General features: G+C 39.4%; 1 protein-coding gene across 13 annotated transcripts; it reads left to right on the top strand.

Moving 5' to 3' along the window:
• The first annotated feature begins 63,320 nt into the window (after positions 1-63,320).
• Positions 63,321-209,464, top strand: ARPP21 (cAMP regulated phosphoprotein 21). Of its 13 annotated transcripts, XR_010883445.1 has the most exons (22): positions 63,321-63,731; positions 100,767-100,935; positions 102,670-102,875; positions 103,614-103,655; positions 104,509-104,598; positions 108,735-108,879; positions 110,113-110,191; positions 111,477-111,536; positions 112,456-112,596; positions 129,289-129,397; positions 137,988-138,025; positions 140,071-140,130; positions 142,778-143,010; positions 150,339-150,569; positions 155,846-156,015; positions 158,233-158,337; positions 160,806-161,066; positions 161,530-161,593; positions 168,662-168,788; positions 177,487-177,635; positions 185,195-185,352; positions 187,865-187,933. XR_010883445.1 is itself a non-coding variant. In XM_067291300.1 (21 exons), the coding sequence occupies exons 3-21, from the start codon at positions 102,708-102,710 to the stop codon at positions 208,911-208,913; spliced, it is 2,517 nt and encodes an 838-aa protein (XP_067147401.1). In that variant the 5' UTR covers positions 63,321-63,731; positions 100,767-100,935; positions 102,693-102,707; the 3' UTR covers positions 208,914-209,464. The 13 variants fall into 13 exon arrangements, 11 of the variants coding, with proteins under 11 accessions (XP_067147401.1, XP_067147403.1, XP_067147400.1 ...); XR_010883446.1 differs by lacking the exon at positions 161,530-161,593; XM_067291300.1 differs by lacking the exons at positions 161,530-161,593; positions 177,487-177,635; positions 185,195-185,352; positions 187,865-187,933 and adding exons at positions 201,002-201,049; positions 207,320-207,471; positions 208,656-209,464 and having other exon boundaries at positions 102,693-102,875.
• Positions 209,465-288,358: the final 78,894 nt, after the last annotated feature.

Here is a 288,358-nt window from a genome sequence, read left to right as displayed (position 1 = left end):
TGCAGAGGGACTAATTATGGACTTCAGTGTGAATGGAGTTAGGATGTTCTGGAAAACTTGCTTCAGGACTTGAGCAGCTCAGATGAGCTATTGCTCAGCCTAAAACATAGTTCTCTGCTTCACATGTAACACTCTGCACCCCAGGTAGCAAACTGCTTGTATTGCTAGTTTTCAGATGAACTGATATACTTAAAAAACAAAACAAGACAAAAACTTGATGAGTGTTAGCAACCAAGGATGGAGAAAGCTCCATATGCATCAAAATATTCAAAATTTTCTTAGGGTAATTGATGGGTGGTTGAGTGAGAGTTCAAAAATAAACCTCTAGCCTAGTGATTAGGGCACTCTGCCAAATTCTAGTCCTGTTGCTGAAATATGTGAATATTCCCTTGTGCATACCCACTGGCTAGAAACTCAGGATTGCTTTTGACTTGTTCATAAGAATTTATTGTATCTAGTCCGGTAAAAGATGAACAGTTTCAACAGGAGAGATTGGCAACACTTATCTCAGAGTACTCTGTAGCTGTAGCTTGGTGGAGAGGGTCTTTTGCTGGGCTCAATTTTTTTTAGATAGGTAAAGGAAGTGAATCAATTTTTTTTCATATACTGGGTCACAGATCTAAACCACTGGGAGTTTTGGCAATAGAAAAAGAGAAGGGACACATAAGCTATGGTCTTGATTGGCATAATCCTCAATGTAAGCTGCCCTCCCAGCTGCTTAGTACTGCTGGGACTAAGTACAACTGAATATACCCAGTTATAGATATATGGAAAGTGTTGTAGTGAAAAACTGAGGCACCTCCACAATAAGGCAGAAGCTAAGTGTGGCTTCTGAGCATCTAAGTCTTTTGTAGGTCTGGTCATATCTATTTTTGTCCTCCCATAACCTTGGGTGTGGGTTTCACAGTTGAAAACTACAGGGGATGGAAGGGCTTGACTGAAACATGCTTTTCCTCTTGTTATTGTAATATTGTTTTTTGTGATGGTGTGTAGCAAGCTGGGGTGACAACATCATGGGAGACCATACGCTGACTAGAAAAACTGTGACACCATAAAAGAAATCTGCATATAGGTAAGAAATCTCAATAGTAGGGCAAAATCTCATGGAAAATACATGCAGACACATCTAGAGGAGCAGGTCCAACAGTAGTCTCATGTCAGAGCCTGAGCAGCTTGTTTCATGTTGCAAGAACTTGTGCAATATTGAGTGATGATACCAGCTGTGCTCAGGGTCTTGAATTACAGCTATATGGTGGCCGTAAGGGGACACACCATTTCTGTGGGAATGGTTGGCTTGCTGCTAGACAGAAGAGCAGAGGGCTGGAAACTGAGGTAGAAAAATGAAAGAAGGAGTTTCCAGAATCTCTGTTATTTATTATAACTCTCTTGGAGAATATGGCTTTGCATGTCAAATCCTTGCTCTGACAGGTTTACTTTCTAGTGGCATATGTTGGCATATTGCCCCATGTGTAAGTTCAAAACAGACACCTAAATCCCAGTATAGTTAGAGGAGAGATAATGTCTTATCTGCACTCAAGTTTTGCAGCTAGATTCTGTCTTTGCTTGATCTAGAGTTATTGTGCTGAGAAGTCTGGCTAAGGACACGCTGAAACACCTCCTGAAACAGATATGCATCCCATGCCTCCGCAACAAACATCCTTCATTAAACCAATGCCTGATGCTTTCCTCTTTTAAGGAAAGCTGTAACTTTCTTCCTCAGTAAGCTTAATGCCTTTGACAGAAACTGAATAGAGCAAAGAAAATTTAAAGATATTTGTTTATGTAAATGGCTACCCATGGTTACTGAACAGATTGTGTCAAGTTAGGATAAATTAGGCTTCCCACATTCCAGTTCTATATGTGCTGTAAAGGTGAGAAGTGGATCTGAATCCACATTTCTCAAGAGAAATGTTCTTTTCTCTAGTAGGCTAGATAATGTAGCTCTAATCAGCTGATATCTCTTCTCTGAAAGGCTGTAAAATAGAAAAAGATTTTTCTAAACCTACCAATTTTGTTATTTGAAAGATTTAAACATTTTTATGTTTGTTTTAAAGATTTAATCTAAACAGAGATGTAGTGATGAAATGGAAACATTTTTTAAACTGTAGAATGCTAGTCAGTGTATCAGTACAGGATATTTGGCTATTGCAATTTGGGCAGGGCATCCTGATCTGGCCAGGTAAGCAAACAATGCAGCTAGTGGGGAAAGAGGGAGAGCCTGCCCAAATCTTGACCATACCTATTTATTACTATCAATAGAGAGACAGCTGTGAAAATTAATTAAGTACCTTTTTCCCAGAAATCAATGAAGGTAGTCAGCAGATACAGAGGAAATGTGGGGATTTGGCCATGTCACATTTTGTCTCTAATTTAGCTATCTAGGAAGCCTCCCGTGTTTTGCAGCAGTGGAAACATCCAGTTATATTTTTTCTTTCACAGACTGCAGTAGCTTTCTTCTTCAGAAGCCAAGGTGTCTCTACATTTACTTTTGGTGTTTGTCCCTTTAATTCTCCTACAGTTTCACAAATGCTTCTGGTGCATTTCTTAATTTCAGCTTATAATCACTTTTTTTTTTTTTTTTTAAAGGCACCATCTGGTCCCTGACATAGTTTAAAATAACGATCCAGCCAGCACAAACCCAGCAGCAAGCCTTTACACCTTTCACTACCTGATATGAGAGCTTACCCACTGATATTTCTCAAAAAAAACACTGCCACCACCAGGTCCCATTCTCTTCAAATAGGTCTTGCAGAAAGCGGTGCCTTGCAGTTCTTGCTTTATTCCCCTCTTATCTTAACCATAATCATTTTATGAAAACAAAATGGATGCATTATAAAAACTTACAGCTTGAACTGTGGAAGATCTGCTGTAAGCTGCTCAGAGTCAGAGAATTTGGAGTTGGAGCTCACGTTTGTATTTAAGCTGCCCTCTGGTGCTTATCGTTACTGCAGTACATATATTTATCACTTCCCCCGGTGCTCGGAGACCCCTGGAATACCCAGGGAACAGAGGAAATCAAGTGTTGCAAAAATTCCTATTAGAAAAAGATGACCCAATGCTGTGGGAGTTTTATTCTTGTAAGCAGGACATGAACATGCTATATTAGCACTGTAGGTTATGTAGGGCAGGAAGGTTTTCTTGATTTTGTTTTTTATGAGTCACTTGCAACACAAGGCTATTTTATCTTCTTGCTGTATGCAACAGCACCGTATTTCGTTGTGTTTTCCTGGTAGCCACAAATCAAAGCATGCCATTAAGTAATGAGATTGTGTGACTGTCGCCCTCGGTGTGGCTGAGGCTCAGCCCAGTGTTTCTCTTCCCACTGTTGGAGGAGTTGCTCTCTCTTTTCCACGCAAAGACAGTAAATATGAATACACCTTTCTCTATTTGTGGCAAGCAATTTTGGAAGGACCAAAACCACTGCTGGAGGGAAAAGTTGGTTGATGTGATGAATCAGAAAAGACTGTGTGGGGCTCTGGGACTTCTGTGCAGAGATTATCTGGCTGGTGGCACTGTCTGCGTTTCACGCTATTTTTGCTCTCCTTTTAATTAGAGGCCAAGCTGGACAATTATTTCTCTATAAGCTGTTTTATGCATTGATTGCGCTCCTGTCCCTGCCACGTTTCCTTCGGCCCAGCCGTTGTGTTGGCTAATATTAGCCGGACAGCTGATGGTCACCGCGCGTGCCTTACAACAGGTGCAGGGCGACACAGCCCTTGGACACCGGCCCGGCCCAATGTCGCCACTGGCACGGGCCTTGCCGTTATATCAGGAAGGGCCTAGCAACTTTGCTGCCATGGCCCGTCCCCAGCAGCTTGTCTCAGCTGTCCGCAGGATGTGAAGAGGGGCCGTAAGCACGGAGGAAGGCTCGTCGAGAAAGCGGGAACGCCGTGGCTTCTAGCAAGCAGAAATCCGTGCAACTTCTTAATGGGACTACCTCTGCTTTGTGGAAAGGGTAAGGAGAAGGTACTAACAGAGTTCCGCATTAGCAGTTTTATGATGCTACTCTCAGAGGATGGAGCTGCATTAAAAAAAAAAAAATCAAATATCAGCAGTGCAGAAATTAGCAGATATGGGTTTGCATTTACTAGTATATTAGCCCTCGTTTCTTTACGGCACAGCAAAATATGAGCACTTTGTTTTTGCATTAATTTTAATCAGTGTTCTCTAATTTTAGAATGCTCCTGTGCAAAGTTACTTTCAGTTCCAGTGGTGATTAGATGGTGATGACATGTTTTAATAATAAACATGGGAGAGATATACAAAAAGAAATCAAATGTGCTGACTGCATTTGTAGGGAGGGGAGAAGTGCTGTTGCTCTCCTCTGAAAGTATCTGTCTGCTGAGGGATAATATCATAAAGTACTCTATCCCCTTTCTTTCTTTCTTTGAAACCATAATAGCTTCTTTTGGTAAAAACAGCAAAATGTCTGGGTGACGTTTACTTAGCATAAAGGCCAGAGAGAAAAAGGGGCAGCTGAAAGGCTTATAATGCTTGACAGGCTCATTTCTGGTTGCCTGTTCTCTTCACAGTAACATCTCTTCTTTTGCTCTGTGAGGAGAGGCAGGGCCGTTAGGTAGATCCGAAGCGAACACAGTGACACGGTGTGCCTTCGGTCGAATAACGTGTGTGTGCGTGCATTTGCACACACATTGTGCGTACGTGCGCGCTCACATATCAAGTGGGGCAGGTTTATTTAAGGCGTCTTGCAGGCTCTGTCTGCAGCCTGTTGCTAGCAGTTGGAAGTCAGATGCTAGTGCTACTTCTAAATTCAAAAAAAGAAAAAAAGAAAAGGCTTGTCTATGAAAATCAGAGTATTACTCTGAATTGGTACATTACCAAGGACAGAAGGGTGGCTCCTGCGGTGTTCCCAGAGAGTTAGACTGATGCGAAACACATTGAAAATGGTGGGAATCTATCCCTCAGCTTTGTTAGGCTTTAGATCAGCACCATCCTCAGTATTTCCATGTACAGGTGAAAGAAGTAGTGGTGAAAGAATTTTCTGGAAGTCTTGGAAGAAATAAGCACCATGTGGGTCAAATATTGACAATATGGCTCTGATGAGAAAGGGTGCGCTTCACGCATGTCAGATGTCTCTAGCTGCAGGCTAGGTCTATGCATCTTTCAGGGAGAGGTTTTTGGCAGAGGCTGTTAAAATTTTAACATGGTCTTGACAAGAAAGGGAAAAAGTGCCTTTTCTCAGTGTTATTTGGGACAACTGCCTGTTGGGTCGTGCCTCAAAGCTCGCCAGGAGCTCTTGTAACTGCTTCTGCATTTGTGAGCCCCTTGCTGGGCTGGTGCCTCTGACTGAGGACGCCGAGCTACGGCAATGCTACTACCGTCACGCTGCTCGTGACCTCTCCTGAGCCAGCCCTGCGCCAGGGCCTTGACGCGGTGGTTTGGCAGTGAGGATGCTATGTAAACTATGAGCATCTCACTCATCTCTGACTTGTGCTTCCAACCAAACCTTTCTCCGGAGTCCTCTCTGCTCCCCAGCGCCCAGCCAACCTGGTTTCTGTCCCCTTATTTTGAGGTGGGGAGCAAAATTTGCAGCACCTCGAACCAGGAAACACTTCAGAAACGCTTGGGCAGGAATCCAGGCAGGGTTACGCCAGCGCCGGGTGCTGGTGATGTGCTGAGGGGAAGGTTGGCAAAGGCATGGAGAAATTACACGGCCAGCTCCCGTTGAGAGTCGTTTGTGACTTTTTCTCTCTAAGCAGCTCACAGAAGGGCCATCCGTAATTTTGATGCCACTTTTTAAATACAAGGTGGCTCAGGTCCAGCGGTATTTGTAAGTGGATTTCACTGCCGCTAAACTCAGCAGCTAAGATTACTTCAGAAGAGCAGCAGCAATGTGGGCCCCTGGAGAGCCAGGCCTATCACTTTACGAAGTATCTTACATTCACACTGAAAAGTACAAACGGGCATGTGGATCTCCAACAGTGCTCTGGATACAATAGATTAGACTGACCATGAGACAGTACAGACAGCATGTTAATAAAAAATTGTTAGTTTTTTTTTAACCATTATGGGAAAATGCCCAGAGTTAGAAAAGTTGGAGAAGAATAAAACATTTCTCCTACTTTACACACAAATTGCTGATCTTGGGTAGAAGTTAGAGGGCATATCCAAATAAGTTTTACAGCTGACCTTTCATCACCAAGCAGGTCATGGAGTCATTGCTGTATCTGCGCGATTCTATTTTTTTATTAAAATTATGTATCAGTTTCATAGGAAACTGACATTACAGTTTTACGGGCTCTTGTATTACATTATGTAGTACATTACACTCATAACTTACCCTGCCATCATACTCTAGTAATTTCTTGGGTATTTAGCTTGTAATATCACTACAACATATTATGAAAAAATCCAATTACATTTCTAAGCAGTATAGTAATCCCCTCTGCTACTGTAAACACATTACCTGGTTAGAGTTATTTTAATTTGGTGATAAGGAAAGAGAAGAATATACTGTAATAATGGACACATCTAGGTAGTTAGGAAGACAATCCTTTTTCTTTCATCAGCTATTATAAAAATCTGTTATACAAATTCTAGGCCCTAACAGTACATACATGTGAGCATTTCAGAACATGAATTGTATAACATACAAAACCATGGGTGAGCTACTCACAAAATCACCCCTGTTAGGATCCTGACATCACAGTTAATGAGGCTAGTGATAATTAAACATGCAAGCAAGGTATCCCCCAGTCATATATTGTCAATACTGCACTTCTGTGAATTTGTAAGGAACACTTCTTTCCCTTTCTGCCACAGAAAATTTAATCATGGTCTGTCCCCTCCTCACCAGAGCCCAAAGATAAAGAGCAAGGAAGAAAGGCTGTTTGGCAGGGAGACTGGGAAGCAAAGACTGGGACAGATTTTCTACCAGATGCTCTCCAGAGCAAAAGCAATTTCCAGACAAGTTTATTTACAGATATAGTTGTGTATTGCTTACAGATTCACACCTTCTAAAAACTAGAAGAAGGAGGGGAAATTATTGCAAACAGAAAAAAAAAATGCATGAACAATCTCATTAGAGGTTATAGTTGCCATAAAATAGATTATCTGACTAATCTTTTAGGGATGTCTGAGGAGGACATACCCACATGGAGGTGAGTCTGTTGCTCTCTCTCTAGGTCCATCTTGATCCATCCCTTCATGTCTCACTGATTGACAAACTTCACTAGCAAACGAGGGTAACGTTAACATGTTCTTACTGCAACTGATTAGATTTAAATGTCTTTGTCTTGAGATGTGAATTTAGAGAAATCTATCTGATGCTGGGTTGTCCTTGCTGCTTTCCTGGCGAGTGCAGACATCTCTCTCTTGCTGCTGCAATGGCAGCTGCACCATTACTTACACCTCCACCTTGTCCCTGCAGCAATTGCTAAAGGTTAGATAAAAATCTACATAACCCAGTCTTAAGGCTAAAGGTATGCGGACAAATGAGGGGGGAGAGTGGAAAGGTAGCAAGTTTCTTCACAAGCGGTGCCCCATCCATTGGTTACCTACTTTCTTTGTAAAGGAAGGAGGAGGTGAGGTGTTACGAACAGGCAGGTCAGCACCTCCTACATGAAGGGGATGTTGACGGGGAAGACTTATAAAGAAGGTGCCCCTTTGAACCCTTTACAACAAGTTGGCAGCTCCAGGCAGGCAGAGTGGTAATGGCAGAGTGACAAAATGGAAAACAGCAGCAACCCGGGCCCCCGGCATCCTTACTTGCAGATCCCAGTGCTTGCAAAGGCCCAGAGCAGGAGCAGGGTGGGTGACTACTGGTGATGGATGATGTTGAGACCTCAGAGAGAAATGATATAATAAATGGTTGGTCTGACACAGTAGAAAATGTTTGGATAAAAGTGACGGGTAATAAATAAACTCATGTTGCTATAGATCCTCCAGGCAGTGCTGGAGCAAAAATACTTTCTGATTTTCTTTCTCTAAGGGATACAAGCATGGAAGCAGGGACTCTTATTTGTAATAGTCAGGCATGAATAAAGCTGTGTTTGCTGCATATAGTTGGTGTAATCTAAGGCTGCTCCAGACCTAAGTCAAGTATTCCTGCAGCTGTAGGTTCTCAGTTGTCATAGCTAAGGTTACAAAACAACTTTCCTTGTGGCTTGTCGAATGTCACTGTCTAGAGCTGAGGCCCCACTGTTGTATTTGTGGTTACAACACCTTCTTTTCTTGCACTTGCTATCAGGGCTGCCAGGAAGATGAGGACTTTCAGACAGTTTGCCCCAGGCATTGACTTATTGTATCTGATACATGGTAATACATAGAGGGCCACAGACTTGACTTCTGCCCTTGAGTTTCCAAGTGTTCCTGTTTATCATTCTCTATAGGGTTTTACTTTTCTTTCTTTTTTCTGGCATTTTTGTATGTTTTTTTTTTTCTCTTGCTCATTTTTATTTGACCACAAGTAAACAGACCTCTATAGCTGCTGCTGCAGTGGTCAGTTAGCTAGGTTCTTCTTGCCTGAAGTTGCTGAGTAGATAAATATCATTTGTATGCAGCATTACAAAATTAATAATGCATTTGATTAAAAAATCTATTAATTGATTTAGCAATCTGGGAGGGATAGCTAACGAAACAGGTTAGCATCTCTTGATTTAAAAAAAAGAGGTGTGGAGGGAATATGCTGGCTATATTTTTAATATTTTGAAGTACCTTCAAAGGTCTTATCCACAACCCCCTCAAATCAGTTAAAGAACATCCTTTCTTTTTTATTTTATTTTAAAACACCAAACACTGTGTAAGAAATTTCATACTGAAAAGCTTTTTAAAATAGATCTGAGGGTTAGTGAGCAGTCAGAGAATGGCAGTGCTAAGATTATCTGCATAGCCTCAACATTTGAGGTTTTGTGCAATGTGTTTCAGCATACTTTCTGACGGGTTTTTGTTGGCGGCTTGTCTTCCCCTCAGGAATCCCACTCCATGTAATGACAGCTATCCCGCTGTCCACATTTAAAGGACAACTATCCAGCAGAAAAAAAAAAAAAATACTGACAGAATCAAGCCCTTATTTCCAAAGATTTCACTGGTATAATTGCGAGCTTTTGTGGGCCATTGGTAATCAGGATGCATGGTGTTAATGAATAAGGGAGGGGCCAGGAGAGCATTTTGTGTCCTCCTCACCCCGATGGGGTCTGTGGTGGGACTAGTAGGACTGTCCAAGTGAGTCAGCGTTCATAAAATCAACATCTAAGTTAAATAGCATAGTATGTGTGTTTTCCTACATGTGTGTCTGAGTTTTAGAAGCTGTTAAGAAAACAGGCATTGTAATTACAGAGCTTTGTTATGTGCCTGCTTGCTTATCTCCCATTTTCTCATCCATGATAAGGAGTTTTCAGACTTGACTTGGGCAGGGGGGATTATTTTGGAATAGGCGCACTCTGACCTATGATTTGACTTAGGATACTAGGCCATGGCCCAACAGCTTCTATATAGACCTCCTGAATGCATAAAGACCGCATTTGGAAAGCGATGTCTGCGAAGAGCAAAACAAAGCATTTTTTCCTGAGCACATCCTGTAAATATGGTAGCTTAATGTGACTGGATAGATCCTTGCTATTCCCTGTGCTTCTGCAGTACACTAAACCTATGCTAACTGGATTTTAGGATTACTTGCTATTCTGTATAGCATTGACATCACAGGATTACAATGCAGGACTTTCAGACCACTAGGGTATACAATTTGAAATCCTGTAATATAATTTCCATAGTATTCCAATACATTCCCTACAGATTCATCTTTTGTCCCCAAAGCCCTGTATTTTTAATGATCAAATAATCGCTGTAATACAAATAACCTTAACAGAGCTAAATCTAGCTGGTAAGCAAGACTAGAAATTTTTACATAAGAGAGAAAATGGGGGTGGAGGAAGTGTGTGTGAGGGAGTAGATAATTATATATAAAATATATTGGTTCCAACATTATATTTATCTTAATTATAAGAATCTGTTGGAGAGGTAAAGAAAGTTTCCATAGATGATAGCTAACTAATAGGAGGGATTTTACCTGGTTTGCTATTGTTCTTTTTATTTGTAGATTTTTATATGTTTACAAAGCATTGTAAATACTGTTATCCCCACTTTACAAATGAGGCATCTTTGGCAGAGAGGCAATACAATTTGTTAAAGATCAGAAAAAAAGTTCGAGATGAGAAACAGGTCTTCTGGCACCCATGCTATGTCCTCTTTGACTTTCTGAAGAACTTTTTTACAGCCACCCATCAGTTGCTGTGGAAGAGAGGTCGTTGTGGAGGGACTAGAAAAAATGCTGCTCCACATTCCAGGCTCCAAACAGCACACACATATCTCAGGGTAGGATTTCAATCCTATTGCTATCCTTTTGCTGACAGTGCAGCAACGAGCTAAAACAACAACACACTATTCCCGGAGCTGCATGGACATTGCTAATGCCAATGAATAACGAAAGGTTATTTGTCATGACAAGGTGATCTAATCTGATCCTGTTAAGCAAGAAAATCTCTGCTGATCCTCATTTCACTTAGGAAAAAATACTGAAGAGGAAAAAATCAATGTTTTCAAACAGGGAACATATATTTATCAGGCTTCAGAGCCAGACTGGAAGGTAAACACAAAGCCTCACATAACAATTAGGTTTGAGAAATTTTACCTTGAAATTAAAATCTTTTCCATTTCCACACTTCTAACACAGAGGGTATAAGAGTAGTGTCAAGCCAATATGTTGGGAGAGAGCTGAGAGCTGAGCTGGTTATAACCCTCCCAACTGTTTTTCAGGCCTTCATAAACACCCTGAATTTAAGGCCCCTTTGGTAGTGTGAGAAGATGACATGCAGAGGGGCAAGACAAAGAGCAGTCACTTTGGTTGGCACCAGCTATTTGGGATGGCAGTATCGGCAGGAGACAGCACTACAAGTTTCAGGCCCCAGCTTGATAGGATAAATGAACAGATGTGAAGAGTGTCATTGACTTCAGCATTGTTCAGGCAGTAAGATCATAGTCCCAGTGTCTTTTAGTGAGACACGCTGCCAAAAGCAGGGAAATGTAGCTGAGATTTTTTTTAGAGAAGGATGTATCTGAGTAAGATTATACCAGAAAGAGTCAGTTAGGAAAACTCAAGCTCACCTTTGAACAGGTTCCCCGGTTGTGTTTGGTTACAGGAGAGAGGAGCTTGCAGTGTGGACCCTCTTTTTCCTTTGCTAGCCCAAGAGATTAATGATGGACCCAAGAAGCTGCAGTATTTCAACCATGTGCAATTAGAGCCTGAACTGAAATTCTAGGAACACATAGCATATTTGCATTATTAATATTTTTATTACTATTTATCTTTTCTAGTGGTATTTTTATCAGGAGCTCTTTATACTTGACAATTTGCAGAAGAGATTGGTATCTCCAATTTACAGAGCAGGGAAACTGGGAAGCAGGAGGGTTCTCACTGCTACAAGCAGGCTAGCCACAGAAGCAGCTTTCTTTAGTGTCTTCTTCTGGCTCCTCCTCATAAAGCCTTGTTCTGTATTGACAAGGAGGCTTTAGTGAACGCCACCAACAGTGTGTCCTCTTCTTCAACAGCTGAGACAGGGATGGGTTTGGGTGGCAAGTTATGGAGCAAAATTATCCTATTACTGCCAGAGCTTTCATGAGCAATACTAGCCAGGACTCAAGTAGACACTCTCATTTCTGGCCCCAGAAAATCAGTCTTATATGAGCAATTTTATTGACAAGTAAGTCAGTCTGTGACACTTGAAAGATCCAGTGCTTTTCACTGAGTGAAAACTGATCCGTACCATAGAAATTAGGTGATTCACCATGGGAAAAGATCAGAAATCAGAAAATGCCTTCTGACACCTGGTCAAACACAGCACAGGGCTGATCCCATTGGTACTCTGTGTGTTTCCTTCCAAGGCATCAGCTCAGGTCAGAGACCTCTGCACTGCTCAGATTCAGAGCCATCACCTCCACAGTTCCTCCTGATATTTTCCTTTGTGTTATGCAGAGTGAGGAATGCAAGGACAGTGGTGAGATGAGAAACAAAAGGTTCATCTAGCTCATGATCTTGGCCAACAGCAGAGGCTCTGGGAAAGAAATGGGGCATAAGTACAGAAAAGACCTTTCTGTGCTACACCTCCTCACCTGTGGGCACTGAGAGGTTTAGGGATTTCCTGAACTGTGTGGCATCCCAACCATCATGTTTAATAGACATGTCCCTCATGAATTTGCCTAGTCCCCTTTTAGGCACATTTTGTGCTTTTGGCCTCTACAACATCCTGTGGCAATGAGTCACAATTTAATTACACATTGTACGAGTAGGTTCAATGCTGCATTGGAACCAGCAATTAGTACTTGCAGTGGCAACACAAAGAGACATTTTCTGTGTGAAATGTACTTTTCATCAGTGCTACCACATGAGGGGAGTTGCCTGTTGAAGCTTGCAGGAGATAACAGTTTCAAGGGGAGACAGGGCCAGTGCCAACTATCAAGTTGCTGATGAGCAGCACTGCAACAAGAAGAGATAGTTAGGTACTGTCAGCGTGGTGCCACACACTTTGTGCTACCTGGCACTGGAACAATTAAAAAATCCACATTGCTTGCTGAACCCCAACTGCTTATTTGGTTCACTGTGGCCATGGAAACACCTGACCTATTTACACCTTAAGCAGAGTGAGTGGTGGCTGGCAGAAGGGAGGTAGCAGAAGAAAGAATGCTTTGAATTTGAATTTTAGAGACTCTTATTCAAGATGATATATGTGGATGAATGTGCACATGTGCTTGTGAGAGAGAGGGAGAGGAAAACGGTCCAAGCAGGCCATGGATTCCTGTCTCATTTCAGCTGCTGATGTCAGGTGCTGCTGGGGCAGACATAATTTGCCCAGAGCCTATGTTATGCATATGTAAAATAATCCTTACCTTCTCGCCCACCACTTCCAAAGGTTTGTCAATGGCTGTCTCATGTCTTAGGAGAATTCATTCTTCTGTCGCATTGACAGCGCCCTACTTCACACTCTCTCTGCAGCCTTCATCCCTGAAAAGGCTCTTGTACATAGAAACCAGTTTGCTCTATATGGAAGGGAATTGAAGAGAATCTCATTCTGCACGTGTTGTTCATACACCTTATGGCTCTCACATGCTTCTGCCCATCTCTCAGTACAGCAGTGAAGGTGGGAAGGAGCAACATTAAGTCATTTGGTCACATCAAATGGAGTAGGAGAATTCACTTAATTGCATCTCTGGCTTTTACTTACTCTGCAGATTTCAGTGATAGAATAAAATTGTGTAAGTTAGCAGAACATTGAAAAAGTAGGTATAGTGAGTTTAGAAATTCGTTGCAAGTTTCCTTGCCTTCCTCAAGCCAGTGTTCTTCTGAGGACATGTATTAATATAAAAGGGCAAATTAGGTTTTGGAATTGCACTTACCTGAAATGGAGAGAGGCCCTGACTAAAAGAAGAAGAGATGTGCTGGAAAGAAAAAGATATTAAACTCGAAGTGTAAAGAAGCGCTCTGCAGATACAAGATAATCGGGGTGCGTATTAGGAATGAAAGGAGCTCCAAGACTTTAAAGATCTGTTGGGAAATCTTGAGAAAGAAAGGACTTTTGCATTTTATATTAGTGAAAGAGAGCCTTTAATATCCCCAAAGGTCTGATGCTATGCATCAGACCTCAGGAATTCCAATTTGGTAGCTCTTTAAGATGAAAGCTCCCCCTCCCCCCCGCTTTTTTATTTTTCTTTTTTTCTTGATTGCATGTTTCAGAACCATTCATGTTCTGGCAGGTAACACTTTTTATCCTGAAAGTAAGGGTTGACTGAGGAACAAACTGTGCAAATTCTGTTCTCAAACACCAAAATTAGAGAGAAAATACCATCTGTCTCCTCTCCAGCCTACTCTCCCTGGTTCCCGTAATGCCTTCTAGTGGAAAAAGAGTGGAGCTAGCCATGAAGCTACTAACTCTACAAGCAGCAATGCACAACAGTTTTGTGGTTTGTGCGTGCTAAGGGACCATTTCTTACCCCGCAGAGAAGGCAGGTGAAGTTCCTGGTCCCTGTTTGGATGAGGCAGACATTCCCGCTGCCCTGTGATGCTGAGCACCTCCGCCAAAGAGCCTCCCCCCAGTGCTGGGTGCTGAAGAGGCTTGGTGGGACCAGCCAACATCTCCAAACATCATTCCTGGGCACCTTCCCCTCACCCCATCCCAGCAATCACATTGACAGAGATTTGACAGCAGCTGTGACTTATTTCAGGAAGAAATCCACTTGAGTGCTCATTATGGCTTCAGTTTCATTACATCTTTCCCAGCTGGGGTGAATATTTTGTCGTGACAGGACATGGACTGTGTCTTTTGCCCCACAAAGCCCACACAAACATAGTCCCTACCTGGAAGCTCCTGCCAGAAGCTTTGCAGCAGCTGGTTGATGTTTGTTTCTAACTTCTTTTTTTCCCCCCTGCTCTTGTACTAAACATTTACTTGGGTTTTGGAGACTAGTTACATAACACTGTTTTCTCCCTCTCTCAGCACTGCTGAGCAAATTTCAAGGCCCAGGAGAAGGGGGAGGAGGTAGTGATACACTGCGCCACCTTTGCCCATCCACTTGTGACTGGTATATAATAAGTACAGTTGATTTGAGACTGCCAAGAATTTGCTGCCAAATTGAATTTTTCATAAACTGATTATTGCAAAGCTTGGCTGAGGAAGGTTTAACACCTTTCTAACAAGCTCAGCTCAGCACAGCTAGTAAGAGCGTTACTTTAATAATAATCCCCCTCTGGATCCTTGGCCAGGATTTTGGATTAACCAAAATACTGTCTTCACCCCTGCTCCCTCACCCCTGAGTAAGCCCACTTAAGGTTTTTTACAGCTATTATTGGTGCAGGTATGGGAAGACTTATTCTCTGCTGGTGTAAAGCAGCCTACCTCCATTGATTTCAGTGCCCTGACTTACTTTAGTACTGTGTGGGTGATCATATGATTCAGACACAATCAATAAAGCTGATGGTAATCTACCCTCAATAACTTAATCTTAGCATTTTCTTCCAAAGAGAGTCGTGTAGTGAGGGAAAGGAGCTGGCTGAGCTACTCAGACAATTTATGTCACAATTTCTGTTTTGTGTTTTCTGCTTGCAAAATATTAATCCAACATTTTTATGGTTTATAATGCATTTATTCCTAATTTTGCCACCGTAGGTTATAAAGTAGGCAGGTAAATATGGTTATTTAAGACGTGAAGCTTTGTTGCCTAATTGCTGACTGTAAATCTATAAACAGGGAGAGAGCCCTTCCAGAGGAAGTAGGATAAACTCATATCTACATGCAAGTACTTCTGTTCATTCAGAGGTGTGTATTAAATGGTCAGAGACCCCCGAAAAACTTAACTTGCATGAATTTTCCCAGAAGGATAAACAGAAAACAGATTGCAATTGAACCAAAGCTGCTATTTGCAGTTAGCCCAAATCATCTTTAGGGATGGAAAAATATGCACCAAGAGCATTATTTTGGACAAACTACCTCCCTTCAGTTTGGCTACTTGAAACTGTGCCCACTCGCACACTGCAAAGGACCTGGTTCGTGGTGGATATGCCAGGGGGTGGGCAGGGATCCCATGTTGTGAACACATCTGCTTGACAAACCTCACAGAACCATTGCAGGGTGTGAGTGATGCTTTTCTTAAATATATATATGTATATATACACACACAGATACATAATATAAATATTATATATATATATATAAAAACAAAAAAATGTTAAATCCATAACCCTTAGATCACCTTTCTAGCTTATGAGCTAGCTTATGAGTTTAGTAAATAAATAGTACCTTAACAATAGCAACAGGGGGAGAGCGTGTCCTTATTTATTATTCTATTTCCTTTGCTTAATATTGATAGCATTAAAATATGGCAGTTTCACACGTCAGTGACATAGATGCAACGTAAAGCCTGCACTGCTACAAAGGGGAAACATTTATGGAAGTGCCAAGGAGCAGAACAAAGACACAATGTGCTGCTTAGTCCGCAGCCAGCTCACTGCCAAGAGGCACTTGTATGGAATAATCCATGCTGTATACTGGACATATGCGGACAATGTGGTCACAGCTTAAAGTGATGCCATCTGTTTAGGAAAGCTGAATGCTTTTGATCTGCCCCTGTAACAAAAAAAGAGGATCTAGGGCAGGAGTTTTGGGGCTTAGAGTCCCTTTGTTGATGCGAATGAGCGAGAGGATTCCCGGCGGCCGAGCCGACCCCGTTCCACTGGGCAGAGGGCAGCTGGGCATGTCCACAGAACAGGCAAGGGAACTGGTTTCACCTTGACAAGAGTTGCAAATTAATTAAGGGAATGTAGATATTTATGGTTCAAATGTTCCTACTCCAGATTTTTGCTAAAGTTGAACAGCTTGAAAATTTTTGTGGACCAAGAGTCAACAAAAGCTAAGGAAAAAGAAAATTGTGTGAGGTCAAGTCAAAGAATCTTTTTGTTTTGATTTTACTCTAGGAAAATTCCTTTTTATTATCCATTAACATCCTTTTTGAAAAGAAAAGTCATCTCGATTTGAAAAAATGAACCTCTGTAATTAAAAGTGAATTTCAGTGGAACATTTTGAAATGTATTTTTAAATAATGCGGGATATTCATTGAAAATGACTTAAAACCAATGCCAAATCCTCTCAAAAAATGTTTCATTGAATGCTTTCAGCCAGCTCTTCTCAGCACATAGACATTATCCACAGCAGTAGGAGTTCTGGTGCTAAAACAAAAAGTACATACCATGAAAGTGGCATTTCAGGCAGATAATCCATAAATATTAAGGATAGTTGTTTGACATGATTAATGATATTGAAAATCACTGTGTGGTAAGAGAGGAAAAATGGCAGCTGTGAATGTACCGTACTTAGGTACCCCAAGCCTTTGGCAATAAAATTTCATGCATTCTTTTTTTTTTTAAATGAGAAAAGACTTATTTTGTTCTCTTTTTAACATTTCAGACATTGAATAGTAGGCCAGTAATGAAGAATTTAAAGAAAAAAAGCCAAAATAATTAACCACTAACTTTTTTTTGTCATTCCAGGACCTAAAGTATCAGCAGAGATGAGTGAATGTAGGTGTCCTTTCCTAGAAAAAAAAATCAAAAGCAAGCAGCATAGGTTTTACTTGAAAGGGAGATTCTCTTCCCGATCAATATTCAAAAAAAAATTCCAGACACAAAACATGAAAAATTAACTTTATTCTGGGGAAAAAAGGAATTTTTTTCTCATTTTGTCTTTTAATCAACTAAGAAGAGGAGGGAAGGAGAAGTTGCAGTTGCAATGTTAGAGAACTTCATTAAAAAAAATTAAAAAGCTCTTTTATTTCATCAAAAAATATAAACTACTCCTAAAGAACAGTATATGAACATAGCCAAAAATAACCAAGCCTTCTGTTGCTTCTCCACAAAAGAACATATATCTGCAATGTAGCTTTAGCAAGACACTTCTTTACATCTGCCTCTTTGAATCAGGAGTACTTTTCTTTTGGTGGGTGGGGACACAGAGGAGAGTTGGGAGAGGAAGATTATGGCATGTTTCACTGCTTGTCATATCTCCATCCTAACCGTTGCATGCATGTGTATAAAATGCATTTGGAACCGGGCTCCAGATGGAGGGCAGCTTTCATGATACTGATGTCAGAATCCTCCCTGGTACCTACAGGCCAAGCAGCACTTGTGTTCAATGGGAGGGTAATATCAGAGATCAAGACTAAGATGCTCTTTCTCTTCATCCACAAACCTTACAATGAGCATATTGCCTGAGCAGATGAAAACGGGTTTGTGAAAGGGGGTGTGTCTGCAGTCAGCTCCATAACCTACCGTTCATCCTGAGGGAAATGGGAGTATCTGCGTGTCCAGCCTGCTGGGTGGAGGTATGGTTTTGCAGGAGCTTGATTTCTCAAGTCTGACAGTAGTTCAGAGGGGAAGGGTAAGAGCACCAGGAGCGTCATCTTCCATTTTGTGTCCCTGGACAGTGGCCAAACACCACTTTCTTCGAAAGCATGGGCAGCCCTTCCACTAACCTGTCTGTGAACACTACCTAGCCAAGAGAGGAGACAAGCCTAGGACAAACGCATGCCAGAGGGGCTACGGGAAGAAGTGCAGACTGCATACCGAGAAAGGGCAGCAAGTCACTGCAATACGAATTTCTTCCAGGCTTCTCCCTTTCGCTCCCCCTGCCCCAGGAGGGTTGGAGATAGGGTACCAGTCTGGAGTTACCAGGCACAGAGCAGATGAAGCAGGGACCATAATGTTTCAGGTTTTCCCACTTCTCTGAGAGAGAAGGCAGACTGTGAATTGGTCCTCAGGTTCATTCCAGTCCTTTTGCCTTTGTTGACACAGTTATCAGATTTAGGAAAAATCTCCATATTTATTTCAGAGGAAAAAAAGTTGACATGTCATTTTCATTCTGAATTGGGAAAAAAAATGTTCTTGATTTTCTCATGGCACAAAATTCTAAAAATTCACTTACCATTCTATTTTACTGGCTTTTCAGTTCTGAATTTTTTTTTTATTCTTCCCTGGTATGTTAATAGCACACAATACTGATTTTCATCTCTCATATGATGCAATAGCTGAAATACTTATTTTAATCAATTCTTTTTTTAAAACCTTAAGAGAAGGTGTTATTTGGTGTTGACTAGCACATCTTAACATTGCCTGTAGATCACAAAGTTTCTTGTTTACGTTATAACTGAAAATGTTTTCCATTTGACTTAATCTTTTCTACAGGTATCTATTTAGATACTAATCATTTGGATTTATAAAAATAGATGAAGCAGCCTCTTTGTTTTAATTTGTGTGGCATTATTCTGCTAGACTATATAATCCAACATTTCTTTAGACATATGCCTTGCCTAGTTTCATTCAAAGCATTCCTCTGCTTGGCGTCATCAGGAAGACCTCCTGGGCAATTTGTTTCCAGTCGAGAGATATTAATGTTCCTGTATGATAAGATGTTGTTGTTCTCTTCTGTTTCATCTTTCTGTGGCACTAAGATTGCAAATGCAACAAGTGTTGATGAACGAGGTGCTTGCAGAGCCAAACAGCAAACCCACACCAGTGAAAATGGGTGACATGATGTAGAAACGAGAGTCGTCTTTTGATCCATTAATATATACCCCATGTGTATGTATAGCCTGCTGTAAAGTGCTTGTCTCATTTACTAGCTGGCTATATGATAAATGTAGTGCCTGTGTCATTTCTGACCTGTGCCTATGGAAAATGAGCTTTTAAAGCCATGATCTTTTATATGCATTGCCCACAGTTTGCTGCCAGAGGATGTTGCATGTATGCATGGTATCATCACATGATAAACAAATTGTTTTTGCTGTTTGGCCGGCATCATTAGTTAATTAGACCCTAGCTGTTTAGGCACCTGGAGCAAGCAGTGGGAATTTAAATTCTTCTGATAAAAGGATTTATTTATAATGAGTCTCTCCACATAATGAGTTCCAAGCGGGGGAGACTGACCATTAATGGATGACTCACAGCATTACCGTAAAGATCAGAGTCACATATTCAGTTTTATAAGGCTTACGTACACTCAGTGATAGCATGGATTCTAGAAACAAATCTTTTGACTCCAGTTTTTTTACTGTGTAAAATTTGATACAGTCCTCCTATGCCTGGGAGTAAACACACAGGACACAGCGGACTATTTATTTTACTTCATTTTTTATTGTTCTTCCTTTCTACAGTTTCCAGAGGAAAAGAAGCTGAGTTTTTAATATTGCAAGAATGCTCAGCCCTTTTCAGCTGGGAGATGTCAGAGGCAGCTGCAGACCTAAATGAAAGGAGCTCATCTCTGGAAATTTGCTATGCTGTAATAAATGCAGGGTTCTGCTGGTGAGCTGCTGATGGCCCTTTAATGTCTTTATACTTTAGCAGTACTCAAAGGCGCTGTGGTTCCTCCCCCTCCCTCCATGGCTCTAGCAGCTCCCTTCCCCCTCCCTGCCCACCCAGGCTTAGGATTTCATCATGTGAAGGCGAGAGTTTGCCACAACATTCAAGGACTAAGCTGAGCTTGAAGAAAAGGGCTATGCCTGTTTTTATCAGACAGCCAGCAGCTTCCCTTAAGCTCAGATTGGTATTCCGGTTTACTGGCATATTTGCTTTAAATATTTGGTTCCCTAAGTCACGTTTATATACTGTGTGCTGCTGGTATTAGCAACACAGGGGTTTTTACCTATTTATTTTATTTAAGTAGCATATGCTACGCGCGAGAGAATACATTTTCTCAATATTCTTGTGAAGTATTTCCCCAGTTAGAGACACATAGCACATTAGGATGAAAACCAAGAGTTTACCTTCCAGGATCCAGGTCTCTGATCTTTTTGCACTAATCTGTGAGCATTGGCATATACCAGCCTGGAGACAGGCAAAGCGCTAAGAGCATAACAGCTTCCTAAAAACACATTTACAGCTGCGGAGGCGACGACAGCATTGGTGTCAGCGTATGTGGAGCTCGGAAGAAGGAGTTCAGGTTTCAGGAAGAAAGGAGGCTCTGGGAAGCCATCTGGCCAGTGTGTAACCTCTAGCATGAGCCCCCTTAGAAAGCATTTTCTCCATGAAGCTGCAGAGATATTGAGTCTGGTCATGTTGTAATTCATCATATGGTACATGAGGCACAGTATTCGTGCACTGGCTGGTGAGACCCAGAGGGAAGGGGGGACCGTGATTGACAGGCAGACGAAACACTGCCCACAGTGGTCACTGGGTAATGTGGAAGAGCTCAGGCTACCAGAAACCAGTAATGGGCAAGAGAGTCCTGTCGAGGCTCTTGGGCAAACGCAGGCAGATGATAAAACCACAGGACAATCTGGAGATTATCACAGCCAAACGACAAGAGTGCTGCTCATTGCTGGATAGTGGTGGGTCTAAATACAGCATAAAACCCCAAATCTCTCTGACAGAGGAGGAACGAGACCAGTTGTTGGGACCCTTCTCAGCCTAACAGAATGCAGGGATGTTGCACTGCACTGACGAAAATACGGTTAGAAAGAGAGCTGCTACGTGGTTTATGAGACTGTAATGAATGTGGCACTTAGAGCCCTGCTGGAAGCAGAGAAACTGGCAGAGCTGCGGCCATGAGCTGTTGCTGTATGCGCTGCAACTTGGCAGCCAAAGGCAACAGTGCCAGCTGTGCGGGGAGACTGGTCACATAAAGAAGCCAAGGTTTCTGGGACAGCAAAGCATCCAGTACTAAAGTAGCCGTAGGTGTACAACACTCTCCATCAGCTGATCTGGCACAAAAGAGAGAGAAGAGGGCAGGGGCGCAAGCAATGCGGGAGCCCAGCCAGTGGCTGCCATGCCAGCTAGAGAGGCAGCTAAACCTGCCTCGCTAGTGAAAACACATATGGTGAGAAGGGGTCTCATTTGGGGGCCTGCAGGCTAGAGTGAAAAGGAAGCATGAAATGACCCAATGGGGATAAAACCCACTTCCTTCAGGCAAGTAATGCTCCGCTCATCTATTGCCCTGCCAGTCAGCCGATCCCTGCACATGAGACCAAGCAAAAACCACTGAAGAAAGATGCAGTCTTTGGGGCTCGGAGGAAAGAACGTTATGTCGTAGGAGAGAGAAGAAAGCCAGCCTATGTCCCCATGGTAAGCAAGTGTATGGCAGTTGGTGCCTCATGGAAAAGGATCTCTCTGTGAAAAGCTCATTTTGTTTTACAAGCATGGAGTCCTCACCTGAGCTTACCCCATACTCACTTGTCAGGTATAGTGCTATAAAGAAAAGAATCAGCAATCATCATTATAATGAAGCTTCAGTTTTTCTTATGCTTGGAATATTGCAGCAAAATACTGTCAAAAAGTGAGTTACTGTGACTGACATGATAAATATTAACACTGGGAAGTCAACTTCCATCTTAAATTTCCCTCACGTTTTTTGTTTCAGTTTTTTTTTACTGCAATTTGTGGGTTTTTTTCAGACATAGATACGCTCTTACATAAGACTGTAGCTGTCCATTTTCTTCCAAAGTTGCTCATCTGTTCTTCTGCTATTGCAGAAAACCTGTTTGTAGCTAGGATATGCCAAGAAAATAAGATGAACCTTTTGCTCCCTTTTCCCAGCATGCTACCCAGCTGTCCCAAAGTCTCATTGCTCTTTAATACTAAAGACTTTAAGGCAGAGAGATAAATAGAAAGAGACTAAACGTACCTTTATATGGGGCAGTTTGCCATTTGGCACAAACCTCAGTCTGAGTCAATGATTAATTCTGTTTGCTGATCATAGTTCTGGGCTGGATATTTTAAAATAGATGGTATCCATTAAAAAATAGAAGGGGAAAGAAAGAGAAAATTCACACTGTAAGGTGCCTTAGTGCTTTTAAAAATATATTTTTCCTTTCAAAATAAAGAGTCTAAGAAATTGAAAACATCCACATTATATTAAATCCAAGCAGAGACTTTGGAGTGCCAATTTAGCAAATATTTGCAAAATCCAGATGTGATTCATCCCTGATGTCGCAGCCGGGATGAATTTATTCCAAGATCTATACAGGATCCTTTAATTCCTTGGTTTGACAAAGATGGCAAACAGCCAGACTGTATTATATCTGCCAAGCATTGTAGGCTGTGGTTCCTTTTTGCCTAAAGTGCCTTCAGTGACCTCATTGTTGTGAAGTATTTTCTATAGTATTGTATGTATCAGCAGCCAATGTATTTCACTCAGCCTAAAATATTGTAGCCATTAGCTAATGGTGACATGTTTATATCTTTTTCTCTGTGCTCTCTTAGTCTGTGATCCTGCAATGTGAAATTCCCGTTAACCATGTTGTGAGATTGGGATATATCTTTGTAAATTGGAAGCTGAGCCACAAAAAGAAAAAGGAAAAAAAAAAAAACTTTATGGAGCTTTCTTTCTCTATATCGCTTAGTAAAGCAACATTACAGTATTGTTCAATCTGAGTGGAAAGCAGTCTGCAAATGAAGAAATGCGACAGAGGCCAGGAGGACAGGCAGGCTTGGAGGTTGATGCTTCCACCTCAGAGCTGCCTGAGAGCAGGCACAATTCGCCAGGAAGTTTGGCAGCAGAAGCACAGATTGCAGCAGTCTGAAGTTTCTTACTGGAATGGGCTGCCTGATCCCCCATCGGGGGTCCCACACAGGTGTATTATACTTGTGCTTTCTCTTGCAGAACAAGGATCCAGTTCTTTTCAGCTAGACTGTTTCCAGGTGCTGGAGTCGAACTCTGCCTTTGACTCCTAATGTTCCACATTCCCCAGAGCAGCTGGCAGCAGCTGTGGCAACACTGCCAAAAAATAACAGTAAAAAAGCTGTCCATTTTCCAGAGTTAGTTTTCTCTTTAGAATTAATGATAGTTGTAATAAAGAAAATGCCAAAAAAAACTGAACACCATTGGGAATGTGGCATGGTTTGGGGCAAAGAGGGGGCAGAATATCAGGTTCAATATCATGTGTATGGATTTGGTAGGACAACTTTTCCCCCTGAGAGTGATTTGTGGCTTTGTTTTCTTATTTTCAAACTTAGTCTCTAAAGGAAGTATGAGAAGTAGAATAGATCACATTTAAAATACCCAGGTGGAGCATCACTGGTTTAGGTCTTTCATCCTTAAATTGACAAGAATGTTGGGAGTTTCATAAAACCTGAAGGATACATCTGTGTTCCTTCAGCAGCGCAATAATAAAATCAGCAAAGGCTGACGCTGCTGCACAGATACATCGCTCACAATAAACATTTGAAAGGCATTACATCTCCGCAGCAAATGAGACTGTCAAAGAAGGCCACGTTCAACAAATCATACTAAATTATGGCGTGTGAAAAGTATTGCAGATTAGCTACTCTTAGTTCATTCAGTGCTTAATGGCCAATCCTGAATGGCAGGCAAGAAGAGGGAAGCTGGGAGTATTCAGGGTTGCATTAGCTATGTAAAGACAGGGGAGATGTCGTGAACCTAATTCTTCTGCTCTACGCCCGGCACCTTTGAAACGTAAGGAGCTTCCATGTGTCTCAAGGGATGCTGGCAGGAAGTCCTGGAATATCCTAACAGTGATTGTGGTGCTTCGTATTACTTGCTTTGTTCCCTCTTTGTGGAGACTTGTTGAGTATTTTCCTGTTCCCTGATGTCATTGAAGTCATTCAGGCCAAAAATGTGTTTTGCTCTTTGTGTATCGGTGTGACAACTGGCATAAATGTCTCATCATGACTCGCTGTATTAGCAGCTGACTTGCAGCCCTCCATCTCTAGCAGGCAAAGCAAGCCGGACGCTGGGCTGCCTCCCTGCATTCCCCTCCTGGCTCTGCTACTAGTTCTCTGCGTAACCTTGATCAAATCATTTCTGTCTTCTGGTACATACCAAATGGGGGTCTGATGCTTTCTTTGGATTGTGTATGGATTGCATGGATGAAAACCTCAACAGAAATGAATTATTAGTATTTGTAGAGTGAATTATTAGTATTTATAGTGCTTCTGGCAAACTGTGTCTTTTGGAAGTGCCAGTAATTAGTTATGGCATTTTAATTAAAGAGAGCAATCTATAACCACTAAAGGGATGCTGTATTTTAGATCTGATTTTTATTATATTAATCAGTAGCACCTCATAAAAGTTATATTTTCAGTTACTGGTAACGCTCTTTTGCATATTTTTCCACTTCAGGGTGGAATAATTGAGTGAAATACCATGTTTTAAGATAGGGTGAACCTGATGGGGACTCTGTTAACGTCATATCAGTGCTTGTGGCAGTTTTGTATGAGTTACTTGGGATGCTATTGAGAGAAAGTAAATTTCAATTCACTTGCTTTAATGTTCAAGGCTTCACTTCCTCTATGGTGTAAGTCACGTCCTAAACTTAAGACATATAAGCTGTATAGAAACTTAGTTTAATCTGCTTTCTGCTCCTCATGCAGGTAGTTGTTTCCATTAACCAGGTCTTCTTCTACCACTGCATAATAATTAGCTTGGTCAAAAACATCACATCTGTAACTGACCATGGAAAAAATATTTTTCAGTTGTTTTTCGTATTTCTTTTCTGATAAAAAGCATATTTCATCTGGAATCTAATTTCTTAACACTGGTGAACTCTGATATTCTTCACAATGGTAACCTCATACCCCAAATGACCAGTTTGAATGTGAAATATATTTTGTGTTAGTAAATGTTTGTTCTTCATGTAGGTTCATGTTCCCACGTTCATATGGCTGAAATTGGTATTCTGCCCTATTAAGGACTCCATGATGACACCTGAGCAACTTTCAAACAGCCTATGTTTTTCTGTATTCTGGAGCCTGTTGTAGATGTGTGTATTAAATTGCAGGAATCTAGCTCAGTATGACCATGAACATTAATTTCAAACAAGATGTGAAGGACTATTCATCTATTTGTGTATACCATATATGAGACAGCAAGAGACAGTCTTGACGATGGTATGCTCCTTAAATAGGTTGCTTTGCTGCAGAAGCTGGCAGAAAAATTCCTGAACAGCTTCACACGGTTGGCATTAGCAGTTGACACCCTTCTTGTATATGACAGGGCATGTGAAAGAGGTGAACGGCCACCTAAGCTCACTGCGAAAAGCCAAGTAAAATGGTTCAGAGCTGTCAGCACTACAAGAATTACGTTCATTCCATGCTGTTATGTTCTGCACGCACACTGCAACCCCTAAGCCGACAGCCCCCAGATTTTAATTTTCAGGCTAAAGTCTCTTGCTACTTTTGCAGTCCTCACATCGTCTTTGCAGGACTGTTCCTGCAAAGTTTTGCCTGGTGGAGGGGTTGCAGCTGCAGATTTAGTATGAATGTTAATTAAAGCTGGTGGTTCAAAGCAGTGCCATGGCCTCTATCTTGCTATGAGAGGCACACTGTGTAACGATCCAGGCTTCGCCGTGGGAGCCAGAACGCCTTTAGCCTTCTCATCTCTTCTCTTTCTCTCACTCTCTCCTCCTTCCCACAAATCTCCATCTGGTTGTAATTGCTATTGTTTATTTTGAAATCATCTGGGAAACTTTTAAAACAAAAAAAGCGGTTAAAATATCACTATTTTGCATCTGCCTTAATTTCCCTGTTTATCCTTAAATATATCATTTGAAAGAGTGACCAGGATTTAGGATGCGCGCATCGGCTATAAGATGAACTTTCTCCGATATCCTACTCACCTTCCCTCCTACCTTCCTTCCCACCTAGTGAATCAAAAAAGAGAGATGGAAGACTTTCCTTGAGGGGAGAGTTTACCTGTGCTTAATTAGAGATTTAACTGTGGGGCTTAAATGCTTGCCCAAATAGGAATCATCAAGTAAATCACAGCCTTGTGAAAATCTTTGGCAGGGAAACATTAGTTCTGAAGCTTGCAGATGGTTAGCCATGCCCTTGTTTTGAGCTGCACTGAAGAGTGCATGAAAAGATTCACAGCTAGAAATACTAGTGCTTGCATTTATTTATTTATTTTATTTTGGCCACCCTCCTGTGCATGCAGGTTCATGGTTTTCTCAGAATGAGAGTTAGTGAATGTTGGCATTTGCCGTAAAGGAAGTACTTTACTGCATCAACGTGTTTATAAGCTAATGCAAATCCCTAGGGTACAGGGAGAAGGTCTTGGAGGTCCCTCTTACTTATTTTTCCTAAAGGGAAGAATGGAAGGGTGGAGGGAAGACAGAAAAAGATAGAAAGAAGAAAAAAGAATTAAGCTAATAACAGTGAAAGCTTGCTTCCTTGGCTGTGTCTCTTGCTGTGTTTGAATGATTTTTCTTTGTAGACAGCTTTGCACAGCACTATTTTTAGAATCTCTTTAATAATTGAGCTGTAGCGATTGTGCTCAGCAGTTAGAACAGGCAGGGAAAATAGCTTCTCAAAGAAACAGTGCACCAGGGTAATAATTTAAATCAAACTGCATTATACTGCATTCCCTCTTCCCCCCTCCCCTTTAAAGGTGAAATGCTGCGGAACACTGAACACAGGGGAAAAATGAAAATTGGGCAACTTTACAGCAAGTAATAAAATCCATCAAGAGAGTTTATGTTTAGAGGTGGAGCAAAGGAAGAGGAGATCTGGTCAGTTGTTAACAAATGACTGTTACTAGGTGGTTTATGATACCAGCACCTCAACTTCCCACCATTAGCAATGAATTAGGGCAGAACAGCCTGTCTCTGCGTTGCAAGGAGAGGATTGTCAGAGAGGAAAAACATTTGTCAAACCACACTGAAATAAGCATAAGGCTTATAAAAAAACAACAGTCCAGCAAAATACAGGATACTCCAGTAGTATTTCCACCATCTGATCTCTTTGGGCTATTGCCTGGCTGTACAAGCCAGTCTGTGGCAGTTGCAGTCGAAGTCGTGTGCAGTTGCCAGCGGGGAGCTGAGCGCTTGCTCCGCTCCTACCAGCTGCGCTGTACGTGCCCAGGGCAGGTTTCCCCATCCTGATTGCACCATATTGTCCCTAAAGCCTCTCCTACAGCAGCAAATTTGGGGCTTACACAGGAAAATGACTGAGGTGTAGACAGCTAACCCAGGATAAACAGATCATTGGCTAACATCACTTGAAAATACAGGGACAACAGACACTATCACGCTACTTTGATTTTTAGTGAGCTCTATCCAGCCACTTAATAGCATTTCAAAGGGCTAGCAGTTGTTGATATTTTCATGTCTTAATGCTATTATCATGTAATAATACTATTATTTCAATAATAATTTGCTATTTTTATTCTTCGTTATTTTATCATAATACTTTTATTACTCATGTGTCCAAGTGTGGTGGCATGGTTAAATCCTTTTTAAGGATTTCAAGCAGTTGCTTTGCATACTGAATTGGTTGTCTTGTCTTATATTAGCATGTTTCATTACAATAAAGAGAAAAAACTTTGACATCAGAAAGAGTACAAGGTATTGGGATGAGCTCTAAATAGTGGCTGGCTTTAAAAATATAAAAATAGGATGTTCAAAAAATTGGGGCTTGAATACACAGTGATAGACTGGTTTTTGGGAGGAGGACCTTTTCTCTGTTCTAACTAACTGTCCCAAAACGAAGGCTATAAAGTAGCTCTATTTGTCTCTTAGGAAGTTTGATTTTCTTACTAGCACCCTCAGCATCCTTTATTCACACTTTTTACATTGACTAGAATTTATTTTGTAATATTTGAACTCAGCTTCTTCCTTCATAATGCCTTCCTCTTCCATTTCTGTGACAATTTGTGTAAAATAATAATACTGACATTGTGACATGAGGAATATTCCTATGATATGAAGCTGATGTCAGAGCCTGGGAAACTAAAGGCTTTCCTTCAAGGTTCAACAACTTGGCCGTGAGGGTGAAAAGGCTCTTTTTCAAAAACAAATATAATATCCTAAGTCATAAAGGTCCACTAAAAGTATTAGAAATATAATTACATAGCATTAGCCTTCTCTCCTGCTCTGAGGAGAGTCCCTTCTTTGAAATTCAAGAAGATTATTAAATTGAATCCACTTTTAAGTGTTCTGTTGATTATTTTTTCCATTTCCTTTTTTAAAATAGTGTGCACTTTTTGTCTTGGTTGTACTAAGAGTGTATTTTAAAAGATATTGTGTTTGCAACTAAAATTTAACTTTGTGGATTTTCACCAACTTGGAGTTGTTGTATCCTACTTTGTGCATTGTATGTTGACCTGGTTCCCAGAATATTTGTTTTAATTTGAGAGCTGTCAAGACAAACAAAAAGGAAGGAAGAATATAGCTCAAGATAAGTTGCTCCTCAGTAAACAAGGAGATAGCATCCAAATTGTTAGCTCTGAAGCATCCAGTGCCTTTCTGCAGGCAAAGTAGTTTGGAAATTAAAGAGAAGAATGCCACATTCATAAAACACAAAGTAATGCTAGTAGGATTTTGAAAGGGATTCTCTCAAGAACAAGTAGTTTGTAGACTAGGCTGAGATTGTCATCACTGATATTCAGGTAGTATAGGCTTTCTTGGGCTATCATTGAGAAGTAGGAGATACTGAGGTAAGACCAATATGTACTTTAAGACAGACTGTCTATTTTTCAGATATGTGTAACTCTCTGGTTGCTTTGGGACTGAGATGTGACTCAGAGACTCTTTGTAAACTCTGTGATCCATACTCTTCTGACATGTCATCATGGAAATCGTCACCTGAGAAGCCTACATCCTGCATCCTGGTGGCTGCTGAAGGCTGGACTTAAGCAAGATGAGGTGCAGGAAAGGACCAGGACGTGTCTGTTACAGTCTAGAGAATCCAGACAGGGGGAATTTCACCCTGCGGAAAGAACATCAGGGGTGTGGGCTTTACCTGGCCGACATCTGAGAGGTCTAGACCCAGGGCCGAGACCCATGATCAGGGCCTGTGACCCAGATATGGTAGAGGACAGCATGGGGAAAAGTGCATGGGGCTGCTTTACACTACTTTGATCACCTTCCTGATAAGGGCACAGAGTTAGACTATAGCATATCCTGCCCTTGCAAAATCTGGACTAATCTCTAATTTTTTTTTAATTTAAAAATATTCAATGCTTTCCAACAGCAGAAACAGCTTTCCAACTCAGAAATAGAAAGGTTGAGCCTCACATGTCTGGTATTCGCTGTTATTCCCTGAACAGCAGAACGGCTTTGCTCTGGACTGCTTCTTTTATCCTCTGTCCTTCTACTGCACTATCCCCAAGGCGCCCTCCCTGGTTCTCCCACCAGGTAAGGAAGAGCAAGTGTTCAGGGCTACTTTGGAGCATTGCAGACATTGCTCGGCTGGTTCGCCACTACCCAACAGACAACAGCTGACTTTTACCTGCTCCTTCCTCAATGCAAGCAGTAACTTGAGCTCTACCCACCTGCCGTTGTTTATGAAGCTTGTAATACCCTAAAAGTTTGAGAACTCTGTCCCATTGGCCAAGGGGAATTTGTCAGTTCTGTGGGGAGGTGAGGGAAGAAAGGGAATGACGTTGGCCAGCATGCAAGCAAAGCAATCGCATGGTCAAACTGGTCTCAAAAGTACACTGAGGGATAAACTTGGCCCTCAGTTTTAAAAGACAGCTTTTTAAACCTGTTAATGTCATATATAATGGAATATTTATAGTGTTCTTTACATATTAAGCAGAGGGAAATATCCTTGCTAGTCAGTGTGCTTTTACATGAATGGAAAATATGTTACACTTTTCTTCAACTGATAAATAAGAATTATGAGGTGTAGTAACTGAGGGCTAGAGGAGTGTGAATAGGTAATAAATAAAAATTAAATGTATTGTTTTCTCTCCAGCCTCATATTTGCTTTTATGCTTACTGAATGTTGGCTTATATTTGTTGTGGTCTGTACCTGCTGGGTTATATTTAAATATAAAATATATATTAAAGAAAAAAAACAGTAACTTGAATTCCTTGGCACAAAGAATTCATTGTTTATGGTTTACAGGTTAGCTGATATGCAAAGAATATGTGTAAGTACCATCTCTCTGCAGGAAGATAGAAATATACATATATCATTATACTTGCAGGCATTCAGCAGAATGGCAATTTTCAACTTCACAGACTTTCCTAAAGCTCAGCTGCATGAGCCAATTGGATCCATGAAATTGAAAATGAGCTCAGATTGGTTTGGAGGGATTAGAGCTACAAAGAGCATCCACAGAGTGGTGAACTTGGCCTTTTTGCATTATCTGAATCCAACCTCCGAATTTCTAGTTGGAAACTTCATTTGATGAAATTTGCAGTGTGCTGGAGAGAGTCAAGTGGACCTGTGGTCCCAGAGATGGCTTTGAGGCTTAAACGTTGTGAGCTCTCAGCTCAAGCCTGACTTCTCCAAGCTTGAACAGATCTATTTAGTATTTGGGGTATTTAGGTGGATTATATGTCAGCTGGAAAGTCTGCGAGTTCTAACTGCTCATGTAAGCTTGTAACTCTATTTCTGTTCCTCTCAACCTTCCTTTTCTGAATTATGAGTGATGGGAGTTAGCGTTTAATATATTATTTTTCCTTTCAGTGGAGGGAGAAAAGGAGGAATCTAACATTTAATTTCTTCTCACTTAAAAAAAAAGAAAAAAAAATACAAAAATAATAATCAAACATCTGGAAAATCCTGCAGGTTTGACCTTATTAGCATCTCCAGTGTTCTCTGTGTAAATACAAAGTCATCTTCCCCCCTAGATTTGTAAAATAATAACAGTATTTCCTGCTTTTGCTACATCCCAGTGCACCAGCTTTGTGGCAACTAAAGTGAAAAAATATTTTCAGGAACAAACATAGTGGGCGAAATACCTCAGTCTCAGTGACAGAAAAAAAAGCTACCTGCTGTTGGGAAGGTGCCTGTTGCCTTTTACTGTGTATGATAATCTCATCTCTTCAGTGCCCACCCATTAAGGTGTAATGAACTTCTCCTTAATATCTACTTGTTTACAGAGTCAACTGATATGGAGGGATCATTTAATCTGGTCTTCAATGTATTATTTCAAAAGTGAAATCATACCACTGTTCCTAGTGAGACCTTTTCTTTCTGCAGCTAGGAAAGGCTACTGTCCTAGAAAGCAGAAGAGGTTTTACAGATTTTAGGATCACTTGATGCCTCAGTTAGTTTTTAAATTGTGACTGTCAGCAATTGTATCAAAGCAGAGCTCTAATCAAAGCCTCACTGCACCATCTGTGCATCTGGTAAAAGACACGTTCATTTAAGGATATGCAAAAAAGAGAGAGGTGTAAAAAATTCAGCCTCCTATCTTCATTGACACTAGACTACAGTAGAGTGCAATAGTCTCTTTGTACCTCATTTCTACACTACATCTTGTAGTCAACGGTTTTACTTTTATGACAAAACATTAAGAATTAATGGTGAATTCTATTATGATCCTTTTAATATATAGCTGAATGTTTATTCTTCTGCAGATGCTGATGCTTTAAATATTTTTCTCCAGAAGCCTGTTTTTCATAACAGCAGCTTTCTGCCATTGTTTTAAATCAGACTGCCCTTAGCTAACACGCCATCACTATTCTCACTGAAGATGCCTATTGTAAAATGACCGTTGCTTTCTGTATCAATCTAGAGAGACTAAAATTATTGTTAGTTTGATCTTTAATAGTCCCATACTGAAAAATAAACCTTTAGTAAGGAAGAAAAATGGAAGGAAAACGACCATTTTATTCTAACCATGTAGACAAGGCACAAGTCTGAAGCTGAGTGTTAATTATATAGGAAATGTAAAGTCTGTGCATTGTTATGTTATCAGGATCATTTGGGACAAGGCAATAGGTTATTGTCAGATGCTAAATTTACTGAAGAATCCATTTTAAATTATGTTTTAATTTAAAAACTAATTAACTAATTTACTTGTAAACACATGGAAATATTGATTATGTACTGAAGGTGTAAGTGCATCAATACTAGGAGACTGAGCAGTGAGCTTTATACATAACAAAGTAGTTAAATTCAGCTTGAAGTGCAAAAGTCAGTTCAAACTTATCAAAGGGACACTTGCATACCATACATATAAATATATATTTTCACAGTACATAAAAATAGACATTCCGGTGCTGTATTGGTATTTATGCCTTTTTTTTCTAAAATGTTTCTTTGAAATAAGAGGTTTTTATCAGATTGGAAAGTACTTTAAGACTTTGCATTACACTTGGGTAGTTAGGTACTTTGTGCTAATTTATTTCCATTAGATACTCAAATGTATAAATGCACTTACAGAAAATCTGCATAGCTCTCAGGAAATAAAAATTGCCTCATGTTGAAGAAATCACGTATCGATTTTATGGTACCATTAAGACTGATCCTAGATAACTGGTTGGAAAGGTTTTATGATATCACCACACCATTCAAGCTAAAGTGCTAACCTGGCATTATTATGGCTTCCTAAGTTAAATGGATTTCCTCATAGGTCTTTAGCAATTATTTTACAGTTGTTATTCATTAGTACATAATGGTCAGATCTTGTATGCTTTACTCTCATTACCTCAAACAGGAACAAAAATAAGGGATTTAAGGGCACCATAAATATCCAATGCTGACATATTACAAGGCTAATACACTGTAAGCCAAATTTTCAAATGTATCTGATGTTCGGGCTAAATTTTTGAATGAGCTTAGGTCCGCTTTCCACACTTGAGCTAAACAGCAAAGCTGCAGAGGAAGTTCTAGCTCCAGTGATGTTTTGGGGAGAAATCCTGTTAGTCTGAGTGGAGCCAGAATGAGCCCCAGTGCAGTGACCTGTCCCATCACCGAGCGGAGGGAGAGCAGCAGCAGCTGCAGAGCTGCGTGGGAGCCCCAGACCAGCAGGTCCTCCACTGCCTGTGAGGACAGGGGTAGCGTAACCGAAGGTTAAGGTAAGAAGCAGCATGTTCAGACTTGCTGGTGAGGGAGAGGGAATATTTCTTCTTTCTGCTCAGATCAGAAGTACCTGCTTACACCTGCTCAAGGTTGAAGAGCAAGACTGGTTTATTAAGTGGAATATTAAGTATTAAGGTGCAATTACTTCCTAATTCAGCAAATTCAGAAAGTTTTCAGAAATATGAGGCTTTTGACCTAAGTGACTTTTTGTGACAAATATATCTTTAGACAGTGGTTGACACATGGCTGCGTATAGATGCAGATCATGAATACAGCAGCATGGAAGCAAGGCCTGTAGAAGGACTTCTGGACTCCTACACTAGATCATTGTCCATACACATATTCATTGAATATAAAGGCTGCATGTGTTCATACTTGCCTCATCTTTCTCTGATGACTAGCAGAAAAAGAGAGCAAACTTTCAATATCTACAGCACCTTCTCTAGTACAACCCACAAAGCACCAGCCTAAAACTGTCACAGTATTTCTTCAGAAACTATACTTCTCGCACAATGAGGAAGACAACCCTCGAAGTTGATGCACAGCCACTCTCCTATCCATTCTGATACTGCTATAGGAGGAAGACATAGCACAGTCAGACACTTCCTTTTTAAAAACAAATAAGCAAAACCTGCTCTTTTGGTTGTTGATAGATTTGTCTAACTCCACTTTCTGGATAGAACTTTCCAAAGCACATGCTTTGGGTTAGATTTCATTGAAATTTCAGCCAATGCCATCCCGCTGTTTCTAAAAGCAAAGCTAGGCAAAAAGCCAAATGTTTTTCCCTTACTAAAAACAAACAAGCATAAGAACCACTCTGACAAACTTTGCTGAGAAGCCCCATTTCCCCAAAGACCTGAATCAGAACTTTGAAACTACAGTTGTTTTGGAGACGTGAATTTTTGCTCTTCCCATGAGAATACACCAAAATTATAAGCTTTAAAACAACTACTGCTTACACATGTGCAGTAGAGATTTCTTTTAATTTTAGTGGATAATTTTCTTCATGCTTTCATAACATTTTATAAACTAAACCCTCTAAATAATTTAACTATCTGAGGCTGCAGTTATACTGTGAGTTTAAGCAGTCAGTCTTGGCACTGCTGGGGATCTGTTAAAGAAATACCAATGCAATATTGATTTTCTGCCCCTCTCAGTCTTTGGGTCATAATATGCTGTTTAAAGGTTATGGCTTACACTATTAATGTTTAAAACTATCTGACATGCATAGAGCTGGGATCATATATACCACATTTCTCATGAGGGTCTTTTACAAGAACATATGATATGTGTGTTTTATCAGTTCTTTAGCATGTGTTGCTGCCTGTAACATGTTTAATTATCTGCACAGATTTTCAGTTGGTCTTCAGTTACTTGAAATGGTTGATCAGTCAAGTCACTGACAACTCAACAGCTGTGTTTACTTTTGTTGGTACTTTGTTTGACCAATTTGTTTTCATACCTCTAACAAAGAAAGAGACATTTGAGTCTGGTTTTGGCTCTGAAAAATGGAGTTTGGTGTATATAGGCCTCTTTATCCTCACTAGAGCTATGCCCCCTATGCATATTTCAAATGATGAGGAAGGTAGGTCACAGCCCCCATCCCATTCAAAAATGCAATGCAGGAGCTGAGTAAGACTGAAAAGGAGGTACTCTCTGGATCACTAACACTGAAAGAAGGGGAGCTAGTGGGGGTAAATTCTGGGTGACTAAAAATCAAGCTGCAGAAAAAGCTGAGAAAGAAGTTTGGAGAGAAAGGGAAAAGGCTAGGAATAATGATATAAATGGCAATGGTATGTGAATTACAAGGAGAGCCAGGCTAAGGTGCCAAGGACTTGGGATTTGATGGAGATTAGGATATTAGGAAGAAGAATGGACCTGTGATAAGAAGCCTTAGGTTTGGAGGCTGGGATTAACTATACAGAGAGAATGATTATGGGACAAGGAGTGAAGTTGGAGAAGCAAGACAAGGTCACAATCAGGAGCTTTCTACAAAGCATCACACCTGAATCCATGCAGATGGACAATTTCCAGAACCTGGAATGGATGTTCAGGGTCCTTGAATACAACCTTTCCTTTTAGAAAATTCTGTAAAGTGCCCTGGCAAAACACATGTTTAATTCCCTTCTAGTGCCGTTGCACCTGAACAACACTAACCTACTAGACCTCTGCTAGGAAATGACAGAATTTGTTTTGCTTGTGTCACTTTAATTAGCCCCTCCCTGCTTTGCACATAAATAGTTTAGTCTTTGCAAAATAGACTTTAACTGCATGGTCAGATTTTTCCTTCTGGACTCATACTTTATTCATTGCAAAGATTAGATCTGATATAGAGACCACTACATACAGTGCAGCAAAGAAGACTGTTTATCTACAGATCCCCTGTCTCATCTGGTGCAGAAACTGGGGAGCATACAGAGGAGCTGAAAATGGAGAAAGAAAATTATCACAGTGATATATTTTCCTAAAGGCTTTTTTTCTTGCTTCTGCTATGTTGTTCTGATGCAATATTAATTAAGACAAGACATAGGCAGAGAAGCTTTTACAAGTCCCATTTGAATAGTATCACAAACTTGCCTCTGAATAGAATATGTTGTCCCCTCAACTGAGACTCAGTCATTGACCATGTGAATGCTACCGTAGTTTCATCAGTTGTTTCTGTAATGGATCCAAGGAGCCTTTTTTACATTACACTGAACAGGAGCCATAGTACTCATAGTGGTCACCTACTCTTTCTCAGCAGATAGCATAGTAATGTCCCTATAAGCTGCAATAGCTGGGAATTGAAAGGCAGTAACATCAGAAAGGCTTTCAAATTCAACTGCAACACCACCTCTCCCTACTACCTAGCTGAAAGTAATCTTTCAATAGGCAGTGAAAGTTCTTCATTTTAATGGAAACCCTAGGTCTCATCTCTATGAGCATTTGAGGACTCACAGCATCAGATGAAATCAGTAGGAGATGTGCTTTCGACATAAAAGGCACCATTGAGTGCTAAGTACACTTAAACTCTCTAAAAGCAAGTTGAATGCCCCCAAGTAGAGGACACTTTAGCCTCTTTTTCTTTTAATCTGAGCCTCAATTCCTGTTAGTAAAATGGAGTTAGTATCACCTTTTAATCCACCACTTTTGAAAAGAAAAAATAGTATTTATGAAATTGCTTGAATGCTACAGTGGCATGTGCAATAGAAAAGTTTGTAAAAAAATTGTTACATTCAGAGAGGACTGTGAATAGTGTGCAAGAAGTAAAGATCAAAGTCCCACCATTAATGGTGATAAGAAACAAAATACTGAATAGCTTCTCAAAAAGTGAGTACCATCCATCCGGTGGGACGTATGGCACAAGGGATCTGTGAAGAAATAGTATGCGATCATATGATTAAAAACTTTCTGAATGCATTTACATAAAGGAAGTACATTAAAGTTGTACAGGCCATTTGAAGCTGCTCAAGAGAGCATGACGTTAGGAGTCTTGAGAGTGAATTAATTGATAAGGTGCAGGTGAGCAGTGCTATTTATAATACTTTTTATCTCATGCATGTCATCACTGCACAGATTTATCTGTAATTACAGAAAACATTTCCATATGACCAGCTTACTTTCCCTATAAGAACTACTGCAATTTTTCTTGTGTTTATTGGCTTTTGCTAATTGTGACTCTTTATGGAGAGTTTTTAAAGTGTCCCTCCTTTCAGCATTACTCAGAACAGTTCTTTTTAAATGAAATTCACTGTTTCTTTAAAAAAAAAGTAGTAGTCCAAAGTTACCCTTTAGTCTAAGCATAAGTACTAGATTCTGTTCCATCTCTGCTGCAGGCTGTTTTGTAATAAACTTTTCACTACAAGTAGTACTACTGGCCATGAGAACATTTCATAATCATGCTGCATTGCAAGTTATGACTTTTACCTCTGTCTCTTTTTCTGCCTGACTTTTTCATTCTCTGCACTGCACTTTTGGCAAACATCATATACTTGCATTTAGTCACTTAGATATGCTGAGCAGCTGGTGCTAACGATTAGAAATAGTAAAGTGGTTTGTCCAATGACTGAGTTTGGTCATATGATTTTGGAGTTTGGTTTGTGAGGTAACATAAAGGAACACTAGGTACACTAGAGGAAAGAAAGTCCCACTACGTCAAAAAAAGCATAAAAAGGAGCAGATGTGGAAAAGCGGATGCTTTCCCCTACCTCCTGTGTCAAGTCAGAGTTAAGGAGACAGCCTCTTGAATGATCTGTTACTGGGTGGAATAAAACAGGAAGGTTTAGTAAATTTATGAAGTGCTTAAACCTCTCAGCATATGCTCAAAACCCTGGTTAGCTCCTTTGAACTATGAAGGGCCTTCTACTTTTATGAAACAAACAAAAAAAAAAACATATTGGTACTCATAATGTTGGGTTCTTATAACCAGATGTGTCCAGATTGCTCAATTTATTGAGTAATCTAAAGCTTTTGTTTTTTCAAGGAAACACTAGCACAAATAAAAGATAAAATAGCAAACAGAATTATTCTGTATTTTCCTGGAGCTTTGGAACCCTCTCTTCCTTTTGAACAGCTCTAATTTCTTTTGTGGGAATGTGTCAGAATATAATAAAAAGGCTAGGAGCATTACAGTTTTGTTTATGATCTGGGGAGACAAGCAATGCAGGAGCTGATATGCCAGGAATAATAATGGCCTATGCCTTTCAATGAGAAGAGCCTTCGGTAATATTGTCCTGCAAGAGAGGTACGAAATGTTCATTTTAATTCCCAGTCAGGGTCACCTAGGTATTTCCTGTCCACTGGGTCTAGTGATGACTGGGATAAATGAACAAGGCAACAAGAAATATCAAGCAGTATATGGGTATCCTTGGTATACCAGTTTTCTCTACATTTTTTTTTCCTTGTAATGACTCTTTTCTCTCACGATACAGAAAGTCATGTCTGGTCTTATGAAGATTGTTTGAGAAGTCAAGTCAAAGAAAAGTAGAGCTGGTTTTTTACAATGAAATTTGTTGACAAGCAAAAACCTTTACAGGAAAAAAAGTCTCACAAGGAATATAAGAAAAAAAGACCTTTCTTTTTTTCTAAAATTCTTTTAATTTCAGTCTGCACCTATTCTGATATACTATTATCTTGCATAAGACCTGATGGAATGGAAGACTTAGTTATCTGACATGCTTTTTAATGCTCTACTATTGTCTACAGTACAATTGTTCATTAATATGGTTGTATTTTCATCTAGCTGTAGGAGTACTCTGTACTATACAGTTACCTTGAGACTAAGGAAGAATGGATGCAAAAGAATGGAAGTGATCAGTTTTCAAGATATTTCTTTCTAAGGAATTTTTATATCTTTATGATATTACAGTTGCTAAAGTAAAAAGAAAAAGAGTTATTTTTCCGTTACAGTCAAATCTCTAAACAATATAAACCACATGGCCTATTTTGAGTAAACCTGAATTGTTCAACTTCATAACAGAATCCAGCCTTTCTCATTAAGAGGTGGGATACTTTTGTAGATGAGTCTCAATATGGTCTTTCACCCCTTCTATGAGAGTCTCCATATGTGATGGAAGCAGTGCTGTTTAACAGAGGGAATTGTGTGATGGAAAGGATGTAAGTGGCATCTGGACGTTCTGTTAAAGATCTTCAAAAATTGGCCTTTAGCAATCAGTCTTTACTACAGCCTCAGGATACTCTTGGATCTCTCATTTCTCTGATTCATAGCTCTAGACATCATTATCAACAGCAGACCAGAAAATTATGCTCATTCTTTCTCCTTTGAGTTGACCAATTCTTTTCTGTCAGCCCCAGATTAGACTTCTGTATTGGAGTACTTAGGGACTCCACTGGGAAAATTTAGCCAATATACATCACAGTTTTTGCCTCCCAAGTAGTGTGAGCAATTAACATCTATAATTGAGTCTCTGTACTGGCTTCCTAGGATATTCCATATTTTATTTAGGCTGTCAATGGTGTTCTACAATGCATGGGACAATTTTAGGTTCAGAAATTATGTGAAACCATCTTTCATTCTTTATTTTACCACAACAATTTAGATAATCTGTGAACTTCTTGGACACCCTCTGACATTCAGTGGTGAAATTAATGTGTGACAGGGTTTTTTTCCTCCTCTTTTCTGCTTTAACAGCATTATAGGAGATGGTTTTCCTGCCACAGAGCATCTCTGCAGCTTCCCATCCACTGGTATCAGTATGCCTTTCCTTTGGAGTTTACTCCTCTTGGCAAGATGTGGTGAGCCAAATCAAGTAACCTTCAGATCACCATTCAAGACATATCATTTGCTGTTTCTGATTTTTTTCTTTTGTTTGGAGTTTTGTAAACAGCATATATAGCTCATGTAGCAAGTGCAACTTCTGCCACAACTTGTTGTAATTGTGCTACAGCATGGTGGGCCATTGCAAGGGAAGAGGACATGGTGAGAAGTCAAAACATGCGAATATTTTTAGTAGGAAAGCTGGAAATGAAATGCTGCAGTTGTATTCTACAACTGCTGTTCATAGTATTCTCTTTGCTTTATCTATACTGCGTGTCATGCATTGAGGGCCACCTCCATCAATTAGGAGTTTAATTGGAACTGGAAGGTTCATGTAATAGAGATGCAGGCTTTAGTTAGCCACAAATGTAGAGACACATGCTTAAAAGTAAAAACAAGAAAGTAAAAAATGGATCACAACTTAAGATACTTTTCAGTTGTTCAATGAGGCAAAACAGTTTTACAGTATTAATTAACATTTTAGGTCATGCTATTTTTAAATAGGAGACAGTGTGTGTCTGTGGGAGGTGTCATTTCACCACAGAAAGACAGAAATAAATAAAAAAGTGGTCATCTTCTGAAAAGTACCTAAGATTTTACTCATGCAGTACAACAGAAAGATGAAAGGCCTATTTTTACTATCAACAGAAGAATTTGAGTACATTGGCAAATGGCTGTTTACAATGCAGCACTAAAGTGGTTGAAGAAGAACATGAGGTGTACACATTGCTCCCTCCTTCTACTGCTAATTCCTTCTCCTTGTCTCCAGCAACAAAGCTGTCCCTCCTCCATTTCGTATGTAATGAAGATGCCAAGAAAAGTTGCCTGGCCCTTTTCCCTCCCGCCACAGGTATGAACACTGAACCCTGCGGGATCGTTCCTCCTTCTGCCCAGTCAGGCTCTCCCAGCCATACCAGACCTTATCCCCCTGTTCATTGCCAATGGCTTTCAAGCATTACTCCCTCCCATCTCAACCGCATGGCCAAGGATGGCAACCTCAGCCCCCCTTCGCACAGCTTCCTCTTTCCAGTGCCTCTCGCGACACATGGCACCTACCTATCAGCGGGGTTCACAAGACTGCTCCCTCTCTGCTGCTACCTCTTCCTGGGGGCTTGCTCCAACTGATAGGTCTCCTCTAGATGCAACATCTGTTTCTGGAAAGGTTGTGGGTAGATGAAGATGTATATTTGTAATGGAAAAATACCGTGAAATATTTAAAATACTTTTTTTTTTTAGTGCACAGTTACCATCTTGTCTCTTTTGTTGCATGCCTCTTTTTGTGTGTGTGTGCTTTTGGGTCTTGAACTTACGTTTCACTATGCCAGGACAGTGATTTACAACATACGAAGTATCTTGTAGGCATTCCTAATGGAGGAGATAGATAGATTTTTTAGCATCTGGCTATTGTAATGATCCCATTTACTCAAATAAAAGGAATTTGGAATGAATTGGAAAAAGCTGTGACTAAGAAAACATCAGTAACAAAGAGCAATTGAAAGCAGTTGATTGTAAACACCAGGAAGGAAATTTGTCTTGTTGGAAAAAAACCCAAAACAGCTAGCTTTCCAAGGAGACATAGATAAGCAATAAAACTAAATGGTGGACAGAATAAGTACTAAATAAAGTGTCTAAAGAGAAATCCTGATGTCAGCAGCAATTATACATTTTAGCATGTTATTTGTAAGCTAATGGGGATGATTAGGACAGGTGTACGATTATATAATCTGCTTATAATTAAGCCATTATTTGGTATAATTTTAAGGCCAGTCAATAACAGAAAATGAAGAACACAGCAGATTTTGTAGAATTCTATTCTTTGTGAAACTCTGGCCAACTGCGTATTGATGTCTACAGTTTTGTTGTTAAAGAAATCATCAATCAGTCATTATGATAGAACACTGGATGTACTTCAGTCTTCCATTCTGATTACTGAAGGCCAAAATATTGCTATGATTTATTTTCTAAGGTTATGTGTTATAGAAGTTGACTGACAATTCAATAACTCAATAGCCTCCTTGAATATAGCTTCTTTATATTGTCTTGTTCTCACGAAGAAGCAAAATGGAAGGGGAAAAACCCAGCTGAGATGCACAGTTCCAGATAGCTGTTCTGAGTTTTTCGGGAAATACTCCAGTGAAGTTTGCTAGAAAGTTAAACAATGGAAAATCTCATTATCTTGCACTCTTGGCTCTGCCATTGTTTGTGGTAGATTTTGAGTATACAGTGAATTTTCCAGCTCCTGGGCAGTTCTGAAAAAAGAAATAAGTAATTTTAATTTAAACAAAATTATATGCATAGATATATCAATTATGTATCTCTGTGTTGGAGGGATCACATGAAAAAAATAGAAGTTTCAAATCAGACTGTATGCTTTGAATTTAGCCAAAATTAAACTTCTTAATTCTAAAAAATACAAAAAATGTTTCCAAACCAACATTGTTTAAGGACAAGATAGTTAATTTAAAAGATACTGTAATAATTACTTTTAACATTTCTGATCTGATGAATTTTTTAAGACTGATGAAAGCTAAAACTCCTGTAAAGTTTTGACAAAATGTACATTTTTTTCCCTTAAAAAAAAAAGGCTATTAAAAAGCAGGTCCAGACATATCCCAACAGTATGACTCATGCTCCTAATACTCTTTCTGTGCCTGATACATCAACAGTTGCTACCTTACATAAGCTTGCAGCTTGCTTTCTTTTGAAACAGGAAATAAGAATTTTAAAGCAAGAGATAGGAGACCAAACTTTTGCAACTTGTATGGTAAGACCTCCAGCTGACAGTGTTAGTGAAGATTTACCAAGAGTTTAAGAGAACCACTGCCTGCCTAACAGCACCACTAAGCACAGTGTGTTTCTTGTCTTAGAGCTGACACTGCACAGCTGTGTGTTAGAAGCATCAGCCGTGAATAGTATCCCAATTCTGCACTTACTGTGCACAGGGATCCGCAGAACCAAGGCTTCTTTCTGGATGGAAATGATAACGTAGTGCAGCAACTGTGCTATGATGCCTGGAACGATATGATTAAAGCAAGAAAACTAACTAACTAGGGTTTCTAACTTGTGTTTGTGCATGACGGGGGGAATATACACACACGTGTGAATTCCTGTGCCTTTAAATGTGCCCCTGTGCCAAAAGGTTAGAAAATCAGAAAGCAAACAAAAGATGCATTTATTTTGTCTAAAACATCATGAGGGTGTTTCAAATCTTCTCATTTTGGTTCTCTGAACATCTCTGCGGCCTTCAGATATATCCATAAGCACTCTACTGAGTTGCTACTCTTAGTACTAACTGCCTTTGGTAAAGAATATATTTTAGTAAATCATAGGAAGGATAAAATAAATGAATATAGAATTATGTCAGTTTTTTTCTTAAGCTGTTTCACATTTAGCCTTAAATGAGGGTTACATAATACACACACCATGATTATACACACAAGATTTTAAAATGTCATTTAGCAATAATTAGTTTTCATGAAACAATTGAAAGCTAGCAGAGTTTTCTCAATAACTCTTTCCAGAGACAATCAACTGCTTCACTAGAGCTCAGTCGTTATTGTGAGTTCATTTTCCTTTCATCTTTTGCCTCACAGAATGAAATAAAAAAATAAAAAATAAAGAAAACTGTAATGTGAAAAAGTCACAAAGAGAACACTTAGCACACAATCAGATTATATGAAGGGGTGTTGGCTCTATGTTGTTCAAGAATTTCACTGGTTTCTAATTGTCTGAAGTAAACTGTTCTAACAAAGGCCATTTGGGCTATTTCATTTAAAAACATGTTAAAACCAAATTTTACTGCATTATCAACTTTCCTATATTCAACATTAACTTATAACTGCCATATACAAATATATATAGACAAAGAATAACATTTGTATCCAATATTTGGATTGAGATTGTAATATAAGCACCATAATAAAATAGTGGTAAGTCTCTGAAAGGATGTAAACAACTGTTCCTGAAAAGGAAAATTTCATCTCTGTAATCTATTAACTACTTCCCTCCATTACTCCTATTATAATTAATCTATAGTCTTTATCATGGAAGAGAGAGAAAGGAAGTTTGGTGACTTTGCTTGATAAAGGCTGTGATCTTCTACATATGAACTACTGTTTGATTCATGGTCACTGTATATATCCTAGGGAAAGTATGCAAGTTTGTGTCTGGGTGCGGTTTGTGCACTCTCTCATGTTTCTTTCTTGAAATATTTGAGATTTCTGTTTTGAAGCCTTTCAGAAAAGATGCCTTTTTTTCTAGCCAGCCTATATAAGGTTTTTACATTAACAGTATTAGGATGGGATATAGACATCTCAATACAGAATTACTGGCAATGTGCATGTGCAGTCAAAAAGTATTCATTAAGAATATGATGAATTAGGATTCATTAGGAATGTGATTGAGAGCAAAAAAGATAGATGTTATAATTTTATTATATGCATCAATAATACCGTTTCACCTGGAATAACCTGTATAGAAGTTACTTTGTCTTAGAGAGGATTCTGTGGGATTAGAGGGTATCTCAGAAAAGATTGACAACAATGAATAAAGGCATAGGAATGCCCTCAAATGAAGTGCAAAACTTGAAATTTTTTACCTTAGAAATAAGAAGACTCAGCGGAGACATAAAAGAATATAAAGCAATGAGAGGTCTTGAACAGGTAGATGAGGAGCTACTTGCAACAAAGGGGAGTATATAAAAGGGGGTATGCTTAAAATTTATAAAAGAAATACTCTTCCATGTGATATTTAAATGCCACGGGGTATTGTTAGCACTTGAATGTTGGTTATTTATATGGATAAGGAAAAATATCCAAATCTTAGTGCTGGAAAACAGCTTGGGAAGCTCTTTAAGTATTTTGTTTAGCATTTAAGTGAATGATGAGGATAAGATTTGCATGATGACAAAAGCCTGTAGTGTGTTTTTTTGCACTCTTCCATAATACATCTGCTTCCCTTCAGGATCAGAGGTAGGATCCTGGTAGGATCAGATGCACTGTGGTGATTTCTATGTGTGTGTATGTGTGCACATTTCACAATGTCTCTTCCTTTATAGTAAGTATTATGTACAAGAAAGCAGTAAGAGCTGCAAATGCTATGCTTTCGTTCAGTTGAAAATAATAACACAAAAAAAGAAAGTATTTTCCCTAACCCTAACACAGTGGACCCCAAGAGACATCTTATTTGTGTAGGCTTTCACCCAGAAGCAGAAGGAATTTCTCAAGTGAAATTGTTCCTGAAAAGAAAGGTATAGCACAGTATAGGGACTGAAGTTTTGTGTTGGCTGTGGAAGAGGCTGGACAAGATGTCCAACATAACTTGCTTCACTTACAAAATCTTTTAATCTTGCAGAGTTGGTAGACCTTGAAAGTGTGATTGGTTGCATCTATATAGTACAGAATTCAATTTGAATCTTTACTAGGCCTTCTATGGCACCTCTGTGGCAAAGATATGTAGCTTTTTTTGGAGGTAGAAGGGATCACGTAAAATGTTCAAAATAATGAGAAGGCCAAGTTATAGCTGACCAGAGAGGTGATATGCAGTATAGGTTCATGTTCTGTGGCTGGAGCAGGCATGGGCTCAAACATTGATCCTGTCAAGCAAACCCATAGCTGGGTTTAGTCTTGGAGGGAAGTAGTTAACTCACTCCAGGAGGGAGTTCACACATGTGTAATACAGAAAATTAGGGACCTAGGTCTGGAGCAAAGGCCAGACTGAAAGTATTAGATGCATTTACTCTGACTATAAGGTCAGGAAAACTATGTGAAGTGCAGTGGCTGAAGCAAATGGATACCTAGCCTGCCTTCTGAAAACATGTTAATTTTGTCATTGTGGTTTGGCTTATGTGATATGATCATAGGAATAAAATGAGACTGTATTGCATATCAAACCTTTATTACAAAATGAGTAAAGACTCATCCCAGGCAACTCGTTCTTCCTCTGTGCTGCTGTTCTGCCTGTAGGAAAAGGCAATGGGTTCCAGAAATGCCTTAGCCAGACACAACTTTCTTCTGCTCCTCTCACTCCAGAATGGTGGGGGAAGCTGGATCACTACAGTTCTCAAGAAGGAGTGTGTGGTTAAAACAATCCTTTCTTCCAGCCCAGCAGAGAAGGCTCTCCCAACTTTAGTGGTAGAAATGGAATATGTTTCCTTCTATTTCATAGTCCTTTTTCACAGAATAAAGGAGAAGGAAAAAAGGTGATGAAAATTCATAGCAGCCACTTTGCAAAAATGAACAAATGGTAGAGGGGGAACTTTCTCGTGGCAACTAATTATCAAATAATAGCAACAAACATTTTCAGGAAGACCTGGGATGTATGGGCAAAATGAACACATTTGCCTTCTCAATGTAAATTTATAGTTTGGATTATATCTCATGAATGTTATGACCTATTAAAATAGGAGAAAGTGGGAGGAGAGAGAAGAGAAATGTTTCTTTTATGGGGAATTACAAGGAAAACACTGGGGTTTCCTGCAGGCTGAAAAAACAAAAAATATCAAATTCTTTTCCTCTTTTCTGCATTAATTGCACTGATGATATTTATTTATATTGTATGCATGACACTCTGGGATGTTGTTGTTTTTTGTTCTCATAAAAATTGGTTTGTTTTCTCCGAAAAGTTTGGATAGCTGTCAGTGACTTGTCATTCATCTGCAAATCCTTTCAAACATCATGACTGATCTTGTCTGGCTTTGATTATATTATGTTTTAAAACACACTTTCACTTTGACTTCTGTAATTTTTGCAGCTGCTGTTTCTCATTTCACCAGCTTGCTGACCTTGCTTCAAATGTTTTTTACTGGAAAAATTCTCTTGAGACATATCACGTAGCTAGAAAGCATAAGAGAATCTAATTTACCTGTGGGAATAATCCTAGGAGAACACCTATTGCTGAGTGTCAAATATTAGTGTAGTAATACTCCAGAACAACAAAGTAATGTATTCCTCTGTTCCTGGGACTCCTGTCTCCAGCAGATCACTGGGATATTTGAAACTAGACATTTCTGATTCCACCAGAAACTGAGGTTTGTTTGCAAAACAGATGGTTTCTCCATGGCTCAAAATTAAACCACCTCAATTCCAGGTGTAATAAAAGCAGTTGAATACTAACTGAACAGTTAGTTATTGTGCCCCAGAAGCAATCTGCTACAAACATAGTTTTACGTTACGGTCCATCTTCATGAACACAGTATTTTACTGTTGGAATTGAATGATTGTTTTGGCCTGTAGTCCTTTGCTTTTCTTTCTTTTCCTCTTCCTTCCAGCTCTCAAAGAGGTCAGCAGTAACATCTGTTAGTGTTAAGATACAGTACAGTGACTTTTCTGATACTGGAGCCTTGTAGCATATCGGCCATGCAGTAGCAAGAAGACTGGCTTTTCTGTCTACATGATCTATAACACTGTGCTGCTAATTCAAGATGAGTGAACTATTTTTAGAGGTTACCAAATGACTCAGAATAAAGAAGCAATTGTATAACAGATGCAAAATGAAATATTCAGATTATCTGGCTGCTATAAACCTGGAAGAAATCAGCCTAATTTTGGTTCAGCTGAAGGGAGGAGGCTTTTTTAACAACATCCCAAGTTAATTTAAAGTGTGTTCTTGAATGTAAAACCTTTGCTGTCATGAGCCATGGGTTCTTTAAAAACAAACAAACAACCTCCTTCCCCTTTCTGATGGCAAATATGAATTCTACTGTGAGAGGTTTACTCTAGCGTTTGATGTTGACTGCATTGCACCTAGAGTTCTAAATCCCATTAGAAACTGCTTATCTTATTAAGTGAGGAGTTTAATAGTATGCTTGGACAGGCCACAGCCAAAACAAGATCAGCAGTGCTTTCATATAGTAAGAAAAAATGATAAATATGATGATGACTGAATATGGACTAAGTGTCAGCTCTGTCGGGATCATGGGCTTGAGATTTGTTTTAATATAATATTTCTTAAACCTTATTGATTGTCACTACTCAAAATTTGCAAGTTCTTCCCATAATTCTTCAGGAACATTGAAAATGCCACTGCAAACTCAACACCTGAAAAGTTTTACATTTGAGTTAAAAAGTAAAAAAGATTAATGTTTACTTGTAAACTGAGACAACTTAATAGCCTTAATATTTCAGCATGGCAGTTTTCTATCGCAGTTTATTAGGTGCACTGCCTGAGGTTAAGATAGAAGTTTTTCATTATGTAACATGAAATTAGCAATTTTTAACACTTAACCAATGTTGTATAACATTCCTGTAAAGACGGGTGGTAAAAATTTGGCTCAGATGAAACCAGTGGCATGAATCCAGCAGTGTTCTGGTTTCACCCCAGCTGACAAAATTCTATCTTCTTCTACCAGATGTTGGTTTCAGATCAAATATCGGCAATACAGTTACTCTTAGCGTATTTTAAGATAAGGCAACTTCATGAGAGCGTGCTAAGATGGAACCATAGGATGGAGTCACCAGTACTTACCTTTGCATATTCAGCTCTGGATAGAAAACATACACAGAATGAACTAGAAAAACTGGTAACCTGAGGGAGACCACACCTCGTTTTGACTGAGATGAGTGCTGACAGCAAATTATCACTGGTTCAGTAGATGGGTGGAAATTTTCCTGCTGTGCTGGATTTTTCAGGTTAATATGGTGGAGCTTCTTATTGCTTCTGTGCTAGGCGCTAGGTGTTAGAGAAGCTAAAGTTTGCAGGGCTGCTCTTCCCCTATGGGAAAGGAACAAAGCTGTGACAGTTACTGGAGCTGATCTTGGTGAATAATTCTGTGCGTCTTGCATTTGTGATACCTATGTAAAGAGAAAATTCTGCTAATGGAAGGGGAACAAATTCAGTTCCATTGAATTTTTTCTAACTGGATTTCCAACTCTAATGAATGAAAATTCATCTGGAGAAATACTAATTGGGTTTGACACCACAAACACAACGGTAATGGAAGCAGGTTTCTCAGCTAGGCAATCTGATGATCTAACAAGCTGTCTCCATGAGATTAGCTAGTTTAAAGTCTTGTGACATTATTCATTAGTTTTCTAATACAGTAATCTTTACAGTACACTTCCCAATTTGATGTTGTATCTCCTTCTGTAGCTATGGGCTTTGTTCTTTTATATCTGAGATAATACTTCTTGTTAATTCATTGACACTCAGCAGTAAAAAACTAATGCTCCCTGGCACTTTACCCTTCACAACATCTCAGAGGATGTTAAGTTCACATCGATGCAATTTTATCTTCAGTGGCAAGGTGACCAGATGAGTTGATCAACAAGTCATCAGTAAGTATTTATAACTGGATATCTGGAAAATTTGTCAATGCTGAAATTAGTCTGGTGCAAGAGAACTGGTAGAATATTATTTGTATTTTCAAGAATGGTCAAACGGCAGGAATGTAATAGTTGATCGCCTAGAGGAAGTATCAAAAATCTGTGATGAGCAAGTTCTTTGTTCATGTTGGTGCAAGAATTTGAAAAAGGCAAAGGGTCAGAATGTCTGCAGTTCCATGCTGTATAAATGAGTGTGGCATGGAAATAATAAAAGAACCAATGTACTAGTCTGTAAATAATACTGGACATGTTTAGACATCAGTAGAATTACAATAAAGCATCCTCTGTATATTGTCAGATTTTAAAATCATTTGCAATTCTTCCCGTGATTCTTCTTACTGCTTTTTGTGACAATTCTTTATCAGTGTGAAAAATTCATACTATTCAAAGTAAGTATGCTATTTTCACATCTATCTAGAATAAAACTAAGTTGCTATCACAGAATATCTGCATTTAACTGAAAGGGCAAATATTACCTTAAATTGCAGGGGCACAGGAGTTGCAGAGAGGAAATGTGCTATGTTATTTCTTTGCTCATCACATAATTGTAATGCGGAAGAAAAGTGTTTAGTATGCATAAACAGAAATCAACAAATTAAATACATCTAACAGTATTTGTTTGTCTTGGCAGTTTCACACATCTCTTCTTTTAAAATGAATCATAATATGAATGTAAATATCAATTGCCATATTTCAAGAATTAGAAAGTTTCATCCACTGTTTTTTGTCAGTCAGTGTGCAAATGAACACTTAGAGTATCATAGGAAAAGCTGTTGTCAAATGGAGCGTTGCTCAGTTCGAAAATACTTTGTCCTATACTGTTTTATTTAGGCTATACCTATATACAGAAGTCAGCTGCTAAGAAATGAGTTTACTGTGCAAAATCTTCCTGTTTTATTTTGCTACCCAGCTAATCCTGGTAAGACTAAAAAATAGTTAATAGGCAATCGGTAAGATCTTATAAGATGACATTTGGAAATCCTGCAGTCATATTAGTCATTAGCCATGGCAATATTCTGCCATAAGGCAATGAGTCAGAGAATTGATTAGAGAACCTCATCATGATATATCCTCCGGTGTGAATGTGGAGAGAGGGAGAAGGAAAAGGGAGAAGGGAGAGTTTCATGGGGGACAGAACAGGGACATGGAGGAATAGAAGGGCAAAGAAATTATGAAAGAGTTTTTAATTTTACAGCTCTTACTTTTTAGAGGGCCAGGCTTAGGGTAATGCAAAAGAGGCAGACAGCATAAATCATGAAGCCTGTGGATCTACAAGGTGTGCAGCCCTCAGGCTTTGTGAGTGAAATCCAGCGTCACTGGGAAATCTAATTTCTCTTGAACCCTTAGCAGGGCATCCTCCTCTAGACATGGGGCAGCTGGTGGCTGCCTTCCTTACAAGTGTTAGGTAAAAGTCATGGAGGACATTGGCATTGAAACATTGTCTGTTTATAGTTTTGTCCATTTTCACAAATGAAGGTGTGGACACGTATGGCTTTACCAGCTACCACCGTGTTTACTGAGGAATATCAGCAAAACAACTGCCAGGGCACAGAAGGTGACAGAAAGCTGACAGGGGACACTGGAGAAGCACTAACCTTTGGAAAAATTGCTGGGCATAGCAATTAAAAGGAAAGCTCTGCAATTTAGGGGTTTGTGATGCTTCTGCTGGTGGCCATGTCATGACTCTCCTGCTGCTTTTTTGGAAATAAGCACAACAATTTTGGCTGTGATGCTCAGGTGTATAAGGCTGGGTGCCTGCCCCATCCCTGCAGTCAAGCTAAAAAGCTGCCAGATCCTGGTAGGAGAAAGGAAGGACACAGAAAATATCCAGAAAGTATGGTATAAATAGGAAGAATGATACACACCAGAAGAAATCACTGGAACAGATTTTACTGTACCTGGTGTTGCAAAATTGATCTCCCTAATGTGTGATTTTCTTCATAGCAGGTTATGATGACTTAAAAGCCTTATTTGCAGTGTTTCCAAATGTCAGGGGTTATCTTGATCTGTCCTGAATTAAATTAATCTAAGTCCTCAAGTGATGCATAGTTCTAGCAAAAATTGGCGAGCCTTGTAATTTTACTCCTGGTAATGATTTGGTATCACTGGTCCAATGTACTTGTATAAGAAACAATCAGAGGGGCTTGTGCTTTTAATGCAGGGGAGCTATTACAAGATGTTCTCCATGAAGGCACTTCTGTAACAGGGTTCACTGGCTTTCTTGGTCTGCAAGGCTCATCTCTTTTCTTAGGCATTTCAGGAAAGAGGTTCCCCGTTTCCTTTATGTTTATGGGAAAGTGATTACAGTTATAATACAGGGAAAAGCTGATCTGGTTTATTTTTGCCTGATTTTCTGAAGTACCCTGGTTGGTATGAAAATACTCCACCTGTGATAAACACTTACTATAACTACTTTATAAAAGAAAATGAATAATTTATTGTTTGTGCTTTTAAAAATTGTGTTAATCAATACCAAGCATTTCAAAAGAATACATGCAGATAGGAGAGGCAACAAGATTGCTGTTGAGATCAATGTAAAATTCTCATCGTCTTCAATGAGACTATTTTGGGACTAGGATGTGGGATGTTACATTTTTGCAAGCTGCCATTATGTAAGCTCATAGTGATGGATAGTCCTTTCCACAGAATTACAATAGTGGTAGAAAAGATGGGAAGGAACAGGTGGGAAGGATAAACAGAGGTACTGGGAGATGGGCTGAATTGCTCGAAGTTGGGCATTAAATCAATGGTAGAACCAGGAACAGAGCCCTGATATTCTAAGTGCCAGCCCTGGTTCCTGCTTAATGATGTTGCTTCACATGCAGCTTTCTCAGGTGATGTCTTTCTCATCTTTCTTGGGTTGTGCAGATCTCATATAGTGTGTAACAACAAAATCAATTGTAAGAACAAGCTTTGGTGGATTACTCCCCACCGCCACTAATTACTTTTCACGGTGGCATCTCACCTTTCTCTCTGCCCTATCCCCATGCTTATGAAGCACTTCCTTCTCTGTCATTTACATCTATGAGCCATAAACTTCTCCTGACTTTGACAGAAAAGGTGAGATAGAGAGAAGGCTTCATGTCTTACATGATCATATAATACCTTTGCATCTGTGGATCACAGGGCCATGTAATACAGTTACAGATGTGAAGCAAGCCTCCTGTTCACCATCTCTATCTCATTTTCAATTTGTTTAATACATCTTTTCTTCTTCACAAGGAATCTCAAAGGGCCTGTGCATAATTCTGCTTTGGGAGTATGTTGTGATATAAACACATTTAATTACCTTAAACAACTAACATTTTATAACATAAATATTGCAATGAACCCAAAATATTGTTGAAAGCAACATAGCATAAGGATAATGCCATATGTCATTAAAATACATTTCTCTGTTGGTTGTCATATTAATCAGCCTATCCTATAGACTGTAAACTTATCACAAGTTTGGTCTGCATTAGGAATGGGCCATAAAGTTGTAACTGCAAACTCTCATACCACTTACCAAACTGTGACTAATTTTCCTTATTCTGACATTATTATTTTATCAACTTTCTCTAGTTGTTTTAATGTCTTTGTACATAGATTAGCTCCACTGTTTTATTATGTTTGTGTCTTACTCTGTGATGTCTCATTTCTTTTGTGTAAGTGCTATTACTAATAGTCAAGTACATGAAGAAGTCCAAGGACTTTATCATTTTCTTTAGAGTACAGTTATTCCTGGTTGATATTTTAATATGCATAGACTTTCCAGATGAATGTATCTAAACACAGAAAATATTTTATATGGAAACAATCATCAAGCTTAACAGATCCTGTGGCTCAATATCAAAATGTATTTTAAGAAAGATTATCTGCAACATAAATCATCAGCAAATAACACAGAAGTAAGGGTCATGGTCCAATCTTTCAAGAATATACAGGACTTCTCTACAGTGTTCAAAGGATTTTTTGTGTGCGTGCATTCAATTGATTCTCAACAGGATTGTTCTGAAATTTCTTGATGGGCATGAAAATGTGACTGAAGAATATAATCTGGCCCCTTGTGAAAGCCTGACAGACTCTCTCTGCCCAAAATGTGGTGTTTGAGTGTAAACAGACATGTCTTATAAATATCTTAGTTCAGTGTTCTTGACCCTAGAGTCAGCAACAAAAGATGAGCAACTGCAATAGCCACAGAAAGCAGATGAATTTTGAGAAAAACAGATTTCAGGAGCATTCTATTTATCCATTTACACAGAACAGTTATACAGCATCTGGGGGCAAATGGTGATTCCCTAAGTCACATGTTGATTAAAGTTGGAATAGCACAGAAGTTGCCAGTTTTCTTCTAGTGCCAAGCAAAGGAACTTTATTAGAATGAGGAAAGTGATATCATTCTGAAACCTACTCTCTATCTGCATCTGTCTCACTTTTTCCCATCTCTGTTATTTGTTAAATTTCTGCCAAGAGCCTGCCTGTCCTCTACAGCCAAACTTCTAGCTACAGTTTTAAAGAAATAATGGATGTATTTTATACTTTTTGCTTCCTAGTATACTCCTAATAAATTTTGGTAAGATACACACCATGCAAAATGACATTAAAGAGAATGAACTTTTCTCAAAACAAAGTCAATTTTCTTATCTGTTACATCAGCAGATCAGCAGTAGGGGTTAATATGAAGGCAAAAAATAGGTAAATGGTTTTGGCAAATGAACCTTCCTCTTTCTAGGTGTCCTCATGCTTGGTTTGGGTGAATATGTCATTCATAGCTGTTTATGCATCTGTTCTGTCATGGCAGGATGTGCTTTAATCCTTACTTGAGACTATAACCCCATTTGGATTATGTACGTATTTGCATACATATTGGCTCCCTGCTTTATTAACACGCTCCTCTACGGGTGGAGTCATGAAAGGGAACTTCCCTCAGAACGGCCCGAAATGAATTCTTTACATGTACAGGTTCCCCATAATCATAAGGTCAAGTTTACTAGCTGGCAAATGGGATAGCTGTAGCCATAGTTTTTAATTAACCCTTTTTTCCCCCATGGCTGCTAGTACATTTAAACTTGGCTGCCAACATCCAATTTCTGTTGGCAGCACAGACATGTACAGGTTGTGCAGGTTGCAGCCTGAATCAGTGCTTAAATACTGAGTTCTAAATTTCATTGCTAGGCTGTTCAGTGCCCCCACAACGTCTTTCAAAGTCTTCTAGGCTCTGGTTTATTGTATTTCTGTTGTCAGTCTGAAGTGCAGTAATTTATATTTGTCATGACTGCCCTTCATCTGATGTGGAGCAACCTTGGTGTTTTTTTGTCTTGTCTTTCTTATCAGTGGAGGAGTCCAGTATTTTGAATAATTAAAACCACATAAATAGCTGATCTTGGTGATACAGCATATAACACTAAGATGTCTTATGTAAAAGCCATGTGTTTTTACTTCTGCTAATTTGCTTGAACCAGGTTAAAAAATTGTTGTCATGAAAAATTAAAGATGATAATAATAGGCATTATTATCCTGTTTACTACATGCCGCTAATATAGAGAGATTTAGATTTCTCCTGAGGAATGTTTTGATGTATATTTGTTTTCAATTAAATTTACATATGTTGCTTTAAAGAGAAAGATACTCTATTTATCTCTCTATTTGCTTTCACTGAGGAGGGAAAAAAAGTTCCATACTTCTCCCCCCCTTTTCTTCATCACTGTGGGAGAGCCCTGTAATGTGCATTACAAAAAGATTGGGAAGCTGGGTAATTAATCATGAGCTTTTATGTAATGGAAAGTTTAAAATTCATTAGCTTTATATCAGAGTGAGTGTTATGAGGGGGAACATGTTGTGAATGAGAGGGAGAGCCTTATAATTAAGGAAGTGTGTAAATAATAATGAAAGTCATTAGTGCCATTCAGTTTGTAAGAATGTCATAATGTAATTGGAGCATTAAAGTGAAATTTGCAATGACAAACATTAACGATACAAAAGAGAGAAAATGTGGTTATCTTTAGTTTGACAGATAATGTCAGCTTTCTTGCAAGGCCCAGATGGTGCACAGGAAAATGTTATGAACAGTTTTATTTTAATATTTTTATGATGTGGTATTTGGGAATACAATGTCACAAACACACTAGGTGGTTTGCATTTGTGAACCAAGAGTGCCTTGCAGAGTACAGAGTCCAATGCTGAGTGAGTGAAACAACAGATAGGGAAAGTCCTGTCATTGATGCAAGACTGTTGTTGCAATAAATGTGAGGTGCAGTGAAGCATGGTATTATGAGCTTGCTGAGTTTCATCTCTCTCTCCCCGGATATGCAGTTTGAATCTTTCTTTCCTTAGGAAAAAGAAAAAAGAAAAAAGAGAGGGGGAGGGAGAAAAGGAAGAAAATGATTTAACAACTATGTGGGAAATTATATGATGCTAAAATTGTACCATGTTCTGCTCTTTCAACGAATGGACTTTCTACAGTATTGTGCACTGCAAAGGCTATAATTTTAGGGCGTGAAAAAATGTAGATTCCAAACAAAGGAAAATTTAAATATGTCTAGTGGATAAGGCAAGGCAAAACAAAAAGAAGGCAGCTGGAGAAAATTTGGGGGAATTGTATTATTTTAAGGGCAGTGATTGAGAAATAACTATGCTTAAGACTCCAGTCCAAGGCCTCAAAGTGCCAGAAACTAAGTACCTGTCTTAGTGTCCTGTCTGTGAGCTATAGTGTTGTGGAATTTTATAATGCTCCCTATCACTTTGCGTTGAATGGACCTAATTTTTACATAAGCAGTCGATAGACTAACCAACATAAAAGTCGGTTCCAAAGCGTTCAAGAGAAACAGTGTAATTGCTAAGTTGATGTTAAGCGGGCTCATATTCTGCTAAAAGTCTTTGGAAATGAACAGTGGTCCCCAGTGAGTGAAAATAGAGAGAGTGCCCAGGATCCCGCTGGTAAAAAGGGAGGAGGCAGCAGTGGAAGGCAGAGTGCTCTGCCACAGGTACAGGACACATGCTAAGTTGTACTGGTAGTCGGCCTGGGGAATAAAGAGCCTATTGGCCCAGTAAAACATAGCAACTCTAATTCCTTATCAAATGACTCCATGAGAAGGATTTTAGCCTATATATCCTTGAAAAATCTGTAAGACTTCCCAGTCACATGACAAAGGCCACATTTTTGCTAGTTTTATCAGAACTTGATACCGGAACTGGCAGAACTTGAGAGGGTTTTAAAATGACACATAGCAGGAATTATTCTCTGCTTACTGTAGGGCTTCTGCTACTGTTGAGGTTTGTGCGTATGATGTGACAGTCCTATGTAGAGTCATGCTGACTATGCTGCATTATGGTTATACCTACGCTTATTTTTTGGTCATTTTTACTGAGTATAAACAAAACTAACTTGATAGTACATAAGTTGTAAAGAAGAGGTTGTCAGATACATTTCCTCCTGCAGTTTGTAAAGTGCTGGTTTAGAAAAACAGGATTTAGCACAGGTTGTTGTTGGTTGTTGTTGTTGTTATTCCAGGTTGCTTCGGATCTTTTGCACATCTACACACTGTTTTGCACATAAAGCATGATGTAGCCTTAAAGGGGGCAACTACTTCATCTCACATGGACTGTGATGGAAAGCTATCTGACCGCAAATCACATTACGTTCCTACCTCCCTCTATTGTGAAGGGTCTCCTCATGTCCTCTTCTGCAGAGTTCGTGACCAATAATTGAACTCTCCTGTCTGTTGTTTGCCGCTTCTCAAACCGAGCAGGTTAATAAAGCTGGGGGAGGGAGGGGTAAGCACAAATGGTCATAATTTTACACAGTAAGAACTGGCCTTTTTTTCTTTGCATTGAGTGTGATTCCAACCTTATGAGAGCTGTGTCATTTTATACTGACTTCTGTATAGGTTATACATTTTGAGAATTATTTGGTGATCTGGCAGGTTCATCCCTGTTTAGGTGAGATGTATTTTTTTGCAGACTTCTATCTTAATTATTCCTGGTATATCAACAGTGTTTAACTTGTGAGTATCCATAATACTAACGGTTACATCTTGAAGCCCTTATACTGTTTTTATCCTGTCTTGACTCAAACAATATCTCTATTAACTTGAATAGGAGTGACCTTAGCGAGGATAGAGCCCAGATATTCTCCTATAGATAAACTTCAAACTGGGGATCCTAAAAGCCTCTTTACAGTGATCTAGCACAACTCCTTCACCTCATGTTTGTGGATCTTGAGTTAGCAATCCAGCCTTGTAGTTGCATCCGCAGGGAGCTGAAGTGGGGGCAGCCATATGGAAGTCAAGGCCAGTGCCATTCTGTCTGGAAGGTGCCCTGGCTGGCTTGCTCGATATTAGAATTCAAACGCAAGCCAGCATTCATGTGGACAGCAGGAAGGTTCGGATTTGAAGTCCCCGAGTTAATATATCTATGTCTTCTGCTCACTGGAGCTGAGTGATGTGGCTTCCTGGCCAGTGTGAGCTTCATAGCATTTTGCAGTGAGGTACAGTGGGCTGCAGGAAGGTGTTACATCCAGCTGACAAAGACAATGTGGCCAGGATCCTTATTGGAGTTTCTGACGGGAGAATTTAAACATTATTCTGAAAAAATCATAAAGAAAAAATACAAAATTGTATCTGGCATAAGAATATCAACATATTGTTGTGCTATACAGTTATTTATGAAAATACCTGCAAAGTAGGCCTGGGCCTGCACCTCCTGAAGTCAAAGGGAGCTTTCTCTTAAGCTGTTGAATTCAATACATGCATATCATGGAAGACTAGATGATTCCAGAAGTGTAAGTTAAGAGGGCAACACATTCAGGGGAATTTCAAAGGGAGAAATTGGTAGTTGGTGAGTACTCCGGATTATGGGGGCTGATTGGCACAGCAAGTCGTCTTTTCTTTACCGCTGAATCATTTACCATAAGAAAAACTGGGGATTGAAGTTGGTATCTGATCTACATAGTGGTATGTTACTGTTTATTAACAAACAGTGCATTGGGTTGCATCTGTCTGCCCCGAACAAAACAACAGAGATGTGCTGAATATTACCAGGACCCAGACTCTGCATGCAATAAATAACTGAACTGAAAGACCTCACAGTCTGTACAATTGTTCTCTGTCTTCTTACAGCTGGGATGATCGTCTTTTCTAAAATATACTGGTATTGCTATTCAGTGTTACACCAAGCCTATAACCAGGTTTTACTGCTATCCTTAACATTGCTATGGCAGGGTTTGCAAAAGGTAGTTGGGCATTTCTCTTCTGAGATTGCTTTTTCTCTTGTTTCCCTCTCTGTCATCTCCTAGACCCACTTGCTCACCCAGGAAGTCCCCTAGTCTCCCTGGCTTCCCTTCTGCCAGTACAGCTAAAAGACAGATGTAGGTTTACTGATGGTTTAGCAATGAGAGAGGCACTGTGTACTTTTGAAAGCCTGTAGTACCACATATCACTGTGGTAGCTGAAAATCGTCACCGAAGCTTCTCTGCTCTCTATATGTGCTAGGAGGAAAGCTATCCTTTTATACTTTGCTTTAGACACAGGGATGCAGTAAAGACTTTTCTGGGTGAGGTCTTGAAGGGAAACAGAGTGTTTTGTGCTAGTGAAGTGTTTTGTGATACTTATGGCTGCTATGCTAAGGATTGTGACTACACTATTGGAGATGCCGTGTTTGTCATATGTATCCCCAGAGCCACTCATACTCATGATCTAAGCAATTCCTAGCTTCTTAGGTGACCCTGAGCAGTTGGATTATTAAAGTTCATAAATCCTATTGAAAGACTTGGGAATTTCCTCATCTTGATTGCTCCCCTGCAGTACCCTAAGTAGGTAGTGCACATTCCCCACAATGAATCACAAATCGCAAGATAACCAACTCACTGAATTCTCTGCCTGGGACTCCTCCTCCCTCTTTTTATCACCATTTTCTCTCTGGCTCCATTCTAACCCCACAGCTAACAGCATTTGTTGGTTGGCTTTCTCTTTTGACTGCTCTTTCCCTCGCTCACCACTGTATTTCTTCTCTCTTTGCTCAAATATGCATGCATGAACATAGACATTATGAAAAACACCTTGATGTTGAGTTTCTACACCAGAGATGTACTTATGTCCAGTGCAACGAAGCCTGCTACCTGAGTTGCTTAATCAGTCATAGCTGTTTGAACATTGTCTATAATATGACTAAGGCAGAAGGATACCAGGCTGAGCCCTCCATGTGGCCTTAGGTTCACTTTTGAATATCCTTCTTGAGCTGCCTGCCATCCTTTAGCCTGTGGATTGTCCACTGTCCCCCCAACACTGTAACCTGAAAGTCCAGTCTTCCTGTCTATAAATATAAATTAAGCAAAAGCCTACAGCAGGAAAATACCATTTGCACCACTGCCAACTCTGCAGGCTACTGTTCAAATTCCTGCTCATTTTCTTTTGAGAGTCACAACTGAGCAGGGACTACAGTTTCTGGTCTTAGGAGGGATCAGAAGACCTTTTTTTTTGTGGGGTGAGGAACTCCACACTGGAATATCCTTTTTAAGATATATAGATATGGTACATCAAACACTTTGGGATTTCTGAGAGAAACTAAGAGGGGATTTGAAATGTCAAACACAAAGAAATGATGCTTTGCTTTTACTGGGGAAAAAAATGTCTTCCTCAGACTCTCTAGCAACAGATTATATTTTTAAAGGGTTGTTCATTGATCTTGCTCCAAATAGAGTCTTAGATTTTGGTGTCTGGTCTTAATCCTAACGAAGTCCATAGCAAAATTCTCACTGACTTTAGTGGGAAAAGCATAAAACCTCATTTTCTTGTCAAAATTGAGGCACTAGTGCAAGCTGTACACAAATGGCTTGATTAATTTTACTTTAATTGTGATGTTGTAGCTGGAATAAATATTTCACCTCTTCCTGAAAAGTGTTTAAAACCAAAATAATTTGGTTATATTCACCTATTGTAAAGTACCATTTCAAATAGAAGTGCAGTATTTTGAAGTCCCTCTGCTAATCCCTACGCATGATTAATTTGTTTGCCACACTTAGGACATAAAAATGGAAAAAATGGTTAAAAATAATAAAAAACTCTAGGACTGATCTCTTCTTCAGACGATAATGATAAACTACATCAACAGTTAGGTTATTATACTGTAGCGCCTTAATCTAAATCATTCCATAACTCCAAAACATAGTAGACTTTATATAACAGCTTTGTTTCACCGAAAAATGACTGCAGGCAGAAGAAATGTGCAAACAGTTATGCAACTTTTTATTAATGTATTAAGAGACACTGCATGCCTTCTCCTACATGCAGAACTGCATGAATCTCTGTGTACGTTCATCCAGAAATTTTATACTTCTAAACTGATTTCTGTTTTGAGAGCCAATGTTTTCTTGATCTCTGAGTGAATTTAGTGAATATAGTTAGAAAGTGTGCTCACAGTGGGCAGTAATATAATCTGTTGTCATACTTCAAAAATATCTTGAGCTAAAATGTTTGGTGTTGCCTATCAGAATTTTGTGTATGTAAAGAGCATTAATATCTCGCTGCTGTAGGGTGGTCCTACTATGCATGGGCAATTTTCAAGACTAGAGTCCTAGAAAGCATGCATTGCAGATTGATTAGCTGTTTTATTCAAAAAATATTTGGAGAAGTAGGTCTTGTGTCTTTTTTTTCAACTACTCTTGAAGTCAGGTTATGCAACAGATAGGAAAATATGTCAGACATCTGAAAAGTTTATCAGATTCTGCCCCTACTTAAACACATGGCTTCTGGCTGACTTACATGAGACTTGGATGAACAGTTATCCCTTTACATGTTTACAAATCAGTATAGGCAGCAGCAAATTATTGCCATGGTTTCCCACCTCTTAGATATAGATTGTGATTTTTCTTTGTGCAAAGAAAAGTTCTGAAAGGGGAAAGTAAGATACATATTCTGTTAGATTCATATATGACTCTGAGAAGGTCTGAGGTGACTTCTCAACAAAGGGACGTAATTTCATCTCTTTGCACATGCTTTTTGACACTGCTCACCATCCTGAGTTGAAATAGTAGTTAGCACAAGGATATTGGATTTTTTTCTGAGTATTTCCTTTATTATTCCTGTAGCTGTCATCTTTTAGCATTTGGTAAGTTGCCCCAAACACATCCTGTCACAAAGGACAGACCAGAGTGAACTGCCAGGACTACAGCTTGGATGATCTGCTTACGCATCCATCATATAGCTACAGCACTTTCCACTCTTAAGATGCTCAAGAATCCAAACTGTGCAACAGAAGCTATGGACATGTGACTGTTTTACATGTTCATTGTGTCTAGTAACTGGGCTAAGGTCTTGAAACGTTCACTCCCCTCACCCCCTTTTCTACTTTAATGACAGTGACTTGCAAATCGTCTGCTCAAGGAATGAGTAATCCTTTAACACCCTGATGCAGCCTGAGGTCTCTCCTCTCAGCTGCATTGCCTGCTTAGCAGGGAAGGGGGGGGGGGGTGAATGGATGACGTGCAGCAGCAAGGTGAGGTCCTCTATATTTCAGTGCACATTCAAAATAGTTTTGATAGCCATTTTGCAAAATGAGCTTTGGCCCACAGTGGCTGAAAAATCACTTCAAAAGCAAAGAACTGATCCTGCCACAGTCACCAGCTCTAGCATGCTTCAATGCAGTGCCATTTATAGCCTTTCTGCCACTCTTCTTGCTTTGTGCTACAAGTTGCACCTCATAGTGTGCAGATATGTTAAATAATGAAATTAAAACTGGATGGAACCATACAAAACTGTAATAGGAGTAAGCCACATCAGGAGGTGCGTTAGCACTATAGGCTTTTGGTGCGCTTGACTGAATGCCTCTGATCACTTGAGGCGTGCACCAAGAGTCTGCTAATGCACACCCTGTTGTGGTTCATTGCTTGCTATATTCTTACAGTCTGATTCCATTCAGCAGTCCATGTTAAAAGCAGGTGTTCACTTCTAAGGGGAAATAGGGATTCCAGGGGCGTTAGGATAATACTTAATGAAGCAAATCTCTCCCCCCCACCCCCAAACCTTCTGTATATTTGTCTGCATTTGACTGGTACATTAGTTCCTCTACATTTGTAATTGTGGAAGACTGTATTTTGCAACAAGGACTTTTTGAAAGTACATAATGAAAAGAGTGCATTTCTAACTGTATATTTTAAATGAGAATTGTCTGTTTGTGGGAGTTGGATTACTTGTATTGCTCTAGACAGAAATGAATGCTACATTTCATATTACCTTGCTGCTTTATACTTATTGACTGCTTATTTTTCATCTGTAGGATTACTAATTGCAGATAGTACCAGACACTTCTGTCTCCTTTCAGGTTATTGTAGTACAGGGCATGGTACCAGATGTATGGTTATTCACAGGGCATGCATTTCCAACAGCTGAATTGCTGGATCTGCTGTAAATGATCTATGGCAATTACATTTGGTGCTGTACAGCTATAATTTTACTGCATATTAATAGCCACCTAGCAAAGAGGTAAATGCCCTTTTCTCGGCTGGGTGCAGAATGAATGCGTGGATGTATTCAGTTGGATAAAACAAGACTTGGATTTTTAAACGGATAGCAGGCATTTTATGTATTGGAAATGTGTTTGCTGGTGAAACGTCTGTTTGCCTTGATGGTAAGCAGCCGAGGCTCTTGGAGAAATTTCATCAAGTCAGATCCTAGATGGAGACATGCTGAGAGGGGGGAGGGGAGGGGGAAGGGGATCATGTGCCCCATTTTAAGTAGCTCATCTGCTACCACCCAAAATCTGCTGCAGTATTCCTCCCCCCCTTTCAGCAGCATGGGTGATCAGTGCAGATGCTGTTAAATTTCACTAGCAAAAATAATAATTAAAAGCACCCTCCTTACACAGTCACTAAAACTGTCCTGTGGAGTCAAGGACACATTTTCTTCCCCCCTATTTTCGGGGGGGGGAGGGGAGAGCAGGGGTTAGTAGACAGTTGGGGGAGATGGACAGTGGGTGGGAGTAAATACCAAGAAATTTGAGGTGATTAATGAGCCTTCTGCTTATTAGTGCTGTCCGGGTGCTTTGTCTCTGCTCCCGGCTGGGGAGGGGCGGACGGGGAGGGCTGGCGGGCACCGTGAACGGAGGAGCCAACGTGCAGAAACCCACAACCATCCACCCACCCACCCACCCCTCGGCCGGGCACCTCCGCGCTCCAGCTCGGCCGCGGAGTCAGGGAGCGGGCGCTGGGGCGGGGTGGGGCGGAGGGGAGCGCAATGGCGGCGGAGCCAACGGCTCCTGTGAGGCGGCCGTTGGCGCGGCCGAGTCAGCACGAGCCGGAGCGGCGGCGCTGAACGCAGCGAGCGCGGAGCCGGCGAGGAGCGACACGAAACGCGCCGCTGTCTCCGGTCCGAGGCGCACCACGCTGCGTGGGCGGGGAGAGAGAGAAAGGGAGAGGGAGAGACTCACAGACAGACAGTACAGCCGGGGAGCGCGGCAGATAGATAAAGGACAGAGGACAGGCAGTGAGAGAGAGGAGCGAGAGAGGGGATCCAGTGAGGCACGGAGAGAGACCCAGGGAGAGGACAGGCAGCGCCAGAGGCAGGGCAGGCGACGGCAGCTCGGCGGCGGACGAGGGAGACGCGAGCGGAGCGGGCGGCGGAGCGGGGCGAGGCGAGGCGAGGCGAGGCGAGGCGAGACGAGCCAGCGCGAGGCGGGAGGCGGCCGGCGGGTCAGGCAGCGCCGCGGCCACCGCACCCGGCCACCGCGCCGCAGCGGATCTCCTCCCGCGGAGGAGGCGGAGGCGGAGGAAGAGACCATGTCTTTCAGGAAGACAGGCACTGTACTGTAACAGCAGCATATCTGCAGCAAAATAAACAAACCAGCAACCAAAAATACCAAACAAACAAAAATACCCAAACCACCAAGAAGCCGGGGGCAGATCCCGTTTTCAGGCAAGGTAAAAAAAAACAAAAAACAAAGACCAAAGCAGAATCTGTAGACATTTGTGTGGTGTGATGTTCTTTGTTGTTGCGATTTTTTTTAAATTTTCCTTCCAGCATGTGTTTTCTGTCATTTTGTTGGAGTCATTCGCCCCCTTCCCCCCTCCCATGATCTTTTAATTTTTGAGGTCAGGGTGGCTTGAGTGTGTGAAGCGGTGGCACAGGGAAAATAGGAGCTGTGCATGGAGCTGGGGGCTTGCTTTTATTACATGCGGTGTGCAATTATTTATAGTAACTGCAGGATTCCTACTCTAAGATGTGGTATTTAGCAGAGGAAAAAAAGGATAACGTTTATAGTCGTGGGGGTGGGGAGGATGATATTGGTGCTGAAACTGGATCCTTGCGCTGAATTCCTGAGTCGCGTTGTAGATGCGAAACCCAGGTATGCAATTAAAGACTGTTGTTTCTTTACGTTGTCCACAGCGTGTCTCGGAGGAGGATGTCGGTATGTTGAGAAAGTTTTGTCTGCCCCAGTTCTGGCTAAAGCTGAGGCGGCGGGGCGCCCGGGGCACGGCGCTGGTCGTTTAGCCCGTCGCGCAGCGCACGAGGCTGAGCGGTAACTGACGCGTTCACCTAAAATGGGCGGCGGCGGGTCGGGGCTGAGGTGAGGCGCGGTGCGCGGGGCGGCTCGTTGCCGGCCTCGCGCGTGTCGGTGCTGCCGCGGTCGCCGCCATTCCCAACGGTCAGAGCCGGTTTCCAGGGGCCGGGTGAAGGTTTGCTACAGGGAAACGCCACAGAGGTGCTTGCGGAAGAGCCGTGGAAAGTCGCAGTCCTAACAGTCATTTTAACTAAAATGAATCAAAGTGTTTTTAAAAAAAAAAAACTCGCTGATGTGTGAAAACTAATGAGGAATACGCTTATAAAAGTACCCTTTACTTTGCTAGAAGAAAAGCAGCAGCCTGGGTTTGTTTGACTTGCCTTATTCCGAAGTGTGGCAGTTTGAGGGTAAAAAATTTACTTGATGCTTCGTTAGCCGTTCTTTTTCTTTTTCGCATGCAGTGAGGAGAGTCACAGTCCACGAGTTCCACTCATATTGTTAGAAATCCTAGCAGTCTGTTGGTTTCATAAAAAATAGTTCATGTTACTCTTCTTAGTATAATTTTGCCTGTTTGTATGTGCGTTTCAACAGTATTGTCTGTAGATACAAACAAGACGAGCTCATCCTGTGCACCCATTGTGAAGTCTTGTTTAACTATTGTTATTTTTTTGTTTTCGTTTGCTGTTTCAACTAGCGGGAATATGCTCAAATTTCAGGTGCATTTTTCTGTGCTAGGTGTGTCTCTGCACCCCTGCTCTGCCTGCTGTCTGTACGCTTCCAGGTGTGTGCAGTTTTGTTTAAATTCATCCCAGTGTTGCTGTTGTTGCTTGACACCCTTCAAATGTGCTGAGAAATGAAAGAAAGCCATTAAATAGTAATGCAGTGTTTCGCTGATCACCTGTTTGACTTGTCTACCATTGCGCTTAGCTGGATGTGTGCCTGGTTTGTGTTCTTCCTAACCTTCTCCAAAATGGCATATGTAAATTTTAGGCAAGTACAAAGAATTGAAGCTGAGGGTTATGGGGGGGGGGGGAATACTGTAAACTGACCTGCAACTTTTCAGTCGCATAACTTAACTGCACACTGATTTTTGTTTTAGCAGTCTTCGTCACGGATCAAGGCAAGTTTGTGTGCACAGTTAGGCTTGCAAATTACTAATCTCGCAGTGACTTTGCCTCTCAGTTCCCAGCTGAGCATGGGTACCTTGAGAGCTGTGGTATTAGCCCTGTCAGAGCATGCTCCAGTTGGGAGCTCGGGTGTGTTCTATTTTTAATACTATTTAATGAAGATGCTTCTCACTCTGCGATATACGAAGCATAATGGAAGAGCAGAGCGATGATTGGTTATGGATACTAGAAAAGGAAAAATGCAAAGGTAAAAGCGGAAATCCCTCAAATATTTATATTAGATTAATGAATGAAATTTGAGTTGTGCAGAAGGCTGGTTGATTAGCTGGGTTTCAGTCAAACTCTTTTGTGCTGTGTAAAATGATTTTATTTAAATTTCTTTTAAAAAGTTGTATGAAACAAACTGTAGATAGAAAATGATTGCTGTTTTGTGCTGTCGATAATTCTGATTGTATTTAGCTATATTTAAGTTTAAGAATATCCCATTTTAATTATTTTTTTTAACATTGAAATGTCTTACAATGGAGTAGCATTAATTTAAGAAATATTTTAAAAATCTTTTTTTTGTCTTGTGAATTTGCTGCTGTTTTTAGCAGAAGTCTGAGTTTTATTCCTTGCAGTTAAAAGTTAATTCAGTTTTTACCACAAATCATTGTTGCATGTAATGTTTGTAGAATGCAAGCAACTGTAAACCTCTGTGATATATTGTGTAAAAGAAAATACCTATAGATTAACTACAGTGTACACCATTATGCAAGATGTGTGGAGATACGTTTGAAAAAATGTGTTTCTTTAGTTCCATAAATCTGCAGCCAGAAATATATTTATTGGCTATTTACAGCAGTCCATGCACTCAGAATGATATAAAGAACCTTGCCTTGATTAAAGATGTCATATATATAAAACAACTGTATTTTCTCTCTACTGCCTATAGTATTACAGGATAGTGCTCTAAGAAATTTTTAAGTACCCATCCTGCACCCTTTTTCAGACAATTAGTTCTTCCTTTACTTATATGTTAATCTTATTGACTGCCTTAGGGTTAAATGTGTAAGTAAGAGTTGCTCGGATAAGTGTTTACTGCATCGTATCCTTGGAGGAAAAATTACATAAGGATGATACAAGGAGCATAATGAGAGTTTTAACACAGGTGTAATGATAGATCAGAGAGATACCTAGGAACAGTGCAACAGTGGCTTTGAAACTTTATCCTGCTAGAGTAAAATTTTGGGGGCAAATTATATCTTCCTTGATTGTGCTTCTTTTCCCGTGGGCATTACTCAGGTTATCTGCATGATTACAGCAAGCTGGACTTGGCCTAATAAATCACTATTATTAAATAGAATTTCTGGGAGTACATAAAAGAAACTGCAGAAGTTTTAAAAACACTACTTTCTTGGCTTTCTCCCAGGCTATGATTTTAACAACTAACTTAAACTTACAGTTAATAAGGAAAAAAAAAAGTGTACTGATTCTGGGATGGCGTACGGTCTTTCTTTTCTCCATTAGACATCACTCTCGCTACAGTCAATGGGAGCTTTGAATTTGGAAGTGTGTACTGGGTTTGGTTCAATGGTTACATCAGTGCTTAAGAAAGACACAAGAATAAGTCTTCAGCACTTGTAAATTGGTGTAGTTCCATTGGTTTTAGGAAAAGTATAGATTTACACCAGCTGATCAGACGCCCCTCTGCTAGGAACATACAAGATCCATAACTTGCATGGAGTAGTACTATCAATTTGAATGGCATTAATTCCAGAGCAGGAAAATGATTTTGGCAAGTTAGCAGATCCTTGTTTATAGGAACTACTCACAAATGAATGGCTTGATCCAGTGAGTGCTCCCAGCTCAATCTATTTGTTTAGTTGTAAAGAGAATTTGTAACCTACATGATTATTTAAAGGGAATACTACTCATATGAAGTAATCTATTTTCAAAAACATTCTTAAAGATTGGCCAGTTGAGAAGTAATGTAACTGCAGCACAATAAACTTGCAAAATCCATTTGTCCCCTGCTCGTTCATTTATTAGACTTGAAGTTCTTTATCAATATTCTCAGCAAGTAGTAAGTCAAGCAAAAGGGTCACTTCTTCCAGAAGACTGAAACATGCATCAAACAAATAAGGAATATATGGCAAAGATTGTGTACATTCCAGTGGAAAGTATTTGATTCTGAAGACTTTAAAGTACTGTATATGAATGTCTTTGTATATAGTAATATGCATTTCTAGGGCACTTCCTGTTCTAAAGCATTTCACAAAGATTGATGACAAACTGCAATCCAGGTAAGTAGGATTTTCCCCATTTTAAGGCTGTGTAAATTGAGTTGCAGAGAAATTATGCAAACCATGTGAGGTCACACATCTAGTTCTTGACAGAGCCTGCAAATGAGAGCTATTAGAGTTATTCCCGTTTCCAGTCTTATGCTTTTACCCCTGGATGATAAGGCTCCCTGATTAATCACTGTTGTTGTTGTTGTTTTCCTAATTTTGCAACTTCATGTATGAAACGGTGACTTTCAGAAACATGTAGATGTAAATAAAATTATATTTTGTCTTTAATAGTTATTAAAAATGTTACATTTTTACAGAATGCCCTTCTAGGAAGGAAGTACCTTCAATACAATTGAAAGAAATGAATGATCGCTGGTCCTGGTTTCTTTTGGAAATGTAATTAATATGCCTATAAAATCACATAGACATACATGTTACTGTTCATGGACAGGATATGTTTTTGTTGGGTTCTTACTTGGAGACTTAAACTCCATCATAACAATAGCCATTATGATTTGTGCGTTTATGCCGTTGTGTGCAAGCACACAATTTATTAGAAGAATAAACAAGACAGAATATTATAAAACTACAATACTTTGTTATTAAGGCTCATTTCTTGATAAATAATATCTGTAATTAGTTCTTGCCAAACCACTTAGTTATAGGATTTAACAGTTAAACTGTTCATCATTTCTTTGGATTTCTGAACTTCAATTTCAGACTCTGCGTTATGCGATATGGTAGTTATGCAATAGGCAAACTTGCCAGTGCCTTGCGAATGACCATAGGTAAGAATATTACTCTATGTAGAGGTCTTGCACATTCTTCTTAGCTTATCTTCATTTATAAGAATACATTAAGAATCTATACTTAATGTTTGGCATATGCATTCCACAGTTATAAATAGCATTCATTTGAGTGGAAAAATATTGGAGTTTTTAGTGTTGCTTTTACAGAAAACAAAAGACTTTCATATTGTCGTCCTAGTGCGGTTGCCCTCTTCCACCTGCTAATAACCTTACCATCATGTACTGCCACTTCCATTGTCATTAATGCAGTTTGCAGGCTTTCTGGTAATCCATCATCAGTACACTTTTTTTTCCCCATGGTTCCTCGGAAAAGGAGTTGCTGAAAAGGTCTTCTTTCATTAAAATGTATCATTTTTTAATCATATATTTAAACCATGCTACATCATTCCAGATACCTAAATAAGTAATAAGTTAATATATGAGAATGTCATATCATGTTGCTTTTTTATTTTCCTGCAACTAAATTCACTTTTACTGAGAGGAAAAGGATTAAATATGGGGAGAAATATGGAGAAACCTGGAATAAACAAAATACCCTTTATGAACATCCTTCTGTAAAATGTGTTACTTTAAATTAAGTAATTGCTGCTTTAATAAACATGGTGAAAAATCTTAAGACAACTCACTACCATACTTTTTTTCCCTGTTAATGCTGGAAAAGCTATGAAGTGTCAGAGAGTGATAATGTTATACAGTATGACTTAGCTGAAGGCAGAGGTAGGCAGTGACAGCTGGGAGTTTGGAATTTATGATTTGGATATCTAAAGACTTGTTTTGAAATGTGGGATTTTAGAGTATTTGCTAGTCACTGCCGATATGTGGCTGCGGTAACTATATAAGACTGTTCTCATGGCAAGCTTGTTCTCACAGCTTATGTTGAACTATGTAAGGTGCATTTTTATAAGTGAAACAAAATGTTGTCTAAAGAGAAACCAGAACATATTTGCGCTTCTTTCTCCAAACAAGATGTCCACTCTTGATCTTTTCAGGCCAGAAGTCACAGTTAACAAAACGACTACAACGAGAGAGGGAAGTCCTGTGAAAAGTATTCTTGTATTTTGAATGCTTTCTAGTGTATTTCTCATTTAGTCTTGGACAATACTATGATTTATTTATGAGCTGTTTATACAGCATCTATGTTAAAATTATAGAAGCTTAGTAACATCTTCCAGCTGACCAAGCTGTCTCTTCCTAAATCAGATATTTTAAAGCTTTTGGATAAAAGGAAGACTTAAATGGTCAGTAGGGAAGTGTCCAAAAAATAATCAACAATAAAAGAAACAGCACCCATTTCTTCCAGCTAAATACTCATTTTTTAAAATCTGTCAAAGTCTTTTTGCTTTCTGTCTGCAGTCTACATTAAAACATAAAAATCAGATAATACTAATTCAACTAATTTCAGAATTCTGTTTCATCCCAATTTTAATGGTCACGCAGCAGTGATTTTTATTGGTTCATAAAGTCAGCTGACCCAGGTTTATATTCTAAGGATTGAAATCCATGATCAAAAATATTCTTGAATATATAATAATTATGTCATTAATTAATCTTGGTATTGCAGTATTAGTATTTTTATTTTGTTAGCGTCATGAGTTGAAGTCTCCATGTGTATCCAATACAGAAAGCATTTTGTAAATTTTCATTATGTCCCTAAACATGAGAGTCAGATTCTGATGCTTTGCAAGGAGTACAAGCATCTTGATTTTGGTGATTTGAAGAGCTTTTCAATGGGTAATGCTTTATTTATCATGAAGAAAGTTATCGCAATTTGTTCCTGAGTAAAGATGGATGGCAAGGCTTTTCTGTGAAATGAAGCTAATGCAGATAAATAATGTAGTAATTAGAAGCATGTTATAAATACAGTTAAATTGTTGTGTAGCTAAACATTCCACTTTAATTGTTATCTAAGCACTTTTAATCATTGATTTCATTGAATTCAATGGGAAGTTTTACTGGGGAACAGACATCAATGTTGGTGCTGTCACGTGAAATAGATACAGCACAGTGCACTGCTCTGTAGTACCTCCTTTGTGTTCTTCAGCTGTCTGTGCCATTGAACTTCATTACAAATGATTTGCCTTCAGATGGACAAAAGTAAATATTAAATTGTTGTGGCTCAAACTAAACTTCAAGGTTTTTTCCATCGTCAAGTGAATATTTCATTTCTAAATCTATTGCCATAGGCATAACATTTGGAATCATTTGAACTAGCTTGCTTAATGTATTATAAAGTACTTGTCATGGAGTCAGAAATGTTTATGATGTCATAAAAGCTTTAGGAGGAACGCATCAAATAAATTGGTCCACTGTAAAGGCTGACTACAGATTTTAATGCAAGCTCGGGAAATGTCTGATAGCTTTATAATTTGTGTACTTTATAAGCCATGAAATCTAAAGTAAGGAGGTCTGACTTTCATGCTTTTGGGTTTTGTTCATTTTAGAAAAATTCAGAGCTTTCTACTACCAGAAAAGAAAATTGCAAAAATAGATCTCAAAAGAAAGCATAATGAGTAACTTAGGCATCTTAAAGTGCCTTATTTCAAAACACCTACTACCATGAGGGAAATAATAACAAAACCATTTCTGATTCAGGTGTGATTTTTCGGGCAATCTTTAATTCATAGAAAACAAGTTTAACTAAATTGGAAAATGCACTATTTTTACCAGCTTTATATATCTCAGTATTCTTTTCCACTAGAATATAGCAATCTGTTCTACATACAAGCAGCAAAATGGAGTACCCTCTAGTAACAATAACTATGGCAAACAGCCTAAGAATCCTGTTAGATACTAAAAAAACAATAAATTAGTACTCATGAGTAATATTTTTATTTTTATAATCTGTGTACTGATAAAAATGTCAGCATTTGAAAAAAGCCTTTGGATGACCTGCTACCTGAAGGGACCCTCTCAAAATCAGAGGCTGAGGTAAAGGAATGGCGGGGTAAAGAACAGACAGGATTAGCGGCAGTAGGACTGTCTGAAGGAAGAAAGCAGGTTACGGAGGATCAGAAGCAAAGCGAAGGAGGGCTTTCAGGAGACACTCCCTGAAGATTGAGTAGGTGAAGTTTCGGATTGCTTGGAGAGATGATGTGTAGCGGTATAGCCTCTTTTCAGTATGGTGGGTTTTTGTTTTTTTTTCTGATTAAAAATCTTATGCATGCAAGGTGGGGTTTTTTTTGTTGCTGTTGTTGTTTTTTATCTTTGCGTAGCAGATCAGGACAAAATGAGTACACCACTTAAATCCCATTTGATTGCCTAAAAGTTGGGATTACAGGAATTGTAAATGATATATGTCTCTTGATTTCACTGATGCTGAATTGCTCCTTTCTGCCACCTGGCAGAGGAGAAAGGAAAAATCACAAAACTGTTGCCAAGGAGGAGGCTGAGGGCAGCTACACGGTGGCACGCACTAGGCAGCTACTTCTTGGCCTGGCTTAATATCAATTCATGAAGCTGATGGGTGAGTCCTGGCAGTGCTGGGGAGGCATGCAAGGTCAGGGGCTCTACAGTATGCAGCCAGGTCCTCTATGAAAATAAATAAGTTTATTTCCTTAATAGCAATTGTCTCAGTATGCCAAAGCCTCCTAAATTATTCAGATATTTATTGAAATAGCATAATGTGCCCTGTGATTGCATAAATTCACACCTTTTTGTAAAGGGCTTTACAATAATGGTAGAAGGAATGGTAGAAGGAATGGTAGAAAAGAACAGATTGTGGGACATAAACGGTGATGCAGCATTTTGGCTGCATGTAATTATGCTGCCAGTAACCATATAGCCATAGTATTTGGGCTGTGGTTTCTGCAGGCGCCTTGTCCGCTCATTCTTTCATTATGATCGTTTCCGCAATGCAGGAGGAAGATGCGGCAAGCACATACCTCTTTCAAAGCCCACATATTTCTTTGATGCTTTTGTTACTCCTGAGGCTTTTTTTTCAGGAAGGAGGATAGAGAATGTAATTTGTACTCCCTAAGGCTAATTATATTTTTCCCTCTACAGATCATTTCTTAGAGAGCTGTATGTTCAAAACATTGCTGCTAACTCTTTTCTATATTGCAACTATGTTCGATGTCCAGGAGATGAATGTCAGGATGTAAATTCCTTTGGCACTAATTTTTGTTTGTGTTTATTTAATAACATATGCTTGTGTCACATCTTTATTAATGTTGTCAGGCACTTTGAATCCATATATAATAAAATTGCATCAGTATAAGAGTGTATCAGAAAAGAAGACTGTAAAATAGTGGTACTTTTAACAAAACATTTTACTGATTAAATAGCACAATTTCAAAATGCTGAAAAACAGAATCAGTTCTAATTGCGTCAGTACTTTGAGAACAACTGTAGTAATGCCTAATTCTTTGACTTGTCTGAAAAATCACAACAGACTGAGCAACTCGGATGGTACTGTGCTTTCGGAGCAGATTTCATGGCATGGGAATGTGGTTGCTAGATTTGCAATGACTCAAGATCGTAACAAAGAAAAAGCACAAGTAACCTAAGTACTTCTGATGCATTGTTAAATGTTCCAGTGGAATGTATTATTTATTACCGATGCTGAGTAGCTGGAATGAGGCTGGCATATGATGGTATAACATACAAGTGTTCTCCAGAATATCAGCTGCATATACAAGCAGTTTTAATATATATTCACTGCCAGACAGATGATTTTAATATGAGGAATTCTAAGATTCCATTTTTGACCTCTAATGGTTTATATCAGAGCCAGTAACTTGAGGTCCTGTTGCTCTTAAGTATCATAGAATTGGAAAATTGTAGACAATTGCAGGTAGCCTTACAGCCTCAGTGGAGAAAACAAAGAATTTGGAGGGTTGGAGAGGAGCCACTGTTACCTTCTTCTAGGAACAGCAGGGTGTTGTGAGCACAGTGTAGTTACATAATTTACCCTGCATCCTTAGGTGCATGATAGAAACGTGATTTTCCTTAACAGTCCACAGCCCTGACTTAAAGATTACTGAAAGAGCAGGAAGTTAAATATTAGAGGAATTTGCTGCAGTCTTAGTATAAACTCTTTCCTAGTTTTATTTCTTTATGTACATACATCAACCTGCCTCCAGCATCTGTGTCTCTGCCTTGTTTCTGGCCCCTTCCACATATATAACAATTGTCTCCATTCTGCTCCTTATATTGTCTAGCCATTCTTTACACCAGGCCTTTGCTTTTGTAAGTTGTGCCCCTTGCACGAGCTTTCCTTTGTTAAAATGATCCTTCTGACTTTTCTTGGGTTTTATTTTTCTTTCTCATTTGCTTACATTCCTTAGCTTTATTATCTTGCCTGTATCTGCATCAGTTACCTGCCTATGTTTGAAATGGCTGAAAAGTTTGATTTATTCATCATATAGTGTCATTACAGTAACATTTTCTGAAGTTTATTGTAGTGTGCTTTTTAAAATAATTTAACTCTGTAGACATTTGGACAGTCAGTTTATATTAGAACATATTATATAAAACATATCTTCATTATTCAAAATATGCTAGTTCCCAGATCTCCCGGTCTTTGTTTTGGTATCTCTTATTGAGAGAGCCAAAACTAGGTACATTCTTCTGATTGCATCTTTGTGGAATCTAGAAGACCTTGTGCTTTTGAACCTCTTCATACGTGTAGCTCAGATCGATGTACCTAGGTCCCTTTGGGGCCTACATTCAAATTCAGTAACTCTGTAGAACTGCGTATTTGTGATGCTCCTTGGGAGGTTTTTGTATCCTGAAATCTTCATCCATTTGCAAAGGTTATGCAACTAGCACAGAACCTAATACATTAAATTGGATGCAATTTATTATATTATTTGATTGCACAATGGAAAGAAAATGAATGGAGTTCTTAGGTAGAGATTTATTTTGTGTTTCAAATCTGTACATGTGTTGAATAAGCTTGGAACCTGCACTAAAAACTGAAAGTTATATATTCTTCTCGTAACTTTAATTTCAGTGATTGTGTAGCCATAGATTATGTTTGGAAGTGGAAGAGACTGTAAAGATAGTTATGGATAAGGCATCTAGATGCCTACACTTGAGGACCTATAGTAAAGACACAATCCATTTTTGTGACAGGACAGTGAAATGGTAGATATTTGGCTGAAATTTCACGTTTACGTGGGAGATTGATATGTGTACGTTTGAAGGAGCATTGTTTGCTACTGCCATTTGAAAGTTGAGATTCACTTTTCCTGGAAATGCAATGTTTTTTCTACATTTTATTGCTTGTTTTTACCTTTTTTCATTCATCGTTGCTAAGACACGACAGAAGTCCCTGCGTTCAGCTGGTAACTACCAATGTAATTCAGTTATTTGTTTTTTAGTAATCTGATTGGCAATCTAATTCACTAATTGCCCACTGTACTTTATAAGTTTATTATGAAAATAACATTCTGAGTATTCCAAAACACAATAAAGAAATGATGGCAGTGCTTTGAACAGATGATATGAGTTATGAACTGATTTTCTTTTATAGGGTAATCTTCAGGCTGGTGGACAGTCAGTTCAGTTAACTCTGAAGCAGCACTGAGCTGAAGAAATCTCTTACCAGTTAAGGACTAAATTCTGTGTTGCAGGGAGTAATTCCATATTTTAGTGAGATGTCGCATTAGCAAGTCATTTATTGCACAAAGAATGGTGCAATACTCTCTCCTCAGTATACTGATAATTGCTACTGACAATTGAATTCGAGTTCAGTTATTGGCTAAGCAGATGATTTGTGATATTTAAAAGCATATGTGTAAATGTCTGTAGTTACATGGGAGACCTGCAAAATAGTGAAATGGACTTGTTTTTTCACGTAGCCTACATTTAAGCTGTTTGAAGGGAAACTTTTGCTTTTATTGACTTAATTCTCTTGTCTTAATCCTTGCAAGTAAAAGCATGAAAATGTTAGTTTGTATAACCTTATTGCTGTACTTAAGACAAATATGCAACTGGATTTTATTTCTGTAGCAAGAAGCTGGTATGGCTATAATATCTTTCCAAAATGTGCATTGAAATATTTTGTGGTCTCTTAAGTTTTAAGATGCACTTTTACGTTACTGAGAAAAACTAAGGTTGGGGAGTTTCCCAAATGACTGTATTACCAGTCTGCAGCTGAATTGCCTTTCCAGTCCAGTGGATTGGAGTGTATTAATTAAGGAGGAGAACTAAGTTACATTTGAAAGAGACAGGCAAAACACTTTTTTTTTTTCTCCAGAATTCAGAAATTTGAACAATTGAACCTCCTGTTATGTGATAAGGGAAGCTGCTGTAAAAGTCGCTTTGCCTTGTGTGCTTCAGCCCATCAAAATGAGTCTAGGTGCAAAACGTAGTCTACAGTCCCCACTCTTCTGCTCACTGGTGTTGGCTAAATGAAAAGCAATTAATTGCTGAAGACTTTGCTGACATTCCAGCAAAGACAACATGCAAAGCAGCTTAACGTGAAGAGGATGATGCTGGGCTAATACAATTGCTGTGAATAAGAGCGTGTGGCTCTCTAGCAATGCTTTCTCCACTGATTCCTAGCTGTAAGATGTGGGGTGGGGGGAAAGGCTGGTAGTGGGTAATGGGCCAGTGGAGACCCGTTCCTCTATGCTCTGTGTGAGCCATAGATAGTGAGTCTGATAGTCAGAAAATGCCTGTTTACTTAAGTAACAAAAGGAGACTTTTTAGCCCTTTCATAGCCCTTTTATGAATTGCCTATGTAGCCCACCAGGAGAGAGGATATATTTCCTGAGTCAATAGAAGATAAACAGTGCCATTGCCTTTTAAAGAGTATTTTGTGGTATAGTCAGAATAAAACATCATGAAAATGTTTCCTTTTCAGTAAGGGGGCAGATCTTTAGTACTTCCAAATGCCTTAGGTAATTTGGATAATTTTGGGAGATTCTTTCCAGTGAAAGCCTCTTAAAAATATTTTTATCTTAAAAGGGGGCTTTTCTAACAGTGGGAATAGCTACAAATTCAAATGCTACAAATAGCGTCAGTTGGTGAGCTATATACTGTACTAATATCTTTACAAAAAAGGGCTTTCCCCAAAAAGCATTTCCCAAAAATCAGAGACTGATAAACAGGCATGTCATGAGCAATAAGAAACAGTTTAAGAGGGGGGATGGTCTACCGTGAGACGGTAACTCGTAGAAAGGAATCCTAGCAATAAAAATCCCTATTGCTCCCTTACTAATTTCTTAGTTCCTAACATTCTCCTGTGCTGAATTTCCCTTCCTCACATTTGACTTTAAGAAGTATGGATGTTCCCTGGGTAGGAAAATAGGCAGCCAGCCATCTCTCATCAGTGTGAAGCTTTTGAACAAAGATTATTTCTGGGAGTGAATAGAGGAAGAAAACAAAATGAAAGAAATAATTGTTATTAAGCAAAAATGAACTTCCAGCATTGTTTGCACTCCACAACAAAAAGTAAGCTGACCAGCCACTAAGTGTGTCAATCAGTTTGTTTGTAAAATATGTAAGCATTTGTACTACTTGGTAGGCAGTGAAGATAAAAGCCATGGTATACGTGAATATTTTCTGTAAGTTTTGAAAAGCACTGGAAGTGAATTCTAACTTGGGCAATGGAAGTAGACTTGAACTGAGATTGAACTGATCATCCTTACTGATTGCCTTGTTCAGCTTACACTGATACTGTACAGCATGCTTTAATAGGGTGTACAGCTGCTGTACTCCAGCCTCCTTGAAATACCGCAGAGAAAGAGTGCCTTCTGTGTAATCGAGATATGAAAAGAAAGTTTGAGAGATGTGTAGGCAGTGCTGGGTAGTAGGTAGAAATACAAAGAATAGCAAATACAGATAATGGAACACTGCTAGGTAAGAGCAGAAATACAAAGAATAGCAGTCCACTTTCAATATTGCATTTATCATAAATAAGTAGAATATTGTCACAGTATTTGATGCTGGTATGGCTCCCTATTTTTTCCCCTTATTTGTTGCTGCTATTATGATGCAGGTTTGCATGTTGCTTGTTTCTCAGTTCATTTGTTTCCCTGGAAATAAATCTAAGTCATTATTATAAATTATTTCTAAGTGCTATTTCAGTCTAATTAGATTTGAAATGAAATGGATTTTGTAGACAGAATTTTGCATGAATAAATGCATATCTCTTGTTCAATTTCTTACATGCTATCTTGTCTAGTAGTTCCTAAAACAGTTTGATACAGAGGCTACAATTAATCGTAATGTGCTTCAAGAGGTCACACAAGAAACATGTAAGGTTTTTTCTGGTAATTATTATTTTTATTACTATTGTTAAAAATGCTGGACTTCAGGTTTCTTTTTATGCCCTATGTCTGCATGTATAGGCATAAAAATATTTAAAATATTCATTTACAGTTTCATCAGTGACTGCGTTTCAGTCATACATATGTTCATGTTCTGCCACAAGACTGTGTGTGTAAAGGGGCATTGGAGAATGAAAGACATTGGAGAACTGTGGTATTATAGCTAGGGAAGGAGATTTGGGTTATGCTTTTAGCTCCTATTTTGAGTAACTTCATTACTAGTTTAACCTCTGTGTTCCTTACTTTCATTATCTGTAAGGAAATACAATTCTTCTGTATTTATATTCCCAGAATGTTTTTTTCCCCTTAATTAGAGTCTATAACATTTCCAAATATTTTGTAATAAAGAGGCACTACAGGAGTATGAACTTTGCTACTGTTAATATTAGCAGATACAATCGAGTTACGGTACCTTGACAAATTAGTCAGCTCAGTCACAGTTACTGTTTGTGTGTAGTCTATTAGTCCACAGCAAATACGAAGTGAAAATACTCACGTTACAGTTGCCGCTCTTATTCTCTGCTGTCAGTGTCAGGTATTATTGCCTTTATTTAGTTACTCTTCTTTTCAGACAAGCATGCAGTAATATATTTTTGGTAGTTTTAACAGGTGATAATTCTGGAGAACTTGAACAGGTACAAGATTAACAGAACTTGAAAATTGAAGTCTTCAAGTGTTTAAAAAAAACAAGTCACAGCCATGTTAAAATTTAAGAATCTTAGCATCTGAGGCAAAGCTTGAAAGAATTGGTAAGAGGTTTCTTTCAGTTAGTTTATTTTATATTTTGAGTCTTTAAATCTGTGCTTATCTATTCTAGGTATTTATGGTTAGGCCTTGTTAGGATAATATGTCAAATGATGTTTTGTTTTTTTAAAAAGTGAAGACATATACATGTAAAAAGAACACACCCACAAATGCAATTTAAAGTGTTGCACACAACTTTCACTTAAGTAGGTTTTTATTTTGCAGGACAAGGGGAATAGATCAAATAATTTGAGGGGAAGCTTTGACAAGATTGTGAAGTAGACACTACCTGCTTTGTTATTGGCGTATGAAGCCCCCTATTATAGTGCCTTTGTCTTCACTTTGTATGGAGAGTTTACCCAAGGTCATCTCCCTTTAACAAAAAGGAATTATTTATAACTCCCTATGCTAAGTTTCATTTAATGTCTCAAAAATACTAGTTTTCCTGACAAAGCTGTATTTCTAAAAGAATTTTAAATTAAAATGAATCCTTTACTCTTATTATTAGAGTGTAAATATTTTTCCAGTCATCTTTATAGTGTATGTCATGAAAATATATTATATGGTAATGATTATTTAGTTATACATATGAATTTAATAGCCTTTTACCTCTCTATTCAGACTCATAGTTTCTACATTTGAGACTCATAATTTGAGTTAGAATCTATTATTTCTTACTTGACAGAGTTTTTCTAGTGGTTGACATATAGAGGAGACTTAAAGCATTTTAACATTGTCTTGTTTGCTGAAGTCTGCGTGCGTGTGAAAGCCTGGCTTTTACTGTTAAGGCATCTACTGACGTTACTGGCATCACAGTTTCACACTTGATGTGGCCTAGATGTTGCTTAAATCAATGGCCTTTGGATAAAAAAAAAAAGTTACTCTGTTCTCATTGAAGCACTAAGTAGTTCTTACGTAGCTGTTCCATACCATTAACACTAGGCTCTTTACAGGCTTTCTAAGTGCTACTGTAGATTCAGGGGGAGCTCCTCACCGAGCAGTTGTTTTGACTGCTACCCAGCATATATCCTCCTTCCTTTGTGCCAGAGTTTGCATCCTGTTTCCCTATTTATCCAAGGAAGTAAGTACTAGCCATAGATGTGTGGCTGGGAGAAGTGTTTTAATTGCTTTTTCCCATCTTGTTCTGCTTTATTAACATAAAAGAATGGTTTAATTGAAAACAGGAGTTCGCCTTTCTCTTTTTCCAGCTGCCCTGGAGCATTGTGCCTCTCCTGGTGTCTGAGTTTTCTCTCGCTATTGGAAATTTTACAGTTTTCCACTTGCTGCAGTTAGCTCCAGCTAGTCTTTCTCCTTTTGTTGTTAGCAATGTTCTGTTTTTCTGACCTTGAATTCCTTTGGATTTTCTGATATTTTTGATATTATGAGATTACCTGTTTCCCACACCTCTCTGAACTAGGGAACACCACTAAGCCTATTCTGGGTTTAGTCAGAAAGATCAACTGGGTCTTTTCTTTCTGTGAGGGAGAGCTTCCCTCTTACAGGGATACCTTCCTTGAGTTCTGTAATAGTTTATGTTGCTGAAATGTGTAATGCATTTTAAATTTTGCATAAACAGATGACAAAAAGTCCAAGCCAGATTCAGTAATAAAATAAGCCCAGGACAGCAGTAAAACATTGATGTATTTAGCATTAATTTGCTTTTCAAAGGGTAAGATTTCCTGATTAAATTTTTTATATCAATAAAGCCAAAAGACAATGTTTTCCTATTATGGTGAAGTATAGATTGAGTTACAGACTTTTGCATTGGTTTTCCAGTTGCCTGTTGAGAATGTATATCCGTTATATGAACAAGTAAAAAGTACACTTTCGTTCAGTAACTTTTTACATAGTGTAAGCCAGAAGCCTAAATTGCCTTTCATGTGTGTCATTACTTAGTCTGTATGTATGTTTCTTTAGGACTTAATGTTCCAAAAAACTTTGGTCTGATCTAGTAAAACAGTTGTGAATACGCTTCAGTGTTAAATATGTGAATAGTGTCACTGGTTGCAGGATGTCACTACCCAGTAGTGACTATCTCTAGTACGATGATATTCAGCTGACATTAGCTTCCACATAACTGTGTGAAAATAGATATGTCTGCAGTCATTGTTCAGCGATAGTATGGTCTTGTTTTGCTATGTATGTATGCCCAGCTTTTACATATTATATATATATATATATATATATACACACACACATATATACACTACTCAGCTGTAATTCACTGCAACTGAATGTTTACATTCACTGTGGCCATGAGCAGTAAAATAGATGGAAAGAAGGAATAAAGATGATTAGGTTAAATTTTACTAAGTAAATTAATGGCATCTCTGGTTCTTAAAAATCATATGCACAAGCCAATTAAAATATACATATAATATGATGATTGCCAATAAAAAAGTTTCAATATTGTAATATCACCTTTTATTAGAAAAAGAAAAGTATTTTTTAGGTTCTTTTGTTTGCTTGTTTTCTAAAGATGGTCAGTCAAAGGCTCCAAAGTATCACATAAATCTTCAGTGATTTCATTGAACTCAGACACTAAGAAATGTCTACAGACAGGCATTTCAGGAAAGAAAGAGGTCTCTAAGGTTAATTGTGCATCTTTGAGATCAGATTTCTTCAAGGAGAGATGTTTTCCAAGAGACAGTGTATAGACTAAAAGCAAGTTGATTCCTTTAGGAAATTCTATAGAAACTGAAGGAACAAAATGTAGTAGTAATTGTAAGGCTTTTTACTGTCCCCAGTTCACATCTGGTACCAATAATCCATGATATAGGAGCAAACCCAGAAACAGTGAAAGAAAGCTCCAACCTGAGATTTTCTCTTGAGAGGTAATTTTGAGTTTGGAACACGCTCACAGAAGTGTTTAGCAGAGAAACTAAAGACCACTGAAAGAAGTTTGATGTTGTGTTTCTTGAAACAGAAATAAATTTAATGTACTTAAATTATCCCTTCAGACCTCAGGCTCTGAATTTCTATATTACTGTGTAATTCTTTCTTCTTCTTCTTCTTCTTCTTCTTCTTCTTCTTCTTCCTTCTGAACTCCTAGAGATTTCTAACTAGGTATATGAAGTTCTCTCTTGTACAATACCAGTTCACATACTTGGATTGGTATAAATATTTAGCCCATTAAGTCAACAAGCTTCTTTCACAAGAGATTATAAAAATTAAAGGGGTAGATGTAAAAGAAAACTATAGTGACATTTTTACTTTCAGAGAATTTGTTGAAAAAGTCATTTAAATGCCTTGCTGTATTTTTGGTTAGGGAATATCCATGTTTTTGTCAGGTTGCTGATGCAAACTGTTTCATGTTTGGACATAAATTCAAAGGGATTTTCTTTGATAGAAGAAAGCAGAGTATTTTCTGTATAGAAGAAGGTAAGCTGGTCTTGAGGCCCCTAATAGGATGTATAAGACAGCAGTGGAATTAAAGCCAGAAGCCACCTATTATTATGGCATGGGAAGGTTAGAACAGTAATACTGCCAATCACAACTTCAATTCAGTTGTGATACTGCTAATTCTGTTGTGGCAAGGAGTCAATGCAGTCTGATATTTGAATAAATTGCTACAAGATACTAAATGTTCACATATTGAGAAAATTACTACTACTGAAATTGAAACCCCTGTTGCATTTGAACCTTTGGTAACCTAAATAAAATTGTTCTACAGAAGTTAAAGACTTGAGAGATCTTTCTTACAGTACAGAGGATAATAGTGAGGAGCATAGCATCTGATAATGATGGGAAAGCAAGGAATATCCCCTAGAGGAGATCTTTTAGAGCAATAGTATGTGTACTGCCAGTGATATACAAGCCACCTCAAAATGCTACGTGCATGATGCTTGGACAGCCAAGTGTTTTGTTTTTCTCCTGTCAGAAGCCTATTAGTTGTTACGGTGCCAGTGATGGTACCCACCAAAAATTTGGGAACTCTTGCTCTGCCTCCTCTAATTAGCTCTACTCAGTCTAAGACCTTATCCTTCAGTAGTTTGTATTGAGAAGTCATCTGAGAAGAAGAAAAGGCCTATTTAACTCTTCCCTTTTTGGTCCCACACACTGAAAAAGGGGTCCTTTGCACTGGACAGGCTTAAATGTGAGGCAGAAGGAGAGGCAGAGATCCATGTTCTGGCCAGTAGAGCCAAAAAGTGCGTGGGAGGCAGATGCATTTGTAGCATCGTTTCTTTTCATGAAGGTAAGTCACATTCTTTGTCACAGTGAGTAGGAAAGCATATCCCAACAAATGTATTTCTTCAGGTTGATAGCTTACATTGTGATAGTGTTGGACCTGAAATAATTAACTGGTTTGTGAGAAGTTACAGGAATAAGAACACCTTAGAAACTTTTGTTTTACTTTGCTTTTGTGTTTTTTTTCTTTCTTTTTTTTTTTTGGCCCTCTGGTGCAAGGGATATGTATGAAAATCTAACAGCTAGAAATGTAGTCATTCCAAAATAATGATTTAAGAGCTGTTTTATACAGTATTCTTGCCGCCAATTATTATTGTCAGTAATCTTAGTTCTGTTTATCATAACAAGACAGGAGTATTTTTAGGTGGCTGTGTAAGTTGTAAGCTAACGTGTCCCATTAAAGCATGTGCAATGTCCTGAAATGTCAGATGCTTCATTTGCTAGGATGTCTCAATACTTAAGGTGCTGGAATTACAAGTGTGAAAAATGACTATAAGGCAGAACCTCTGTAAGGATTATGTTCGTGGCATGCTCTAATGTAGCCGAATCATGAGATAGACAAGATTTTGGTAGAAGATGATGTTTTGGAGTGTAGATACCATCTGTTTGATGAACTTGCCACACTTAAATATAGCCAAGAATCAGGCAGTAGCTGGTGAGATTAATATAGATGTAACGTAGACTGATTCAGGATTCTTGTGTAGACAGGAAATCTTCAGGTTTTCCCCTCCTGATGAGTTTGAAAACTTCTAATCATGGCACAGTGGTCTCACTAGCTTCAAATGATGTGAATCAGCATTGCATGTGATTGACTGTGAAAGAAGTGTTGGCGTTCTCTTTCACTGTCAGTTCTAAAATATCAGCGAAAAGGAAACAGGTGCCTTCCTTCTGCCATGGCTGTGCTTCCTCTGATTTTATAAAATTGGTGACAAACTACTTGCAGTGAAAGTAACTTAGTTCTGTAAATGTTTATGAGTATGTAGGTAAATATTTTGGGACATCTTGGTTTTCTAAAAGGAGGAGATTTGTTGGTCAAAGCAAGTATGTTTTAGAAAGAATTTGGTTTTGTAGACTACTGTGACTAACATCTTCTGGTGCCTGCTGAGCAGGTGTCATTCAGTTGACACTCCAATGTCCTGCCTACTTGTTTCATTTTGAGTCATCAAGCAACTAGTATGGATGCTGGAGGCCAGTCTGTCTCAAATAGAACCAGCCTGCAGCACATTTCTACTCCATCAGTGCCTTGGTATTTTGATTTTGTGAGTTAGATAAATGTTTCCCAGAATGAAGATTTCCAAGAAAGGAGAAAGGCCCTTTGTTGAACCTGACAGTTGAAATTTGGGCAGTTCTATCAGATAATATCTTTTAGGAGACCATTAATCTTTCAAATTCTAACCTTTGGTTGAATAACAAAAAATGTAACATTATGCATTATTCAACAGGCCAGCAATTATGTTTGGCAGCCTTTGCACCTGTCTTTGGGCACAGTCACATACAGATGTGAAAAGCCTCAGACCTTCTATCCTTAGATCTCCGGTTAGACTATAGGCAGACTAAAACTTCTCCAGATTAAAGATAGTAATGATGAGGATAAGGATTAAAAAAAGTCAGACTGAAGAGAGGAAATGAAAAGGAGCAGTAAGTTCCCTTTCTTTTCCTTGTTCTTCAAAGATACTTCTTAGAGATAATCAGATCTTTTTTAGCCTTTTGTAGCTTTGAATTTTGAAGTTCCAGAAGGCAGTAGAGACTGAATGTCTTTGGGTTTTTGTAGGAGAAAACTGGCAAGGGAAGACTCTCCCAGTGGCTAGAATTTCCTGCCCTTTAATAATCTGTGTGTGTGTCAATAGGTAAGAAACAGAGGTAAAACACTGCAAAATTAAATATAAAGGCAAATCGCCTTGAGCCAAGAGACTTGTCTTTTTTGGAAAATGTTCTCCAAAGCTAAAAATCATAATGACTATTGAGAATTGTTGTAACAGTACTTAAAGGATTGACCAGGTGCCACTGATTTAACTACTGTATAGTCTCACAAGCTTTGTCTGTATTAGTAAGATGGAAAGAGGCTGGGCAAGTAATATAACATGCAAACTATGTGAACAACATGACAGCAGCAAATGACATAAAAGTTACATGATAATGTCTTTTCATATGGCTCCTGAGGATGGGTTAGGCCGTAGATCTTGTGTCTGTCTCTTAAGGATAAGGAGAGAGGGAATATTGCTTCCCTTCAGCTTTAATTTGTCCATCTTCAAAAATCGTTGGCACTTGGTGCTATTTTTGGTATCATATATTGTAGGCCAAAGAATTTCCCTTTAGGCACAGAAGATCTTACCTGTCAGCAAAAAATGTAAGGTTTTAAAGTTGGCTGGGAGGCATAGGTCTTTTCATGACTGGCTGCATCCTAACTGACACCATGATAAAGGAGATCTGGCCATGTTGGTGTTCATACACATTAGACTTGTAGTAGCAAGGTAATGTATAAAAGGGATAGTGGATTTACCTGGATGGCGTTTTAAAAATATATTAGTGTAAATACTGATATTTTTAATGCTTGGCTCACAGCTTTTCAAAACACCAAGCTTACTGTGGACTTAGATAATTAGAATGCATAGAAAAGATAATATTCCTCTTCCTTTTTCTTGCCTTATTTCCCTGTAGCTTTTCCTTTCTTCTCCTCCCCCCTCATTTTGAAACAAACAAGGAGATGAAGTACCAACACTCCATTAGTGCAACATTGCAGTTGAGAATAAAATTGTCAGGATAGCCACTTATGGTTCCCCCAACAATCATAACTAAGCTAAATTGCGTGTATATATTAAGGCATAAAAGTTAACATAGTATATAGCAATACAGAATATTTCTTATAGCACATTATGCATGCTGTGGGAACCATCACTTTGGCTATCTTGACTTCTGTGTATTTAAAATCTCTGTTGAAATGTAACAATATATTTTTTTCTTCTGCATGTAAATTTTTTTCTGTGATCACTGGTGATAAAAATCAGATCATGAATGTCATTTTTGTATCCCTGTGTAATGAACTCTGCATAGCAATCAGTCCTTCTCCTTCATTTAAGATTTCTGCAGTGAAAACTGATACAAAAAGAAATAAACATCAACATGCAATAAAATGAAAAGTCTAAAACTAAGCTTCCACTATGACCACATTATATCTTAAGAAGCAAGTTCCAAAGGATGTCCAGCATGTATTTTAGAAGAACGGATTGAAATGTTACTTTTGTAGCTTGCAGATGCATATAAAAACATATTTAAGTTGTATTTTTATTTCAAGTCTTACCATTTTACAGTCTAGCTAGTCTTTAGTTCTTGTACTGCATGTGGCTTGTGAATAGTTCAGCCAGTTCCCATGGCAAGGCTACGTCAGGCAGATGTCAAGGAGCTGCTGGGTTGCTAAAAGCCTGCCTGAATTGAGAGGAGGTAAACTCATACTGACTGCCAGAGCTAACATGACCAAGCTTCCCTGGCTGCGTAGCAAGCCTTGGTCTGTCCTCTACTCCGGTGGTGGGACTCCTGGGGATCCACTGTTGTCATCTCCTTTTCGACTCCTTCCAGAGACTCATCCTTCCTTTATCCTGTTCAGTTTGGCTCTCTAATGTTTGGATGTTTTAGCTGTCAGCCACATGAAGATTTTCATATGCTACTTACAGAGTCTGGATGGCCTGAAACCAGCCCTGCAAGGTTCTGAGTATTTCAGCTCAGTTGAAGAAGATAGCTCCACGTTCAGCATCGGCTTTACGGTTGGGCTTCAGGCTTTCAGCCGTCATCCTCTTTTTAGGACTCAGAAGAAATTTTGTATGGAGCAGCAGGATAGTTGGTAATCAACAGCAGGATATTGCGTTTAGAGTGATCTTGTTAAATCTGCTATAATTGGAGTTGAAGTGAAGAAACCCTGTTTTTTCATGTGATTAAAATGAGATTTTTGCAGGGGCCTAAGGTACATAGGTGTCCAACTTTCTTTGGAGGCTAATGAATGTTTAAGGGTTTCTTATCATCCTGCCTTTGAGAAACTTCAGTTTAACATTGATTAACAGAGTGCTGATTTACCCTTCAAAATTTTAATAGAGATTCATTTTAGTCCCTAAGCATATGTACCACATTCACATCTCATACTGGCTAGTGGATTTGTTTCTTGTATTATGGTAGCACCAAGTAGTTCCTCTCAAGATTTACCATGATGGATGCTGGATAAACACCTATTAAAAAGTATTTTTCTCATCAAAGAAGATGCAATATGTTTTATTTTGTAGTTCTAGTTAAAATTACAAATTAGACTTTAAAATCAAGGTCTAAAAGCATTATCTGAAATATTTGAAAAGAAGCTACAGCTTTTCCTGATTTCAGAACTTTTGCAAGTGCCGATAATCTTTCATTGGTTTTGGAAGGTGTGCACTGAGACAGTAGTTATGACAGCCAAGACTTCAAGACGCCATGCTTACGGATCAAGGCAAGGTTGATTGTTAATAAAAATAAATATTTTCTTATGGTCTTAGCATAGAAGGGAGGTTTGTTTTCCATGAACTGGCTGCGTAATTCAGCAGCTAATTCAACAGCTCTCTTCAAGAGAACAAGAGTCAAAAGAGGGATAAAAAGAAGAGAGAAAAAATGCAGTTCCTTGGGCTTCTGTCTACTTAGTTCTCTGACACAAAAGATACCCCTTAGACATAACACTTGAAAGGGAGATCCGACTTCCTAGGATTGAGGTGGGTTCAGATCTCCATTCATGAGCTTTCCTCAAGGGCTTTCTGAGGATCAGGGTTTTTCTGGCATGATTCTCAACTTGGAGCAAGGCTAGCTTTGCTTGTGATGTTTCTGTGAGCTTTTAATAACTTAGGCTGTATGGTGCAGTTACATGAGTTGCTGGTGGGCCTGTTTTTGGTCCTTCCCAAATTGTGGAAATTTCCTAAAGATAAGTTACTCAGATATTTGGAGGACACCATATACCGTGCCCAGAAGTTTTCTGACTGATATGACAGCTACAGGTCTACTTGAAAATAACTTAAAGTATTAAACTTACTGCTGGATACTTTATTCTTTGAGGTACGATCAGTTTTATTAAGCAACTCTTTTTGCTTTCACATTTTTACGGAAAAATTAAACTTGTCTGGTTGCTATTTATGTTGTATATGCATAATTAAAGGTAATGCTGATTTGTAAGAGCTGTGAAAAATCATCTATACAACTTAGAATATGAGGCAATAGCAAAAAGAAAAAAAACCGTAACCCATTCAATCATGTTCAGCAAAAAGATTCCCCAGAATATCAGCCGTGTTTTAAGGAGAATATAGGGAACATTACTCTGAAATGCAGCCCTTTCTTCTTGAAGTATTTTGGAAAAATGTAAACTTTCTAAGGCGGCAGCAGAAGCTAATTTCAAATATATTTCTGTTATAAAATTATTTCTTCAGGTCCTCTCTTGGTTTGTTTCAGATACTACAGTAATTTTTATACCCTCAAGTAATTTCTCATAGTTATTTTATTGTCAAAGAGAAATTTCTCACAATAAGAATATACCACAGCATGGTATTTTAGACTGGGATTTTTTTCATTTCTACAGTGGGGTACAAGGTGGTTTATTCTTGTGTGTGAAGCTGAGATTCTCACCTCTTTCCCTCTTATCAGTGTTTCAAATCGTACAGTAGATACCTTTTTTAAAGCAACATTCAGTCAGAAGATTTAAGTTTAGGTATAGACTGTCATAAATGAAGCAAAACATACAGTAAGCCAGTTTTACTTATTTTACTGTGTTTTGCAGAAAGTTCTCTGGCAGATAACTTCTAATGTCAAAAAGAGAGACAAGGGCATAAATTCTTTCTATTGCCCCTAGATAAGTTACAGTAAAACATGCTTAGAATAAGGTCTTTTTTATTAGGAAGGCTGATTTGCAAGAAAGATCACAGTTTCTCAGAACTTGGCTTACAGTGACAGAGTGCTTATTGACTTGCCCTTTCGCATAGTTGGATCATGTTTCATCAGCCTTTGGAAGACTCGAAGGTATCAAAAGTAAGTCCTGAGGCTCAAAAGCATACCGTTACATATTAAGAAATATTGACCAAACAAATTGCATCTTACACAAAATTATGATTTCAGTTCCTGCAAGGGGAATGTCAGCCTAGACTCAAAATACAATTAAATAGGCAAAAAATATTCCATTCACAGATGGACTTTTTAAATGTTGCGAGGAAAAAACAATTCGCTAGATTATTAGGTTGAATACCTCAATAAATTATTAACCCTCCCCCCCAACAGATTCACTTATTTTATATTCAATTTGAATTTGGCATTTTCTTGTTTAAAAACCCATCAAACTCTGCCAATTGGATCAATCTACAGAGGATGCATGTACTATATTTCAGTTTCTATCTAGCACTAGATACTCTCCTAATTAAATTAAAAAAAGAACACATGTGCCTGTTACATATTGAAATTAACTAATTTAAGAGAAGTATCAAATTCTCAAAATCAGTGGAAAGATTCTCAAGCTTACCTTGTTCAGAAGACTGTGAATCAGTAAAGTATTTCTAACCTCCTCATCAGAAATCCATAAATATTCAGTCAAATGTTTAGCTGATGTAAATGGCATATCTTATGAGTTTTTGTATGTCTGAATATTTAAGGAACTGTCTTTTGTCCATTAAAATGATTGTTTGCAATTAGAGGGTAGAATACATATTTAGAAATGTAACTAATTTGAGACTTTTCACAAGAGATACATTCTTCAAGTAGATGGACAGCAAAACTGTACCAAGGATAGTAGTCCAGTTCAGAGGCATTTAGGATCGTGCTTAGGTTGCCCGAATGTCAGTAAAATCCCTGGGCCTAACTAATAAAGTTAAGTGCCTCTAAAAATCAGTTGAGAGTAAGGCACTAAAACATTCATAATCAGCCAATATGAAATTTTAGGTAAAGAATTTAGGGCATCTGAATGTCCAAAGTACTCATTACATTCTTAAATCTTAGAGAATTTAAATTTTGAATTTAAATGAAAGCCTTCCACCCCCTCCACCCCCATCCCAAACACTGTTAAATGAAGATCCTGGGAAGAATAAAGAGACTAGCTGTTGGACTGGGACCCAAGTCTGGAAATATATCATTACTGTAGAGAATCTGTAGCATAGAGCTGTCTTTGGTATATATATATGTGTGTGTGTTTGTGTGTGTGTGTGTGTGTGTATAAATAAAAATTTGTCATAGTCAGTGAAGGTCCTGCACCTCCATTTTTATTCCTTAAACTTCCCTAAAATATATTCTGCTCTACCATTTTTTTGAGTTGTGCTTTATAATCAGATTGCTATTTACCCTTTAATAAGCACAGCAATAAAATATATGATGATGTGGCCATTCTGCAATGGAAATGGAATATATTGCAGATTATAAAACTTCTGTCCTGCACTTTTCTTCTGTAATTTAAATCGAAGCATTTTTAGGTCATTGATGTAGTTAGTGGTTTCTAGTGCCAAGCAAGACAGATTGTCTCACAGCAGGTAAACGCAATTTTAGATATTATGGAAGTTTTTTTTAAATCATATTTGAACTTGTGGAGACTTCAATCTGTATAACAAGATTTAAAATACTCAAAAAATACCTCACTGTTTTTGCGATTGTTGTCTAAATGTCCTTTTTGATAAAATACATATATTTTCACCTTTAAAATTTCCAGGACTTATTCTTTGGAGACATTGGCTTGAATACTTGATTTCTGCCGCATATTCATTGCTCTCTTTTATTAGTTCATGTGTCATGAAGCTTTCTGGCTAGGTATATGTGGAGCAGCCAATTATATTTTTAACAAAGCTACTTAGCTCTCTTCCTCCTACATATGTCACCATTTCTTTCCTGAAAAACACTAAAAGACATCTAAACACTGTTTCTGCCTTTTCTTTTGTTCACAATATCACACAGAGCCTGGAATTACCCACTGGAAAAGGCAAACATAATGTAGAAACCACAGGCTTTCTGACAAGATATTCTCACAAGCCAAAGCTCCAAATCCACTGTATGAACTGGCACTGACATTTTTGTAAACCAGCGTTTCTGCCTTTTGTCTTTTTACTGTTGCAACTGCTTTAAAGAGGATTTTTTTCCTCTCTCTGTCCCTCAGGCCACCAGTGTAAAATACTGAACTTGTGTGTGCTCTGTTTTTACAGCTTTGGTTGCTTGATTGCTTTGTTTCTTTTTGGAACTGATTGCACTGTCTAGTATATTGTGCTGTTAATGAAGAAATGTAATGTATATCAGTACGTATTTTAAGATGAGTATTAACATAGAAAGCGAGCGCTCTAACAATATTTTTAGAGGCAGGTAAGGGAATTGATAAGAGACCTAAATGTTAATTTCTTTGCTCTTTCTACAGGTGAGCATAAGCTGAGGATGTTTGTCACTTAAGTGGTTAGAGCATGATAAAGAAATACCGGATGATTTCATTAGATTTTATAACATTCATTTCGCCATTTAGCATTAGCCATGGCAATGTAGCCATTTTAACTTCTAATTTATAGTTATAATTAGCTTTTTTTCCTTCATTTTTTTAACACAGCATGGGACTATAAAGTATTGAATACAAAGTATGGCATGTTTAAGGCTTCTTTTTGCAACCTGTTGTATTTGTCACTTAGTTGCATTTCCTGAGACCAGACAAAATGGGACCAGCAAAATGGGATTTATATATGTATATAAAACATAAATATATATAAAATATAAAAATATTTATGCATTTATATATATTCATAATTTATCTATAGTTTTAGGACTAAAATTACTAATGTCTCTGCCTTAATTTTCTTTTTCATCAGAAAGGCATCAAACAGAAAACTGTGGGACTCATTTGACAAGGAAAAGAAAAGTGATCATGCTCAGGAAATTCAAAGTTCAAAACAGGGTGAATCGCTAAATTGAACTGAACATTGGCAAAATCTTGTCTATTCCTTTTGCAAGATTTTAGACAAAACAGTTGAAATTTAGCAAAATTAGCTTACTTAATGAGATTTTGTCTCTATGAACTGTTGTCAGCGGACTTTGAATGTTATGGGCTGAAACTTTGTAGCATTGCTCTCCTAAGTCTATTAATATCCAAGAAAGCAAACAAATAAGCATTTATGTTCCAAACAGGAAGCTCTGGGAACATGGGCTTTGGTAGTGTACTGGATCCTAATCAAACTTTTGGCCTCTCGTTTTATTGTCTGATAAACGCATTCAGAGTGACACTTTAGGGACGTTCCTGGGTTGATAAAGATGAAAACTTAGTTCTGTGAATGCTATACCTAATGAAGCCTGGCTTCCCTCAGGTTTGTGTCTCATGGTTGATAGGCTGCCTGCTTAATATAAATTATATATTATACTAAACCTGCAGCCCGAGGTCCTCCTCAGACAACTGAGGGAATATAAACAGGAAAAAGAAGTCCTGAGTGTGTTCAGTTCAGAAAGATCTTTAATCAAAATCACTACCCCAGTGAAACCTTTTGGGAAGAAATGTTGCCTGTGAAGTGAATTCCCTTAAAAAATGAGGCAAAAAATAGTAAGGTGAGATTTTGGGAGTGGGAAAACTTAAAAACTGGAAAGGCAAACTTCTTCCCTGTTCAACAGGGTAACATTCTTTGCTTTTTGTTTAAATAAGCATATTTTATCAATTATGACACCTAAAGCCTCTATGATGCTTTATTTTTTTTGACCATGAAGAAGGTATCTGATAATAACAGAAAAAACAGAAATGTGTTAAATATATAATATAATGAGATTCTATGGAGATTATATTATTTTCTGCGGACTGAGCTGTTTTACTACTGGTGATAAGGATTCGTGGAGATTTGATTTGATAGAATTATCAGATGAAGAGATATATTTGCCCATTTTTCTGTAGGTGGTAATAAGACAAGTCTGTAGTCACTTTAATAGAGACAAACCAAGGGGCCTGACAGACATGACTGAGAATTAAACCAACCAGATGACTAGGCTGTGCTGGAAAAGCTTCACCTCTTCATATACGTACATTGTTTCTTTCAAAGTCAATATTAAAAATTAAAGTAGGCTTTCCAAATAATAATGACTGAAAATCTGAAATTCAGATTGATGCATGCACGTATCAAGTGTGCCTGGTCATAATGTACGAAAGGAGCATGGCAAGATGTCAGAGGGCATCTATTTATGTGCATGTCAGAGTCCCTTATAAAATAATCTCATACTGGGAATCTCAAAGGCTCTAGTCCTTGTTGCCTTTGGAAGTGAAGATTTAAGCTGTGACTACACAAATTGATTGGAATATGAGCTTGAAAACTTACTCTGTATTCAAACAAGCTTGGTACCCATTGTCACATAGTATGGAGAGTATAATCTTTCAGTTTCTGAGTACCAAAGATAAGTGGGGGGAGAATATCTCTTTCCTAGGATCTCATAGGCGTTCTTATAAAACCTTATATAGATTTATAGATTTTTTTTTTCCAAGAAAGAATAATGATTTTTCTTTAGCTGCAGGCTAGTTTTATTTCAGAATATGGTATTAGGACAAACAGGAATAACAACTATGTTTAATTCCAGTAAGCAGAAGAGACTTTTGGAGGTAAATAACACCTTTTTTCTTTTAATTCTTACATGAAAGCTTTTTGCTGTTCTGCAGTCAGTGTTTGTCTGCTAGGGCAATTCTAGTGGTAAAGCACAGGTCTGTTACATCAGCATAATGCTGCTTTGCTGTTAGCAATTACTTTCTTTCAGGGTTTGTCAATTAAGCTAATGCTGGTGAAAATACACCTAATTTGTCAAGAAATGGCAGGATGAAATATAGGGGCCATTATATAAATTTGGAGAGAAAAAAGCATCAGGGAAAGAGTGGATGAGACTTGGGTACTTGGTTCATTCCTGCAGTGCTTTCATTCTGGGTATGGATTTGTCCACTGGTGATGCTTGAAAAAATGTAAAGCAGGGAATCATGAGCCATATGTCATCTTTGTCCCGAGTTATACAATACATTTTGCTTCAGAAGAAGCTGTCCAAAATGTTTTGTGCAAAGAGTGTGGTTCGTAGTGTACAATTTTTTTTTTTCCCTTGGAGTCTACTGGCTTGTGTTTTACACATTTACCTATTAGTGAACGAGGAGGCATCATGGTTTAGCTGGTCACTTCTCTATCACTCGAAGTCTCTTTAGACTGAAATTTTCAAAGGCATATGTGCTTTCAGTATGGACTTGTGGTTTGCTAGTAAAGTCCTTAAGCTTTGGGAAGAACTGAGTAAAGAAATAAGTGAAGCTGAGCTTATAGTTCCTGTGTGTAAGGCAAAATGGATTTATTCTGTGGTTACCTGAGAGAATAAAAAAATCTAATAGAAGGCATCAAAGGAAGAAAGGGTAAGGACAGTTCGACTTGGAGAAACAAATGTTTCAAGAACTTTTGCGTTAAACTAAGATATACGTATTGTGTTCAAACTAAAATAAACATAAGCCATATATTCTTTTTATTTCAGATTTCATTATGTGTAACAGTGTATCTCAGTGTATCCCAAACAACTTCTATTTTCTCAGCTAGAACATGGCTGGGTACCTGTAGTCCTGACACTTGGTCTGTGACAGCTCCTGGACTCTGCAATAGGTCTGACTGAAGTAAGTGCTGATGAGACCCCTCTGTGGAGAACCCGGGATAAAGTACATTGTGTTATATATCAGCATTTCATACTGAAATGATAATTATGCAGGTCTTGGGCCTCCAAACACCTATGGAAATCTCATTCAAAGAATCCATGAGACGGATTACACTCTGGCAATAAATTAATTATATACCTGATGTATTACTGTGCATTTTGAGGTGCTTTTCTCCCTCTTCCCTCCAATTAAGATACAAAACCATTCTTTTGACTATCTAGAATTAAAACTTCTGTGGCACTCTGCAAGATAAACTAGAGGATTGCAACCAAGTCTAAGTTGTGGAATTTATTCTGCTGAAATTCTTTCTGTGGTTGCAATTGCTTATGGCATTCATTGTCTTAAACTGGTTTTCATATTTGTGAAATCAGATCTCCTTTAGTACATTTGCCACCATGCATCAGCAGGTGAAGGAACTTCTGTGCAAAGCAGCATGCAGTCCTTCTGGAAGAGAAGCATGGGAGAAATATAAGGAATATTTGGAGCAGATCCTCAGTTGATATAAATTAGTCTAGATGTAGATAATAATGGAACTTGTCTAAGTGATTATTAAAAGAGGTGTCACAAGAAGAAAAATTTTGAAGAGGACTATGTAATATGATTACCTTTGATAGCTGAGAAGTAGACCTGGTGATCTGAGATGAGTTTCAGTTTGTTTTTCCCTTTGAATTGTGTATTTGCCTATATTCTTTATTGTTTTCATTACAGAAGTTGAGAAAGATGACTTCTGTGTATTGAGAGGAGACTTCTGTGAGAGGATAGCTGGGAATCACTGTGTGTCTGTACATGGAATCACAGGAACTATGCTGTTTGCCACCAACTGAGAGTGTGGCCAGTTAGGTTTAATGCTTTTGATTGTAGAGAAATTTGTCACGTTTATGTCTTAGAATTGGTACCTGCGTTTGAAATGTGCAACACTGTGTTGAAGACTGGGCCAAAACAAACAGCTCATTCCCAGGGCGCTGCTTTGTATACTTGATTGGTTTATTAAAAGTTTGGGTGTTATTTGGCTCCCAATATGCTTATGTGACTGAAATTTATTAGCCAGATTGTTCAAAGCCTTATGATCCTGGAGGACTTTAAATGGTCATCATGACAGATGAAAGAACAGTTTCTTGAGTCTTTTCTTAAGTATTAAAACAGGCTATTGCTATAGGCCACGTATATTTATTTTCCTGGATTAAGCTTCTAGCTTTGCAAAAATATAACAAGCTAGAGGGAGTAACATTGTTATTCCTTGGCTGAAAATGATGACATTGATGTGAGCCCTTCTGACAGGGGATTCAAGTAGAAAATATTGGTGGCAATCCATTAGGAACATGAGAATCCTTTTGAAATACGGAATCAGGTGTAAACCATAAAAAATTGTTTAATTCCTGGATTGGTTGTTACACTATTCTCATCCCTGCTGTCATTTGTAAATATCGGATTTCATTGCGGGTTGGAAGAAAAGCCAGTGCTATTCCTTCTGCATTCTGAGGCAGAGATTTCAGCTGGGATACTGTTACTCACATTTATTTTCCTTTTTCTTTTTAAAAGACAACTGGGTGTTTCGCAGGATCTGAAATCTGATCCAGAATGTTTCAGTCCATCCAGCTTATCTCATGTTTGACCATCATTGCAGCTGGTGGTTGTGTGCTGGCCCGCGTGAAGTGGGTTGGCGGCCATAGCGGTGCTCTTTGTGCTCAGATGCTCGTGGCGCTGCAGCTCCGTAGCAGAAAACTGGCCTCTGCTAAATGACAGTCTCGGTTGAAGTGCCAACACTAAATAAGTCTGAATAACCCTTTACATGCAAAGGTGCCTGCAGCATCTAGGAACAGAAAACAGAGACAATGACTACAGCTATTTTTGTAGGGACGATAGAGAGGGGACAAAGCGAAGACGAGACAGGGTAGGAAATGAAATAAAGCTTCAGACATTAATTTCCTTCTAAAATATTCATTGTCTTTGTTTTTTAAGGTCTCATCTTCAGTCTTTTAAAAGTCACTGAATGCATAGGATTCCACAGACCTTTCAGAGCTTTTGGGTTTTTTTTTTCATATTAAGACTGAGTCTTTCAGTGTGAGAACTGGCATGGGTTATTCATATCCTGCTATGTGAATATCCAGCAGCAGACTCATCTCCCAAGTACATACATGTATTTCTGTGGAAAACATGGAAAACAGAGAGGGAAAGCACACTATTGTCAGTCTAATGATGTAGGTCCTGAAAACTATGACTGATGACTGATTAGTAGTGTGTTCAAGATAAAATTCTAGGATTTATTTTATTTAATTTTGGGTGGTTTTTTTTTTTTTTTGAACAATCGGGTTTATATTTGGAAGCTTTCCTTTGAAGTCATAGAGACTTGAAGCTTTTGTTTTTAATGTGAAACCTGGGATTTTCATAGAATTGCTTGATGCCAGGAACTGGAGCTTTTAAGTAAATGTCAAATAATGGGAAGTTCATGCTTTAAACCACAAGAGTTTGGCAACATTGAGGGCAGTGTGCACTGATAATCTTAAAACAATGCTATAATCCATTTCCAGTGGTTTGCAGGAATCTGATGAGTTAATTAGTAAAGATAGCAAAGCTATCTTTGTATGTCTGAATCATGTATGTATTGCGTAGCAGAAACCATGACTGACTTGACCTCTTTTTGTCGTGGGAGGTCCTCGGTGTGTTCAGAGATTTGAAATATACTCCAAAATCCTCCTATCCACCTAGTTCTAGCATATGGCTTGGTGTCGTGAGCCATTTTTGCGAGTGGAGAATCATCACAGGATGAGAAGGATCCTAACATGTCAGTACTGCCTACACCAGCCATTTTTCAGTTCCAGTAGCCATTCAGCTGCAATGATTTTGCTTTTTTGCTCAGCAGCTTTATTGCAAGGATATACCTGAGTTTCGCTCTTGCAGGATTGTACCCTGCGTGCCGCTGATGATGGTTAGGAGTAGTTTTTGCTTCACAGGATGCAATATGTTGCTTGGCCTTAAAACCTGCTGATCATCTCTTCTGGGAGGATACTTGTTTGGGGTATAAGGATCTCAAAATTCCTGCTTCAGTGACTATAATATATTTGATGCCCTTGACACCTTCAAGGTAACCCCTGATGCATAATCCTGAAATGGCTGTCTCTCCTGTGGTGGGCTTTTTCTGATTGTCACAAGTCTCTCTGTTTAATTTCAGTTGATTGTCACCTATCAGTTGCTCATTGAGGAGGGTTTTTTTAGTGTTTTTGCTCATGTTGCTATTCTGCACAGCTTTCTTGACAGCTCTTCTTCTGGGCATAGTTTTTAAACTCTTGCATTAAATTACGTGTATTCCTTCCTACAGACTTTTCTTGGAGTCTGCGTGGTATGTGTTACATAAATGCACACAACCGTACATGCCTTGCTCCATCCCTTTCTCTTTGAGCTCTGGCAATATCTGCTCCAACTCGGTAGTGCCCTCAGCTTCTAAAGTGAAAATCCCATTAATAAACAAAATAATTTAAGAAATACCAGCATTTCCATCCCAAAGCATATGCTGATCAGCCGGTGCTTCTAACTTCTTTACTTACCAATTCTGTAATGTCTGTTAAAGTGGTTCTACAAACAGCCTGGTGGACATCCTTGTTTTCTCTGTTTACTCCTGTGTGGGATACCAAGTTGCTTCAAGGAATTGAAGGCTTAGATTTTGTTGCAAGCTCCTGTAGACCATTTCTAAGATCCCAACATCTGTATAAGATTTTGCTCACTTAGAAACTGCAGGGGTTGTTGCTAGGCAAAAATAACCTTCCCTGTTTCCACCTGAGGATCGAAAACACAACTGCATGTGTTCCGCCGCTTGCGTCACTTCAGTACCTGAAGGTTTGACAGTCAAATCATTGCTGACATTTCTGTTGATCTGCAAGAAAGAGAATAATCAAGTATGTTTTTCCATAGCAGCGCTGTTGCTGCAGGACTGACAATAGTGAAATGTGTGTTCATCACTGAATAACCAGATATCCTGGAAACATGCAAGGAACAGCTATGTATTTTGAATTAGAATGTCTCACTTTTTATGGATATTTGGTGACCAATTCCTTTTTGCTATTTATACACTCCCTGAAGTATTTTATAGAAATATGAGTCCCTTTTGAAAATCCACCCAAACAACCAGAAGTGTATTTTACGTATTGTAATATGTAAAAGATTAGTCATCACTTATATATTGCCTAATGAAGGAGAAGGAAATTTATATTGAGGGAAGAGAGAAAAGCTTGACTGTAAGTGCTATATGTCCCAGCTCTTCTTTCATTATTTTTGGGTTTTGGCCAGAAGATAATTATAAAGGATTTTTTTAAATCATCCTAAGAAGCATTGTCATTGCAGGTTTGAAAAATGCTAGCTGCACACTATAAGTTTCTTTTTCCACTTGCTTATGTGTTCTTGGGGAAATTTATGAATCTTTTGTTTCAGTTTAATATTGTATGGTCTTCTCATAATTTGCCAATGAAAAATTAGGTTGGCATCAGGGATGTTAAGTGCAACAGTGTGGGAAGTTCAGTTTATAAAAAATACATCTTTGGTAAAGCATGATAAGATTATTTTGAGCATCTGTGGCACAGGCCCAGAAATGTTGTTTATGGGAGTCTTGGCAAATCCCTCCGCTTGCTGGATGTGATATCCTTTGCTTGGTTGGTTTGTTGTCTGTTTTTTGTTTTGCTCTGTTTGTTTATTTTATGAATAGTTAATTCACAACACATGGTAACACTGAAGAATCCTGAAATAATTTGTGTCTCAGCTTTGGTATAGCTATCTATTTCTCAGGTTTGAGCTTTTAGATTTTGCAGTGTTGTACCTCCTGGCTGTTCTTTTTCCAGGTGAAAATGCAATATACTGCATTTCCTTCCCACCCCGTGCTCATTTTGAAGTGCAGGGATGCGGAATAATGGAAGATGGTTATGAGGAAAGGTTCTAAGAAGTCAGTTGTTTTTTATTTTCTTTTTCTTTTTCCTGGGATATTGCCTCTGTGAAATATAGTTGCATGTGCTTGAGATGTAGTCTTTCATATTTTGTTGTTTTTGCCACTCATCACCGTCATGTTGTGGATCCTGTAAGTGCATTTTTCTATGAGATATTTCTGAAAATGTCTTGTTAGGTATACAAAAAAGTGAGTGAGAAGACATACTTTGTATTATTTTGTAAAAATTATTAAGTGGTTTGAAGAGAGGAAATATTTTTATGTATATAAATTTGCAGGATGGTAGAAGTTTATATAACCGTATGTTCTTTGCCTCCATGTGCCTGAGATTCTGGAGAGAGCAGAAGTTGATTTTATGAAATGTTAAATTCCATTTCTGGCTTATAAAGTTTGGGAATGTTAATGTTATGAGCTGCAATGCACTGTCGCATACTGTACAGCGTTTCTAACCATGTGTAATTTAAAATGTGCATCAGAAACAAGGAGTCTGTTAGAGTTAGGTCATTTGCAGCTCGACCTTTTTTACCCTCCCCCCCCCCCCAAGCAGAATAGTGCGTATTTCTTCCCCTTGGCTTTTTTTGTGTATTTGCACAAATTGCCTCAACATATGCATATTTATACATATGCAAGGTTTCAGAAGGCAACAGGTTGTTTCAAGGCAGTTCAGCACATGGCTATAGTTTGTGAATAGGTCAGACATTCCAAAATGCTCCTCTTCTGTTTGACGAGTTATTCTGCTCGCAAACACGATTCTGATGCACAGCATCTACTGCATTGCTGAGGCAACGCTTTTTTTCAGGTTTACGTTCTGAACTATAACCTGGAAGTGTCCTTTTTTCCTCCATGATGCCTCAGAAGGAAAGTTTTTTTTCTTGTTGTTTGTCGTGGGATAGGATTTCTTCCTTTTCCTCCTCCCATTCTTGATCATTTCAACTTTTGCTCAGCTTATTAAATCAACATCTGAATTCACTGCCCTGGTAAAGGAGGTCACTTTCCTAAAGCACCCACCTAACTTCTTTTTCAATATTGTTGGAATACTGAAACTTTAATTGGAGCTGAAGCTGTAGTTAAAAAAACAGACAAGTCCTTTTTGCTCATGCCCTCATTGATTTCTGTTGAAACAAACAGATGAGCTTATATATAAATATGTATGCATGCTTTTTTTTTTTTAATGAAAAGTGCTGGAATTCACTAAAAAAGGTTAAAATTGAAGTGAGTAATCTTCAGTGCATAATGCAATTGTTAATTTTAGCTCTTTGCGTAGGAGCTGTTATGACTTGAACAGCCGGCTCTAGCCTTCATTAGAGAAGAAGCAGGCAGTTTTGAGACAGGTGGAGCTGGATCAAGCTGTGAAAGTGATTTGCTTGAAACTGGTCATTAGCCTTAGAAATCTGGTCCTATCTATTGAATCCTTAATCCTACCATGATTATTACCCTTATTATTATTTACTTTTCGTCTCTTTCCAGGTTGACAATGATCCATCAAACTCTCTGAAGGGCCAGCATGGAGATTGGCATTCTGAACTGTTAGTGGGGACATGGGACTCACGTTGTCATTGATCATTTGCGTGGACTTACCCAGCGAAGAGCAACGGAAGACTCTAGAAAGACAGCGGGAATTATAGCAGTTTTTCAGGTAAATGCCTCCTTTGTTGTAGCTAATAATTTCTGGCTGTGTTTTTGTGAACATCGTGTAAGCGCATAGAAGAGCTACAGAGATAGTATGTACCTGAAGAACTTGTGCATGTGTGCATGCATTTTTGATGTAAGCCCTTAAGAAATTTAAGATTATTTAACAGAGCAGTTTCAGTTCCTATCATTCATTGTGTTTTGAAATTTCAGCAAAGCAGTTGAAGTTTCAATTGTAACTGCAGAATAGCCAATAATATTATCCTTCTTGGGGGGGAGGGCATAGGAGGAATGAGAATAACTCAAAGCTTAAATTGCTTACTGTGACCTAATTTGCAAGCTAAATACTCAAATTGATTTATTTACGATATGTATAGTTTCATATTTTGCAAAATCCACAGTCCTTCTCAAAAGAGAAGATAGTGTTTTAATATATTATGTAGGAAAAAATTTAATATTTTATTATTGTCAAAAGAAAAGCAAAAATTCGAATAAGTAGGGTTTTCAAACTTAGCATCTTTTATTCTTTCAGTTAAACAAAATATAGTTTAAAAAATTGAAGGTAAGTGATACCAGAGCTGTTGAATGTTAATTACAAACTGTAATTTAAAAAAAAAAAAGAAAAGAACACGCACACATGACAAAGTGTAGTTTTGCTTAATAACCACAGTTTCCCTGTTTCACTGTTAAGAAGTGGCGAGCTATTCCAAAGTCTATTTTTGAAATAGCTCCCCTTCTCTTCTGCAGTTATTTTTCCTGAAGATACATTTTAAGCCAATGACGGGGAGAGTGAAGTTATTCATGAGTCTCATTTGACAACTGATCAGTGGGGGGAGGCTTGGAGAGGGAGTTGTAGAGAGGAAGAGAAAAAATAATAATAGGCTTTAACTTTGAAAAGCCTTTAAAGCTTCTGTACAACAACCCATTGTGAGATGAGAGTAAATGCAGTTCAGTTAAGATATCTTCATTAGGAATACCTGCCAAAGGCTTCCTGTAGGATTTCCGTAGTGCTGGATAGTGACATGGGGTTTGGGAAGAGGCTTATGATTTTAATGACGGAGCGGTCAGTTTGATGTCTGAAAATGTTGACCCCGAGAGCTTTATTGCCAAATTTAGATTTTGTATTTATATTGAATTATTACCTCTTCAACTGATGGGTTTTTTTTTAAACCAGTAATGAATGCCATGGGTTTCTTCTATGTACAAATCCATGGCTGAGTGCTGAAAACCTACAGTATCCTTGTTGGCCCTTGTTTTTTATTTTGTTTTTGTTTGCTTGTTTTTCTTTTATTTAAAAAAGAAAAAAAGGTCTAGAGGAGGAGAGCGCTGACGTGCCTGTGAGCTGCACATATCAATGGGTCCTTCTCTGCCAGATGCCTCTGAGCATTTTTGAGAAGAGTCCCTCGCCTCCCCAGCTGCACCTCTGGAGGGCTTGGGGATGCGCAGGGAGGTGCAGGGCTGGGAAGCACCTTGCCTTAAGCCTGTTTTCCACCAAGAACATTTAGATCAGAGCTGTGTTTGTTTACCCTGACTCAATTCTGCTGTTATCCGATATTGTTGATTCACTACATCTCTTCAGCCGGAGTGTGCATAGCTTTCAACTCTTGAGCTGCTTATTTTGGTTTGTTTATCAAAGGAAATGAAATGACTTGGGAATTAAAAACAAAAATTCACCCTCAGTATTTTTGTGTGTGTGTGTGTGTATGTGTGTATGTTTGTGTGTGATATCTTGACCTTTCAGGTCACCAAATCTTGTTACTTTAGTTTCTGTCTGGAAGAATGTCTGAGCAAGGTAAATTGAACCAGGAGACAGCAGAGGAAGCTGTGAAAGAGCAGGAAACTGCCATCTCCGAAGCAACCTCAGACAACTGTATCCTCAATAAATCTGAAAGCTCGGAAGTAGAGGAAAAAGAGGAGAAGTTGAGTGATGCCAAGACGGAGCTGCAGGTAAGACAGGAATAGTGAATGGCTGCTTTAAACGTCAGTGTGTTACTATTGCCTTTCCATTTCTATGATCCTTTCCACCTGGCTACATTTCCTATAGTCTTCTCTAATAATTTGAAACTGATTTTTTTTTTCTCCCTGTAAAATAAATGTTATTTCATTTGCTTTTCAAGCTATTTAAGCTGCTATTCATATTATTAATTTTTCTGAGAAGTTAATTCCTAGACATCTGTGCTAAAAGTTGGTGAAATATTTGGCTGTTTTTCCTTTTGGAGGATTTATAAAACTACCTTGATCTCATGAATTTACAGGTAATATTAATGAATAAATACTTAATGTGTGGTTTGGTTTGTAGGTGTTACTGCCAACAAAAAGTTGTTATGCAAAGTTTAAGAAGGTAATTTAATAATAGGACTTCATTGATTTAGGAATTTTGATCCTTTTTGCTCAATTGAATATAAAACAAAGGGAGAGACTACAATTTAAGAGGGATTTGGAGAAGAAGAGTATTTACTTAAGTATATCTCTTCTTGTATTTTTATTACATGCAGAATTACAGGACACTGCGCAGTCTGTGTGTTGGTTTTCCTTGCTTTCCAAACTGGGTTTGGGAAAGTTGTTTTTGCAGTCAGCACATGATAAAATTTTAGGAGTGATTTAATCTCTGTATTTATTGGTAATATTCTGGCAATGCACATTTTTCACTGAACTGATAAGTGCTTGTCCTTTTTCTGTACCCAGAAACGAGGCGCAAACCAGAACCAGCAGAAAAAGAGATCTAAGGTGAGGGTCTGTCTCTATTTGAAATTGCATTCTGAGCTGCCATGCTTGGATAAAGAGCTCCATTCAAATGTCTGTTTGCAACTGAAATGATGGCCTTTCATCAGTTGTTTTGGGGGGTTGTTTTGTTTTTTTGTTTTTGTTTTTTTTCCTTTTACCGCATAATCTTGTCTCACAAAGGCAGAGGAGTGCCTCTAGAAGTGATGTGTCTGGCTTCCCATTATTTATCCATCATATTTTATGCTACTGGGCTTGCTATGTACTTGCAAGGGTAGACAGCATATGTGCTTGTATGTGCCACTGGGGAAGGAAAAAGCTCATTCCTTTTGCTTTAGAAATTAACATTTTTGTTTGAATTTTATTTAAATGAAATATTCTGACTTCAAGGAGCAGAGACTGCCTAGCTCTCTTCCTCCCAGTCACCTTTTCTTGACATAGGAAAAAATGCTTCTTTGGAATATTCCAAGTGCAGATCCATAAAACTTACATTTTATTGTCCACATTCAGGTCTGTTGCTTTTGGATACCACCAAGGACCCAGAAAAAATCCTTTGGGTTTAACTTCATGTTGGATTAGGTTTGGTGTTGCATTATTTGTTCTTTGCTTTTATCAGATTTTCTGGTGGAATTAAATGAACTATAGCAGAAACGTTTAAAAGCAAAAAGAAACCTTCTACCTTCCCTATGTGGCAAATGGCTCATTGCTCTGAATCATTTTCTGTCTGCATCTAAGGCAGATATAATTTTGCTGGCTGAGTAGGCAGGTAGTTATTTGCAATGTTTAGAATTAGCTGGTGCGTGGAGACTTGGGGTCAGTAGTAGTTTTCTTTGTTTTCTTTTCTTTCTCTCTTATTCAGTCAGGAGCTAAAGGAAAACTCGTCCGGAGTCTTGCTGTGTGTGAAGAGTCGTCCCCTCGCCCAGGAGCAGAAGGTCTTCATGATAATCAGGTACATTTACAATCATTGCCGTTAGCTGCATGGTTGACCTCCATGTTCAACTGCATGATTATGTAACTTAATTGGGCATTTAACAATATCTTTTTTGGGGGAAAAATTACATCCGGCAATGCACACGTTTTTATGAAGTTATCTGGCTTAGCGTGAACTTTATTTTGAAATATCAAAGTAGTTTTACAGTATGTCACAGGGTATTGTTTGCTTTTTTTTCCAGACCCCCTGAAAATTTCAACAAATGGAAAAGAATTCAAAAGAATTCAGATTTTAAAATTAAAAAATAGTAACAAACAAAAAGAATATTAAAATGTTCTTTTCTGTAAGGCTATCTCTTTCGAGGCTACACCAGATAAAGTTCTGAATACGCTCTGTTTTCTGGTTCCTCTGAGACCCAGTTTATATCCCTGTCCCTACCTTACATAAAGTACACAGGTCCTTCACACTCTAACCTACCTTGGTAGAGCCAAGGGTGCCTCATGCTGAGTGGAATTCATTTTCTAAACACTTGGCGTAGACTTTCCAGTATAGAAAAGCATGTATATGAATTCATCTGTACTGACAGTGTTGTGTGCCACCCCACACCACCTCACCTAGATATTCTAGTACTGGTGATAGTCTTTGTAGACTCACTTTGAAAAACAAAAAAGCAAAACTAAAAATACGCTTTTTTGTTTGCCTGGTAAGAGAAAGACTTCAAAAATCAAAACCAAAATAACATGAGCACTGCCTGTAATTTATAAGATGTATGTCTGCAAATGAGATCTGCCATAGAGAGAGTTTAAGCAAACGATTTCTGTGAGCCTAGCACAAACACAAAAAATCACATGTAAGTGTACTTTCTTGCAGTTTCCTCTATTGACTTGAAATGAAACAAATTCGACTCTCCTCTGGGCTTATAAGTATGGAGGGTTTTTTTTATTTTTTTATTTTTCTTTTCAAAAGACCAAAAACAGGGTTGTTTAGCAGGGGGATGTCTACATGTTCTACTGCTCTACAATGAAGCTTATGCAGTAGATAGGCAGGTTATTTTATCAGTTGTTTTGTTGTAGGTATATGCTTTAAGCTTGACTTGCGTTACTAAAGATGCGTGGCCTTTGTTCTGCTTTTATTTGTATTTTCTATTGTTTAATGGACAATGAAAAGGAGAATAATATAAAGAGATTGTATTAAACATCGCATGGTAGTTTATAATGTACTGCACAGGACATGTATTAAATGTCAGTGAGACTGGCAGGCTTTGAGGTAAAATTCCTCTCCAAATTGCACCCTGATGCCAGACAGAGGAGGGGTTCCTTTTGCACACAGTCTCTGGTCATCCCTGATTTTGACCAGGTACGACAAACGTTTCTTTGACCATGTCAAAACATTTGCGAGAGATAAAATGCCTCCCTGGGCCCCAGTGTCTGTCTCCGAAAGGCAGTTGGCTTGGCATAATGAGTTAGAGAGGAGCTGCGTTTTGTTCTCGCTGACCTCTTCCTGGTGAATGCAGCTCAGCTTTGCAATGGAAAGCTGGACCTGCAGTCTCCTCCTTGGACTGGCTGAAGGATACAGGAGTGTTATGCCAATCAAAACACTTTTTGCTTTCATTTTAGAGGAGAAAAAGCCTATTTTCCATTTGGATCTTTTTTTTTTAATTATTTTATTTTAATGGTTTACAAGCACAGGGAATTAATTACCAGAGAATGTACAGTACATTGCCAGAACTACAGAGTATGGATTGTACTGCAAACTTGATGTTTGTATTTATATTTGAATACTTGCCTTCATTTTCCTGTGTAGGAAAAAAAACTTGTTTACCTGTATTACTTGATCTTGAACGCTTACCTGATGGTTTACTATGTCCTTATTTAAAAGGAGTGTTGCCTTTAATGTTATACTATTGACCTATAAGTGTATTATTGCAACTCGAACATTTATTTTGTTGTTTGCTATACTTACCTTGTATCAATGTATTTATTAACACTGTATTTTATTATTGAGAAAAATCAATAAAAATATAACAAAATATACAATAGATTGCTTTCACGACTCTACAGCCCTTTTGTGTGTTTCTTCTAGTGCAAGCAAATATATTAGTATGTTATATGTAAACTAGTAGATACTATGTGTTCATATGTGTGCTTATGTGTAAAGTCTATCGTTTTTCTTTTCATTGAAATAAGTGCATTTTAACAGCCACTTTAAAGCTTAGGATTGATGTCCTGAGAATGGAACGGCCAGTTACATTTTTCTCCTCTGTTTTGAAAAGCTAATGGCACAGTCGCTCTACTTTGGGCAGTGCAGGGAATCCAGAGTTATCCTTTGGGGTCTTTTGGCAGTGGTTCATCCAGAGTTTGTTGTTTGAATGAAAAATTGAACTGCCATTTCAAGTGAAAGAAAGCAGGCATAATGTTATGTTAGTCCTTTGAGTCCTCTGAGCAGGTTAGCAAACATTTTTCTATGTATCCTTATCTCAAGTGACCAGGAATTCCCGCTCTTTCCCTGTGTACACTCAGTTTTCAGTTAATATTTTCATCCAAAACTAACAAAAGTGGGGATTAAGGACAGTAGTTCAGGTTAATATTTTGGCTCTAGGGCTTTGTCTCTCTTTTACAGTGCTTTTTATCTCAAGTCTACTATACCGCATTTGAGCTTCATAAAAGAGTAGATAATGACTAAGCTGAGAAATTATTCAATTTCTGTCTTACTGTGGCATGTTTATGCTGATAAACTTGTTCTGTTAGGCTTTTGTCTTACATGTGTTGTGGTGGCTGATTCACAATTAAAAAAAATTAAGAAATCTAAAATCTATAATAATTACTGAAGGCATCATTTGAATTCAGAATGATCTGGTTTCTTAAAAACACCCCATAGTTTAAAGTTTTGTATTTTTGTATGCTGGCATTCTTTGGAAAAATATGATGGAAGAGAATTTACTAGCATGCAAGAAATTCTGGTTTTCTCCAGTATTGGTAAATTTAGATTTCATTTACATGATGGCTGAAATTTATCAGGCATGCAGGACTCATATATTAAAGAAAACTGTGTTACTGGGGAGTTTTGCAACAGCTTAAATCAAGTATGCATTTTTACACATTTAAACATATAGTATTGTTTTGGCCATTTTTCTTCAAAAGAATATGCATACCGACATATGTGTCTTTTAATTTTGTACAATCAGATTCTTTTCTTTTGAAGTTATAATGATATTATTTATATATTTGAAGAAATACCAATTTCTCTTTTGTTGAAACAAAAAAACAATATAAAGTTTTATTGTAAGTGGGGAATAACAAGTTATTAGAAGCAAATCCGAAAAGGCAAGCTAGCATGAATTCTCAGTTTTAATTAATTTTTTCTTCTTAAACTGGAGCATGCTTTCCAAGGGATTCAGACTATGAATCCCTTGGAAAGCATGCTCCAGGCTTCATAAATTTTATCCTCAAAATTTTAGTATTTCACTAAAGTTTTGAGGATAAAATTTATGAAGCCTTGGAGAAGTTTGCTTAGCACACTTTGAAAGTTGCAGTGTACATTTTCCCCCTTCTGCAAACAGCATGTTTGCAAGTGTCTTTAAATATAAAGCCCCTGATAACTTAATAAGCAGTCTGTGTACAGCTGAGTTTATCATTTGCTGGTGCTCTGGTCCTGCCAGAGCCTGGAAACTCAGTCTAACTGATACTACATCTGTGTGTGCAGAACAGCTCATGTGAACCTGCAGTATTTTTAGTAAGGGGAAAAAATGTTATGTTTTTCAGAAATCTATCCATTGATTGTTATTTAACATAGTTAATGTTTATTAAATTATAGAATTATTTAAGGAAGCTCATATAAAATATAGTTCACAGTTCTAGCAGCTCTTGAGTGAGAATTACTGAAGTGGAGAATAATGTGCCTTTAATGAGAGTAGACTAAAAGCTTGTAGCTTGCAAATATTAGGGAAGAAATATATCTACCAGTAGAATTCGGCCTTTAAGATGTCATTATTCTCCTGGAAAAATTAATTTTTCAAATAGGAAAGAAATGTATCTGGCTTCAGCTTTTCTAGCTATATACAGTATAATGCAAATCTCTGCAGGTTGGAAGCCATGGAAAGTTCACTGAATCTGGCCCTAAATTTATCCTTTTCTTTTTCCCCCCACCTTCAACAGGAATGCATACAACTACAGCTCTCAAGTTTTCCTAGCTTACAAGAAGAAGATAAATCTAGTAAAGATGACTCCGAGAAAGAAAAAGAGAAGGATAAAAATAAAGATAAAAACAGTGAAAAAAACAAGATCAGAATGTTATCAAAAGGTGAACTTAAAAATGTTTAAATTGTTATAGTTATTTTTATAGAAGAGATGGTGTGTGTGTGTGTGCGTGTGTATTTTTATAAGCATGTATTTGTTTATTTGTGTATAAATATGCAGTGGAAGTGTTTTTATACTTTGAAAAATTCAGAACATGAAATGTATATGTGTGAGAGAGTTTTTCATATAAGCACTGGGCTTTGAAAGAGAGAACCCTCCCAAACAGAAGTTGGGGATGATGTTTATATTTTTTCATATAAAATCATTCTTCTGAATACTTTGTGTTGATGTAAACATATACGTGTAAATATATTCATGATTATATAAAAAATAAGTGTGAGGCTACAGTACACTTTTTTCCTATTAATGCTAATATACTGGCATGTCATTTGTGCAATGCAGGCAGCAGAGCAATGCTCTTCAATACAGCTCCTCTCCCATAGAGAATCTCTTTAAATCCACCCATGACCTTTAACCTGTATTGCAATCTGCTATTAGAGCTCTCCATCACCTATTACACATATGACTTCTACAGATTTTGCATCTAAACTTTTGTCTTTGTAATAGTTGATGGTACAAAATTACAGCATAATCTCTTTAAAATAATCATTGCCTACCTGGATGCAGATCCGCAGCTGGTGTGAATTGTCAGTTGGCTTCAATGGAGCTATCACAGTTCACCCCAGCTGGAGGATCTGCATCTACTTTTGAGTCAGGCTGTATACTAATGCTGAAAAATTAATTCTGACTACTGTCACGCATCACTATTACCTGCCCACTCTCAGACGTCATTGGATTTTAGTCTGTTAATGCAAATAGAATTCCCACTGGCAGGATGTGTCATTCTCCATTTATACAGTGTATATTAAGTGATTCAAAGATGTACTGATTAATAGACTTTTTTTTTTTTTTTTTGATGTAGTAGTTGAAAGGAAGAACTTGGAAGGGACTTGACTGGCTTTAAATGTTTCCTGTGATTTTGGAATGACCAGCACATTGTATCAGGATCTAGATTTGGTGCTTTGTTCTCAGTGGAACAGTAAAGAGGGAGCATGAACATCCACCTGGTGTTTCCTGGAGTAGATTTTTTTTTGCCTAAATTCCAAATGAACATTTTCTTTTTAGAACAGATGCTTACAGATTGTTGCTGGAAAATGGAATTTGATTTACAGTGTAGCTTAAACTTTACTGTTGAAATGAAATAAATGAGCGGGGGATGTTTGTTTTGTTTTTGCAGATTGCAGTCAAGAGTATACAGACTCTACAGGCATAGATTTGCATGAGTTTCTGATTAACACATTAAAGAATAACCCCAGGTAGGTACTTTCTGCATTATAGCTGGCACTCCTGAAAAAGTCCTAGGATTCTAGTAACTGTTTTATTAGTTCTGGAGACTGTTATGAGGAAAAAATAAAGGAGGTAGGATGGTAACTGAGCAGAAAGCTATCAAAAGTCATCAACTCCTATTCCCTTTCCATTTACCTACTGCTTAATTTCACTTTCGGTGACATCTGGTCTTTGTCTTTACCTTCTTTGCATATAGCATCTGGATGATTTTAGCAGTAATATTTTATAACCATTGCAGTTGGAGATTTGTATATGAATATAAAGTAGCTTGCTTTTGGCAGTGTTGTACACATTTAAGATCCTATGCACAGTGTCAAATTCTCCTCTTGGTATTCCCATAGTTTTCATTTGGAGCAGCAAGCTCATCTCAATGTTAAATTTGCCTCTGAATGTCTAAGGAAGGATCTGTAACATTTTTGTGTGTTGTGCTTTAAATGTTTGTTTCAACTGATTCTGTTAAATATGTGCCACGTAATTCTGCAATTATAGGAAAAACAGGAATAATTAGGTACGTAATAGCTTACATAACCTTTTGTATTGATGACAGAAGGTCCCTGAATTGTTTTATCTGCACCAAATGAGAAAGTTCAAAAAAGCTAAGGAGTAATAGTCTCAGTCAGGCTTAGAAAAATTGTATGTGTGGGAATACACTGGGGAAATTTTTGAATGTTTTTTGGCAGGAGGTGAAAAAAAGAATATCTGAGAACTTTCAAACAGAGCATTTTGATTGAGAAATGCTGCAGCATTGCCTCCTGGGAGTCATAGTTCAAAGACATTGTTCTCTATGGACTCTCTCTGACTAGATTAGATGTGCTCAGTCTCCTTACTTGGAGATCGATGCATAGTGAAAGATACGTTTCAGAAAAAATGCTAAAAATTTCTTTGGATAGCAGTCCTCATGAAAGAGCTACATTAGCTGGAAATCTCATTTTCGATCAAAAAATGATGAAGATGCACCAAAACTCTCCCTGGCAATCAGTCTTTCTGTGCAAGACATTGATCGCAGCCCTGTGTGGGTGGAAGCGCTCTCAGACCATGCCTGAATGCAAGGAAAAACTAAATCTGTCACTTAGTGAAAGCACAGAAGAGCAGACTGGAGTCTTCTCCAGATGTGCCAATGTAAAGCACATCTCATTTTGAATCAAGATGTCTGACAACATTAGTAAATTTGTCTTACAAATATTGATACTTTTTTTTTTTAGTCTAAAATGGCTGTTGGTAGTTGCTACAAATGCTTGCATTTCTTTTTGACAGGGACAGAATGATACTCTTGAAAATGGAACAGGAAATTATTGATTTTATTAGTGACAACAAGTAAGTTGAGTTCCACGCTTGGTTAAGTCGTGTGTGTTTTGGAATGCAAGCTGTGTGAGGGAGGTGCTCATGTCAGCCACAGTGCTAGTGAATGCTGTTACTAGCACATTGCAAGATCAGGCTTTTATTTCCTGACACATGCTGGTACTGCTTAAAATACAGTAGATGTAAAAGAAACCTTTGCATTGTGTTATGTCATAATTTTTCAGTGGCTTCCACTGGCTCTAGTGAGGCCCAAAAATGTTAGTAAAGCTTTCACTGTAGATGATGCAACTCAGTCATCTCTAAGTAGAGATGCACAGTCAAATGTGCTATCATGGAGTTTTGCCTGTTTGCTGTATTATTGCAATGTGTTGAAAACTAAAATTGAGCTTTGGTGGAAGTGGTCTTTGCTACTGTATACTCTTTTTAATAAAATGTTTCTACAGGTTTAAAAAATAGAGTCAGAGTAGGAGGAGAGGAAGAAAGAATACTGACGGGAAATAAACATTTTGTCAGTAAGAGAGAAAAAAAGAGTATTTGCCAAACTAGATCCCTCCAGCATCACCCTGCATCTGACCTTTGGGAGAAAGGCAGAAAGGAGTCATCAGTGTCTCAGCAAATCTACACTACTGTTTGTACAGAGTGTGGCAGTGGGTGGGCGAGTTCTTCCCGGTATATGAAATACCCAGTTGATACAATGTAGCATGAGCTTTGTTTGTCCAAATGTAGTGCATGGAAGTGTGTTTATAATAAACTGTGAATCTAATTGCTTTCTATTGCCTGCCTTGCTGTAGCAAACATTTATGTCTAAATGCATAAAGTAGAAAACTTCAGTTAAATTACTGTCCACTGAATTATAAAATGTATTGCTATTGTCATTTAACTATAGCTCTGAGGGAAATGTAATTATCAATGCGATTTGTTTTCTTTTTTCTAGTAATCACTATAAAAAGTTCCCTCAGATGTCATCATATCAGAGGATGTTAGTGCACAGAGTGGCAGCTTACTTTGGAATGGATCACAATGTGGATCAAACTGGAAAATCTGTTATTATCAACAAGACCAGCAATACAAGAATGTAAGTAGCAACCCTGTTGTGTTTTCCTTGTTCCCTTTCACAAGAGCTGGTTTCTACCATGACTGTCTGGCATTTTTTATATATTTTTTTGTGGTAAGAGTGAGTGCTGTTTATCGCTTTTGGGGGCAGGAGGGGAGTGCAGGGATGTCACTGCAGCTAGCACTGTGAGGTATCTGAGAATTTAAAGATATGTAGGAAGAAATCAACCCCCTTTGTTCCTTGCAAGAAATCTATATAATGTCTCGGAACATTACTTTCCCTGGCTGCTTAGGGCCACCACTTTTGCTATAGAAATGAATTCATTGCTTTACACGTCACCTGATTCGAAATAGGTATATTCCTAAATAACCCAAACATATTGTGAAGATAGCCTCTTCCCTCTAATTGGCCCTCTTTCCTTTCAGATTCGTTTTCTATCCAACCTGGTCATTTAGCATTTGGACCCCTGCCACCACTTGACACCATTGATTCCCTTTTTTCCCCTCCTCTTCTGGTTCTAGTTTATTTTCTTCACAGATCTTTCAGTATGACCACAGAGTTCTTATGGGGTATAAATTCCTTCAGATGGTTCAAATGAATTGAAAAATTTCTGGCAGGTTAAATTCATGCTGGCGTGCTTTATGCTCTCCTCCATGAGCGTGTGTAAAGCTAGCAGAAGCTCCGTATGAAGCGCCTTGGCTGATTCAGCAAAGACGCAGTCATGCGCCCGGGTCTAATTAGCATCAAACTTGTTCTGCCAAGTGCCGCTTATGTATTAATAGTCGTGGAACCATAGCCTCATCTCCCTCTTTACCTATAAACTACATAATGAGGAGGAAGTAATTATAACCGGGTAATGAAGTTTTGGTATCTGGTACTGGAACAGGAAACCCCCATTTGGAAATTGTGTACTTCCTGTATTTAATTAGTAGGAGAAATAAAAGCATCAATTGCTTTTACATATCTAGTAATTAAGGTGATTTACTTAGACTCAGTTGCAGAGAGTAATTTTTTTCTAAATGCTATTAGCTCCTATTGCAAAAGGCTCAGGTTTTGGTCTGGCAGAATCAAGTAGTGCCTCTACCCTAACACAGTGGTATTTGTTATTTCTGAGCCCTAAAAATTTTCCATGAATGTGAAGCGAATTTAAGAGCACAGACAAATGTTTTTAGATCCTTTTCATAGCCTATCCCTGAAATATGCAAGCATCTGTAAAGCAACACTTAAAAACGTCAATGCTTTTAAAGGTTTGAATAAAGCATGCTCTAATGGTCTGATTTTCAGAAGTCAAGAGAATTGCAGTAGCTTAGTAAAACTAAAAATCAAGATGCCAAGGTTTAGCCTCAGGATCTGATGATACCTGCCGCTGTACAAGGGCTTTGGATATACATAAGAGAAAGAAAGCTGGGTATGCAGCAAACCGGTGTTCACTTCTGAGCTGAAATGGGAACAATTTGTAGTCTCCTCTTGAACAAAACACAGTTAGCTATATTTTAATGTGTTTTAGCTATTCCTCTCTCCTTACGTTTGTCCCTTTCCCTTCACCTCTGTGTCACCTCCCTAGTGCAAAAACTGTTACAGATCTTTCCTCACAGCATTGCATTCCCCTGGTTAACTTCGATAACGTGATAATATCGCAGTAATATCTGTTAACATCTTGCTGTGTGTTGCTGTACATCTCATAGATGGTAGCATTGAAACTCCTCTTGGAAATGCTTGCAGCCCTTTCAGGGGACATTGAATTCCCCTTCAACAGTCAAAAGCTTGTCCGAGTGCTCTGGTGAAGCTGTGGCTTCTTGCATGGTGGGAATGAGAAAGTGGGTTGGTTTACCAGGCACTGAGTGGCATCTCTGTGGGCAAGCTCAGCGGACAGCACACTGCAGGAGTAGGACAGACTGAATGACCCTTTTGGCTTTGGAGGTGGTCATGCAAGCTGGAGGTGAGGCATGCAGCTAGACAAATTTGTTCTGACACCATTCATGTGCAGATGTTCCGGAAATAAATATAGAGCTTTTGCCTTCAATTTACTGAGTGAAGCCATTTTTTATGTACCGTATAAACTGCAATTTTTTCTCTTCTGCAGTGATTTAATGGTAGATAACCAAATCATATGGAGGTAGCATTGCATCATGGTGCTCCAGTATGTTATTTGCAAAATTTGATACTGTGCTAAAATAAAGCTTTGTAGAAGTAGCTCTTTTTTCATAATTGAAGGAGATGGCTTTTTTTCTAAATGTCCTAAGCTCTGACAGAAAATAGAGGTTATTATCCAGCATGAATGAGGGTTGATGAGAATTTATTATCCACAGCAAATACTGCATAAGATCCACATCTGAGAGAGTCCAGTGTGATTTCATGTGTTCTGCATTTCAGTAGTCTCAGAGGAAACAATTTTATGCAGTTCAGAATCAACACCAAATACAGGCAATGTGTTGACTCTATTAATTACTACTTGGAAAGTGTCCAGAGTACCGGAGATCGGGACAGTGACTGTTCAACATGGTTATACTGTACTATAAGCCTGAGTCTTGATTGTTTTATGCAAGTGTATGGAGGGCCCCAGAGACAGCTACTCTGAAGAAAGTTTGTGTTCTGACAATATATGATCTCCTTATCGCATAAGGTTTCCAAAGTACTTTAGCTGCATGTTCTGGAGAGGGAAGAACATTTGCTTGAGTTCTTGAAGTATTTATAAATTATGCATTGCCTGTGACTTTTCTGTGTGTGTGTGCATGTGTGCACGCACACATGTTTGGGAAGAGCATATGACTCTGCAGAGTCACTGTGTGGGCTTAAATAAGCGCTGTGTGGCTTATTTCTCTGGTTGAGCAAGGGTTTGTGTCACTTCTTGGCTCACACCTGCAGGCAATGAGTTGTTTCCTCCCTCCAGGCAATGAGGTGAATATATTCTGTTCAGCAGAGACCTCTTATTCTGACTGCCTGCAGGTGCTTGGGGGCACAAATGTCAGAAGAGTTAATGGCTTTGAGATGGATGGACTGGTTGGGAGAAGCTGGTAACAACGCGATCTTAGAGGTGCTGCAGCACAAAGTAGGGTCTGTCAAACTGAGGACAGGGATATGAATGGAGTAGACAGGGGCATTTAATTTCTTTCATCAACTGGCCACCTCAAGGGCAACATATGTCCACTTTTATGTACCCATGCCTCTGAAAGTACCTGCTTAGGGGTCTGGAAATTGAGAAAGTGCTTATTGGAGAAATTGTGGTTGGAAGGAGGGCTGTGGTTTTTGTGTAGTCAACTGTGCAGTTTTATGGAGAGAGGAAAATGATGGTAAAAATGCATCAGGACTTGATTTTCTCTGGGATTGTAATCCTGGAGCTTTAGTGACCGCTCTGAAGCGTCTCTTAAAAATGCAGCCAGACTATAATGACCATTTTGCAATCTGAACACTATTTATAACGAGGAGCTTAAACTAAGGTGGGTTTTGTTGTTGTTGTAATAAGAATAACTTGTACTGTTTATGAACCTTTTTTATGAAATGGAATACTAAAGCACAGAAAGATGTCCTCAAATAGTTGAATGTTATGTCAACCTTCATAAAGATAAGCGTGTACTCTGGTTTTCATTAAGGAATAGTGGATTTTAAAAATACTTTATCTTTCAATATGATATTTTAAATTAAGAGTGTTTTTTAAAAAAATAACAATTTCCCAAAAGAAATATCATTTTTCCTGATCTCATACCTTTTTTTTTTTTGAATTACAAGAGCTCAGAATTCTACTTAAAATGGGACATCTACTTTGTTCAGTATGAAATTGCTCTTGTGTTGCCATTGTATGTATATTTGTCTGTCATCTATGTCTGCCTGTCATCTCTCTAAAGTGTATCTAAAGATACATGAAAATGTATAGGGAATTTAAGTCAGTGAAATATGATATGAACAGAAGTTTGGAACAGAGGCAATATTTTAGATGAGCCATTCCAAATTAAAGCCAAAAAAAACTTGGATGTGTCCCCTTTTATTCCATATATGCCTTATAACTTTTAGAAAAAAACACTAGAAGCATTTCAGAGCATCTTTCAGCATTTGTTCATATTTTTATACATATCAGTTCAGTCAGGTTCATGCAGCTGATTATCTGTAGATACGTGGAGAAATGCAGAGGAAGTATGTTGAAGTGTTTGATAAATGAACAGGGTTTTCATTTGGTTGGGATCATCGAACATGTGCCAAGTATGTCTTTACCACAGCCCACACTTGCGTTCACATATATTTTTATATAAACATGAGTGGCAGGGTTAATCGAAATTGAGAAGGTGAAATGTTTATGATATGTAAATGTTGTATTTAGCTATTTTCATTCATTCTGAGGTGTAACACATTTGCTATGAATTTTATACCACTACTCACCTCTTCAGTTATGACTCTGTTTTTTTTTTTTTTTAAGAGCATCATTAATTATAGTCCTTGTAACATTTGGTTCTCTTCTATCTTACTCTATTACTACAAAAATGCTTATATAATATTGGCCCAATTAGAAGGTTTTCCTGTGCCTTTGAGATGATCCAAAGCTTTGGGCAACAGTAAGATGTTTTGCGTATTACAGGGGGTCTAGGGTTGAACTGTATCAGCAGAAGGAGACATACTGTACAATATGCACTATATATGTCATAACTAAAAAAGTAAGATAGTATATTCTGTTTTATTGTCTCCTCTGTATAAGAGTGATTTGAATCACAAACACAGAAGAAAAGTTCTCATCAGGCTACTTTGTGTATATGCTGTATTAAAAAGTGATTGTTTTGTAGATAGCACCTGTGCTACCCGAGGTGCGCTGGGCTAATTTCCCCATTTTACAACAAGAACCTTGACTTTAGTACAGGAACCTATAGACATGTCAATAAAATGGCATTTACTGAACATTGGCAATTTCAGTAAGGAATAATTTCCAAAAGATTTTTTTTTCCCTAGACTGATGTGCCAAGCAGACTCCTTGGGATGCCAAAAATTAGGGCCTCTGGAGCATGCAGAAAAGTATGCCATTCCCCTTGACTGAACAAGGTAGTCTTGAGCGCTCAGTCTAAATGACTTTTATTTCTTTAAGCAGTTGTTTGCCGACGGGAAAGACAGGACATTTTCCACACACAATTGGTAACAGTCTTTTTTAGTCAGGTATATGGTAGTAATTACAACTTTGAACTTGAATGTGTGTATCTTGTTTATTGTAAGGACTCAAGTCAAAGCAATTCAAAGCTTGCCAGAGAGTTTAAGGCCCACAGTTTTGTTTTGTTTTGTTTTCCATTGGAATACAGTGTAATTATCTGGGAAATGGCTTGCTGTATTATGTTGCATCTGCATTTAAAGACCTTATGGTCTCCTTGATCTTCATACACTTGCACAGACTAACGATCTCATGAGAGTAGACCCAGTGTTATGAAACACATGATACAGGAAAACATATATGTGAATTCCATTATTTCTGTTTTTATTTTTTTCTGTGAGGTTTGCCTTCTCTTCAAGGAGCTATGAAGTTGGTTCTATTTCTCTGTTTCCTATTGCAAAGTTACTTCTTTCCTGTGCTCACTACCGCACAATTGCTCCATGATTACTAAGAAATAAGCAAAAACCAGGTGTATATATATGCTTTCCCTTTCGTTTATAATTGCTGTTGCTCAATCAGAACACCAGTGTCAGGTGTTACCAATGTACAGAGAAATATAAGGGCATGTAGTAGATACATGCAATTAAAATGGAAAAACTGTATAACTGAGAAATAATATTCTAATTGACTGAGACATTTTGTTCCAGTTTAACATGCACTAATACATTAAGAAACTAAGGATTCAGGAAGAAAATCAGTAAAACAACAAAAATGAGATTAACTATGTAGCTGCATAAGTTACATAAACATATGTAGCTTTGAAGTAACAAATAGGTTACACTGGTTTTCATAGATTTATTTCTTCAACATTTTCCAAACAAAAAATAATCTCGGGATGAAATTAGGAAAGTGATTAAGAAAAAACTTTCTCAGTGTAATAATAATCCTGTAGGATGCAAGAGCTCAGTGTGCTGGTACTCATTGTGGTGATGCTTATACTTCAGCCTTTAGGGTATTGCAAGTCTTCCCTGCTTCCGCAGGCTGGGAGCTGCAGCGCTGAGGCGGGCAGTGAAGCTCCGGGGCAGGGGGAGGCTTTCACAGCCGAGAGCAAACGGGGAACTTCCTGGGAAATGCTGCATTAAGGGCAATTGCAGATTTCACTTTGAGATTCAGGAAATGTCTGCCTCCAGTAGTGCCCTGAACCTCCTGTGCACTGAAATGCCTCCGGTTTTTGTCACGGGCTGAAGTGGGAGAAGTGCCTTTGTTTTATCCAGTCGCATGGTGATAGGAGAAGTAATTCAAGGAATACTTACTTACATTGCTAACTGTTATGGGTTTTAGCAGTATATTAATATTATGCTACAGGCATTTGTTTCAGGCATGAAGTTGCCAGTATTTTGCTAAATACCTTATCGGGTGTTGTGCACATTGATGCTCATCTAGAAAAGATTTACCTCCCCCTGCCAATCTTTTTTTTTTTTTTTTTGGAACAACTTTCTTTAGCATAATGATATTTGATACAGCCTTTTGTTCTCAGCAGGCATTCTCTCGTTTAATCATGTGCCTGTTTTATTTGAAAGCTATAAAAGAAAAAAGTGCTTAGCATATCTGAGGTAGTGCTAAAGTTGACCCTTTTAATTACTGGCTTTGCTCTTATTGACCCTTAAATGCTGGCTTCATTCTTACTCCAATCAGTGGAAGCCGTGTACTGGACCCATGGAAATGATGTACTCTGTAAATGAGATGTTAGGGTTAATGAACCAGTTCTAATAGTTCCATTATTAAATTTTAGTCTAATGTAATTTATCAAAACTAAATTGTTTATAATTAAGGTGGGCAAGTACTTTACAGCTGTCTTATATTGTAATGAAGTATTAGTTAAGCATTAATCAGGGGACATTTATGTTTTTTTTTTCCTTTTAGTCTTTGCAATCACACCACTCTAATAGTGTAACCAGAAGGTTAAGATCACCTGCTCTTGTGTGGGGTGGTGGGAGATTATCCAGGAAAACGATGCTAAGGAATAGCAAGTAGATAATTCAACTGAGGGAAGCTCTTCCTTTCATAACTATTTAACCAACAGTTTTATGTGCTCTTCCAAACCATATCAGGAAAGTACCTGTTAATCAAACTGCTGTTTAGTCACGTTTATTAAAATTACTGGGGGCAGATCTGCAAATCTGAAATGGCGTCAGTGCTTTAGTCAGAAGTGACTGTACTTCAGTAGCAGATGAAATAATGTCTTTAAATCTGGGGTGTAGTTTTCAGAAATGAGGTGGTGATACTAGCAAGTGAATTTTTGAGGTGATCCAAATTGTTCTTAGTAATCGCCTTTTACACTTCTGCTGCCTGCCTTTTGTTTCATGTAGGAAATAGAGTCCATCTGTGTGGGCCATATCTATGACATGATCACTAGAAATAGAGCAGTATTGCGATTATTATTATTGAGAAATCTTTGAATGTTGCCTGTAAGCAAAGTCAATTGCTGCTGCTCCCTATTCCCAAGATAGGCTTTTAGGCTGTTTCTGAAAACTAATCAACAGCCAGCTCTCTTCTTCAGGCCAGTGACTGTTCATGGGGTAACTTTGATCCCTGAGTCCTTCTGCCAGAGATGGGGAAAATATTCATGGCCTGAAGTGGAATTAAGCACAAGAATGTATTATGTGACAGAGCAATAATTTGTATGCATGGGGCATTTCAAGAGAGCTAATGGTTTCTTCATTAGCCAGTCAGCTTTTGGGGAACTATGTTGCCTTTATGGGTAGTCTTCAAATCTTGGCTTAATTTCCTTTTTCCTTCTTTCTTTTTAATTTTTGAGCTTGTTAGATGTGAAAATGTAATTTTAAATAGACCTCTGCAGTTATGCAACATCCTAATTTTCAGCTACTTACAGAGTTTGCTACATCCTTAAAATCAAATATTAATGAATTCTATAATAAACTATGCTACCACTTATGAGCCTCTATTAGCTGGAAATAAATTGATGCTGTGCAAAATGTTCAGCCTAGATAGAAATCTTGACTATTAAGAACTAAATACAATCCAGGGGAGTGGGAGCTGGAGCAGCAAGTCCCACAGGTACAGAAATAATCTTAGTTCGATCACAGGACAGCAGAGCATTTTGAAGCCCTTAAAATGGATAGAAGGGTTTGCAATGCAGCCCCGTGTAGCAGAAGATCATATTTCAGTTTGCCTGTGGCCTGCTAAGGTCTCGCATAAGTTCAGAGCAGGGTTGCAATATTCTGGCCCAAAAATACTGGCTGAAATGTTGAGGTCTTTACTGAGGCAAACTCTCAGGGAGTCAAAATGTGCCGTGTTGTTGCATCTGTAGATTAAAACAGGATGACTTTCCGGGATTTGTGCTTTAGGAAGGCCTGTGAGGCTCATGGGTTGTGCTATGATACGTTAAACAATAATTAGATTGCTTGAACACCACGTACTCGGAGAGACTGCAGGATCTGGCCCTCTGCTTGGCCCTAGTAGAGAATAACTTGGCACTGAGTAGATTCAGTGTACGCTGTCTCTGTCTGTCCTGCAGACATCAGGTTCTCCATCATTTTCGTAATTGGAAATGCTGCTGGTGCCAACCCCGCTGAAGTCATGCTGCTAGGGTACTAGAACAGAAAACTTTGTAGGGAAGAGAGTTTTTTTATAAGTGAAAATTAATTGAAGGGCCTGCTCTGAGGAGTGGGAGACAGTGCCAGAATAAACCTCACACTCTCCGAGGGGGGAACGACACTACTTCTGAGTAGTGTTACCAGTTCTGTTACTTTCGGTCTTGTCAGATGTATCTGATCACTGATCTTTTCAGAGGGAGAATGCCTGTCAGAATAACTTGTCAGTTTTAATATCTTTGCTGTTTAATAACAAATTGGGAACTTGTTCAGAGTTCAGACTCTTGCCTGAAAAATGATTAAAAAGTCGTCTTTAACCAGGAAGAATGTAGCATTTGGTATTTGGCTTTTTACTGTGCTACAGAGAAGGCAGCACCTTGATGGAACTGTCTTGTACAGGATTGATTTTTTTGATGGCTTCCAATGTGCTCTTACCATCGTAACTGAAATTCTTGGTGACTCATACTATGAAAGCAGCAATCTGTTAATGAGGCTTTTACTTTCAGGTGCTTGAAATGCCATCTTGAGTGGTTTTAAGTTGTGATAGTGTAACTGAGCTGTACTTTAACCATTTTCTGTGTTTAAATTCCCACTCTAGTTCTTTTAAACTGTATTTGAGTATCCTTCATCCCCATAACACACGAAACATATGAAGGTTCTAATTATTGGGCCTTTTTTCTTAGAAATGTTATTCTGAGAGGACTTAATCAAATAATTTAATTTCTAGGGCTGAAATTCTGCCTTACATCATTTAGATGGAGCCCCTTGACAATGAGGATATTTGCTTGCACCTTTTCTGAATGTGCTAATTCATAGAATATGTCCATGTTTTCATGATCAAAAAAGTCATTTGCACTACAAATAATAGTTTTGGCCCAAAATATAAAGTAAGGAAACAGTAATGCTTATGTAGTTTTACTGTGGCTGTAAAATAGCACCCTATGAGGGCATCCAGCATAAAACCAAAAAAAAAGCACAGCAGGCAGATGTAGCAGATATTCACAAGCTAGCAAAGCAAGAAAGGGCACCATACTGTGTCGCAGCATGCCTTCAAAATAGAGGCCAGCATCATGTCGGACGGAGCAGTTGCTTTAATTAAAGACAAATGCAAATAACAAGATAAGATAGTTAAACCATCAGAGCACCTGCATAACAGTGCCCTAAATCTTCACAACTTCTCTGAATCCTGTCTGCAGCAGCGCTTCTCCCCAGCTCTCACTGTCCCATTACTCTCCTGATTTCATACCTGCATAAGAACATTTTTGTCGGTTACGTATTTCATTTGCCAGACAATGATCCTGCAGGTACCCAAGGGTGGTTTTTTTGTGCATTCTTAGCCCCATAACCCTACCTATCTTTTACTCTATTTATTCAGGAGAGGAATATTAACCTGTTGTTTCCTTTTAAGTGCATTAAATGAACATCACATTGCAAATGTAAAGCTGCTCATTTTTTTCAGACTTTTGGACACTGCAGCAATCTCCACTTGTGAACTTGCTTGCCAACCTTCCATTCCTTCAGACAGCTGCTTCACTATTACCTGTGCTGTTTTTGCAAATAATATGTGCTACAGCACTTATGAGATTTTTTACTACATCAGGCACTGTACTGATAGCCATCTTTTTTACACATGGTGAGGTTGTTGCTTCTTTTGAAAGGGATCTTGCAGCAGCCTGTGCACTGTGGTGCTGTCAGAAACACATGCCTCATAATAAAGATTTATGTGCTATATAAGTCAACCCTGATAATTCCAGATTGCTTGTGTGCTTTGCTAATACAATGACAAAGTCCTTAGAAATGTAACATTTAAAGCTCACGCTTGTCCTTTTTCATTTGTCCTTTTGGTGTGGTATCTGTTTCCTGCTTCTTAGCCAATTATTTCAGAATTAATTAACTTATTTCAAATGCGTGCACATTTTTTCCATTATTTCATTTTTTATCCCAGTATAAACAGAGGTTTATGAAAATGCATGAATATGTTTCTAAACATAGCACAGGGCAAGAAAATGCCCTGCAACTTATTTAGTTCATGTTTCCTGATATCTGTTACCACTTTACAAAATATTTTTTTAAACTGTAATTGATTAAATATTGAATACCTGGCTAAGATGCATACAGAGGTTTGGGGGGGGGGATTGTTTTTTTTTTTATTACTATCTTACAGTTCCCTCCGAAGCAAAAGCATTAAATAAGTAAGTATGGGGGAATTCTTTTTAAAAATCCCATGTAAAAAGTAAGCCTGAGGGACAAACTGTCATACTAGGATAAATTGAGAGGAACACTATTGAAGCAGCTGGAAGTAGTTCACCTTGAAACCATCACACTGATGGTAGAAAGCTCTTACACTGGATGTTGCTATCAAAAATCTTTCTTTTTTTTTTTTTTTTCCTTCTGACAGGCAGAGGTGCTTATGTGCTTGTTCCAGATATACCCATTCCAAAATATAGGCTTTGTTGTACGGAATGAATCTTGAAAATTGTCTTTCAAGGTTTTGCTTAAGTAAGGACTGCAGACATATTTTAAGTAACTATTAAATGAGAACGGAAAATGATAATAGCCAACTTGAAGAACAAAAATCAAACACAAACATCATCTAAAAAAGGTAGCGATGGGGTCTTGTTCTGTTGTAGACCTGTTACTGTATATCTGACTCTGTGTTTAACTGCTCCCAAGTTATATCTCAGCATTAGTCTAGGCTTAGAAATAAAAAACTTGACCCGTATCTTAAAATGATCAGTATAATGTTATCCCCACACAAAAATGAAGCTGAAAGAGTTGAAATGACCATTGAGAAAGAGCACATCCACTAGAAATGGGGAAGTAGCGTTGCCCTGAGGTTTTGCCTCAGCACTCTCCGCAGTCTGGATCTGGCAGTGAGGTGAAACACACAGAAGCACTCCTGAACTGGAAGCACTCGGGGGGAAACACGGAGATACCTGTTGCATAAGGCCTCTGGGAATCGAGTAAGCTGATCACTCACCAAAAAGCTATTTCATAATCTTTCCTTTCCCTCGTTTGGCTGTGAAAGGCAACGGGGTGTAAATGATTACCCAAGGTTTTGAGAGAAACATGAGCAGGCTTTGCGGAGGTCTGCCGAGAGTTGGAGAAATCGGGACAGCTCTGCCCTGCAAATGGTTCGGGTGCTGGTGGGAACCTGCTACAGTTAATTCCCATGGGCACCCTGATAACATTACCTGAGCAGCTGGGCCCTGCCACTGGCAGCTGGGTGAGCAGAGAGGCTGTCTCATCTGCGGAGAAGGCATCGGTAGTGAAAACTGTTGATTTAGGAGAGCGTCACTTGGAAGGAAGAAATGTGCTGTGTTACAAAGCACGTAGCTGGAAAGGCAAATATCTAACTGAGCTACCTGAAAAATTGCGGGAAACATTAAATGAGTTGATAGGTATCCCAACATATGATTTCCCTGTTTAGAAAAAGTACATCTCTGTCTTGTTAAAGAAGAGTTTGTTTGCATCTGCCACTGCAGAATTACATGCCCCAACCACTCTACTGGGTCACGCTGTGGGAAAACTCCAAGATCTGACAATATGACACTGTACCCTTTTTGTCTTGAGCTGCGCATAACTGCCAGAAAGGCACCATACATACTTACAAGGCAAGCCAGAAGACTTGCTTACTCTGGATTTGGGAAGCTCTGACAAATGGTTCTGTATCGTTCTAAACTGGTACTGTCTTGGTTTGTGATCTGTTGTATCCAAGATAGTAATCTGTATCATTTTTCTCAGTGGTCTTACAGGAAGTGTAGAAAGAGAATAGGAAAAAATGGAGAAATAGCATGTTTGCATGACCAAACAATGATTTCAGAGTATGTCTGTAAGTCTAACATTTAGGTATAAGGCTTTCAAACAAAAAAGATGTATATAGCATGATTTTTATAAGCTGCTACACTTCGGAGCATTAATTTTCAGTGAAGATTTTGAAGGAGAAATAGGCAAAAGAAAAAGCATAGAGGGCAGTTAGGAAGAAAAGGAAGTATGTAAATGTTCTATAGTGTCATATTTTTCCCAGTCATAGAAATATGGAGAGAAGGTTAGATAAGATTTTGAGAGATTATTCCTTTCTCCTCTCACACAGCAGGACTAACTCTTCCTCTGTTAGACAGATGCATGTATAACATAATAAAAACTTCCATGGATATAGACTTGTGTTCCTTGTGACACCACTATACTGTCAAATATAGTGTATAGCATTAAATATAGTGTACATATGCAACATGAATATAAAATACAATATACAAATGTAAGGAAGCAAGCTAACATAGGATCCATATTCTTTCTGTGTTATACTGTAATGTCTGTGTTGTTTGTACATTAGATACAATTTGTCAAGTGGTATAGCAGAAGAGAAAAGTAACAAGAATAGTATTGAGTAAGAAATGGTCCTGTGTTTTTGTGAAGTTGCATTTCAGGGCATAGATGCTTCACTTCCTCCAGTACTGTCAAGCAATGAAGATTTGGATGATCAAAAGGCTGTATTAAAAAAAAAAAAAAAAAAAAAAAGCCATTGGGATTTTTTTCTTTATGTTGTTTCTGAGGTATAATTAGGTCACACTTTCAAGCTTTCTCAGTAAAATCCCCAAATTGCAAAAATCCCATTGACTTAAAGGAAATTAGTATTTCCTCCTTAGCTTTTTGGAGTAGTGGATATTGAGGTTCTCATGTGATTTAGTGATTCCAGATATGGGAGCCAAATGAAATACTGAATGTTAGAGAGGTTGTCAGCACTCTTTGCAAGCATATATTCGTGTGTGTGTTTTCTAGCACACCTTAGTTAGCACGTAGACGGGATAGATTTTATAAGTTGTTTTGTTCTTCTTTTTTTCCCCCGAAGATCCCTACATGGAACCTAATAGTTGCCAGTTAGGGTATACAAGCTACCAGTAAGGTCTTTAGAAATAGTCAGTGTCGCCTCACAAAGTCCATGCAAATCCCATTTTCACCCCTTACAATTAAACTGAGGTGTGGTTGGGTGTGAAGGTGTAAATTTGGCAACCAATGTTGTCAATTTAGGGCCCACATAAGATGAATTCACTGCATCTGCTGCATTTCTGTAATTATATACTGTGTTATATTGGTATATTAACAGTATACTGCATCTTACTCCAAATTACATATTTATCTTCCACTTTTCAAGCAGTTGATTCATCTGAAAATTCATAAACTAATGCAACAGATTCCCCAGAATAAATACAGTGGCTTCACTTCTGTCTAGCAAATGCATCATACAATTATTAAGGGACTTTACAAACTTTGAATGTAGAATTTGCGCTGATTTCCTTTGGAGAACCAGACACAAGTCTTTACAGAGTCAACCTCTTCTCTGCCCAAAATGATTAGAGAATTTGCTTCCACTGATAGTAGGATACAAATAGCAAATAAAGTTTAAAACCAATATTACATTTTTGCAAGAAAATTTGCAGTAAACAGCACTGCCAAAAAGCTATATGCAAATACCTCTGAAATACCTTCTTTAAAGTAGACCCTACTTTACATTTCTTTCAACTGTGTGTCCTTTTCCGAATTTGAACATTTGAGCACTTAGTGACAGAGGCCTGCAGATTGGCTTGCCTTAAGATATTTGTTGCTGCGGTATCCTATTTCTCACTTGAAAGTCTTCCCTCAGGCTTTCCAGCCTTATAAACTGAGCTAGCTGTGGTGTTCCCCACCTAACGTGTAAGCAGGACCCCAGGACAACTGCAAGGGACGGCTCTCCCCCGACGCACCCGGCACCACTGGGCTCCCAGGGGCCCTGCACATACGCAGCATCGCTCTGCCCAAACACAACTGCTTGTCACAGCTGGGGATTAATCACCTGTTTGGCTCGTAGGTTATTTTTATTAATAAACGCACTACTGAGTCACTACTTCTCAGATTATCTTCTGACAGGTGGAAATGTTTTGTAAATAGTAAATGAAGTGAAAATTTGGTTTAAAAAAATAATGCTATGAAGTATGAAAAACGTCTTGTTATTTTAGTTGTTGAACAGAACATTTCCCACATTTCTTTTCAAGCCTTTTTTCTCTATTTTTTTTCTTCTTCTCTCCATTTCAAAGTAGATCCCAGTCATTTATTATGCTAAGTATACAGTTTATTAGATGTTTAGTAGATAGCTTACAACAGTAAATTTTACACTGATAGTGCAATTGCAGAAGCTTTGTTTGTGCTTTAAGAAACAGTTAAAAAAACAGAAAAGTAACATTCTTCAATCACTCATTTTAAAGCGGAATATTTGAGGGATTCTTCTTTTCTGACCATGGAGACATAATGCTTTTTAATGGGAACAAAGGCAGAACAAATCCATTAATATGTTTTTGTAGCATTTCTGTTTATGAGCAACCACCACTGCATTTACTGGCCTGTTACATTAGAAAACTATACAGAGAACCATGCTGCACTGGGGTTTCCAAAAAGACGGGTATTAAGGCATCAGAGGACTCTGACAATGTTCCCACATTGGGGCTGGTATACAGATGAGTGCTAAGCACCCGCAGCTAATGGGCAAAGGATTCTTGAATTCTCAAAATCTGTGGAAATCAGGCAGTTAACGTTTTGTTGCTTTGTCACAAAACATGAATTTTGATCAGAAGTTGGAGCCCTTCAAGTTCAAATGCATACAGAAAGCAAGGTAGAGCTGCTGTCTCTTAAAATTTTATATTTCTAACAGTTCATTACAAATATTTCCTGTACATCTGACAATGTACTGTTACGGACTGCAACTGTGTGGCATGAATGTGTGCTGTATTTTGATTTGAAATACATTGCTGATGAGTTAAGTACAAATCTGTATGATATAACAAAACCTGGTGGCTGACTTAAAACATTGGGATTTAAATGTTTACTTTTGAAATAAAAGGGAGATGAGATTTTATTTTGAAGTTTGCAGGAGACTTTTTTCCAATTATTTACAAAGCCACCACGTTCTGGAAACTCTACTTTTGATTTCTTCTCAATGGGTCTGCTGATGTTAGTGGAGGTTTCACGTATATGTACAAAATTTTATGTATGTGTCTCAAAATAGACACGCACATTTCCTACAAGCATTGCTGTTAGAAACAGAAGTGCTCCCTCCGCAGAGCACGAGTTTTGCGTTCCCCGATAGAAGCGTATTGCTGCTTTGGTAAATCAGCTCGGGATTTAACCAAGCCTCGATAGGGGATGCCAGTGCATGAATTCTGGTTCCTGGTTTCTCAAGGCTGCCGGTTGCCCTGTGGAAATTAGTGGGAATTAAGTGTGTTTGTTCATTTGGGTGTAGGAGCAATGTGGTATGCGGCGTTATTAACAGCTGCAGGTTCTGACAGGTCCTGGCTCGATGACGTGAGGTGCTGCTTAACACTTGCTTTCTCTTCAAGGTATAAACATGGAAGGACATGGAACAGTTCCTCCCAGCTTGTGAACCTGAAAATGTTAAGCTTTTAACTAGTAGGATGTGGCTCTTTAAAAGAAAAATTTTTAAAAATGCCTGGGTGAATTTAAAATCAGTGAGCTAATTGATACTCTATGACTGTTCTGGAGTATTTTCCCCACTTAACAGTGATGAGATAATTATTTGTTTAAGCAAAATACCATCAGTCCCTCCAGTCATCAGTTTCATTTATTAGGAGTGAGAGACTCTTGTTTTTGTTTTAAGATTTGTATCTGTTTTTCCTTACTTTTAAAGGTAGATATGTTTCACTAAGTGGCGGTGTAGCTGGAGGTCACAGCTACCGAAGGAGCAAATTAACATACTGTATGTTAATTTGTTTTCTCGTCCTTCGGTGACAGTGAGGAGAGTCTAAATATTTCTGTGACTGAGACTTTGAATTCCTGCTCCTTGCTCCATATCAACAACAAAAGCTATTTATAGCAATAACAGTTAGCAGCAATAGAACAGCGGCAGACAGCTATAGGCAGCGTCTCATGATGACCACAAATGTTAACTGATTTTGCACTAAATGCCTCTGTGAAAACAAAGAGCACTGAGAAATCAAAGCAAAACCAAAAAAAAGATTTTTTTATTGCTATGTTTTACTTTGCTGGCAGACCAGAGCAAAGGTTTTCTGAACATTTAAAAGATGAAAAAGGTGAAGAATCCCAGAAGCGATTTATCTTGAAGCGAGATAACTCTAGTATTGATAAAGAAGACAATCAGGTTGGTTCTCGGTTCGAGAGTTGCTGAAATTGTTCTGTTCTTGCAGGTGGGCTGACTGATGTTATTGTTGTTCTTTTGTTGTTGCTCTCCTCCTCCTCCTCTCCTGTCCCTGTCTTCCGCTTCTCCTGCCTTGGGCACACGGTGGAGAGCCTCGAGCCCCGGCGTGATCGCTTTAGCGGTGGCAGTGTGTGGGTTTGCATGGATGGTTTGCTTGGCACAGGACTTGCTGCATGTCAACCCGGTGGGGGGACTGCCCAAGGCTCCCAGCTGGCGGGAAGGCTTTGTCCGTCGCATTTCTCGATGTCTCATGTGACTACGGCAGTTGTCCCCCCTCCCCGCAGCTTGCTCCTTCAGTTGTGCCTGTTCAGAGCTGGATTTCAGGACGGACCGATAAGAAACTGGTGTAGCCAAAAGGGAGAAAAACAAAACAAACAAAAAAAAACCAAAACAAAAAAACATTTTATGGTGAGGCCAGGTTGATTTTTAAACCACCCTAAAGGAAGTTTTGACCAAAAATAAATCGTTTTCATCTTTTAGTTCCCCCCCTCCTCCTGTGTCCTCACCATGTTTTACTGTCCGTGTGATTTATTTGCTTGTTTTGCATGTACTGTGGCAGCACTCCTCCTCTCTCTGTGTTGCTTGTAACATAACATAACACCACATTACCTTAGACAAGTCTGATGAGTAGAGGAACGCCAGGGCGATGTGTGCATTTGTGCTGCCTTTAAAAGCAAGTGTTGTGCTGTTTCAGCCTAGTGTAAGCTGTGTATGTGAACGATACTAACAAAAATCAAAAAGGGTTCTGACACGAATTACTTTAATGAGAAAATTCTCACAGGTAAGACAGCATATGTTTTCTTTGCTTAGGTTTATATTTGTGGAGGTACCTGCCAATGAGTCTCTCATTGCCACTCTCCTTCATGTTTTCGGTAAAGGACTAATTTTCCTTTCTTTTTTTCTCTTCTTTTTTTTTCCCCCTTTCTTTCAATTGTATTGAAAGCAGCCTTTCAGTTACGCTGCATCTCAGTTGGCTTTGCAGGCAAAACCCAAACATTTTCAGGGCGTGATGAACGTGGGAATCAGCCAAAGGAAGGCAGCATATTCTGTTTACAAGGTGCTGTGGGGAGAAGGAGCAGTGCTTAAAACCTAATGGCAAATAAAGCACTTTTTGCTGGGTGTCCTCCTCTCCTCCCTCCCCTTCTGCCCAGGGCACAGCCATTTTCAGCACCGTGGTGATTCTTTTCCCGATAAAGTTGAAGTTGAGGGTTCTTTTTGGTATGGAAATGGTTAAAATTGTTGTGCCAAATATTTTGGACTTCTCCTCCTCCTTGTAAATGTAGACTTTGGGTTTCTCTTAGGGTTTATAGCTTAGTTCTTACTTCTTAGTGCTTAGTTTACCTCTTTTCTTCCTCAATTTCGTAGGCAGCTAATTACTCCCTGCCCTCCCATTCCTGGCAGCCAGTAGGAAAGCTGAGAAATCTTATCAGTCAACAGCAATGGCACTTAGGCACGGGGTGAGATCTGAATTTAGGACTGCAGATTCACAGAAGTCATGCAGAAAGCCTTATTTCAGCCACTCAATCTAAGAATGCTCTTTCAGTGTCTACCTGGAAACCCTAGGGCACCCAGCATATCACGGTGCTTTGTACACCACCTTAGGATTGAAAGCTATCGTTTTCATGCTTCATTTGTTTAAATGAACATTTATTATTCTCAGCTGACAGTTACTTAACTGCAGTTTTTAACAGCTCAACTTATATAACCCTCCTGGTTTTTTTTCTGCTCAGCAAAACAGAATTCTTCCATTTAGAGATGACAGACGAAGTAAATCAATTGAAGAGAGAGAAGAGGAGTATCAGAGAGTGAGGGAGAGAATATTTGCACAAGATGTGAGTAGTTGTTTTAATTGCCTCTTTAGTGCCATATCTTTATCAGTAGTCAGACAGTATTCTCCCCCTCCGACATTAACACTGCAGCTGGATTGCACCGTGGAGTTGGAGATGATAGGGAAAGATGATTGAAGCAAAGGGTTTGAGATGAGTTCATGAAGTACGTAGATTGATTTGTGGAGCAGGAGATGAAAAGAGTTACAGAGAGAAAGGAGAAATGTAGATAAAAGATCAGGCCCAGCATGTTGTCTGGGGAGTGCTTATCCTGTTTCTTTGAATGTTTGTGTTTGTGTGGTCTAGGCTTTCTTCTTTTTTCTTCTTTTTTGCCAACAAAAGAGCAGTGATTTAAATGGGCACTCTCAATAATTTTAGATGCCTGATTTATTTCATATTTGTGTCAAGTTGGATCAAATTTGTCAAGTGGCATTCTGCAAAGCTTCCTCACGGTTATTTCTTTTGGACCAGTGTTGTAGAACTAAGATGCTAACACCAAAAAAAAAAAAAAAAAAAAAAAAAAGTTAAACATGAAGTTGCAGAGTTTTCCTTTTTTTTTTAATGACTAATTAAGGAACCCTATTTCTGCTGTCAAAGAGTCATGTTGCTGACAATTCTGAAAAGAATAAAATGAAATAGGTAATATAATTCCTGCCTTACTGAAAAATCAATGCTTGCACAACAAGCAAGACTGTATTGCTAGGGGAAAGCATTTAAATGTGAAACATCTGTGAGTTGTACCTCATGCTCCTGAAAAAAGGAGCAAATCATAAACTGCCATACTACTGTAATGATGGAGTCCTAAAAGGAAAAAAAAAACAAAAAAAAAAAACAGAAAAAGTCAGTATTTTGTTTTATGTCACATCACAATGGGAGCCTTGTCCCTTAAAGGAATATGGGAACAAAACCAATTGAAACTGTTACTGAAAATTATATTTGACAGTGTCCTTTTAAATTAAAACTGTTCATTAAAACTGTTCACAGGATTAATAATATTATTTTAGATATCCTTTTATTTTGCTCTCGTTTTGGAGTTGCACCCATTCAAGTTATTTTTCGTTAGCGGAATACATTGTACAGTTTAAGGTGTGTATTGTCTCACTTGTGAGCGTATTTACCATGATAAGTAACTGGGCTTGTTAGTAAGTAGCTCCTCATATCTAAATGATTTTAGCCTGGCTTCTTCTTCTTTATTGACTGAGAAAATTCCAGTAGAAGCTAAGGCCCTTCCGTTTACATTTTGCTTTCAGCTTGTTGGTCTGATGTAAATGTTGCTACAGTATATACAACAGGGTTATTGAGTCATTCAAGGGCTCCAAAAGCCTCTTTCGCAAACTGTCTCCTATATGAAAGTTATCATTTGGGGCTTATTACAAAGGAGCTTGTACAATAATAGAAAATCTTCGGGTTTTGAAGCAGACTTCAAGTGAGGCAAAATGTTGTTAAAAATACCATATGGGAAGCTGTTGCCAAAATAGCAGTTTGTATCACAAGCAGCAGCTAGAAATGAGAACCAGGCTGGGAAACTCAGGTGGCTGGGAAACTCAGGTGGCTGGGAAAGTGTGCTGAAATTCATTGCACAATGGGCTATTGTTTATACATTTAGAGACTTGAGTTTTAAAGACAGGCAAGCGCTGAGCATTTTAATTGCCCACAGCAGGAGGTTGACGTGGTCCACTGGGTTAGTATCGCAGAGTGGCAAGGCCTAAGTAACCGTGTGGTTTGTCGTAGGAATTTTAAATGGATTGGGAGTGAGCAGTTTTAAAGATCAGCAATGTAGATATCTCTCCCTCTCTCTCTAATATCCACTCATTTGCTATTTCTCCCTGCTTATTGCAGGGGTTAGTGAGGCAGCAATGCATCATACTGCAGTAAATTTCAGCAAGTTGTGCTAATAATATGAATAGCTATATTAAGAGGAATATATTTCTTAGCTGAGTCCTTCCAAGTGGAGCATTCCTCACAGATGAGGTCTTTTCTAGGATTGTGTCAGTGTTTGTATGCGGTGGCAGATGATGCCTTTTTTGGGGGGAAGGGGAAAATGCCTTCCTGTCATAGGTAGTCTTCTTACTGCATGTAGGACTTTGTAGTTTTAAAGCCATCTGTGAGCATTAATTAATTGATTTTCTCCATGTTTCTGTGAGGTGGGTACCTAAGCCTTGTCAGGCTGCTCGAATTGTAGATGTAGAGAGAGAGACGTGAAAGGGTTAATCATATGGTATTTTTATTATCTTTACACTGCTGTAGTCAAGCCTTTATCAGTGCCTTGCTTACAAGCCTTAGAAAATGGATTATAGATACTTCACTTCTAATTATAGTATGCATGAAGAGGGCTTGCATCAGAAGTCTCTGAAGTGCAGCAACAGAGGTCGAGAGTACTGGCATAACCTGTTGTGCTTAACGCCACTCTCTAAATATGTCTGAGGTAGCCAGAACTCTTTGGATAACTTATCGGCCCAAGAGTCAGAATTTTGTACAAAGTTTAATAGGAAAATGCAGTCTGGTTACAGGAGTCAAAAATTCTGTGCGTGTTTCAAGTGCTGTGAAAAATGCCTTAACCTGGACTCCACTTACCGGCAGCCAGAAAACTTGCTAGCCCTTCCTTTAGATTTTGCAGCACTCTAATGCACCAGGCATCTTCATTTTCAAGTGGAAGTTTTGAACAAAATAAGTATGTTCATGAATAATGGCATCATTGTGATAGTCCTTATGATGATTAGTCTGATATTAGTCAGTCAGTAAATTACACTTTCTGTCAAGTTTTCCATCTGCTCTATTGGCTGTCATCAATTTTGACAAGGGGAGCTGGAAGTTTTAATGACCCCCGTCACGTTTAGTCATAGAAAGTGGTAGGGATTGAGGGATAAGCATGTTAATTTGATACCTTAAAAGGATTGGCAAAGAAAGAGTTAATAAATTTGGTAGTTCTCCCCTCACTGAAATAAAAAGTACAAGGTGCACCTTTTAAGAACTTTTCAGGCTGCTAGCAGTAAAACAGCATTGCATGAGCCCTGTTATGCTCAAAGCTATTTCTGAGGTTATTATTTAATTGTAAAAGCCTACATTTCTTATTCTTCATCTATTTTAATTAGAAACTTATTTTTACAACAATTTGTGAATTTTACAGCCAAGTGCACTGGAGCAAAGACATAGAATACCTGGGCCTTGAAAAGGAGAAGTTTCTAATCTGAACTGCTTTAGATGCTTTTAGTAGGTTGAAAAGTAATTGTCCAAGAAAGAAAAAAAAGAGTCTAAAAGAAGAAAAAAATCTACAGTTTGAATCAATGTATATGGGAAGAACAAGAGGTTTAACTGAGAATCACAAATGCATGTGTAAATGGTACAGAACGTTTGGCTTTTAAGCATGCAGAAAATTGATTCTAAAGAACAGCAATCAAATTATTTAGGGGAAATTTTATTCTTTGAGGTTAATGTGATGTGTAACCTCATGAGCTAGAATCACAGAAGGACCATCCATTGTTCACAAGTATATTCTCTAGTAATTATTGTGTATTCATTGAAAAATGTAGATGTTTTATTACTTACACAAATGCCAGAATTGCCCATGATTACACGTGGAACTTATTAAAGGAAATTATCCACTGCTTTTTGTTTTCTTTTGTTGCTAATTTTAAGGGTCATTTTTGACCAAGCAGTGTATTACAAAGAGCCAGATCCTCTAGATAAAATACATGAGAATTCCTCCATGGAAGAAAACATTGAGGATCTTTACTACTGCTCTCTGATTCAAGAGATTCAGAAAAGAGACCTGAAAAGCTTCAGGCTCTCCTATCCTTGTAGTAGGAAAGCAGTCTGTAGTAGGAAGAAGAGGTTTTAAAATGAATAGAAATGAAGCAAAGACATGCCTCGTACTGGCCAGCGTAAACCCATAAGAACTGAGATGCCAGCGCGACTGCACAGAGCCTTCCTTGTGGCAGCAAATCAAGCAATAAGCTTTAGTTGGAAGACTGAGATCTATCATATCTTGTTAAGTGATGTGAAAATGATTACCTGATGGTATCCACTGCAGGATATTGCCACATGTTAGTAGTTATCTGTGTTGGCTAATTTAATTAAAAACAAGAACAGCAGCCCCCAATATTCCTAGTGCACTGACAGAGCTGTTAGACGTATTCCAGTTGAGAGTTTAAAAGGTTCTGGGAAGTAGAAAGAGTGAAATATTAGTTTCATAAATGACAATTAGTGGTACACAAAACCCTGATGGAAATCTTGCATGTGGAGATCCCTGAGGAGCTGAAATTGTGGGCAATGTTGTATAACTTTCTTCCATTCCTAGATTTGTTGCAGTATCTTAAATCAGTATGTGAGAGCCAAGTGTTTTATAAATAGTTTTGACAACAGCTCTGTTGTGGTTTCTTAAGCTTTCCTGGTGCTTTAAATTGAGCATTATTGATGCTGCAGATCAGGAAAGTGAGTCCTGACCTTGTAGTAGCTAAATTGCTATCCAGAGCTGCTTAGCCATCTGATTTTTAACAGCAAGAATAACATAATAAAAAAAATGTCTGTCTTCTCTGCCTCTCAGCCTCACATGCGTATTGAAAAATAGAGATTGCAGGGATTGTGTGGCCCTGTGCCAGCATCCTCAGCCTGGAAGACAAATGGAGTTATTACAGAATCTGTCCTTAAGTATAATGCAGTGTATAGTGATTGCTATCAAGACACTGAACAGGGAGCAGACCTCTCCCCTTGCTTAATAAAATGTAAATCCTAGATGTTTATTCTGCCTTATGCCCAACTCTATTAAAAACATCCAAAAATTGATGCTCATAATTACTTTTTCCAGAACAGGTACTTGCCCCTTTGCTTTCTTAACTTCTTGGGGACACAGACCAGTACTCTAGTCTAAGGAAAGGTTTTTAATTACTTGTTCTGGAAAAGGAGTTACAGGGCTGCTTTGGAAATGTGACTGCAGTGAAGTTAATGTGCGAACGCCCGTCAGGAACCTAGAAGTGCAGAGGCAGCCTGACAGTTTGGGTTGTCCCAGCCCCCAGTGCAATCTTGGGGCGCTCGCAGGTAGTTTGGCTGTGCTGGAGGCCACACAGCCACGTCTCCCCTGCTGGCCTGACCCATGTGCCTAGGATAAAGTTAGGAAAGTGTGCTGCTAATGCTGCTTCCCAGCTGTAGTGCAGACATAAACTTTGCTCTCTCTTGCCCCTGGGTACTGGAAAGCCATTAAATTAAGAGCTGGAGTATGAAGCCTTTTCTTTTTTCACCTTCATTACATAAGGAAAATGTGCCCTATGGCAGCCTCTCTGACAGGTTGGTTAATTAAACCATGTGAATAAGGTACATAAATAGGGAGAAGAGGGAGTGTTGCAGCTGTGTGAAGGATCTCAGCGATATGAGGTGGAAAAGTTTGTGACTCCTCTCAGCCTGGGGTGAAAGCCTAGGTCTGCTGTAGCCTGGGGCAGTTCGCTCCCTGGGTTCAGGCTGCCGATATCCTGAGGCTTGGTGTTAATGAGAAAAGCACCTGCCACCAATGCACCCCAGGGTCCTGCCGATTCAGTTAGAGAGCCAAAAGGAGCTTGCTTGGGAAGCCCGCACCACCGAGGTGTCGACGCCACGTACACCCTGACGTCGACGTTGAGTGGAAGAGCTGCAGCTTTCACGAGACTCTGCCCTGGGTTCCCCAGGCTAAACTCTTTGCTTGTGTACGTTGCTGTGATATAGGTCATTAGCTTACCCTTTATGAAAAGAGGAACATCCTGAATCCATGCATTTCCTATACCATTAGAATTTGACAGGGCTGATGATGGCATCCCGTTGTTCCTTGAGCCGAGTCCCGTTGTTGTGGAAGTGATGGACATGCTGTCAGGTGTCCTCCTCCCTTTGCTTTCCTTTTGTTTAAATTCACTGAAAGTACTGACTGTCTTTTCATCTGTACCTCATGGCGATATAATCCAATGACAGCTACTAGGCACTTTATGTAGTGAACATGAAATAGGAGGGAAATGAAAAAATCAAAGAGGGAGAATTATTCATGGGAAATTGAGCACAGCTTCATTTCTCTGCATAAAAAATTAAGTAATGCTAAAAGAATTATACACTTGCCAACAAGATTTATTTCTTCCTAGCCCTTCACCTTTCTCAGTATCTAAATCCTCCAGCACAAAACTTTTTTTTCAATAGATTTTATTATTGTTAATATTATTATCATCATTTTATATCTCCAAGTGGATATGACTGTTTCCTCTCCAACTGTAAAATAAAATCACATAATATTTTCTGATTTCTAAGTATTACAGTATCTTCCTTCACTTTGAAGAACTTTGTCAATTTTGCATGCTTTCCTCCTGTTCGTCCTTCCTACCTGCAGCTCTGTGCTATTCTGCTTATTTCTAGGTAGTAGGACAGACTAGTGGAACCTTACATTAAGTAGGAAAAAAATTTCCCCCTTTGAAACGCCAGTATTTTGCACATAGCACCTTCTTCTGATCTCAAGACTAAGAAGTTTCAGTTTGTTTCAAAACTGAGCCTCCTTGTTGGCAATGTATTGTAATGCATGGAATTTATTTTACTGGCCTGACCTTACTCTTGACCTTTTTTCCCTCTTGTCTTCTGCAAATGATGCATGAATTGATATCCCCTTAAGCCTGAACAGGGGAGATAATTCTAAAATCAAGGAAGGAATTGGAACAGCAGAGCATATCTAGAACGTCTGATACAATGCCTTTTTTATTTTTCAGTCAGTTTGCTCCCAGGAAAACCTTTTTGTGGAAAACAGGTAAAAAATAGTTTGTTTGTTTGTTTGTTTGTTTAACTTAGCTGTTTCTCTCTATTATTATTTTGTCTATCCATAGTTGTTTGTCCTAATGAGAAGACTGTTGAGCAAATTTGTAATCCAAATGATTTGTGGTGTTTTTCTGCTTTAAGGGGAGGAAAGAGATTCTCTTGCAATATTATATCAGCAGATAAGATACTAGTGCTGCTTTTCCCAAGAGTTTGGATTTTAGTTTAAAAAACAAATTTTGGGGGTGGGGGGTGGGGGGAGGAGGGAAAACCCCTCCTAACATTTCATTTCAAATGACCAACCCCTGTCTGGAGTGCCTTCAGGATTTAACTTGGTGAGCTTTGAAAAGCATTCTAATGCTGACTGGATGACAGTATTTATGAAACATCGCATGTGTATTTCTGTGGTTAAACCTGCTTTCCTGTGGGGCTGAGCAGCAGCACTGACTTCACTTGTTGCTTGTAAGTGCTCAGAACTCCCCCAGATCAGACCCACTTTACTCCTGCATCTCAGTAAGGAAATGATAATATCAGAGCCAGCTATTTTTTGCATTACCATGTGATAGAACCTATGGATGTTCTTTTTATTGTAGTAAATCCCTTTAAAGCAAACAAAGAAGAAACTTAACTACAATATACAAAATAGGAAGTGCTAACTCCTTAGCAGCCATAAATTAGCTTAGCTATGTTGAAGATCTTAGAAATTATACACCCTTACAGCAGTTGAAGGTCTGATCCAAAATGCTAGGAATTTCACTGGTGAGTGTTCGAGCGGTGCTAGCCCAAGTCTGTCTTGTGCAGGTTTTAAAACTGTTTATCATTGGCATGAAAAAGGGCGAGATTATCTTTCACGGCATTTCTATCTCTGTCCGTCCTCGCTTCTGACAGATGGTCCCAGAACTGTGGAATGAGGCAACTCCCTCAGGAAATAATGGCCAGTGTCATCTAACCACCTTGTATTCTAAGAACCAAGTGCATTTCTTCAGCTGCTTCTTCTGTAACATGACTATGGAGATGCATGTTTTATCAAAATAAATCAAAATTGTAATAGAGAAACCCTGACAAGCAAAAAGAAGGCACCCCCATAAACCTACCTTTCCCTCTCTGGAAAGAATAGGAGAATAAAAGTGACATAGTTATTCATGTTCCAAAATCAAGATGGAGGGGGTGTGAATACTGCTATGCTGAGTGTAGGATGAGTATTCCTGTAGGGAATAAACTGTGAATTTCACACCCTTCATTTGTTTATGATTTAAATCACACTCTCACCCACGGGTGAATGTGCCCAGTTCTGGTATCTGCACATTTTTCACTTCTTTCAAACCTGTGAACTGGTTGACCAACTTTCATAATATGGGGATGCATACTCAAGTGAAGACCAGGAAACTGCCAGGTCGAAAATTGGACTTTTATCTGCGCTATTGTTATTAGGAGAGAGACTTACTTTGCATTCGTCAGAACACTGTTTTTTCTTGCTGCATGCCTTACAGCCTTTGATCAGGTGAAACACTTAAACTCATACTTAACTCTTTGTACATGAGAAATATTGTTGATTTCATGTGTTGAAAGTTAGGTATATGTTTAAGTGCTTTGCTCAATCAAGACAAAAGCTCACAGCTTTTTCCTTTCATCAGAGAACCTGAGCATCTATCTGCAGCGATATCCAAGAGACTTAGCAAATATTTAAAATTATATATGCAATATTTTGCTGGCTTTGCATTTTTTATATTCTTATTAGGTTATATTTGTACGACTCTTATTTTGGATGTAAAAGCATGGTTCCTTGGCTTCTGAGAATTACCTTGCTCATTAACAGGAAATGTTAAATGGTCTTCAGCCTCCCTGGCTGGCATTTCATATGTTAAGTTGACCATGCACAACTTAACATATGGGGATGGGGGGGGGGGAAGATTTTAGCTTCAGTTCTTCATCAATCTAGCAAATTGGAAGGTGTTGCTAGAAATTAAATGTAATTTTACAAATAAAATGTAAAGCTGAATTAACGGGTCTGTTATCATAATCTTCCTTTTCATTTTTCAGTAGGCTGTTGGAAGACAGTAGTGTATGCAATGACACCCATAAGAAAAGACAGCTGTTTAGGTTTGTATGGCTTATTTAATATCTGTTTCCCAATAACTTTCACTTCTGTGTTTATCTGTGTCCTCATTGAGCAAGATCTTGATAGGTATAGGTATATTATCTTTCTGGCTAGAACACAGTGCAGAGAATAGGTTCTAGTCCTGTTTATCTTATGCTCTGAATGAGAAAGTCACAATGGGGTTTTTGTTTAATTTTAGTGGTCTTTGGCTCAGGAACTGTGTCTAGATTTTCAACTGCTCAGCTGCTTGGACTGCCACAGTTTGGGGGTGACTGTGACTGGTAGAAGTTATTCTGCTTTGGTGTAGAAGACACGCACGTTTCTCAGACAGTGTTCAGACTAACCTGTTTTCCTTCAGTTGATGTATTAAAAGCTGAAATAAAAATACATTGAGGTAAAGCTGGGTGAATTTTCCTTATCTAAAGCAGCAACATTTTAAAAGTTTCTTCTGTGACCTTTCTTTTCCAAACTCTAATTCCCTCTGCCCAGAGAACTCTGTAACTGTAGTGGTACTAACAAGTTTCACGAGCCACAGGGAATGAATAGGAGTCAATCCGTATTTTCATGGAGAGTTTCTTGATCAGCTGACACGCAGCATCAATGAGACCAAACCTGTTTGTTGCAAAACTCCACCTGAAATGCGTAGGGAGAGTCTGATCCTTTCCCACACTGTGAGTACCCCAGATTCAGTTTAAATCAGAGATGAGTATACCAACTTGCTTTTAAAATCAATCTGCTGCCACAAGCCTTAAGCAGAGCAGGCAGAAGTAGTGAATACTTGCAGAAGCATATCCTTTATCCAGCAAAACACTTAGGTAGGTAGAGGTACAGTGATCACTACATGTGCATCTATGTATTGGTGTGTGTTTGCATATGCAGTAATGATAGTTTATGTCACTTTAAACATCTACCATCATACGTTTGTATTACATAATTTTTCACTAAGAGGTACAAGGGGGCAGGATTATTTGACCCGCATGTTTCTGGTTGCTGCCTGTGCGTGTTTGCACACCAGCCTGGAGGAGGAGGCAAGACTACACCAAAGGTGGAGCAGTGCTGGAGCCCATGGAATTGCAGACCATGGCCACAGGCAGTAGGCAGAAAACCTTTTCTCTGTCCTTTGGGCTAGTCTTGATGATCTAAGGGTCTTGGGTTGGGGATGCAACGATAAGTAGGTATTTAAAATATCCACATACTTAGAGACTCTCAATAACTAATATCTGTTCGGATCTGGGGAACAAAAAGGAATTTTATGTATCGTGAAACCACAGATAACTAGGATACAGAAGCATGCTGTTTCTCTTCCTGTTTTTCCCAAGAATATAAAACCAAGAGAACTGTTGATTTCTAAGCAGAAGAATGTAAAAGAATCTGTAAATAATGCTTGCTTATATTACTTTTCTTTTGTAAAATTTTAAAGACAATTTCTGTTTAAAATCTTACTTTTTTATGTTGTTGCCTCTGCACTGTTTCTCTTTATGCTTTGTCACTGTCTGAGTCTAGCAAAGGTGAACAGGTAAATACTGCTGATGGCATCTGCGTAAGGCTCTGATTACAGGCAAGGAATGCGCCAGGCTGATCCGGATCTTTGACATGCTGCTCTGCTCCATCACATCCAGAGTGACACAGCTCAGCAGGCTCTTTAATAAAAAGCAGGAGAAAGGAAAAACAAATAGATGCAGTCTCACCAATTGCATTTGTATAAAGTGCTTCTAACCTGCAAGATGTTACATTTTAAAATAAGAGAGAGGGGTTGAAAATGTTTTCTGAAAGCCTCCCAAAAGTAAATGTTACTAGCCTTAATTTGAATAGCAATCATGTTACGCTGAGCTGTAGTAGGCATGTAGGTTTTGCCACCTTAGCAGTGGATTGTAAGCTGTTCATCATAATATGCTGAATTCTGCTCTGGTTTCTGCTCTTTGCTCTTGGTTTACTATGTTGTTGTTCACGATATCCTGGGTGCTTTGCAGCTGTTCAAAGCCAGGCCGCCTCTTCCCAGAGACCTGCAGCTTGTAGATGGATAAACAAGCAGAGAGAGGACATGATGGTGTGGTTAAGTGTGTGCAGAGGGGAAAAAAAGTCCAGTGGGTCTCCAAGTGGAGCTTTAACATAGGAGAGGATGGGGTCCTGCCAGGAGGACACACATTTAGAGGGAGGCCTTGGGTAAAGGGGCAGAGCAGGTGAAGAGGCAGACAAGAGTGGGAACGAGGTGCGACACAAATGAAGAGGGTGGATAGGAAGGCAAAGACTGCGGGCAGGTAGGTCTTTGAAGCTGATGAGAAAAACTTCTGAAGGTCAGGGACAGTAAAGGGGAAGCCAGCAAGGGGTTTGCTGAGGGAAGAGGCCAACCAACAGGCAACAGAAATGAGTCCTCAGTGCTACATAATATTGCTGTGTTGGTTCCTTTTGGTGAAGTGCTCTTAGGATATATGCGAAAGGGGAGCAGTGGTAAGTGCTCTGCATATAAATGGGTATAGCACTATTCACTTGTTGAAGCTGGATGACTACTGGGGACAAATCACCCTTTTCAGGCACTCTGTGGTAAATCCAGAGTATTTTCTTTAATGGGTTTATTGCAGTCTAACTAAAGATAGACTCTGCCTTGATGTTTGTGTTTGTGTATAAATCTTTGTTTTGTGGTGTCCTTAGGGGTAACAGAGATAGCACAGGGAAGGCATCTGGCAGTCGGCAGAGCAGTACGGAGAATGAATTGAAGTGGACAGACCACCAGAGGCCATGGAGCAGCACAGACTCAGACAGTTCAAATCGAAACTTGAAGCCAGCCATAACAAAGACAGCAAGTTTTGGTGGAATAACTGTCCTGACAAGAGGAGATAGCTCATCAAGTAACAGAAGTACCGGCAAACTGTCTAAAACAGGTAGCTAGTACCGTATGGGTTTACATTACCTTTTTAATGTGTGGTGAGAAATGACTGTGTTGGCATTAGTCTGAGAGTATGGTGTTTCATGAATTACAGGAACAGCTGCATTTCCTGTGTGTAGTAAATATGTATGTCCATCTATGTATGCTTGTAGCTGGGTACCTGGTATTCAGTTTTTAGGAATCAAGAAGAAAACCTGATACCTGGGGGTTGCAAACCTTATGTAAAGTAGGCTTTTCCTGGAATAGAATAGTTGCACTTTCTGTTTGAACACTGTGTACAATTTTTATAGCCTGGAAAGGTAGTAATCTTTTTAGACAAAGCAAGCGAACAGTATAGTTTTTAACTTTCTGTTAATTTTAGTCTTTCTGAATCACATGAAGAATTAAATGTTGTAGATCTGATGAGAAATCCAAGAACATTTTTCGTTGTTGCTAAAATGCAGACCATCTGTAGCTTGGAGTTGAGCCTCTCTCTACCTCCTACTGAATGAGCCAGCGTACTGTAGCATAAGCCATCAGAAGTGCTGGATTCACGGAGGTCCTGCACTCTCTCTTTTTTCTTGTTTAGCTCCAATTAAATGAAAGCACCATTTAAGGGGAGGATGAACCTGGTGGGAATTCTGCATCTGTTTGCATTAACTTCACAGGTACATTAACATATGGGTGAGTCGTAGGGTCTGGATCTAAGTAATTTCAAGCCATGCCATTAAGTTACTGTATTATATTTTTGTGTAAAAGTGCATAATAAATAATGACCCCGCCAGATGATTCCATCAGTCTGGCTCATTTGATAAATATAGTACAGGACAAGTGGTAATCAATACTTAGCACTTAGTGCTTTTTCAGCTTGAGAGTGTTTTATGGGCATTACTTAATTTAAACCCCATTTATCAAACCCGGGTTGGTCAAATTTCACTCCTATTCCCAAAATTGTAATAATCTTTGCTGTGCTTCAGGACCCCTGGGAATGGAGTTTGCAAAATCAGTTCTACCAGCCTTCAGATATTTTGGCATGCCAGGACCTCCAGATCTTGCATGTAGTTACGAATTTTGATATATTTCACAGATGAAAAGGACCCAGGCTGGTCTGAAAGCTGCTCTTTCAAAACCTGCTGGTCATAAAGCTGCTGGGAGCTTCTGGAATATGCTGTCTCTTTTTCTTAACACTTTATTTTACATTTCTTTTGAGACCTTAGACAAATAACACTTTCATATTGTATTACCCTAAGATTCTTCTTCAGTTTTACTCTGTCCCTATCTATGTAAAATCCTATGGAATTGAAATATAAATTTCACTTTGAGATATAGCGCTGTATCATTGTTTATCTCTAGATTGTTCCTGAGCATGAACATATGCACGATAGCGAAAACAATGCACATGTGGTTTTGACAGTGCACTCCTGTATTTTTTTACTTCCATAAGAAAGAATAGGCTATGCAAGGGGACCTGGAGTATGCAGTAGACCGTATTTTTAGCTCCAGATTCTCTTGCCTTCCATGGCTCTTCCTATTGTCTTATAGTTCAATCTGATAGGCATCAAATAGGGGTAATACACAGTATATTATTATACTTTTTGGTATAGCTCACATTAGGTAGAATACAGTTAAATATGCTTCTCTGCAGTGCTGTATTGCAGAGGTGCAGAGTATTTAAACAGTGTCTGAGAAATCCAATTTGGAGGGTTGAGACATCTCCTAATTGCAAAAGATTAATACTTTTAAGTAGCCATCATGGTGTTAAAATCAAGCATGTTAAATGATGCACTTAGAAAATATATTAAAAGAGAAATCTCTGAAGCATGCCAATAATTGTAAATGGATCTGCACGCTCTATGTACCAAACCCAAAATTGCTTTCAAATGAAAGCTCTTATAATACATTTTTAAAACATCAGTATTATTAAAATTCCGTGTTCTTTGCTTTGCAATTACATATTGTAAGTGCTTTGACTCTTTTTAAGCAAAGTGTTTCATTTGGAGAGAGCTATTTGAGGCATACAAAGAATAAAAAAGAAACTAAATAAAGTAAAGGCAGGGGAGAGGAGAAAAAAGAGCAAGGCTGGATGTCAAAACAAACTCACACCTTCAAAGCCAGGACATAAAGTGAAACTGTCAGTCAGTCTGAGGAAAGTCAGAGGAAATAACATCTGAATCGCTGTTTCTATCCTTATCTCTGAGATGTTATTGTATGGCATTAAAACAGAAAAGAATGACTGTTCAAAAAATAATAGGGAAATATTCCCTGATAAACTGTTCTCTCTTCACCAAAAAATGCTGAGTGCGTTCATTCAGCTGACACAGTTTTCATGTGGTATTTGCACATGTTTTCCAAGGTACGGTAGGTACCAATCAATGTGCAATTTTTTGCATTAGATCTTTATTATTCTGTAATCCAGTCATAAGCAATACTGCAAGTTCCATAGTTCAGTAAACATGGAAAGCTTTATTATATTTAGGGTTTTGTTTATTTTGTTTTGACTTTACTACAGTGATTGAAATGGCATTTCAGAGGCATCACTACAAACATTTAGGCACACTGCTGTAGGAGAGTGGCAGAGCCTGATATTCATCAATTCTGTCCCATTTTCCATCTGCAGAAAGTACCAGTCTGTTCTTTGAAGTTCTTCTACAATTCACAGTAATAAATTTAAAGCATTTTTGGCTTCTGTATAGTATGTATGAAATCAGTTTGAAGACTGCAATAGGTAATAATGTTCTTCATTGGCTAAATGACAGATAATGTTGATGATTATTTTAAATGTGAAAATTATTTTAAATATATGATAATCATCAAGATGCATTGTGAAACAAATTTCTTGAGCCAGGAAATACTAATATTTTAAGGATTTTCACTTACACTTCACAGATGCCTTTGGGAAAATACACAATAATGAGATATTAGTACTGTTGCCTTTCTGGATCATTTCTAATATTGTCACCAAAATTAAATATTCTGTCCTTAATATTAACTTCTCACAAATCAGAAATTAATGGTACATAGCGGACATACAGAAACTGAAGCACAGAAAGTTGTCAGCCTCCCATTAGGCGAAGACAGATCATAGAATGTGCTGTTTTCCGTAGCAGAATCTAGTAGTATCTATTAGTCTTATACTTTAATTGCATTCAGCTGCACGGAAGTAAGAGTTCAGCAAAGGAATTATGCTACTTTATTCATGCAAAACTTTGCAGAAGGGGCTGCCTCAAACTCATTATACAGTTATCATACTGGTTCTCTGATTATTATTTTTGTACACCTGATGATTGTTTAAAAAGCACTGTTCCATCTAAAAACACAGTTTGTATCTTGCAAATTATTTTCCACTTTCTCATTCTGAAGCTTAATAGATACAGAGAGAAGTATTGTTTAAGTTATAATTCAGTACTGATATAGGGAGCTAATAATTTAACAAATTGCAATCAAATTGAATTCCTACAACTTAAGACACCATACAAAACCTTGGTTAGTTTAGATTTCCAGTAGTACAGTGGGCTTTTCAGGGTTGACTAAGCATGTATAGTTATGGTGAAGTAGATGTCCCTATGGCCATCAAAGATGTACCTGTTCAGTATCTAACTACACTCATGAAAAGAAAATATAGTTCATAACCTATCATGTTATTTTCACTGACACTACAATAGTTTTCAATATAGGTTACTGTGACGGAATGCAAGTCATGCATTCCAAAGAAATGTACTATGTGTATGTATCTACAGATCTAAATAATTGCTGAAAGATTTAAAAGACCTAGCTGTTGCATCTTGAGCTTTTTTTTCTAAGGTATTTTCCCTTTTTCTTTAGTGGAATGCACATCTGGTGGAGTGTGTTTCTTTCCTGCCCATTTACAAAAAGCCAGCTGTGTTGTGATATCAGCTGTGTTGATACAGATCTGTAGGAATCATTAACTTCTTTGGTTTGGCTCCAAGTAATCGGAACTACAATCTAATCTCTCCTGTTAGGTATTCATTGCTAATTCTGTAGGGCAAATACAATTATACCGCAGACATTTAAATACATTAACCTGTTTTTGATAAAGTATCCTGCAAATTATGATTTGGTGTCTGGGTTTTGGAACTAGATTTCTGTTTCTTTGTGATTTCCTTTAATCAGGCATTAGCCTGATGGATCTTGCGAGTTCAAGAGAAATTGCAGGAATGTTGATATATGGGCAATAAATAAGCAGCCAACTGCTTCCAGTCGTAAGCTTACCGCCAACCTACTGTGCTGAAACATCAATCTTATTTTTAGAAGTGCAGCTTGCAAAGAAGTATCATGTTCACATGAGCACATACCACTACCATAAAGAAACTAAATACACTGCAATGTACAAAAATACGCCTGACTTCTAAAACTACCAAATAAATATTCCTGAGCCAAGAAACCTTAGCCAAGGCAAAAATACTTCCAGGACCAATCAGCACTGTGCTGCTGCTGAAAATTTGACCCTCTGGAGCAAGCAGTGAGTAGATGGTGATGGTCCAGTTGAGAAGAAAGGAAAAATTTACCTTTGATTTGGAAAGTGGGATGAGCAGAGGAAAAAGTTCAAATTCTTCAGCTATTAAATGTTAACCAAAGAAAATAGAGCAAGCCATGTTCTGTTGCTCACTAGCATTCGGAATATTGTAAAACTTGGGTGCCTCCTTTCTTGGCCCCTCCCTCACCTTCCCAGAAATTAAGCTGTTAAGACATTGAGGTAATTTTTCTGTTTCTTTTTCTTTCTTACAGCAGCTCAGAGTGGTGAATCTCTGAGAACACTTAAAAATATATTAATGGAAAGTGATGAGAATATGAAGGCTATTATTATGTCAACTGTGAAGCAGCAAAAAAATTATAGAACAGTCTAGAAGAAGTAGCCATCATTGCATACAGAAAAAAGGAAGATGGTTTGTGTAATGGGGGCAAGAATCTCATTTACTCAAAGTTCCTTTCAGAAGTCGTTAGCAAGACATCTCTCAATGTGAATCTGAATAAAGTCAGATAGCTCATTTTTTCATTCTCTGCAGCACTGAATTCATTATGTGGTGGTTTCTTATTCCAAATTTAGAAACTGTGAAAACAGCTAATCAGAGCTACAAGGACAAGATTAATTTTGTGTTAACTTCCAAACATTAGTGTTGGAATTTACTTGGCTTAATATGTCTAGACTTAAAATGATAGGAAATAAGTTGTAATAATGAAAAAAATTAAAATAGATTGTTCTTATACAGGTTAAATGAGGGCAAAAGTGGTTAAGTAATAACTTTTGGGGTTATTTTGAAAATATGCAAAAATTGCTGAAATTGTTTTGAGTCTTGTTTGCTTTCTTTCAAAACCACAAACTTCATCTACTGGCATAGAAGAGCAGATCTCTGATCTTTTAAGGCAGCCATTTTCAATGCTATCATTGCAGCTGATGTGTGGTGATGGCTTCAGAGATTGTCCTACTACCGCTTAGCATTTGATAAGTGTATCTGAAGTCATTACACTCCTTTGGCTTTTAACATTCAGAAGTTGGTATAGATCAATCTGCGATTCTGCCATAAAAACAGCTGAAAGGAAAAGAATTGAATGTCAGAGGCACCATCTTCTTCTCTGCTCACAGCATTTCTTTAGAATAGCACAAAATGGGCAGAGAGAGGAGTCCTGATTGAGGTTTGATATTACTGACATGCTTGGAAATACTAACGAGGGGTTTCTGGAATCTCATCATTGCTCCTGCATCTCCGGATAGCTTCAAATCTGTCAAATTCAGTAGATGAAGAAAAAGAGGAAAAAGAAAAGCTAGAACTCCAAGAAGCAACATGAAATGAATGTGGAAGAGCTAGCTGAATGCAGGGAAAGAAATGGTAGTTGCTACAGGAGGAAAATGAAACTCCTGCAGTTGCATTTGCATTTGAAAATACTGCATGTAGCTTGCTGAGGATGTCCTCCAAGAGTATCTCTGCCGATTGTAGAAACACTGAAAACTGAATGATCCAATAAATAAAAATAGCCCTGCAGGAATAACCTTTCTGAATTTCCAGCCTCAGCCTACACTGAGAGGAAAAAATACAGCCACTAATACAGCTTTGGAGTACACTGCAGAAATTAAAAAAATCTTCTGAAATTGCTATTACCTTCTTGATTAGCTGTTGGAGAGGCAGATTTGGGGGTTTGCCAATGACAAGTTGTGCACAGTTCAGAAAGATGGCCGTCTCTATAGTAACTACCATCTGGATATGAAGTTTGAAAAAGATGGATAAAAACATTTATCAGCTTTTACACAGCAATCCACAGTAATCTGTGGAAAGACCCTACACTTGTTAGTTGGTATACCTTGTACAAATAAAACTTGTTTTGCTCTAATTATGAGGGAAGAAATGAATTCCAATAAGGACTTTGCTAAGAATGAATCAGAGACTCCAAGTAGTCCAATACTGGGTCCTCCAGAAGTATCCCAAATATGAAGGCTGTAATTTGCCCTCTGAATGGGAAGAGAAGTTTGTTAAAACCTAAGTTTGTGTTCCATCCTTCCTTTCAGTCTGTATCTGCAGGAGGAAGATTTAAGATGCAAAGGCAGTGCACATAAGTAAATAAATAAGTTTCAATTTAGATGCATCTTACTTCCAGGAAGAAGCATCCATACAGACATTTGCTTTCACACCTCCTGTATATTTGCCTTCACTTCCTGCTTTAAGCAATGTGTTTATCTGAGCCTTACATTCTCAGTGAGATTCTTGTCATTACTGCATCAAAGAAATGGAAATTTAATCAAGTAAAATCTCTGAAGTTTGTAAATTATATTTGAGTTTTAAAAGAATGTGACCCTTCATCCTTCCAGGCATTGCTGCACTGTTTTAGCACATTTGATTTAATTTGATTGAACACTTATAATAGGATAGGTGCTGAAAAATCAAAGTGGAAAAAATGTTAGGTAGCTATGAGTTAATATAAAATATAGCACAGCTACCCAGTCACTTGACTGAGAACTCAGTTGCTGTTTTTCTTATAGGAAACTTTCTTATAGAAAACTTTATTTTTTTCCATTTATAAACCCTGTGTTTAACTTCTACACTTTACGAACCGATACCTTTGCTTTATAAATACATACTGAACTTTTTGTGTTCTGTTTGATAAAACCATTTTCTGGCTGGGGAGGAGAGCAGACTTTGCAGGGGGGGAAGATAGTCTTTTAAATCATGCAAATCCCATTGAATACTGAGTTCAGTGGGGAGTGAACACCCCCGCTCCGCTCTGGTGGGCATGGCCTCGTGTTTGCTTTTGCAGTGTTTGAAGACTATCCCCATGTATGCGACGTGTGACGGGGACTGGGGGTCCACTGTAACCATGGCTCTGTCTCTGTGTTAGGCTCAGAGTCTTCCAGCAGTGCTGGCTCCTCAGGATCCCTGTCACGACTACATCAGCCTCTCCAAAGTGCACCTCTTGTCCCTGGAGTGACCGCCAGCTCTTCGGGCAGTGTGTCCTACGCTGAGAACGGGATGAGCGGCCAGGTAGCATCCAGCAACACCAGCTATATCATTCTTCCACTTGAAGCTGCAGGGATACCGCCTGGCAGTATCCTTCTCAACCCGCACACAGGTCAGTCAGGTTCTCTCCCAAAACATACTGCCCTTTAATATTTCCAATGCCATCTGTGGAATGAGAAAATTTCTCGTTTCTAGAGATGCTTTACTTCAGGCACCTTATGCGGAAGAAAATGGCTATTTTGTACAGAAAGGAGATTTGGCAGGTTGTTTTTAGAGCTGCTGGTAAATCTGCAGTGGCTTTCTGAGGATGTCATGGCATAGCCAGTGGGAAATGATACATAACATTATACTCCTGCAGTCCCACACAACGGCTAGATCTTGTAAAGTCCGGGCACTCCTTGGTTGTGAATCCTCTGAGATCTCATTAACTTTAGTAAGGAGATAAAGTCCTCCATAATGAACCTTGCTGAGATATGGGGCAACTGAAATCCGATGCTCCAAATTTTAGAGATTATGCTTAACAGCAGAAGAATTACAGAAGGCTTAGAGGCTGCATCTGAATTAGCACTTCAGAGTTAATTTTCTTACGCGAGCTATGTGATTAGCAATTGTATTTAAATTGGAAGTTTTGTGAAAAAGAAAGTTCTAATCTCTTCAATTCTGTGTCGCTCTGGTAGTTAGCAGTACAGAGGCATGCAAATGAGGCACTTGCTGTCGTCTGAGCACTGTGTACACTTCAGAAACCACTCAGCTTGAACTTGAGTGCTTGCTGAAAGTCTAAGGCAATTTGTTATCTCCTTGGTTTAGATGAAATCCAGGTAATGTTACACTATTACTCCGCACAGTATTGTACTGACAGCTTTAAAAAGGTTCAGAGAGGTTGAGACTGTGATGCTTCTTCAGTGATTTGGACTATTTCAGTGACCATGACTAGCTATTCTGCCGTCCTTAGCTGAGTTATGCTGGGTTTAAAATAGCAAAGCATACAGTGCACTGAATTTTCCATTATAGAGAGCTGAGAGTAAGGCCAAAATACTTCAAAAGTCCTTAATGGAACATTCAGGAGCTCTTTATTTGGAGATTTTTCTTTATACCTAAGTCCTTATGTATATTATATTTCTCTATTTGGATATTTTGGTCCCAAGGAATAAAGCTTATATATAAGCCCACTGCCAGAAATACCTCTGTAGTCAGAATGCAATCAAGAAAAACTGAAAGTTGAGGAATTTCAGAAAAACATAGTCTTTAAAAACTATTAAAGCAAGCGTTCCATAAACATATAGAGTAGTGGCTAGGTCTCATCAATATATATCGGCATACATAAAATCAGAAAGGAGTAAGCTTTTTGTAAAGTTTATCCTATTTACATGTAGTTTTTTCAAGCTATTACATTCTTAATATGAGAGCCTAATACTGACTGCATAAGTGAGGTTTTTATACATTTCTTGAAAACTGAAGTATGGGAGAGGACTGAACATGGGAGAAGGGCATAAGCCAAAACCATCATTATTAATTTATTCATTTCTATTGTGCTGGCAGTTGACAGTTCTGTCTGTAGCACTGAAATTTCTTGGTCAATACAAAAGAAGGCATTTTGAATACAATGTGGTCCCCTTTTATACAAAATCAGCAGGCTTGGGCAGAAATCCATCCATAATTCAGTTGATAGGACTGAGTGAAACAAGTGAAAGGAACTGCTACTGCTTCCAGCCACACTACTAGCTCTACTACTAGGTCGTGTGTGTACCTGACCATGGCAAGGATGGAGACCACCACACTTGCAGGCCAGCAGAGCTGTTTAAGTGGAACATCTCCAACATGTTTTGTAGGTTTAGCAATTTGTGTTGGCTAGCTCGTATTTTTCCCTGGTAACAAGGGAGTTTTTATGTCTACCATGGATATAGTGCCTTTCATTACTGTCACTAGAAGAGAGTACCTGGTCTCTCCTCCTAGTGTGCCTTGTTGTCCTCCGAGGCGTAACTGAGAGTTCTGTGTGTGTTGAATGTTTAATGTTCAGAGAGCGAGTGTTTTCTGTAAAAACAATTATATATTTGGGGGGGGGGTTAAACTGTTTTGTTTCTGTAGCTGATTTGTAAATATAGACATAATAAAGAAAACAGAAGGGGCAAGTTCTTTTAAAGAATGAAATTCTTGTCTCAGACATATAGCTTTGCATTGCCACCTGTTCTGGAAGTCAGGCTATACTGTAATGTCTGCTGCGTTTTTAACATGCAGCAAAATACGTGCTACAAATTTGCCACTCTTTGGGCTCAGAATCTTTGCATCTTATTACAATTACATTACAAAAGAAACTCCATAGGGAGGAGACTTAGAGATTGCTAGATGCTGTGCTCGACTATCAAAGTGATGGATGCTGTCAGAAACAGCTGAAGAGAAGACAGTTTAAAGAAAATGAAAAAGAAGCTTTGTTTCCTGTAATGAATAGATTTTCTTTCCCTGTGTAACATCATTCTTTAGCTCTTTTTTCTCTTCTTGCAGAGTGCTTACTTCCAGTCTTCTTCTCTTTTGATCCTAGCACCATGTCCTTTAAAGATCTTTGCTTCCTTTCACACTACATAGACACTGGCTGTGCAAGCCTCTAATGGCATCAGGAGATGCTGTTATTCTCTTCCAGCTCTGATTATACCTCTCAGCTCCTTTCAGGTGTTGGCAATCCACATTCTTTCCTTAACCTTATTCAGTTTCCTTTGATTAGTCTCCTCCACTTTACCCTTCCTTCTCTTTCCCCAAATGTAGAAGCTTCTGGCTATTTTGGGGAAAGGAGATCATTTATGCAGCTATGTTGTTTTGCTCTTGATTTCACCCACTTCACCAGTCTGTTTTACCATTTAAAGGATTCTTCTTGACATGCTCTCTGACATAACCCCTTCAACAATTAAGAGCATTTACGTTTCATTCTTACTCCTTTGAATGACACCACAATCTTTGCCCTACTGTCAAGGCCACAGTTCGTAACTTACAAATGTCTTTCTTATTACCATTTGATCTCTTCTTTTCACTTCCTATTCCAAGATTTCTTCCTATTAGGTCTTTTTTTCATCTTTATTAACATTGCTACCTTTTCTCTTTCAGTCCTGTCATCTTTCATTGTGCCATGGGAAATGTTCTTTAGTGTTTCCCTTGAGCACCTGGCACAGACTTCAGGAATCCGTTACCCTCGTCACCCACTTTGGGTCCCAGCGGCCCACTTGCGCCTTTTTGGAATTCTTTTCTCTTTAAGCCTCTGCCTCTGTGGTTCTCCCTGTGGACAGCAGAACTTGGTGTTTCCATTCTAGACATTTATTCTTTGCAGCTCTGGGCCTCATTATTTGCCAGCAGGGTCATAGTTGATGCTCGGGAAGGAGATCATCTTTAAGAAACCTCCTCTTTCGCTCTCTCTTTTTACGTTCAGTGGGACTTAAATCTCCCAAATCTGTGAGGAGACACCAGTTAGAAGCACAGATATGTGAAATGCTACTCCAAAGGATCATCTCAGCCTTCCCAAATCTCCTAAATTACTTCTGGAGCCTAAGACTCCAGTCTAGGGAAAAAACAATTTCTCTATGCTCTCCAGGCCGTTTTCACCCAGTGTCTTCACCGCCCCAGGCAGGAAATCGAGTGCACAGAACTGACATATGCTTTGCTTTCACTCACTTCACTCAATACTTTCCTCACAGTGAGCGTGAGACATGCCTCATATGTGATATGGTGACTTAATCCAGAAAGTGATGATCCTTTAAAGAGAGAAGGCAAGGTTTCTTTAGTTAGTTCTTCAATACAGTTCTGACACATGATTATTAAAAAGGAGGAGGGGAAAGAAGCAGTCTGAAGAACAGGCAGAACAGGTAGGGACACTTGTGGTATAAAAATGAGAAGTTCCTTATTTCGCTAATGCATTCTGAATTATCAGATTCATCCAGGTCTCCCTTTTTATCTCAAGTATTCCTATTTCTGTTTACCTACCTTAAATACTGTCAATCAAATGCTAAAATTTACTTTTGTTTGTAAATATATATCATCCCTTTGATTTATGAATTTATGATGGAAGTGAAAAGAGAACTGAAGTCATGGAAAATGTTTTGCCGACCCAGGGATTCCATTTCTTTTTTGTTCATAAGACAATGATGCAAGACTTAGGCAAAGATAAATCTTTACAAACATTGGTTTTGCAAGTTTGCTTTCTCCAGCTAAAATATCTGAAGCAAAGAGATCAATAATTTATATGTTGTTATGTATGTACCAAATTCTACCCTCAGAGGAACTTTGGACACAATTTGTCCTATATATGACAAATTTTCCAAGACATTTTAAGTGCTTCTTCTTTGATAACTCCCTGTGCTGTCTCCTCTAATTACTTAGGGTACAGCTCTCGGAAGTACAGCATTACGTTATTCAAATATGGAATTATATTAGTAACAAGGTTTTTGTTTCTTTCCATATGAACTACAGTGTGTTGGAAGTAGTCGTATACATTTCACTGCTATTGCTTGAGAAGAAAATGCGCATGAATATCCACTACCTCTAGTGTTTGTTCCAAAGTTCAATTTTAGCATTAATTACTTCCATCGTTAAATGACTTCAAGTAACCATAGCACCTGAATCATCATATAGTCATGGCAACCTTCCACTCATTCCTTGGAAATAAGTACTGCCAAAGCAAATGGGCGTTCTGGCAGTAGCTGAAGGAGTTAAGAATTACGGCTTCATTTGTGTCATTCATAGCCATACCATCAAGCTCATGTGTTCTCTATTTTAATCACTGATTTAATTGTTTGATACTGTAAAACTGTAATTTTATCATCTTAGTCCTGTTTCTGCTTCACTGTGTTGTAAGCCTATGATTGTACACTTCTGCGCATACCCTCTCTCTCCCTGCCTGCCTTTATCCCTGTGTTTCAAGTTCTTCACAGTGGCTTGAAAATTTGGAGGAAACAACCCTGGAGTGCTTGGGAGCAGAATTCACTGGGAACCCCCCAGGCTAATTCTGTTGATTCCTCTCTTCCCATGTTGTGCTGACCAGGCAAAAAGCTATGGAGATGACTGAAAAAGCCACATAGAGGTTTTTTTTTTTCTTATCTAGACACTGCCAGTTGACATGTGATGTACATAGAAGCATTAGATTTTGACTCTCTCTGGTGAAATTAAAAAAAAGATGCCAGCTTTATGTTAAATTGCAGTTCTGTAATAGAAGCTAACTGCCTTTCCTGCAAAAAATAGATAGCTGATACTATAATGAGGCATTGAGAGTAAAGAGCACTTTATTGTAGCAGATCAGTTAAAGATTGATCAGTTAAAGCAAGCTGTCAGTAAATATGTGGTTGTATAATTTCATATGGTAAATACTGCATTCTTGACAGTGTTCAGCAAAGGGAGTGTGTCTTGTTTCAGGCCAACCGTTTGTAAATCCTGATGGGACCCCGGCAATATACAATCCTCCCAGTGGCCAGCAGACAATGAGGAGCCAGATGGTCGGACAGTCCCAGCAACAGCCTTCATCCCAACAGCCTCAGCAGGTTCAGCAGCCACAGCAGCAAATTGCAAGTCACCTGGTCACACAGGTAGGTGTCGTGGCCATTGAAAAGGGAGAGGAAGCTCTCGCTGATACTCAGGATGACCTGAGAGGAGGGAAGGAAGCAGCTAAACAAAAATGTCAGGATGTTCTTCCTTTCTTTTGAAACAAATGTGTCCCACAATCGCTGATATTTTCAACATGGATGAAGCAGAGGGAGAGGAAAAATTTATTTCATCCAAGGGATGCTTTCGTTTTGAAAGGAACTGTTAAGGTGGTTAGTGTAGGACAACAATAATCTTTAAACTTCTTTTGCAAAAAAATTGCCACGTAAGTGAAAGCTGAAGTGTTCCTTTTCAGACTAGTGCACTCTGTAATTCTGTAGAAAGTGCTGAGATTGGAGGAGTGGTAGTACATATATCTTTACTGATTCTTTGCTGACCACCTTTCCAAGACTTTGAAAATAAAAGCATACAAATATTCATTCTCTCTCCTTTCAAATGATTAATTACTTTTCATATTTCTTCTATTTTTATCGATGTGTAGGTTTATATTATACTGATATAATAGGAACACTCTTGGTAAATTTGAACCCTAATGCTAGTAGACCATTAGCAATTCTGTCCTTCTGATTTTCTAAAATTTGACACTACCATTCTCATTATGCAATTCTCCTGTTTCAGTAGAAAGTTGTTTCATGCAATGTAAATACAGGTTGCAAGAATACTTGAACAAAACGGACCTGGAGATTTTCATTACCACCATCCCTGAGGTTAACTACTGAACACTGTTTCTTGAGTGTAACTTCTGCCAAGCTGAGGGCAGAATTCGAACCTGTTAATGGTAATGTAGGAGGGGAGGAGAGGGAATTTGAACTGTAACCTTTCGCAGCAGTTTACTGCTTAAGGGATCTTTGAGGATCCTTGAGAACTCTAATTGTTCAGTGGCTCTGGCCAATCTTACTTCCTTGGATATCTCCTGACATGGTGTGAACTGTCAGGGTCCTTTCCGTGTCCCTTTTGCAGGCAGTGTGGTTGAGTTCAAAGACCATCAGGTACAACACAGGGCCCTACAAACTCTTCCATTTTGAGTTACATCAGGCCAAAGAAGTACTGTTGGGTAGCCCACTCTCAGAGCACACTTGCATCAAGAGGAAGACCCAAGGTCCTCTGCCTACACCCAAGCTGACTGGACATGACTCAACTCTGGTCAAGAAGCTTTGTAGGCACAGTCGTAGAGGGGAATGGCACAGTAGTTTGGGCACTGTGCCACAATGCTTCAACTCTCTGGCTCCTGGGCTGGACATGGCACGTGGCCAGCCATGACAGCATGTGGGCAGAAGAATTTGGATCTGTTTCAAATTTCAATTTGTAGCTTGTCTCCCTGCTCTGAGAGTGATCTGCAGACCAAAGGCAACTACTCCAGCAAGAATCTTACATCCTATCTACAAGCAGAGCAGTCAAGCTCTACTGTATATTTTGTGGGAGGTTATAATTTGGCACAATTTCATCCCAGATTACCCTGACAGTAAACTGTTTAAATTCAGTGAAGTTACTTTGATTTTACTGGGTTTGGACTAATGTTTATGGCTGTCGTTTCTTGATTTGGTCTCAGCAGGATTTAGAAGAAAAAGGTAGTACCAAACCTGTTTAACACTCAAGCAAATGAGACTAAAATGAAAGGAATAGTAAAGATATTCCAAGGTAATAATGCTGTAGAAAATCTTTTTTTCACTTAGATAAACATCTTCTCCAAGCTGACAGGCCTGTATCTGTTGTTAGTTTGCAGTCTGTTCATTGTTAATCTTTTTAGCTATTATGTTCTGCCAAAGCAGCTTTACAATCATTATTCCTTTGCCTATGACAAACTCAAAGTTGTCAGTCGTTATGAGCAAAATTCAAATACACACTTATACAATGCTCTTCTCCCATTTTATCTCTGTAAATTAAATGTAAAATCATGTTTTGACTTTGCTTGACATCAGTAATAATAAGGTGTAGCTGTGGCTTTATTTTAGTCTATCAGACATCCAAATATATGAATATTGGCAAAAAATCTGTAATAAAGAATTGTATGGCATAAAGCTGAAATGAAGACTAAAATCACAGTAACCAACTTCTAGTATTCTGGCTGGTAATGAGTCACCTGCATTTTCAGAGCAGTGTTTGAGGCCATTGTTCTCAATAACAGAGCTTGTTGTTGTTTTTGTTGTTATCTTTCTCTGAGTGGGTTGTATTTATTGTCTTTCATTGTATTTATTTTGCAGCCTGTTCAGGCAATGCAGCCATCTTCTCAGTCAGTCCAATATCCAGCAGTTTCTTATCCTCCCCAGCATCTCCTGCCAGTCTCTCCAACGCAGCAGTTTTCTGTGGTACTAAAGATTTTTTTTTTCTTTCCTTGAGGTGGAAGAGGGGTGTGGGAGGTAGAGCCTGTGCATGCTGGGGGAGCCTCTGAAGAGGACGGCAAGGGGCATTTCACGTGAAAGGCCCATCCAAATCCCCTTTGCCTTTACACTTCTGGTACTGACAAGCATTTTGTAAGAATATTCGCCCTGATTCTAGTCATCTCACTGGGATGATGGAAGTTAGGAGCAGGGCTCTTGATCTGGGTAGTGGAGCCTCCAGAAGACATTTTATTGTGTTTAGGATAGGAGGCTGTGTCTCTCCACTTCCTATCCAGGGAACATAAACTTGTGCATGTGAGATTTGAATATCCCCCTTTTCTGCCCACAAACACTGGAAAAGAGACCTCTAGAAATCATTATTTTATTTTACTTTATTTTATTTTCTTTGTATACTAAATCCACTGCCTGGATTTATTCCCTGCTCATACCAGAGCACTTGGAAAACAGAACACTGGTGAAACAGCTGCAGGTGTGATACACCATGCATCATGACAAAGTACTAATGGACATGTATAATAAAAATAAATAGAGTACACTTCTGGAGTCTGAATGTGGCATGATGCTTATAGAGATGAGATTATACAGTTGTAAAATGAAGCTGACATTTTAAGAGGCACTACATGATTTTTTTGTTGTTGTTGTTATTTTCTGTCTTGCTGTGGTAATTTTGTTCATGACTGATTTTCTCAAGGTAGAGATGTCACCTAGTCATAGTAAGAGATGGAAACGAAGCTGGATGTGTCCTTGCAGCTAAAATAGTATTAATACCTGATAGATGAGCAGAGCCATTGAAGGGACAAGAAAATATGTTCTGTGCAGAGCAAAAGTTTTCTATCTCAGTGCTAACTCTATTGAAAAGTATCTTGCAGACATCTCAGGTTGTTCTAGTGATAGTCAGAGCTAGGCTAATGCTTTTTAGTAGCTGATTTAATAATGAAACCTCACCTCCTTTATGAAACTGTTGTTCAATGTTATTCACTTTTATTCACTGTTGCTCACTTTCGTCAAGTATTGAATTACTATCTTTTATGTACATTACATTCTACACACAATGTATAACCTGTAGTGTTTAAAAGCTCTTAGTTCCTATTAGGCAAATTCAGTGACATTTCAGGCTCAATGAAGTTTCTCACTGAGCTTGTTTGCAGTCATTTGCCATCCAGGCAAGGAACATGCTAAGAGATCAGACAACTTTATGTGCCTAAATATGGGTGTGGGGTGATGCTAAAGTTAATAACTACACTTTCTTATACTACCTGAAGATCTAGCCATGGGTGTTTAAAATGTTTGCCCATGGTATCTGTTTGCAGAACAGAAAAGCAAGTCTCTGTGGAGCAAAAGTTTACAGCCTTGCTCTCCACAAAGCATTCATTTTTTTTCTATTTTAAGTTTCCTGTGCTAGAATAGTTTTGGAGAATGAATACAACAGTTGTCCATGAAGTAAAACAGTTGTCAAGACAATAAAAGAGGTTCCTTTAAAAAAATAACATGGCTAAGTGAAAAGGGTTTTATAGTGTTTATTCGCTGTCCATGAGGGAGTGTAAGGAAGGGACTGTAGCCTGCATGTTAACACACAGTTCTTGCTGAATAGAATACATTTTGATATTGAGTATTTAAGTCTTATAATACAGGCACAAATGAGAGGCATAGAACCACATTTGGAAACCTTTTCAAGTAGAATAGACCTGAGAGAGTTGATTTGTATGTGTCTTATTGCAAGACTGGACAAATATCCTTGTATCCTTGTATCATTACCAACATGTAGTGAGACTTAGATCCATTGACTTAATTTGGTATGCTCATCCTACCAGAGATTTTTTTTTTGCCCTCCAGTCAAATAAAGTACCTGTTTCTTACCACCACTGAATAAAAAGCCTTGAAATATCAGCTGGAGGCTTAGCTTATTTACCTTCTCTATATTTTCAACCTGGGATTTTCAAAACAGTCCAAAAAGAAAAAGGACTGCACCTGAATCCTGCTGAATTCCTCTTAGGATCATTTTGAAACACAGGTGAAATTACCAGCATGTCTTTGACTGAGGCATCCTGTGTTTAGGAGAGGAGGTATTCACTTATTTTCATGGCCTTTATATTTAAAATGTCTTCTTTTGAAAGCTATGAAGTTCACCTGTCATTTGGGGAAAAAAAGAAAAAAGGGGGAGGGAGGGTAAGAGCCAAAATAATGGGCTCTTGTGCCAAGTGATGCCATTCACCTTAAATCTAGAAGTCTTCGTCAAAGCATTTGTAGTGATTTTTGCTTTTAATTGTCTCCATTTTTGTAGCTATCCTTGCATAATATGGCAGTTATCTGAGCTGGGTTTGTTCATTTTTCCCTGTCTCTCATGCTCTGTTTGAACCTATTTTGTTTTGCTAATTTGTGTAAGTGTCTGCTATAGGCATCATGTTTATTGTCTTCTACTGACTTTTGCCCTGCAGCGAGATGACATGACAACACAATTTAACCAGATGAGCTTAAGTCGTCAATCATCGGGAGACAACCCTGAATCGCCTCCTGGTCCTATCTACCCATCACCGATTTTGCAGCAGCCGGCCCAGCAGCCAGGTTACATCGTGGCCTCACCAAGCCAGCAGCTCCCCGCAGGCGGTTTCACAGGCTCGGGGCCACCGGTGTCCCAGCAAGTGCTGCAGCCTCCGCCGCCGCCCCAGGGCTACGTGCAGCAGCCACCACCCGCTCAGGTAGGCAAAACCTCCTTCCATGCTGCCAGTTTGCCAGCTGGCTCGCTAGACCATGAAAAAGAAAATACAAAAAATACTCTGAATTCTAGAACTTTTTTTTTCCTGGGTAAAAGCTTAGCAGATTTTTAGGCAGCAGGAAACTTGCAAAGCTTCTAGCATTTCCTGGGTTTCAGCAATTCTTTCCCTATCCCCAAACCATTTTCTGAACATATGTTTATACTGCAGTTCACATCTGCACATGAATATGAAGGAGGAGGGTGAGCAAATATCTGGAGTCCTTTTTCCCTGTATATATACCAAAAGAGCAACATACACATCAGTGCAGGTAGCCATTAATCATATTTAATTGACTTGAACATGTGAGATGTCACAGATCAGTAATTTTTACTGTCTTCCTGAAGACTGATTATGTTTTACTGTTCACTACCAAACATCTCTGCTTATCTCCTGGGTACCTTTACAGAATATTGAAAGTGATTACTGTCAAGAAGTAAAATGCACAGATGACTTCCTGGCCCATTTTCAAGGTATACACTTTAAAAGGCCAAATTTCTTTATCTAATTATAGATAACTTCATTTAAACTCTACTCTTAAATGGTATTAATAGTATTTTTCCTGTTTTCATTTTATTCTTTAGAAGAAAACTTTTGAAAAATAAAGTAAAAAAAATTCTCATGGATTTTTTTAATGTAAAATTAATTTAAACCCTACTGTTTTTTCCTTGCCACTTCTTATTGAAAATCTGCAATTGTCTTTGTTACAGTGACTGTGTATTGCCACAGTAATGAAGAATTTGTACTGTTGTAATGTTTTATCTGACCTGGAAATCCAGTGCCTCACTAATTAACAATAAAAGAAATCTGAAGAATACTGTATGTTCACACCCCATAGAGCACTATGACACCCATTGTTTCTGTATTTAGAAATTATGCAGCCATTTTTCTGAGAGAAGGCTTGCAAAAGATAATTTTAAAAGGGGTAAAATTCAGCATAATGTAGTGGATTTTTTATTAATAATATTGCTCGAAATACTTTTTGCTGTTTGCCACCTGTAGAAATTGTTGTGAATTTTGAAAGAGAAAATGACCTGAAAAGCAGCAGTTCCCCTTTTCTTCCCCTGCATGCCATTTTCCTGTCCAGAATATATTATCTCACCGGGTAAGTAGAGAGCTGTCCAGCGTTCTTTGCTTATATATAACCCTGGCTGCCCTACATGTTTTCAAGCATCATTTAATCAAACCCCATGACACTTCTAGTGAACCGGATAAATATGAGCACCTCCATTTTGCAAGCTGTCATTGCAGCAAGCGAAGTGACATGCTCACAGCCATGCGGGCTACAATTTACTGTGGGAGCTAACAGGGCTGCAGTCCTTAGTGCTGCCTAGCACAGCCTGCGTGCTCCTTGTCACAGGGCTGCGCAACTTCACCTCTCCTCTCTGAGCTGAGATCAGGTTTGCATCCTTGCCTAGAAGTCTGCATTAGAGCTCCTCGGTTGTTTTTGTGGATCCTACTTGTTTGCATTTGCGTAGCAGTGCCTGCCTGCGTGTGGCTGTGCATTTATAATCCTGGAGTAGAGTGGTTGGTTTCACCCGTGTGAAAGAGCAAGGTTTCACACATAGTATAGCTTAAATGGTACTTTGTGAAATTGGTCTCCCTTGTTAATATTTGCTTTGTTGTTAATGGAGAGATAGGGAAACTTCTCAAGAGGACAAATGATGAGGTGATGCCTTTTCACATGTGTATTCATAGGCTGGCACAGGACCAATGCCATACTACAGGTGTTTTTTAATGGCCACAGTCCCCGCTGTCTCTCTGTCGGTACCCATGTAGGCTACATTTGTGGGGTTTTGTCCTACATCATAACAGAAGAAAGTGGAAAGTTCCTGGGGGGGGAAACATTTTGGGGGCTTGCAGCAATCTTAGTAATTTCCTTGTGGAATCATTTGTCCTCTGGATAGGTAGAAAGGTGAGAAATTCTCTTTCAAAGCACTCAGCTTCTCCTGCATCCATTACACTGCGCAGACCATTCATCTCCAGTTTGTCACTATTCCAAAAAATCAGTCTTGTCCTCATCCCAGATATCTGTGTGGAAGAGGGAGTCGGGGGGGCAGTCCCTGTTGCCCTTGTACATATACCGTGAAAGAGCAGCGGCCTTAGTCTGTTGCGGGGGCGAGCTCTTTGTGTCTGCATATGCATACACAGATCTGATCTACCTTTCAAGTTTTAATTCATTCTCTTCAGCCCTAGAATGCAGCACAGTAGTCTGGATACTGCTTGTCGCACATGCACCACAAACAGAGTCTCTCTCCTATAAAAAGATAAGCAAAGCATTGGGAAATCGGAGTTCCTCTGTTCTGACTTCCTGGACTAGCCTTAACAATTCATCCTGTTTACTATGCAGGGCACCTGGACCCTGACTCCCTGTATTGCCAGCAGCAAAACCTAGCCATAGCACTGGTTATTAGGCAATCTGAATCCCTTGTTACTCTTTGGAGATTAGATGCAACAGTAGGCAGCTCTTGGATGCCAAAGGAGGTGGTTTGAGGGAGGCTAAAAGAAAAAACAATAAAGATGTTAATGCATGCAGAATACTATATGATGTAATAATCAATGCAATGCAATCAATGTAAAAGCACTCTTGTATCTTAAAAGTTGCTGTTGAATTTATACCAGTGCAAAAGAGGTTTGACTAATGGCTAACTAGTTCCCATAAATGCATTGCTGACAAGGTTCTTGTAGTTTGGCTCTGGGGCTCTGTGTGCTATAGGAAAATATCAGAGCAATAAAAATTTGGGAAGAGGCCCTGTGAGTATGAACATTTCCTTTGGGAGGTGAAAGAAGGAGAAAGAAGAGCACTGCAAACCTGCCAACCCAAAGGTACTGCATTAAATTATTAACTCTTGTATTAAAGTTCAATTAAATATAGTTCTACAGCTGCTCTCCAAGATTCCCTCTCCCACTCTGTATCAAAAGCAGAAACAGGCTGATTTTAAAGTGATGTGGCTAAGAAGTGGTGAGAGGACCCCTTTTCTTTTCTTTTCTTTTCTTTTCTTTTCTTTTCTTTTCTTTTCTTTTCTTATTCTTCCGCTTTCCTCACAGCAGTTCCCCAACTTAACAACAGATTGATGATTTAATAACCTGAAAATAAAGATCCATCTTTGTTCAGCCAGTTGGCAAAATAAAATAAAAGACAAACAAACAAAAAACTATGGTCCAAGTTTGCTGAAAGGGATTTTAGCAGCACATTCCTATTTGCTTTCTGTATCATAAATAGCAAACGTACATCTTGCCCAGCTGCTCAATTTTCTTCTCTTTCTTATGGCTCTTCTGTAGTACTCATGGGCCTAAAGCACTTCCATAAAGGTCCAGATTTGTTGCTGGCAACATTCTCTCACCAGTGCTTGACTGAAGGCCAAATGGTTGCTTTTGCCTCCTCACGAGAAGAAACGAGAAAACTGAAAGTACTGTGTAAATGGGAAAGCATACGCACCCTTAAAAGTTACTTTCATGTATGACTCATTCTTTGTGGAAGCTGTGCTGGCAAAATGGCGTCCAGAAACAAGACTGCATAAATTCTTTGAGAGGCTGGGAAAATAATATATGTGTTGAGGGATTTTTCAGCTGAAATAATTTTGTGTCTTCATTGACTTCAGCTGGTTCTTTGCAGAACCCTTCCGAAGAGTCCATAGCTACGATAAGACAAAATCTTTATTCGTAGTGTGTCTTCTGTAGGAGATTTGTTATGAATGAGGTTGGGGAGTCCATTTGGAGGTGGAAATCCTGCATTTACATGGATCTTTCCTTGGTGATCTCAACATTATATTGAAGGACATGCCTGCAGATCTTGTGTGCAGGCCGCTATTTTTTTTTAATTGTTACAGAGGATTGGGGTGGTGGGGAAGACTGAAGTAAGGCTGAGCCCAGACCATGAGGATCCTGGGAAGAAATGGTGTCTCAATTTGTCTATATATCATTGTAGATTCTGTTATCTTCATTGTCTATTATGCAACTGTAGCTGCCGTTAACAATAGTGATAGCCTCACTGATAATCTAGATGAAGGTACTAATGCAAACCTGACTGGATTTGTCAACAACATTAAGGGAAGGTAGAATACCACTGTCATGACAGAATCAAGCTGTAAATTGATAGGGAAATATGTTAGGAAAGTAAAATGAGTCTGAAAGATGGGTGAAATCCTATTCCTACTGTGAGGAAATAAGCAACATACCTACAAACTTAAGGGAAGCTCGTGGAGAGCAGCCTGAGGGAGACACTAGCTAATAATGGATTTCGACTGTGTGTGGACAGAAAGTAACTAAAAACGGATGCTGTATTGAGTCTTTGCTCATTATCTAGAGACAAAACATGTAAAAGGAGAAAAAAGTAATGCCAGTTCACACCATTTCATAAGTGTCTCAGAAGTGATGTCCCCAGCTCTGTTATAGTTTAAGATAAATAAAATGCTGTATATGAGAGAAAAACATAGAGGTGCATTGGAGCGCTCAGCCTACAAAGAGGAGATTCATCTTCAAAATAAGAATATCCAAGGGGAAAGAGTCATCTGTCAAATATTTTCAGGGTAATTATTAAAAAGGGGCCATTTTTGACCCTGTCAAAGATTAAGATCAAGAAGTAATGTATTTAGCCTAAAGGCGGTGGCATATAGGTATGATCTCAGAAGGGCATTTTTGTTAGTATAACCATACAGCTATGTTGGCATGCTTGTTAGTGCAGTGCAAAATTCCCAGTTCTGTAAATAAGATATGTTACATTAGCAAAAGATCCTAGGTTAGACTGTACATTCACATGGGAAAGCAATTCAAATATAATTTGGCATTTCAGTAGGCTGCTACAGAAATGTATTGTTTTTTGTTGAAGAGCACGTAAGCAAAGGTATTAGTAACTAAAACAGATGTAATGAGAAACTAAAAAATTCAAGAGGGTCAGAGCAGATGATGTAAGCAATACTTGTTATCTCTGATCCTTCTAATTCCACTGTTCACTAAAGTAATATCATACAAGGCAAATAGCACGTTTCAGCTACTGAAGTAGAGATGTACTCAAGATAAATGAAAATAGATCCTTCCCGAACCCTCAGCCACCAAAGATCTATTTTATCCATGTCTATATTTTACACCAAGCCATTCTTTTAATGTCTGATCTCTTAAAAAAATCTCCTCTTTGAAAGTCATGTGTGCATGATTACTAGCAAATTCATCCATTAATCATTCTAAATTAAATTAATTTCTACCTAATACTCCTACTGCTAAAGACATTTTTCAGGCTGATAGATTGCACCCTGATAAGCTACTAATGGGGTATATAACAAATATATTATGTTCCAGTGAATTTAGAAGATGAGAGAAAGAGAGAAAACCCCGTGACTAAGTCTAGATAAAGTATCAATCTGTGTGATGAAAATAGGTAAACACTTGTTTAAAAATTATTCTGAAAGTTTCAATGTACGTGTGTGTTTTTGAGCTAAACTTGTTTGACTACAAACCTCAGTTCAAAACCTATGCTCTTTAGGCTATGTTTTAAAGTTTATGCATACAGACTCTTTCCACAAGAAATAATTCATATTGTTCTCATATGCTTATGTATTTTCAAACATTTACGGGCTTGTCTAGCAAGGAAAACAAGGAAGTTGAGGGTAAATCAAATAAATTTAAATCCGCTAAGTGAGATTAAGCTGCAGCCAGAAGAAATTAGAGTCGTCCCACAGGGGTTTAATATTCTTTAATTTGTAGATTGTAATAGAAAATAAAGAATACTTGAGAGAGAGTCTAATCTGTTCCCTTGCTCCAAGACAGGATCAGCTATTTGCATTGACTTTACTTAGGCTGAACCCTCTCACCTCTTTTAGGTCTCCTATTGTAGAGTCGCGTTGGTAGGAGACCCAGTCACAGTCAGGTTTACACGGCATCAGTTTATCTCACTAAATTTACCTGATCCCTCTTTTACATTACTATGATATTTAAACCATAATTTTACACCCTAAATTTCTGAGTAAACTTTCTTAACACCTGGAGACTTTTCTCTCCAGAGAACAAATATTTATCATGCTTTTTGTCTGTTTTATACAAGGCATTTTGCTTTTGTTACCATAGTCTATAACAAAGCAAGTGATTCAAGAGTAGGCTGTAGATGTTAGGTGTCCCTTGGTATTGTCTGGAAGGGGATAGCTTACAACATTTTCTGATCAAAATGCTCTTGTCTTTCTGCTGTTTGTTTGAATCTAGCTGATACTATCTGGAGGAAAAAAAAAAAAACTATGTGATTTGCATTGATTCAAGAGGAAATGAATAGGCCTTGAAGAATAAATGGGTATTCAACCTCTTGATTGATAGTTGATGTTGACTGACAGTTCTCAGTCTGTGTGGGGTTTTCTCTTCATGGGCATCACCTAATCCAGTTTTGTTGATTCTGATTCTTCATTCCTCACCATTATCCATTCAGTAGTCTTCTGCTTATCCAAATCACCTTCCATACTGTCTTCTCACCTAGTTTTTCACATCCATACCTACCTGATATCACCTCTAGGAGAATTTCTGATGTTTGTCATGATGTCCTACTTGTATACAAATGGATGCAGTTACCTTTAATTCACTAAGACTTTCCTTTGTGAGTAATCAAATTGAACAAAAGAATTTTATGTGATTTTGTGCATATGTCTAAGTAGGCTAAGTGCTACACATGAAGAAAATAGTTGTTGTATGATTTATAAAGAAATGCTGACTGATTTGGGACCTGCTGACAGGTTGTGAGAAGAACAACATTCTTTAAAAACGTTATTTCAAATCTGTGTCCCTCTAGAGTTTGCTGATACCATATGCTGCCAAACTGTATCAGCTGCCTGCAGAATCACTGCAGCTGAAAATGAAAAATTTTGAGTGCTTTGAACTTGCTAAGGGTCAGCTAAAAACTATTTAGCTCAAATGTCTCAGTAATGGTGATACAGCATGTATAGCAAAAATCTCTAGCTTCAGTCATCCTCAAACTTCCACGTTCACCTATGTGATAAGGTGATGTAGTACACACTGTTCTATAATAATAATAATAAAAATAATAGGAAAGAAAAGCTCAGCTAGCAAAACTTGTTGACTCAATGTCTTACCCTCAGTTCCTGCAAGACGACGACTGTGATTGTTTTTAGAACCTCAATATATTCATGCCAAGAGTGAGAGTCTTTACAGGGAAATGTTCATGTAAGGATGTAGCGGTAAAACAAGGTGGGAATTTAGCGGTAGTTTTTTACAGGTATATAGGCATTTGCATTCCATCTTTCCCTCTCTCTCACCCGTACATAGTTTGACTCCAGGCCACTCTGTGCCATAACCATGCTGCCCCAGGGGGCCATCTGTGCTTGGTGTGAATTTGGGGTACTGACAGCCTAGCAAAACTGCAACCAAGCAGCAGTACCTGAAAAGACACAATCCAAATCTCTGCTTTTGATTATTGTTACTGCTAAGATGCTTTACTTCCTTTTTTTTTTTAATTTACTCCTACTACTCCCCTTTTTTTTTTTTTTTTTTTGGTAAATCTTTGGGTTTTAGAGTGTGTAGTTAGTTGATGTTCTCTGTCTTCACAGATGCCAGTGTATTATTACACATCTGGTCAGTACCCTACCTCAACAACTCAGCAGTACAGACCCATTGCCTCAGTTCAGTACAATGTACAGCGGAGTCAACAAATACCACAGACTGCACAGCAAGCAGGTATTTCCATCTGTTACTCATTTCTTCAGCTGCTCACATTGCCTTTGCTGATGAAGCCTATTGGTTGTATTTTAATTTTGAGCTTGAACAGTAAAGGAGAAAGTTAGTTGCTTTTTTGATCTAAAATATGTTGAAAATTACAAACCAACAAACCCTGTGCTTGGAGATGTCAAGCTATGGAAAAATGGAGATTATGTTCTTCACCACTATTGTTTTGTGCACAGTGCAGTGTCCTCACAGTGTCAATACTCCAAATGTTAGGTCATGTAGAGAACCAGGAGACAACTAGTGTGAGCCCTCATATGTCACGTTAAAGCCAACAGTTGCAATTTGTCCTTCATCATGTGAACTCCCTAAACATTTGTAAACCAAGAAATCAGTCGTGGAAACATTTTGATTTTACACAGTTGAACCGTTAGCAGTGATGCAGAACCAGTTGGTACTGCCTTTACCTTGGTGATGCTCCACCATCTCCTGCTCTGTCTGTGTTAGTGTTGGCGAACGCAGTGAGCGGGGAGGTGGTCGGTGCGGCCCCCGGCTGGACTAGCTCCCTGCAGCGATGGGCGGCTGGAAGGGGGGCCGTTACACTGTAAGAGAGTGAGTAGCAGGTCTCACAGTGAACCGGTCTCTTTTCCTGCTGTGTCATGTCACTCTTAATTAACGCAGAGTAAGTGGGGCATAGGCAGAGTTGGACCAATGCATGCTGGGGCAGGGAAGGGGTTGTCCTTGTGAGAGGGTCCTCGCATTTCAAATGAATAAACAGCTTTTCCGGTTTGGGAGATTTCTGTTTGTTTAAATCGTTGATTGTCTGTTTCTTTAGTACACGCCTTTCCTCGTACTGTGTCTCAGACAGATAGATAATAACTCTAAGAGGAGGGGTTGTTTCCCCGTAGGGTTTACAATTACAAACATGCCAGGTCAGCTAAAGCTTTCGTCTTTCAGTCAGTTATTGCTGGGCTTGACAGAAACTCTTTTGAATGGAAAAGCAGGTTCTCTGCAAAGGCATTGATATGTAAGTCTTTTAAGATGCAAGTCAAGAGCACAGACGTGAGACATGAACAAGACTTACAAGGTCGTCCAGCCCATCACCCTGTCTCTGTAATGTGACTGCTGGCAATTTTGTTCATGCTCTCTCAGGCACTCAGGGAAACAAAGACACAGCAAACACAGCTATAACCGAGCAACTGATTACTTTTTTTTTTTTTATAAGCTATTCTGTGTTCTAATAAAATTGGTGTTGCTTTGGTCAGTATCAACGGTGGCTAACTGTGTCTGATTTCATAACTTCGGATTTATACATTCCTGAGAGAGAGAGGGAGAGAGATGAAGTATTGCACAAAGGTCATCTGTCTCTTCTAATTTCTCCTGTCTGACAGTCTGGTACCATATTTATTATCTGTATATAGTGGATCTTTGAACCTAAGTGCAAATCAAATTATATGACATTATCTGGGTCTACTGTGTTGTTATAAAACCATATTTATCAGTTTAATGGTACATCCATAATGTGGAAATTATGATAAATAAAGTACACAAGAGACATCTTGAAATACTTAAGCAATGTTTCTGGAGAAAAATCAGCTATTTGATCTTGAAGAAATCCTGGTTTTAAAGATGTATTGTAGCACAGTAGCCATTGCATTTGAGTACAGACAACACAGAGATACAAATACTAATTTTGTTTCTATGTTTCTTGCATCCTTTTTCTTACATGTCTAGAAAATGTGAGTCAAGGAATTTGTCTAAAATCTCTAGAGCATCAGTCTTTTCTTGAAATTTGTTCTTTCAGCTGCCTTCTCAGTTGGAAACATTATTGTTATCTCTTATTTAAAAATGAAAACATTGTGACTACAGTTTAGACTTCCTGCTGTGGTGATTTTAAGTGTTTAGCTATTCTCAGATCTTAAGACTTGACTAAGAACAAATTCTTCAAGCTGGCTCGTCATTGTGGACTCAGATGCATCTTTCTAGATAATCATTTCTATGGGTGTGTAGTAGGTGTGCCAAGAAGATACAGGAAAAGCTTGGAATTTTCTACAGATCTATTCTTTAAGTGAGGTAGCTTACGGGGGAAATCATGAGGGTAAACTCCCTAGCTTGGTGGCCTTGTAGATTCGGTAGGATGGAAACCCCAGTCCCCACATCCCACGTAAACGTGGCTGTTGTTGGGGCAGGGAAGGCGGGTGGCCTATCACAGCCCCACAGGTCCAGGGAGAATTACTGTAGCGCATGTGCAGCAAAGTGCTTCCTCTGCTCCCATAACTCCTTGGTTTTGCCCTTAGTTCCTTAAATAGCCAAAAGCTCTGGAGATTGGTATCACACTGAATCTTCAGGCAGGCCCAGGGCAGAAAGACAGATGCTGGGAAGTTGAAACTCTCTCCTGGAATTAATATGACTTTGGCTCACTGAGGCTCCGTTCCCATAAAATCAGGGATGAAATTTTCATCCTATGTTTTGAGGGTTTTTTTCTCTTGATTTCTGCTAGTAAGCACAGACCTTATAATTTTGACTGGAGTCTATGAAGGTAAACCTAAATATCTGCAGAAATACTGTTTTAGCTGAAACAATACAGATTTCTGTCATATTATTAACTTCAGTGTCTAAAAGTGCTTCTGGGGCAAGAATTAGAAAGTGTCAGGAGTACCTTGTATCTATTAGTGGTTTAAGTGATATTCATGCTCAGAATCTGTCATTAAAAGGATACGGACTGATTATTCTAATTGGGTATGTTCCACTGTATCCCTTGGCATTTGGAAAGTAGCCAGCTTTCTAAAATGTCATATAATTTATGTTAAAATAAAAAAAGAAAGTATAGGAAAGCATATTATTTATGCTACAGATTTACTGCAAGAGGTTCACTGAATGCACCGAGACTCTGAAGAAATGAATTATTCAGTCAGCAGTGTCAGCCTGGTTTCAGGTGTTTTAGTGTCCTGTGTTGGTGCATCTGTTTTTCTTTCCTTCACACATTCCCAACAGCCTCCCACAATGCATATGCTCTGCATGAGCCTCATGGCATCAGCCCACCTGCAAAATCAGCATCTCTTTGGGCTCCCTTTTTCTAGCATGCTCTCAGCTCCCTCCCATGTCCTCTCACTGAGCAGGAGACAGCATTTTGGCATTGCTGTTGATTGCCTAGCGGCAGGCTAAACAGAGCAAGTAACTGTTAGCTCGTACTTCAGCCTTCTGACTGTGCAGGAAATTAACTGGGGTGCATCTCTCCTCTTTCAAGCTACTGATTTGCGCAAAACTTTAGAAACATCACATCTTTGCAGCTTCCATCTCTCCATCAGACTTGACAGAAATTAGACAACGAGCTCAGAAAGTTATTTTGAGGTTGGGTTATTTGAGGAAATCTGGCAATGTAATCACACAAATCTTTCCTTCAGAAACCAGGCTAAAAAATCTCTCTTAAACCTTTTTAGAAATTTGTATATAATTGGAAAATAGCAATGAAAAGGTCAGTATTTCAGACTACAGTTTCCCTTCCAATGCAGACTTGGGTATCAAGCTTCAGAGTAGCACATAAGCAGGGTGTGCATGAGCCATGGATAACTAGGGACAAGAAAATAAAGACATAAAGGAGAATAGCAACAGCAGAATAGAGTGCAGCCAAGAATATTGGGAATGGGAACAGGGAACAGATGTGAATGAGAGAGATGAAAAGGTGATTTCTGAAATTGTTTCCCTGAAGACCCAGCAACACTTACTGCCGCTTCTGAGAGACAGCGGCTGCAGCAGAGGCAGGCCCATGGGAGCAGAGGCTGTGTGCCTACCCGCAGAATAGCTAATGCAGCAGGATGAAGGGGGAGGCAGCACAAGCCTTAAGCTCGGAAAATGTTTTATTAAAATAAGAAAGTTTGCCTGCTTGGTGGAGTTTTTGGAAGCTTTCAGAGCTGCAACAAGGAGTTCAGACCTTGGAGTTTTCCCACTTTGGGCTGCAGAGGTCAAAGTTTGATCTAATGCCAGCAATTTGTTTCCATTTTTCTTAGAAAAGGTTTCTTCATGAGTGGAACGTTATTGATGACTTTTACAGCAAACAGCTAAAGTAAAATGTCAGTACAGCATCTGTAATGGCTAAGGGAGTCTGTAGTCTCTCATGGTTCTGGAAAGAGAGCAATATTAAGTTAAAATGGCTCCAGGCAGAAAAAAAGATGAGCTCACCTAAAATGAGATTAGTCTCTGACAGCAATAAATCATTTGGAGAGAAGGATGGGAGCTTTTTGTGTGTTTGTTTATTTTTAAGAGTGCTGCCTTGTACGAGAAGAGAATGTGAGTGACCCATATCTGGCAGAAGCCTGTTACAGAGAAGGTTGTCCCTGAAGATTTTACAGAAACATTTGCCATTTGAATTGTTTTCGTTTATATTCAGAACCAAGCCAAAATGTGATATCTGATGGAGTGGTAGCACAGTCAACCCACAGAAATACTTTTGTTTCACTCAGAGACTTATCATTGTTGCTCTTCTTTATGTCCCTTCTTCTGCACTGGTCTTGTGTCTGATCCTGTGTAATGCAGAGGTTTTTGAAGTGTTGCCTTTGACTGAGTGGGGCCAGGGTCAAGACGATAGCTATCGCCCAGGGCATGCAGAGCACATTTCAGGTGAATTTGTAGGACATTTTCAGATGACTGTTCTCAAAAATGATACACTCGTTTTCCAAACTGTTTGGGTGTGTTGTTATTATTCATTTCTGCACATTATAGCAGATGATACATAAAATACTGTGGAATGCCTGCTTCCATAACCACACAAAATTAAATATGATTTCTCTATTCTTGTCTAACAATACTCTATAAATTGCACCTCTAACATAATCAGTGAGTGTTTTATTCTTTGGTAGTTATCTCTATGTTGGTAGTTTGAAAGCTTTTGATCCTAGTTATTGTGCTTCAATGGAAAAAAATAAATGTATTGATGATAAATCAGTAATGATTTGTATTTTACCACAATAGAAGAAATGGAGTATTTTATATCTGTGTGTCTGTATTTATTTTCATAATAAGAGTGCTGTGCTTAGAGGATTTTTAAGTGCTTCCTAAACATGAGCTGGATAAGTACATGAGTATTGGTTTGGGATATGTAACTGCTCTTATTGCCATTCACAGATGAAGAAAGTGTAACAAACTACGTGATTTTTCTACTTTGATTCATTACTGTATGTCTGTTTCACATGTTCCAGATAATTTCAGAGTGCAACAGAAATTTTATGGATAAAATAATGTTTAGATTCCTCTTTGGACTATAGTTCTAAAAGGCAGTTAGCTTGGTTTATCATACAGTTCTAAGAAAAAAAGTAACTAAGTTTTGTGGCATGTGTTTTACATCAGTAATGAAGATAATCTTTTGAGAAAATTAAACCTAAGACCTATAGTGTTTAGCTGGAATATCTTCCAGGCACAAGTTTGCACTATAATATCTCCGGAGAGATTAAGATGGTACTGGGCATAACTGGATGGCCTGCAATTTCTGCAGTGAATGTAATGATTTTAGGATTTCTCGTACATTTGAGAACCAGCATGTGTTGCTTTTATGGTTTGTTTCAGTGTTCAGATAGCGTTGGAATGCTCAGATTGCTTAGGAAATCTCTACTTTTTTCTAAAAGCAGAACAGTTGATTGTGTACAGTAGCACCTTTGTCAAAAGGATGTAGTTACGTGAGGCAAGTATTTATCTGAACACTGGATTTAATGAGTCCATTCATGATAAGTGTACATGGATATTCCATAAACAGCAAATGTTTGTCTCAGAGGAAGGGTGATTTTTCTGATGGAATACTTTATTATTTGCTTTTACAGCTTCCAGTAAGGAAAAAGAGGTAATTGTCTCTTTAATGCATCTCTGAAACAGATTTTAAGCAAAGACAAAATGTACCTTAATAGAGCACATAAATTTGTTTAAGTAGGAATCAGAGTCAAATTGACAATGAAATACTGAATTTTTGCTTAGTTTAATCATTTAGGTGTCAGCATAATTGACGAGTGTTATCTTCAAATCTCTTTCATCCTCTTTGCCTGCTGAAAGCATTTGTCACTATAAGCTGATATTGAGAGGAAAAAAGATTGGGGGAAGGGAAGTATGCAGCATTAAAAAAATTGGTTTGTTATCATGATCATTATAGAACCTTATAAAGAAAGAATGCGGCTTTCTACCTTCATTAGCAGCCTGACAAGATCTCCTGGTCCATGATAGATTTATTTGCATAATTCCATTTATATTTTTTGTGCTTACATAAACAAAAACACTTTCAATTTTGTAAGTATCTAATTATCTAAAGAAATTAATTCTCCAGCAGTAATTGCCAACTGCACTATTGAAACAATTTTGAACTTAAGGTGCCCATCTATGCTTGATAATCAGAATCATAAATGATGTTTTTTCCAGCAGATACTGCTTCTCCTTAAACACCCCAGGAGGTCTGTCTCTTATTTTTATGATATCTTGAAAGAAACAGAATGGACAGAGCCTACTGTTTTAGACACCTAAGTGTAGTGCTGCATTCATTAGTATTGATGTAAGACTTTAAAACTTCACAGCATTTTATGAAATGGTAGGGCTGGATCAAAAAAGAGTTTGTAGCAATTGGACTAGGAGAACTAAGTCCAAAACTGTGATCCTGATGGGATCTACACATATGTTATCAGTTTTTGTTCAAGTATTTTATGTTTAAGCTGCCCAGAAACTTAAAACTGTCTTTCTACCTGTGCCTACAAATGCTTCCATTTTAACAACACTGAATATCTCAGACTAAGACCATCTGTAATCCAAAACTAAGCACTCCTCCTGCTAGCTGCCTTAGAGATTTGTTCTGACAGGCGTGTTATGGAAATGTCTATAGCAAACCTGGGGGATGGACTTCAGGCTTGTCCTGCTTTTTCTTAAATTGCAACTGGAAGAAAAGAAGGAACCCTCCTTTTTTCACTTAATTTTATGATTTGGTTCCAGTTTGGACATTCCCATGATAAGAGAAGCTTGAGTGCTTTGAGCCAAGAGGGTCTTATCCCGTGTTGTTCACTGCCTGAGAAATGATCACCAGGCTCTCTGCTTTTCAGGAATATCTTCTCTCATTCTTACTGTGCTTCCTTGAGCTCAATCCTGAAGGAATTCAGAATTGACTGAGCCAAAAAGAAGGGGCAAAAGCAAGAAATTGGCTTAGTTCTGATGATATTTGGTATGTTCTTTTTTTGCATGTTACAGGCTTTCTGTATAGTATCTCACTATTTTATATAATGTGTGATTAAGATTAGCTCCAAGATCCATGCATCTCCTCAGGGTTTCCTATCAGCCCACCAGCGGGCAGTTTCCTGCCTCATGTTTTGCTCTTTGTGGATTTTGTTCCCCTATGACTGTAGGAGGAGTCGCTGATTCACTCAGATGTTTGAATTTCACTCCAAGAGCCAAGCATCCAGAAGGCACAGAAAGGCTTGGTATTATGGCAATTAGTCCTTTTGTAGAATTAGACCTCAAGCAGTAGACTTTGCAGGGCTCTAGTGAACAGCAGCAGGAGGCTAATAAAAGGAATATTGTATTCAAGACTTTTCAGCCAGTCCCTGGGAGAGCCAGGACTGGAGCTTAAAAGTTTTGAAATTCCTGGTCTTAAAAACACTAAATCATATTGTACTGCACCAATACTCAACAAATGTTCAGCTTTACAGAATATCTGTAATTTAAATTAATAGCAGAATTAGTACCACTGCATGCCTTGCAGCATACTTGATTTTGAAAATTAAGAGGCAGAATCATTTTTATTGAAAGGCTTTGTTCTTTTTCAAGTGACTAGTTTAATTATTCAGCATTCATACCAAGAGAGAGCAAATATTGAGGGGGAAAAAACCATCTGTAGACTGCAGGAGTCTTAAGACAGGCATTTTTTGTTTTTTTCTTAAGCTTTCAGCTTCTCCAGTACCAATTAGAATCTATGTCATTTCTGACAGTATTTCTAGAATTTCACAGTAAAATATTTTTTTGGAATGAATTAATATGTGTTAATCTCATATCAGTTAATGTACATGAATAAGCAGAGAAAGAAAAGATTTCTAACAGCATTGTGCAGTTGATAGGATTTTAAAATAGCCCCTGCGAAAATTGCAGAGGTCACACTAAAATGTAGGGAGCACTCTAACATGTTAAACAATGTCTATAAAGAATCTTTGTGTTTCTGTCTTTTCTTTGTCAAAAAGAGTGATACATCTTCACTATTGCTAATTCTGTATTAGATCAGTGCTCCCACTTCTTTCAGTGGAATTTTCTAGCACTGAATAATTGAGAGGTTTATGTTGTAAGCCCTTTAGAGCAAAGACAGTTTTCATTTTTTCTTATTGTTTTATGCTTTCTCGAAACCCTCCTTCCCATTGCTAGAACTAGTGGAGGCCCATCATTGACAGAAATGACAGAAGGGCTACCGTGGAGTGGCAGAGGACATCTCCAGCACCATTTCAGCCCTGCTGCTCATAATAGGCCTATATACTTTAGTGCACAGTTTACTGTAGAAATTTCCACAGATGGAAGCATATAAGGGGATGGAGAATTTTAGCAAGGCTTTTGGGTCTAGCCTAATAATCAAAGAAGTGCTCAAAATGTACACCAGAGATCTGCAACGCAGAGAGAAGGGCAGACTTTTGCCTTATGTTTGCTGTAGATCAAGGATTTGAGAATGGAAGCACATTTTGCAATTGTAAAATTTAATAGAACATTTATTTAGATTGGGATGCTGCAGAAGAAGTGTGTGTGCCTATGAGCTGACTGCAAGTCTGCAGTGAAGTATGGCTGCAGTCTGTGTTCAGTGTTTGAGCAGAGGAACTCAAGAAAGACGTCCCAGTAACTGAGGCGAAGTTCTACTGTCCAGCCCTGGTATGTAAAAAAAAAAAAAAAAAGCCCCAAAGGCATTTGCTTGAATTTTGTTCAACCTTTGTTGTGGTCAACTGTTGTGTTTGCCTAAACCGAATGCAAGGACATTTTCATTTTGATTTGACACCATTAAATTTTGTTTGTTTGCAAATGAGAGGAAATAAGGCTTATATGCCGAATGAGGCAGCCTTTCAGAATATTCCCAGACAGAGGAGCTGGTTTCCTTAGCAACAAGCAAGGATATGTAAAACCTCTCCAAATAGTTCTTCACCTCTTCCCCAGGTCCTGTTCTCTTTTGCAGTTTGCTCATTATGCACCAGAGCAGATAGCATTCCTGCAGCATGAGCTAATTGTAATGCATGGTGGCTGGTAGCTGTCATTGTTATTGGACACAAAATAAAAAAATTGAATTTGCTGTCTGAGTGTCTGGTTTTAACAACGGCTTGATTATTTCTGTTATTACTAGTGATGCGTAGTCCCTGCTGAGGTTTCACTTCCAGCGGGTATCACTGGCATTTATCATTATGAACGATAAGCACAGGTTGTCTTGCTGCAGACTCTGGTGAGGATTCCCTCATGGCTAATAGGGTGTAGATTGAGAATGGAAAGTAGTGATTCTTTACTCAGCCTTTGCTGCCAGTCTTAAGACCTAGCCATAAATATGAGTCATTTTACTTTAATTTACTCCAGAACTGACATGGCCTGAGCTAAATAGAGGTTGGTTAATACTATTCAGAAGTTCTGTTTCTGCTTCTGTTTCTGTGCAGATGGTAAGACATCACTAACTCCTCATCATGAATGTTTCTTTCAGGATGGAGAGACAAATAAATGCATTATTTAATATCTTAAACTGAAATTCATTTTACAAAATGATCTTTTTAACCTAGAGATTTACATAGCATGGAAGTTTGGGTCCCAAAGAACAACCAAACCTGACTAAAGGGAAGTTAGATAAGCTGTTATCCCAGTTTATCTGTAGGGGCTGAGATTAGAAGTACTTTAGCACAGATTTTTTTTTCTGTATTTTTATGCTTTTAATTTTAACTTTCTTTTTAATTTTTGTTTTATTTTATTTTCAGTGCAGTGCCCAGGATGCCAGTGTCTTGGTAACAAATAGAGTCTTTTTGCTACTGTCACATAATTGTTTAAGAACAAGGAAAGGAAAAGAGGCCAATCTATGCAGCAATGATTATTGCCTGTAGCAGTGCCTAGGAGCTACAGCTAGCTTTGAGAGCCCACTGTGCTAAGAGCTATATATATATAAATGGAAAGCAATTTTCTTTTTCACCTCTGAGGCACAGCACAGAGCTTACATTCAGGACTAAAGGAATCCTAAGATAGCCACCTTGGTGGCCACTTTAGGGCTGTTGTCCATCTCTGAAAAGCTCTGGAAACAGTTTAGATAAGTCAGAGAAAGAAAATAAATGCTTTCACTGTGGTAGCTGTTCACTCATTCACTACCCAAAATGCTTCTTCAAACTCTGCAGGCCAGTGCACACCTTGTAGACCTAGAATAATTTGCAATTGTTTTCTACAGTCTTCTACTCCCCAGGAAATCCTCCTGCAGTTAAGACTGGGGCTTGTTTCCCTTTTCCCATTCCTACCTTTCAGCCTGTCACATCCCCTAAAATATTGGCCACCCAAAGCTCCTGCTGAGTGCTGAAAATGATTAGTAGCTTTTGGGATCATATATGCAGCATCCTTATGTGTGCTCTCTTAAACATTACTGTTTGGAATGATTAATATTTGAGAATGTGTTTGAATTTCTCATCACCTTGATTTTTGTTTTTCTTTACATTTGCTTATACAATGAAAACCCATAACCATAATGAGAAGTGGACTTCCACTGCAAATAACAGAAGTCTCCTGGATGTTGCTCATCATTTCCCTATGGGCTTGCCACAATTACCAAGTGCAAAAAGAAGGCTGAGCTTTTACAGCAGCATGTCAGGATTGAGTCTCAGTGGCACACATAGATGAACATTTCTTATATGTGTTAAGTCTAAGTGGAGAAAGTGTAGAGTATTCTGTGTTTGGTTCCATCCAGTTTTAAATGACTCAGGCAGTACAAATTACCTTAAAATAAAACATCTCTCTGAAACATCTTAGCCCAGAGAAAGGTGTTACTTAAAGAAAGCAGCTGTTTCTGAGCAAGCAAATATTTAGGATATAGGTATATCCTAACTAATGGTTAATACCATTTAGATATATATATATGTGTGTTTGTGTGTATCTTTGGTCCTGTCCAGTTCTAAATGTCTCAGGCAACACAAATTACCTTAAATTAAAGCATCTCTCTGAAACATCTTAGCCCTGAGGCGTTACTTAAAAAAAACAATCATTTCTGAGCAAGCAAATATTTAGGCCATGTATATGTATCTTTGCTCTTTTTGTCAGCCTGTGTTATCAAAACAATTTATTATATGCTTCATCACTGTCCTCAGGGCTTCCAAGTAGCATGCTGATAAAACAGAACATCTTCAACAGCATCTGCTCAACATTATTAAATTTCCAGTTTGGTCATTTTTGAGAGCTCCCTTTCATCAAGTATTGAGTCTGTAGGAGTGCAAAAGGTTGGATTTTTACAGGGCCTGCAAAGGAACCTCCACAAATCAAAAATTTTTTTAAGTTGCCAAGTATCACTTCATAGAATAAGCAGAAGAGGAGAAATGTGTTAAATTATAAGAAGCAATGTGCTACTTCAAAATGATTGCTGTGTTAATAGTTTGAATCAGATGGCAATTTTAATTCTGTCTCCATTGGAGAAATACAAAGCAATTAATCTTTTGTCTCCTGTGTAGCACATTGTGAAAAATAAGGACTTAAACAGAATCTCAGTGATGCTGTTCCTTCACTTAACCTTGAGCCAGGCAGTAAATAATTATAAATGTAGCTACATTTTGAAGCAAAAGTAATTTGGAGAAATAGAATTATATCATATAATACAGGAATTGAAAGTCTGAATTAGGTTTGCTTGATGTTCTTTGTCCCAGAAAAGTATGAATTTGCCTGTGATTTGTGCAGAAAGAGTGGAACTGGATTTTACAAAGCACCTTTTATACCCAAGCTATCACCAAATGTTGAACTACATATTTGTATTGCACTGCAGGCATAGGCAATTGCCATTGTGCTCTCTCAGCTATAACGCATGTGGAGCATCTGATTGAACCTGTTTTATGGATGAAGTAAGTGATGTCCACAGTGCATGGGTGCCTTACACCTTTCAGAGAATATCCTACTCTTCACACAGGGCACCGTATCATCAGTGCTGCCTTCTAAAAAGTTTACAGTGGTACCACATTATATAGAGTTGCTGCTCTGTTGTGGTGAGCTGGTAAGAGAGATGCTGGGGAAGCTGAAGATTTGTAGTTACAAGTTAGAGCTTCGTTACCTTGCAGCCTCTCTCTCCTCCTGTGAGCTTCAGGGGACCCCTCTCCCGTCAGTGCCACACTACTGTTCCTTACCGCTCCTGTTTGTGCCTTTATATATCCCAAAACAGCATTACTGACCTCACTTCTGCTTTGGGCTTTTTCTCCAACTCAATGGAAATTGGTCAGTGAAAGGACCACTGAAGCATATATAATACAGGTTATCAGTTGCTATCATGGAACTGTGTAAAGGATGCTCTAGAATAAGCAAGATTATTAGAGGCAAAGGATATGAAAAATTCAAGAAGTGGTGAAAGGGAAGTAGTATTTTATTCCACAAAATGCGCCTCACCATACTAGCCCGCTGCAGCAATAGGCAGGAGCTATTCAAGCACCTGGCTAACTCCATAAAAATGGGAAGCCACAGGACACTTCCCATCAGTGTCATCTACAGACTGTACTGTTTCTGCTCAATAGCCATGAAACCAACACTTACGTGTTGTCCTTGCTCAAAAAAGGTCACTACAAAGTGTTTTGCCTGGGTAAATCCCCCTGTGCTTCCCCCCTTAAAAAGATCTGCAAGGTTTAGTATTCATTTCTGACTTTCACTGATGCTAAGGTAGTGTTGATAGACATCCTAGAAGGTAGGAGTTGCCCAGCATTGCACTTCTCTAAATACTCCTCTCTGTTGACCCAGCAACCCTGCACCAGGAACCAGATAAGCTCAAGGCACAAGCAGGGCAGCAGGTGTGAATGCCCCTGGGGAGGGTTGTGCTGCTGGCAGGTACCAAGTGCATCCACATCGTGCTGCTTCCAGCATCTTGCTAGCAGATGCCAAGTGTAATTTTTGACCTGTGGTGACTACTTCCTAAAGAATACAGAAGGAAATAAGAGGAGCTTCCACTGAATGAAAAATAAGATAAGAACAGCCATAATGGATGAGAGAAAAGGTCCAATAGCCTTTCCTCAATAGTGACAGAGGAGCAGATGCCTAGGCAAAGTGTAAGAACAATCAAGCATATGGTCACATTTTTATCAGGAATCTTCCCAGCTGTGAGCAGTTTGCAGCTGAGGTACTTCTTGCCTTCATATTTAATAGCCAACAGTGTATTTTTCTTCTATGAATTTGTTCAGTTCCTTTTTGAGCCTGTATAAAGTTTTTACCATCCACAGTACTTTATGGGAAGACATTTCACAGCTTAGCTACATACTGTACAAATAATTACTTCTTTTGGGGTTATTTGCTTGGACCTACCCTCTGGTAGCAGCATTTTCTGTCCTTTAATTCTTCTGTTGCAAAAAGGACAAGTGAACAGCCATTTCCTAGACACTACTTCCATACTAGTCATGGTCTTAAGGACCTCATATCATGTCTCCTCTCCTTCAGCTGTGATAATAGCATTTTGTGTTCATGCATGGGACTGAATGCATGTGAGGTATTTCAGGGTATGTATTGGCACTGTTTAAAGAAGAGAATGCACAATGGCACTAAGCTTAGGATTATTTCCATCTACTGAGAGCCCAAATCAAAATCCATGATTCTTGGCTTGCAGACCTGTGAGAGTAGTGAGATCAACCACCTTCAGTCTTACTACAGTATAGGTATCTGTGTGGTGCATGTGTGTGTGTTTCTCCCTGACTCCACAAATTACTCAATAATGTTTCCTAAGGTTATGCAAACTGTGCAGCTAATTTTTGGGGGAGTTTGTTGTGTCAGGGTCATATGAAGGCAGAAAACATTCCTAAGTAAAATAATACACATACTATTTTGCTTCTCTTTGAGTCACTTGTCTCTCTTTCCCAGAAATATGACCTTACAATATAAAGATCAACAAATTTCTTCCTAAAAAACGCTAGCAAGAGCAGTGTAAACAGGGCATAGTTTAAAGCCCTCATTCAGCAATGAGTCTTCACACTGGCCCCAGTGACTTCAGTGGGATTCCAGTGAATCGCTTTTAAGTCATGTTTGTATTTCCATGGTGGAAATGTCACTGTGATAAAGACTCAGCTGCTTTTATCCATTTGTCCAGGTGCTGGTAGTGAGCAGTGGAACATTTACAAATTAAACAGAAGAGATTTCTTAGTCTTATAAAATGTAAAAAATAAATGTAATGCATAATTACACACACACTCCCAATTTCCTCTCTGTCATTTTGAGACAAACCAAATGGCTACAAAGGGTGACATGGCATGCTTCAATTTGACAGAAGTTAATTAAAGGAAGTGTAGCTTGTACATATGCATTCCTTTTTTTTTTTTTTTTTGATGTGTTTATTTGTCACTTTATAAGGAAGAAATTGAAAGTGCTGAGCTATTGACTTTTAAGAGTTGTAGTCAGGTTTGCAGTTGGTGGTAGGAGTGTGTCTTTCTAGTCCTCATATTCTCTGACCAATTTGAACCCTGGAGGACAGCACAATTAGTTTGATGATTTCTGTCTGCTCATTCTACTCAATCCTGATAAATATGTAACATGAGTTTACAGTGGTATTTGAAATGCATTAGACAGGTCATTTGTGCTATAATATGGCCCACTGTGTAAATATAGAGTGATATGATTTATTGGAGAAACAGGTGTGGGCCTGTGAAAGTATGATTTGCCTTAGAGAGTTGTTTGTAATTGACTGGCAAAATGGCTTATGCTGCTGTTTCCAAGCAGGCCGTAATTAATCAGCAAGAATTCTCTTCCTGAATTTCCTTCTGTAAATGAACAGACTCAGCATATCCATCAAATGAAAACTGAGAAAATCAGAGGGAAAAGGACTGAGTCTCCAGTGAGCAAAGGAGTTGTATTTCTATGATGCAGCTCCAGCAGGATGCTTTGCCAAGTGTGACATTGGCTCTGAAAAGAAATCCTAAATTTTGCATTTCTTGCAAGATTGTTAAAGTTGCAATAGGCTAGGGGCAGCTACTGAATATCGAAAAGAAGGCAGAGATGGGGGGAGAAGAACAATGGCACAAAAATAGGGCTGGTAGACCAAAACAGTTCTCTGATGCCACTTTAAGTGCTCTCACATGTTCTCTGTCACCTTCTTTTCAGTACATCGTGGTGTGCAAGTACATTGGTAGTTACTATAATAGCTCTGATCACACTGAATTCACTAAGCCCCAAAGTGAATGTCAAACATCTCATGTCAGATATCCATTTTACAGTAGCATTAACTTGTTTGTACAGTGTTTTCAAAATCATTAGATCTGGAGGTGAAACTACTGATAACTCACTTTTTTGTAATATACTCTGGGATGACCACAAGACCAGATAAGTTGGTGTGAGGCTTTATCATCTGTCTTTCAGAATGCTTTGTGCCAACCTATTTCTTTCTGAAAATCCTTTAAAAGACAAGCACAGCTGTGTGATTTGTGAGTATGAGGAAAATGGGTATAGGCAGGTACATTCTTCTTCCTGTGATTAAACAAGAAGAAAAGAAAACTTGCAGCTTCAAGTACTAAATCTCCTCAGGGTAGAAGGTTAATGTTTGACAAGATAGTCCTCAGCAACGACTGCCCTGTTAAGTGTCCCAGCAAAAGCAGGTGCAGATTTCATCGAGTCTTGATTTTTCAAAATTCACACTTTGTCTTCACATTGTACCCTCTCTCAGGATTTTTCGGAAAGCTCACAAAGGATCCATCTGGAGAAAATTGCTAGCAATGTATACTGATTTATCTGTGCACTTGAATGTATAGCATGGTGTAAGGGCTGAGGCAAAGTCTGTATAAGCTGTCATGCTTAGGACCTTCTTAAAGTCCTCCTGTGGTTCACAGCACAGGGAAATAAAAAGACTAGAAATTGTGCTAGAGGGTGCTTTAGCAATTTGTAGGGCAAATTCTGTTGTGGTGTGCTTGATTATTATGTAATTAAATGCTGCATCTCATTCATATATGCCTAAGTCGCTAGAATTGAGGTGGTAGAGGCTACTTTTGCATTGTCGTTTCTTGATTTCTGAATATTTAACCATGCCACCCTCGTGCTCTCTGAGGCCATATGGCCACAAATGTATTAACCTGTGTTCCAGTTTTAAAAAGCTGGAAGCGTGACCCCTCAAGGCAATGTAACCGTAACCAAGCAATGACAAATTTCTCACACTTTTCAGCACTTGACTTTCATTTCAGGGCCTGCTTGTCTCTGTACAGCTGTCTATGTGTGATGTGCTCCAGATTTATTCCTCAAGCTTTTTTTTACAATTTATGCATCCATAGCTTTAGGAATAACTCCAGCTCCCTACTCTGTGAGCATGGAAGGTCTTTTGGTAGTGAAACTGCTGAGATCACACTGTGGAAGAGTGGGACTGGACTGCAAGGAGCCTTGGAGAGCGTATGGACCTGCTACTCAGTTCAGACCCTGCCCTTCAGATGGCGTGAGTTGAAATTTGGAACAGGCGCATCTGCACAGACCCTCCTGCACCATTGTATTTCTTTTTGGTGCATAGGGTTTGGGAAAAAAAGGGTTGTGTATATCCAGAGGATATGTAGGATTTCCACCTAGGCCACTTCAGTGCCTTTGGTCTGAAAAGCAGATTATTATCTGCTGAGTTAGAATTGTATTTGTATTTTGACAATACATGAAAATAGAGTCTGAACAATGAGATACCAGTTATCCTTGCTTGAGCAATGATATTGATCCCAAGAAGATGGAAAAGCTTTTGTCTTCTTGTTATAAAAGATTGTTATATTGATATAAGAGAAACTGGAAAATTGAATGTAATATAGAGGGGAATTTTGCTTTCATTTGAAGGGCAATACAGATAAGAGACCCATTACAAGTTGCTAGGTTGTAAAAGCAAGTGGTGTAATAATTAGGCTTTTGTATGGTACTGTATTTACCTTTTATGGTTAGCATTCCAGAACCGCTATTTTAGGTCTGGTAATCCTGCTACTGTTTTGCTCATAAAGACTGTAGAAACCTGAAATGTATGGAGAAGTTCAACTTTCTTAGTAACAAAATACAAACAGCCATTAAAAAAAGACGTTTTGGTTGCTACTGGTGTGGTCACAGTTGCTAGAGCTCTTGTGTAAAACCAGGGCTAGGTGTGATACAGCAACCAGTAAAAAGAGGAAAAAACAGTTTGTGCCTCAGCAAGTTTCTGAGCCGTATAGAGAAAAAGGCAGAAACAGAGATGGAGCAAGGGGCAGGAGAGTAGGATCCCTCCTGTCCTTTCCTTTGTGCTCTCCGTTTATCCTTTTCCTTGCAAAGAGAGTCACAAAAGCATAAACCCAACCCACTCCTTGTGGTTGCAAGATGCTAGGTTTTGTTCTGTAATAATAACAAGATCTCACTGGCCTCAGGGACCATCCACGTTTTCCTTGGCTTCTGCTTCAGCAGCTGAATGTGCTAGTGTGGCCCGGGAAGCTGCGGCAGGCCCCGCGCCAGGGCTGGCCAGGGCTGGGTTGGGCTGTCGCAGGGGGTGGCGATGGGGCAAGGGCTTCCCAGCAAAGGGGGCTTTTCAGACCAAATAACGTTTGTGCCCACACGCAGAAGTTAGCCTTCCAGGGGAAACATCCTAAAAGAAAAATCCAAGACAGCAACATGGACAAGGGTGTTTGGAAGGAAGGAGGTTTGGATTCTTTTTAGAAGTGAAATTTTCCAAGGAGCAAGGAACAGAGTGAATGTTTTCTGCATAAATGTTGTGGCAGGAATAGAAATAAACAGTTTCTGACCAGGTTTAGTGCCCAAATTACTGGAAAAGCATGAGGTTTATTTCATCACTTTAGGACTGGAAGCACATGCAGATGATGAGGTAGAGAAGGATTCTCCTCTTCCTCAGAGGTAAAGCTTAGCAGAGTATTTCTGGTATTTTGGTAAGGCAGAATTTGAGGGATGTTGTAAACAGGTTCCTTTATTTAAGTAGCAAATATAGTAAATCTGAAGAGTATAGAAAAGAAAAGGGGGAGGAGGAACTTCCTTGTTAGAGCTTTGATAGTCAAGCTGTTGTTACTGAAGAAACAAAAATGCTCCCATTCTTCTCTATTGCGTGAAGAATTCTGTTTCTGCCTTGTAATTCTATGAACTGTTGTAAAAATCATAATTATAGTGTACTAAACTAATTCTTTTTACACTGCATTGAACTTAAAATAATGTTGAATCCATATTTTCATTAGCTAGCAATGAAGAAACTATTAAAAATAACATTTAACATATATCAATTCAATTCCTGCAAATGTTTCTAAAGAGTAATCGTGCTGCAGAGCAGTAAATAAATGGAGGGAATAGCCTGCACAGTGGTGTAATACCTGTATTACTAAGAATTTCTATTCAAGGAAAAGATGTTCTTTCCTCTAATCATTAGATTACAGCTACAAAAATAGATAAGGGCCCTGGTTCAATAGGGTGCTGAGCTCTTCTTTCCCATATGCTATAGGCAAATCAAAAATGTAACTATTAAGTTTTGCAGATTTTCCATCTTCTCCAAGTTCCTATCTTTAGGGAAAGTGTTTATGCAATGGACTCTTTTAATATCAATATATAGAGATATTTCAGTAACAGTGTCACTCAGGCATTTTTTTTATGGAGACTACATGCAGAAACTCCATTCTCTCAAGCATTTGTTGGCATGAATTCAAGAAACGGCCAACTTTCTCTAAGAAGTTGCATTAACACATTCTATAAATATGTAATATGTCTGAGGTCCTCAGGTTATACAGTAATGGATATCATAAAAATAGATAAATATTGATTATTATTTCTCAAGGGAATATTTTGGATTAAATAGAAGTAAAAATGTCCATCAGAAACAAACTCTTAGATAAATGTGCTTTAACTTGTGGAGAAGAGCAGATTACAGTATAATTGCTGATAAACTTCCTTCGATCCATAGCAAGATGAAACTGCTATGACCAAGTCATTAATTTTTCTTGTTGCTCTTAACTTAGGAGCTGTAAAGTCCCAGAAATCTGCTTCCTAGTGTGTCAAAATGGAAACACCAAAACAGCTAGAAACACATATGATCTGCTGAACTTTCTCTGGTAATATAAGGTAAAGAATCTGCCTGCGTGGTTCTCCATGCAGGGTCTAGAAACAAGTTCTGTTCAAAATACACCCTTTGAAGTCCACATTAGCTATGGAGTCAACCCCAGTCTATTCTAGTGAGCAAGAGGGTGAAATTTAGCCCAAAGTGTCCTAAAATAAATTATTTTTTCAGTATTTTTACAGTAGTAAAACCTCGATGTGGGAAGACAAGCATCATTCTTTTTCTATGCTATTTTGATTTCCTGAGCTGCGTGAAGAGCCTGGCTTTTACTACAGATTTGAGCTAGAGCAACCAGTGAACGAGTGTAACAAGTAACTTGCTTCTCTCGCAGAAATAATGATATGAGGCTAGAGTTGATGGCTTGTTTCAGTTCCTGCAACCCAGAAACAAAACATTTTTCCAACTTTGGCGTAAAAGGTGGCATCTAAACTGTGAACTTCCATGCCAAACTTTGTTCCAGAGCCAATTTGTAAACACTTTATATGTCAGCTTTAACTGCAGAGTCCTAGCCATTCTCACCATCATAATGTTATCTTCCAAAAAACGAAAACAAAAAACAAAAATTCAGCTTTGATGTGTTTTTCTAGGTGCTCAGATGCCATTGCATGTGAGGTATTATCATGAAAACCGCATTATCACGGTATTTCAGGGCCTTTGGGCATCTGATGTTGCCAATTGCCTTCACTTCTTGCTGGTATGTAATTTATCATTGGTGTGGCCTATCCTGCTAAAATGCGCCCTTTGTGGGCAGAGGCGAAGCTAATATACTTTCAAAGTGTATTTGAATTGCTTCAATAAATCACAGCTGTCACTGTGAGCAGTTTTATCACTTGCCAGAGCAATATGTTATCTTCATGCTTTATAGTCTTGATACTATTCTGGAGTTTTATTTGTGCAAATTGTAATGCATCATAACTTTTTTATCAAATGAATTTGGGCAGCCCTGATTTTTTTTTTAATGGAAACTTTGCCTTGCCCTGTAAAGGAAAGAGCACTTTTATGGGATGTGTTTTATAGTTGTAATTATTATTTTTATTATTAATCAGGTTTAAGAACACTTGCAGTTTGTTTTTAATTTGTTAATTTTCATTCTATTAAACAGTTCGTGCAGCTGGGAATGCTTTGTTTTGTAGCTCATACATACTTCCTCCCAAGTTCTGCCGTGTAGCAAGAGCGGCAGCTACACAGAGATCCAGGGCCATGGAGTTTTTGCAATGAGCAGGACATGCAGGGAGATGCAGGGGGCTTCCCACATCACAGAGTTTATTTGCTGTCTGTGCAGGATCTCCACTAAACTAATCAATTGTCTGGATTTAAAATAACAACAAAAGAAATGCAGAGGTGGAAGGCAGTTGCAGACAGGCCTTCCTACCTGAGACCTGCAGAACGGTGTAAACAGGGAAGTCACAAATAGTTAATTATGGCCGAAGCTTCGTTAATTCTTTAATGTGGGAGTCTTTCCCACTGGATCATAGAAAATAGTTGGGAGCGTGAGTGGCAGAATGATGGTCAGAGCCATGACGTGGTGTCCTGGCTTAGGCAAAGGTGGGCAGAGGGGAGTCCCTGTCTCAGCAACTGGACACACTCTGTGGGCAAAGACCAAACGTGCTCATGACGTCTGTCTGCTCTAGTCTTGCCCCAAACATGTTAGGTGGGACTGCTTCGATTCAAGAGCTTAGCCTCCTATCCAGGGAAGTTCCTGGTAATATCACTGTAAACTTTGGATAGACGCAAGTTTATCCTGTACTGCAATTTTTCTTCTTCCAAGCTAGTAGATCTGTTTATTAGTATGAGCTGCATCCAGTTCAGAACCTCACTGTTACTTGGGAGCTTCCTGCAGCAAAAGTCTCGTCTCAGTTCCTCTTTCTCAGGAATGTTCTGATATTGAATACACTGTTTTCAGGATAGCCAGTAAAATGACTCCTTTTTATGGCCATGTCTAAAATATCAGTGAATATTTATGAACTAATTTGCCATGGCTTCTCCTGTGACAAAAAAAAGTACTTTTCTTTTAATTGATGCTATAGCTCATTCCAGAATATGAAAACAAAGTCTATAAAGAAGTCAGTTTTTATAATTAGAAAATTATTTATTTGCTGCAGATATATTTGCTAAAATGTGAGGATTATATTCCTCTGTTTTTTAGTTTGAAAAAGTTTCACTAATTGTTTAAAAATGAACAATGGCTCCACTGTAAGGAAAATTTATAGGTGTAGATTGAGTTCCTTGTCATGAGGCGTAGTCTAAAGGTATGGCTTACATTTGTCCTATTCAATTACACAAGTTAGTGTTCATTCTCAAGGTTTTCACTCAGAAGAGGCACTAGTTGCTAAAGAACTTTGTGCAGATGTGTGTTTACACATCCTGTGATTTTCTCTTTTCAAAAATTTTAGCTACACAGACATTTTCAGCAGATTGGCTAGGCACATCAGCTACCACTTCAGAAATGCATGTTGTAAATTTTTACAGGGAGAAACTTTTCTGGCAGCTGCTTTGTGGTTTGACTTTGAGCAGCCCCAATAGAAGTATATAAAGTCTGTTACCCAATCTAGACCACATACACAGGAAATAGATATTTTAGGTAGACTTTGGTGGCGGTGCAGAACTGCATTAACTTCAGTGATCACATGTGTGGGAATGCAGGTGTACCCCTGTCCACATGCAGAGATCATTTCTTAGGATCAGACCCCAGAGCAGCGAAAGATGGAGGATACTTTGGATTCTCTGAAAACAGCACGAAAGTATCTGCTGTTCCCACAAGAGGCTTCTCTCCCATGTCAGCTGAACCTGGCAATCTGGCAGTTACCTCTTGGTGAGCATTGCAAAGCCTTTGTGCAGCCTTCCAGGTTCATTTCAAAATACACATTACTATTGGTTTGCTGGCCCTGATAGTTTGCAAAGATTGGTATTCTAAGACTTGTGCTCCAAGAAATGAATCTTATTATACCATCTTCCTCTCCTTCCTGCCAGAACTGGCAAACTTCAGCCTCTGTGAATTCAGACCTACACCTGCAGGTGCTCACAGAGAAAAACGCCTCTTTGGGATCAAAGTAGGGTTCTTTGTCCAACTGAAAGTTTTGAAAAGCGCTGTGTGCAACTCTTAGCGAATTCATATATCCCTTCATATATGATCTTGGAGATTATTTATTTTTCCACTGGCTTTATCAAGCATATATAAATGTATATATGTATATTTTTTTATATGGCACTTTTCAGGTGCTGGATTTCCAAAAGTCTCTTGAAGTCTCCCATCCAAAACTTATTATACAGATGAGGAAAATAATACACAAAAAGGAAAAGTAATGCACTCAGGGTGTGCCGTGTCTCAGGCAAGCAAAAAGCTATCGGTGTTTATGATGAATGCAAGGAAAAAGTTATGCTGCTGGCTCAGAAATCTACCTTGACCACACAGCCATGACCACACATGACTTTGAGTATTTATGCTGTTTAAGACTCCATATGTTTATGGTCTTTATTGTGCATTTTCCATAGCTCTGAACACTTAGCATTGATCATGTTTTCAGACCTTGCAAATGCCTGTTGCTTTGTAGATTGTAGACAGTACTTCACTAGGGCTGCGAACCTTTGAAAGTATGCCATGAGGCAGCAAATGCTCCATGGCAGCTCTGCCCCAGTGATTTCTGAGACCAGGCATCCCCCTGGCTAGGCCTACAGCAGACACAGCAAATCCCTTACAAATACAAGGAGATTTTTCTACATTTAAATTGTGTTACACTTCCTATTTTTGCTAATAAAAGTCAATTTTTCTTCATTTGCAGTTGCACAATTCCAGATGCCCTGGGAGGAAATGCAGGGGTCAGACGTGATGCTATGGGTTTCCCAGAGCAAGTCTACATAAAACACTTTTGCTTGGCAGATCACCCTTCTCAAGCTGTTGCACTGGATGGGTTAACCCAAATATCCTTTTGCAACAAAAACAACAAACCAGCTATAGCAGGAGTTTTCCAACTGACTAAGGTGCTCTGCAGTGAAAGCTGAGGGCTAGCAAGGGCAAAGAGGGCTTTTCTAGGGTGCTGAATTCAGCTATGTCCTGGCTGAACATTTTGACATCTGTTGCCTACGGGCCTGACTCCAGACTTGCTCAAGTCCAGACTCCCATTGGCGTGAGCAAGGCTTACTGCAGGGAGGGGAGGAGTGGCGTCTGCCCCGCATCCAGCCCATGGGCCAGCTCAGCAGAGAGCTGCAGTGAATGTAGAAACCAAACGATCTTTTCTAAGGCCACCTCCATCCTCCCTTTCCTCTCTCTCCCCTTCTCTTTTGGCCAAAATTTGTTGGTGCAGCAGTGCAGAAAAGCTTGCTGCTGACAGTGTCATATCAATTCATTTCTTTTGTGACTACATGCAGGACTTGTGTCTCCACGTGGTAATCCTCTCCTTTGCAAAAGGGCCGCTAAACCCACTTTAGAAAGGACAAAAGTAAAAGATCACATCCACCGTGAAATCCCCCCCCTTTTTTTCATTTTTATTGTGGTATTCATATTATTCTGCCCCCAATGCAAGAGTTGAAAATACACACTCTTGTGATGTAGTGATGGGCATGTTCTGCAGATACAGTATTCCTTTGTAAAGTCTGGTGATATGTTGTTAGATAACTTGGATTTAGCTTCCTGATTTTTCAAAGGAGTTTAAAGAACTGTATGAATAGGTGATTTTGCAGATTCCTTGGCCAATTAAAAAAAAAAAAAATCCTCCAAAACTAGAATTTTTCCCCAGAAAATGATAAACTAGCAGATTAAAGGAAAACTTTAAATTGCCTAGTGACAATTTAACTATTTCATTTGATTTTAAATATATTTTTTAATTTAAATCAAACAAAAGCTTTTGAAGTTTTAGAAACTGGTATCTTTGTATTAGGAATGTTTTTAATTTTTTCAGACATTCTTGGCTTTTGTTCGCGTATTTTCTCCTCCTTCTTGAGAGGAAAAATCTGGCCACAGCTGAAGCTCATTAGTGTACTGCACTGGTGCCACTACATCTGTAGTTTTTGCTCTTCACCTCCTTCCAAGAAAAAGATTTAGCTGAGAGATACAGCCTAGTTTTAGTGCAGTGGTCTGATGTATTGCTTTTGTACATATGATAGAATGAGAATTGGTATTTACATTTCTGCAGTGATATCAAATGGACTGAATGTGTAGAACAGAGATTGATATAAAGTTCATGTAGTACACATAAAGTTCATGTACATCTGTCTTTTGTACTTCAAGGGGTAAAGAGAGCACCAGGAAAGGAGGGGGTTTTATATTATTTTATATTTATATTGCTTTAGCTGCTGAAAAGGCCTAACCCAATTTCCTCATCAGATCTTCTGAATTAAAGGAGCAGGACAATAGAAGCAGGCTCAAGGGTTTACTTGCAAGGTAGGCATGATCTGGAGCACTCGGCACCTTTGCCACACAAGTGAAGTAAGTTAGACTCCTCCCTGGCTGCAATTTGTTTTATTATTTGCCAGGATCTCTTGGTACATAGCCAGTGCTTATTCTACTGGCTCTTTCATATATGTATATACATATACATATATATGTGTGTGTGTGTGTGTGTGTGTGTGTGTGCGCGTGGGGCTGTGTGTGTATACATGCTCAATTCCTTTTCCCCACCATGCCCCACTCTCCAGATTGTGGTTTAAGCAGTGGCTGCACAAAAGGCAATTTGAGAAATGATTTGCATTAAGACGTTTTGGAGCTGAATTTTGTTGGAATGGGGCCTCATTTTCCTTAGGTTAATTAATACCTCCTGGTCAAGTTTCTCAACAGCTTTTAAAAGATGTTATGGATATGGTATGAAGCAATGTGTCAGAATCTTGCCCACTGGAGACTTCACCCTTCAAGGTGCTGAGCTCTCTGGCCTCAGTCCAGAAATGTTCTCAAGCCTATAAATCATTGCTCTGAAATCAAGAAACCTGCTCATGTGCTTAAAGTTAAGCAAATGCTTCAGGGCTCTGCTGTCCCAGGGCCAGAGTAATCACCGCATTGCAGGTGAGTGCTCTAGTATGGTGCAAAGCCACTTAAAGTCGATTGCTAACTTCAGTAGTCTTTGAATTATGTTCTGCATGGGTGCACTCAAAAAATATGAGATTTTGCAGTCACACCCATATGGGCAGACCTATGCTCCATCAAAGTCCTGTTGGCTTCAGTATCATCCATGTGTCTGTTTGCATCTAGCTGGGGGATGTAGCTCATAACTTGCTGTGCCCTTATGTTATAGGTAAATAAATAAATACAAGTCCTTGCACTCAGTGATTTGGTATGTTAACCTATACATGTATGCAGAAGGACTGGGGAGAAGCCATCAGGCAATGGCAGTGCTTTTGCTACAGATGGTATTTACAGTTGGTGTCACATTTATGAAACTACTGCTTGAGGCTGAACTGCAAAACAAAGCCCAGCTTGCAAGGGTGGAAAGCACAGACCATTAGTGAGAATTTATGCTGTTAGCAGTCATTTACACAGTTGTGCCCTCAATAAAATGCAACGCAGTGCAGTGACCCCTGCATCAGCAGCACACTGCAGACTTCCTCCAATTCATAGGATATGGGCAGGAGACTGTAAATGAAACTGCTTGGGAGCATGAAGAGTGAGAGAAGCAGTGGGAGCCTATGGACAGTCACCGACATGATTTTGTTGGTGAGCGCAGCCTGTCTGAGTAATCACTGCTCAGGATGTGGCTGTAAGCACGAGCGCTCTCTAAGGCAGTGAACAGACTTCTGGTCCTTTTTCCGGTAGAGCTTTGTGCAGATCTGCCTGAAGCTTGCTATTTTTCTCTGGGCAAGTTACTTCTTCTAGGCACCTATTTTTCAGTCTCTAGCTATCTTGTCTATTTAAGAATGCACGATATTCAGTTCAGAGACTGCTGCTATTCCTAGAAGTTTGTACAGTAGCTGGCATGTTAGAGGATCATTCTTAGCTTGTGCTTGTATTTCAACAATACCAAGAGGAAGTTGTAGTTTAACACATGGCAGATCAGCAGTTTGTTTGCTCATACCTGCTGTTATTTTATTTGGGAACAATACAGAAGAGCAAACTGGTATAATGCAAAGATGAACCTGCTGAAATTCAGTGAATCTGTGGGCTCACAGCTTGCGTGGATATATTAGCCTTTCTTAAATCTGATCCTGCTGATTTTGTATTTGTTCTTTTTTGGGATCGCATCTAATTTTGCTTAGATAGCTAACCGTCCTATTGTGCACAGTACTTAAGGACTTGATAAATAAAATAACAGGTAGACAGTTGCAGATAATTGTTATCCCATGACCAGGAACAAGAGTGTACAAGCCCATACATACATATACACAGGGTACTGTTCATCTAATGAGTTAAGTTAGCTGACAATATGTGCTTCCAGCCTTCTGTATGTACAAAAAGCCTTAGCTACTTCATGCTTTGCTTTGCATGCAGAACAGGGAGCAACTGTGCACAGTCAGCTCATGTAGCCCAGCTGATGGTCACTCACTTGGACACCTACTGTTACCTTCTTATATCCTGAGTAATGTCAGTCATGTCTGCAAATAGTTTTGGCTGGAAATACGGCTGTAAGGCTGGTGGTGTTGTGAAGGCCAGGCCCATTATATGTAGCATAGACAGTGATCATATTGCCACCTGACTCAGGTGAAGAAATCATTCAGATGTGACCAGACAAAGACAAATATCCCTTGCGGACTATCTTGAGCTGATGTTACTTGACTGTTTTCATTATATATGTGAACTCTCATGTGGCCTGGATCAGAGCATTAAAGCAGGGGGTTGTGCAGATCTCAGTGCTTGGGACAACTAGGCTACTATTTAACTTTTCTTTTAGCAGACTATGTATTTTAGCTGATACATGTTTCCACTGATACAGATATATAGGTAGGCACACACAGAGATTAAGTAGAGTTTAAGTCTGTGCCAATTTTTTATAAGAGTTTGCATTTATGCTGAGTTTAAGTTTGTACTGGATACAGTATTGATATTCTTGCCCTGAAGAAAAGGAAGTTACCATTTCATAGGAAAAGCATTCGCATGTGAAAATGAATACATTTGTAACAAAGGTTACATTTTTCAATTCTGCAAAGCACAATTTTTTAGAAAGAGAGATGAAAAAAGAGCAGTTTGTTCTTGTAACCCTCAGTCAAAGCCATGGTTTTATTTCAATCTTTTTTTCTTTTTGGCTTAAAACAATAGTAATAAAATAGTTAATCATATGCTTCTCTTAGCAATTCACTGTGAATTTTAGATTTAAAGAAAATTTAGTTTTCCAGCAAGAATATGTGAATGCTTTGTCTCTGAATTAAAAAAAAAATCCTGAATATGACGTTGTGCAGTCATTCCCCCGTTATGGAGACCCTCCATAATGTTTTGCTGGAAAGGGCATCTCTCTAGATACCACTTTTTAATATGAGGCAAGATCTAAAGCATGTCATATGCCAAGGGAATCTTGCTATTAACACTAACGGGCTTTTACATCAGTGTTTTAGTTGTGTTTTAGCTGTGTATTAGCTGTTCAAAAACCCCATAAAGAAATAGTGCAGCAGACTACATACAGTCTGTTTAACAAACTGTGGCTATAATAAGGGCTATGACTAGATTTGCATCCAGGCTGGGCTTTAAGCAGTAAAGCTTTCTTAAGAGCAATCCAAAATTATCCAGAATGATCTACTGGTCTGCCCATGAGTCTGTGTTAATTCTCATTAATGTCAGCAGGATTAGCATACAGGGACTGAGAGCAGATGAATTATATTTGGCTTTTCTGTAGCACTGTTCAGAACCTCACTGATGTCCCTAGAACTGCTTACAAGGCTGTAGTGCATGCAGTTAATAGTTTAGCTATGTGAGGACCAGAAGGCTTCACACCTCTCAGAATAATGCTTTCTAGGTCTGGCAGTAACCTCCCTTCAGGCACCTCAGCTGGCTTTGGGCAGCTACACTGCCTATTCACTCCGGCGTCAACCCTTAATCATCATGCTAGCCAAAGGCAAACTCTTCCAAAGTCCATCTTCTCAAAGCTATGGAGCCTGTTCACATGACTCCGTGGATTGCCTTAGTTCAAAAGCATAAAATACTTTCCCCTTTGCTCTATATATCACCTGTGTCGTTTGCTGGCTGAGTGACTTTTTTTTGTCTCCAATAAAATTCAGAAGCCTCAGATTACCAAAACAGCTGCACATGCTTTGTCTGGATTAATGCATTTAAGTCAGGCTCCGGGCTCTGGGTAAGTGCCAAGATCCTGGATCAGCTGCTTTACCAGAATTATACTGCTGTAATGGAACCCTGCATTATTGTGTTGCAATTATTTTTGCTTGCAGCTGGCTGTTCCCTCTGTATTTTTACTGAAGTGAGATAAAAGGATTTTGTCTTAAAAATAGAATTTTCTTTTCTGAACCACACAGAAGCTTTGAGTTACATACCCCTGTCTATAAGAGGTGCCCCATCATTTATCTTCAGATTTATCTTCAAAGAGAAGAGTAAATAATTTTTGTAAAAGTTTTTGAAGAACAGAAACAGAGCTAAATGGTCTCAAAGCATAAAATAAAAGTATACTTAAAAGAGGATGAAATAAGTGATTAAAGTCCCATGTAATAACATGGTTTTAGGTTCTCAGCAAGAACAAGTTTATTTTCAGCATCAAGCCACTTACCAATAGCAAGTTGTTCTTAAAGCTGTTCCTATAATTTGGAAATATTTTGTGCAGAGAAATAAAAGAATAAATGCAGATTTTAAACTGAAGAATGTTTCCCCAGCCTTGAATCTCCTATATTTGTATCCATGCATGCTCCTTTTGATGCCTATTTATATATATTTCTTGTCAAATAACAGCTCTCTCAGGTTCTCCAGTTGATAGCAAAAAGTAAACTGAATGCAATCATTTATCTTTGAACTGTTCAACTGTGCCCTTCTTCATGTTCTTGTTAATAATGCCAGGTCTCCTAGGAGTGCTCTCATGCAATTTTATCACATAAGCTTTTTGTTTGACCTTACCTGCTGTTCCCTTGAAACATAGTGGGGGGAAAAAGCCAAAATGCCAGCCTGTCTTAATTAAAATTTTAGTCTCAGAAGATGTTACAGTATGTGTTTTTATTAGGTATATAATGAAAGTATTTAATCATACCTCTTAATTGTCTGGGCTTTTTTGCTTGGTAGTGAGGTCACTGAGTTTTAAAGCAACTCTTTTAAGGTATGGATGAATAATGGATATGGGGATATGCATTTTCAAGTGATTCATAAACCTACTTTTATTCTACCCAAGATTTTACATGTTTGCCATAAAGGTAGTTGCTTGGAGTATGAGGTAGAAGGGTGTAAATAATGGTGCAGTCATCTTCGTGAAAACAATTTTCCCCCCATGGGATAGTGAGCAGACATATGCATATCTTTTTTTTCAATTGTGCTATTCCTTGTCTCCAGCACTTGGAACTTGGAATGGACAGAAAAAAGGTAAAAGAAAATGTAATGGATGTTTCTTTGGTGCTGAATTTCGCGTGTGCTATGCAGTGTTACTTTCATCATTTCTTATTGGCATAATCTAAACTACCATAACAGGAGGCTTTCTACCATGAAGATGAAGCCAGTTATTTTATACTGTTACTGTTATTGGAGAAAAGCCTGTGCAAAAGGCACTCTTAAGCCTTTGCACAAATGTACCTTATTCCAGCTTCTATAGGACAAGCAGGTTTAAAAATAGGTTTGTGAGGCCCTGATTCTGCAAATCTTTTGAATGGGAAGGGTTTGCTTAGCTATGGGACTTGTGTTATCCCCCTGCTTTTCCCTTTCGTTAGCAGCAGAGAAGAGCCCCCTATTTTGTCTAGAGTACCATATGAAACCATGCCTTGGATGCTCTGTGGTTCAACCTTTTCCAGTCTCTGAGATGGTAAAACAGGTAAAAACAGAATTTCACATAGCTGTTTGAGGAGGACTAAAAATAGAGGACAAGGCAGTTCAGCTAGATAACGCAGATCCTGTGCTAACAATTGGACACAACTAGCCATATTGGGGATTTCAGAGCAGTTATCCACAAAACGTTTTCTTTTGTATCTGGGCATTTTCATCAGCAGTTTTTACCAAATTTAACAACTAAGTTGCTTTGAAGTAATGCAAAATTTCAGCCAGTTTCCAAATTTGTTTTCTCCTTCTTCTGAAGCTGGAAGAGTTTTAATACCATGTTTTGCACTATTGATTTTGTGGTATAAAGCGTTCTGTAAGTCAGAGAGAAAGGGAGGGGGGAAGTGAACAAGCTGTCTTCTAATCAATATTTTTCTTCCTTCCCTTGTGATAATAAATCTTACTGGCTCATATCTCTCTGATGCATACATCTTGTTGAGTTCCCTAATGCAGCTGAATACAGTTTTTTCTCTGTAAGTCCACCAACAAATGTGGTTGTTGATTTGTTACCAGATTCAGGAAACATGAAGGTGCTCTTAACAAGCGAAGGGTAATTTAAGGAAGCAGGGAACTAAGATTCTAGCAGTAATTATGTATTGAGAATCCAAATTTAAAATCCTGCAGTCTTATAACCCCAGCTCCATGGAGAAATAGTCAAGTCTCTGTCATTGTAATCAGTTTAGGAATATTTACAGTGTCTTGTGTTTTCAGTGAATATAACTGGAGTGCCATTAGCTAAAAAATGTTTTGTACTCACACAACATGAAAGAATTGATGTCATTAGTTTTAAGTTTTGAAAACAAAAATAGCATAATACCCCATGCTTTCTCTTGCTGACTGTACTGCTGGGATGGGGGTGTGCTTTAGGCTGAATGGTACCTTAAATGAGAGAAGTCTAACTGTAAGTCAATTATTTGAAAAGGCTTCTGATGGTATTGAGATTTGGTGCCTGTGGAGTATAGAGGGAGGTGTGGAGACAGGAGTCTGCATGCTGCTCTGTTTATTGGCTTATGTGCTATTTTGTGTGTTTTAAGTCATATTGTATCTCTGAGTTGTCTGTTGCTTGTTCAGACCCCTATATTGGAGGCATAGGTGTTCTTGTTTTTTCTTTGTATGTGTGTGCAAACCTGATAAATCAATTGCATGCTGGTATGTTTTGAGGGGAAGGGGACAGATTTTTAGCATTAAGCTGTTATGTATTTGTCCTTCCAGCTCATATGGTATCCAATTTACACCCATGAATTATCCATGATGTCTTCAAGTTGAACACAAAGCCCAAATATCTTACTAGGTCAAGACATTTTTAAGTGTATTGCAGAGAGAAAGCAGACACAGTAGGAGTGGATTGATCAACTGCAGCAGGTTTAGTTTACAGCATGTCTTGGATTTGAGATCTAAGCTTAAACTTCAAAATTGTTTACAAAATGTTTCGGATTCCAGCTGCACAAGACTCATACAGAAAATGACATGCCAGCGGGGAGACATTAATTAGTGTGTCTTCTGTGGGAGTCTTCCAAACTGCAGACATTTAGGGATGAGTCTAAAGTCAAAATCAGCTTAATTTTATAGCTGTGTTTTAAACAAGACTTTCAGTCTATCATTTGTGGTGAAACTGGCCAACTAAAGACCAGCCTCATAATGAAAAAGCTGGTTTTCTCAGAAGCCACCCAAATCTAATGCATAATGCATGGACATGAGAAGCCCCTCTGAGCATAATACTGTGGAACAATGATCCTCTAGAGTGAACAATATATAGGAAAGATTTTATAGCTGATAATTACGATGTTCCTGTAGGAGGTGAAACATCTGGTTGCAATTCCAGTCAGAAGTACTCGAGTATCTCATACGAGATGGAAGAGCTTTAGCAGGAGGGACTGGCAGACCCCTGCCATATGGGGGGCCTTGTTCTGACTGGTAGAAATTGCTTGCCTCAAATTCCTACTTTCAGTTTTGTTGGGAAGGGATTTCAGTATGGGCTTTCCACAGCTTGGTTAACTGTCCGAAAAACAAGTCTGTGGAGAACAGAGCCCATTTCTCCAACCTTACTTTCTTTCCTCATATTTTATGGATAGCATTCAAGGGCTATTTGAGAATCAAAAGGTTCTTTTTATCAAGACGAAGTGTTTGATCTTTCCAAACTGCTTGCTTCATTTTTTTTCTTCCTTCCAGTTTTGCCAGTACTTTGGGATGGACCAACTGAGAGCTTTTGGCAAATAAGTGAGTTGCCAAAAACTTCACCAAACTTACTGATGATGTGTGCATGACTGAACTGTAGTTGTACGATGACATTTTGTCTTCTCTAATTAGTAACATATCACAGGAATTGTGAGTTTCTATGATTATAGGGCAAAGACCACATCCAGTCACTTCTATACCTTACCCATACCTCATTTTAAAAAGTAAAGGAAAAAGCAACCTGACCAAATTGTGGAAAATGATACTGATCAGATTCTTCAACCTGCAAAACCTACTGAGCATTACCTGAGTGGCACAAAGTAAACTCAAATAGGCCAGAAATAGCCCATAGAATATCCACCTTGCACAAGTGAGTGCTCTGCTTGTGGAATGAAACCTGTGGCAATGCCAGTATATGATCAAGGGAAGGAGAGACAGGGCAGAGGAGCCTGTCACGCACACACAAAAATTAGTCCTTTTCATTGGAGGATAGGAAAAGTATTAAGAGCTAACTGGCTAACATTTTGCATAAACATTTCAAGTCTGGAAAGGACCATTTTGATCATGTAATTTAATGCTCTGAATAATACTGGACACAGAGCATACTCTAATCATATCTTTATTCCCAGAATTTCTTATTAAACTGATGAATATCTTTTATCAAGTTGTCCATCCTTGTTTTAAAGATTTCAGGTGATAGCAAAGGTGCTTCCTCTCTAGGTAAATTGCCCCACTGTTAATTATAGGCTCTGTTGAAACTTTGTGCTTTATTTCTAATCTCAACATTTCTAGGTTTATCTTCCAGCCATGTAATTTTATTGTACCTTTTTCTACTCCGTTCAAGAGCTGTCTTCCAGCAGATACCCCTTTATCTTTTGAATGCATTGAACAGAGTAAGCTCATTAGGTCTCCCAATAAGAGGTACACTTTCTGACATCAGATCATTTTTGTAGCTCTCTTCTACGCCCTTTCCAGTTTATCAGAGTCCTTTGTGAACATAAGCACCTACAATGAGCACAGCACTCTGGACTGGGTCTTATTTCTACAGAATTTGACACTATGCTATTTCAGTCCTTTCACAGGGTGTTTCCTTGTGCCTACATCCAGAGATGGTGCTCACTCCTCTCATAGGAGTGAACCTTTTTGTTCACTCATATTCATTCTTTTCCCAATGCCTTGGGTGGTGGTTGCAGGGGAGTGCTGAGCCGTTCCCCACCGGGAATGGGTCTGCACCACAGGAAAGAGCGTAGGTCAGAGGGGCCGGATCCGAGAAAGGCACCACTGTGGACAGGGACGCAGCACTGGCCAGATCTGTGCAGCATTGCACCCAGCCCAATTAGCCCCGCTGAGGTTTCCCCTTTGAATTCCTCCTGGGCTTTGCATGCCTAAGCTGCTGCAGCATGTTGCTGAGATAACTGCATTTTGGTCATCTCCCAGATTTGCTGGTGGCAACAACTAGGCTTGTCACAGCATTAAACTGAGTGCTGCAAGAAGGGGGCAGGTGAGCTCTCAAATCACTTCACACCAAAACCACTCGAATTTATGCATTTACATCGGATGGGGTTACATGCAAAGACCCTTAAAGCCTACTCAAGTGGTGAGAGTACAGCAAGATTTGCAGTCTGGGGGACACTTGCCAGACAAAATTTTCTTTATCCAAAGTGCTGATTACTCTTTACCCAGAGTGCTGATATAGATATTACAAAGCTGTCTTGCTAACATATGCCTTGAATCTAAAATCAGTAATGAAACAGTCCCTCCAAACTTGGATGTGCTGTTCATGAAGAATATATACTAAGGCCAGTAGAGCACCAAACAGGCTTTAATTACAGCCCTGGGTGACGTTTCTGGCAGAGGTGTGAGACCATTGCACTTCGTCTTTTAAGCTCCATAGCCTCATTAAGAAATTAAAACATTTGTGGGTCTTTCATGTAGTCTTTCTCCCTCTGGGATGTTTAAGTTAGCTGACTGTCAGCATGGTGATACAGGCTATAAAGGTTCAGAGAATTACCTTGATAATATGACGGCCTCTTCCATTTAGACTGCAATCCAAGGCTCATTTTTCCTCTGAGGCATTCATTGAAATTCTGTGCATGATTTGTTCCTCTGGTTGTTTAACAATGTCTCTCATGTTTGCCCTGATTTAAAAAATCCTCCTTTGTAGCAGAGATAACATAGAGCAGGATGATATAATTGCAGTAAAGAGGCCCTGGAGCTTGCACTAATAGGATGGTTCATCTGATGTGTACTGCCATTAGAAAATAACCCACGTATGTATGTTCTCAGGGGACAGTAAAGAGGCTTTTAAGGATTACACTTTATGTAGTATGAAAGCTAATGAGCAAAAGAGCAAGTATGAAGAAAACTATTGCTGCAAAAAGCATGGTGCCACTTTCTGTTTCACTCATTTCCTGACACCTGTGTAGCTCCAAAATATCCATCTCTGCCCAGCGATGCATGGCTTTTCATGCATTACAGTCAGTTCCCAAACCTTCTCAGAACACTGTGTTATTTTCATTTCATTGAAAAATAAATAGCATGCCAAAAGCATGGCAAAACTGAATTCAGGATTGAAACTGCGGTGTGTGTACAAAATAAATAGTTTTGAAGGAATAGCAATCTCTGATAGTCTGTCCCCTCAAAAAAAAAAAAAAACAAGCTGGAATGATATAGTTAAGATATATAGTTATATATAGTTAAGATAACTAGAATGATATAGTTCCATCAGCTTTGCTGAAAGGTTGATATATTAAGGCTCTCAGTTACATAGAGTTTCAGTTCTCCCATCTCCATTCTTTTCCTGGCCAGTGTGCAAAAATATATGAAGACATCAACACACAGTAAGTGTAGAAATATCTCTTCCAAATGTTATGTGGTACTCAGAGTTAGATTTGCACACTTTGGCTTGCAGAAGTAGAAAATTCAGACCGGTTGGTTTCTGATATTAACAACTTCTTGTACAAATGGATTGCTGCATAGTGTGCCAATTCTTTCCCCTTGCTTTTGTGCTAAAGCAGCAGCCATCTAGCATAACAGAGATGAGCTTCTGTTGTTTTTTCTCTCAACATTTGCCTCTTGCCTACAGATCTTATTGTGGATAAAGGAATTCACCTTTTTAATACTCCATAGCCCATCTGCACAACTGGAGTATATTTTTGTACATTGTCAGGTTTTTGTATTCAATGGAAGGGGTGGACTTGCCTCTTTCTGCATATATTTAACATAGTAAAGGGTCTGACTTTGCCATCAGGTAAAGAGGCTTCCTTTGAGTTGCAGGCCCTCTGAGGGTAGGCAGGGTTTTGACCTAGAACGCCAGTGCTCTGCTGGGGTTCTGTGGTAGGAGGGACATCCATAACATCGTTACTGTCCAAAGGATGCTAGTCATAAGAAAGTCCAGGAATCGTAACTTAGGGATAGGTGACAGTCAGCATCTTTGCAAGGGACAAGGAGATCAGAGGAGCCTTCTTAAGCATCCCAATTTCCACACACAAGTCAAGGGAGCTAGTGGTCAAGAGACCACAGTACCTCCCTCTGGGCTAGAAAAATGACTGAGTTTCCCTTAAAGGAAAAGAAGATTCAGGAGGCAATGAGATGAGATTTTTATATTATATATCTTTACTCTCATCTAATAACATTAGAGGTTTGTTACATGTGTGTGAAGTGCTTTTCTGCTCATATTGAGGCCCCTCTGTGTGGTCAGAGCATTGTACAGAGCTCACAGAGAAAGCAGAAAAAGAGGTTTGCTTCTGTCTCCCAGGGGTGTAGCAGGACTCTGCATGGTGGGACAGGAGTGAAGAGATGCGTGTGCCCCATGGACAGGAGAAATTGCTTAAGTCCTTGAAGAACCAAAAGATCATTAAAATAATAACCCATAGTCCAGTGGACCTCAGCTCTTGACACTTCCACTTTTCTGCATTCCTGCACTTAAAATGTGGAGTGGTTGTACTGTGTACTAAGCAGTATTTGTCTGCTGATACAGAGGATTTCATGAATTAGTTTTGGCAGGTCAGGGGCTACATGTTATTGTAATGCCCCAGTGAGATGATGCCTCTATGTTCAGCGTAAGGACAGATCCATAGGCATTTTCAAAACTTTTCATTTCAGCTTGTATCGCATGTCTGTACCAGGCAACAAATTCATCACATTGGTGAATATGGAACACAAAGCTGAGGTGAAAAAACACCTGTATGTTCAAACATACAGCAGAGTATCAGCAAGAGTCATGGTCATGCAGTTATATTTATGAGAGATGACAGAAGAGCTTCTCTCTTCTTGACCCCTATGGTGGTTGTCTGTCTGTCTGCCTCTGCACAACACCAGTTACCACTCTGCTACTGCATCACGGTCCAACACTGTGAGCCCAGATCGAATGTTTGATTACATTCACCAGTTTAGATTCCCTCGATCCCTGGTCCACCATCAAGCCATAGTTCATTGCAACCTTTGGGACTTACTTGATAGCCACAAGTGACATAAAATGAACTCTGTTGTTGCTTCCAGTTTATTTGACTCCACTCTGCTTAAACTTTCAGTCTTGCAAATACCAGAATAGTGGTGCTAAATTTTTTATTTCTGTCCTTTCTCCCTCTTCTCCCCCCTCCATAATTGGTATACAGGAGCAGAAGAGGACTTCAAATTTTATTATTGCTGTATAAGCCTCCTGTAAACTCAGTTACAGCACTTTTGATGTTGGTAATTTTTGTGACTAAAAAATATGCTGACACTGTGTTTGTGCTTAGGAAAAGAGCATATTTGAATGTATAATAATCTGGTGCATTTGGGAGATGTTTGATGCTACATCCCAGCCAAGTTAATCACTCATGGAATTAATTTTTTTATTTTGTTCAGTTAACTGGAAACATTAATCTCATATCTGTGGAAAAGGCATCTTTAATGCCAGAAAATTGATCAAAGGTACCCTACATTTCTCTTGCATCAGAAAACATTTTAAGGAAAAGCTGTTAGTTCATGGTAGACTGGCAGAAAAAGAGACATTGCTTACTTTATTTTTCTTTACATAATGAAGAAATACCCAGGTGATGATTTCCAGTTTGTGGAGTATATTGAACCATACTACTTGTATTCATGAATATAAATTGAGCAGACGTGACACACATTTTTCATATAAATATAACAGCGTTGTTCCTTCCGATAATTCTTCTTTGCCTGAAATATGCTTATTCCGAGAACATCAATACAGAGCTAATAGTGCACTGCATAACTGAATGTTAAAAAAATATGAGTGCTAGAGGACAAGGAATGTCTTAAGGAAAAAATATTCATAGATTTATAATGACTGTGGCTGGCTGCATTTTTCAAGGACAGGCAGGATCTTTCTGTTCTTCCTTTCCTTTCCCACTTTTTCTGCAAAGTCCTTCACTTCTAATTATTAGCTTCACCCAGCCAGCCCATTTCTGTCCAGCAAGGCTCTTTCTCAGGCTGAATCGTATTGCTGTCAAACAGCACACCACTCACAGTTTATTTTCCTTCCATGCTTCTGCTTCATTAGCAGCTTTGCACTCCAGATCATCCACTTTGCCCATTTCTCACTTAGTCCTAAAGGAGCAATCCCGGCAGAAAGCCTGCAGTGTTGTGGTGACTTTGAATGCGGAGCTGATAGCTGGTTGAAACAGAAGCACGAACTTTCCCTCTCCGCACTGTCAGCAGTGTTCCCACTGAGCAAAGGGGAGAACCAGATAGTCCTTAAGCTATGATTTTCCTCTTTTGCCAGTCAGCAAACAAATAGGACAGAACGTGACCCTTAACATGCTCTAATCGTAACCTTGCAAGGAAGAGGCAAAGTGTATACATGTGTTTTTCTTGAGTAAATAAAGTGCGCTCTGCTTACACCCTGCTAGAGATCTGCATTATGAGGAAGGTAAGAGAGAGATGCTCTCTGAGGTATAATTTTGAAGCCAAGAATGTAAACTGCCAGATTAGATTGTAAGGGCCAAATACTGGTGTCCTTGAAGTCGATGGGAGTTTTGCCTCTGAGGAAGTAGCCGGAAGTCATTAGCACCCTCTGTCTGTTCAGGGCTTTATGTCAAGAGTCCCTCAAGGTTGTCTCTAGCATGGGGTGGAAGAACATGAGGAAAGATTGATGCTTGCTAACGTTAGCCTGCCAGGGCTATCAACTCATGACATGTGTCAATTTCCCTTAGATGTTTATTTCTAGTAACGCTTCTCTAGAAATAGAGCGGCTTTTTGACTAATGCAGGGAGAAATGATGGGATCACCTGCTGTTACATTAGAACAGTTTTAATTTTGCCCCTCTAAACTACAGCTTATTTGCAAATGACTTTCTTCTTCCAGGTTATCAGCCTGTCTTGCCTAATCAGCAGCAGGGGTTCCAGGGTCTCATGGGAATGCAGCAGCCTCCCCAAAGCCAGAACCTGATGAATAATCAACAGGGAAATCAGGTGCAAGGCATGATGGTGCAGTATCCAGCCATGTCGTCTTATCAGGTACTTGGAAGTGGCGAAAACTGCTGTTCTCTGAGAATGCTTAATTAAATTAAGTTCTTGTATCACTGAATGGTCTTTACTACTTCATCATAATAGTACGCAGCAGGAGGCCTCCTCATAAGTACCCTTCTAAGTCAAATGGGTTTGTTTGCTTCCTGTTTGCGTATACTTAGTACTCCCAATTTTCATTCTGAATGGGGAATACATTAGATGAACTATTTATTATAGCCTGCAGTGTGAGTAAAACTTCTCAAGGCATAAAGGAATTATACTTCCTCCTGCAAAGAAAAAGAATTAAAAAATAAGAGACTGAGAATATATGAAAAAATAAGAGAATATTGTTCATTTTTTTGCTATTGCAGTATTGTTCCCTGTAATGAAGTTGAGTGCTTTGCCTGATCCAGTTATAAATTACTTGTCCATGCAGACTCTTGCCAGTGCCCTAAGAGAAAAGAGCTCACCACATGTACTAAAAACAAACTGTAGCCAGATAGATTTATGCTTATTGGATTTCAGGGAGAGGGAAGGAGATAACTTGATTTTTACCAAGTCCATAAGTCACCCAGACTTCCTTATCTTCCCAACTTTATACCTGGCTCCAGTGAGATATGACGAGAGCTTACGAGGTGGCCTGTGTGTATGTTTCCTAATGGTCCCTCTGGAAAGTTAAGAAACTAAATGACTTCTAATTCATTTTAATAGAATGCACTGATTGAGCAGCCTGTCATCTTTTCCCTTGACTTCTCTAAAAACACTACAGCAACCCAGATGGGAATGGGGGGAATTGCTTGTGGGTAAAATTAGCCCCTTGAGTTTTCAGAATTACTATGCTGAAAATGTATTTTAAAGGTTAATGATCAGGTTAAAGGCTTAGACCTTTCAGATGGCCTAGATATACCAGGTTTGAGTCTTCTGTCTGCACTGATCCTGGAAATTCACATTCAACTAGATCATGACAGAGCTACTTAACAGACCCAGGAGAACAGTGATTTCTCCTTAACCCCTCTCTTACCAAAAGTATGTGCTCAAGGATGAGAAGAGTTCTGAGTAGCAGAAAGTGCCACATCTTGGCAGAACATGTTGTGTATACTCAAATTCAGATAGTAGGAAAATAGGAATACTCAGGACCTACTTTAATTTGTTTACTAATTTTTTTTTTTGCATGTTTCTATATTCTTGTTTAGGTGCCAATGACCCAGGGTTCTCAAGGATTGCCACAACAATCATATCAACAACCAATCATGCTACCTAATCAATCAGGTCAAGGAACACTTACAGCCACTGGAATGCCTGTTTACTGTAATGTCATACCTCCTGCCCCACAGAACAACCTACGGTTGCTTGCCCCACACTGCCCCTCCAATAACGTTCCAGTTATTTCTGCCAACTGCAGGACAAACTGTGCAAGCATTAACAATGCAGGGTGGCAGGTCAAGTACTGACACTGTGGCTTAGTGTGGATATACAAAGGATAGCTGTGCATTATTTGACAAATAACTCATGGCCTTCAAATGAAGAGGAACACAACAGAATAATCAGTTGAGGACATAAGTACTGACTATGCTCAAGTGATCTGCTGCTGGAAAAATCTGTAAAAAAATAAAGTTAATTTTGAAAAAATGTTTGCTGGTTAATGGTGCATATTTTTGTCATGTCTGCTAGGTATGCCTTTATAGCTTAGCTAGTGACATGAATTCATTGAGGTAAGATTTTTTCCTACCACTGAACACCACTGTGTAGATTGTAATATCCCTGATTTGGATTAGTTTTGTACTTTGTGTTGAGTTTGTGAAGCTAAAAGTATTTAAAAATATAATAAAATCACATTGTACCAAAGCTGTAATGGAAATTAAGAAACAGAAACAAAAAAAGAATTACTGAATGGAAGGAATAATTTATATACACTATAGAGTTTTTTTATGGATATATACTGTATTGTAGTGTTTAATCACAATAAAGCTATTTGACCTCATGGAGAAAGGTCATGTTTCTACCACCTGCTTGGTCTCCTCTCTGTTTTTGAATGAACTTCCCATTGGTTCTGCATTGTCTTGTTTCACGTCAAGCTAAGGGGAAAAGTGAGGCCTTATGGGTTTGTAGGAGTTTGGTGAAAACACATGCCGCTGCCTTAGCATGACCAAGACAGCTAAGGCCGCATTAGAGTAGGTACCCCAAAAGAGTTCAGTGAATGAGGTGCCATACATCATTTTAAACTAAGTTTGTGCTTTTCCAATCTCTAGGTCCACTAAGATCCCAAATGCAATTGACCACAGCTAAAAGCCTCTACTAACTAAAACCTGTTTAAGAGGCTGTATTACAGTTGAATATAAGAAGACATATAGCTGTTCAGTGATAGCACATCCACTGGCGGGAAGATAAGGATTGGTGTAGCAACCACAATACCCAGCAATCCTTTTGATCTGTGGATTTACTCTACCTAATTATTGCTACTCCAGCTATAAAGCCCTTTTACAACACAAGGATGACAGTCCAAAAATCGGGTCCATCACATTAAAGTAGTGGGGAGAGACAATATATTTGCATTTTTGGTTCTTAAAACATACAGAAAGTGGGTTGGCTAAAATTTTTAAACCTCTTTTAAATTCCTGTGGCATTTCGCATTATTGCATCCGTGTTCACTCAAATTCCCAGCTTGTTTTGATAAATTATTCTTCATTCATAAATGTTGCATAGAGTTCATCATTCTGCTTCTGTGATGACAAGGTTTGAGTAGTAAATGTGTTTACCAGAGAAAAGCATGTGTTATTTCGTTCACTTAAGCTGCTCTTATGGTTGGTTTTGAACAACTTTAAAACAGGTAGAACTTCGGGACCCCCAAAATATGCATATGCATCATATAAAAGTCTGAGATGCTTTCTATGCATATAAATCTACATTAGGCATAGTATGATTTTAGGTACACTCAAGAGGACAGTAGTCTACAATGTCCTTGACCATTGCTAGTCTCGATATGAAACAGCTTTTTCTTTCCCATTAAGATGGGTGGTAACTCCTTTGCATTCTTCAGCTGTGGAAGCAGGAATTGGAGGGGCTACAACCTGTATTTAAAACTTTTTTTTCTCTCTTTTATGCAATAAAGTTATTTTTCAGGGTTCAGTCTTTCTTGCATACATTTCTTAAAGTGTGGAATTTCTACTGATTCCAGTCCTATGGGGTCATAAAAAAGCCAAACACTGAATCTTATGTAATGTAATCACGATCCATTTGCTGAGAGACAGTCAAGAACATGAGCAGGTAAGTAAATACAATTCACTCTTCAATTAGAGGTGAAACACCTAGGGAGTGCATACTGATTGATTTATTTTTCTCTTTTCTTAAATCAAGATATGGCATTTGAATTTTGCCTGTGACCCTGAACTCTCATTTTAGACAGCCTGCACTGAATGGCTATTATTTGCTTTTTAATGTGTTATATTCTATTGAGGTTTCTTTCCTCGCATTACTATAATTATACATAATTGGTTTTTTTCTTCTGCTGAGTGACTGACTGCTGATTGAATGACCGTCCTTCTCTTTCAAGGCTCCAGGGTCCAGCAGGTGGGACCCACTGGTGGTGACCTTGAGCAGGACAGGTTGTGTGTGGCCAGGCTGAACTAGCAGGGGGTCTCCGTGGGCATGGGGTATTGAAAGTAAAGGGACTCTCTGGTACTCACTATATTTGAATCTTGTTTCTTCTCTTCATTGAAGCACTACCATTACCTTATTGATCTGCCATCTCCTCAGAGATCTATGAGTGAAATGCCTGGTAAAAAGAAATCCCTCAGCATCATACATCAATGGCAGACCAGGCTGTAGATGTTCTCAGTAGCAATGGGGAAGGGGGTCAAAAAGCAAAACCCAGGAATCCTGCTTCTTGAAAGATATATTTTCCTCATGCCCTTATTCCACACTATTGGTCATGCAACCTTGGAAATTTGATATCCCATGACTGACCATGGCTGTGAATTCCCATGATGTACTGTTTCTCTCCATTCATTCAATGACCAGCTCATGTAAAACACGTAAGCAACTGTGGGAGCACAGATCCTACTGACTGCCTGCCTCACCCTTGTGCTAGGAACACCCACCTACAGATTTCATGAACCTCTTTCTGCTGAAATGAGCCTTTAACTTTTTATTCAAAATGGAGCAGTTTTAGGAGTAGGTCCCAGGCACCCACCCTAAAATGGCCTACATCCAGTGATTGTCTCACTCTCCGAAGAGTTTGAATCTCCTTAGGCATAGGAGGAAACTGAACTCAATCTCCCTCAGCTATGGTGAATGCCCTAATTATTAAGATAGCATATACATGGGGGAGATATCTCATGTGTATTGCTGGTGCACATCATTGCTTTATTCTAGAAGAATTTATATTTGAAGACAATTAAGTAATTCCATATCAAGCTAAGCATAAAAATTAATCTCTCCTAATTTTATTTTTTCAACATAAGATTTTTTTTAAGTCTCCTAAATTTTTCTTTCACTAATAGAAATCATCTGAGCAGGATTTCTTAGCAGCCTTCTGCTACTAAAGTAGAGAATTTCCAGTATTGAGGCATTGTCAGAAGGTGAGAAGGAGGTAAATAGAAGCTACCTGCAAATTAATTTAACCAAAATGAATGAATTCAAACTATTAATTCAAACTCCAGTTTGTAGCAGTGAAATGACTTAGAGGTCATGCTCTTCTCCTGTGGGATTGCTCTGTCACAGGATGTTTGCTTTTCTGTAGTCTTCTCTTTAAATCCAGCAGACTTGAGCAGCTATACTCTGTGGCAGCCCTATTGTGGCACTAGGGGCTGTTCATGTCATCTTCCCTTTATTTGGTGAGTATTTGTTCTGTCTGTCGCGTTTTGCTTTGTCCTTCTTTTTTAGATTCTGAAGCTGATGGAAAGTCCTCCCAATGCCCAGTATATGTTTAAGCTGCCACTGTTCATTTATGTATTTATTTTTAATTAATATTGCATTCAGAAACTGAAGAGGCATATTCTAAATTAAGCTGACTGCATCAGATGACACTGATTAGCCTTTTCGGTAGGTCTAATCCATTTGGGCTGTAATTTGCAGAGATTGTGCATCCTAACAGAAGCCAGATGCTGTTTGCTATTGTCCGCCCTTTGTACTGCCCGAGAAGTCAATGTTTTCCTTCTAAAACTGTAATCCCTTATGTTTCTGTTTGACTCTGTGTTACCAGCTTTCTGTATTGAAGGCAAACTGTACAAATTATCCCAGCAAGAAGTAATGGAGATGCATGGGGAGGAGGCCATTGTATGCTAAGAGCATTTCATCCCACCGTTAGCTGCTCTGTCACAAGGCTAACCCATCCCGGCAAAGTCACCGAACGCTTGAATGTGATTCTTCCATCAGCATTCCTGAAAGCAATGCAAAATAGCTGAAGGAAAGCTGGTTTCCTTGGGGTTCCTTCATATTTGGGGAGAGCCTCTGGTAGTGGGCAATGCCTGGCCAGGCCTGGGTGCCTTGACCTGCCATCAACCAGTGCCCCTCTGTTGTCCAGCAAGAAAGAAGGAGAATAGTTTCCTTCACCTACAGCCCGGAGACCACACTTTATAAATGTTCCCAGCTTCAAAACCTGGTTAGCTCACGTTGTCTAAAATCACATTTCTGGAGCAGGATGCCACCACGCAGTCTTAGGTGGTGGCCAGATTAGGGCAAATATTGAGCCTAGCTCTGAGTAGTCCTTCCTCACAGCAATTCTGCAAAGCCTCAAACACTACTCAAAGCTGCGTGGTGGGCAATATAAATGCTCACAGTGTTTTGGAGGGGAAAAAGTCTCATGCATATGTTGTCAGTGCCACCATAATACAGATGACACAGCAGTGGAGGGGGAAGCCAACTCCTCCTGAGTCAGGGCAAAAGATCCCCATTTCTAATTGAATTTCTGCCCCTGGTTTGCTTTAAAAATTGACTCCCTTCCTTTCATTCTCCTGAAAAGTGTGTATAATGAGTCTTTTAATCTGTGGCAGTGGACTGATGGTTAAATAATTAATGCAACACAATGTTTCTGAGGATGGTTGGACCAGCATTCAGTAAACGGCATGAAATATTGCTATATTGCTATGTGTTGTGCAGGAGAATGATTGTGCCTGCAGAGTTTGGCTTTTGGTGGAATACTGCTAAAAATACTGCTTTCCAGCAGATGGTAGTGGGGGATATCAACACTCCCCATCTCTTTTTATGGTATCCTACGTATCATGGAAGGGGATGATTCCTCATTACCTCTTCTGCTACAAGGACAGGGCAACATGGAAAAAAAACACTTATTAAAGGAGTGGTTTCAAAACAAACACAAAGGGAGAAGAGCTCTTTTTTTTCCCATAGAGTATGTAGACAACTTGCAGCATTCCTTGCTGCAGGATGTTGGGAATGGCTTCAGAAATGAATGGCCAAGGTCACAGAAGAAAACTGTACTGATGGCTGCTAAATACAGAGAGCCTGCATCTGGCTCACAGAGGTGCTGAGCCAAATCACTGTGGGGGCCAGAGAGCATTCTGGAGAAGCGTTGCCTTATGTTTGCTCTCATCTTAGACCCTTCCCAAGGCACGGTTAAAGATGGATATTGGACTGGGATGAACCTCTGATCTGACCTGATGTGCCAGTTCTGCTGTAAAGCAATATTCATTACCCAAAGATTAATAAACAGATTAACAAACATTGGTATCATCTGACAGAGACCATCCTGTAATAAAACCTGTGAGAATCAGGAGGAGGAGAGTCTAACCTTGGGTTAATTTCATGACGTTTGTGTAATGTCAGATACCCCTGATTGCCTCAATAACTACTGGCCTTACATAGCTTGTTGCTCTGCTATGCAGGGTAAGAGGTAATACCACGAGGATGATGTAACCCTTCCAGTGGGAAGTGCTTGTTCACTCATGATGCTTTTTCATCTCCTTTCATGTCTTCTTTGTAGCATATAATTGTTCATTGTAAAGGTTAATTATGCACAAACAATGTGGTTTTTTTGTGGTATGTTTCCTTTGTATTCCTTTGTATGTTTCCTGTGGTATGTTTTCCCTTCTAACATTTCCTTTAGTTGATAATAATTGAAATATTTTTTCAGGTGACTTTCCAATACATAATCTATTATTCCATGTCAAAAGTCCTGGCTTTTCCAAACATCAGGTGTGGTTGCATGTGCCATTAATAGTGCTATTATCGCGTTTCGTAATTGACTTTACAGAGGTTAATCGATGTAGGAATTACATGAATAAACTACAAGGGAGCACCAGAGATGAGCTTGCAAGCTGAAGAGTAATAGGTGTTTGGGGTAAACCTAAGCATGGATTGTTGGAAAGCAGTATTGAATTCTTTTTCCCTGGTTTTCATTTGGAGATATCAGCTGCAAACCTACATGCACTAATGAAGCACTGTGTCTCAGTTCATCCTTACATTTCCAAGAAATAGCTCTATTGGGCTGCAGATTTTGGAAAACAAGTCAAAAGACTTTGCTTTTTATGTTGCAGGTGCAGTTTTACAAAAGACAGCCATAAAATGGAAATGTAAGCTGAGGACAATGTTATAGCAAAGATAAATGCTCCCCAGTACATAAATCATCTCCATTGAACTCAACTAAATAAATCCCTAGAGGAAGGCTTTAAAAATGCCCCTCAAATGGTGCTGTGTAGTTTGAGATAAAACACAGACTTCACAATTACCAAAGCTATAGATATAGATATAGATATTTAAAACCTTAGGTCATATGGTTGTGAATCAAGGCACTTGCCATAGCCAGCTTTAGCTTGCAAATCTACATCAGATCATCTCCATCATCATGAAAAACTATTTTTATATGCATAGAAAAGAGAGACAGATGTGAAAACCTTTGGTAATTTTGTTGTAGATAGTGGCCCTTGGGAGTGACAGCAACACCAAGTGAATTGATAGTAGACAAGACTGGAAATCTTGTAGTTAGATTCCAAATCCTGGGATCAAATCTTATGCTAGGTGGAGCTTGTGGAGGAAAAGGGCTTCTGTGTGCGTGTGTGTGTTTGTGTGTGTGTGTGTGTGTGTGTGTGTGTAAAAACTTTCATGAAGAAGTATTTTTTTGTTGTTGTTTCTAAAGCTTTTCAATTCAAAACAAAGCTTTTACAAAATTTTTGTGATTCACACTCCTGTCGTCCGAGCTCAGCCTTGCCGAGTCACTGAAGGTGAGATTTAGTCATGGGACTCAGTGTCAGGAGATATGTTGTCACAGTAGAATTCTTTAATGTGTAAAATTTCATGTAGTTGTTTGGACACCAAATTATCTTATCTGAGAACCAGGGAGGAAAAAAATTGACACTGAAACCAAAACTTAAATTGTAAATCTTGAAGACTTCTGCCTTTGAGATTAAAAACTTCTCAAATCTGTTAGAGAAGATTTCTACAGGGAAAAAAAAATTGTTTTCAGCACCTCAGTCTGGGCCATCCACTTTAAAGGCCAGGAGATCAGATCTTAAAGTAAGGTACTGCATATTTATAAGTTTCTTATAAATAATGCAGCTTAGAGCAGCTCCCATCCACACTCTTTTAATCAATTGCATTAACAAAAAGCGAAGTGGAGCCCAAGCAGTGTCCAGAATCTGGAGTCCAACTTCTACCTGCCACAAATCTTTAGTGAAGTTCAGGTCTTGATGGCACTTAAACTTGAGGTGAGGATTCTGTTATGTGGAGCAAGCAGGAATGCATTTGCACTAAACTCACATGTGGCACTTGAACCAGGCTCCTGTGCATGTTGATGGGCACTCTTCCATTTTGTTTCTTCTGTACAGTTGAAACACGGAGAAATACAGCATGCTGCAATTCAGAGAAGTGCTTCAGACATCCATAGCCCTGCCTCCTACTGGGCACAGAAGCCTGCTGGGCAACATGTTCCCTTGACTGTGGACTATGCACAGCTTGATGCTTCTTCTATTGGCACGGATATTGGAAAAACCACATGTCATGAGGCCCTCCCCTTATTCCACTGGCCTAAAATTATCAGGCAATTTTTCAGAAACTACAAAGTGTTCTAAATTTTATGGAAGACACTTGGGTAAATCTGGCTGCTATTCTTGGAATGTGCTTGAGGACCATTCCTGCTGTCCTGGGGATTGGGGGGGGGGGGAGTGGGAAATGGTCTGTCATAAGTATTTCTTAAACAGATTTTATCTCCCCAGTCTATTGGGATTTGAAGATTATATGTAGTTGGCATGTGGTAGAAGGAGTTACTGCTGATGTACAAATACAGATGTTGCAAATATCAGAGCTCTCACACAACAGTGAAATGATCTGTTGGCATGAGGCGCTGACATAGCACAAGATTAATTTTGGTCTGAGAATTGTCCTATTATTTAGTCATGTGCTTCTATGCTCCCCTGGACTGGGCTGTATGTTTTAGACAACTGCCTTGCTCTACAACAGTTGTACGTGATGCAGAACTAGAGGCATTGCTTCTCTCTGCTTAAAAAATAATTGTGGTTTGGATCAATTTTTTGAAGTGGGAAGGCTGGTCATCTGAACAGATGTATGTATCTGTTTAGCGAAAATGTCTGCTAGTGAGAGTAAATAACACTGTCCAAGTACAAATGCATAAAAGGAAACTGCAGTTTTCTCAAATCTTTCATCCAACACAGGACACTCAAGGTATAACCGTAATTTATAGCCATTCTTGTCATCAGTAAAGCATGTTTTTTTAAAAACAGGCAGTTGAGTTTAACTATGAAGGTACCTGTGGCTCTTTCAAAATGTTTTTTTGCAAAGCAATACACCTTTATTATGAGAAACTGAGAATTTCTTCTGCATTCAAAAGCAGCAGAAATACTTGACAGTCAAGCACAAGAGGCTAGAGAAGACCCTTGGCTTCATTTTCTTCCTGTTACCTTCCTCTTTGTGCTGCCCAGAGATGGGTGCAGCAACGTCTCTGAAGCCGCTCGCTGAAGCGAAGCGACGGCGCACATGCCCACCCCTTCCCATGGAGGAACGCTGCAGCCAAGCTGAGACCTGTGTGTGACGTGACACCAGCACAGCTTGTACACCAAGTAGTACCTCCACTGTCTGCTTCCCGTGCCTATTATGGGACAGCATTACAATATTCGTTGTACTGCGCAAGTATGAAAAAGCCAGATGGGGCTGTATGCAATGTGCCAGGGAGTGCGTTTCTAATATCACTAATATGTGTAAGATTGCTAGAAAAGGCTGCACAGCTCTCTGGTACCCTCGAGATCCAGAAGGAAGATGAAATGGATGCTAATAACCATGCTCTGGGAACAGTTCAGTGGGAAAGGACTGATCTTTTTGAGCTCGCACAGAAACACAGGCAGAAAAAGCACCATTAGAGCCATTCTCAGCCTGTATTATCAACAAAGAGTATTTTGCTTTGCTGCTGCTGCTTTCATTAGAAGAAGAGCTATTATCATCAGTTTTTCATGACAAAGACATATCCTGCACAAAGATTTGCCAGGATGCAATATTCTGGGGTGGAATGAATCACTCTTGGCAGATCCCCGATCCTCTCTCTATTGACAGCAGGGGAGCCAAGTTAATCAGCTCAGGTCAATGTCTGACTTCTAGATGTGGGATAAATGACACTAAGGGTACAGGATTCATTTTAGGTAGACCAGGGACAACTACTGGGCTGCTGTACCCCATCCTGACTGTTGGACCCCCACCCTCATATTTTACTGGGCTGCATTACCAAAGTTGAACACAGCCTTTTTAAAATGGGTCAGTGACATGTGTCTCATGGATAGTGGCTGGAGAACAGGCCTGAGATCTGGGATGCTTTCTCACAGAATGACTTATTGCTTCAGAATTAGTAAAATGCTTGAGCTTGGAAATGCTTAGAAAGGCCATGGAAAAGAACAGGAACGTGTTTTTTTGCCACAGACAGATGATAGACCAAGAACTTTTAATGCAATTCACCATGTCTGTGAATCCTGGAAAAAAAAAGGGTCACAACTGTTTGGCTTTTCAGCCTGTTTGTCCACTGTATTTCTTCTCAATAGCCATTTATCTGTGTCTGGCTTCTCAGCTGGTCCAGTTCATAGTGAAACGGTGGCTGGTAGTTTGTAGGAGACTCTGGATCCCAAGCCAGCATCCGCAGTAGTGAAGACCCTGGCAGCAGAGACTGGCACTGTCAGTGGTTTTCTGAGAGCAGAAAATGTCATCTGAAGGCCTGACTGCCCCAGCAGGTGCACATTCCTATCAGTCAGCTTTGGTTTACAGCCACACTTAGTTTGCAAATAGCGCCAAGTGCTGCTGGCCCCAGACGGGCAGCGATGGGACCTGGTCGCTTGTGCAGACCAAACCACATCATTGTGGCGTCCGCCAAGCTCCAACAACGCAGGCGTCCCGCTCAGCGACAACCTGCTGTGACACCTCATCCTGCATTTGTGCCTTGCTTGCTGACGTTGGCCGAATATCGGGTTAGGGGCCAGCCATGCTTGCAGGGCTGGAAGCTGGAGATGCGCCTTCGGCCAGTGGTGGGGCGCCATCCCGGAGAGGGGCTGGCAATAACTTGGCAAAGCCCAGCTGAAGTAACCCGATATGACCAGTACAAATATCACATGCCAGGCTGGAAACACGGTCTGAAGATGTGTGACCTCCTGGAAACCAGTGCGGTGGCCTCATGGGGCCAGCCTGGCCGGCCAGTGGCCAGGCCTGGGAGGTGCCTGCACGGGCACAGTGCTGGCCTCCAGGTGGGTCTTGCTTTGCTTTTAAATACAGGTGTGCTCCTCTGCAGAGAGGATGCTAAATTTAGCATCCCTCAGAAACATTAACAGGCAAGCCAGGGGCAGTGAGAGCACCACAGGCACGTGCTTATGTTTAATGCATTGCATGCTACTATACAAGGTAGCAGCAGTTTTTGGACTCTTCTCATTTCTGTCATGGTCCTACAGAAAGAGGTAGGTATTTTTTTTTCCTTAAAACAATCTTCCTAGCTACAAAATGCTCTTGGGAATGGAATGTGGTATTAGAAGTATAAAAACAGCCAATAAACTGAAAAATATATTCTCCCCTTAGCATAAGTTATCTTACATGCTGTTGGCACTGAGGCTAGCTAGTATGCTTTTGGTTAAAATACACTAGATACCAAGGCATCACATGTGATTTTAATCAGCACGTCACTTTGAAACAGTCCTCTCATTCAGTGTGTGCAATAGAGTTTTCTGGTACAAAGCAGGGGTGGGCAGGCACACTGTGATTGGATTTACAAAGTCCTTACACTTCCCCATTTTACACAGTGTCATACAAGTGTGACCTAAAGCTGTGAACTTTCACTAAGGCATCACCAGCCTGCACACCTGCAGGCGTCTTTGTGCTCCAACTTTGTATGTGCTGGTATCCAGAAACAACAGTAGTGGCATTGACATACAGGAAAATGGGGATAGTTTGGGGTGTTGATATGTGGAGCATTATGACTGAAAAATCTGCTTTTTCCTGCTATTTTGTCTCCTTTGCTACTGAAAGTCTTAAAATTCCTCCTCTCTTTCAGGGGGAACCACTGATCATACAGGACAACTCTGTTCAGTAGCACCAAACTCTTGTTGATAATATTCTCCAGATGTTTCATAGCGTGCTTCATGTGTAAGGAGGTCAACATCATTGTCTCTTAGCAGATGGAGGCACTTAGGTGAAGGGATTTGACCAAGGTCATGTGGCAAGCTAGCAGCAGAACCTGGGCAAATGAAAAAGAAAATAAAAGGAGAGGGAGAGAGAGAAAAATGGAAAGTTCCTCTAGGTAGTGGAAGATGAAACTAGGAGACATCAGTGCAGTAATGCTCAAGACTGTTACAAATTTCCTTTTCCCTGTGTTGCATATGAGGGTGCAGAATGAATCCCAGAGTTAGGATCATGCCTTGCTCATTAAGGGCAGCTTAGCTTCAAAGGCAAGGAGCTAAACTTGCGTGGTTCCAGCTCAGTCTTCTCTTACTGTACTTTCTTGCCCAATTCATTTTTTTCCTAAGAGGTAGCTGACAGGGTTGTTGAAACATTGGCAACAGAAGGAATCCAACTCAGCCACTTACAGAACCTGACTTTTCAAGGTGTCACTTTTTTTTTTCCTAATATACTTTTCTTTTGGTTATCACTGAAATAAAGTTGTCCAAAGTTGGGAGAGTAGGAAGGCCTGAGAGAACTGAGAAAGCTCAAAAAGACGGACAGCTGTGATTTTTTTTTTTTTTTAAACTACCACAGCTCTGGTGAAACAAATCAAATGCAGCTTTAAAACCTCCCTGCTTGAACTTCTTTTCTTTCCCCTTCCCTCTCCCTGGAGTTTCTGTTTTAGAGCACTTGAACTGATTTGTTGAGACAGATCAAAGTATTTCTCAGCTGGTCTTATTTCTCTCACTGGATTCTAGTAGCAGGAGACAGGCAGGTCATTACAGCTGGGAGAGTGCTCCTATGAAACCAACTTCATTACAGCTGATAAGAAAAATAAGATTCTTCTGGAGCCATGGTCCATTCTGACCACCACAGAAATAAATTATTTTACAGTGAATAAATAATATCACACTGCTTCTCATTAGGGTATTGTCTGAGTAGTAACATGATGTTAAATACATTTGAATGGTATTGTTTCTGTCTGATGCTGTGAATATGAGGTATATCTTAGGTTTGTCCAATTTCAGGTACTTCCCATGTGCTTGATCCTCTTCTTGCCTCTTCAATAGTGCTTCAGGGGTGTAGCGGTGCGGGGAGCATCATGCTCCTAAGCAGCTTGTGAGCCCTCTCAAGGTGCTGCCTGTGCTTTGCAAGTCATCAAAAAGTACTTGGTCCTGGTATGTTTGTGGTTTGCTAGTGAAGACTGCTATTTGAACTCAGTTGTGGCTCCTTCCTTCTTTCAGAAAAAGCATGCATCGCAGTGGCACCCATGCCAGGCCTGAGGCATGCCAAAACACACCAAAGAAGAACTACAGACCTGTGCAACCTGTGCACTTCCTTCTTCTACAACCAACTTTTTTAGCTTTTTTTTTTCCCCCCCAGCCATCTATAGGTCTGCTTGGGAACATTTCTAACTCTCAAAGGGTTAGTACAAAATCAGAAATGAAAAACTAGGCAGAGTCCAGGCATGTTGGCAGTAAGCTCTTGTGAGAGAGCAGTTCAGAGCATGTGGTTGAGGAGGTGGCATCTCACTGCTGACCAAGTGTGGGGAACAGCCATTTCACAAACTGCTTTCGGACAAAGGGTAGGACAAGCTTTCTGCCTTCACCCCCTGTCCTTGTCCTTCCCCCCAGCATGCTGCCAACACAAGCCTTTAGCAGGTTCAAAACAAAAAATGTTGTTTTAACCAGGATCAATGCCCTTGCTTGCTCATGGCCATGCAAACAGCTATGGGGAAAACAGAAGGAATGACGGCTCCCTTCAGCAGCAGGGCTGGTGTGTGAAATTATTCCCTGAAAGAGCAAGTCCCTGAAAGGACTTCAGTCCCAGGGAAGTGGGATGAACAAGAGGAAGACAAGGGGAATGACCTGAGCAAGACCACAGTTCAATGGTAGAGGTAGGAACAGATTTCAGGTCTCCTGACTTCGATGAAATCATGCCAAATTCTGAAATACATTTGACATACATTCTGAAATACATGTGTGCAAAGCCCACACAGCTTTGCAAGTAAATTGAGATGCAGCATGTAGGAAGCAGAATGGAAGTGCCTTTAATTGGAAAGGGATTCTCCTCCTGAAGGCTTGAGCTTATGTTTTTGCTTAAATGCAGCAAGATACAGGCTGCAGGCTCTCTTCCCCTCTATCCGATTCCTGCTTTTTCCTTTCCTTCACTTGAGACAACAGGAAGACACAGAGAAAGATATGTCCATGTTGGCAAATGTTAACTGTATTCCAAGTCAGCTGGGGATAATTTTTTGAATGACAGGACTCAGCATTTTGGCCAGGTATGGTTAGACAACAGCTAATATCTTGAGTGATTAGGTGAGAGGCAGGTATTAAGGCTGTCAGAGGAATTAATCTGGCCTAAGGTGGTGGTGCAACTCCATTTGAAGTCAGCGTAGCTGGTCCATCTATCTAAAAGCTAAATTTTGCTCAGGCTTTGCTCAAAACTCCTTCACGGAGAAAATCAAGATGCAGGGCTGGAACAACGTCACATCCAGCACTCACCAAAGGAAAAGGGTGAGTGTGGACAGGAAAAGGTAAAAGGCTGAGATAGATATCCAAAGCTGGGTTTGCTGCTCCTTGTATTGCTGCATGGGAGAAGGGCTGGCAAAGCCAAGTCTGTTATGCAATAACCTCTTGTCTGTATACCCCAGTGCTCATCTCGGCAGCGGCAGCGGCAGCAGCAGCCTGGTTTCCTGGGGCTGTACAAAGCAGACAGGCATTCAAAGGATGCAAAATGAGCCACGGTCCTGCCTCCTGCTTTACCTGCCCCTTCCTGTATGCTGGTTAAAGGAGAGATTTGTATTTCTTTACAAAGACTAAGCTTTGAAATTATGGTACCGCATGAGGCCTTGGAAACACGCAAAGGCAGGCACACATGCCATGGGAGGGGATGTGATACAGCTGTGCAGCCCTTAGCTGCCTGGGGAGCAGGGTCGCGGCTGCCCCTGGGGAAGTCATGGTGGAGTCTCTTTTCCAAAATATACCCACACTTGGGTGCCCCATGCTCTTTACCAGACAATCACATAGACCAAGAAAGGGGGCACTGAAAAAGATTTTAATAAGTGTGCCATAAAATTGAGTATTTCCTGGACAGGTTCTTGCAAGACAGAGCAAAACAAGAGGTTGTGTGTTGTGATCCTAGCCTCAGCTGTATTGGACTCCCAGGTCCTTTTGAAAAGAAGGACAGACAAAGCTGTAACATGAATGCACACTCCCAAAGAAGGGCTAAAAAACATCAGGTTTCCTTCCCACCCCTGTATCAGCTGGCCCACTATGATATTAAGCTTCCTGACAGGCAAGGTTTGAAGAACATAAAGCACATGAAATCTCCTGGGGAGGCTATATCTAAAAATTGTGTCCTCAGTTTGCTGTAGCTTAACAGCTTCAGAGTAGCCTCACTGGAATTTCCTGTACGCTAACGTCCCTCTTTGACAGCTCATTCAACTCACCTTTCTAGGACACTCCCCCATAGACACACATAAAAAGGGTCTCTGCAGGGTCTGTGACCAGAGTCAATGCCCTCATGGGGAAATTTCAGGAAGGTGGAATAGCTGAGCAGAAGCAAAAGCCTCATGCAAAGCCAGTGATTTTTTTTGTGTAAACACAAACCCAAGCAGGAAAACACATAAACAGCCTGTAAGGGACCTTCTGTGTCACTGAACCCATCCAAGGCACCATATCGCCCACTCACTTTCATCCATGGACTGCTATAAAACCATATAGACACTTTGTCCCACTGCTCCTGTATGCATGTTTTGGAGCCATGCCCATCCAGTGCTTTGGGACCTCCTGATCTCTGACTGTTCAGTAGATCTCTGAGGTGATGGAAGCATAGAGAGATTTGAGCGGGTATTAAATGTGGATGGTGGGGCTTCTGCAGCAGTGGTGGTTGATCCAAATCTTGTTTCCTGAGGATGTTTCATGGCTGGTGTTGAGCTGCCTCGGGGACACAGTTTTAAGTAGCTGAGCTGGGGAGTTTGAAGCTAGCAAAGCTACGTCAGGGGTTTGTACCTATGTTACACATTTTTGTTTGTCCACAACCACTTTCCCAAGCTGAAGATCAACTTATGAGCATAACCCCAACATTTCCTGAATGCTTCCAGTCTCCATGAACACTTCTGTTAGGGACTGAGAAAGGGAACAAAGACTTAGATAACAGGAAATTAATTAGTGTCCCTACACACTGCCACTCTAGTCTTGCAGAGAGGCTCCAAAACCAAAAAGAGCTTGACAAACACCCTATTCTACTCTCATGTTTTTGTTGATGGAAATAAAAATGTTATTAGATATGTCTTACAGCTGATATCTAAGAAGCACAGACTAAGTCTCTGTTTCACTGGCATCCTTGAGGGTTTTGATATTATTTCAAAGGGACTACAGCTGATCATCTCTGATTAAGTCTTGGCTTTGATAGGGAGCAGCTGTAGATTACTTACAGCTATTGGTGGTAGCGATGTGGCAGCTGTATAAGTGATCCTTATAACAAGGTATGCCTATTTTGTCTGTGGAGGGAAAAGGGTGGGCTGAGGAGAGAGCTGAGGATGAATTCTGGTGAGTACTAATTCTCCTTGTTACTGACTGTTGTAATTTTGGTATGTGATAAGTTGTGATTGTTTTGGATCAATTTGTGCATTGATAAGCTTTTCCTCCTGTATTAAGCAAGGGTAGCATGTCAGCAAAGTGGTTGATATTTGTGAAATGCTTTGAAGAGGTGTGTGTGCTGGGGAGGTCAAACTGTGAGCAGTGCTCCAATGTTCCTGCATGCCTTATAGCTGCTCTCTGTATCCCCCCAAAAGAACACCCTTACCTTTATTGCATTGTCACCTAGCTCTCCTTTTACAACCCCTACATGCCCTCAATACAGAGTACAAAACCATGCTGCAGCCCTACTACTATGTGGCCTGACTCCAAGATTCACTCCACTCTGCATGAAATGGTTGCTCCTGTTCATTTTGCTGTGCAGAGCAAACCAGCTGTGGAGGCATGCTGATGTCTGCATAGGCAGTAAATATGCTGCAGTTGCGATGGATTGATAGGTTGGGCTTGGCCACCCAGATGCATCTGTGCAAGTATTTCTGTATGAGGGGTGCAAAATGGGACCCACCATTGTATCTGCAATGTGTGCTTAAAATGAGCTTGTAGACACTTCTAGAAATGTTCTAGCAATGGTGGTCAGTAAGAAACTGGCATTACCTCTGTTGTAAACATTATCTATTGCTTATTAACAGTGCCCTGCAATTTCTGATTGCTTGCTGACTCTCCAGGGAACTATGTGGGACTTTTTTTTCTTTTTTTTTTAAAGAAAAACTTTCAAATGCTTGATATACTAAGCTTTTACCTGTTGGGAATGGCCATACCAGGAGCAGAGCTTTTGCCTTTAAACATGTATAATTTTGATGCTTCCTGTAAGTTTTACCTCATGCTAGCAGAGGAGATTGGTAAAGGATTGAAAAAGCACTTTGAAGGGCTTTTTTTTTTTTTCCTTTTAAAACCTGTAACAGTAGATGTGACTACGCTCTGAAAAAGCAGCATGGTTTTTTGTTCTTTGTTAGGATGCGTCGGAATGTTTTGAAAACAAAAGAGGCTTAAAAATGCTACCATCTGGTAGCAGAACCATCCTCCAAATTATAAGATTAAGGCATATTTTCTAAACTTGTTTGTTTTTGTGGAGAATTGGGAAGGTGCAGGTGCCTGTACCCATATCATAAGAGCATTGGTTAGGGCTCAGTTATGCCATGGAAGAAGAAAGGCAAGTCCCATGGTTCAGGATGATAAGAGTCAGTTGTGTGACAGGGGCTGACTGACCTTGGATCAAGGACAGTGATAGTGCAGCTTGCTTGTTTTTCCACAAATGACAAAGCAGGCATAGGATTTCTGAGAAGTTGTTGTATTTCTTTGCTTAAGAGGAGCATGGGAAAGAAGCTGTGAAATGTAGGAAGGTATTGGCACAGTGCTGTCATTCTGTGGTCTGGGGCTGACTAGGGCAGTGAGCCTCTGCCCCCGGGGAGCGCTGGGGTAACTGCAGATGCGTTGGCATTTCATGCACTTTATGGGTGCTGCAGTGGCTGTATGTGAGCGGTAGACCCTGTGTGTGATAGAAGGTCTGATGGGAGAACACTGTAAAGCCTGTCAGGGTCAAACAAGCCTTGTGAAAGTGTTTCCTGCTGTTGTCAGCATGCTGGGGGTTGTCCGCAACCAAACTTCATTTCCACTGGAAAGTAGGGCCTTCCTCATCAGTCCCAGCTTCTGCTGTCAGTGGTAAAGATCTCACAGTAAACATGCTCATCAGTGTACTGAGCATGATCCTGTTAGTTCATGTGTCCCTGCTGTGTCCTGAGAGTCTGGGCTTTCTGATAGGTTAAAAACTTCCCTACTGCAGCAGTGGGAAACAAATTTCAGAGACTGCAACTTTCCTAGAAATGGCAAAAATGATGTTGCTTGAGGAAACCGGTTGTATGTTAGCCTGTGTGAATGATTATAGAGTTGAGACTGCAAATTCATATTCACTCATCTCTTGCGGATGTACAGCCTGTGGCACATGCTGGCATGTTCCTGCTGTGGTGTTTATGGGTTGCGCAGGTCTCACGTGGCCCAGTTTACAGGCAACTTGAATCATCAAGAACCATAAATGGGAGATACTTTGGCAATGTTTCAGTTAATGTTCTCTTGTCTTTCTAATGGTGTAGCTAGTAATTGCTAGTAATTTGCTGGAGATTTCAGTAGCTCCAGTGGGATGTTGATAGTTCATAGTAGAGTTTCCTTTCTTGGAATAATTTTTGGAGGCTCTTTCCTCGTGCATTTCAGTTTTAGCCCAGGAGGCTTTTTAAAATCCTGTAATGTAAAACAAAGCTGCAGGACCCTGCTGTGTGCTGCTGCAGATGACCAGAACCTATAGACTAATTCATGGAAGAAGAAAATCATTTGGGATTATTCAGACAAAGATTTTGTCTCTGGCTTGAGAAGTCCCCTCATCCTCAGATCTCTAGAGGCTGGAAGGGTCTCCTGGGGAAGTTACAGGTCATGTTTTCCTGATCTCATAGTCTTCCTTAAGCATTGGGCACAATCATTGGACTTCCTTATGTTGGGCGCAGTTGGAGACAGAATAATATGCTGGACTGACTTTTGCTCTGATTCAACACAGCCAGTCTTCTCCTTGGACCTCTGCAGGTAACAGGTTATTGTTGAGCTGGCATTAATATCTTGTTCTAGATGAGATAACATGACATGAATATACATACAAAACACCTCCTTGCTAATATATAATTTTAAGACTTCATTAATGTTGTCTTCTGTACCTTTAGGGCACCATGTCAAAAATAAATGAAACCCTGTTTCTAACTAGCCTCTTTCAAAAACTGTTATTTACCAGTTCACGAATCTGAGAAAAGATTCTCTCAGTGTTAAAGAATATATATCTCATTTTGATAAAATAGCCATATGGATGGTTAATAGCTTTACTGATTAGGGTGGCAGCTGATAAAACAGGATTTGACCTATTTCAGACCTCATTGTATTTTTGCCATGGGTTGAGAGCAGAAGTAATTTAGTTTAAATCATATTGCTTTTTTCAGCTTCACTTCTAGCCCTTGTGTTCTAACCAAATCAATAAAATGGAGATTGTCTAAACAAGATCCTGTTAAAACAATGACCTTACACTTTAGTGCTATTTGGGTTGGTTTAATAATTCAAACAATTCTTTCTCTGAGGTGTTTCACCCCCTCTGCAGAAAACTGACAGATGCAGTTACCACTGGGTTCAAAGAATTTTCTTACAGCAGCTAGAAACAGTCTGAGTCACCTTTACACAAATTCATACTGGATGAAACTTATGCACAGAAACTTTGTCATTTTACAAACTTATTTTAAAGCACTCACCAAGTGGTTTGTTTATGTAAGGTTTTATTATCTAAACTAATATTGAATGTCTGCAGTGAGAGGACCTGCAGTACAGCCAGCCAAAGATTTCCCAACTGACTTTTTTCTCTCAGTTGAAAGTATCAGTTCATCACAGGTTGAACTGAATTATAGTTTCAAAAAAAAACACCCTGAAAGTCAAAACAAAAAACAAAGAAAACCCCCAAACTGAACAGAGCACTCTAGAAATGGGAGAGTAAAGAACATGCTTTGAAGTTCATTTTCAGATGCATTTGGTTTAGAATTTAAGTTGTGGGTTATAATAAAGGTAGTTGAAATCACAATGAAATACTGTGCTGTTTTGATCCAAATAGTTTAGTCTGGAGCTTAGGGGGGAGATGTCTTTGTTTCTTTGTGGGCTTTTTGGTTTTGGATTTTGGGTTGGACTTTCTTTTTAATTCAGATGAGGGGGTTTGTGGAACAGACACTATGGAGGAGATTCTGGAGTTCTTTGTGAAAAGTAGGATTATATTTCTGCCTTACTAAAAGGGATGGCAATCTAGGGTGAGTGAAAGATGTTAACAGAAGGAAGGACCAAAGGCCTTCAGCTGGCCTTCTCTTTGTGCAAGAGCAAAGACAAAGCAGAGGTAGATGTAGCTCTAGGAAGAAAGGAGAGATAGGAGAAGAGGGGAGTGTAGGTAGCTGTGCAGAATATAATTGCATCCCAGCCTCCTTTATTATGCAGGAAATCTGCATCTGGGTGAGGCAAATCAGGGACAAATTCCTGTGCTTGTGGTGATTTCTAAAATGAGTCTCACCTTTGGTGTTTTCATCAGGAGCCTAGCTGGAGTCCTGTTTGCACCTGTGTGTGCCAGGCAGGAATTAGGGTCCCTTGTCATAAATCTGTCTTATTGAGAACTGTCATTTTCTTTAAATCATCCATGTTATGACTTTAGGTATTTTGTATAGTAGTGATAATGCAGAAAATGATGATCTATTTCTCACCCAACTGTCTGTCTTATAAAAAATGTGTGCCAGTAATGGGGCATGAAGTATTTTAAATTGGGCCATCAAACAGACTGCATCTGTTGTTCTCTGTATTGTAATTCATTACATGTCACAGCCACTGATGTTGTGTTTTCATTAATTTTTCTATTAACTTTTCCCTATCAGTATGATTAAAGATTCATTAATCTGAAGCAAAGAGCAAAACAACCTGCCACCTCCCAAACCAGAGATCAAATCAAAACCATCCTGTACATAATATTAGGCAAAAACTGGTTCAGTCTTTAAAAAATCTCTGAAAACAGATATGTTGGCAAAGGATTATCTGTTCAAATGGTCAAGTCAAATGAGGCATAATCAGGGCTAACTTTACACCTCTGCCTCATTTCAGTTCTCCCATCTGTGATTTCACAATCCTTTAGATGGGAGTTTAACTTGGTACCAATTATCTTGTACCAATTATCTATGTATTTAATCTGGCCATGTAATTGTCAGACACCTCCAACATGACTTTGTATATGCTGTGTATTTAATGTAGCTGAAGGACTCCCCCTTCCCATCTTGTTAGGGCCTTTTAAGAAATATTTGGAAGTGCTTCTGACTCCTATCTCTTTATATATCTCTTTATCTCCTCCCTCATTATGAACAGTGATGCCTTTAAAAGTTTTAAAAGTGCTTTTTTTACCAGCTTATAGAGAACAGGAAAGCAAATAAAAGAGAAATTAGAATTCTTCTACACACTGTGTTCATGCAGATATGGTAAATGTGAATTTTGAGGATACATTAGTGACTATAGTTTCATCAGTGTTGCTTTGTTATATAAAGAGCACAGAGAGGACTGTTTCCTTAGATGTAAGCAAAACTTTTGGTAAGCTGCTAGTGACTACCTCATGTTAAACTTTTGTGACACAAGGCAATACAGTAGGAGTGGGCATGGTGATGTTGTGTCTAAAGTGTGGGGTAATTCTAATCTTCCCATTCAGGTTCAGCTTGTGTTTAAACCTGCCCTTCCCAAAAGCTGCTTCATTTTCTGTGAAATTAATTTCTATTTAATATTTTGAGGGATCACTGAAGGGTTCAGATGTGTTCCCTGTGCTTTGACTATGCGCCTTCTCCTGGCTTCAGTGCTTGCTGGGCTCCCCCAGCCCTTCAAGAGCCCTGGCCTCTGCTCAGGTAAATTCTTGTTCTCCTTAGCAGCAATGCTTTAAAAAGCAAAGCAGTACTGACAAAAACCTCCCCACATGAACTAATTTCCTTCATTGTTCATGTAATTGATATGTTGGTCTTGATTTAGCAAAGCACTCAGGCTCACTGGGGGAAACCAATGTTACCTCAGTCAGTCTTTCCTCTTGCCTAATGGAGATGGATTAAACTATGTGCTCTGGAGACTGGATCACAGTCTGGCTTGTCAGCCTGTCTTCACAGCTGGGGAGAACTAAAGAAAAACTGGTGTACATGGAGGAACTCAGGAAGGGATGCTAAAGACCATTGCCTAAAGGCTGCTAGCAATGTTCTACCTATTTTACATGCTTTGCTGAAATATAAATGTGTTGGGGGGGGGGAGAAATCATGAGCAGTTATGAGTAATGATAGATGAACATAGATTTTTTAACCGCAAATATGACTAATTTCACCCTATGCTGAACATGGGCTGTGTATGTGGGCCTTCTGTCTGAGACCCATGAGAATGCAATGCTTTTCTTTCCATTCACCTCTGGGGCAGCAGGCTCAGAAATAAGGCCATACACATGATGCTACCACCCTGAAATCACAACAGGAGATGAAATCTGGTGTTTGGGCCACAGCTGCAGAAGAAAGCCCAAAGGAAGAAACTGCCCTGAGGTGTTAGTGAAGCAGTGAATTAGTCCATCCAGGTGTTGTGTGGCACTTGTGCCTTTATCAATGGTTTTGCCCCCACTAATGTTCTGTATGTGCATAGGGGTAGACTAACACTTTTAGGAAAAAAATAATGCTAGCAAGATCCTTGTAGTCTGGTCAGGCTGTGCTTACAGAGACCTTCCTGACTTTTTTAGAGCCTACTTCTGAAGCCAGGATTTTAAAGGGGTCCTAAACTCAATGGAGATGCTTAAAGGACTCTCCTCATAACATGCTGCTACCAAGAATACCCTGGCTAACACAGCTTTCCCATAGCAGTTTCCAGATGGCTCGGTGCACAGATTAATGGTAAGTGGTCATAAAATGACCAGTGAATGAGCCATGGGATGCTGTGACAGGCCTCTGAACCTCAGAGCATGGTGACTTCACTCTCTATATATGTTGCCCTTCTTGGGTGCAGGGACCTCCTGGTCTTGCAGTTGACCAGCCCATTTGAAACATTTTAATAGATCAGCCTGGTTCAAGTGAAAGATAAATTTAGTTTACTATAAGGCAAGATAAGCAAAACTATTATTAGGTCTACAAGCAGAAAAAAGTGAGGGAAAAGCAGGCTTTACATCCACATCTTCTGTTAGTTATCTCCGAGTTCCACCCATCTAAAAAGCCATTAAAAAGCTCGTGCAACTTCTGTAGCTAGGATCCATGTCTCTTGCAAGACTAGTTTCTTAGACACGGCTTTCATCAGCCAGGTTTGGGGAGAAGTCTCTGCTGTTTGCTCCCTGGAGAAGCTTTCAGCTTCCAGAGTTTGTTGTAATTCATAAGCACAATATTTAATTAAGACTTCAGGGAAGGGAAATGAGGGAACTTGTTTTGTGTGCTTTTTCCCCAGGTATGCTTATTGTCCCTGCTTAATTTTGGGAAAAAGTGCTGGTGTCCTCTGGGCATGGCTAGATAGAGCCATCTTCTGGTCAGGCAATAAATAAAACTCTTTATTGAATGCAAATGTAGCCTTATGGCTGGCTGGGTGGTAACTTGGCAGTGAATGCACCATGCTTTAGACAAATACTTAAATGAGACCAGTGTATTATTCTCTTTTGATAGATGCTACATATGACAGTGGTCCAGCAAGTATAAGGTGACAAGCTCTGCATAGGAAAGGTCTTTAGAGGGCCTAGTTTTCAGAGATGCAGCAGTTCTGACATTTCAGAAGTAGATGTAGCTGGAAATATAATAAACAAGGCCATCCAAAATAACCTTGTCATTAGTGAAAACTTTTATGCTGTATGAGCCTCAGATATTTGAAAGGATGTTAGAATCAATTTTACATCAATGCTGATCCTGTTCACTTTATTCTTGCTGTATATTTTAAAATGCTACTCTTAAAATCCCTTTCATATATTCTGTAAGTGAGGTACAGGGGTACACTTTTATACATACATTTTCCAAGCTATTGACAAAAGCATGAACTACAAGTGCTGGGAGTACTCAAAATGTATTCAGCCTACTTTGGACAGCTAGGCACAGCTGACTTGGAGGAATGATAGGTAGTTCCATCTGAATTTACACTGTACTGCTAACAGTGATAGGGGAAAAAATGACCAGAAATGCCTTTAATTTCATCATAATTGAGTACTGGAGAAAAGGATAGTAGGCCAAGTAGAAATGCCAGAAAAGTCATTATATAGATATATTTTTAGGGTTTTAGTGGATCTGATGCCTGTGGGTAAAACTGGCACATAAGCAGAGCACTTTACAGTGTTGTGCTGTTAAACTGGAAAGAACAACAGCTGAAGACACAGAACTGAGGAGATAAGATGCAAACAAAATTATTTACAGCTCTGAGGAAGCAACTAACACTTGGATGATGAAAAGTGAAATCACAAATTTCAGAAGAAAATATTGCAGCCAATGAGAGAGATTGGTTCCCCTGGAGACAAATCAGTAGGAGTTATCTGTATTGCCCTTCAGAGACGATGTGTTTTTAGTCTCTCTTGATGTTTATGAGGAAAATGCACTATCTGAAATTCACTTGTCCAGCTGTGACCCTTTTAACAAGGCTATTTTCTAGAAATGATGTGCTGCTCTAAACCATGGCTGGACCATTTAAGGCTTTTACTGTTTGTTTTTCTTTCATCTATTATAACTGCATAAATGCTATCTGATATGAGAGGGCTGCATTCTAATTTTCTGTGCAGTGGTGCAAGGAGTGAGGGGGGCCCACCCTGTAGAGCAGAGGCAGGGCAGCTTGGCCTGTGTGGTGGGGGAAGCCTGGAAGTTCGCCCTGTGACTAGAAATTGTTTCTTCTTCAGATTTAAGACCTTCAAAATCAGTATCCAAATGTTGGCATGTATAACTTTGGATTGATAGCTTTCCTATGTGGGGCTGCAAATGAGAAGGGGGAAAAAAAAGGACCTGACTTATTGCAGTGTTTTAAGAGTGAAAGAAGACCTGGAAAATGCTATATTTTTCATGTCTGTTCTCTCTTGTCCACTCTCTCTCTTCTAAGGTTTTAGCCAAACTGTGTAATTTGTAAGAGCTGGTGTAAATTACCTATTCCACAGCTTATAAGGAGCATGAAAGGACTCATTCAGAGATTCTTTTTGTAATTTCATCAATTGAGAGTGAGTTGATTTAAAAAAAAGTTTATCCAACTCATTAAGTGAACTGACCCTTGAAGGTTAATGCAGAGTTTCTGGAAGAGTCAGAGCAATGAAGGAGGGTGGGTAGTGTCAGAGTGACTATGGCATGTGTTAACTTATTGCCTTGGTGCAGAGAAGGCTGTGGTGTAGGATTTGGTGGAATGATTTTGGTTTTTTGGGGGCATCATCCAGTGCTTCCTGAATTCCAAAACAGCTTGTGCTCCAAAATACACCCCTGGTGGCAGTAAGCAACTCTTCTCACCTACCCTCAAAAGAGCAATAGATCTGAAACCTGAGGAGTGATACTCATTACAGGGAAATGCATCATTTGGTGGATGTGGAAGAGAAAAGCACACCATATGTAGAATAGTATCTGTTGGTTAAATGAGGTTAGCAGGCCAACTGCAGCATACAATGAGTCTTTCTACTCTCAGCTATAGCAGTTTTACAGTGGTGCAATTCCATTATCTGCAGAAACTTCAATGATTTATTTGAATAAGAGGAATAGCAAGCCAATGCCACTAACTGCATGTGCTGCATGGTGGATATTTCATGACATGCCCAACAAAACTTTTTCTCTGCAGCAGATATTTTGGGCAACTCAAACTTGCATCACTCATCTGACTTCAGATAACAATCATCTGCTGTTCATCTGGGAAGCTCTTTGGCAGGAAGGAGGTATACTACCCACTTGTTCCTCTAGCCCTAGTATTCTTAAAATTACTTCTGGATTTTCCTTATTGTGGAATGGAAGAGGTAGAGAAAGTGCAACTGTTCAAATGCAGAATTTGCTTAAGAGGTTGCTGCCTCCACCTTGGCTGCTTCCCCTATCCAGTTTTTTCTGCAGAGATGCTTGCCTGGAGCTGAGAGTGGTGTGGGAGCAGGGCTGAGTGGCTGGGAGAAAGTAGGTGGCAACGTCTCCAGCTGTTTGAAGAATTCCTGCCATCAAGCATATACGCAAGGTCTGAATATAGGCTTGTAAAGAGCACTTCACATTGATCTGTTTCACTTAGACTGATGTTCAATGCTGGCAACAAGCTGTTCTATAGTAGCTCTTGTTATTTTCCCAGACAGCACCCTCAGGACTATATAAATGGCAGCAACAGGAAAAAAATACTGAGAACATCATTATTCTCTAAGCGAGTTTCTGTTGTTGTTATAGGACTTGGAGAGTCATGAGCACTGGGACTCATAAAAGTGTCTTTGATTATTAGTTCTTATGATTTCATCTTTTTTTGCTATGTTGCGAATGATCTGGGTTCCTGAATGAAACATGCATTTAAGATGATGGCATTTCCTGGAGTTCGTGGAACACCCATTACAACATGATGAATTGGTATAATATGCTTAGCTTGAGAGTTCATACGATAAAAATCCTCACTTATTCCACACTTACATAAATTACATGCGGTTGTAATACCTCTAATTTTATTACAGCTGCACCTAGACAAAATCTTGCATGGTTCAGAGTTAGAAAAATGAAGAAAGGTATTTGCAAAAATATAGCAAAAACCTGCCATTCTTTTTCTCCCACATTTAGAAATAAACTAATATTCTTTTTTCCATGCAAAATTAAAATGTAAAAAGCAGTTTCTAATGCATCTACTTTCTTATGTCTCCAAATATGCCACAGCTATAGTTAGAACTAGATTGCGTTAATGTACTTATTGGTCAATATTGCTGACAGCACCAGCTTAACTGGTTTCAAAAGTATAATTCCCATTTGCAGAGGATTTAGTTAGTTTGTAATGCTGAGAAAACCACAATTTTTCTTATGGGCAGAAAACCAGGTTTTTATCTTCATAGCATGAATATAGAGCAGGTTCTGATGAGTGAAGAAGCTGTCCTATGCTAAATGAGACTGTGGCCCTGAATATGGACATATCCACAGTGTCCATAACATGAGTCCATGCTTTCAGTCACCAGACAGCATCTGGACTGAACTTTAGATTCAATGAGAACAGCTTAATGAGTTATCGTAACTCAGTTGCTATATGCCAACTCTTGTACATACCTCATATTTGCTGCTGGCTAGGAGTGTAACTTACTCTTGCCTAACTTACAAAGGAAGAGTGTGTAGCTGAGTTGCCTTATCTTGCCTTTCCTGTAGGCTAATCTAATGTGTACAGATGTGTCACAGGTATTTTGCATCAAAATAGTCATATGCTAAGGTAGCCTATCAGCTCTCAGTAAGAAACAAGTTTTTTCACTTAAGAATTACCCTGATCCTTTTCAGTGCAAATTATAGAAAATGCATCCTGAGATTTCCTGTACTCCTCAAGTCTAAGAGTACCCTGAATCTGATTGTGCTTTTACAGGTTCATTGATGTCAGACTTGGGGATGTCATTAAATAATTACACAAACTGTTCCTGAGGCATAAAAACAGTTGTCATATTGGACAGATGCCCTTAGGCTCTTCCTCCACAAGGAGTTTTGGGCAGGCAAGTCTTTGACTGCATGCTGTTTTCATGTCAAATGGGATGGTGTATGTGCTGTTGTCTCTCACAGGACCTCTCACGGAAAGGTGCCCAGATCTTGAGGCACTTGGCATGCTATTATGGTCTATTAGCCTGAACTGCCAGCTCACTTTTGTCATGTGGGCAGGTGACTGGACTGTCAGGGTGAAGGTGTTATTTGGCCATAACCAGCCTGACAATTCATTAATCTGCATCTCTTCTTGCATCTCAAACTTTTTTAGGAAAAAATGTTGGCATAGTTGCAGTGTTCTCTTTTAACTTCCATCTTGCTAGTTATTCAGACTTCGGTGTTAAAATCCTGTCTGTAACTGGAAAGTCCTGAAGGCAAATCTCCTTAGGACCTGTCTGACCATGCAATGGAAAGTTCAGACATCCTTGCCTTCATACCAAAAGGGATGGATCTGAAACAAACTGGAATGACCATGTCCCTGATGGGCAGTAGATTGTCTAGGGCACAGAGCCAGTCTGCTGTGCTTCTGAGAAGTATGAAAGTATGTCTGCAAAGCATAGGCCAGGCTTGTGAGAGCCATCCTGGAGAGCTTTTCTGTGGCACGCTACAAACACATCTGTAGAGGCACTTCCATCTCCCCATCAGAGGAATGGATTGCTGGACAAAACTTAGATCTAAAGTAATATCATCATTGAAATTTGGGGTTGTACCAAAAGTTATTTCACCATAAATTCCATGTAAAGAGGTCAGAAACTGGCTTGCTGTCTGTCACCTTATCTTACTGAAATGGCTCTGTTTTCCTTAAGGATGATTGCATAAGAGTACTGATTGGGCAAGACCTTTTTGAGCTGAGGGTTTACTTGTGGTCTATATATCTTAGTCCTCACAGCGTTTCCTTAGAAAACAAACAAGCTCTGAATTATCAGTAGTGAATTATTGGAGGGGATTCGAAGCCAAGTCAGCCTAGTTCCATACCATAAGTGTAATGGATGCTGCAAGGAACCCCATGTTTTGGGGAGGTGCCCAGCAGAATGAAAGCTATTGGCACATAATACAAGTGAATGTTTAGCATGGTGATGTAGGAAAAGTGGCTAAATGATTGCAAACTTTGCAGCAACATATGGTAATTGTTATAAATATGTGGAAGGTGTTTAAAGTGTCAAAGTAATTAGCCCATGTAATATTCAGAATAGTTGAATAACATTAGGTACGCTGTCTTTAAATGGACATATGAGAGAGGACTTGGGTTCTTTTCCTTGGGCAAAAACTTCATCTTGTTGTTTACTGCAAAGGAAATGGGTGGGAAGGGTACAGTAGAAACTGTGCAGGAGTTGCCTTTTATGATAAGGTGTCAACTAAAGGTCAAAGCATTATTTTTGCAAGAGTTCATTAGGTTAAGTGTTTATCAGATAAAGTTCCTTGAAGAAATTCTGGCTGAGAATGATCAGTTTGTAAGGGACTGATACAGTGGATATGTTTGGTTGCATGTGTGTTTAGGAAGAGAAGGAACAAGAAGCAATTTCCTCTCAGAAGAGGGAAACTAGACCTATGGTATTTAAAAAAAAAAAAAACACCTTTTCAGTTGTACTGATGTAATGCTAGAGAACTTCATTAATATCAGTGGATTTACATCAATGCAACTGAGGCAACAGTTTAGCTCTGAATTTTGAGGGAAGACCTTTGTTCTGTGAGGTTTTGAGTGAGCCATACTCTGGTTTGTGATAGGTTTGTTTTCAGTGGAAATGGCAGGGCAGAGGAGAGTGAGTAAATTGTTAAGGTATGGGGGTGCAAACCAATCTTGAGGGATGAGTACCCATCTGACAAAACAGCAGATATTTGGGGAAATTATGCTGTGGAGTCTCAGATCAGTGTCCATGTGGGCTCAGGACAGCTGATTGTTGTGCAAAGCTTCCTCCAAATAGTTGCCCTCTTGGTTTAGGGCTACTAGGCCATGGTATAAAAATTACATTGTGCCAGCAATGAAGATGCATGGTAAGATGCTGTGAGATGGGGCCAATTGGGCTTCAAGCTCAGCACAGGGGAGTGCCCTGGTGGCATTTTCCCTGGATACCCTGGGCAGAGGACTAAATGTCCTACACCAGTGGAAAGGTGGCTGAGGTGGCTCCCTCCTTGTGGGAAGGCTAGCATGACTGACAGCACTGGGTGAGCATGGATGGTGTCTGTAGCCCATCACAGAAGAGCCTTTCACAGATGAGGGACAGAGAATGTTTTGTGTCATCTTTCACTGTGCCTCTTTGAGAGTCCAGCTCCTGTGTGGTGTGGTGGAGAGGGCTACATGTCCCAGTGTTTGCTCACATGGTTGAGGGGCTTTGCTGCAGCCTTGGTGGGCAGGGTGCCAAATTTTCTTAGGTTTCTTTCTTTGCAGCAAATCAAAAATTTAGAGAATCACTTTTAAATTGAAAGCTACAGCTTTCCCTTTGAAGATGAACTAAATGAGTTGGATTCTGTGGAAGGCTTCCTCTCCTCCCCTTGGATTTCCTCACCCCACCTCTCCCTGCACAGGTAGCTACCAAGAATGAATCTCACCTCATGTATAGACAGAGTAGACTATGCTTGCCTGTTTCCTTTTTCTTATCAGGAAGACATCAAGAGATCTGACTAGTAATTCTTCTTTATCTCATTATCAGTGTTTTTGCTTTGTAGTGACTATGACTTCAACATCAAGAGCTTCCACTGCACTCCAGGAAAAGGTAATTTGCTGCAACCCTGGGAAAGCTGGGATTTTTCAGTGCTGACTGGGAGCCCAAGGTGGTTTTGTAACTTACTGATAGTAAGAAAGCCTGGAGTTGTCTAGTTTGTTCTGCTGTGAAATGAAACATGGTTGACCATTTTCTGCTTAAAGGTGCAACATCTGTCATGCATTTGTTTGCTTTTCTAAGATGGAGTCTCTTCATCCTGATATATCAGGACAGTAACCACAGCTCAGCAAGTTACTAATACAGAGGGGAAAAAAAGGCTGCCTCTTTCTTGACCATGATTGCCTGCAAAGTGATAGATGGCATTTCCAATTTCACAGCAACTGAAACTTTGGTGGCTTGTGTTATGCAGTTATTCCCAGGGAGGAAATCTTTGTTCCCATATATTTTTCTATTTACTGGTAGCAGGGAGAGATTATTTTTCTTTGTTAGTGAGCAAGTGAGGGTAAGAATGCAATGATTACTAAACAAGACCCAATACTTTCCTTTCCGTGTCTTTTGATGTGCTTTTTTAACTGGCTATTTAACCTGGTGACTGATTTATTGACATTACAACCAAATAATTACCAGGAGAGTAAACCTAGTGTACTTCAGCAAAAACAGTGTTTAATATGTCAGTTTCTATTAAGCAAGACTGATTATGTAGCTAAATACTTGAGTAAAGCATTCCATATAGGACTGAGGCCAGTGTGTGTTCACAGCAAGCACTCTAGTGCCTCACAGATTGGATATTTGAAAGGATAAAGTGAATGTAAAAAAATTGGGAACAGCCTTATGCTGCCAAAGAGGATGAGAACAGTTCAGCTTGAGAGGTATGGAGGGCTTCCTGCAAAGTGAATCTCCTCAGTAGCCTAGAAAGTAAAACTCACTCACCCCATGCATTATTTGGGTGCTGGTTCAGTGCACAGGCTGCAATGTCATCAAAGATGTGAAATATCTACCAAAAGGGGTGCCTGAGGAGGAGGCATATAAAACATGCATGGGAGTGAGCAATGATGGAATTCTGGGAAATAAAAGGTTATGACAGGATCTTATCCAGCAGAACTAACAAAATCAGGCACATAGTTTAGCTAAATTAGGCTCCATCTCTGAATCAATATTTGGAGGAGTCTCTCCGTCTCCACTAACGATGATGGGAGACTAGGCAGCCAGAACAGTGTTGTTTTTCCTGTGGTGGAAAGTTTTAGGAAGGCAAAACTGGAATTACCCTTTTACAATAAAATCTCTAAAGAATATAGCCACTTGGAGCACACTAAAATAAATGATGTTTTTAATGTATCTGGACAAAACTATGGAAGCAAACCACTCTTTTCCCCTCTGGCAGACTCCACACTTGCCAGGTTTCTGCATCTCTATGCAAACACACTGAGGTTCAGATCCAGCTTTATATATTCTTCATAATTCAGGGCTCCTTAATTCTCCATCTGTATCTTGCATCTGCTATGGGATAAGCACTTTCAAAAGATTGACCTATAGTCACTTCAGGGTCAGGAGGTTTGGTGGTCAGGACGAGAAGGCCCAAGCCCTCTGTCTATTCAAGCCCCTGGGTTATACCCTGCATTGAGCAAAGCTCTTAATTTTCATAACAATACTGTTGTGGGTGTATATACTAAGACACCAGGGGAAAATGAAAAAGTCCAAATTTTGTACCATAACTTTTGAGTTTGTAAGTGGTCAAGATGCAGGAAGTCTTTAACCACTTTAATGTTTTTTGTTTTTGTTTTTTTTTCCTGCTCAAGAAAAATCCTGCCTTTGAAGACAGAGCACCAGGATTCAGTGATTCATCTTTTATTAAAAACAGGAATGCTGGTCAATTTTCTGAGAAGATCTCCTTGGCTAAGAAACTAGGCTCCTGTTTCTGGGATGGATTGGTAGGATTCAGTGTTTCTATGTACAGTAATCAATGATGAACTGGCATTCTTTGCAGCATCACTTCTGGGAATCCCATGGCTGCTGCAACAACAACTCCAGCTATTGAACCAGTCTCTTAGGTAATCAGCCTCTCCCTTATATCATATGTTGGGTTTCTTTTTAATTAGGAAAAAATGCTGTTTCTTACAAGCAAGAGGCTTCTGTCATTAGCACTGTGTGTCTGTCTTCAGGCATTTGGGTCCCAGATTAATTTAGAAGCTGAAGCAGGAGCGTTCTCATGAGCAAACCGAGGCTTTCCCCTGTCATTGTGAAAGATCAGTGCTGCTCTAAAATGCTCTCAGGAAGGTCCCACTTTGAAATGGCCTTTAATACCAGTGATTTCTAATAGGATGCTGAAACATGACAGCAGGAATGTGTGCAATGTGTTCCAAAAGTCTAATGACAGTCTAACATTTATCTTTTGTGTTACTAATCCCTTCTGCTGCCAGGAGATTAGTCTTCAATATGCTGAAATAAAAACTCATTCACCCTTTCAGGTCCCAACACCATACAATCAGGATGTAGGTTCTGCTTGCTCTTCCCCCTCTCTGGATACCTGGAACTGAACCTTAATTTGTCTTTTGCTTTGTGCTGTTTTTCTGCCACCTTTGGTCCCCTGCTATCTCTCTTGTCTGATAAATTGCTAAAGATCTACCTCAGCTTGCCATCTCTTAGTTCTCCAGCTTGTATTGATCTCGTTTACTACAGCTGCCCCAATTTCTGTATGGTCCCACCTTTCAGTGGCAAAAAGCTGCCTCTGCACCTAGCTCTTGCCCCATGATGACCTCCTGCAGACATCCCCTTAGCACCCTTTTGGGTGCTTCTGTAATATACGGTAATCGCAATATATCATAGCGATCTCTAACAGTTTTACCACTGAAATGCTGTCATGTTATAATTGGGCATGTATTCACAGCTGTAAAGCTCATGTTTTCTTAAAATTCTCCTAAAGAATCAAGCAAACTGTAAATCTGAAAAAAGGCTTACAGTTCTAATGCAGTAAGCTTCTAATTTTGTATTGAAACTGGATTTTATATAGTTTAATTCTAGATGCAAGATTAAGGAAATCTGCAATTAATTACTTAAAGTGCCAAGACTATATAAATCAATAGAATACTGCAGCACTTAAAAATTACTGCGCTTAGGTTTGCTCTTGTTTTGTTCTTTTAGCCAGCCTCTGCTTTGGTTTCTCAGAGAATGTATCCAAATGTGAATGGAATACACTGAACTTCCTCTGTCTTCAGGATATCAGATATTCTTTCTAGTCTCATTTTAGTCGTTCAAGCCTTATGCATTTCCTTGATTACTTCTGTCATGTCTTCTAAGCACAATTGAGAAAGTTTGGATTTAAACAGGAAAAACACCTTTCAGTGTCTGAAGTTTGGAGATGATTGCTTTGAAGGTACTTTTTTTGTATCTTCTGTCAGGGAAAAGTTGTGCTGTTTACAGTGTAGTTTCTCTGCTCATTTTCCAACATTGGCTGTTCAGATTCGGTCTCAGCAGGAGAAGTGAACAGAGGTGACTTCAAATGTGCAAATCTCAGCGATGAGCAAGCAATGAAGGTGGATTAATAACATACAGAAGTGGAATGCTATTAAGAGAGCTTCTAGAGTGTACATCAGGAATAGCTTCCTGTCAGTAAAAGATGCGTATATAAAATAGGGAGGTGGTAAAACACCTCATGCTCATGGAATGCCTAGATAAAACCAGGGACAATGCTGCACTGACCTGGCCAGCATTTATTCAAATAGGTATGCGTGCCTCTCAGAGAGAGGGCCTACTAAAAGCAATAGGGCAGCCTGCAGTGAGGTTTCTTCCATGTGAGTAAGGGTGGCAGAATTAGCCTCTGAGAGGTCTGAGGTCCGTGGACAAAGCATCACAACAGGGCAAATGGGAGCTGATATTGAAGCTGCCATATTATGCTGACCTAGTTGATTTGTGAGTGCTATAATCAGGAAATTGAGTCAATACTAGGTGACCTCTTGCTCAACACTTCTTTAAAAAACAAAAAAACTTATGACAAATAATGAGTATCCAGAGAAAATGCAGTGACAGAAACACCTGAAAGGTTGGAATATGCTCACAGAAACAATTCATTGAATAATTTTGAATACCAGTTTCTTCAACATGGAAGAATGTGCTGCTGTCCAGATCAAAAAAGGTTCTGTGAATTTGTCACTTAAGTAATACATGTCATAATGCATCAGCCATGGCAGCAGCACTACCACTGCATGTTGCTGTCATCAGGAGGAAAGCTTGTGTGCTTCAGTGGTTGCTAGTTCCTGGAGGTTTCCTTATGTTGTAGTGTAACCAACTTACAGAGCACTCTGGGATCTAGAAAGAAGCCAAGACCTCTTGAAGTAATGTCCGTTTCTTCCTCTGTGCCCAAAAATACTAGAGGGAAGTCATGAGACAAACTTAGAAATCTGGTTATAACAACTTAATTACAAGAACAGGGTGGAGGATAACTCTGGAAGATTGTATAATCAAACAGCACTGGCTGGATTTGGCAATCTTGTCTTCCCTGCATGCCTTCTTACTCTCTAAGGCCACACACAGTCAGCTGGCTCCCAAAACAAGCCAGCTGACCCTCCCAGCAACTCCAGACTGAACAAGCTTTCCAAATAATGTGCCCTTTTTTAGAGTGGTTCTTTACTTCATAGAGAATGGTGCTTGGAAAGGATCACAAGAGGCCATTTCCTCTGCTTCTCCTTTGAGAATATAGAAGGGATGATGTATGGTTTAAGTGTGACCTCAATCTCAGGTAAAGCATGCCATACTTTTCCCAGCTGTACCTCTTTTCCTATATACAGGTTTCCCTGTTTTTCTTGCTCTTTTTTGTCTTCCAGGCATCCTCTTCCTTCAATGTCTTCCTGTCTTTACAATTTCCTTTTGCTGTGCACATATACATTTAGAAATAGAAACTTCCAGTGTGCTTTCTAGGTTTCAGAGAATTTTGTATTTTGAGATGGTGTCTGTTTTTAAGAGTATATAAGAAGCTGAGTGCCTCTGGTGTTAAAAGCCTTTGGAAGTCTATTTTGCAGAGATGGTAGTATCAGTCATTCCATCTGGCTTTGATAGACACTGAGAATAAAAAGGTACTGTCAAAGTACTGGCATTGCAGATTAGTAGACACCTGTGAAGAAACAGGCTTACATGCTTAAAATCTGCTGCCTGGTGATGAAAACCTTGCCTGCAGCCCAGACCAGAAATCTTGTGCACGACCTTAATCTTCAAGCAGCCCTTGCAGTCTCTGCAAACTGTTTGTACAAAAGTCCTCCAGCTTTTCCAGTTTATTCAAGCCAGTATTGGCCATAGTAGTGTTACATTATATTGATTAAAATAGGCTATACTTGGGATTCTCGCATGAAAGTATAATCACAGGTGTTGGGTAACTGTACGGTCTGATGAACTAGGTAAATGATAAGCGAATCTTGGCAACGGTAACTGAAGAAACCGTAAATGGGAAACAATCATGTAACTTAGTAATTCTGTTGATTATGTTAAGTAACCGAATACTATAGCAACTCTGATTGTATTGAAATAGTGTTATATAACCAAACACTATAAATCAAATATCTAACTTAGCAACTATGTTGATTGTATTCAAATAGTGTTATATAACCAAACACTATAAATATGTAACCAAGGTAAACGGGGGTTGGGATTCTCAGCTTTGGACATGAGTCCCTGAGACCCCGGGCCCTGAATAAAGCACCGCATATAACTGCTTTCGTAGTTATGTGTTTCTTTATGGGCAACAGTAGGTGTTGAGTCATCAGAAAGCTGTTCAGAGAGCCATAGCAAACCAGTGTTGGGCAAAACCAATATGAAAGCCAAAGAACAGCCAAACCCTTTCCTTTTCACTCTTTCTGACAGTTCTTTCAGGTCTTGTTCATTTGGCCTGTGCCTTGGACTAGTGTAACCCTTAAGTACTCAGAATTCACCCTCCCTGCACATGTTTGTACTTTTCTTTCAGTTGTTTGATGTAAATTATTGTTGACTTGACCATGTTCAGACTAAAGAGCATAGCTTTTGCTTAGAAATGCTTTAAAAAAAAATCCTGTACTGATGTACCCCATAACAATTTATTTGCACTGGTGCACTGGCCTGTAGCATTTACAGCCTTTATAATATAATGAGAACCTGAAGAAAATAATCAGGAAGATAAGAGTTCCCAGGCTATGTAAGAATCTTGTTACAATTTTTTCCTTGCCACCTTTTTCTCTTCTCCTTTTATTTTTCTTCCTCTATCTCCTCTTCCTTCCTTTGTGCTCCAGCAGTGCTGCTGAATACCAATGACACAGTGGGCCAGATAAAAGGAAAGAAAGAATGAGTACATGCATCTCCTACTGTTATTTTTGGTGGTTTCTAACTGGTCTTCCTTACAAGTTCCTTTGTCTTCCTCGTTTTTAATGAATTATTGTTCTGATAGTGGCTGTAGGTTACTTAATAGTCAATATTACCAAACAGCTGAATTACAATTGTTTTTAACCTTGCCTCAGATTGTCCAAAGCACATATAGCTCTTCTGGTATGTTGTATAAAAAAAATCAATGTAAATATAAGCTTTTGCACATTCAGTTTTAAGGCAGGTTAGTTTTTATAAAATGGATTTTCTAGGCACATATATAATTTTATAGTTACCACTAAACTGAACATAAGACTTAAAACATAAATTAAACAAAACAGCCTAATGCACTTTAAATCAAATGGGGCCAAGAGGTCATTTGACCGAATTATGCAATCTGCCTTTAACAGCAAGGGCAATCTAGGCCTTTTAGCACCCACTTATCCCTGGCAGTTGAGAAGAACAGGCTGAACAGCCCCTTAATTAGTGCAACTTGTACTGCCTGGATATTGTGCAATGAGATAGCTGTGATTGGAGCTTGTCAGCTAAAACAGCTTGACAAAACTGTTGCTCTTTATCTGGGCTCAGCAATCAGCTTGACAGGACAGGTGAACTGAATGTCATTAACTTTTTTTGTCATCATTGTTATGATAGGGAGTTGTAGAGTAAATTTTATGCTTGGCCTGATACATTTTTATGATAGATTTGCAAGGTTAATTTAGGCCTGTAGCTGCAGTGAATGAAGCAGCACTGGAAATGAGCCTTCTTTCTCTTCCCCTCTGTCTGAATCTTCTCTTCTGTTGGGTTGTCTGGTTATCTCTGCTAGCAAGTAGTTGTCTCTGCAACATGCAACTTTAGCTGAATCCTTGATCACAGAATTCCCCCCCCCCAAAAAAAAAAAAAAAGATTTAGTTTGCCTAGAAACTTAAAAACATGGTAAAAGTGGTCATTTTCTTTCATACTGTAACACAAAATGTATACCCTAAGGATAAAATAATAGCTGTAATAGCATTTGCTTCTTCAGTGGACTGAATTCTGATTTCCTCTTCAACAGACAGTAAATATTCCAGCAATATGATGTATTGTGGGCTTTTTATCTGGACATAGTTGGGACTTTGTAGCAGGTGCTCATAATTGAGTTCTGCTTTACTCCATCTCTGAGATAAAATACATTATTTGAATCCCAGAAGACACTTCCTTATGTGTCAGGAGTTTAAAATACAAGAATCGTCTTAGATTAATCAGAATGAAATACTTCACATTCCCTCTCGGTTATATTGGCTGAGGACAGGGTGCACAGGCAGTAGGGTAATACAAGCCTGGCCATCAGCAGCTCCACTCTTATAAAGCAATATGGGGCTGCTTCCCTGCAGTGGAAGAGGAGTGGGTTTCCTCATTTTTGCTGCATCTGTGTTAGCCTCACTGTGGGGCCTACAGATGGGGAAGCCCAGAGGCTTCCCCATGATGCAGGGATTGTGTATTGTGCCAGGCAGTGCTGGCAAAAGCCCCTCTCCCCCTTTCCTCAGCTCCAGATATATGCAGTCAGCTCAGGTTCAGGGCTGTCATGGATTCAGGTAAATATAATGGCTCTAATGACTCATACTTTTAATGCTACTGATAGCAGTGTAGCAGTGATATTCTCCTGCTGGACTTCACCAGAAAGCTGGCACGTGGCCAGCTTCTTGGCAAATATCACCCAGCCTGTTCTCTTGTACATAGCCACAGGAATAAATCAGCAAAGATGGACAGTGTGCTATGGTCCTTGTTCAGCCAGCAGAATTTGGGTAAATTGATTATCTGGGCTCAGCAGCATTACACTACCTTCCACTGGCATCTTTCTCAGGTATACACAGTGGCAGATGTGGCTGAATTTTGCTCAGTGCGGCAACATATATATTGAAAGGGTGAGTAGGCAGATGCTTACCTGGTATAAATTGATGTGGCTTCATTAACTTCAGTGAGACCATGCTGATTTAGAGCTGCAGAGGAGCTGGCTCTGAGGCAGTGAAATTTATAAATGACTGCATAATCTGCTAGAAAGTCAAGTCAGGCCAACCTCTGTGCTATGACATTTCCTCTGAAACTCACTTTAATAAGGTAATATTTTCTTCCAGTTCCATAAATGCAAATCAGCTGAACTGCATTTCACATACTTTCTTGTTTAATTAGAAACTCTTGGTTCAACTATATTGCAACTGCAGGTGAAAGTGAATTATTTTAACAATTTTTCATTTTAATTATCTTGATTAGCTTTTCCTTCTTTGTAATTTTATTAAATCTCATTTCAGAATTGTCCTTTAATTTAAGACAATAAATAAACTTTTATTTAGCAAGCTGTGGAAAATAGGGGATATGATGCAAAGAAGATTCAACTCATTAAGCATTAATGTTACTAATACTCTTACACTAATTATTCATTAAGGTGATTGTCTTAGCAGGAAAGTAGACTTCACTTCTCTTGTGGATGATCATATTTGCATATGCCACAAAGACAAAAATAGCAAAGCTTAACAAAGTTAATGCTAAAATACTTCAGAGGACTTAATGCACTGAATTTCTCACCACTAGATATATTTAAGGACTCTTCTGGGTTTTAGCTGGAGATCTCCAGATTTTCCTTTCAGGCACTTTCAGAGGAAGCAATGTCTGTTCCTTCATAATTTCTTCATGTTTTGATGGGGGGAAAAAAGCAGATAGGAAGGAGGGAGAGAAAAACAAAAAAAACCAAAAGCATGTAATCTCCTCCTCTAGTCTCCTGGAAACTCTATCATAAACAGAATTTCTAATATCTTAAAAACAGGAGAAAAGCTGGAGGGATGTTAGTGTCCACTAAGGACTTTGGTTTTGGTAATGTATGTTACAGGGGAAGAAGTGTCTCACTTCTTAAAATATAAATTTCTTGGGAAATGTTCAAAGGCAGACTGACTTTAGGTTTGATCTTTCCTATGCCTCATTCTGCAGCTATTTAAGTAATTCAGGAGGAAAGCTAAGGAATGACTTGATCATAGAGCCTCTAAAGTCTCCAACTACCAAAATGCCTGATAGGGGATGCAAGTGGAATTTAGGTCTGTCTAAAACTGCACTCAAACTCCTCTTAGCTGCCATAGTGTCTGGAGGTGCCTGTATTTCACAGATACTCTCCCTGTTTGGCACTGAAGTTCTAAACAGCCTGCAGTTGTGCATCTGCACAGCTGTCTCCATCTTGGTAAGAAAAGCATGCCTAGCATGCATCTTGGCCTGACTGATGTTTGCAGTAAACATACCTGTCTAAGTGTCCCAAGGACATAATCCAATGGGAAGTCTAAGAATGACTGATGGAAGTACCCAGGGCTGGGCTTTGTATTGAATGCAGGGAGGTTCTTGTTGCTTTCATTTAATTAAAGGTGAAGGTACTGCCTTTTAAGTAATGGGCAAGGAAGTAGCGCATCTGCCTGGGAAGTGAGAGACCACAGGTCAGTGACCATCCTTTCTTAGGAAGGTGCCCTAAGTACTAGGCTATCTTTGAGTAGTGGCTGGTGATGGATAGCACCTTTACTGTGTTCCTGAAACTGTGCCATTGTGCAGGAAACAATTCAAGAATTGAGAGGCTGAAGAGCAAGAACAGAATAGAGAATATAGGTCTCCTAACCTCTGTTAGGCAGGTTTTCTGGAAAGAAGGTGAACTCCTCCTGTGTCTGAGGATGGATTTTAAAGTGGAGCCTTCAGCTTCTTATGCAGAATGCTCTGACCATGGTCAGACTTAAGGGGCAGTAACCACCACTTGCATTTTAAAAGAAGGCTGAATAGTTCTTCCACAGAAAAGGCATTGATGTTTACCTTTAGGGCATATTTCTGTCCTAGTGGTGGTGTACTAGATCCTCAGAAGCCAAAGGTAACTAATTCCCAGATAATAGTTGCAAATATGGCTTTGTCCTAGCCATTTCCTACTGCCTAGCTGTGCTGTGCTTACTGGCAGTACTGAATTCTCTCAGGAGCAAGGTCTATCCCTAACCCCTGCATAGAGGGGCTAAGGCATCTCACTCACAGTTCTGGGATTCACTCTAGAAAGGAACAGGTTTTACAAATTCTTCTTGGCTTGACCCTTTACAGCTTAAACAGGGAAGAGTGTTCTGAAGGACAGGTCAAAGGCTGTAATCTGAAGTTAGTTAATTCTCATTTGCAAATAAAGCACCACTCTTTCTATGAGGACAAGTACCTGCTAGAACAAGTTGTATGGTGCTGTAGTGGGCACTCTGGGACAGAAGGTCTTTAAGCATCAGAGGTGTTCCCAAATGATCTGACTATCTGAAATGGTACGCTGTGGGTGACAAATTCTTGGCCTCTTTTAAAATCTCATATCAGACCTACTGTGGAAGTGCACAGTTTATGCTGCCAGGCTTTTAAAATTGAGATTCTTGGCCTTCAATATACAAAGGGCAAATCAGAACTGTATTCTCATGCAGTGTTGTGTAAGGTCTTATCCACACAGTGCTGCTTACTGTGTCAGGGAGGCACAGCTGAAATCAAACAGTGGACCTAGGCTACAATCCTATCTCCTTTGAATCTGTTTTTCACTCTTGTTCTGTAGCCCTGAACTCTTTTAGGACTTTAAACTGGTTCCCTGAACTATGATGCAAGACCAGGATTACCTGGCAAAAACGCTTCAAAACTCTGATCTAGCTATAACAGGTGTGCCTAAAAATCCCATGGCTCATTTTAGGGATGTAGAGTGAAACAACCATGATGTAGAAGGAGATTCTGATCCAGTCTACCTTGGAGGAGTATCTCTAGAAGAGCTTTTTCTTAAAGACCAGGAGAGACTTTGGAAAACTATCTTGATAAGAACAGGTTGTTTGACATAGTTTAAGACTGGAAGTGAGTAGCACTAACGTTCATATGCAAAGTGTTTCTGTTTAATAGCTAATATTTAAAAGCCATTTTTAGCTTTAACTCAGTATAACTTTGTTCAGAATGCCAGATATCCCATACATGTGTGAAACTCATTTTAAGAAATACTTCTAGTTCATTTTCTATTCTTATAGAACAAGTTAGTGCAAATTTGGTAATTAACAAAACTTGCAAAGTGGCGTTGATATCAAACATGAAAATTAAATGTTTTCCATATCAAATATTCAAACCCTTTTTATCCCATGCTCAAGAAATCCTAGCTACAGATTGCTGAGACTGAGAGCCAATTCTAGAAGAAGTATACATGTCTTTGACCCTTTCTCTCAGCACCCGTTTGTGGCTGCTGCTGGAAATGGAATACCAGGCTGCTAGGTACCCTGAGTCTTTTCTGTCCCAGTGAGACCATTTGTTTGTTTTCCCAGCTGTTGCTGCTGGAACCAATGCACACACAATGGTACTCAACACTTCAAAGGCCTGGCATGTGTGGCTGATACCAAAGCTGTGTGGGACCAAGCAGGTACCTAGTCTTTCTTCTTTGCCTAACAATTTACTGTTTAAAATATGTTCACAGTGCAATTATTTGTGTTTGGTAGCCTTATCAACATTTACTTCAACCTGAAGTTTGTAAGAAGACAAGTTTGAGCGAGTTGCTAAGGATTTATGATGTCAGGCAGTCTTCCACTGTTTTTCACAAAACTTCACACTGGCAAACAGAAGAGACTTGAGACCAGCAGTATAAACACAGCTGCAGAGGAGACAAGATCTCAGAGGGATAGCAATATAAGAAATCATGAAAATGAGAGAAATTAATGTGCATAAGTGTGAGCAGAAAATCGGCTCTATTGCAATTAATGTTCTCTTGGGAATAAGTCAGTATGCAGAAAAGAAATCTGCTAAGGAAAAGGTGACTTCTAGCATCACAGAAGGAGGTAGGGAAGTTTCTAAGAGGTTTTTTGCAGCGGAGTGAATGACCCTGTTAAGTGCTCAGGGTGGTGGACAGCCCTGCATGCCCAGGAGGTGGCTAAAAGGCATGGGCTGCAAAGGCAGTGTTAAATCAAGCTCCCAGAAAGGGGACACAGGGAGTGCATGTTTCCCCAAGATTAGCTTTTTGTGCAGACAGGAATCTCCCCTTTGGGGAGGAGGATTTTTCTTCTTGCTCCTCAAGTGTTTGGAGAGCATAAATGAGATGCCTCACCTCTTAGGCTGTTGGCTTCTTGCATCAGATGACTTGGATCACATGTTGGTTTTGCCTTTGACTTTAAAAGCTCTCTCAAACAAGCATTAAAAACCAAAATGGCATTGGCTTCTGTGGAAGGATGGAGAGAACAACTGAAGTCCTAATTAGGAATATTAATTACTGGTTTGTCTTGTTACCTCTTCTCTGCTTCTCCTTGTCTCTTAGTTCTTCCCCCTTCAGCCTTGCTATTGCTGTTTCTTTTGTTCTTCCACCTCTTCCTGCCACCTGCACCCTCTGTCCCTGCAGCAAGAAGATGGTTGAAAGGAGCACTTGGTGGACTGTCAGCTGGCAGCCCCATCTTCTCTCCTCAATGCACTCTCCTTTTCTGCTTTCATTTTGAACAAGCTGCCTACTGAGAAGGTGGGAGCAAGGCTCAGCAGAAGCATGTCTTTAATAAAAACATCTCTTGTGAGGTGGCACTCTTCATGTTTGGCCTGCTGTTATACAATGAATTATTTTTGGAGCCATGATGCACCTTTCCCACTGTTCCTGTGGGCTACAGTCACAAACAGGCTGGCTACACTGGGAGTCTGCACAGTAATGTTTAGATAACTGTTACTTTCATGGCAAAATATGATTGAAATATAGGTTGTACTGTCTTGTGTTCCTCATGGTTCCCTAAGACTCTACTCTTTCTAAAGTTGTGTTAAATCTAAGCTGTAGTGGGGGGGGGGGGGGGAGAAACAAAAAGCCTGTGAATACCCATGTGCTGTGGGTATGTTCAGCTCTACCTATGCTGAGAAACTCTTTGCTGTGATCTTTGTTCTGTGTTAGTGTCTTAGCCTGTCATTAACTTTTTATCAGCTGGAAAGAAAACTTTAGCCCCTGACACATGGTCACTTTTGGGAAGTCCGTATCTGACAGGTTGGATCCATCCAGCTATAAATATTAACAGCTGCCAAATGTTAAGTTTAGAGTTTTCTGTAGAGGTGGCCAAGGCAGCAATTACTTGCATTTTAGCTAAAGCTGCACACTGACTGTGGCTACATTAGCTTTAGTGGAGATTATTTAGAGGCTCAGTAACTTAAAAGCAGAAATCACTTACATTCATATTGAGTATTATTACAGATTCAGGAGAGTTGGCCATAAAAACTTAGCTTCCTGTAACAAAAGGACTCCTAGCCAAGCAAGTAAAATGTTAATGAGACAGCAAGCACTCATTTTGGTGTCTGTAGCCTTTCCCTCCAAGGTTTTGCTGCTTCGTACTGAGGTTCATTAGAGTGAAAATGGTTGACTTTAAAAAAGAAACACCAGCTAAATTGCTAGGGTATAGAATTTCCTTTCAGATCATAATTATAGGTGATCAACGGAGTGTGTAATTAGTAAGTTGGGTGAAGGATATTTCCAGAACAATTGGCAGCAATTTCCTCCCTGCTGTTCCTTTCTCTGTGCCCAGGACCTCTTGTCTGCTTTGGTAGGTGTGGCTTTTTTAAGCCTATAAAAACACAAGTATCAAATCTTATGTCATAGAGTGACATGATAAATAACTACAACAAAATATTCTGTCTTCACTGTAATAGGTCTTGCTGATTTTTTTTCTCTTTTTTCCCCTCCCTGTTTCCAGCACTTGAGTGGAGATAGTTGTCCAGAGGAAAATAAGACAGGCTTGTTTCTGGTCTCCCTTGACAAACCTGTGAGACTCTTGTTGGAGATTTGCACTTGCACAGTAAAAATGTGAGAAGCTGTCATTGTTTCCAAATATCATAAGAATGCCTGGGCTGTTTCTTGGTGCTATTAATAATTCATGGAATAATTCAACAGATCTGTCCAGCAGGTTGGTTAAAAATAGCCAGGTAAACTGAGTGCTTTCAACCTTAATCTGCTTTTTTTTTTTAAATTTGAGCCACAAAGATGTCTGTAAAGATGTATTTGTGGGGTTTTTTTGTTTTATTCCAGAATAAAAGCCACTTTATTTCAAGAGACTCTCTTCTTTACATAATTAGTTGGAAGAATTAACATTTCCTGCATTTAGGATGGATCAAAGCTTTTGAATAAGCATCTCTTCCCTCCCTCTGTCCTTCAGTCTGGGCAGTTAACAGGCACACAGCCAGGACATAGCTTTGCGGTGTCCCTGATGAATGGTGATCTGGTTCATTGCCAGCAAAGTAGCACTGCAAGGATGGTAGCTGTGAAAAGGCTGGGGCTGGCATCCGATCCAAAAGCCTCAGCCACAACTGGAGCGGTTCCTGGGAATGGTAATGCAGAGCACGAGGACCTTCACTGCCATCTGGGGTTGGGACTGTTGGCTGCCTCCAACCTGGCCTCCCCACTTTGACAGCAACTGCTGCATATTGCACACAGGACACTTCTATTGAACCTTCCACTTTCAGAAATCTCCAGCCACTGGGGGGGGGGAGCAGTTCTCAGTCATTTACTTCCAATCACCTTCTGATCAGAAGGTATCAAGACTTGCTATTTAGTGTTAGCAGACTCCCACAACATGCTCTCATAAACCTCCAGTTTCCCACATCACTACATTTTATGAAAACTGAATGCTCTGGTTCTAACTTATTTGACTCTTGTAATACACAGAAACACGTAATTGGCTTGAAAATCTTCTCTGGCCTTGCAGCAGGGGTGCTGGGCTCTGATCTCCGGAAGCAGCACCTTTAACAGGGCAACATTCTCAAATAGGCAAGTTTAAATGCTGCTTTTAGAGGGAAATTTCAACTTAGCCTTAAGTATCAGGTTGTTAATGTCTTCTGTGAGAGAACAGTCTCAAAAATAGCTTTTGTCTACTTTAAACACAGGCACAGTTCATGGAAATAGTGGTTTGCTCTGCTAATCAAGGCTGAGGGGCAAGTCACGGTAGAAAACAAAGGTGAACATGAAGGCTTTTGATTTTTGTAATTCTGTTATACAACGGGTCAAATGTAGCTCTAGCACCATCTGACACAGAGGGGAAAAAAATCCTTAATCTGATTCTATGGATGTGTCAGATTACTTGCATAGGCCCTTGTATAGGTTATAGGAGGAGAGGAACAACAGCGTTTATACCTATTCCACTCACACCAGATACCTGGTATGCTGTGCTCAGATTAACCCCTGGTTACAAACAGACATAATGATGGGTTTATCCTCATGTCTCAGAATAGCAAAAAAGAAGCAGTTTGAGCACAGCTGCTCCACTATGTAGCAGCCCTATCCAGCTGCAAATGTGAACATGCTGTGCTGGGAATGTACCCTCTGGCTGACAGAGCTAGTCAGATTTTTTCTTTTCAAACACTTGTTCAATAAAAATAAAATTCCATAGGAAATGCATGTTCATTCCTTACAAAGGCATTTCTTGGGCTTTCATTGAAAACCTAAATGCAACAAAAATGTGAAAGTTTAGATTTGGCAGAAAGTCAAGGTTTCTGTGTGGACATGTTTGGTTTTGTCATTGAAGGCTTTCAGTGTAGTCTTAAACTTTGAAGAAAACATGAATATACCAAAATTTTCATTGGCATGGTAACTCTTTGGTGGGCAGGGAGGGAGTATGTGTACTTTGGCCATTCACTGTAATCTTTATACTTTTGACACATTTTTGTGTGAGGCAAACAGCCAAGTTGGGGCTACATGCCCACCTTGTGGGGCTTTCAGGGGAGAGATTTTGAATATGCCTTTAAATAGAGGGCACTTTCATTACTTATTTATAGCCAGCATGCCACATGAGAAATGAAAACAGCTACATGAGTTATTTTAGCAAAGCCTTGCTTGATTCAAATTCAATTCCTATCAATAGAAAAATAGGACTTATTAATTCTGACCACTTCAAAGCTGTACTCAAATGATCTGTTTACTCAGTGACTGGCATTGTTGCTAATATGGATGTTTTTGTTTTTGTGTTTTTTTGTTTTATTTGTATTAATAACTAAAACTGCAAATTTGAGATGTGGCTGACTCAGCAGCGTAAATTATATGTGTATCAGCCACGGATCTTTTCATGCAACGCAAGATCACGAGTAGTGTTTTCCAGTTCTGAATTCACTCATTCCCTGTGACACTGAATCAAAGTTTCTTCTCCCTAGAAGTGTTTTATCTGCTTCTCTTGAAATAAAACTTGAGCACCTGTGTGACAGGGCTCGAATGCATTCGTGATTCCTTTCTGGAGCTCACGGGGAAAATGTGAATGCTCCTGAGATGAGACCCGGAGTGCGTTACCTAGTGTTTGGCCAAGTATTGGGCCTGGGTGGGCTACTGTGAACTAATGTGTTCAACACCATGGGACAAGCTGAGATGGATTTTGAGGGAGTTGCCACTCAGACCCAGTCCCTTTGGATCAGAAATTGCCAAGTTAAGACTTGGGCTGAGCAAGCTCTTTGAAATGTGGCCAGTGCTTGGAGTAGGAGATGCCCAATTATCCTATCAGAGCTGAAAATCCAAGCTCTAGGAAACAGCCCCTGTGCAAATGAACGTGGCATTACAGCATTAGCGTCAGGGTCTCTGGAGACATAGGTCTTGTTTCTGGAGTTGTCCTGGGCTTGTTTTATGGCCTTGGACAAGGTGCATGATCTCAAAAGCAGAGAGGCTGCAGGAGACCACTCTTATGAGGATCCTTGCCAGAAGACCTCTTACTAAGCTTCACTGCTCCTCCTCCCATTTTTGGCTCTGACACCAGTTACAGCTTCTAGTGCATGACCTGATGCTGCTTTTATCTCCAAACCAGGATGTTGAAGGTTCCCTCCCAGGACTAAACTGGATTTAAGATAAAGCTGATGAGCTAAAGCAATGCAGGTTTACCCTGGTTTATAAAATACAATCTGTCCCATGCTCTGGGCAGTTGTGTTCCTGCAGATTAGGGAGTATGCGGTGCTTTCTTAGTAGGCTTAAAGCCCAGGGAGAGGTGAGAATGCAAACGGTTTTGTGCCCCACTTTGGGAAACTGCTACTCCAGCAGAGCTCAAAGTCAGCTTAGAGGGCTGGTGTATTTTTAAATGGCTCCTCTGTGAATATATGCCTAGTATATAAGCAGTTCTGTGTCTTAACTGGGAAATGTCTTCCTCATTTAACGAAAAGAAGTGGTGTCTTTTTAACTGCCTGAAACAACCATTAGCCCTCCTGCCTCTTCTGCTTCTGATGATGTAGTACATGCAAAATGTGTTCCTCCCTATAAATACAGTTGTTCTGTCTTGTTTGCGATGAAGAGTTGAGAGCTTCCAGGGTGTCACACTGAGCTTGCAACAGGCCAGGATTGCAGACAAAACGGGCGATGGACGCCCTCTGTTGTTTGAAAAAGAAAAAAAGAAAAAATCTGCAGCACAGCTAATCATTTCTTCTTTCTCTGTCCTTTCTTTGATTTCTGCCCCCCCACCAATCCACCTTCGGTTTTAATTTTTACCTTTTCCTGCAGTTGCTGACTGCCGCCCCACAGCTAACAGATGGCCTGCTTCATCTGGCCACCTGAGGATCTGTGCTGCCAAGCAAATTCTCGTTGCAAGTGGTCAGCAAGGCACGGCTGCTTGTCCTTGCTGTCCTTGCCAAAGCAGGAAGCAGAAAATCAGCCATGCAAATCTTTGTGCATTTTATTTCCAGCATTGGTGCACGCTGATGGAGCTCCAGATGGCTGAGGCACAAGTCCTCTGGCTTGCCAGCACCAAAAGGGCAGCGTTGCCACCTGCTCTGCAAAACACAGGTTGGCCCATAAATTCTGCTCTGCAGAGATTGCCCTTTATGCAATATATAGTCTGATAATGACCTTGAATGTTCTTCTCTCATCAAACATTATGTAGTAATTTACTAGTTTCATTGCAGTTGGTGGCAGTTTATTTTTCCCCCACCCCTGCAGCTTATATGCAAAAAGCTTTTTAGCAGCTTCAGGTTGTGAAGCCTCACCTGCTCCTGCTTTTATTCTGAACACAAAGCCTTGCAGTTCATCAGTATTATCTGATCCTAATGCATCCCAGACAATGAAATGATGGCTGTTGGAGCTATTAGGAGAAGCATCCTTGGGCCACTAGATGCGGAATTTATAGAGTCTCTCTTTAACCTTTTGGAAAAATGGAGGAATGTCTCATCTAAAATGATAGCAATGTACACATGAGAGTTTAGCTATTTAAACTACTTAACCCTCCTTTCAAGAATTTTTTGTTCATATTTAAAAACCTGAAGCTGCAAGAATTGTTACCCCTGTAGATGGGAGCACTTTCACTGTGCTTGTGGGAGGGGGCTATACACATGTGGATTCCAGTCTGTCACTCAGTGATCTGCTCTCTTGCTGCATTGCATACACCTACCTTCTGTTAATAGCAGCTCTTTCCAAATCTCACCTGCAGAAGAATAACCTTTCTATATTGTCAATTTTGCCTCATGGAATTGAATGATCAATCTGCTATCTAGGAAATGGCACAGATAATCAAGGTTGTTATTTGATGAGTTTGTTACAGGACTGACATAAGGAACAGACTGTCACTCTGAGGGAGTTTTTTGGACTGTTGGTTTGGTGCTGTGCATGCTCTGAAGCAGTAGTAGGGACTAAGAGCAGGACTGTGTGCTGCTTGGCCAGCTTTTGAGCTGAGAAAAAGTACTAGTAGTCACAGTGAACTGATGGAGGACTAAACCAAAGCCACAAAGCAATTTATCTAAAATCTCACAGGGAGCCGGTGAGCTAGGAACTGAAACTCAGGCTGTTAAATCTTAATCTGGTGTCTCAGAAAAAAGCTCATCCTTTCTTTGGAAAAAGCAAAATAAGCTGCAGTCCCAATAAACATGGGAGAGCTGGTGCAATTCCTTGGAAACAGACCCAAAGCCCAACGCTATCTGGAGATGCTGGAGAAAGTGAGCGTGGCCCCAGAAAGTGCAGTGATGTCAGGGTGAGGTACCCAACTTGACATCCCTGACTGCTTTGCCCTGAGGTGGGCTTTACCAAGCAGGGTGGACACAGCCCTCCTCTGCCTGGCTGGCAGTGCAGCTCTACGTGCGGCTCTGGGAAACATTAGTGAGAAATGCAATGCAGTCCCTCTCTTTCCTCCCTCCCTGGGTTTATCCCTGACTGGTCTCTGCACAATCTCACTCAAAAAGGGTCACGAAGAATGTGTGCAAACCCAGTGCCTCAGCAAAAAAGTGTCCAGACAGACTGTACTGCTATTGCAACAGGCTAATTTTATATGTTCTTTTGCTGCAATAACTTTGCTTTGAGGGAATGCTTGTACAGTTGTTTGTTTTATTGTAGTTCTTAGTCTCAGAGAAAGCTGTCAGGAGCTGCAAGAACATTTTCCTTCTGCTTTATCCACTATAAAGCCAGCCGTTGGAACTGATTTGCTCCTGGAGACTCCGGGCAGCAGTATTTGGGCTGAGACTGGCTCCCATTGCGCACCCATCCTGCTAGCCCTGTGACACCTTTGATGGCACAGCAGAACATAGGCAATACATATCAAGGTCCTCATTCACAGGCATAGAAGAACAGATAATTTTCATAAATTGCTGTTGTGGTGCTTCAGTTTACTTGCTGAGGAGCTCTTGGCTAAGCAAACAGATACTTAGAGTGAAAAGCAGGAGGAGAGGAGAGATGTTACTTTCTACAGGGAATACAATCAGCCAATTCTGCAGTTTTACAGGTGGGTGGTCAAAACTGCTGGGTTTTCATACATTTTTAGAGGGCACCTACCTGACAGCTGCTCCCCACAGACCCACCAGCATTGCTATGTCTGCTGGGTGTGTAAAAGCAGATGCTAGCGTTCTCTACCTTCCCAGGCTATGAAGTAAACTACGTAACTGCTTCAGTGTCAAAGTCTGAATGCGCTGTGTGACATACCAGCATACAAACCTCACAGCTTTGCAGAGCAGGATTTCTATCACTAAATCCTCTCGTGTGAAATGACAGCCCAGCAACTGCACAGAACTGCAGTTGTTGTAACAGGCAGGTACCAAACTGGCTCATGTTGCAACAAATATATACATGAGACCATACTCCACACAGCATTTCCATGTGGGTGGTGTAAGGATACAAGCAGCCCATGTTACTCAGCACAGGGAGCAGTTGGGAATGCTGACTCTTGACCAGCGAGCAGATATACTTCCCCAAGGAGCAAGATCTCCCAGCAGGGTGCTACTTGGTTCCCAGCATGTGAATTTATGCAGTGCAAGTAGTGCACCACTTATCCCCTTGAAAGATTTAGGATGCTTGGTACAAATTATTTTGCCTTTGTCAGCAGACTGACAGTGTGGTATTGAATGACTGGCATCCCTCCATATCTGGTACAATTTATGGACAGATAAATAAAACCTTTAGGATTCTTTTTCTTTCTGCCAACCTTTGTAGTACTCGGACTTTCCCCATTCACAATTCAGGTGCCTTTTGTTTGAATCCTATGTGGCAGACATTCTAGTACAGTTTAAATGCCTGTATAAAGGCATACAGGGATGTCGTGTAAAGGCAAATGATAAAGGCAGGTGGCATGTAAATACTGAAGGGAGTTACTTGGTGGCTATGAAACCTTTCACTGTGATCCTGCAAGCACCTGCTGAGGGTTTGCCTTCCAGTGCAGGTAGGCAAGAGTCAGGAAATTCCTGGTCCCACACATTGAGAAGAGTTGCATTTATCCTTCCTTCATTCAGTAACTGGGCAAAAAGTTTGAGGTACAGACACAGAAGAGCCATATCTTATGAAGAGATTTTCATGGAGTCCTATTTGTCTAAATCTATTCCTGTCAATGTTTGAAATATCAGTCTTGGTTCTCATGTAATGCTCTGGAAGTATAGCTATTCTTTTAAAGACACTGGATGAGTACAGAAGCCATACAGATGAATGGGCACCCTGATTCCCATGCTAGTCCTCTGTGCACTACAAAGCATAGGGAACCTGGTGCCTTCACAGCAGGTTTACGAAGATGGGAACCTGGGGAAGCTGCTGGAGTTTTCTTCTTTCCCTTGCATTTGTTTTGCAGCTTCACAGACTTGCAACCTACTTTGTTCAGGTGAAAGGGTGCAGCTTTGAAATCTACTTGATGGATTGGAAAGAGACCACCTTGGTTTTTCTCTTCTCACTGCTCAGCTGATATGCTGCTGTTCTGTAACACTCATCTGAATCCCTTCATTCCTTGGCCTGATCTTGCATTCCTAGCAGCATCTTTAATTCTGTACATGGCCTAACTCTGACCCTCCCACTAAGGAAGCCGGTCTGCAGGCTGCCTATTAGCGTTGCCCACAGACATTTGCTTTATTTTCTGTGCCAGAGCTGTGTTCCTGCCTGCCACCCTGAATGGGCAGAAGGAGAACTTCTCCACCACTCTTCCTGGGAAGACAAGTCCTCTCACCCAAATGAACTTGGAGAAGAAGTAAGAGCTGGTGCTGTTCTGTACATCTTCTTTACTTCTTTACTTCTCTCTTCTTGTCGCTAACTGAAATAATAAAAGACACTTGGTGAGGGACTAAGTTGTCCATACTTGCTGCCTTAAAAGGATGTGTCCTGCAATCTCATGAAATTAGATTATTTCTTTTGCCTTTCTCCTAATGTTACTAGCTGACTTTACCCAGGTTTTGCCCCTTGCTGTAATAGTCTCCTTTGGTAGTTGCAGCCTTCCAAATACTTTAGGAATGGTTCACAAGAAGCAGTTGTGTAGTGTTGTTCTCAGCAGTAGGTACACCCTTTCAGATGTATTTCCCCTACGAGCTTTTTCAGGCTGTGTCAGGGCACCCAGTGAGACAGAAGATGCAAAGAGAATATGTGTCTGTGCTGGGAAGAGTAAGGAGCATTGTCCCCCTGCTTCCCCAGTTCTTTCTGCTTGGCTGCAAGGGAAAACTTTTCATAAAATTCATGGCAAAACTCCTACCGACTTCATCTAAGTATTCAGCAGGATAACTGAGTCTCTGGAACTTGCTAGGAGAGAATGGGAAAACACCTAAGCTAGGCCATATTATGTAATAAAAGTTTAAAGCCATCTCTAAAATGGTGAACAAAGCCTGCAGTAAAGGTCTTAAGATAGATTTCCATTTCAACCAAATAAAACGTTATTGGGGGAGCTCAAATAGCCTGCACCATCATTTCTGATAACTGTTTGGCAAATAGGAACATCTTTCTCTTAGTATCTACTTGAATCTTTTTTTCTATTACTTCATCCCAGCAAGATAAAGGGATATTTAAATGTATACATAAGAGGGTTTAATTTTGTAGACGTAAGCTTGAATTTTATTTCCTCTTTGCAGAAACTCTAAAACAGCAGCTGTGCTTTTTCTGAAATTAGGTTTTTGAGCACTTATGTGTGCAGAACAGGAGATGGAGCTATTTCCTAGCACTAAGCCAATATATTCTGCAGCTTAATTAAGCATTAGAAATAGCTTCGTATTTTCTTTGCTCCAGTTTTCTGCTAGCAGTCCCCTTTCAGTCCCTCTGTACCCCTGAAAATAACCTCTTTTTATGCTCAATAGTAGTTGTCAGACCGTCAGGATGACAACGTTTTATTCCCAATCTATTTCTGTGATTAATGGAATCAATAAGCAGTAATCCTTTGCTTATGTTATTGGGGTAAGCAGCTCTTGGAAGTGAGGGCTGCTTGTTTTGAGGTGAAAGAAAGGTTATTTGTAAGACTCGCCATTGAGTGTCTATTTCAACCACCAAACAAAAGATGAATTAGCCTTTGCAATTCTATTCTGTTTTATCCCTATTTTCCTATTCTGCAAGGTCATGCATTTATTCTCAAATGTAACTGATTTTTGCTTGGTTTCCTAAGAAAGAGGCTTGTGCAGTCCTGTTCCATGTGTATGTGCATATATGTCTGTCAGACTATTGCAATCAACTTTTGAACCACTGGCCAATTCTAGCAGCATTTGGCAGAGGGGCAGAGGTCTTAAAAACAATTACATTCCTGCAAATGGCATAGAAATTGATGGCTGGGTAATGGAGAAAAACTGTCAGCACCCTTACGGAGGGGAGGCTGTCAGTGTTGATCCCTTAGTAAACACGAGAAAATCCACTTAGAAACACAAATCTCTTGGAATGCAGGCTTCATTAGTTTTGTTGCTCCTGGAATGCATTTTGTTTATTTTTCACTCATGAGGTGTAAAAAATGTGAAGCAAATATATTTTATTTCTGAGCTGAGAGTTGCATGGTGGTTTGGGGAGCAAAATTAAAGCAAAATCAATGGCTGTTTTTCTGGAAGATGTACCACGAAAAGAAATAATGTTCTCTGCTAGTAGAAGTATAAACAGAATAGGCTAAAGAGAAAATGTCATTGCCAGACTGCCTAGAAGCAGGAATACCCTAGAAGCAAGAACTATTATTAACATATAGCCATCCCATTCCATACCCAGTGCTTCTGGAAACAGACAAACCCTGAAACTACTTGGTAAGTTCTCTCTCTCTCTTTTTCCAAAACACCTGTGGATTATCTAGTCTGTGAACAAGAGAACAGTCACATCCTGTACAGTTTTATTTTCCTTTGCTCTACGTGTTGTGCTGTACTGCACAGTACTCATTCCTTTCAATACATAGAGATGTCCCTCAGCATCAGTACTGTTGTCATAACTGTCTTCCCAAGTCAAATGGCAAATAACATGGTGTTTGTCCCTGCTGCAAGCACACTTCTGCTCAATAATGTGAAGAGCTGTAGGTTTGTGGGATTTGAGAACTAGCTAAAAGAAATCCTCAAGATTGGCTGGTTTCTCCATTCCCTGGGAAAGAACAGCTTTGGGCAGTAAGGAGTCCTGCCTTCCCTCTCTGGTGAGTGGAGCCGGGAGATGAGAAAGGAGGTATTAGTGTCTTTCAGATGGTGGTATGGTAGAGTAGAAAGTGGAAAATGACAGTTCAAAGTAATTCATCTTTCTCCATTTGTGAAAAATATTGTTTGTTCTTTGTTGCTCTTTCCATGCGGTCACCTCATCTCTGTCATCATAAAGAACTATGTTTCTTTGGATCCATCCTCCCTCCTTGCCCATTAAGACAGAGCTATGTCCCAGCCCTCCATATTTCATACAGGTTGCCTGATTGGCCTTTGCTCACAACCGTCATCCTGAACCATCCTCTAATCTATTTTCTGCTGTTAATTTATGCTGACTACTATACTCTAAACATTTGACAAATGCAACTAGAATAGTTCACATCTCATCTAGTATAATAAGAAACCGTCTTTTCATATCCTATAAACTACAGTCTCATTAAATTAAGGACCAGTCTACAAATATTACTAGACACTTTCTGATTTAATTTGTGGTGGAGACAAATGGAATATTTTTGTTTGGAGCTTGGCACTGTGTAGGTTTTTTCCAAAATACTGACATAACTAGATCAATCTTTGTTTATCTGGAGCCCAAATAACTACCATTTCAAATGTCTGTTTCATATGCACTTAAAATGGATTTAACCAAAAATGCACCATATACAGAACAGATAGAAGGGCTGGGTAACTGAGGGTGGATTTGGGGTTTAGTCCAATTTGCTGTCAGACTTCAATATTCCTCTCACTATTTTCTTCTCTTGCTTATATTGTGTATTGTACTGCAAATTTTCTTGGGGAGGAACTCTGTCTAAATTGTCTCCTTTATAAGGGAACTGGTCTTACTCCCTTTCCCATTTCAGTCTTAGGTGCTATCATGTTTCAAGAGAATTATGATGGGGTTGTGCTGGCTCACAGGAATTCATCTGAGTGTACAGGGTATTGACCCATTCTCTTGTGTTACTGGGGGGTGAGCAGGTGCACCTGGACCTGCCCTAGCTCCTTCCACACTAATCCTTGATTCAAATGTGAGGAGCTGCCCTCCCTCTACCACCGTCACCCTGGGCCCACGGCCTGTCTTCACCCTGGAGCAGCCCGCTCCCAAATGTCATTCTTGCTTCCACCAGGAAGGAGGCTGACGAACACACTTATTTTCTGGAAAAAATTCACCAGATAATTCGAAGAACTCCGGCACATGCTTAACTTGATATAATGGATGAAATCATAACAGGTGAAATCATATAGCAAGTGATAAAGACTATGTACTTTCAGATACTTTGAGGTCATCTGTTCCTATCTACAGACTTGGAGGGTAAAAGAATGTTAGCTACCTAAAATAGCTCGGAGACTGTTGATCATCCATGTCACAAAGAGTGAAGGTCTTCAGCATTCCTGTCTGCTCTATGAAAGTAACAAAATATTTCATTAAGAACAGAGGTCTTACTCTATTGCTACTGTACTCCCTAGGAATGTATTACATTGAAAACAGAGCTAAATAGCTATTATCATACAATACATTTCAGGAATAGGAGCCCTAGGAAGTGCAACTGAAGTGGATGTAACAGGACGGGGAGAATTCACTTTCCCCAGTCTCCTCACTTTACCCTCAGGTAGCATGTAAATCTCAAGCTTCTTTCTCCACCTACTCCAGAGGTGCCCAAGACAAAGATGAGGGGAATATTAACGGTCAAGAAAGAGGTGGAGTTGCAGCTTCTAAACCTGAAAAAAATTCACAGCTGAACCTTTCTGCAGCTAGAAGAGTTATTGTCTTTATAAGCAGCTTTGAATTGGAGAGCATATAGTGATGTTACCAGTGGAAAACTTCTGACAAACCTAAAGGCTGGATTCATAGTATTGTGGAAGCTGAGTCCCAGAAGCTTATTCATTAATGGATGTGTCTTTTTATAAAATCTTAGACCAGTCTCCAAGATCTAGTCACTATTTTTCCCTCCAATTTGAGGGAGAATGGCTCAATGCCTCCTCCTGCCCACCAGACCCAACGGGAGACCTGGGTGACTGCCACGTCTTCCTAGGCGCTGGGTAGAATGAGGAAGTAATGGCTGCTGCCGAGGAGGTCAGCTTCATAGCGGCAAAAGGTGCTGCCTCTGTTTTATGGGCAGCAATAGCCCAGTCTTTCTCCTTGACCACGCCAGCAGTCAGGACTCCTATGGCAGGCTCAGGGAAAGAAGAGGGGGCAGCTGCTCATGTGTGCACTTTGGAAGGAGGGACAGAAAATGCTGCCAGGGTCGTTGTATTGTGGCTGGGGAGGGAAGTCCTGAAAGCAGGTAGATGCAGAAGCTGTTGGACTTGGGTCATCCTCTCTTAATCCAATAAATTTTAGCCAGATATTCTTTTTTGGTCAGAGATTTTTGTTTGGGCAAGCACTTCCTTTCTCCGGATGACTGAGCTGTATGTCACGGGGATTGAGGATGGACAAGGGGTTTGCTAGTGCTAAGTAATCAGCTTTGTCACCTGAAAAAGGGAGATGAAAAACTCTCCAAGAGGCTGCCAGTCTTCCCTGAGGTAGAACTCCTTCCTGACCCTTAGAGATGTCTGGCTAAAGCCCTGAAGCTTGACACTTCGTTAGAGATATGGTCTTAACATGGACAAAGAGTAAGAGTGGTGTGGATTCCCTTGCCTCATGCTGTCAGCCTAAATAGCCTCCCACAAAAGCTGGATTTGAGCGTGTTGAATCTTTAAAGCAATACAGCATGTCTTCCTACGTGATGGTAAATCTACTGCTATGCCAAACAGCCAGCTTTTAATCAGCAACTTAACCCCAGCCCAAAATGAAAACTGGTTTAAGTCATTTCTCAAACCAAACTGGTATTTTAAGTCTTAAATTCAAATGAGACCAAACTGGAAAAGCATCACAGCTGCACAGGAACTGAAGGAAAATGTACAAGGTTGCCTCCCAGACTGGAAAGCTTTTATTGCCCTGGCAACTGAGAAATTGCAGTCTTTCACGGTTGAATGTATCTAAGTGCAGCATACAGCAATTTGAATTTTCTTGCTCTCTCAGCAGCGAGGTCAGCAGGCCCCCCCGCCATCAAAAATCTTCACCATGTGAAAGTACTGGTACACAGTGATCAAACTGCTTCTCGGTCTTCAATAAACTGAACAGGTTAAGCTTCTTAATAAAAAAGCACTTCTGTGGCCCTCTTATGAATTCTTTCACATTGCCCCCTTCTTCTGCACTGTGGACATGAGACCTGGACAAAATAGTCTGCAGAGGCCAACTCACTTCCTTTCTTGATGGAATGAGATAGAGTAAGATATCCGTGCTCAGAATATGGTATTGGATTTTAGACTGTATATTTGAGTCATCCTATTTGGAATGAATGTTCTATTTAAAGAAGAAACTGTATGAAAATGATATTTGCTGGACAAGTAAATTCCTCAGAAGTAGGTCAGTGAAAAAAATGTAGCAAAGAAAGGAATGACAAAAGCTATACAAAAAAAAAAAAAAACAGGTTTAAATGCAATTTTCTTTTTTAACAACCAAATTAGATCTATAACAAATTGAAATGTGTTCCATACTAGCCTCTTAGAATAGCAGTTATGCTATATGGGATTTATTACTGCCTCCATACTCAAATAGTCAACAACAGGCAATATTATTTAGGATCTGTCAGTTATGATTCTTAAAATAAATGTTATGATACTTAAAGTAATTATTTCAGAAATGTTTACCATGAGTTGTAGGGTTGTTTTTCTTTTTTTTGCTCAAACAGATGTCAAAAGAGTTTTTACAGAAAGTTTCAAGCAAACATATTGTTTATTCTTTGGCTATTCTGTAGTTTTTTCTAGGAGTCTTAGTAAAAGAGTAGTATCTAATTCTTCCAAGAAGTGTATAAATTTGAGCTAATATTTCTTTTCATATCTTCTGATACCACACTAGATTTTTTTTTCCTCAAGTGTCACAGTGAAGGAAGAGGCTACTGTTTGTTTCCAGTTAATTACACTATTCAAATATGGCATACATGTTCCAAGTCTCTGTCACTTGAATCAAACTACTTCCTCAGCAGATTTCTGTACTTTTTCCATCTTCTCACAAATTAAATTAGGCTGTTTCCTCTTGTTTTTAATAACACTTTCTTCCCTTTCCAAATGGACTGTCTTTTACGCTTCTTATCTTACCCCCCCTCCTCCCAAGAAAGGTTTCATAAAGTCTGTTTTATAGTAATTGTCTCATCTGGGGTAAAACAGCTGTTAGTATAGGTAACTATTTCCAGGCTGAGAGTTATCTTCATGGCTTTTACTGCTATCTGTCACAGCTACAAATATTTCATTAGTGAGTGGTTTCCCCTCTCCCTCCCAATTATATAGGAACCGTCAGTCACCCGGGGAATGAATGCAGCAGAAAATCCACACTGTGTTCTCATCTAATTCAGCACTATAATTTCCTCATGTAAATCTAGTACTGTTTAAAAAAAAAAAAGGCAAAAACCCCACTATCTAGTGTTCTCAAGCCTCCATTTTATTCCTGTGACTAGTCTGAGAGGGCTTTTCACTGTAGGATGATTTACTGCCTGGTGTCATCGTGCTTTAATCTCAGCAGCTTTCACAGGGGAGAGGCTCTGTGGCTTTGAGACTTAGAGGAAGTTGGAAGTCCACAAAAATGGCTCTGGGAGTATACAGAAGAGGCCATGCAAATCCTTTCTCTCAGCATATGCTGACAAATGAGGAGAGGCTTTGCAGAATTTGTTCTGAATTTATTCAGTGTCGAATTTTGAGGTAGCTGAGTTAGGAGCAAGGCTTTCTAGGTTTCCTGTTGAGCCAAAGTGGAGGGAAGAGTGAGCAAGGCTTCAGAGAGATTCAGAATCTTGCTCTGAATTTAATCTAAGCATCCGGGTTTGGCATCTAAAATTACCCAGTGTGAATATCCTGCGGTGCCCAAAATGGCTCTTCTCAAACCCAGTGACTAACCCCAACATGTGAAAAATTTCTTTAAATGCTGGGTCAATATACCCCCAGAAAGAGAGAGACCTATGGTCAACTGGCTAGAGATTTTCTGTTGCACATTAGAGTGGCAAAGCTAGCTGTTAATAGAGTATTCAACGTTGAATTTAAGTCTTCATTTCCAGCTTGGACCTGGTATGCAGCAGTCCTGTGCTTCTTCAGAAGGGGCTGTACTTCAGCAACTACTGCAACACTCGTCCTTGTGTGGATGTCCTTCAGGGAGGTGAGCTGGCTTCTAAATAGACAGCTGCTTTCCCCAGGCACTCTGCAGAACAGCAGTTTAGTGAAGTGAAACATAGGACACATCCCTGAGCTGAGTTCATTTGAAATTATTTGCATTTATTAGTGCAATACTTGGCTCAATTGCTACTTTTTCCCTGATACAGCATTTGACTAGTAATATTTCAAATTTGGGAGTCTCTCCTGCAAAACCCTTGGTGTTGATTCTTGGATGTCTAATAAGTCGGGGGCGGCAGTGGAAGTATGTACAGGTCTTTCCCTCAGTGGATGCATCAGTAGGATCTCTGGCTTCCAAAGGACTACCTATTTTCACGAAACTTGTAAGATTTTCTCTCTGAGCCTCCTACACCAGTCCCAAACATGGTTGAAATTGGTCATTGGGTGTGGAGGAGCAGCCGAAAGGCAGAACGGACACATGTAGCCATCCGTGGCATTTCCTCAGGAGAGCAGGCCAAAGTGTAGGTGCTGTGCTGTTTGATTCCTAACTATGACACAATAGGAACGTGTAAATAGTGTGGATAAATATAAGCCTCAGATTTCCCCCCACAAACACACTTAACAGACTAATAATACATCATGTGATGAGCTAACAGATCAATCTAGACTACAGCTAGTAGACAGGGAAGCAAATCTTAATGTTCAATGCTTTCTCTTGAAAGAGATATGTAGAGAGAAAGAGATATGATATGGTAATGGAAGCAGACTGATGTTCTCAGGGGTGAGCTACAGGGCTGTGCAGGAGCTGTGCTGCCCTGCCAAAAACAACTCAGACTTCACGTTCAGCTTAGCAAGCTCCCCTCTTTTCCCACCCAAGTGAGACTTTTAGGAATTAGTAACTACAATAAGTACTACTGCAGGATTTGTGCTGCAGCGGACTAACAGTGCAACCTTTTCAGGTTGTAAATTCTTGTATTTCCCCATTTCCTTATGATGAGTTATTGCAAATAAAGACACAATCTATCCTTAATTACATGAGAAGAAACAAATCATAACCACTTGGGATCCACAAATGGATCATGGTTTATCTTAAAGAACTTGCACTGTCACCACATGTTTTTCTGTCACAATTATTCTCTCTGGAATTATCCTAACAGCAGGTTGACTGTCTCATTAGGTTGCTAATTAGTACATATTTATATTAAAAGGACATATTAGTGTTGCTTTCCATGTTTTCCCATGTTCTTTAAGGCTTGAATGAAAATTTAAATGCTTTTTCTATAAAAAGAACCTTAATTAGGTTACACTGGGAGTGCTAATTAGTAAAGATTTGAAAATCAGTTTCCAAAGTATTATTTGCAGTGGTATCGTCCTCTCAAGTTACACAATCAAAGCACGCGATGATAATGACACATCTGCATCAAGCGGGAGCCAGGTAGCAGATGATATGTTGGGGTTTGAGCAGCAGCTCATTTCCCCTTTGTGAGTCATGCTATATTTTTGCTATAAGGGTGTGAGGTGACATCCTCCTTTGGTCTGTGTTTTTTTGCAGCTATTGACAACACACTTCCACCTGGGAGGTGTAATCCTTGTGGAGAGACAGCTAATGGTTTATCTGGGTTCATGAATCAAACCCAATCCTCCAGCTCCCAGCAAGCCAGCATTGTTCTGGGAAGTGGCGTGCCCCAAGTCCTATGCCAAGGATGCGTGAGGGTAAAGGCTTGAATCTATGTATATCACACCAAAATAATGCACCAGAAAAACATTAAAAAAAAAGTGTCAGATAGTAAGCAAGACATTATGTATACTGGAATTGCTTGAGCATATAAGAACACCGTATGGATACGAAGCCCAGCAGTCAAATGCAGAGTCGTGACCTTTGCCACCATCACCTTGACTGAAACGTGGCATTGGGGGGACACCAAAAAAAGCAGATCCAAAGTTTGTTTTATCATTCAGAGGTTTAACTTCTCTCCCCACCCCCTTCCAACACAGCAGCTCTACCAGGGACCATTGACATAGCTGTGGTGTTAAAGCAGCTTTGGGTTATAAAGATAACTATCCCTTCCCGTTCCTTCATAGCTGAAACTCTGTGCTTCCTCCCTCAGCTGCACTCTTATTCTAAAGCAAATTTTCTTCCAGCCTGAAGATCTTACCATGGTGCTGTTTCATAACAGCCTTTTGCTTAATATTTGAACTCAAATTCTTTAAAAAAAAATCCTTGAAAGAAAGAAAAAACACCTTTAGTTGGCTCATAACTTGGTGGAAGGAGAGAGCCTGGAACAAATATGCAAAAGTTTGTGTGTGTGTGTATGTATATATGTATATAAATAAACAAGGCTGTTAGGGCTGTATTCAACAGTCAGCTGAAATCACCTGGTGTAATTATTGTTATCCTTGTTCTTTCCCCTGAATTTATTTTGTGATAATAACACTAGCATTGGCCAGTCTTGTGACTTACATGGTGGAAAAAGGAAGGGGGAACTGCAATATACGTCACTATTTGTGCTTTGTTTTGGAGGGCTTTTTTCCCCTTCAAATAATGCTGCTCCTCACTCACAGTGTGGATAGGCTTTTTCAGGAGAAAAAGGAGTTCTTGCTCTCTTCCTTTCCTGCCTCTTTCCCTTCAATAGCACTCAAAGCTAGAGGCAGGACTGTGGAAAAATAGCTGCTACTGAAAAAAACAGTGTGATTAGTGTGCAGGATGCTTTCCTGTCAGCACGGAGTGAGAAACAAACTTGTTAGCAGAACTCAGGCTTTCAGGCCAAACTCCTGCTATCTAGCCTGGATATTCAGAGAGAGAAGATGTGGATGCATGTTGCCTTCCAGAAATGAGCAAACATCAGCTTCCATTTATAACATCCATCTTATAACTCCTTAACTAAAACTAGAAAACTCGCCACCAGAACTTAGCTCACAGTATTTAACTAAATTAGCAAAATTGATACTAACTAGCAATGAAATACTGCCTATGTCAAGATCAACATAGTAAACAAATTGGTTTGTGCTTGATTAGAGTTAAATCACCAGCTGAATATTGCAGAATGATCAATCCTTGCAGTCAGAATCTAGGCAGCTGGCTGTCCATTGGGCATAAATTTCACTGGGGGATTTTATTACAGTCAGTCAAACCTCTAATTGGACTCTAGTGAAGTATCTGCTTCTGTCTTCAAAGAAGCTGGTATGATCTTGTCCGGATCAGAAGTCTTAAAAAGACATTATACTGTAATCTTAGAACAAATCCAATTTAACATAACTATAAAAATACCTAAAAAGAAATATCCTAGCACAATAAAAGCACTTGTTCAGTGTTCATTCAACTGCAAACTAAAATAACTTCAGACTGTGATACATTAGCTATTCTGTCACGTACTTAAAGACAAAGTTCTTACTGTTTTTTGTGAGCAGGGCAATAATGAAGAATAATGTATTTTTAACAGTAAAAAAAGACAGACAACTTTAAATCCTGATAGAGAATATTTATCTATAAAATACAGCAAGATGAAACTAGTTAAAACTAAGCAATGTTAAATTTTGTAGGAGATTCACATGCTACCTAAGTATTTTCTCTTACAGCAGTCAGTTTTTCAATTTTACAATACGTTGTCATTTTGTTTTGACTTTTTAAAAAATAAGATGTAGGGCACTTAGGTATCTTAGAGTATATCTTGTATTCCTGGGAAGCCAGAACGTTTATTCTTCTGTCTCAGACCCTCACTCTAACATGGGAAATGACAATACACTTGCATTTTCTAAAGTTCTACGTTTATGTTAACTATTAATTATGTAACACTACTTTTAGAATGATAACATCTGTAAGACAACTCACAAGAAACCCATTCATACAACTCATTTTCCTTAAATATGTCATGAAACAACAGATTTCAAGTGGGGAATCACAGGTTGACTGAATACTCCTTGCACATTTGGGAAGGGTTCTTGTGAAATAAGTGACCATAGCATAGCATACAATTATGCCATAACTGTAGCTATAAATTAGATTTAAGTTAGATAAGCAAGGATTAGAAACACCTGACACATGTGCTGAGACCCCATTGGCAACTAGTGGGTACAGAGTAATGATCATAGTACTATATTACAGAATTCTTTAGAGCTTTTTGACAGGTAAAGTTCTACCCTTTCCCTATAGTAAGTAGAACTGATTGTACCTTCATTTTATGCAGGCAACTTCAATGGAGTTATTGCTGATTCGGCTGGGGGTTATAGTCAATACAGTCTTAATGAAGCCTGGGATCTCCAGATTCATTAGATGAGACTTGATTCATCCTATACTTCCCCCTTATTGTGCAATCATCTGTAATTTTGAAAATTGGGTGTAAAATATGTGAGAGAAGGATGCTATTTTAAGAGCATTTTGCACCCACTTGCTCAAGAATAATCCCAGAGAAATTCTGGGCTGCCTAATTGCAGGAGTGAGCAGAATGAAAAACCATTTTTTCCTGTTTCCTCCAAAATAGCATGTGTGAGAAATCATAGTGGGGGAAAAATAGCTGCAACAAAATGTTACAATATTTTTGTCAGGCATATTGCACTTGTACTGCATGTATTTCTGATTTTAAAACTATGAATCACCCATATGTAACAACATTATTTTCTGCTTAGCATGAAGAATTTGTTAGAGACTAGGTATTTTATTTCTTGTATCTTATAGCTGAAGGCACAGAGATCAAAAGTGACTGCAAGACAACAGTCATGAGGGGCTAGAGACAGATCCACTTTCCTTAATTTGTAGCTTCCTGTTATTTTGCTATGAGACAGCTATGGCTGAGCATGTTTATATTACTTCTAGAGAAGGTCTGGAATATATTCCATTTGGGAATTTAAAAGAGCCCAAGCAGCAGTTTTGCATGGAAATTTCATGTTAAATCACATTGAGGTAATGTTCCAGTTTGATCAACTAGAATGAAATATCATTTGGATTTTCACCTTTGAAAATATTCCATTACAGGAACATGATGTGGGAATGTTGTCTTTGTTTTCCAGAAATTTTGCATTTAGTGACAATTTTGGGGGACTTTCAGTAAGGAATTCCTGGCAAATATCTGACTTTTTCTTCTGTCTCCTGTTGATTTCAAACTGGCAGTTGCTTCTAGTGCAACCATGAGGCTCCACCCTGTCACAGGAGGATGAGTGTGAACTCAGATTAAAGGACTGGCACGCCAGCAGCAGACTCCTCTAGGGCTGGAATCGGTATTGGCACTTCTAGGTAGGTATAACGTGCACCTTTTTACTTTTATGTGTCTGTGTGTGCTGACCCACGATTACATCCTGATGTGGCTCACTAACTTCTGGAAGTGACTGATAGGTAACTTAAAAAGGCAGTGGGGGAGGGAGGAGGAGGAGGCGGACAGTTCCTCACCTGCCATAAACGTGCATTAACTTGTTCATCATAACTCACTGATTTCACTACCATGACATCCGTTTATCTAGCTGAGCATCTAAGCCTTTCATATCGAGATTATGCTGGCTCTTGTGAAGCTGTGATGATTCATGACTGCTTAAAATCTGCCCTCTGCAACAATGCATGCTTAATATTATCTTAATATACACACAGAAACTTGTTTGGGGAAGGCATTAGAGCTGCTAAACACCTGAGGTGCACCAAGTGACTGCTGAAAAGGGAGAAATAGCAGGTAAGCTGCCACCTCGTACTGCAGTACCTAACCTCTTCTCACTATCCCTAAACACGTTTCTTTCTCAAGTACAAGTCAGACAGCCTTACCTCAGCCCTCTCTTACACAAACCTACTGGATTTTCCCCTTCCTCACAACCCATAATAGCTGTGGATGACTAGAGCAATAACTGATTGTATCAGTCGGGTGTGAAGAATAAGAGTTGAAGACGTCATGCTAAGACTGCATGATCTGTGTTTATTAGTGCGGGGGGCTGTGCAGACCTCATTCAGCCCTGGGGTTCACGCAGTCCAACCTTATGCTTCCTCTCTGCCTCCCTCTGCTGCTAATGAGGTTCGAGTGTGCCTGATCTCCATTCACTAATTACAGTTGCGTACGCCTGGAACCAGGCAGTCGTGAAGTGGAAATGTATTTATCCCTCACCAGCATTCATGCATTGGACATAAAAACCCTGATTTAGTTCTCTCTCAAGTGACAGTTAATAACATCCTATGCCCAGTTCTTTAAAAATACTTACTGCACGTGACAACTAGCTGTAAATCTTCCTATCGCAAAACTCTAAGACTTTGACCTTGTACAGTTGCAGTACAATACTCAGCATGCTCTTGGCTGCAAGTATGGTCTTAAAGAGGTTTTTAACATGGGAGCTGACTTGAAGGGCTGCAATGCTTGCTGCCTCTGTAATATTCTATTACATTATAATCCGGAGAAGTGAAAAGAAACCATGTGGCTATCAAATTACTGATGCCTTCGGAGAGTCTAGGATTACTGAATGTGTTCAGTGCTGCCTGGCTATTTAGATGTTTCCATAGATTTGTGGTCAATTACTTTTTTTTTTTTATTTCCAATATAAGTAATGATGCTAAGCAAATGATGTGTATTATGCTCTGTCAAAAATTGATTTTTATCACTTCTAGCAATTTTTTCCCAGATAATTTGTAATAGTTTGCCTCGAAGTGCAGTATTATACCAGGATCTTACCTCTTTTCAATTCTGTTTGCTGAAAGACAATTGTTATTAAGCTGTATTTATTATTTTTTCAGCATGTTTGTGAACTCTGTGTACTCCTTCAGGGTTGAAAAGCCCCTAAACCTCCCTTTGAGATTCAAAAGTTAACTGGGATGTCTCTCATTCACTCAGTGATGGAAAAGGCAATGTAAATTAAGATTAATCATAGATTGAATGTTGCATAGCAAGTGCCACTTTTCTTCTCAGAATAAGCTTCATCCTGGATATTCTTTGCGTAACTATATCACATTTGACTTCACTGAGAGTGAAGGTTTGTATTAGAAATAGAGTTGGATGCAAGATGATTGTAAAAATCTGAAGATACTAAATAAGTAGATTCCTCTGTAGCTTTGAGAACTAAGTGGAAGTCTCATTCAGAATGGAGAAACTCTTAGTTTAACTGCTTGTATTTGGTGTTTGACTGTCCAAATATAGAAATTATTCCCTAATGCTTATGAACAAGCAGGCAGAGCCATTTCACTAGGTCTCTCAGCAGTGCGTATAGACAAACATGGTGGGTGCTCTTCAGAAAGCTCCTTTTTTTGTGCTAAGAGATGGAGGTACAACTTTGGAATAAAGTTTAAGGAATCAAAGCTTGAGATATGACCTGAACTCCTCACTTCTCATACGGATGCAATCATATTGCTCTACACATGCCTTATGGTATGATACTCCATCACAGCTCCTGGTGGATTTATTGCTACTCATATACTATCTGTTGAGCCATATAAACTTTCCTCATCAGACAGTCACAGCAACAAATACTTGCATTGGAAGTAGTTCTAGAAGGGAGGAGCAGATCCATCTCATTGAGGAAGGAACAGGCACGTTGGTATCTGAAGCTCACTAAAGCTGAGCTTATGTGAGGTGGAGTGGCTGGGAATGTCTCAGGACCAGGGCTGTAGTTACCTGTTTTACCAACTTTCAGTGCTAAAAGCCTGTATGAAAGTTAGATGTAGATCTCTCTTTCAAAGAGCCTGCAAGTCTTCCCCCTGGCCCCATAACTGTCGTATTCTCTTCCACAGTGAAACATAATCAACACACATTTACATATTTCATGTAATCAGGAGAAGTGGAGATTCAAGCCAAAAGCAGGATGTTATGGACAGTGTATAGCTCCATCTTGATAATGCAACTATTTACAAAAAAACAAAGGCAAAAATTTACAAAATCTCAACCCATGCACCTTTGTTTATCGTCCTGCACTTGGATCTGTAAAAGTGCTGTTTTATATCACAGTCCTGCTAGAAGCAATGCCTTTGGAAAAATAGCAAATTCTTCCAGAAAAGATAAGCTCTCTCATTGTATTCAGTCAGCTCTGCCAGCTCCAGTAATGGAAATAACGCTTACTGATTTTTACTTTGTTCAGCCCCATGGAACAGTACAGCCAAGAGTCTAAGCTGAATTCCACTTCATGTCATGAATTATCAACTAAACACTTAATAAATTTCAATTAATTTTTCCAAGGGGAAAATTTGTTTGTGAAGCAAATGTGCTAGGACAGATACTGTCCAGAACGTAACTAGAATACAGCAAAATTGCACAGTTGTAACAGATGATTTAATTCACCCTCTAGGAACACTTCTACCACTTAGAAATATGAAAGGGAAAGAACACACTTGACTTTTGACAAGAGGGATTTAAAAATACACATAAATAAGCTAGGTGTCTAACCAAAATTGATGAACATGACAATCTATTTTGGAGAGTAGAGGGATTTCTAGTGGAAAAATACATGTGATAGATATTTGCCTATGCAAAACTGTTTTGTTTAACTAGAAAAAAAATTGGGCTAGAAGAAGCTATGATTTATTCCCTCCTGATGGTTAGGCTCCCTGTGCTTTGAAAGTGCACTATTCTAGGGGCAAGTAGAAAATAGGGGAAAAAATATAGCTCAGAAAATGAAAAACAGCATTAAAAGGTCAACAGAGTTCACAAACTCAAACTAAGCTTGAGCAGCCCATCCTGTTCTGAAGTCCATAACGTACACCCAGCACTTTTCTTGACATTTAGGTAAGCATATCTGATCTAGGTGAGATGGGAAAGATTTCCTCAGTGAACTTCCAAAAAAAAAAAAAAAATTTAAAGTAGCAGACTCCTCAGTTTCGTTTCTTCTATCAGCAGAAGAAATGCTCCATCTCCTCAGCTTTGGCATCTGTGAGCAAGGTTCAACTGCAGCACCTGCTCCTTCCTGCCCAAATAATGTGGCTAGGGCTTATTTCATGGTAGCAACATGGCAGGGCCCTCCACACTCACTCTGTGAATGCGCATCAGCAATCTGAATCTGCACTCCCCATCTCCACACAGAAAACAGCTCAGCTTGTTACCATTTCTAGCACATCTTCATCCATTGCTTGATTTACTACAGCTATAAAGCAGCAATTTCCTTCTATTTCTGGGAAGGGAGGGAAAAAAGAAAGCAATGTTATAATTTTAAAAGTCATGAGAAGTTATTCACATCAGCATTGTGCTATGTTTCTCCCTTCCCCCATTTATTCATTTGTCCAAGCAGAGTGCTTTCCAATGTAGGGAAAGCCGGTGGGGCAAAGCAGTGTGCCACAGAACTGATTTCCAATAACTACGCAAAGCGTTTCTTGGCTCACTTCACAAATTCCTCATGAACAGCAGAATTACAGAAGTAGTGTTCTGCAGACTGTGTCCTGAGGCTCACTGACTTGAGGTGTCAATAAAGAAAGGCAGAAGCTCAGACTGAAGTTTTTCCCATGGTTAAGATGCATATGAGGACACACTAAGGACTCTGCTGTCTAATGAGATGCACTCCCACACTCCAGTAGTTTCCTTGATTGGAACACTAAAATGGTCCTTTCTCAACTTTCCTGTTTGTTTTTGTGAAAGACAGCAGAATTTAATATGGTTTAGGTGTCCTCCGCAGACAAACTTGCTTGAATTTGGTCAATGGTTTCAAAAATTAATAAAGAAAGAAGACAAGTGGGCTAAAAATGAAAGGGATTTAAAAAACTGGAAGAAAAAAAGTCAAGGCTTTTTTTTTTCTGGATGAGTGCTTAGCTTTTTCAAGAGCTAGCAGCTTTCATTTGTGCTTGCTGTGCTTAATCTAACAGGCCATGTGATACAGGTGCGGAAGCAGTGGAGATTATATTGAGAATTGTTACCACTGGTGGCAATACATTTAATGAAGCTCCTGATTAGGTAAACATGGAAAAAGTGTCCTTTAAAGAAGGCATTAGAAATTGAAGCTCTTACGAAGATCAGAGTTGGCTGAAAATTTTCTACCCAATTTTTTTTTACCATTGGAAAATGTAGCCCCGATGAAACAAAATGTTTCCTTGTTGAGAGGAAAAAAATACAGGGAGGGAGGTCCCAAAAGAAATCTGAGTTTTCTAGCACATTTACTGAAATTATATGGTTTAAATGAGGCATTTCAATGGATTCCTACACAAAGTTGTCAATTAAACCAATCTGTTCCCTCAGCACAGTTCAATGTCACTGAATCAGCATTTTCCAATGAGAAAGTAAATTGTTAGAAAATGTTGGCCATTTCTGATTTTTATAATATTTTCAATCAGACTAAGAGGCTATTGTTTTTGAGAAGGGTGGTCCAAATTTCTTTTCATGAAGGATTCTTGTGTTAAGCTGGCAATGCTATATCATGAAGGAAGGATAGAAGTTAGTTAATCTAGTGGTCTTAAATGCACTGCAGTAGACATGGTCAAAATGATTTCATATTCTTCTTCTAGAGTGAACATTTTTCTCTCCCTCTCTGCTTTCTTCTTCTTTCCACAGAAAAAGAGTGTTTTTCTTCATACTAGAAGAGTGCCTCCCCACTTCATTGTTACAAAATAATTAATTTGCCAGCTTTGTCTTTAACTTGTTTTTCTTTAATTTACTTTTTTCACCCCAATTATTAGTTATTCTCCCTTATGAGAAGTATGTATACTGAGAAGTGTGGGCTGAGGGATTGTTTTGATTCTTATCTAGCATTAATGGATTTTTCTTGAAAATAAAATTAAACATTAAATGAAGGGTAAAAGGTGGGTAGTAATTTTAAATAATGATTAACACTAATTGCAATCCATGGTTCAGTTAGTGCTTTGTTAGGAAAACAAAACAAAAGAGAAAAAACACTGACCCACAGGGAACAGCAGGTACTTATTAGAAGTGCTAAACTGAACATTAATAATAATGTTGTGTGTTTGGAAACCATGGGAATAGTAGGGAGTGGCAACAAAGATCATTTCTAATGTCTAAATATATTAATTAAAAAATCTGCCTACATGTACTCTTGATCCCAATGGCAGATAACCTAAACCTACCCTAAAATAATGAGTATGGCCTGTGGATGTGAAAGGGAAAAAAGACCCTAGAATAATGAGTGAAAAAACAAGCATGAAGGTGAGGCATTCATTTATTTTTTTCCCAAACTTTCTGTCTAAACCGAAGATAAAAATATTTGAAAAATTTTGGTCACAATGGAGATACAAAGATCTCAGCCAGCTGACCTCAGATTTTGCAGTCATCATATCTTCTAATGATAAAGAGAGTAAAGCTCAGGAATACTTTACCTGAGAAGAGTCTCCTTCTCTGGGGGGTTTTAAGAACAAATCAGATAAACATCTGCCAGGAATAATACAGATAGAACTGATTCGGGTTTGGGGCAGAGGTATTAACTAGGTGGGTTTGGGGTGCAGCAGCATTTTTTTCTTCTTCTGTCCTTCTTTGCAGACCTTCCTACAGTTGTATGGGGATGAGTGGGTCTCTGTTTCCCCAGCCCCCCAAGCACGTACCTAGCTACTCATCACAGTAAAACACAAGGGGCAGTGAGATGTCTGGGTTTTCTTTTTTCCTCTGTGCCTTGCTCACTGATGCCTTCACAGACTCAGTTGTCTTAGCAGTGGGGACCTCTAGAGCAAATGGGTCTAAACTGGATGTAATATGGGAAGAAGGGCAAGTCCCTGAGGGAGGGGGTGTGAGGTCTTGCTGGCTAGCTGAATAAGTGAGGAGGCAGTTGAGTCTACCTGCATTTCTCACGTGGTGGAAGCTGAGTGTGTAAACTCACGGATCTCCAAAAGCCCTCTTGGCATCTGAAATTAATTCCAATGGGATATAATGCAGTTTGGCCAAAAGTCTGGAAAAAATAAGCTCTCAGCCCACTGGGGAGCAATCAGGTTCACTTCCAAGTTGCTGACATTGGCTGGAGAAGGGCTTCCTCTGCTGAGGACAGCAATGATTTCCTCACTTTCTAAATCTGAGCGGAGCGTCTTGTTAAAAGCACATAGGTAGGGTAGGGGCACTTGCATATGATTCACAGATGTTGCATTTCTTCAGCATGTGTCTCTCAAGAAGCAACGGAGCAAACAGGATGGTACCAAATTTAGGGAACCCTAGTAGACCACAAAGAAAGAAAACATCTTTCCATTTTATGGACAGCTGATATATGGGAAGAGAAACAAGAAAATGCAGAATTATTTGCTTATATTAAAATATATCTTGGTTGCCATGTGAGCTGCCTTATGTAGAAAGGTAAGGTTTGCTATGGAGATTCTTTTTTTCTCTTACTTCATGGCACTGGCTAGGAGGATTGCCATGGGGCAGAGCCATAAACTGTATTTACTGAACACATAATCCTGACCTCTGCTGTTGTTCATGGAGCTAAGCAATAAAAAAAAAAAGCATCTGTGAGATGAAAATTGCCTTAATACCAAATGTGGCCAAAGCTGACGACTCCAATGGCATGAATATTCAGCCAGCTTACTCTTCCTCCAACCTATTGCTGTAAATCATTAATTACAAATAACAGGCACCTTAAAAAAAAAAAAAACAGTTGAATTTTAAAAGCAAATATCTATGTCTGTGTTTGCTTAGCTAATAATACGATGAATTATTGAAATGAGAGCACTCACTAAGTGTAAAACTTGTACTTGTGGGGAAATACTAGGATCCAGTGCTCTAACCAGACATCAGAGTGTACAGTGGCTCATTCTGCATGATCCAGGGCTTGCTATCTTGCAGCATTTCTATCTCTGCTTTTTGGCAAATCTTAAATATTCTGACCTGAGGATTTCCAGAGGGTCATGAGCTCCTATAAGAAATTAAATCTCCCTCAAGGATACTGTAGTTAAACTGTCAGTGTGGCTTGCTTTTAGTTTGGTTTGGTTTTGACTGTCCAATGGACAATTCCTTTAACTCCCTAACTTCTCTTGAATGCCAGTTGTTGTTGTTAGAGAGATCTACAGGATCAAAGTAGAATAGTGGCATCTGTATTCAGTCCCTGGTTTGTTGCTTTTAGACAAAAAAGATGCATCTTTCTGTATGTGGATAGGCCAGATCTTTGCCTGATGTAAAGCAGCATAGGTTCCAATGATTTTATGACAGCAAAGTGTTTTACACCCTTTGAGAATTAAATGTTAAAACACCACCCAAAAAGGAATGAGCTGCCAAACATCTCTTCACCCTTTTTGGACCCTCTTGTTATTTTGTTCTTCAAAAACAATGCATTATCTAGTTAAGATGGGAGTAAGCTGACTGTACTGGCAGAAGGTATCACTCCCCAGTAATCACATTAGCTTTTTCAGTGGCAGCTATTTTTGTATACTCCTCTTTCCTAACTGCAATTTGAATGCCACTATTATGTGGTGAGAGAAAAGAGAAAAAGATTGTTTTCCTGAGTACAACCTCTTCACTTAAAATTGAGGACTCTACTGTGATTCCAGGAAGAAAAAATCATGAAATGCATATGCAACAAGAAGATATGTGGCAAAGCGCTAAAGCTGATGATCAACACATACGTCTAATAGGAAGCTATTAGTTGCTGCAGGGTGGCTTTCTGGATATCTTGCTGGGTAGCACTTCTTTGAAGAATAGACTTCTTATAAAGTAACTTCCAGGCTAACTGTTCTCTGACTTGCATATAGTTGTTTATTAGGTAGCAAAAGGCTGTCTCACAGCTTCAAGGGAAAATCATTCATCCTATTTCCTCTTTAAAAACTCGCAGCTCGCTTCATGAATGGGGCAGAGGGACCATTTGTAGGAGGAAGCCTGCCTCCCTTGATGGCCTGTTTGCACACATGGGAGATGATGGGCTCAGCTCTAGGTCAGAGGCAGTGAGTGAGAGAGCCAAGCCAGGAGAGTGAGAGGGGGACTTGTTTCCCTGCCTGCCTAAGTAGCCTGCTTGGCTACAGCAAACCTCCTAAGAAAAAGTATAGGAATACAACTTTCTGACCTCAAAAATTCAGAACTCCCAAGTGTTGCTTCTCTTAAAATATTGAGCTTGACTTAGAATTGAGAAGATACGTTCAGATGGAGGTATTTTTTAAGGTAATAGATTTGCCTTTTGGCAGACCCTGCTCTCTTTTTCTCTCCAATGAGTGTTTGTACAAGGACAGCTAGCACCAAGTAATGTGATGTGATAAAAGGTCCCTAGTGCCTAGATCTGAAAGTGAAAGCATTGCACAGGGTGGTATCCATCACTGCCCGATTGCATGGAGATTCTAGCTTTTACACATTCCCAATCAATTATCTCTGTGTTTTACTTCAAGCAAAGCAATCTGTCAAGAATGTGCCAAACCCAAAGAGCAGTTGTGGCCTTTAACTGAGCATCTGCCTCCAGCCCCTCAGCCTTGACCCTGCTTCTTCTGCAGCTGTCCAATGCCCTCCCTCGTGAGGGCACCTACTAGGAAGTCACGCTTACCCATTCCTCGGTCTCCCTCCAGTCCCCCCAACCTACAGGAAGGTGGGTAACAGATGTGTATTTTGTCTGCTTCGTACCCTTTTGAACATCCTACGATGCCTTTTCTAATAATTCATTATTTTCTCTGTTCTCAAATACAAAAGAGGTTTTGAATTCTTACTGGAGTTTCCTGCAGGTTTGTCTACAGGCTCTGCTCCACTCACTGCAGCTAAAAGCCCTTGCTGTGTCAGTCCCTCCCATTTCCTATTTTTATTAATTGCTCTTCGGTGATGTATGTCAGTCAAGTTCAGTTTGTTTTTACACCAGCTGAGCAGATTCATGTATCTGTGCTTCACTAGCCTGATTATACTGCTATTAACCTTGCAGGATTAATCAACCATTGATGAGCTCATTCTGGAATACTTAGTTACTTGGCAAAAAATAATCAGATTCTAGCAATGCAAGTACTTTCTGGGCTACTATGAGGGATTTCAGGCACTGGGAATTCTACTGGAAGGCTGTGAACTGTTGAAACGTTTGGTACTAACCATACGCTATTCTGAGTTTGTGTTATTTTTCAGACAAAACGCAATTCATCCAGACAGCTAGAAAGTTCATATTCAGGAGAAAATCCTTTTAACAATGATTGGCATGATAATCTTGGTCATAAATGCAGCTCAGGGTAAATCCAATAGTGCCAGAGTGCATCTGAACAGAGAGTTTGTCAATCTAATCTTGTTTGCTGTGTAAGGTGAATGTCATTAGCCACAAAATTGTGTAATGTTGTGAAAGCTTGGTTTGGAGATGAGATGTATAAAATAATTATAGGTCATACTAATAGGCCTATTATAGCAAATAATTGTAGGCCATGTGGCAAAATAATAACTTAAAACTAATAACTTAGGAAAAATGCTTCCACACCTCTGGGTCTGTCCTTGCTAACAAAGAGCTGCAATTGGCATTTGTTAACTGATACCTGGAAAAAAAGGTAAGACCTCTAGTACGTCTTCATTGCACTTTTAGTTTTCACTCCCATGGGGCAGTCCTAACCCATGCGCTGGGCAGCCATTGCGTCCCACCCAAGCTTTTCTCTTAGCACTGATTCTGACAGGAGAAGGACAGTGTAGATTGGGCAACAACTGACCAGACCACTAGTGAAAGAAGTCTCAGTTATTGTTGCAACTGTCCAGTATTAAACACTGCCTAAGCTTATTGTTCAGGGAGCAGATTTACTAGAATTTGAATTTCTTCTTTTAAAGTATCCTGTCAAATTCTGCCTGGTCCTCGGTTAATATAAATCGCTATTGTTCCTCTCAAGACAATAAACTACCACTGTTTTTCCCAGCTGGGGATTTGTCCCTGAATGTTGAAACCAAAGATGTAGAAATAAAATATTCATTGCAAGAAGCTGGAAAAGGCTTCTAATTTGCTGTTTCTGATCCTTGCTGTTAACTGCCTTTGACTCCATGGTGGCTGGCACAATCGCATCAGAAAATGGGTGTGTGGAGAATTGAGAAACATCAATATTGTTTGGATGGCTGTGAGGCATGCCACTGTGTGGGTGTTTTATAAAAGGTTTTGTGCAAAGGAGTTAGATTGAAAGGGAGTTTCTAGCAAGAGGACAGGAAAAGCAAAATGATTGTTCAAATCCCCTCTAATAGCTGGGTTTGTAGCAGTAGGAGAGGATTCGGCTCCCTCAGGGTGATGACAGGACTGTCGTGCCAGAGAAAGGCTGGATCTGTTAGACCAACGTTCACTGTGAAAACTGGAGGAAAAAAACCCAAAACCTGTTGCATATGTTTGCAGACTGGCTGAGTGGAAGTTTGTCTCTGTAACCATAACCAGGGTCTTGGAAGGAATGCCAGTTACAGCCAAAAGCATACGCAGGTCTTGTCACTTCAAATGCTTCCAAGGGCCAGCCGTAGGTTAAGCACACTGTGTTTTGGAGAAGCATGTCCTGTGTCTCTGCGCCCTGTCGGTGCTCTCAGGAGACTTCCTTGAAGGTGCCAGGCCCGTCAGGTCTGTGTGGTGTCATGGCTGGCAGCTGCAGGGATGTCACCCAGGGGCTTGGTGACAAAGAAATTGCCTTAGAGAGTCACCACAGGAGGAGGAGAAGGCCGCAAGTGTAGGACACTCAGGATAGCTGTGCTCCTCTGCTTCAGCTTTCCTGAGCTCTCAAGGTCTGTCCACTCAAGCAGTCTGGGAGAGACTGAGACATCTCAGTCAAAAGTAAAGAATTTATTTCAAAGAAAGTTGAAGGAAGAGCCACACACAAGCAGGAAGGCATCTAGGAGTCCAAGGGAAATCTTTCCTGTCTTTGTCTGCAGTCTGCAGAATTAATATAAGCCTTCCCCAAACCAATGCATGACTTCTGTGTGTTTGCAGTCCTCAGTGATTTACCTCAGTAATAAGTAAGTGCTGAAAGGTGCAGAGCTGTAGTGCACTGGGAGGACTGTGTGAATGTGGTAGAGCAGCAGTGGGGGTTAATTCCCTTACCTGGAGGTGGGAATACTGTCTATGTTGTTCTTGACAAATGATTCCCAAATTCATTCTTCAGCAACAGAGAAGCAGTGACCATAAAATCCCTTAGGCTAACTGTCCCAGTGCCTCATTATCCTGCTGCTAGGCCTTTTCCTAAATATCTAACCTAAATCTTCTGTTTTGCATCTTAAGTTCCTTACTCCTTTTTTCTGCCTGTAATGAACATGGTAGAGATTTTTTCCCTTTCTCATTAAAGCTATGTCTCAAAATTTGAAGAGAATTATCATGTCTCTCCTCAGTTGTCCCTTCTCTAGACCAAATAACCTGAATTCTTCAAGTTTCTTGTAGCATATTTTTTCCAAGTGTCTAAAAATTCTTATAACAATCTTTTATAGACTTCCTTTAATTAGTCTATATCCTTTCTGAAAGATATTAACTGTATTCCAGTTGAGGTCTTACTGAAAAAGTAGAATTACTTTGTCTCATAGACAATATTCCTGCTATGTTCCCACATGGACTTTTTATATAAATTTGTCTCATGTTTAGCTTGTGATTGACTATAATGTCTTAGTTCCTTACTGCACTGTCATGCCAGTCATTCCCTGTCTAGTACTTAAGCAGCTGACTATCCCTATCTATGCGGAGAACTTTGTATTTCCCTTATTGAATTACATCCCTCTTACTGCAGATCTTTCCTCCTATTTTCAAGATAGTCTTGAATTCTCTTCCTTTTCTGCAGGATACTTTCAGCCCCCCAAACTTGCTAAATTTGCAAATTTAATGAGCACTTCCTGATCATCCCCTCCATGCCGTTACTGTAACTGTGACTTACCTCAGGCCCAGAACAGACACCTGCAGAGTCCCCTTGATTTATCCCTCTTGTCTGAGAGTGAACCATTGATAGGTGCTTCCTAAATGCAATTTACCGGCCACTTACACACCTGACTGATAGCACTATCTATTATCTTTTATCTAGTAATTTCATACACATATAGAGTGAGCAATAACATTTCACCTGAGTGAGTTTCCATGTGATCAAAGCACGCATTTGCAGCCTCTTCTTGTAAGACAATCTTCATTTTTCTGAATTCCTAATTGCCCTTTTCTGCTACTGTTCCAGTGTGAATTCAATTATTTTTCTTGAATATGAATGGCCCAAATTACACTCAGTGCACCAGATGACTCAGTATGCTAGCTAATCTTTCTCTCTTTCAGCTGGAAATACCTTTCCAGATAGATCAAGGATGATATCCGTCTTTTTCCACAGTAAATCCAATCACTGGCTCATAGTCATCCTGTGATTGATAACACATTCTTCTCATCCTCGAGTTTTCTCTTAGGAATCATTCGTTTACTAGGCTGTAATTCTCCTTTTCTGGTCTTGGAAAGAGGGGTTAAAATAATTTACTTACATGATTTGATTTTGACAGTAGCATCCTGCAGAATGGGTTGTACAGTTTGATGTGTGAGTAATGATCTGAATGCTGCTCCTAGTCTATACGTTTATTGTGTTCTTTCTCTTCAAACTGAGGACACTGTAAACAGTGAAAACAATAATATAGAGTTGAGTGATACATTGATATTGTACAAAAACCCTAAGAGAGAATGGGAAAAACTGTAAATGCCCAGGTGGCATCTTCAAAGGCTCTGTTGAAGTAACAAGCAGATATGAGAGAACTTTATTATGTTGTAGTTAAAATTAAATATGTTTTAATTTAGTAATGGTAGTTTATTAGAAAGAAATACTTAGGATGTCAGCATAGATATATCTGATGTTATGACATTATTAAGGTGTGATTTAAATGACACTAAGGTTTCTTTTTCTTTTTTTGGTTTGCCTTAGAAAGCTAAATTGATAATTATTGCTAGAAATATTTAAAATTTTAAACTTCTTTCAGCTGAAAATTTGAGATGTGGTAAAGAAAGGGTACTAGAGCTGCTGTCAGAAAGACCTTGATAAGGAATAGTCTTTTGTTTCCAAAAGGATGGCTCACCCTGGGGGTAAATCTGGGTTGGAAAGGCTCTGCCTTCCCTAAGGAGGGAGCAGATCAGCCCTGGTGCCCACACGGGGGACCATGGGGCACGACCCCTTTGGCCGGACGAGGAGGAGACGAGCTCCTGGGCACTGGCGGCACTGCCAGGGCGAGCACAGCTGGTGCCTCTGTCCCCCGTAGCAATACCTAGTTTTAGACAGGCTGCTCGCAGATGGCACTGGGCTTTCTCTTCTGCCAGCTCCACTGCCAGCCTTCCTCCCTTGATCAGGAGGAATTGCAAACAAGAAATGATAATTTGCCCCCACAGCCCAGTTTAGGCTGTGACTTAAATCTGTGCAGCCTAACAGTCAGGTCTTCTCAATGCACAGCAGGCAAAAACTTTATGCAGTAAGGAAATACACACATCAACTTAGGCATGTGATGTTTGTACATGTTGTTCCAGGCCCTCTGTAACCTTTTTTCAAGGCTTTTATATGTACTTCCTCTTTTAGGCAAGTTAAAAGTAAAGCTAGAAGTTCCCTGCTTTTTGAGAGTTGTGCTTTATTTTTCTTAGGTAAAGCACTTTTTTCTTTTTTCAGACTCCTAACATTTTCCAGTTGGCAATTCATGCCCCAGCATAACAAATTTATGCCTGTTTTTGCTGTTTATGTTCTCTTCTAAGTTACCAGCAGCCATCCAATAGTCCTTCACAAGCCACCATATCTAAACTACTCAAAGTGAGGATACAACCGAATACAAACAGCCTTCTGCAAAATGTGGCTATGATGTGGTCTAGCTAACTGAAGACAAGTTTTTATTTTTATACTTATGTTACTAAAATAATGGAACAGAGAATACTGGCTTGCATTTTTTTTTCTCCTGAGATGTGTTCAAACAGATTAGTGAGGGCTCCATCTGGAACAGCAGACATCCACATTTTGTGTGCAACAGCTATCAATATGACTTTTGCACTACTAAATGCCTACTTTTCAGAAGAGATATAACCTGGTCAATCAAGAAACCTGACTGTGTTATCAATTTACTATGTGATATTGAGCCAGATCATTTATATTCCCAGTGTTTAAACTTGTTCATAGAAAGAATAGGAACAATAAAGCTTTTGAACAAGTGGGTAGTGCTTTGAGGTCTACAAATGAAACAGAGCTATGGAAATAAAATTAGCTGATTTATTTCTGTCATCTAATGAGTTATAAATATAGGGGTATGAGAAAGATATGAAGCTCATACATTTACAGACTTTTCCAGTTAATTGAAAAAAAGTCTGTTAACTGGAAATGAGGCTCTCATCATAATGACATTAGTTCTTTAGTAGATTAAGTTCTGGGATTAAATTAGTCTGTTTAAGAATTAAATTACCTTTACTGCTGAACTATAAGGATATAGTTTAGGGCCCAGCTCTTCCTTCTTTACACATTGCCTTCTATAGACACATGCATGGGAGAACTCTTCTTTTTAACATGATTTTTTTTCTCTAAGTTTGCACTGCATTTACTCACTGTAGACTTGTAACATTTGTACTGTTCTCTGAGTCATCGACCTGCACTTCCCAGTACAGTTCCTTGAAACTCCTTTGAGGAAGATTTCAAAGTGCTTCCAGGAAGACCAAAGGAACTAGAGGAATGTGGAGGGATTTAAGATTTTGTGCATGACAGCGGTGGAGTTTGGGAAAAAATGGGCAGGGACTTTCAGCAGCAGATTCAGGGCAGCTTGGAGATTTTGGAGCTAAGAGGAGCTTTGCCTCATCCTTACCTTTTGAAATTGTATCTATCCTGTTTCTCTGGCTGTTGCAGACATTATGCTGATTCTCTTGACATTTCACTTCATTATTTGGATCTTCGGTAAGAATTTTCCTACGGCTCAAATTTCTAATGACTGTCACAAGCCTTTCACCA

Source organism: Apteryx mantelli, chromosome 2 (genome assembly GCF_036417845.1).
Source record: "Apteryx mantelli isolate bAptMan1 chromosome 2, bAptMan1.hap1, whole genome shotgun sequence".
NCBI classification, from domain to species: Eukaryota; Metazoa; Chordata; class Aves; order Apterygiformes; family Apterygidae; genus Apteryx; species Apteryx mantelli.
Note: the sequence above shows the minus strand (reverse complement) of the source record. Positions and strands in the feature narration are given on the sequence as shown.

Coding starts and splice junctions, on each gene's coding strand:
- ARPP21 (XM_067291300.1), top strand. CDS start 102,708: ATGTCTGAGCAAGGTAAATTGAACCAGGAGACAGCAGAGGAAGCTGTG. Junction 111,537..112,455: donor GATTTTATTAGTGACAACAA/GTAAGTTGAGTT, acceptor TCTTTTTTCTAG/TAATCACTATAAAAAGTTCC. Junction 138,026..140,070: donor AACCTTTTTGTGGAAAACAG/GTAAAAAATAGT, acceptor TTCATTTTTCAG/TAGGCTGTTGGAAGACAGTA.